The sequence below is a fragment of the Sinohyriopsis cumingii genome, chromosome 18, assembly GCF_028554795.1.
Source record: "Sinohyriopsis cumingii isolate HCF-2022 chromosome 18, ASM2855479v2, whole genome shotgun sequence".
Taxonomy (NCBI): Eukaryota; Metazoa; Mollusca; class Bivalvia; order Unionida; family Unionidae; genus Sinohyriopsis; species Sinohyriopsis cumingii.
In genome coordinates this window covers 42013234-42260153 of record NC_142978.1, presented here as the reverse complement: position 1 = coordinate 42260153, position 246920 = coordinate 42013234, and the positions used below count along the sequence as shown (strand labels likewise).

Sequence of the window (246920 nt, the reverse complement as noted above, 5' to 3'; positions counted from 1 at the left end):
AATTGTTATTTTAAGTTGGATCATACTTGTAGGTGTTAGGCTTAAAGCAATCACCGCTATTTTCCTTTCCTTCCGTAACTTTCATTGACATGTACTTCCTTCCGCCGATGTAGGATTTTGGCTGTTTCCACGTCATAGTCCCTAATTTTGTGATCTTGGCCAGAGATCCCTCTTCTCTCCTGTGTATGCTATGAGTGTGTTATAATGCTGGTGTGTTGCTCACCAGTGTTTATGTAATCCTGTCTTTGTTTAACCATATTCATCTGTGGTTGTTTGATGTTTATATATCCTAAAAAAGGAAGTTAAATATTAAAATTTGTTTCTGGATGTATCCCGGTCTCCTTCTCTGCGTATGAGGAGACCATAGTTGTGTTCTCGTGTAGTGCAAATGCCGTGTGCTTCATTTCTCCTGTATGCATTCATCCAGTCTTCCCCTTTCAAAATAATATGGTGGTTGGTTTAAGTTTCGTGTTGCTATTTTAAGTGTAAATAAATTTTAAATAGAGGTGCATCTGTGATGTTTTCCAAAAATAAAATACTAACTAGTAAAACAAATAGTAGTATCGTGTATTGTATGAATATAGTATCGTATTACATTACAGCATGGCAATCTTCGCCGAAAGCTTAAGCCGAAAAGAAGAAAAAAATATTTGTTGAGAGAGAGAGAGAGAGAGAGAGAGAGAGAGAGAGAGAATTTTGTTCCCCAAGAGTTTATGTGCTGTTTGTCCATGTTCCGTGCTTTTGGTTTTCATTGTCTCACCCTCAGGCCTGTCCATCTCGATTAAAGCCTCATAACGTAGCCCTGCCGGATCTATGTCTCATAATTTACAGAAAGACACGGATCCCTGACCCCATATTCTTACAGCTTCCATCTTCTTCCTAATATTTGTCCATTGAAACGAAGCAGACGGCAAGTTCTATTAGCGGCTGTACAAAGTGACTTCAAAGGGGACGTTAGGGCAGATGATTTCAATACCACTTGCGAACTGGACTATGAGTGGACAATGGTTCTTCTTTGATCTCTAGTTCACTTCAAAGATTAAACAATGGAGAGTTTGAGGTTGCATGAACCTTTCTTACTATAACTGCTGTTTGTGTTGTTGAATATTACATTACAAACAATTTGGTTTTATTTGTTTTGTTACCAATAACATATTTGAAATGAAAAGAGGAAACTGTATGTGAATTTGAAGAAGATAAAAACAAACAAAAACAAGTGGGTATTAAAGATATTTGGTCTAGGCTTGAAAGCATCCAAAATTTTATCACCGATCCCTAGTCCTCTTGAGTGTGTGTGTGTGTGATTTGGATTTTTAACGTAGCTTTAACAATTTTTCAGTCATATCGCTCCGATGTCTGCAATGTGGCAGGTTATAGTGACGTGTAGCACTGGGGCATCATGCCGCAGACATGTAGCATGATGTTCAACCCAGTCACATTATCCTGACACAAGGTCGACCAGTCCTAACACTAATCTCTTAATGCTGAGCGCCAAGCTAGGCAACTGTTAGTACCATTTTTGTTAGTCTTTGGTATGACTCGAAAGAACGATTATCCTTTAATTAAGGAAAGTGATATTCATAAACTGTACAAAAGTATCCCACATTTATATTCAAAAATGCATATGAAAACGTGATTTTTAAATGTCAACATGACGGCTCACTCCACGATCTTCTTGAACTGTAGTCCAGAAGGAGGAAAAAATTATTTAATTTTTCTCTTTTAGAATCGTACAAATAAATACATATTTTGAAAGATATAAATGTTTACCTTATAAGAGAATTTTGCAGCTTAATCCAAGTTTCTAATTTTGCAAGAAGTTGTCACACGCAGACTTTATCGCAGTGATTCTCAAACTGTGTGCCGCGGCACACTAGTGTGCCGCGAGAGATTTGCTAGTGTGCCGTGGGAGTTTTGAAAAATATTTAAAATTGCTAGCGTTTTGAAACCTTGAACATATCGAAAATTAAATTGTAAATCAATGTCGCAAAAGTTAAAAAAAGTAACATATATAAAAACGTAGTCTCTGTCATCTGTCATTCATGGCTCCTTTCGTAACGCGAGACTTGTGCGAGATCTCGGGAGAACTCGATCGCTCTAATTATGAAATGCGCGCTTGTTTGTCGACTTTGGAGCCTCGCTTCAATCTGATTTGCTCTCGAAAGCAGGCACATCCTTCACGGTAAATTTAAAATTAAATATTTATGTAAAAGTAAATAAGTTCTTCACCACAAATTTTTTAAAATTTTTTCAGGTGTGCCGTAATTTTTTTAGATGTTTTTGGTGAGCCGCAAGACAAAAAGTTTGAGAAACACTGCTTTATCGTCTGATATCCAACATGGCAACAGGCCGCTCGATCGGATTCTCAAGAAATTCACGGTTTTTAATCTGTTTCTAATTTCTTTATCATTTTTGTTTTACATAAACGAGATATTGTAAACACATTACATCATATTAATTGTCGTTTCTCTTCGACGTAAAAGCTTATTTTTATAAAATGTTGAACTTTTACTAAATTTATTTTACAATATCGGTTTAGTTTGCATAATATTTATTGCCATTTAGTGGCATTGTTACATTGAATTTTGTAAACCCAGCTATAAACCTGACCCAGTCCCTAGCTTGAAATGCTGACTAATGTGTTTTATTTCCATTGCCCAATATTTCCATAGCCCGGTGCATTAACATCACATTCTTCCAAGGTTATTTCTCCCCTAAAGGAAATGGCAGACTAGGTGATATTAAACTTACAACATTGACGACTACGAGTCATATCTCAGGAATATTGTTCCTGGGAGAAACAATACTCGAGGTTGTTTGAATTTTACTTCCAAGTCCCTGTCAGGATTCAAAGTCTTTGGACTTGTATCAGACAAAAGTGAAGACATTCCGTGTTATATATATTTTATTTATCTTATATTTGATTTAATTGAATTGTTTGTTTGTTTGTTAATTTTAATTGTTTTTATTCCATTACATGCTATTGTAATGTAAGTTTATTTACTGGATTTGACATTTCCCAGAAATTAGTTTGACTTAACTGTTTGGTTTTTTTTTGTGTGTAAACACTAATAATATAAACTTTGTATCTAATGTTGACCTTGATTCAGAAATCAGTGAGTTCAAGTAGAACTGTTTTATATTTTGTTTATTTCTTTCTGAGAGTAACATCATTGGTTTTAGTCGAGACCAAACGTGATGTTATGCACGTAAAAAGCTTCTATCTTGTTCTCGAAACATTGTCATTTTTGCGTCTTAAATTAGTGTATAACTCTTTTCTATAGCGAATTTAGTCACGTGGGCTGTATGTACACCATTGACACTTAAGTGTTTTTTTTTTTTTTTTGTGATCAGTTTGAGTTGAAATTCTAAGGTCTCCATCGGCGTGGATCTCTCGAAGTAACGCGAGAGTCTGATTGAAGGAGAATATGTCCAAAATGTGTGTTTGCATATACTGTTTTGGCAATAGCTTTTTTGTTATTTGTGAAGATTATCTTATAGAAAAGGGTCAGTGACAAAGTTAAGGACAGTTACAGACAGTTTCGTATCTTGTCTTTGGAGAGATTTAGCCGTCACTTCAAACAATCCACGACAGTAAAATGTAATGAAAAAAACTATATATAAAAAACAGAACACAGAAAGAAAGAAGGAATGAAAAATGGAAGAAAAAAGAAAGAAAGAAAGAAAGAAAGATAAAGAAAGACAGAAAGAAATAAGTAAATGAAAATGATGAGATGTTGTGTAAGTTTTCAATTTCTTTACTTATATTACACTTGCAAATTAAGTGTGAGTACTTTTGTGCTATTGAATGTATCTTTTAATTAATACTTGTTAAAGGTATTTTCCGTACTCGTTTTAGTCAATTTTATTCCTTTTCCCCCATAATTGTTCTCATTTTCGTTAATTTTTAATATGTATGCACAGCATCTGAGCTAATGTAGTTACCAGCTACGTTTATATAGTACAACTCACACGGGTCATGTAGGCACTGAACACGACTATTCCAGTAATTGGTGTTTTTTTTTTAGAATTTGATTCTATTTACCTTTAAATGGCATTTTTTCGCTTCGTTTGGTTTCGTACACATCAAGGGTGCACAACCCGTGGCCAGCGGGCCGAATCCAGTAAGCGATTTGTCTGGCCCTCAGAGCAAAGTAAAACAACACAGAAATCTGGCCCGTGAACAGTAATTATATTAAAGAAATTAGTGTTTGCGGTCCCCGAGTGGTCTTAGAAAATGCAATATGGCCCTTGGCCGAAAAAGATTATGCACCCCTGGTGTACATCCATATTCCTTTGGAAGGCCATTATTTAGATGCCTTGATACGGCAAAATTAATGTAAAAGTATGTATACAGTTTTGGACGAAATGAACCTAATTGTGTGATCCAGTACAATCCGGATTGAACGTCGCGTGCTATGATGTCACAATGAAAGCTATGCATATTGATATACAAATTCGTACTACCCTCGATTGTGACGATTGCACTCGACGCGCTCTTATTTTAACCCAAGTTTAGTACATGACCACCATTGTAAAAGTCCATAGCGATAGATAATCTTCGTCTGGAAGTTTCATGGTAACAGTTCAGGTGCAGAGCATTCAATAATCAGGATTTAATAGACTTTGATTAAATAAATTAGTGTTAAATTTTAAAAGAACAATTTATATTTAATTTTAAATGACCCATGTAACTTATACTATATAATATATATGCATTACTGATAATCATAAGTAATGCAAAGGAACTATGGGACTTTGCTATATACAAGAAATGATAATCATAACTAACGCAAAGGAACTATGGGACTTTCCTACATTATTGAAATGATAATCATAACTAACGCAAAGGAACTATGGAACTTTCCTACATTATTGAAATGATAATCATAACTAATGCAAAGGAACTATGGAATTTTCCTACATACAAGAAAATACGTACAATAACGTTTGCTGAAACAAAGAGGAAGAACTGATTAAAAGCTTAAACAAGATCACAAATTGCACGTTTGTTTTCTCCTTTTAACGTCCTGACTTTTGCAGCCAGCACTGAACACTTCAGTGATTTTTCAGATGTATTAATCACCCCCGCTCCCGTAATTAAGCTATTTAATTTGCCTATCTTTTTTTGTCAGCATCAAGTTTTCTTTCTGTTTTTTTTGTGTATTCTCTTTCTTCCTAAAGTAATAAATATGTAATCTTCCTCTGCCTCATTCCTGTCTTTAGACCTATTATACTAGTATGTCTCAGCCTTACTCGTCTATAAATTCATCGATATTACCATAATTATTATTATTATTATTATTATTATTATTATTATTATTATTATTAAAAGCCATGAACTTGGCCATTTATTAAGTTAGCCAGTATTGGTGCTGATCCATCAAGTGCAACGAGAATATATAATAAATGTCGGATACAGCCAGAAAAATGAGTATATGATAAATGTCAGAGACTGCGAAAATATCTAATAAATGTCAACAATAGCGAGAATCTGTAATACTTGTCGGAGACAGAGAGTGATTGTTTCAGATGTTTATGTTGCATTGTATCACAAGGTGCCAGTGATTTATTCAGATGTTTATGTTGCATTGTATCACAATGTGCCAGTGATTTATTCAGATGTTTATGTTGCATTGTATCACAATGTGCCAGTGATTTATTCAGATGTTTATGTTGCATTGTATCACAAGGTGCCAGTGATTTATCCAGATGTTTATTTTGCATTGTATCACAAGGTGCCAGTGATTTATTCAGATGTTTATATTATATTGATCAGATGATTTTGATAGAATCTTAAAGGATCAAACGATCATGGAGGGGTATTTATCAAAGTCAATGTTAACATAAAGTCCTTTTTACTTTGTATACTTTTACGAGTGATTAGGTAAAATTTACACTTCAACAAATATCCAGCCACGATCATTTAATCCTTATAATTCCCATTTTCTTCCAGCGGATTCCGTCAAAAAAACGTTTGATTTTATTGAGCACGTAGTTTTCTCGTTAGCCTCTTCACATGGCGCCAGAATACTTAGTCCCATTTTGGTTATCTAGGAGCCGTTGTTGATTCTTATATAGCATTATAGACACTGTGGAGTGTCAGATCGGGTCATAGCAGTGATCCGAGGAGGACTGTTTGTCATCCGAGGAGGACTGTTTGTCATCCGATGTAATTTGTTTTCTTTCTTCTCAGGCTATTGCTTCCACATTAAGCTTTCATCCAGTACATGTTGTTAGCATTCGTTATTCTGCTTTCTATACGCATTTCGATCTTTCCAAACCTAGCTCGTGTCCGTTCTTAGAGGGATCCCCTGCGCATGCATCGTGTGACCATGACGTTCAATAACAGCTGGTGAAAATTTGTCATATGCTGTATTTGGGGTTCAGGTGCAGTGATGATTGCTGGCATGCACGAAGGACAAAAATGTAATGTTTATAGTGAATGTTATGTTTATATTGAATCACAGTACTGATGTCGCTAGGTGGATGCGGGGTGTGCGCACCGCACCGGGTGACACCATCAGAGTGGGTGACACCAAAATGGCTGTTATCAAAAAAATTAATCTTTGTGCAGGTAGGAGGTCCATGGGGGTGACACCATGAGTTACCGCACTGAGTGACACCAACCCTAGTGACGTCACTGAATCACAGGTTTTCTGAAGAATATGGAGATTGTAGATAAAATATCCATTCTGCCTTGTTTATTTGCTCGTTAAATAATTAGTGGAACCCCACCCACCCACCTGTTATTTCCCACCAAAATGTGCAATCCCCTGATTAAAATCGCCCAATAGAAGTTAAAATAGCGTATTTGCAGTCATTCCTACATTCCAACACTCACTTCACGAACCAATCTTGAGAAATTGTTGCATTTTACTTCGATAATGTTTCACCGGCTCTTATTTAAGGTCAGAGTCATATGTCGAACAGAGAAACCTCACTAAAAATGGACACGATTTTTCTTTTGAACGATCGAAATGAGTAGAAAGCAACCACAAGTTATGCTATAACAACATGTGCCATACGCAAGTCAATTGTTAGAAGAAAAGAAAAAAGGAACAGCCTGGTTTTAACAACATCAACCAATTTTTACATATTAAAATAATGATCAATATAATATATCACTGATATGCCCCGGTCTGACACTCTACCGTATATAACTATAAAGAATTGAGGATTCTTCGCTAGCGAGGATTCGGCAATACACTCCGTCGCAGTTAAGAGGTTAATGAAAGAAAACTTCGATCTACCTAAAAGAGAATGTTTTGTTGATGAAATTCGTTGATCTGATGACAGAAAGGAAGTAAATTGGCATTATACGAATTAAATGATGATAGTTGGGTATTTATTGATGTGTAAATTTGCCCTAATTACTCACAACGTTAACATATTTAACTTTAGGAGTAATTCGGTAAAATGTACACATCGATAAATACCCAAACATAATCATTTAATCCACTAATATATAAAATAATTTTACATTTGTTGAAGATGTCAGTATGGCATGCACTACTGTAAGATATTTATGATTATTAAATATAAGTTAAAAATTACTCAGCTTGATGAAAGAAAACACAATGTATTTTCTAGCATTTGCGAAACAAAGGTCATGAAATAATTTTGTTCAAAACTGGAATGCTGAGTTGGCAAATTTTCTTAGTAAGATTTACTGTCATGCACATTTAGAAGATATTATAATCCAAATACATGTATATACAATTGCAAATTTAAAAGGAGCATTACACAGAGTGAAAAATTTAATCTGATAGATGGATTAGACCAAAGTAAGACTTCCAGAGAAACATTTACTAGAAGATTGATACAGTTTTTGTCTTTCAAGTCCATTGCATTTGGAACTGAATCAAAATCACATACCTATGTATTATTAAAGAAAACCTAACATGTACCACTTTAATATCAAGTCCTAATACATGCTTCTGAAAGAGTTAAGTATTTTTAAAAGTTTTTTAAGTGAGAAATAATGCGGTACTTCGGTTATCTGACTGATCTGGTACATTACATTAAGTAATAAATATACTAATTTGGCAAGTGTAATAATTTCAAGTAAAACTATCCAAATGAGATACAAAAATGGTATTGTAACGTCGCCCTCTTAGTAAGAGGGGAGGTTAATTGGATTTGGCTGGCGTTATCTAGGGGATGACCTCCCTCTATTTTATAGCCCGGTGGGAGACGGCAGATAGAATATCAACAGAGAACTGAGCAAGACTATTGGGAAGAAATAATGCAATACGAGCCCCCTTAGACAAGAAAATAACAAAATGTAATCAATAACAATTAATAGCGGCAACTCCAATTCAAACTAAGTTATGTCCACATAATTTAATAGCAGTATCTAATTTGGGTTTATATCATCATAATAACGAGTGGTGAAAAGAGCGCAATGTCTACGACTGATTGCATCAACTTCCCCTCGTGACCCATGTATCACGTGTTCATATTCTCTAGTCATCCTATTCTGAACGCTTCATCTGTTCCTCGACTTCTTAGTCTTTTATTCTGAACACGTCATCTATTTCCGGACTGTCTCTCCTTCCCAGAAAGCTGTTCCTCAATGCGGTTCTCTTTCAGAAATTGTGCATCCTAGTACTAAACCCTGTCTTTTCTTACAAGACAGCTACCTGGTCTCCTTTTCTTGTTTAACGAGGAAATCACTATTCTTTGTAGGCCTCCTCGGAGCAAACTTCCCCTCTCTCAGGATTTCGGACTTAAGAATTTCGACCAATGTTGTCACTTTAAATTCACTTTACTTCCAAAGTGTACGCCTTAATTTACTCTGAACAACTGTACGCAGCGGTTCCTAATTTTTCCCAAGATAACCATTTCTTCCGTCAGATTTTGGACAGCCTAGAATCTCTGAACTACGTTGCATACCAATTTTCCTTTGAAAATTATAATTTGGGATGGCTCCTATCAAACGGTTATGGTTGGTAGCTCAAATGTTTACTTTCTCAAGATGCCTTGCAATAAACTAATCAAATCTCAATGAGTCATGGATGTTAGCCTTTCAAGTTTTCTGGTTTAAATGTGTTTAATTTTTAATGTTCAATGCATTCAACTTAAAGGTTCAATACAATTCCAAATTCGACTTAATTTGAATAAAATAATCTGACAACTTTGTTTTCTAAATGCTATAAAAAAAACAAAACACCATTGTACCACCAACATGCAACTTCATTACAGCGTAAAATAGAAGCCGGATTACTGTAACGTGATTTTTCTTTGTACATGCTAGGAGAACAAACAACATTTATTACCAACACGTTAGAAAAGCAAAGCTCCATCAAAACATTAAAATAGAAATCGAATAACTGGAACCTGATTTTGCTTTGTAAATGCTAGAAGAAGAAGAAAAAAAACATCGTATTACCAACACGCTGGAATAGCAAAGCTTCATTACAACCTAATATAGAAGTCAAATCACTGTAACCTGATTTTGCTTTCCTTGTAAAGCAGTACATTAAGTGAACCTCATGTTGTACAATAAAATCTGATTAAAATCAGATCTCCAGTTTCCGACCTGACGATCTGAGAGCGACCGCTCAGGGGCCATGTTCTGGTGACCTATGATGTTACCATAATTGCTAATTTTATCAGTCGATCAGACGAATTCTTGGGAGACTGAATAGTATGGCTGTAGAGCATAAATGTGCCCCGAACGATTTGATTCATTTTCAAATTTACAAAAGCTGCATTTATAATGGCTAATTTAAAGGTAATCAGAACATATTCCCTAAGCGGTCGCTGTGAAGTCTTCATGTAGGACAGTAGGGATCTGATTTTTTAATCAGCTTGATTGTGCAAACACTTTGTATATTTTCTTTCATCTAGCTAAGTAATATTTTTAAACTAATATTTAATCATCATAAAATATACAGTAACGCATGACATTCTGTCAATTTCACCCTATGTAAAATTATTTTACGTACGCTGTCTTTCGCTAGATATTTTTTTAAAGAACTGTTTTACGCCAAGTAGTCTCTTAATGAACTGATTGTATCATTTCAAAAGTGTTAAGTTTTGCCACTCTGACTACTTCTGCTCTATAATTTAATATAGCAACTAAACGTTTTATATATCCAAACTTTTTTTTTAGCCCATGGAGAGATAAATTGCAATGTTTTTGAAATTTAAATCGACATTTAATGAGGACCGAACTATCATTGTAGATTTTAGAGGATAAAACCCTGTACAATTATTTCTCGGCAAAAAATATATAGAAAAATACGGACTTGCCCCCTATTTAATCAGCCACACATTTATGTAAAAAAAAATTAAAAAGCATTTTGTACTATTATGTATATATATATATATATATATATATATATATATATATATATATATATATATATATATATATATATATATATATATATATATATATATATATATATATATGATCAGCTACAGCTTAATTTACCGTTTATTTAGTATCAAATACTTTTGTACATTTATTGGGACTAGGCATTTTTTTTTTATATTTTCATGTCTAAAATACACTTACCAGAAGTACTTGAATCGAAAGCATCAATAAACAGCAACGAGAATTTCGCTGGTTGCATACATCTTGCACAGTATTCATTATCAATGAATATAGCATGTGCTTGTGAACAGAAGTAGGACAACCCGTAATTTTGTATTCATTGCATATTATCATTACATTAATTGAGAGCTTTCAAATTCACATATATGACCCTTGAAATTAACGCTGATCCATCTATCCTATGGTTAGTGATTATGCCGACGGATCACATAAACCCAGCGGACACTATTCCGTTGTTGCAGTGAAAATCACCGCCTGTCGCTAGCATGACAGTTCAAAAGTGGTCGAGAGTTGGTCTAACCCTTAATGGTCAATTGATCTGTTTATTGTGTTTATTGATTACCTGCCAACATCCTGTACGAGGTTCAATAAATGTTCGCGGCACAAATGGACAGGTGCAAAACCAATCATCCACTTATCAAATAAATGACTGTGATTATTGTGAAAACGGTCTTCACACACGCGGAACTAACTAGCCTGGTTTACTGCCCCAAGAACTGATTTTTAGTACAGATAATGACAAAAAGTACAGGGTATCAAACTAGTATTGATCAATCTCTAAATGTCTCCATCGCCAAATAATCCAGAATTATTCCTAAACAATGTCTTTAAATATTAATATCGTTGTTAATAATTATTTAATACACTATTGGGTGGCTATTGTGGGTGACTATTGTAAACGTATGGAAATATTTGCATGATGCGCAGCCGCCATCGAAACGACAGAAATTAGATGACTACAAGAGAGGTCGCGATCACAAATATACGCAAGAAAGTATCAGAAATGCTGGGAAAACAAACAAAAAATGACCCGGGAGATTTTGTGAGGTTGTACACTTTCTGTACTGCGTGTTCAGTGAAAATGAAAGTACGCGGGATACTTCATTCCTTGCTAATGTGTGTGAAATACAGTTTGTAATTGTTTTGAGCGCATGCAAATAACTAAATTATAAAGGTCGAATTAGAAAATGAACGCACTTAGGTTAAGTTAAATTTATACAGGATCAGTGCAAATTCAATACTGGTGATCCCATGGGTTAGTGAAAATGAACTCTTCTTTTAAGTCCTGTATATAAACAACGACCAATTAATACTTTACCAATGCATACACCTGGACAGGTGGGGTGGGGACGAATCCGCTATGAATATCAGTTTGGTTCATATTTTGCTGTGACTTTAAGTGGATTAGCTTGCCCATGCAAACCAGGAAAATTAGTTCCAGTCTAATTTAAAGTAATTCAGATTATACTGATCCACCAACACATATTCTGCCTGACCAGTATCTATTCTGAGTGACCATCACTTATTCTACCTGACCAATATCTATTCTGAGTGACTAATATCTATTCTGAGTGACCATCACTTGTTCTGCCTGACCAATATATATTCTACCTGATCAGTGGATACTGTGACGAATCAATAATTAGTTTAACTGACCAGCACCTGTTGTGATTAACCAAAACATATTTTGACTGACCTACATACATCGTTACGGACCCATCATAATGTGACCGATTAACACCTATTCGCTGGGACCAACATTTATTCCAAGTAACTGATCAACGCCTGTTCTGATTGATTAAGACCTATCTTGAATGACGAACACCAATTATGACTGACCAATATCTATTCTGAGTGACCATCACTATTCTGAGTGACCATCACCTATTCTGACTGACCAACACTTATTCCGACTGACCAGTCTATTTCGCCTGATCAACGCCTATATTTTCATATAAGCACGTATTCTGACCATGTCCAGACAAATAAGGATGTAATTTGCAAAAATGTCATTCTTTTGCATATAACATATATGGAATGATGTCCTTCTTTCCAGTTTGTTCTGAAATGATGAGTCTTTTTATGTTGTTGTTTTTTGTCGATTCTTCTCAATTCTGCTGATTCCGAACTGGATTTATTAGTTGTGTAAATCCCACATAAAATAAACATGTCTGTGATTTGAGCAGGGAGGGACCTCTCTAGGATCAGCAGCATGTGTGTTTCTGCTCTGTCATTGAATAATTGGAATCATAATGTGGGCCAATTGTAATTATCAGAAAGTCGCCATGGAATATCGTGTTCATTTTGAGTGTAGTAAGGAGACTGTTATTGCAGTTGGAAGTGTAGTCGAAATTACAGTAGGATTTAAAAATGTATAATCAAACTTTAGAACTCATGACATAGCTCATGTAATTCGGATTTGAAGAACTAAGAAGTATATTTTGAGGAAATTCAAAATGCAAAAATGTAAGTATATTTTTTGCCATTCTTTTTACCTGCTAAAGAAGACGTGCTTATGCCTGGTCACTTCTATGCTCTTTGTAGGGACCCCATCTTTGTTATGACCTGTGTGGCATCTATTGCTAGCCTAAATCCGAAACATTGTATCAACAAAGTTAATGCGGAAAATTGCAAAGCAGATATCAGTCCATTCAGCCAGGGAAATAAGAATTCTTCGTCGTCTTAGCTTATTGGCTCTGACGTCCTTACTTTTCTGCCCAAACGTTCAGTGGCATTTGTACAAACGAATTTGCTACTTTCATTTATAAAATGGTACGTTTCTGATAGAAGTGCGATAGCCATTACCCTCAGTATGCTTTTCAGTGCAGTTTTTTTTTTTTTTACAGAGAGCACAGGTCATAGTCTGAACCATTCCTTTAATGAAAAGTTATGAATATTTTTCCTAAATAACAGTTTAAATGATCAGAATGGTATTTTCAATACTGCGTCTCTCGCGTTTTTTAAAGTTTCATATGTGACTCAGTAAACTCGCACACATTGTTCCCATTAAAATCTCTGCCTTAAAATAGGCGAAACAGCTTCTTTGGCTCAACCACAAACAAATGTAATAAACTAAAATCTACATTGCCTACTACATGAGTGCAAATGGCTTGTTTACAAAGTAGTTTCTAATACAATATAATATTTTTAGGTGCATGTGTCGTGCAGGTGCGAGCAATATTAAGGTGTTCAGTTTTGTAAACTACTGCACGATTCTGACAATGTAAAGTTAACAGAGAAAAAAAAGCATATAATAAATACTGGAAATTTATGTTGACAAGACATCTTTAGGTTGAAAGACATGCAGATAAATTCAAGATGAAAAGAAAAATAGATGTACGGAACAACAGAAAAAGGCATAAATTTCAAACTTCATACTTTTTAAAAGTAATAATAGTTATTAATCAATATTCTCCCTATTCATTTTGCAACATTTTTCCCTCATAAATTTGATAATATACCATTCACATGGCCTCGCCAAATCAAATTCCACGTTTCCGAAATACGTTTTCCAAAACCTTCTGAATCTCTCTCTTGTCCACACTGTGCAATTCTGAATTGAATATGGACATGCTTCTCGCTGAAAAATAGAAGCCCTACTGACAGAACGTTTTTACAACGTTGCTGTAAAGTTGTTTTTTGGTTACGTGGGGATGTAAGGTTCCAGCAAAGTTGGTAAATCATTACACATGAACATAATTTTAATAATCCTCTGATTAAAAATATTGTACAAAACCTTACAAATGGCACACGCATGCGCATTGATCATAACATCATTTGCAACAAATAGTATCATTTTACAAAGAAAATGCACTTTAAAAAAGTAATTCAATTTTGATAACTACGGATTTGAATGAGCCATATAATTTTGATATTATTATTATTATTACTATTATTATTATTATTATTATTATTATTATTATTATTATTACTATTGTTATTATTATTATTTCCCAGGCCGAGTCATACCAAAGACTTTAAAAAATGGTACTAACAGCTGCCTCGCTTGGTGCTCAGCATTGAGAGGTTAGTGTTAGGACTGGTCGGCCTGGTGTCAGGATAATGTGACCGGGTGGGATATCATGCTACATGTCTGCGGCATTATGCCCCAGTGCTAGACATCACTATAAATTGTCACAATGCAGACATCGTAGCGATATGAATGAAAAATTGTTAAAGCTACGTTAAAAATCCAAACCACACACACACATTATTATTATTATTGCTATTATTATTATTATTATCATCATCATCATGTTGGTTGTAAATAATTTAACGTTGGCATTGTTTAAGTGATAATTATGTGCACGAGGTTTCTGCCAGTAATAAAAACAGCACGCATGAATAACATATGTTATCAACTATACAGTCTATTTGCTTAGTTAAATTATGAATAAGCTAGGCTGGAAGAATTTGGTAATTTGGGGGTGGAGTTGGGTGAGGGTCAAAATGTGTGATCAGAGGACACACACACACACACACACACACACACACACACACACACACACTTCTATATATGTATATGGAATATTCAACCAAATGCGCAAACACTTCTCTGTTATTTGTGCAAGACCAATCTGTATTTCTTTGTTCAATTGCTTATATACTGAGTATTGTGTGTATGGTTTTGTTCATGAAGAAACAAAATAAAAAAATTATTTAAAAAAACGCGTTGAAGTTGCAGAATTATAATAATGAAGAAAAATAAGTTTAAAGTAAAGATAGATTTTAAAGTAGAATTAAATGAACCTCATTCCAATTTTTTTAAAAACAATAATCTAAAGATTTTAAGGTAAAAACGAAAGAAAATACAAGAACGATATATTGGATTTTTCAGTGTATAAATTAGTTAATGTGCTACATAATTTGCAAATTATCAATTTTACTAAATATGCACAGACATATTTTCGGGAATTATGCCCTTATTTCATATGTATTGGATACTATTTTGCCTTTTTGAGTATTGCATTTGCAACAATTAATACATTTTTAACTTGCAAACAAAACTTATGCTTATCCTTGTGCCAGGGACTACCGAACTTTTAGTAAAGACATGTATAATTTTTCATCATTTTCTGCTTCTACTTGGAATTTTTACTTAAGTGAATTATTTGGACAAATATAATCTACCTTTATGCAAATTGATTTAACTATCCACATGTTTAAATTGACAGGTGTGTGAAAAACTTAACATGCATCCCCGCTTAATCATATTAAGGAAAACACTGCGAAGAAAGTTTCATTACACTAGTTAACTTGACTTCTACCTTTGCAAGCATCGCTGAGATTATATGACTTTGTTCAAGCATCCATTTTTGTCATTTTTCAGGGTCCTTAGCAGAACAAGACACAGCCCGACTTTGATGCGGACGATACCAATTCTAAGTTTTAGTCTTAAAACAAAATTCGGAAAATCAACATAAAAAATAAAGTGATGATAATACATTTTGAACTTTGATTTTTGTCATACCCACTTGTCTCTTTCTAATAAGTATCCTTACTATTTAATCTTTTCAGATTCTTATTCAGTTTATCTTAACAGTTAAATAAAAATTATTTACAGTGCAGAGTGCATTTTGATATAGGATTTTGATCTAATTTGCATGACTGTTCACGCATCACTGCCTTTCAAGTGTGCAGATTTGTACAGTGTCTGTGTGATTTGTAGTGTCTGCATGATTTGTACAGTGTCTGTGTGATTTGTAGTGTCTGCATGATTTGTACAGTGTCTGTGTGATTTGTAGCGTCTGCGTGATTTGTACAGTGTCTGCGTGATTTGTGCACTCGTATGTGACGTCATCTTAAATCTACTTATTTTATTATAGTCAAATTATTGGTGATGTTGAATTCGTCCCAAATGAAAATGGTGTAGACCTGACATCAAAATATGGTAACAATGGCAGCCTTTATTAAAGTCCTGCTATCTCGGCTACTTTTATCTGGATGGTAACGTAAACAATTTTGTAATGTTTAATACAAGTTTCTTGATAGCAGTACGCCCTATGGGTTTCAGAAACACTAGCAGCTTTCGATATTCACTTTTCAATATAGGTTTTGAAAGTTGTCAGAATGGTGTAGGAATGTTACTAGGTGAAGTTAAACAACAACGTTTTGTAGCAACATTACATCACGTTCACCAAATCCCGTTGCCACAACGTTATATGACAATGTTGTCACAACCTTAGTGCAACGTTGTTGCAAAGTTGAATTGATAGCTGGGCTGTAACCTTGGTTACTCGGAGTGTCATGCACGTGACGATCGAAAAACGAATACCTTTAATTTAAGTAGCAGGTCCCCACCCCCTTTCCGGAAATACGTACCTGTCAAGTTCACATTACACACTATCGCTGTTCATCACGGTGATACTACTGCGATGTTTCCTTTCCTCTCTGAAACTTTTCAAAGTTTCTTATTTCAAGCACGAGAAGAACATATTGAACTTGTACAAATAATTCCGTAGATGTTTCATAATGCTTGTGACATGTTCCTATTTTGTCTATTGTACATTAGCGAGGGACTGAGTTCTTCGCCATTTTCTGGCCATTTTCCCTTTTAACAGCTGCTTAACTCCATTGAAGTATATCCGAGGTGGATTTCGGCATACGCCTTCTACTCTTTTTAGAAAATATTGTTGCCGTTAGGTTCTGGTTATAGATTGAAATCCAATCAAAAACAAGGGACAAAGAACCAGCATTCGATTCACTGTGACGTCATCAGTATATTGTGGCATTTGCCGCATGATACTTTGTAACATCATACGCCGTGTGTTCCATCAATGCAACTAAAGAATTCATTACCTTTCATCTTACGTATTTCACAAAAAAAACTTCTCATTTTACACTAAAACAATGGTAGAGAAAAGACTGCACTAAATGCAATACAGAGGCGTAGCTATGATATTTTGCGCCCGGGGACGAACTATAAAATTGGCGCCCCAGCCCCCTCCCCGTTTAATCACATTTTTGAATATTACCCTTGTTTACTTATTATAATGTAACGTTGTAAGCCTCATTTTGGCGCCCCTGTACCTTTGCGCCCACGGGACATATGTACCCCCTGCCCCCCCCCCCCCGCTACGCTACAATTTCGTATTTTGCATAGAATTTTAAAGAAAAAGAATTTCCCCGGCTTTCCTCACTGGTTATACTGGTTCTTTAAAAAAGACCTTGTATATTAGGTATAATTCAAAGAACCGTTAATTCCCTTTATTTTGGTGTATGATTGATGGGTGTAATACGGGTTATAGAGTATACAGCTTGGCCTTACTCAAGATGTGCATCTTTCAAAAACGTGCTAGCTCTACTTGGTCATTTTCACTTCCTGAACTTCAGAGGTAAATTGTATTTAAGAAAACAGCCGATAACTTTTTTTACATTATATGTATTTGGTAATTTATTCATTGCACTTTCAGAAGCTGGTATTGTCTAGTGTGGCAAAATTCATTTTCCCTATTTTAATAGCTGCTCTGGATAGTGTACTTTAGACTAATTCAGGTTGATTTTTTAGCACAAGGGAGCAGTCATTTTAGTTAGCAGCGTGTTTAAATCATGTACAATTTCCAAAAGTACAATATCCAAATCAATATCATCTACATTACATTAATGTAGCATAGAGGTATGCCAACATTCTCTCTAGTGTGCATGTTTTAAATGCAAACAACTTCACCTTACATAGGTCACTCTCTCAAAAGTACATAATAACTGGTGAGCGCCCCCGATACAGTTATCAATGCGTACAGTTCTCTCCACCAGGCATTGACTAGTTTAATTCTCTTCAAGGGAGGTAACCTACAGTGAGAATTATAGGATTTTGACTGAAAAGCCACCGAGTGTATGGATTGACCGCATGCAAGACTAGCAGTCACGTGTGATCACTACCCAGCGTGTATACATATTGACAAATGTTTCCTGGCTAATTTTCCAAATTTTTTGAATAACAAATTATTTCACAATTTATGGACTAGATTACTGACGACATTAATCATGTGTTTTAAAGTTATTCGTTATGGATAAATTCGTGACAATCGCCTTTAATGGAGTAGAACTAATTCAATTTTGCTTCTTAAATAATTAGAAAAGGCTTCAAACGCTGGAAACTTACTTTGCTAATTTAGGACTAACTGATACGGGATCAGGATTTAACCTCTGCAGTAAACTCTAAGGTAGTTCATTTCGACACATCACATGTCGCACAGCTATTGTCAACGAATGTGAAAATAAATTGTATCAATACGTGAAGAATAAGTACTATTTCCTGTTAAAAGATATTGATTTGTGTGTTGTATTGTTGTTGTTCAAACCGCTGAGCTTGAGTTTGAGTTTGAGAGAGAGAGAGAGAGAGCGTCCTGATGTTCTTCACATTGTTGAGAAGGCCTGAGCGGAAAATGGAGAACTATTGCCTGCACTGGTCAACAGTGAAATCATTACTGACTTGAAAAGGCCCTAATCTGTAGTATTTTGGTGTGCCGAACACGAATATAACCGTGAAAAATTTGTATTGGCTCTCGTTTTGAAGATATTCATATACCTCATTTTCTATGTTTCACTGTGTAAATTTCTCCAGTAGGACTGCAGCAACATCCGGAATAATGATGTAACATTGCATAATACCATCATGCTCACATCATCCACAGTTGATTGCATCATTTTCTGATGCAATGCAATACTAATGCCATGCGGCTGCTGAAGTAAGTTGACGTCAGCAGTGTACTATACATGTGTAGGCCTATTATACTAATGCCAGGCGGCTGCTGAAGCTGACGTAAGCAGTGTACTATATAAAGCCCAATCAGATAGGTTCAGCATTTAAAATATTTTAGACGTTGTGCGAGACAGTTCAAGCTACTGTTACATAAAACTTATTATTTTATCCATTTACGTACAATAAAGAACAGTAATGCCTCGAAAGTGTGTTAATACCGCGGACAATTTTTGCTATATTTGTGGGGAAGTGACATTTGCCAACCAGAAGAAAAGTATCAATTCTCAAGTGAAGAAGGCATATCATCTTTACTTCGGATGCAAGGTTGGTGACCAAGACAAGCCTTGGGCTCCGCATATATGCTGTGCTACATGTACAACACAGCTTTCACAGTGGTTGAATTGCAAAAGGTCATCAATGCCGTTTGCAGTCCCAATGGTGTGGAGAGAGCCAAGCAACCACCTAAATGACTGTTACTTCTGCTTGGTTCCTCCTCTTTCCGGCGGAATAACGAAGCGAAAGAAGTCGAGAATAGTCTACCCAAACATTCCGTCTGCATTGAGACCAGTTCCACATGGTGAGGGACTTCCTATTCCAGAACCTCCAGCAGAATATTCTCTTGATTCATCTGACGAAGACAAAGGTGAGTCGACCTGTTCTTCTCCTGGTCCATCAGCATGCAGTGATCCAGATTTTCACTGTGGTGCATCATCAACCCCACACAGAATAACACAGGAAGAACTAAATGACCTGATTCGTGATTTGGACTTATCAAAGAACAAGGCAGAATTGCTAGGATCAAGACTCCAACAATGGAATCTTCTAGAAGAAGATGTCACAATTACTGCATATCGAAAGCGCCACCAGCAATTGGAGCCTTTCTTCAGAAAGGAAAGTAATCTGATATTCTGTTCCGATATTGAGGGCCTCATGAATGCTTTAAAAATCACTCATGACCCACAAGAATGGAGACTATTTGTGGACTCTTCGAAACTGAGTCTCAAGGCTGTGCTTTTGCACAATGGAAACATTCTTCCATCTATTCCAGTAGCGTATGCTGTCCACATGAAAGAGACATACGATAACTTAAGGCAGCTACTGAATTCCATTGAGTATAACAAGTACAGCTGGCACCTCTGTGGTGATTTGAAGGTAGTTGCCCTTTTAATAGGACTGCAGCAAGGATATACAAAATACATGTGTATCTTATGCGAGTGGGATAGCCGAGCAAGGGAAATGCACTACATGAGGAAGGAATGTACTCACAGGCAGAATGTAGCCATTGGAGAGAAGAATATCCAACACCCAGCTCTGGTTGAGGCTCAGAAAATCTTGCTACCACCCCTTCACATCAAACTAGGTTTGATGAAGAACTTCGTGAAAGCCATTGACCGGACTTTGCCAGCATTCCGATACCTGCATGAAAAATTCCCTCGACTCAGCGAAGCAAAGATTAAAGAGGGAGTTTTTGTGGGTCCTCAGATTCGAGAGCTTTTCAAAGATGACCGGTTCAACAACTTGCTGGAAGGTGACGCGAAACAAGCATGGAATGCTTTTCGCCTAGTTTCTACAAACTTCCTCGGAAATGTTAGGGCAGAAAACTATAAGGAACTAGTAGAAGACATGTTGATGAAGTATAAGAAACTTGGCTGCAATATGTCTCTAAAGATTCACTTCCTTCATTCCCATTTGGATTTCTTTCCTAGCAACTGTGGTATTGTTAGTGATGAACACGGCGAACGTTTTCATCAAGATATCGCAACAATGGAACAAAGATACCAGGGAAAATGGTCCACTACAATGCTGGCTGACTACTGCTGGACACTCCTCAGAGATGCTCCCGAACAGCTGTACAAGAGACAGGCGAAGAAATCTAAGATGTAGTCAATGACTTGATTTTTTATAGGTAGGCTATTACAGTTGACCTTTTACTATTGGAATGCATTTCGTTATGTAAACATTAATTTCTTGCAGATTACAAAAAAACTAGAGCCAATTTTGCAATTTGACTGTCATATTCGTGTTCAGCACATAAAAATTGATAAGAATTGACTAATTTTATTTCAGTAACATGACTTTTGTAAAAATTTGTTGTCCAGTGCTGTTTTCATCCTCTACACATGATTTTCTTCACGCAATTTAACGTGTGAACATAGCTGAGTTCCTATAATATAAATGTAGTTCTTTGAATGAAAATGTCTTACTGGGGACATATCTTTAAAAGCATCAGTTATTATTTGTACATAAACAAAAAAAAAAAATCTAACACTTTGAAATTTTGCCATTCCGTGGATAAAATATTTGTAAAAAAACTGGGCAGAATGAAATCTTTTTATACAACCATCGAAAAAGCACAGATAATATCTAAACTGGAGAGAAAAAAGGAGGGTAACGTTTTGTTTCATATCTCGCGGTCAGTGGGTCATTCACCCATTTCCTCCATGGCCATAGTGAAACTGTGCAAAACAAATGGCGTAAGGATTATTAAAGAAAAGCAAACAAAGTCGCTTCTGATCCACGTTTCAGTTCCAGTATTAAACGGAAGGGATATTTTGACAAGACTGAAATTTGGGTGATTTCGCTTTTATTCTGAATGAAGGTATTGAAGGTACTTTAGAATTTGATATCGACGTTCATAATTGTTTCAAAGGATATTTTGTGGGGACGGAGCATGCGCCAACACACATGGCTCATACCAATCCCTTATGCAGACTACGGTACTTTTATGATTTTTATGAATTCTCGAACTCAAGAATAGTCCTTTCACCTGATGGCCTACTGTCCCGTTCAGTTACACCAGTGAAAGTCATCCATAAGTTTAACATGCGACTGAAATCATTCAGTTGAGTCGCACCTTTTAACACGCACGTGTTAACATTTTTATGCCAGCAATTTTCTAGTTTATACGAAATAAAGTTAATACCAGGATTATTCAAGTAATAGCGTCCTTGTAAACATATTCGGATGCTATTTCTTGGGTGTATTTATTCCTAAAATAAACGGAACTGTATGAATATGGATAACTACAGCGTAAATCACTCTTTGAAATGAACCAATGTCAACGTCTGATTGGTTAACAGCTGCGATGACGTCGATTCTATGATTCTAGATGGGAGGTAGAAGTAAAAACAAATAACAAAGATCAACACATGTGACTTCGATTCAAAACGTTTACTTACAGCTGTAAAGAATAAAACCATTTAAGTTATTTCTGACTAAATGCATTATGTTAAAACACAAACGTTTACGACTAACAAGATCTTGGATCTTCAGCTAAATATATATTTTTAACGATAAATACGAATAAACTCTTTATTATATACATACAATTCTGCCGGGCAGATCAACAACAACATATGAAGAAGAAAAAAAATGCAGGTTTCGTAAATAATCAAGAAATACCCCTTCAATGGAATATACTTCTGCGATAATACCGTTCAAGCTGTGTTGATGATGTACAATTTCGTGACGTTTGCTTCAGTCTTTTATGGAAGTTTCACGTGTCCTTTGTGTACAAGTTCCTTGTTTTCATGAAAATGCTTTTGTAAGCAACTCGTAAGTAATCAGTTTACTTCGAGACTGATGACAGCCAATTAATACGATAAATGTAATACGTCTTATACCATTATATTCTGGTGCGATCAGACCGGTTTTAACTGGTTTTGATGAATGCATTTTGTGACGTCAGCCGCATTAAAACTTTGTAACCGCTCGTTCTATTTTCTAAGTAATTTCGCAGTGTTTCCTTGAAACATTACATTAGGCAGGGTGCAATTTCCCAGTTAGGGAAGCTTGATTAGGCCTGTTTGAAACGGCTTGGTGCGTGAGATTTTGTGGTGACAGCCGTACTCAAACACTGGAAATGCACGCTGCTAGCTCAGATTTTTGCTTTTTAAAATATTAGTTCATAAGCATCTGGTACTGTTAACCCATGAACATCAAATCAAGTAGGGTTCCGTTTTCCACTGAATGCAATTTAGAGCGGGATAAAATCACTTTCGAAGATGGGTATTAACTTAAACATACTGCGGTTGGTATTTCTTGCAACTTGTACTATAGAGCAATTATAACGGAATAAATTCCATGAGCTTTGTTCTAAAGTATGAATGCATACTATTGACAGAAAGCAACCGATGTCAACGAAAAGTATTTTTTTTTAAGAAATCAAACTGTACCAAGTTTACGGTTGAATTTTTCAAAGGGGCAATTTAATTACCAGGACCACAAACTGCAATGTCAAGGAAACTTGGTTACATTTTTTAAAAAAAGGGTCAACAGTAATTCTGCATATAATTTATGTACTTATTAACTGAACATATACGAATAACGCTCATACACAGGTTTGTCGGCACGGTCGCGAACGGTCTAGTAAAAGGTTGCACACAACGGTATATGACCTCTATATTACAATGGTTATCATATATCGACACTTTCGTTTCTTAACTTCATCACGCATCACATATCGTTGGTTCAATTTTAGAAAACAACAGGACACCTTTATTTTAAGATTATCATGTGAAGGAGAGGTAAACTTGTCTTGAAAAAGTACGATACAGATAAGTTCTCTAATACTGAACAGGTCTCAGAACCAAAACCATTCCTTTAAGCTTAGAACGTCTTTTCACTCCTTCTGATACAGTAGGTTCTCTTTTGCCGACTTTAGGAAATTAGTGTCAGCGTCATTCCTTCGAACTACTTCAAATGAATCTTTTGTTATCACCAACGAAGCCCAAAAAATTGACAACTCTTCATTTCCAGCAAATTGGTAACAATTGACTACAAGTAGAGTTTTGTTGCCAATATTATCCAGAGAACATTTTTTCGACTTATCCTTTGCTTCACAATCCTGTATCATACATTATTCATATATCTTGTTCTGTAAGAATGACTACACTTACATCTGTTCTGTTTTAGTGCTTCTTTGGTCTTTAAAGCCAGATTTTAGAAAGTGTTCCAGCTGAATTTATATTAATCCAAAGGACAATCGTGTGGGTGTCTGTGTGGGTGGAAGTTTCTAAACACCTTTCAATTAAAAACTTGTTTTCATTACAAAATACTATGACACCACTGTCCTATTTTATGCAAAATAGCTATACCCACGACCGTTTACTACTTGTCTCAAAATATGTTCATACCATCTCTAAAGTGTCTCAATGGAAATTGTTTACGTAGCATCAGGATTTCAGGTACGTGTAGTTAACAGAAGAACAAAACCGATTAATATACTCATTTTCCTCGATCTTTCTAGTGATTTGAGTCCTTTGAGACTTTGATAGGAGATTGGTGTTTTTGTTCTGTTGGGGTTACATGTCCATTATATAGGGATGTAACCTGCCGGCTATCACTGGTTTCTTTGTTGGATTTTCCTTGATCAGTTGAGGAGTCCAATTTATGTTTTTGTGGAGAAGAAGAGCCCATACCACTGTTAACCTTGCTACCATCTGATCCTGACACACTGTTTGTCTTCACTGGGGAGTTTCCGGTAATATGGTTACTTGATCTTTTATTGCTGCTGTAGTTTATTGGCTCTTCTGTGTAATCATAAACACTGAGTGATGCCGGATGATTCGGATTGGACTGGTTAGTTCTTTCCCCAGACTGTCCCATGCTGCCCTCAGGTATGGAATGTGAAGTTGAATGCCAGTCAGTTGACTGAATACTTTGCTGGTTCCGCTGGTTCGCATTAACGCTCTGGGAAATGCATCCACTTCCCGATGTACACTTGTCTATTGGTCTGGATACAGGTAAATTAGGAATTTTCTGCTTTGTTTTACAATCATAATGGTCTTCGTTCTTATCACACTTGGTACCGTTATCATTGTTAGATTTTGAACACAGATCTATGGCATGTTCAATCGTCTTTTTTATCTGGATCGAACCGTTACTGTCATCATCATTTTCGTTATATATGTCGTTGGACTCGGCCTTCCGTTTTAAACCCCTTCTTTCGTCTGTAAAACCTAAGTCATTAGCAGCAACCGTTGCTATCAATTCAAGGGGTGAAAGGTCGTGAGGTAAACTGGCATCACAACAGTTATTACTTGCAAACGTTAAATGAGGAATATAGCAGGAGGACCCCTCTGTTTTCTGATCTACCTGATTTTCCGACTTGCTACATAAACCTTCTGTAACAGTCACCTCCTTCTTCACTTCCGGTTTTTCATATATTGAGTAATACAATTTCATTACTCCTTTCTGTAAAGAAAAATTTATAAGATATGTAACACATTCAAAGAGTTACTGCAATATTTACTGAACACAAAACACGGCACCTAAGCATATTAAGAGATCGGGTCGAAATCCCAAAAATGTATTTATGACAGGGGTTTGCCATATTTAGATGACATTCTAAACTGACAGGGTTTTAATGTGCCCGGACTTGTATAACATGGTCTAAATATATAGATGCACTGAAATCATTTTGACAATTTGCATGAAGAAAGAAATATTCTTGTATACCAGGGATTTTGATTGCTCTGGAAAACAATATGCATTGTTGTAGATTTGATATGCTATGCGTTTTAGTGGCTTGATGACGATTTTCTGCCTATTTCAAGACTTTATGTATCGTGCCATTTCTTTAAATAACTTCAAATAACCTCCACCAAAATTATTAACAATTCTAATTGAAATTAAATGTCAAACAGCCCTGGAACACTACATCTCAAATTATTAAGAAATCTAATTGAAACTAAATGTCAAACAGCCCCGGAACACTCCATCTCAAATTATTAACAATTCTAATCAAAACTAAATGTCAAACAGCCCCGGAACACTACATATCTAATTATTAACAATTCTAATTGAAACTAAATGTCAAACAGTCCCGGAACAAACCATCTCAAATTATTAACAATTCTAATTAAAACTAAATGTCAAACAGCCCCGGAACACTACATCTCTAATTATTAACAATTCTAATTGAAACTAAATGTCAAACAGCCCCGGAACACTCCATCTCAAATTATTAACAATTCTAATTAAAACTAAATGTCAAACAGCCCCGGAACACCACATCTCTAATTATTAACAATTCTAATTGAAGCTAAATGTCAAACAGCCCCGGAACACTACATTTCTAATTAGTAACAATTCTAATTGAAACTAAATGTCAAACAGTCCCGGAACAAACCATCTCAAATTATTAACAATTCTAATTGAAACTAAATGTCAAACAGCCCCGGAACACTACATCTCAAATTATTAACAATTTAATTGAAACTAAATGTCAAATCAAACAGCCCCGGAACACTCGAATGTTTCGCATAACATTTCTAATTCTTAAGATGTATTAATTGTATACTAGTAACCAGTCGCATTCTTATGATGTTATACTTGATGTAACTATGCTTTGATTATTATACAAATATCATCTTATAAGGTATAGTACTTGGTATTATGCTACTGCTGTGGAAGCAACATTACTGCGCCGCCCAATGTAAGACAATATTATTATATAACAACTACCCAGTGTAAGACAACATTTAAATGCTAGTGTAAGACAACATTTCAATGCTACAGTGTAAGACAACATTTAAATGCTACAGTGTAAGATAACATTTCAATGCTACAGTGCACGACAACAATATAATGTTACAGTGTAAACCAACAATTCACAGCTACTGTGTAAGACAACATTTCAATGCTACAGTGTAGGACAACATTTAAATGCTAGTGTAAGACAACATTTCAATGCTACAGTGTAAGACAACATTTAAATGCTACAGTGTAAGATCACATTTCAATGCTACAGTGTACGACAACAATATAATGCTACAGTGTAAGATAACATTTCAATGCTACAGTGCACGACAACAATATAATGTTACAGTGTAAACCAACAATTCACAGCTACTGTGTAAGACAACATTTCAATGCTACAGTGTAGGACAACATTTAAATGCTAGTGTAAGACAACATTTCAATGCTACAGTGTAAGACAACATTTAAATGCTACAGTGTAAGACAACATTTAAATGCTAGTGTAAGACAACATTTCAATGCTACAGTGTAAGACAACATTTAAATGCTACAGTGTAAGATCACATTTCAATGCTACAGTGTACGACAACAATATAATGCTACAGTGTACACCAACAATTCACAGCTACTGTGTAAGACAACATTTAAATGCTAGTGTCAGACAACATTTCAATGCTAAAGTGTAAGACAACAATACAATGCTATGGTGTAAGACAACATTGCTATGTTCATACCTACCCAGTGTTATACAATAGTACAATGCTATTCAGTGTAATACAACATTACAATGCTACCCAGTGTAATACAATACTGCTATGCTATCCAGTGTAATACAATACTGCTATGCTACCCAGTGTAAGACAACATTACAATGCTTCCAAGTGTAATACAACAGTACTATGCTACCCAGTGTAAAACAACATTACACTGCTACCCAGTGTAATACAACATTACAATGCTACCCAGTGTAAAACAACATTACAATGCTACCCAGTGTAAAACAACATTACAATGCTACCCAGTGTAATACAACATTACAATGCTACCCAGTGTAAGACAACATTACAATGCTACCCAGTGTAATACAACATTACAATGCTACCCAGTGTAAAACAACATTACAATGCTACCCAGTATAATACAACATTACAATGCTACCCAGTGTAAGACAACATTACAATGCTACCTAGTGTAAGACAACATTACAATGCTACCCAGTGTAATACAACATTACACTGCTACCCAGTGTAAGAACATTACAATGCTACCCAGTGTAATACAACATTACAATGCTACCCAGTGTAAAACAACATTACAATGCTACCCAGTATAATACAACATTACAATGCTACCCAGTGTAAGACAACATTACAATGCTACCCAGTGTAATACAACATTACAATGCTACCTAGTGTAAGACAACATTACAATGCTACCTAGTGTAAGACAACATTACAATGCTACCCAGTGTAATACAACATTACAATGCTACCCAGTGTAAAACAACAGTAATATGCTACCTAGTGTCAGACAACATTACATTGCTTCCAAGTGTAAGACAACATTACAATGCTTCCAAGTGTAAGACAACATTACAATGCTTCCAAGTGTAATACAACAGTACTATGCCACCCAATGTAAGACATTACTAGGATACCTAGTGTAAGACAACATTACAATGCTACCCAGTGTAAAACAACAGTAATATGCTATACAGTGTCAGACAACATTACTTTAATACCCAACGTAAGGCAACCTTTCTGTAACACCAAATGTAAGAACAACAATGCAATGATATAACGTGCGATATAATGGTTCTGAAAATGTTACACAGCCAGGGACAAAAAGGTCTCCAAGGAAATATATCAAAGCAGGAGAAGGTCCTTACCCGTTTCCAGGAATATATGTAGGCAACGTCCATCAGTGAATAGATGTCTCTTAGGTTTCCTTGTGCATGGAAAAGGTCCACCTTGAATTAAAAAGAATACAGAAATTGCTTCATAAATACTTGAATTAAGTGTCACAGTTATCAATGGTTCTCTATTCGGATTGAACGTAGCAACGGATGCCTTGTAGAACATGTCAAATACTCCATGTTGACATCTATGGCACGCAAAGTTCTCGCAAATCAGGCAATATAGTTACCTAAGATAAACCTAGTATATCTGACAGGTATCAATACGGTAGCAAAAACCAATTAGGATCGTTTTCAGATAAATATATCTTGCCTGAAGTTTGCTAGATTAGTTTACTAACTTCAATATTCTGATAATCAATAGGGAAACACAAAAGGCTGATAAAGGACTGAAACTAGTTTCATTTGCGGAAATTATTTATTATCAAAATTTTGCTTGGAATAATAGCATTCCCGTTAGGGAATGTGATGTTACACGAAACGAAATACATTCATATTATTCGAAAATTTAATTTTCATCGAACTGATACTAGTTAGTTTCTAGCAGTATGTGCTTACCTTCCAGGTAAACTCGTTTGATCAAAGTAACAATATACCTGCTATTTTGTTAATTTCATTTGTTACGCACTTGATTAAAAAATTCGAGAATCTTTGTCATCTCCGACAGACCTTGTTGACCTGGAGAAGATAATGATACTAATAAAAGTTTTCCACATATAAAAAAAAATCACCCGAATTCTGTGCGAGGTAGTACTTACCTGAAGATAATGCAAATGAGTTTTTTGTATGTATGCATATCTTGCATATGAATTTATATTAACTAGGCTCGGGGGTGGGGTAATTATATATTACCTAGTTATTTGTGAAATTTGCATGTCATAATCGCATTATGAAATGAGAATTAATTTTTTCCTATGTTAGCTACGCATGTATGTTGTAGAGTTTTACGGCGTCTCCGCACAACAATCTCTATATAGCACCAACTAATGGTAAGGTTCGGAAAAATATATAAATGAATTGCACAAGAACGCAGGGAGGTAGCCCCTTTTTATGCATTTTAGGGAACTGAAATATCATTACGCTTGATTTTGTTGTATTTCATGTTTACATTTACACCTTTATTAATGCGTTTCATGTAGTGGTATGTCAATGTGCATCATTAGTAATCCCACTATTGTAATAGAAAGCACATGTTATATACTGCATTATTGAGAACATTACATTTAATTGTTTCAAATATGAAACATACATTAGTTGGAAACCACCCTGTCCGTTTTTGTTTTAAACTGAGCCGTACAGACTTTACTTAAAATTGCTTTTCTATCCCTCTGAAAGTTAAAGAATAAAAATAAAATTCCGCCAGCATGACGGTATCAATCGTCTTGTCTTCATGACAACGATCTTGTGTCCATACAAATCGTTTGTACCCTTAAACATCGGTCTAATCAAGGTGACAAAATCAATATAATGAGAACCGTTAAAGTGAGGAACCACACAATTTATTTAAGGATAAGAAGAAGCTGATCTTGGAAAATGTATCCTCAATGTTCAAAGTTTCCTTCAACATTTGTATATACATGTGCAACAGAACACCGTACCAATTCATGGCCTTCAAACGATATTCACCTACTTCGCGACAGAACGCATTCAGCATTAGAACGGAGTGGGAATGAAAGTCTCAAGCCTCTATGAATGAGCTAAGAATAACGCTACTGTGTTTGGGATTAAGGACGGTTAGCTGGTCGCTGGAGGCTGGTACTGGTATACAAAAAAAATATACAGCCTAATTCCAGTAATGGTGACCGATCCGGTGGCCTAGTGGTTAGAACGTCCGCCTCAGATGAGGGAGGTAGCGGGTTTGAACCCTAGTCGAGTCATATCAAAGATTTATAAAAATGGTACTAGCAGCTGCCTCACTTGGCGCTCTGCATTAAGAGGTCAATGTTAGGAATGGTCAGCCTGGTGTCAGGATAATGTGACTGGGTGGAACATCATGCTACATGTCTGTGGTATGATGTTTAAACTGCCACACTGCAGACATCGTAGTAATATGACTGAGAAATCACACACACACACACACACACACACACTCCACATTATTGGTGCATAAAACAAGGACAGCCCAACTCCAGTATTGGTATATGAAAAGCATAACTTAAATCCAGTACAAAGTACGGACAGCTAATTCCAAATACTGGTATATAAAACATAGGTTAATACCAGCACTGTATACAAAACACAGACAGCTTAATTCTGGTACTGTATACAAAACACGGACAGCTTAATTCTAGTACTGTATACAAAGCACGGACAGCTTAATTCCAGTACTGTATACAACGCACTAACAGCTTAATCCCAGCACTGGTAAACAAAGCAGGAACAGCTTAATTCCAGTAATGGTATACAAACCACGGATAGTTCAAATCCGGTACGGTTACAAACCACAGACAGCCTAATTCCAGTACTGGTATACCAGTGCTGTCCAACCTTTTTGACACCATGGGCCACTGAAAAATGTTTTTTCTTGAAGCCGAGGGCCGCAGCAGAAAACTGAAAAGCAACGACTCGAGCTCTGGTGGGCCATTGAAAACCAGCCCGCGGGCGGGCCGCGAGTTGGACAGCAGTGTGATATACAAACCACGGACAGCTTAATTACAGTACTGATAAATAAATCACGGACAGCTTAATTTCAGTACTGGTATACAAAACAAGGACAGCTTAATTACAGTACTGGTATACAAAACACGGACAGCTTAATTACAGTACTGGTATACAAATCACGGACAGCTTAATTACAGTACTGGTATACAAAACACGAATAGCTTAATTCCAGCTCTGGTATACAAAACACGGGTAACTTAATTCCAGTTTTGGTATACAAACCACGGACAGCTTAATTACAGTACTGGTATACAAACCACGGACAGCTTAATTACAGTACTGGTACACAAACCACGGACAGTTTAATTTTAGTACTGGTATACAAAACATGGACAGCGTAATTCCAGTACTAGTATACAAAACACGGACAGCGTCATTCCAGTACTAGTATACAAAACACGGACAGCGTCATTCCAGTACTGGTATACAAAACACGGACAGTGTCATTCTAGTACTGGTATACAAAACACGGACAGCGTCATTCCAGTACTGGTATACAAAACACGGACAGCGTCATTCCAGTACTGGTATACAAAACACGGACAGCGTCATTCCAGTACTGGTATACAAAACACGGACAGCGTCATTCCAGTACTAGTATACAAAACACGGACAGCGTCATTCCAGTACTGGTATACAAAACACGGACAGCGTCATTCCAGTACTGGTATACAAAACACGGACAGCGTCATTCCAGTACTATACAAAACACGGACAGCGTCATTCCAGTACTGGTATACAAAACACGGACAGCGTCATTCCAGTACTAGTATACAAAACACGGACAGCGTCATTCCAGTACTGGTATACAAAACACGGACAGCGTCACTCCAGTACTGGTATACAAAACACGGACAGCGTCATTCCAGTACTGGTATACAAAACACGGACAGCGTCATTCCAGTACTAGTATACGAATTTACATCTCTGGAGGGTCAAGACTATATAACGAATATGGAAGGAATGTATCGTGTAACGTATCCAATAAAATGCCATACAAAACAATTCTAGGGTCATACTGCACGGAGGGCAAATCGCATGTTTTTGGTATCAATTACGGTTAAGGATATATACATAATGTGAGTAGGGTAATCACGCTTTGGACACGTACATACCGCGAGTGGGACAAATCTTGTATTTTTTTAAATATCAGTTACGATTATGGTCATATACAAACTGTGAGTAGTGCAAAACACGTTTGTTGATATATACATACTGAAAGAAGGGCAAATCATGTTTTTGTACATGTACCTGTGAGTAGGGCAAATCACATTTCTTGGCATCAATTACAATTAAGATAATTAAAGCAATAAATATTCACGAATTATTTCGGGGGAAAAACTGATGCTCTAACTTTCAAATACTCGAATTTATAATTCAATAACTTTAATTTAGCTGTTGTTATGAGATTCGTACTGATTTTAGAAACCCTCTTTTCTCCAGATTTGACTAAACAGAATGTTTCTAATACTTATAAATGTATATTAACTGAGCCCATGACCTCACTTTCATACACATATAATGCGCACAATGACATGTCCAAAGGTTGGATGGAGCAAGAGATTTGAGTTTTGGTCATTTTTTCTACATAATTCTTATATATTCATGCAAAAACTTGATAACACTGTCAATTTGAGACTGCGTTTTCATTTTAAAGCAATAAAGTATGTCTTTTCGAAAGTGATTGTTACACACAATATCAAAAGATAAATGTCAGTTTTAGAAATTGTATGAATTTCAGGTCAGGCCGGTTTGTGATGGTTGAAACAGACCACTTTGTTACGCCAGGTGTCAGAAATACGAGAATTTGATTGACATGCAAGTTATATATAACTCTTTGATCATGTAGGAATAACTTTTATACATGGTTGGCTGTGTTCATGTGTGCAGATGCACTGGGGAAAGTGTGAATCATTGCAGATTTGTCCTCTTGTTACCGCTCTTTCCCTGGTGCTCCGTTTGCAAACATTCAACTGTGTTACCAACTACCTTAAAAACAAACGTTTTAAGACCTTGAAAACCTGTAATATAGCGTCATGTTCGATTCCGATGTTCGAATATAGCTTGCATCATAAAATCGCACACCTAAATAAAACAGAACCGGACAATCATGTGCGAATTTATGAAATTTTCCAGTAGCTACAAGTCAAAATTCTAATTTCAAAGATTTTTTAAAAAGTCTTGTTGAAAAGGTACAACTTTAGGAGGAGTGGTAACAAGAGTTTCAAGATGGCTGCTTTGGCGGCCATGCTGATGGTTAGATCAGCAGTATTTAAAATCCTGAAAACCTGCAGTTTCGCGTCCAATAAACTGTAAGTCTTAAGTGTAACTTCAAAGATTCTTGAAGTCCCGTGATAAGGGTTTCACCCACTAGGTGCTGTAGTGATAACAAGATTTTCAAGATGACTGCTTTGGCGACCATATAGAACGTCAGATCAGAAAGTTTCATTTAAAACCAACTGGACATCAGAAGACATCTTTTCGTAAAAACCCAAGCTACGTTGATCTATTAAGGATGAGAAGGGATAAAAAGATTTTCAAGATGGACGCAACCGTGGCGCCTATATTGGATTTTTCAGTGGCACCATTTTCATTTAGTACAAACAAGACCTTGGAATCAATGCGGATGGAAAGTTTAAGTAGTTTAGAGGAGTAGAGACAACAAGATTGTGCCAATGGATGGACGGACGCTAGACTGCAGGCCATCCCATACGTTCGTCTATTTTGTGGCCAAATGAGCTAAAACTTAAACAGAAATACGTATAAAAAAAAAAGAATGATATCATCGTGGGGGAGGGGATGTAATAACTTTCAATTTTAGACTAGCACAAAATACAGATCAGCCAATAAAGCATCTGTCATTCAGTTATACCACAAAGAAGAGATTCCAGTGGACCATTGACCAATTCGACTGAAAGCTGTATCTAAAGCATTGCATAGTGGTGGGGGCGACAAAATGACACAAGCTTGCTCAACTTGGTTGGGCAAAAAGAAATAATTTGCTGAATAAGGTACAAATATTTAACACTGTTCAATCAATTTCATGAAAATTTCAACCCACAAAGAAATAGATATGCATATAAGTAGGCGGAGATCTTTCTTTTTGTTTCCCAAAGCGATTTTTTTTATTAACAATCCAAACAAAGTTGAACATTAGGTCTTCAGTAGGAACACTAGGTTGCCAACCATCCGTCTAGTTGGAATGGTAGGCCTCGACTTGTAACACTAGGTCTTCAGTAGGAGCTGTCACTAGGTTGCCAACCAACCGTCCAGTTGGAATGGCAGGCCTCGACTTGTAACACTAGGTCTTCGGTTCAAACATGAACTATTGTCAGTTAAAACACTATGTCATGGTTTAAACTTTTGATTTAATTCCGTTCATTTCAGAACCTGAGTAAAAAAGGACCAATCAAGGGAACAAATAAAGGTCTTAACATGGCTGAACTATCAAGCAAACGCGTTTCTGTCAACATCCAAGATGAAAAGTACCATGTGTGGAGGGTTTTATGGAAAGCAGTCCATACTGGAGTTGAACTAGTACTATATAAAGATTTACCTGATAATTTTCCTGTAGAGAGAACTTCAAGCGAAGAAACTTCTTCAAATACCCCACAGTAATAGCTGCCTTGCACTGAATGTATCGGATATCCCTGGTCTGCAAATAAAAAAGGAAGAATCATTAAAATACTGTGTCCATAATTTTCTGTAAAACTGACGTAGGAATAAGAGCTAGAAACTCGGTTATTACGGTACCCATCTCCCGTTTGTCTCCTGTCTCTCACGTAACATACGTCACCTATTGTGCACTATTTTGGTGTTACGGCATAATTTTTGGCATCTCGTAACAATTAGTATAATATCTGGAGTTTAGTGTACTGCTATTGCTAAGTAAAATACTGATATTTACAGTCATACAGATATTGCAAGCCTTAATGACCTGGATTCAGATCTATCATAAAAATGGACGTAGGTGTTAGTCTATTTGAGCGCCCTTAAAGTAGATGTGCTACGCCATATTCGCCTGCTTAAATCTGCTATCAACATTTAAAGACAAGAAACCAACAGCTGAACGATGATACAAGCAAATTTTAAAACTTTCAGAAAATATTCACTGATGTCGGTGTCGTTAATTAAACAAATCGTTACTATTATAACAGGCTACAATGACCGTCTTCATGAAAAACGTCATTATTGCATATTACAAAGTACAACAGTCTTTCTGCAAAGACGTCATTATTGTAGATTACAAAGTACAACAGTTTTCACACAAAACGTCATTGTTGCAGATTACAAACTACAACAGTCTTCATGCAAAGATGTCATTATAGCATATTACAATCAAAGTACGACAGTCTTCATGATATATCATTATAGCAGATTACAAAGTACGACAGTCTTCATGATATGATATCATTATAGAAGATTACGATCAAAGTACGACAGTCTTCATGATATGATATCATTATAGCAGATTACGATCAAAGTACGACAGTCTTCATGATATGATATCATTATAGCAGATTACGATCAAAGTACGACAGTCTTCATGATATGATATCATTATAGAAGATTACGATCAAGGTACGACAGTCTTCATGATATAATATCATTATAGCAGATTACGATCAAAGTACGACAGTCTACATGATATGCTATCATTATAGCAGATTACAATCAAAGTACGACAGTCTTCACGATATGATATCATTATAGCAGATTACGATCAAAGTACGACAGTCTTCATGATATGATATCATTATAGAAGATTACGATCAAGGTACGACAGTCTTCATGATATGATATCATTATAGAAGATTACGATCAAGGTACGACAGTCTTCATGATATAATATCATTATAGCAGATTACGATCAAAGTACGACAGTCTTCATGATATGATATCATTATAGCAGATTACGATCAAAGTACGACAGTCTTCATGATATGATATCATTATAGCAGATTACAAAGTACGACAGTCTTCATGATATGATATCATTATAGAAGATTACGATCAAGGTACGACAGTCTTCATGATATAATATCATTATAGCAGATTACGATCAAAGTACGACAGTCTACATGATATGCTATCATTATAGCAGATTACAATCAAAGTACGACAGTCTTCACGATATGATATCATTATAGCAGATTACAAAGTACGACAGTCTTCATGATATGATATCATTATAGCAGATTACGATCAAAGTACGACAGTCTTCATGATATGATATCATTATAGCAGATTACAATCATGATATCATTATAGCAGATTACAATCAAAGTACGACAGTCGTCATGACAAGACGTCATTAAAGCAGATTACAAGTACGACAGTCTTCATGAGAAGACATCGTTATAGCAGATTACACTCAAAGCACAAGTCTTCATGAAACGACATCATCACAACAGATTACAAAGTACAAGCCTTCATGAGCATTTACCAAAAGCCACAGCATTTGTTCTGCTTTCGTCAGACTTATCACATTGGCATTTTAGACCCGCCAATACAAATTGCAGTCAATTACACTTTACAGTCGTCCGTCTAGGCAGACGAATGTTTTCTTTTCGGGATAATAATTCAAGTTCTGATGAACAGACTTCAATACAAAACAGTACATGTGTTTCCCTTGTCCAAGAAATAATTATATGGATTTAGAGGTCAGTAGCTCCAATGTCAAGGTCAAAGTCACTGTTGTTACAAATAGTTTTCGGAGCCCCGAGTGGCCGAGTGGTCTAAAGCACTTTCCGTTACGGATCACTGCCATGTCACCTCTGTCTGCACCAGTTCGAGTCTCAGATTCAGCCAATGTGGATATGTGAGAAAGCTTGGCAGTAGCTTCTCGTGGGTCGGTGGTTCTTTCCGGGGTTTTCCCGGGTTCTTCCTCTGCCATTAATACTGGCCGCCATGTATAGCCTATCCTGTGCTGAAACATGGCATTAAACCCAACAACAACAACAAACAGTTTTCGCCTAAATATTTTATTAGCGGATGACAAATTTACATTTTGGAAGAAAAAGAAAAATCAAAGGAAACGAGGCGTATTTCATTTACTCGATTCCAGTAAAAACACTAATGATTTTGGGGTCGGAAACCCCATGGTCAAAGTCACTGTTGCTAAAAAAATAGTTATTGTCTATGTATTTCACTTAAGGTGGATAACTTAAGTTCAACAGTACACTTCCGACCCTAGCACCTGGAAGAATCCTACTGATTTGGATTCAGAGGGTCCAGGGTCATGGATACTGTTTCTAAAAGAGATTTTGCCAATGCATTTACTTCACGGGTGATTACCTGCCAAAACCTTCAATGCACATTCTATTAAATCTATAAGTACTCTCAAGTGCATCTTTTTATCCTCTGGGCATATTTCAAATGGACTGACTTAGTATTACTACTGGAACCGTGTTTGCTTACATGTCACTGCACGAGTGATCAGACAAACGAAAATGCAAAAAAAAAAACAATATGTTGACGGGATATCATTAGCTGTTCGCGGTACCTCTAATGACGGTCTAATAAAGGACCAGTTTAACAAACGCAGGAAGGCAGATAATTAAACAAGATTCGCTCTAATAAAAGAATTTAAATGAACCATTTCTACTTTTTAACAGCGGAGTGTTGAAACCATCTTTGAAATTTCTGAGTGATAAGATTTTCAAATTTTCTGCTGTGGATGAAAGTGTAACATTTCATGGACAATCCTTCTAGTAGCTTAGGAGGAGTAGTGATAATAAAACTGAGGGACTGATGACCGACAATAGCCATCCCATACGTCCTTCGGGTCTACGAGAAGTTGAGCGAATGACTAAAACATTATGGCAAAATCTCTTTGAAATATAACTTCGTTCAGTGTACAGTTTCTAAACGACACCTAGATGTGCCCACTCTATAGTATCTGAAAAATAAACAAGATTTGTCTCTGCTCTATGAAAGAAAGCCTTATATACCAATAAAATCTCAAACTATCATGCATAAGAAGGTCGAAATAAGATGGAGTCCTTAGTCACAAACAGCGACTGGCAGCGGATATTTAATAGCATTAAACTCGGCGGTCGGGTTATTATTTTGTATTTCACTCAGAAACTAAGTTATTTTCTTACACTTCACTCAGAAACTAAGTTATTTTCTCACACTTTACTCACGGGCCAAGAGTTACAATACATCATGCTTCGATAACTCGTACACCAAACACTATATTGCTCCAATTAACTCGTCTGGCTTGGTCGGTCCTCCCATATAGTCCTCTCTGTTTCCAGCTTGAAATACACACAAGTGATGTGATGTGATGTGATTTTGATTTTTAACGTAGCTTTAACAATTTTTCAGTCATATCGCTACGATGTCTGCAATGTGGCAGTTTATAGTGATGTCTAGCACTGGGGCATCATGCCGCAGACATGTAGCATGATGTCCCACCCAGTCACATTATCCTGACACCAGGCCGACCAGTCCTAACACTAACCTCTTAATGCTGAACGCCAAGCGAGGCAGCTGTTAGTACCATTTTTTAAGTCTCTGGTATGACTCGGCCGGGTATCGAACCCACGACCTCCCGCATCCGAGGCGGACGCTCTAACCACTAGGCCACCGGAGCGGTCTGAAATACATACAAACTGACGAATCTCCAAAACTAAAGGCTGTCAATCAAAGCGTTGTTTTATTCTGCATTTTAATGGTTAACTGCCCACTCTCGACCGGGTTTATTTGATTTATAAGGTAATAACGTATAGCGTGCTAAGTTTAACGCAGGTGGTTAAAAGGTGGTCGTTATCTTTGTCAAATATTACGACAGAACATGTACATATTCAAACGTGTTGTATTTGTGTCGTTTTTTTTTTTTTTGGTGGTGGTGGTGGTGGTAGGGAGTAACGCCATTTTTCAGCGCATGATAGGCTATATATGGCGGCCAATATAACTGGTAAAGGAAGAACATGGGAAAACGTCTGTAAGAACCACCAACCCACGGGAATCTACTGGAAGGCTTTCTGACATGACCAAAACTGGCCGAGTCCGAGACTCGAACAAAAGCGGACCGATTTGAAATGACAGTGATATGTAAAGGAGATCGATCTGGACCATGCGGCAACCTGAGGCCCCATATTCAAATTGTGCTAACCTGACTATTTCATCCAATTCCTGAAAATATTCACTATGTACCCAAAATACTCTTTAGTGCTGTGGCTCACCTTAGAGAAGAAAATCCTTGATTTTATGGAGTTTATGCTGTCAAGAAACCGTGGTTATTTATGATTTACATTAGTCAATATTTGGCCCACACACAACTAAAAGCTCTGTTCTTTTGGATTTTATTAAACTTGCAAGGAAATACCTCTTTATTTAGTCCATCTTTTCTCTTTTTCCCATTCTTCTGCTTATTTATCGGTTGTATTCTTCCGCTGGAAAAAAAATTGGTAAATATCGTCAAGACGGCTACATTTTTAATACAACTGAGGTTATTACACTATCTGGAATAAAAAGTTTTTTTGCTCGTTGATCTGGATGCCTGACATCAAATATGACTGGCATGAAGAATTTGATGAACCTGTCTATATCAGTCCCTTATCTGAGATTGATGCGTGAGTCACCATTATTTTCTCACTGCAGTGTTACACATACCATAAATGGCTTCAGTTTTGTTTACATGTTATAAATAAAATAAAACCTTGACATTAGTTCTCTCATGTTACCAGGTAAATTCTTGCCTTCCTTAATTCACGCAAGTATACGAGTGATATCAAGCCATCACCGTATGGTATATATATATATATATATATATATATATATATATATATATATATATATATATATATATATATATATATATATATAATAGGATTAAATGATCATGGTTGGGTATTTATCGATGTGTATATTTTACCTAATCACTCACAAAGTAAATAAACATCATAGCACTATATTTATGACGGCACTTCTCTCTTTCTCTCTCTCTCTCTCTCAGACACACACACACACACACACACGCGCGCGCGCAAACATATATTCGCAAGGTTGCACATGCCAGCTTTTAACTTCCTGATTTTAAATATTGTCCCCATGTAAAATAGTGACTTGTTTCATCTTCGATGTTTGCTAATGAATATTCAAAGCCTTAGCCTGTCGTAAAGTGTTGAAGATAGTTTTCCACCAAAACTGAAATGGAAGTAATGTATATTCAACATCATTCACAGGGATGGGAGATTCGTTCGTACCAGCTTGACCCGACCTGACGATCCATTTGATTTACCATTTTATAGGAGCACTAATCAATCTTATGGAGAAAAAAAACATATTTATCTTTTTTGAAAATTGTCTTCAGTGTAAAAACACTACATTCTCATAATGTGCATGTAAAATATACGGGCTTACATAGATTATCGAAGTCAAAGTTTCAGATTTAAATCAATGCGACATAGTTTTGAGCTCTGAAAAACAACGCTCGGGGAATCTGTGTGCACACAAGAACAACTACAGTAATACACGCAGAGATTGCACAGGAGATGTGGTTGTTGTTGTGGTGGTGGTGGTGTTGACAGTGTGTGTGGGTGTGTGTGGGGGGCACATAGTCTAATCCCTCTCTTGCGGCCTTTGTGTGCATGACTGCATGATATTTATATAACCTGGATTTTTGTTTCTAATTTCATTAATATTGTATAATTCAGAATTCAAGCGAGTAGTCTCTCTTTCTCTTTTTCTCTCTCATAAAAAATCCCCCTCTCTCTCATCAAAAATACTTATTATCTGCATAATCCTTTTAACACACTAATAGCTTCGTACGTGTACGAGTGTTTAAACACGTGTATATGTATGTATGTATGTATGTATGTATGTATGTATTGGTGTTTGCGCGTTTTCGTGCGTGCGTGAGAGAGAGAGAGAGAGAGAGAGAGAGAGAGAGAGAGAGAGAGAGAGAGAGAAAGAGAGAGAGAGAGAGAGAGAGAGATCGGTGCCGTCATAAATATAGTACTATGATGTTTGTTTGATACTGAACAATTTAGAATGCCACAAATTTAAATCCAAAAATAGAAAACATTGGTAAAGAAATATAATTTCAAACGTTCAGGACATGTCATGCGTAAATATAATAATTTCTGTAAAAATAAATATCACTGTTAGAGGACAGCGGCAAAAGAAGGTGTAATAATAATAATAATAATAATAATACTATTATTATTATTATTATTATTGAAAAATTGTTACTGTTAAACCTCATAAATTCATTTTTCTTTTCCTTTCATTGACCTATCTGCATGTCCAGATCTCATGTCAATATCATTTGTTCTTTCCAAACTGTTACCCAGAATCGGTATAGTTGTTGTATATACATAAACGAAATATTGTACCCTGTAAAATCATAGCTTGAGGGCGTATCGCGCACCTGTCATGTGTACCATTAGCATGGTACTGTCGGTATGATCAAAGTCATATGCACAACTTACTCAGTAACTGTATTAGAAACCGTAAATCTAAAGCATCTTAAGTTAGTGTAATTCAACTGGTGTTTACATCGTAGAATTTATGGAATAAGTCATTAACTATATCACAGTATTTTCATAAATAGTGAGATCATAGATCAACGTAATTTTTTTGTCCGGGCTCTAGCTCATAAAATTAACAATGCTGAGATCACAGATCAACGTTATTTTTGTGTCATGTCTCAATCACATAAATTATCAAGTTAGAGATCATAGGTCAACATTATTTTTGTGTCCGGGCTCTAGCTCATAAATTAACAAGGCTGAGATTTGTGTCATGTCTCAAGTACATAAATTATCAAGTTTGAGATCATAGGTCAACATTATTTTTATGCCAGGGCTCTAACTCATAAATTCTCAAGGCTGAGATGACAGTTCAACATTATATTTGTGTCCGGGTTCTAGCTCATAAATTATCAAGGCTGAGATGACAGATCAATATTATATTTGTGTCCGGGTTCTAGCTCATAAATTATCAAGGCTGAGATGATAGATCAACATTATTTTTGTGTCCGGGATCTAGATCATAAATTATCAAGGCTGAGATGACAGATCAACATTATATTTGTGTCCGGGTTCAAGGTCATAAATTATCAAGGCTGAGATGACAGATCAACATTATATTTGTGTCCGGGTTCTAGGTCATAAATTATCAAGGCTGAGATGATAGATCAACATTATATTTGTGTCCAGGTTCTAGCTCATAAATTATCAAGGCTAAGATGATAGATCAACATTATATTTGTGTCCGGGTTCTAGGTCATAAATTATCAAGGCTGAGATGACAGATCAACATTATATTTGTGTCCGGGTTCTAGCTCATAAATTATCAAGGCTGAGATGACAGATCAACATTATTTTTGTATCCGGGCTCTATCTAGCTCATATATTAACAAGGCTGAGATCATAGATCAACGTTATTTTTGTGTCCGGGCTCTAAATCATAAATTATCAAGATTGACATCATAAGTCAGCATTATTTTTATGCCAGGGCTCAAGCTCTTAATTTATCGAGGTTCGTTACAATGAGATCAAAGTCCATGTATTCTTGCACGTGACCTGAGATCATGCCACATAATACACTTATTGATCCAATTTTTTAAGGCAAAGGTAATTTTTCAAGGCCATGTCAATGATGTAACTTGAAAGCCAGTAAAAATGAACAGCTTAAAGTTTTGTGACTTTCACAGTCTTAGTCTTAATATTATGGTCACATGCCAATATACATATTTTTCTTGCAAAGCCTTGAACTAAAGGGCCAAATTTAAAAGAACTAAACAGACCCATGTCCTTCATGGCCTGACATTGTTTCATAAACCACTTTCATGGTTCTATCTTGAAGGCTAAGGTACTAAATATTTGTATCCATCTGTAGTTTTGAAGCTGTTCAAGTTATTGTGAAGAATGTATGTATATTGATACGTATTAACTAGATACTCCAAGTGTGTCGTATTCAAAATCACTTCTCTTACTCAAAATCATTGTCAAGGCAACAACAAAATCTCCTAGTGACACGTAACTCCAGTGTCGTGGCAAAATTTTGATAGGTATCTTGACGCATCTGCATAGGTCTGTCTCACGTCTGACACATTATGTTAAGGTACTGTCTGTCTTAAGTCTGGGGTATTGTGTTAAGGCACTGTCTGTCTTAAGTCCGGGGCATTGTGTTAAGGCACTGTCTGTCTTAAGTCTGACACATTATGTTAAGGTACTGTCTGTCTTAAGTCTGGCACATTGTGTTAAGGCACTGTCTGTCTTAAGTATGAAACATTATGTTAAGGCACTGCCTGTCAATCTGTAAGGTCTGTCTCAAGTCTGGCACATTATGTTAAGGTACTGTCTGTCTTGAGTCTGGCACAGTATGTTAAGGCACTGCCTGTCAATTTGTAAGGTCTGTCTTAGGTCTGGCACATTGTGTTAAGGCACTGTCCGTCTTAAGTCTGGCACATTGCGTCAAGGCACTGTCTGTCAATCTGTAAATCGATCCTTGTGTTAAGATTGTCCAGCCCATAATTTTGTAATATTTGGAGCGATTTTAACTCTGCCCACGATACATCATGACTAGACGGTGTGTCACGTATTATAGCCAGCCCCTCCCCCCCACGGGGGTGGGGGCCATAAAGTTAAGTTCAGAGCAACGCATGGGACAATTTAATGTCCATCACTTAACCTGGAGTATAACTGTGTTGGTCTATTGATGACATTGCAATGAAATTCGTCTGTTACATACTATTGAGTGTGCCACATACCACAGGATTCGAAACTACCTTGGCTGTTTATAAGAAACAAAATTATGCGTCGGACATATGTCGGCGCAGTATTTTACAGAAAAATCATACTTTTTGTTTTCCAACAATTTCTCCACACTCATTCGAATCACCTCAGCTATTTCAATGACTATTTATTGTAGGATTAACCAATACGTTAAGAAAATAAAATAGTTCGATCATTTGTAACGTTTCGGTCAATCATTATTTTGTAAATAGCCGAGATAGTTCGAACGACAGCTATTGACATACATTCGTGGTATGATCAGTGTGGTTGACACTGAATATGCAAATGATGTCATTGGCATAGCCTCAGTCTGAAGGTTAATCTCACAGCATGGGAAAATATAAATCTGTAATCTCTCCATGTACAGGAGTGGTTTTCAACCCTGAGGTCGCGGCCCAAATCAGAGTCTCGAGGAAGTTCTGGAGGGTCACCAGGATTTTTTTGGAGTGTGGCAAATCTTATCAAAATGTGGTAATGGGGTCGTGAAGATCGGTAAAAAAAAAACAACATTTTTTAGGGTGGCAACCAAAACAGGTTGGAAACCAATGATGTACTCGTATAATATTTGAACCAGTGAAGACGTTTTAATGAAACTTTAGCCTATCATATATCTGGACTTGAAAGTGTCGTGTGAAACCAGTCATACTTCTTGTTCTCAAGGTCAAGGTACACATTTTTGTTAAAATGGTATCAGGAATTCTGGGGTCCTTTTCCATGCATAAGCTTTTCTTCCCCTTCAGACATTTTTATAAAATATTACCACGCTTCAGACTTTATGGTACGACAGGCGGGGTTTTGAGCTCAAAGGTCAATGCCATTGGTAGAGTAAAGGTCACGAGACAGGCATCTAATGTGGTGTGTTGTACTCGCATTCAAGAGCAGAGTTATTGACTCTGTGGAGGTATTCTACGGGCTGTTACTTACTGACACACATGGATAGGGGCTTCAGCCTACGTCATACTGATCTGAAATTGTTGACGTTGTAGTGTCTGTGCCTTGGCTGCCTTTGAGGGGTAATTTTCAACCATATTTGTGCACGAGCCTGTAGCGGTACGGGGTTAAGAATGCACGAAAGAGAATGTCACGATAACATGCTATCTTTCTGAAGATTTCTGTTATACAATAACTTTCCACAAGCTATATATGAAGCAGACTTTGGTACAGAATAACTCTTCACGTGAAAAGTGTGGAAAATAGGCACGAATATGAAAAGTGTTCAAACAGCTAGGAACGTCACAGAAACTGAAACTTCTCTAATATAATATCAGACATTATTCATTTTATATCAGCTCTGTATGAACGTATGGAGTGAGAGACTCTAATTATCTTAACAACCAGATCACAGACATATATACTGACATCTAAATACAAGCTGTTAAGTCAAACAATCCAGGAATATGTTTCGGCAAGTTTTGATTTTTATGGTTTCCATAGCAACCATTCTAACTTCATATCAATCAAGAATAAAATATATATTTCACATCTCTCACAAAGTTATACTCGCCACAATTTAGTCCAATAACTGGAGGAAATAATTTATCATAAGAAAATCAACAACATTTGTGGATTTCTAGGTCTTGATGCCAGCCCGGTGAGAAACATACTAAATATAAAACAATTTCATTTAATGTTATCAAACTTTCAAGAAATGTTTCATATGACATATTCTAGTCAATGATGTCGCTTACAAATCCATAGCAACCGCTTATTTTTTTTTAAATCAACCATATAGAAAATATATTTTGACAATTTTAAAACTACTGCGGCAATTTTAAAGCAAACTTTATAAATTAAAAACACAAAACATTTTTATATTTTGTTCAGCCTCTTCTCCAGGGTTTTGAAAATGATATACGAATGGTGTTATAAACATGGCGCGTGTCTGTGTTCAAATTTGAGCACTTTTGAACTTATTACCACCAAACATGCATATTGAATACATAAGGAAAATCAGTTATGTATGAAACCGAGTTGTTGTGGCCTATCGTCTTACTGAGCTGGCCAATATCACACACACCACTCTGGCTGGTGTCACTTAGGTTTTGCGATAAAGACATTAATATAGTCAGGGGAAGTGTAGCAGGTGCAATTGCACCGTTAAATATTCTTCAAATTTTAATTTTTAAAAGCTATATATAAAAGAGCCGAACAACACAACTAACTGGTTCAAGAAATGAATCTAAACTGTCATAGTTTCTTTTGCAGACACGATTCCCTTCAACCTTTATGCATTTAGTATTTGGCTTCTAGAGAAGACAAATTTATTAATGAATTAATTTTGTCAAAAATATACTAAAAAAATAAGAAACCTATATTTCACACCCAATCTAAATGGAACTTTATTTCATGGCCTTGTATTTCTTTTTGGTGCATATTGCGATGTAAGGTTCAATGTCTCTAACTTTTTGCCATGATTTATAATTTTCAATGAATGAAAAGTTGAATAACGTTCTATAACTTAATGGCTTTTTAAATTTCAATATGGAGTAGATTGGTTGTCCCCAGAAATTTAATTAAAATCAGCTGAGATGAAAAGGGCCAAATTTTGGATTTAAACAAACATGGTGTGTCCGTTCAATTCCAGTGGATATCATGCTATTTATTTTTACTTAAAGCAATCTCATACGCACATTTTTTTATACATCGAAGACAGAACTGTTTGGTATATTTTGACAACGATCATTTTTTCCAACTGCATACCTCCTTAATAATAATAATAATAATAATAATAATAATAATAATAATCACAATCATCACCATCATCACTTTAATCGATGTCAGACACATCGTTGTAAGACACTGGCGATAATCCACTTCGCAAATCGCAAACCGTTCCATAAAAATGTAAGCAAAATATTTTAAAATACTCTCCGAACACACACACACACACACACACACACATGTATATATATATATATATATATATATATATATATATATATATATATATATATATATATATATATATATATATATATATATATATATATATATATATATATATATATATATATATATATAATATTTAGTCTTGTTATATTGTTATAATGTTCCTTTCAAACTTGTAAGCATCAAGACTTTCAAGTGCTAAATTATTTAAGTCGTTGAAGGCGAGAACAGCTGTTCTAAAATCAAGAGACTTAAGTGAGTACACACCTGGCTGGCGCGCTACTGATATGTACCTCTTTGTTATAGAGTGACATGTGAAAGGTGAAATTGTTATCATTTGCAACATGCTCAATGTACTATGGCTGAAATTGTACATGATTAAAGCACACGGCTAACCAAAATGGTTGATCCCATGTGTTTTAAAATTGGCCTAAATTTGTCTAAAGTATACTACCTTTAGAAGTTATTAAAATAGGGAAAACGAATTTGGCTAGACTAGACAATACCCACTTCGGGAAATGCAAAGAATGAATGAAAATAAATATATATATATATATATATATATATATATATATATATATATATATATATATATATATATATATATATATATATATATATATATATATATATAAAGGCAAAACAACGTTATCGGCTGTTTTCTCAAATAACAAAAATTGACCTTTGAGTCCAGGAAGTGAAAATGGCCAAACTTTGGAGCTAGCAGTTTTTTGATGGGTGCGGATCTGAAGTAATGCCAGGATGTATATTCTAAAACCCAAATTACACCCATCACTCGCACACAAAAATAAAGGGAATCAAGAATTCTTCTAACGATATATAAGATATACGTGTTCTTTTGAAATAGCCAAGGTAGCCAGTATGAAATCCTGTGAAATTCTTTTTCTCTAAAAATCTAACCGTAATTAAAAATTAAACTGTAGAAAGCCACTATAGTCAAACATAAAGGTAGTTGGCCTAGAAATCTGCGTCATTACGATGATTTCTGTTGAAATTTCTTCGAATGCTGTCATTGTGACAAAAACAAATGTTTGATACTTTTCTCATTTTCTACTTTCATCCATTTTTGATAGCACATCATCATAATTTGTTTCATCCTGATAAGCCCCTATGCCAGAAACTTTACTGTCGAAATTTGTCGAAATCCGATTTGCAATATTTTGTAAAACCAATAAAGTTGTGCAAATGTTCTTCTACTTATAGAACCTGAGCTGAGCGGTTCTTGAAAAGAAGTCGCATAAATGTTTATCTATTTAATAACGTTAGCGATCTGACGCATCATCATTATTTGTATAACTTATAATGGCCTTCGAACCAGGATACTTTCCATCAAGACCGGTATAACTCTATGGAGCGGTTCTTGAAATTTTTTTTTAGTTTTACAGATTGTTCTGCTTTTAAATACAGCATCAAAATTTAATGTTGGATCATCAGCATTTGCAAAAAAAAAATTGAAAGGTCTTGTTGCCAGGATGCTTTCTGTCATCTTTGGTCAACGTCTATTCAACAGTTTTGGAGAAGAAGTCATTTAAAAGTTTTCTTTCCGTAGCAACGGTGGCCACGTTCGCCGGCTGATGGACAATTCTGCAGTTTTCATGCCAGAATGCAGTCATGCAAATAAATTCGAATTCTGGTTTTGGAGAAGCATGAATCCAACAGGTCTGCATATCACGATGCCTTCGTTGAAATATGATCAAAGTCTGTTTAAAGAAGTCGATTCAATCTTTTCTAATTTTATTATTATGTCCATATCTGATGGAACATCATCATCAATTACATAATCTTGAAAGCTCTCTATTCCAGAAAGCTTTCTGTCAAGTCTTATCATCTTAAGCGATTTCTGAGAAGTTTAAACGTTTTTCCATGTTTAGCAACGGTGGCCATGTCTGATGTCAAATCGATACCATTTTTTGTATACATTTTATAGGTCTTCATTCCACAGAGCTTTCTGTAACGTTTAGTTAATTTCTATTCAACAGTTCTGGTGGAGTCATTTGAACGTTTTTCTGTTTGTAGTAACGTCGGCAATATTTTATAGCCTATCCTTATATATTGTGCAAATCTGAAGGGTCTTTAAACCAGAAAGCTTTATGTCAATGGTCAACAAATTATATTCAATATTTATAGAGAAAAAGTAGTTTAAATGTTTTTCTATTTTTGGCAAGAGCGACCATAGTTGATCGTAGACTACGATCATTTGTGTACTTTTTAAAGGTTTTTATATCAGAATGTTTTATGATCAGCGTGATCAAATTTCATTCAACAGGGTAATTTTCTGGAGATAGGAGAGTTTACATGTTTTGTATGTTTGGTAACGGCGTCTAAATATGACTGTCGATCGATATCATTTGCAAAGGCTTAAGACATTTTATTTTATACTCCAGAATGCTTTCTGCTAAGTCAGGTATTTTATTCAACAGCTTTGAAGAAAATGTAGGTAAAAGGTTTTTTTCTAGTTTTGGTAAGGACGGACATACTTGACAGTAGATCTGTTTCAGTTGTATAAATCTGAAGGTTCTTTACATAAGAACGTTTTCTTATAAACACAGTCAAATTTTTTTTAAACTTCGAGAAAATGTAGTTTAAAGGTTCTATTTTTTTAACGGCGACTATATTTGATGGCATGTCCGCATAATCTTCACATACTTGAATGGTTGTTATACCAGAACGCTTTCTGGTAAGTTTGATCAAATTGTATTCGATAGTTTACGTTTGTTTTATTTAAGGGTTTTCTATTTTTGTAACGGTCGCCATAACGGTAAAATCTGTACAAATTTGAAAGGTCCATTTGCAAAGATGCACTCTGTCAAACATTATCAAATCCTTTCAGTGAGTTTGGAGAATAATGATTTTCTATGATTAGTAACTGTGGTAGGATCTGACGGCAGATCAGCATAATTTGTAAAATTGTGAAAGCATTCAATGCAAAGATTTTGTCTATAAAAGGTATGCAAATTATGTTGAGCGGTTTCGGACAAGTTGTATAAATATTTATCATTGTTTTTCTTATCGCTTGTATAAATTTTGAAGTTCTTCGTGTCAGAATTCTTTTCCTTTTAGTTAACGGTGACCAGATTTAATGGCAATTTGACACCATTTTGTATAAACTTGAGCAAAGGAATGTTTTAAGAGTTTTACTTTTAGTAACGACGGATATATCTGATTATGGATCAGCTCTAATTTGAAAGCCCTTCATGCCAAGCTGTTCTGAGCTGGCCACAATTTGAAAGCCCTTCATGCCAGGCTGTTCTGAGCTGGCCACAATTTGAAAGCCCTTCATGCCAGGCTGTTCTGAGCTGGCCACAATTTGAAAGCCCTTCACGCCAGGCTGTTCTGAGCTGGCCACAATTTGAAAGCCCTTCATGCCAGGCTGTTCTGAGCTGGCCACATTTTGAAAACCCTTCACGCCAGGCTGTTCTGAGCTGGCCACAATTTGAAAGCCCTTCATGCCAGGCTGTTCTGAGCTGGCCACAATTTAAAATCCCTTCATGCCAGGCTGTTCTGAGCTGGCCACAATTTGACCAATGTTTTTGAAAAGAAGTATAAATAAGAATTTGTAACGGACGCACTTCGCACGGACTTGCGGATCTCGCAGGGACATACCATCATCTCAGTTAGTTTTATAGGATGGTGAGTCAATAATAAAATCTCTAATTGGCATCAACCTAAAAGTGTTGAAAATATATTATTTAAATGCTGAAATATCTCTTACATTCAATATCAACCCTGGATGCTGTTTACTGTAAGTTGTATAGTCTGTATGTAAGACAAATTACGGAGCCTTAGGTAGAATAAGAAAAAGGGCATATAAGTAAAAGGTTACTGCATTTGTATGGGAAAATATGTGTGCCACAAATCGACTCTTATTATTTCACTGGATGATATTAATGTACAATTTACAGGTGTTCTTACACTGTTATATACGTAGTAAGAGCAGCAGGTAAATGGGTTTAATTCAACAGTGCTCTTGCACTCACATATCCATGGCCAGGACTGAGAGTGCTGTGTTTAGAATTTAACACGTTTTTTTTTAACTGTACTTGCGGAGGCAATAAATAGAGTGCTGTTTTCAAAATGTACAAGTGTTTGTGCACTCCCTTATAAACACTATCATGTTACAGATGATTCATATTTTACAAATTAAATGGGTTTTTTGAACAGCAGCATAAATGACAGTAAAAGATTTACAGGACTGAGCAAAAGCAAACTTGTTTGTCGAAAGCTCTCTCTACGCATTGCTTTATTGTGTGTTATCATTTTTTGATATATCACACGCGTAATACTTTCTGATATCAGTAAAACTTAAATATATTACACATAAAACAAGACTCTCTTAAAGGGACTGACGCTCATACTATCTTCTACATCAAATTGGCTTATGAAACAGCACAGTATATCAAAGACCAATCATCAAGCAAAATATAGCATCTGAAGCTCTCTCCTCATGCGATAGTGTTGTATGACTGTATTCCGTCATGTTAAACATGTATACCATCGTGCAGATCAAATGCAATCACGTGACAGCACAAACAAGTAATGTTACTGATTTCTGTAATTAATTGGAAAATCAGATATTTACTTACTTTGGGCAGAATTCGAGAGAAACACTAAACAGTTCATCAGGAGAATAGATTATTCTGCTCCGCTGATACGCCGTGTCGTCACCGTTTTGAGAGTAACTTCCTGAAACATCAGAACAAATCATACATTGTCAGATATAAAACAAGAGTCCTCCGAAGGGACTGATGTTCTACTGGCTTAAAAGAATTTCCAGAAATTCAAGGCAAGCACATTTCTTCCTTTTATCTGCCTTGCGTTGAAACCAACTTTGATTTTCTTCACGGACAACATCGGATAAACTGGAAGTCAACATGGCACCATTTTCATTTAGGATCGACAATGCATCATAAAGTCTTCCAGTGGAAACTGTTTTGGAAGAGTAACGATAACAATATTGACCGAATGGATGTTATGTTTTATAACAGATTTGTACCATATCTACTTAGTATCAAAAAAAAGGATATTGTTGGTGAAAGCACATTGTCGATATGACAAACCATCTAGAGCTGTGATAACAAGATGTTCAAGACGGCCATTGTGGTAGTCATATTAGAAGTCCGATCGGCAATATTTACTGTCGGCTAAATACGATAAGAACACTTGCAGTGACGCACCCATGAAAATATGACCATTCATCCAGGAGAAAGAGTGATACAATTTTAAAGATGACCACTGTGGAAGCCACACCTGAATGGTATGACCAGGACCAACCAGACACCATAAGAAGTTGTGAAGTAAAAACCACATGATGATACGATCATCCATTCAGGAGGATTAGTGATAACATGTTTTAAGATGGCCACCGTGGTGGCTATATTGGACATCAGATCAACACCATTTTCATTTTGGACCAACTATACATCATACATAATCTTCTGATGAGAACGCCATGACGCTATCACTTTTCGTTCTGGAGGATTAGCAACAACATGATTTTCAAGAGGCCACAGTAGCATCCATCTTGGACATTTAAATCGGTACCATTTTCATTTAGAACCAACTATGCATCCCATCTTCTGGTACAATCCTCGCAGCAATATTTAATTTCGTTCAAGAGGTGTAGCGAAGATGACTATAATGACGGCCATATTGGACATTATGTCAGCAGATTTTTATTTAGGAACAACTAGACATTATAAGAGGTCGTTCAGTGAAACCCCAAGTTGATCTGACCATACATTCAGGTGGAGGAGCGATAACAAGATTTTCATGGCGACCGTTCTGGATATCATATTGGTACTATTTTCTTTCAGAACCATGTAGACCATCAGATGAATGTGTACAGAGTTTCTTGACAATCGTCCATGTAATTTTGGAGGAGTAGCGATAACTGGTGCAAATGGGTGGACGGACTATGGACAACAGACGATCCCGTCAACTCTTCTGGTTTCTGACCATTAGAACTAAACTCGATGACAATTCAAAATTTAACTTATATATATATATATATATATATATATATATATATATATATATATATATATATATATATATATATATATATATATATATATATATATATATATATATATATATATATAAGATGGCATTAGAACAACAGAACGATATGAATTACTAAATAGCCTTAAGTCGACAAGATACCGCCACAATTTTAACATACGGGCAAGATCAATGTTTCCTTTAGGTGAAAACGTTTGGTTTACTTCGGTCTTTTACTGCATCTTGCCCTAAAATTCTCCAAATTGCATCAGCCTGGAATTTCTCAAATGGAGGAATTCCTCAGAATAAATGACAAATTGTTATTTGTAGCAAATGAAGCCCACTAGAAGGATTGTATTCATCCATCATAATTAATGGCCTTCAGTCGTAAAAACGGAGCCAATCACCTCTTCAGGTGAGACATAAATCAGTTTCTAATTCCTTCAACGCCAGCAATGACGTAACAGTAGACTTATTGATAAAGCTATGTACAAAATCAATACACCTGTCAATGTTTCAAGGGGCCCCGGATGGTAAGGTGGTGTGCGGCGATCGACTTTATACATTACTCACACTGCACTTCTTTCCGCGTGGGTTCGAATCTCGGTTCAGCCAATGCGTGTACATGAGAAAGCTTGCCAGTAGCTTCGAGTGCGTAAGTGGTTCTTCCTGGGTTCTTATTGCACCATATATACTAGCAACCACGTATCGCCTAACATGTGCTGAAAATGGCTTTGAACCCACACAAAAAACCACAAAATCAAAAAACACTGTTTCAAAGTTCTTCTTTAGCGTCCGCCTCGGATGCGGAAAGTCGCGGGTTCGAACCCTGGCCGAGTCATAACAAAGACTTATAAAAATGGTATGAGTAGCTGCCTATCTAGGCGCTCAGCATGAAGAAGTTAGTGTTAGGACTGGTCGGCCTGGTGTCAGGACAATGTGACTGGGTGGGACATCATGCTACAATTCTGCGGCATGACACCGCATTGCTAGACATCACTATAAACTGCCACACTGCAGACATGGTAGCGATATGACTGAAAAATCGTTAAAGCTACGTTTAAAATCAAAATCACACGCACACACACACGCACGCACACACTCCTTTGCTTTCGATCCGAATGGACGGTGGAAATATTGTTACATGCATTTTATGGACACCACAGCCTTTCAATAATTGATCGAGCAATTGCATTAAAAAAAACAATAGCAGTTAAAAACCCATTACCTCTCACCACTTTGTCGATAACTACAATGATCAAACCCGCTGCCATAGACAAAGTATTTATAATATCATAAATTTATTATCATGTTCTAGTAAAAGAAATACGTCAAAATAAATCACCATTCACTTGGATATTTTATACATACCCTGTGTCTCTACAGAGTCCTCAACTTGATAGTAATTTCTCCTCCTCTTCATTTCATCTGGAAAAAAAAAAACTTGAAAAGTCAAGACTGATTTCTATGAAAACTAACTTTCACCGTACTTTTTGTATAGACAAAACAAAACAAAATACAAGGGAATTTTCACTCAAAATAACACTTAAATAGTATTTGTTTCAAAATAATTTCAATATAGTTTCTTAATTTGAACTGTAGCCTTTCTTATTGTTGTTCTTCTTATCCTGTGCGGGGTTGGGAATGTAGAATAGGCCCGATACGTTCTGTTGTTAGATTCACTAATGGAGACAGAAGACTTGTTTTAGTGGTTATCGAGTTGAACTCACAACCGAAAGGATGCAGGTTTGAATGCGACCACTGAACCAGTCTGAGTCGCTATCATGTTCCTGGGCAAGGCACTTTGCTCCAAGAATCGATTCTAAATAATTTCCCTTTGTTTCTGTGCCATCAAATACCAAATGAAACCAAACCTTTTTCGACATTTAATTATTTTACTCATATAATTCATCATAAAATTTCAGTAAAAACAGGTCATTAAAACTGTTATGTGTTTACATTTTTAAGATTAAGGCACTCAGTAAAAAGGTGTTAATGTACGTGTTTAATTTTCAACCGGATTGAGAACATAAATATTAGCAAAAGTTAAGAGTGTTTATAATTCGCTTTTTACGGCGTTAAGACTGGTGTATTAAGGACATACATACTGATCTTGCAAGAGCAATTTCCGTTTTGTTTTTGACGGACAACTCATGAGAATTTTAATTAAACGGCTATGTTTGTATTCGCTTTTGCAATTTGCGGCGAACGTGTCTTGTCTACGTATGTTTGAAAGATTGACAACATAACCGAAATGTCTGTAACAATGCTGTTTCACTGTGGACAATAGTGTATTTCATAGTTATTCATTCTTTCTTGTATTTCATGAGCCAAAATATTTTATTTTGTATCCGAAATTTTAAAATCGACGTTAAACACACACACCATAGCTTATTTAAATCAAATTGTTTGTCCCATATGTAGGCATTATTTATAGTTTGGTTCTTTTAAACTCTAAGAAAAATACTGCTAAAGTTTCCAAAGAAGCTGAGATTTAATTTTGTAAACCTACCTCTGAAGAGATTTGGTACCAGCTTGTAGACAATGTCTTGCAGAGTGTGATCCAGTCTACAAAGTGAGAGATAAAGATTGCATTAACAGTCCGTAGCGTATGCATTATTTAAAATACAGCACTCCCTCATTATGATGTTGCACACAGGAGTCAAACAGTATACCGTCTTACAATGAAATGGGATTCATAACCATGGTCAAATTATAAATGGAACCGTCTTATAATGAAGGGCCGTATAACGGGAGAGCGCTGTAATGTTATCGTATTTATAACTAATTGTCTTCGTACAAGAACACAAGCTGCAATCACTGAAAAAGCTGACAACACATTTTAAACGAATTACATTAAATGTCGGAATAATATAAACAAATTATATTAATTAACCCACAGTATTATTTCATTAAAAAAAGACTGAACTTACCTCATTACATGTACGATTCTAATCAAAATCATAATTAATTAGGACTAGTCAATTTAAGTGATGTCTAATGTATGCAATTGACGTCATCAATTGACGTCACCAATTCTAATGCATTTTCTACAGGATCAAAATTCGAGTGGATTTATTCACCATGGTAACCATGAAGAATTTTAAGGAAATGTCACACGCAATGTCTCATTATCCAGAACTGAAAAGTATCTCAACTGTAAAAATATACCACAGATCCAATACTTCTATTGCTGTTTAATATTCGAATCTCTTAAACAAACATACATAACAAATCTGATACGGAAACTAAGCCTGGTGAATGACATAATATATATATATATATATATATATATATATATATATATATATATATATATATATATATATATATATATATATATATATATATATATATATATATATATATATATATGTGTGTGTGTGTGTGTGTGTGTGTGTGTGTGTGTGTTGTTGTTGTTGTATGGTTTAACGCCATTTTTCAGCACACGATAGGCTATACATGGCGGCCAGTATTAATGGTGAGGAAGAACCCGGGAAAACTCCGGAAAGAACCATCGACCCACGAGAAGCTACTGGCAAGCTTTCTCACATACCCACATTAGCCGACTCCGCGACTCGAACACACACAGACAGAGGTGAGATGGCAGTGATCGTAACGGAGAGCGCTTTAGAACACTCGGCCAATCGGGGCCCCCTTAACAGGTGATGGTTTTCAATTTCACGTCAAAATTTACTTCTAGAATGCAATGTAAGTTGTTATTGTTGTTTTGGATTCAACGTCATTTCTCAGAGCAAGATCACCTATATGTTGTGGCTAGTATAACGGGTGGAGGAAGAACCCGGGAAAGCCCCAGTAAGAACCACCGACCCACGGGAAGCTATTGGCAAGCTTTCTCACATTTCCACACTGGCCAAGCCCGAGATTGGATCCCACGCGGACAGGTGAGTGTGTGTGTGTGTGTGTGTGTGTGTGTGTGTGTGTGTGTGTGATTAGGATTTTTAACGTAGCTTTAAAAAAGTTCAGTCATATCGCCTCCATGTCTGCAGTGTTGCAGTTTATAGTAATGTTTAGCACTGGGGCATCATGCCGCAGACATGTAGAATGATGTCCCACCCAGTCACAATTATCCTGACACCAGGCCGACCAGTCCTAACACATACCTCTTAATGCTGAGCGCCAAGCGAGGCAGCTGTTAGTACCATTTTTGTAAGTCTTTGGTATGACTCGGCCGGGGATCGAACCCACGACCTCCCGCTTCCGAGGCGGACGTTCTAACCACTAGGCCAACGAAGCGGTCACGGACAGGTGAGATGGCAGTGATAAAGGCTCAACGAAAGTCAGAAGTATCTTTAGTAAGTCGACCAAGAGTGATAAATATCTAAAACAGTTAGTTACTTACTGCATGCGTATATTATAAAAATTATTTAGGTAAAATAATTACTGATTGAGATTAAAATTATTATCCATATATGCATTTTAAAACTTGACCTCTCTGAAATAGTACACATCGGTGTAAAAGAATAAACAACGCCGAAAATCAGAGAGAAAAAACTGTATACTGTTTAAAAAAATCACTTCCGGTCTCGTTGGTAAAATAACTTTGTGCAATATACTCGTTAGATATATGTATTTCCTGATGATTCAAACATAACAATGTTGGATGGCGGGAAAACTAACTTAATCTCGATCAGTCTTGAGGATTTTTGGCATATCTGTAGTGGACGCATTCTTACGCATGTATGCACGTATTTCTGATGGGGATTTCAAATGCATGCATGAATAGTGGCCAAAATATGGCAGTTATCTAAAAACAAATTGGGAAATGATTAATGGAATATTCAAATATCAAGTCAGAGAAGAAGTCTCAACGTGTGTAAAAAGTACATGACAACTCTAAATATTTGAAAGCTTATTTTGGGTTTAATTGTATTTATACATTTTAACTGTGTATTTTACAGTTTTTAAATTTGAAGTATAAAACAATTGTTCTTTCTTATCTTGATTTGTAGTTGCTTTCATATTCATACCGAAGGAACCGTCAATAACAGTCAATAACATGGATTTGTCAATCTAAATGAAGTAACATTGAGCGTTGTGTATGTGGACTGGTGCGATAGCGCTTTATAGCATTAAAATCGCATGCATATCTTGAAAGGCTGGTTAATCTTGGGTGGCAGCCAATCACGTCTTGCGCTGTTAAATCTACTGGGAAACACCTATAACAATTCCACCAAAGTACTTGTTTGTGGACTAAAGAAATAATAAGCAAAGCTTGTATCAACACCTTACTAATTATGAGGGGAAAAAATAAACACAAGTATCTACGGAATTACTTAGAAAATCACTACTGTTTGAAATTTAAATTTTTTAAAAAGAAAACAAAATTGAATTGTATGGCCAGTGAAGAGACCGCAAACGGATTATTGGTAATAATTGCAGAATCAGTACGCAGGATAAATTCGTACCTGATATTCTGAAGCGGTCGCGTCTTGTGTACGAGAACTTCGCATATGGGGCAATATTTGCTGGCTTCCAGATATCTTACAATACACGTCTTGCAAACTGTGAAGAAAAGAAATTGGCTTAAAATTAGATAGATATAGACAGAAAGACAGACACACAGATAGATAGATAGATAGATAGATAGATAGATAGATAGATAGATAGATAGATAGATAGATAGATAGATAGATAGATAGAATCAAACATTACATACATTAAAAGATATATAGCATTTCAAAAGGAAAATAAGAAACATGTACGCGAATAATTAAGTAAATAAGCAAGGGAGGGAGTGAGGGAGAGGGCGTAAAGAAATTGCACTACAATCCCTCTTGTACATTTCATTTATTTTGCTTAGTATATAGAATATAACTGTACGTATTAAAAAATATGTTGTTTAGTGGATATATTTCTAAACATCTGGGAATAGTGCAGAATTTATTTCTTTGCTTGGAGTATGTTGAAAGACACATCGAAAGAGTTGGGATCTTTGAGTAATATAAACAACGGCGTTCGGCATCTTCGTTATGATAACCGCATAAACACACGAGAAGGGTAGCTAAATTAAGTATGTACAGATCGGATTTGATTGGACGTCTTGCGTTTTTAGTATGTAGGATATTAAGGTCACATTTGCCTACAGCATGATACGCTGGTGATCGGTTAGTTGGAGTAGATACAAGTTTTTTCATATTACAAAAACAGAAAGATAAGGAGAATTTCAGATATCGTCAGGCGATAGTTTCAAAGACAAATCTTAAATGGGGTAAAAAGACGTTTATAAAATCTTAAGTCTGGTTGGGATTGGTGTTATGCTTTGAGATTTACGTGGACAGTAAGGCGATGCCTCGTATCATCTTTGTAGAAGAACATCACTTCTGTCAGATACCTGATTATTTCTATCAAATGCAATAGGCATAATCTCTTCTTCTTCCTTCCGTTTGCAAGAGTTTTCCGACCAGTTTCCACAAAACGAGACTAACGGTTTGGGCAGCTTTCATCGGAATGTTTCTACTCTGCTACTTAAAGTCTGGATTTTTTTCTACTCTTGAGAATCTTCAGTAGAGCAATAATCCTGACTTGAACTGGATCAATACTGTACACATATAGCAATTATCCCTGACTTTAAATGGATGAATACAGTACACAGATAGCAATTATCCCTGACTTTAACTGGATCAATACTGTACACATATCGCAATTATCCCTGACTTTAGCGGGCTCAATATTGTACACATATAGCAATTATCCTGACTTGAACTGGATTAATACTGTACACATGTAGCATATAGCAATAATCCTGACTTTTACTGGATCAATACTGTACACATATAGCAATAATCCTGACTTGAACAGGATCAATACTGCACACATATATCAATTATCCCCGACTTTAGCGGGCTAAATACTGTACACAGATAGCAATTATCTCTGACTTTAATTGGATCAGTACAGTATTCAGATGGCAATTATTCCTGACTTTAATTGGATCAACACTGTACACATATAGCAATTATCCCTGACTTTCACTGGATCAATACTGTACACAGATAGCAATTGTATCTGACTTTAACTGGATGAATACAGTACACAGATAGTAATCATCCCTGACTTTAAATGGATCAATATTGTACACAGATAGCAATTATCCCTGACTTGAACTGGATCAATATTGTACACATGTATCACTTATCGCTGACTTTAACTGGACCAATACAGTACACAGATAGCAATCATCCCTGACTTTAACTGGATCAATACTGTACACAGATAGCAATTATCTCTGACTTTAACTGGATCAATATTGTACACATTTAGCAATAATCCCTGCCTTTAACTGGATCAATACTGTACACATATAGCAATAATCCTGAATTTAACTGGATTAATACTGTACACATATATCAATTATTCCTGACTTTAACTGAATTAATACTGCACACAGATGGCAATAATCCTGACTTTAACTGGGTCAATACTGTACACAGATAGCAATTATCCCTGACTTTCACTGGAACAATACTGTACACAGATCGGCCAGAGTAACATATTTTAGTCACGTTCGACACAGAAACTTAGTTACATGTATTCTGAATAGACATACTAATATGGTCAGTCAATGTAGCATCAGAGGATAATGTTAGTCCAAAGTGTCCGTGATTTTTAACAAGAGGGGATTTCGTATTTAAAAAGGGAACTTTAGAAAAGAAAAGTCAGTCTGCCTGCTTGTAACTAATAAAATATCTGTTTTCTAATTATTAAAAGTAACAAGCAAGTCACTTCCCGGTGCATTATGGTTTCTAACATCAATGCTTATAATCCTTTGTACTTGTAAAGGCTCTGTCAAAACTTCAAGACAGGGGTCATCAGCATAAATATATAAATTTTCATACCGTAAATGCGAACCTATTTGCAAAGAACTATCGACGCTTGTGTATTTTTAAATATAAAAAAACAATTTCGAATTATATATATATATATATATATATATATATATATATATATATATATATATATATATATATATATATATATATATATATATATATATATATATATATATAAAGAAAGAGAGAGCTAATATTAATTCATGTAATTTTTCATCGTTCGATGCATATGGCGATACTTCAGTTTTCAAATACTTTCAACTCCTTTCAGTATAACATCCATATCATAATCGGTTACAACGCCGTCTACTTCATAAGCATATTAGATTTTCTTTCATAAGAGGGTTTTTTAATTCAAATTACAATATAATATTTAAGTGTAAATATGTTTGCGAATTTAAAAGCAATGTATTATTTTCTTTCCGTTTTTTTTTCTGTTTGTTGTTCAAACAATTTAATAATATTATACAATTTGTGACAGCAAGTAAATACACATTAGGAAACAAACTGGTATATCATTTACAAGGAATACACATTAAAAGGCATTTTTTTCTTCGTTACGTTAAACAGCTCGTAGATGTTAGTTATTCAATCGATAGTTATTTCCAACTTTGTAATACAAATACTAGGGGTGCATATCAATTAACATTTTCTGAACAAAACACACGTATACAAAAATCGATTAAAAACTAAACTGCGTCAACAGACCGACGCAATAACGTACGTTTACTTACATGAGTGAAGACATTCCACTATGGTTGTGGCGTCGATGAGATATCCCCCGCAAAGAGCACAAAGCAGGTGGGGATTTAGTTCTGTAATGCGCAGGCGCGCGGGTTGCATGGCGCCAATTACTGGAATTAGAAAAATAAAATGTTTGTGAAAGTACAAATAAAATAAATGGTCAGTTTTATATATGAAAATTATGTGGCTTTTACTCACACCCCACCCCACCCCCCAAAAATACAGACATCCTCTTCGAAAGACTCCAAGAACAGCTAGGCTTACGGATGTCTTAATAAAATATAGCTCGTTCTGATAGCCAACGGCACTCGTACCTTGTATAAGATACATGACCCTTTAGAAGGATATGGCAGACTGAAGAAGACATTTTTTGATGAAAATATGTGGTGTTGATAAAAAGGAAGGTTTTATTGTTTGTCACTGCAATTTATTCTGATTCATAATATGAACAAACTCGTATTTAATTATAACTGTAGGTTTTTAATTAGGTATCAATAAATATATGTACTTAAATATCGATGTAGGGTTAATTAGGTATCAATAAATATATGTATTTAAATATCGATGTAGGGTTAATTAGGTAGCAATAAATATATGTATTTAAATATCAATGTAGGGTTAATTAGGTATCAATAAATATATGTATTTAAATATCGATGCAGAGTTAATTAGGTATCAATAAATATATGTATTTAAATATCGATGTAGGGTTAATTAAGTATCAATAAATATATGTATTTAAATATCAATGTAGGGATAATTATGTAGCAATAAATATATGTATTTAAATATCGATGTAGGGTTAATTAAGTATCAATAAATATATGTATTTAAATATCAATGTAGGGTTCATTAGGTAGCAATAAATACATGTATTTAAATATCGGTGTAGAGTTCATTAGGTAGCAATAAATACATATATTTAAATATCGATGTAGAGTAATTAGGAAGCAATAAATACATGTACTTAAATATCGATGTAGGATTAATTAGGTAGCAATAAATACATGTACTTAAATATCGATGTAGGATTAATTAGGTAGCAATAAATACATGTATTTAAATATCGATGTATGGTTAATTAGGTAGCAATAAATAAATGTACTTAAAAATCGATGTAGGGTTAATTATGTAGCAATAAATACATGTATTTAAATATCCATGTAGAGTTAATTAGGTAGCAATAAATACATGTATTTAAATATCGATGTAGGGTTAATTATGTAGCAATAAATACATGTATTTAAATATCGATGTAGGATTAATTATGTAGCAATAAATACATGTATTTAAATATCGATGTATGGTTAATTAGGTAGCAATAAATACATGTACTTAAAAATCGATGTAGGGTTAATTATGTAGCAATAAATACATGTATTTAAATATCCATGTAGAGTTAATTAGGTAGCAATAAATACATGTATTTAAATATCGATGTAGGGTTAATTATGTAGCAATAAATACATGTATTTAAATATCGATGTAGGGTTAATTATGTAGCAATAAATACATGTATTTAAATATCGATGTATGGTTAATTAGGTAGCAATAAATACATGTACTTAAAAATCGATATAGGGTTAATTATGTAGCAATAAATACATGTATTTAAATATCCATGTAGAGTTAATTAGGTAGCAATAAATACATGTATTTAAATATCGATGTAGCGTTAATTAGGTAGCAAGAAATATATGTATTTAAATATCGATGTAGCGTTAATTAGGTAGCAATAAATATATGTATTTAAATATCGATGTAGGGTTAATTAGGTATCAATAAATATATGTATTTAAATATCGATGTAGGGTTAATTAAGTATCAATAAATATATGTATTTAAATATCGATGTAGCGTTAATTAGGTAGCAAGAAATATATGTATTTAAATATCGATGTAGGGTTAATTAAGTATCAATAAATATATGTATTTAAATATCGATGTAGCGTTAATTAGGTAGCAAGAAATATATGTATTTAAATATCGATGTAGCGTTAATTAGGTAACAAGAAATGTATGTATTTAAATATCGATGTAGCGTTAATTAGGTAGCAATAATTATATGTATTTAAATATCGATGTAGCGTTAATTAGGTAGCAAGAAATATATGTATTTAAATATCGATGTAGCGTTAATTAGGTAGCAAGAAATATATGTATTTAAATATCGATGTGGGGGTTTATTAGGTAGCAATACATAAATGTATTCAACGATGACCCTTTCGCTCTTATATGTGTATAACCATTTTAAATTTTCTTCTTGCAAAGAAAATACAGATTTGCATGAAATATATATTTGGACGAAAAACATGCAACATTTCCAGATTTTAATAATATTTGATTGTTATTATGTCGTAAACACCTTATTGTAGCAGGCACTAATATTTATATCATTGCTATTTTTATATCATAAACACTTCATTGTGTCATACACTATTATTTATATCATTGCTATTTTTTGTCATAAATAATTCATTGGGTCAAACTCCAATATTAATATCACTGTTTTGTCACAATAACTTTAGTGTATCATGCTCCCATATTTATATCGTTGCTATTTCGTCAGAAATACTTCAATGTGTGATGCCCAATATTTACATCATTGTTATTGTCAAACATACTTCATCTGCCATCTTCCAATATTTACATCATTGTTATTGTCAAACATACTTCATCTGCCATCTTCCAATATTTACATCATTGTTATTGTCAAACATACTTCATCTGCCATCTTCCAATATTTACATCATTGTTATTGTCAAACATACTTCATCTGCCATCTTCCAATATTTACACCATTGTTATTATGTCATAAATATTTTACTGTGTCATTCTCAAAAATTACATCATTGCTATTTCTTCATATATACTTTATTTGTCATGATTTAATATTTACATCATTGCTAAATGCATTGTGTTATGATAATGTTTTGTTAATTTTAATCGTGTTACAACAATGTTTTTACTGTATGGTGTATATTTATTTCGTTTTGCTGAGCGTTTTCACCAGAACAACCCCGCGAAAACCATGTACATTCAGTAAGTTACACACACACACACACACACGCGCGCGCGCGCACAGACACAGACAGACAGATATTGCAACATTCGGTACAAATAAAAGTAACAGTAAGGCCTGGGACGACCTTTAATTTTTCCATGATTAATAACTGTTACATTTTGGACTGTCCATGCGCAGTGAAAATATTCACCTATAACTTAAGTCCAGCCACAAAATGCACAGATCCAGATCTGCAGCTGTCAGTTCCAGGACTATGCAGTTTATCAGGAATAACCAGCCGAACAAACAACAATGACTCTGATCCACCAGCGTATTATGCGCCGGCCTATCAGGGTCTATATTGTTAGAAGTTTAACAGCTGAACTTGTCTTGTACGCGAGTATAGACGGTTTTTAAAAATGTCATACAAATTATGAAGTAATATTTTGCAGGACAGAGAGAGTTTTTAAAACAGGAAACCGCGTTGTAAACAGGAAACCGCGTTGTAAACAGGAAAAAGAATTTAGAGAAATTACATATAAATAATATGTCAGTACAGTTTACTTCCTATAATTATAAGAGAGATAAGAGCAGATGGCATTCATAGTTTGGGTATAAGAATCACTGTACCAAAAGGGACGAGTCAAATACATCATCTTTCTATCTATCGAATGGCACCAATATAACCAAACAGGTCAGAGACTTACGACTCGTTTCAAGGATGAATCAAACGCGTGCCGTGAGTAACGTTATATATGGTCTATCTCTACTGCACCTGCACATGAGACCATTCCCATAAAAAGTGACTGAACAAGATAAAAGAAAAGCACCCACTCGCTAGGTAGGCGGAATTTAGTAAAAGTGCAAGGTACACGTGAAAAAAAAAAAAAAATTAGAAATTGATAATATGTAAAAAAAGAGAGGATCAATTAATAAGAAACCAATGTCGTAATATTAGTTTATACATGCGGTTCCGTACGAGCAGGATGACGCACATGAATATTTGACCATTTATGAGATTTGTTGAGTTTCTTAACGATTCGATTTATTCGGTGATTTCACGCATTTAACTGAAGCACACATACATGGACATCACATATACTATGTAATGCATAATTTTGTACATTTTTACTTGAAAAGCTGTGAGGTCATTAGGCGTTGACAGCTGATGGAATACTGTGAAGAGTTTATTTAACCATTCGTGGTAATTTCATCACAGTAAGGTCAAAGCTCAGGGATGTATGCAATGTTATACAACATACGATATATCTGTTCAGATTCTGGAAAGAATCTCGACTAAATGCCGATGGAAAATATTTTTATTCAAGTCTATATTACTCAATATCTTTCAAAGAAAAATAGAAGGAAGGGGAAAACCCCCAAAGTATCAGATATGATGTAAATGTAACGGTAGCATCGGAGAAAACACAGCAATATTTGGTCCATGCGAAAAAGCTTCCGTCTTTCGAAGTCTACTGTAGTGTTTTCTTTGATTTGTGATTTTTAATGCCATTCATTTCCTGTCTTATTCACGTAGTCTGCTGTTATCATTATAAAATGTGTCGGTCCATTTTTTTACCATAATCAGCATACGATATATAATATGAAAACGAAACGTATCATATTAACCCCGTGAAATAATTCGTGACGACACCTTGTTTCCATTACCACAAATGATGTATTCAGTACCTACGAATAATAAATGAAACAGAAACTCAATAACTAATACAGGATTAAAATCTCCATGCTTTTGGACTGGTTATACTAATGAATGCAGTAGTGAATTTTTCTAACGTCTATTTCCCCCCTTTTTGAAGAATCAGTGTATCATTTTCTTTTTGTGTTATATATGCTCATAATAATACAGGTAGTACATTTTTGTGTGTGTGCGTGACATTTTTATCTGTATTCTTTTTACACCTACAATCTACTGCGTTAAACTTAAGTTCAGTCAGTATTATGAAAGCCCACCAAATATTTTTTTTGTATCTTTTCGGAAATCATTAAAAAGGAAAGATAAAATGAAATGCATTGCCAGACATAACCCTTATCCGTTGTACAGGTTAAGTTGTAATTCTCCTAATACAATCCTGTCTACATATTTTAGGATGATGGGAAAGGAAAACAGTGGTTGCTGATGCGGTTTTTGGAAAGAAACCTTCAAGATGAAAGAAGAAAAAAAACCACGAGATTTTTCCACTTTTAAATTAATAACTAAATACAAGGAGAGTTGTAATCCATTTTTTAAAATTCAGACACTACCTTTGAAACTAAAATGACCATACAAAATTTACATGCCTGCATCATCTTCATCCCTTTCCGCTGGTTAACGTTTTGGTGTGAAATACCATTAATACAATTAATTGCATAATTCAACAAAATGTATGATACAAAATTTTAAAAAGCTAACGAGATTAAATAAAATTAGGAAAATTGCAACCTGTAAAATTCTAAAATTCAGAAGATAGATGTTTGTTTAAATAACATTATATTTACAAGAAATTAAAAAGAATGAGATAAGCCCCATCCGACGGCGAAGAAAATCGAGAACGTATAAAATTCTAAAACACTGATAATGTCGATGTTTGTTTCGATACTATTAAACTGTAGGTATACTGCTTTATGAGATTATAGCGTTAAGCTCAGTGGAAGACGAAAATTGCCTCTCGTTTAATTCATCTAGGTAACAGTTTTAGAAGAATTCGTGTTGCTTTAATACCGAGAACTGTCTTGTGTTACTATTAAAAAGTTGTGTATGTACGTAAAGTAGCACTGGTAAAAACAGTATACAATTCCAAAACTGAAAATTCATTCACTGAGTTGGACACTGAATAAACATACATTAAGACATTAAGGAATACTCATTGAATGTCTTCAATGTATTTTCTTTTGCTGTTCATTTCCATTGTTTCAATTTTAAGTTGAAAGAACATTATGAAAATAACTTCATGGAATCAAATAACATGATCAGGGTTTACGAGCTTTATTTTTTCCCGCTTTTTGCCGAAAATACTAATTATTTTTCCGTATAGAGAAAACAAAGATTAAGTGGAATCTAAAAGCAAAAATATGTACTATCAATAATTTTTTTTAAAAAAAATGCAATAAGTACGAAAACTAAATTGATAAACCAATCGTTCGCACAGATACTTAAGTATTGAACAAATTTTGTAAAGTAAGCCGTAACTGAGAGGAAATGTTTCAGGACAACGTGGAACATGTGCGTACCAAATATGGGTTATTAAGGTGGTTCCTTGTCGATTAACACGACCAGGGTGGAGTAAGCACGTGTCAAAGGAATAAATCTGAAGAAAAGACATTTATAATAAAAAATAAATTATCACGGACAAAGATTTAAAACCAGTTAAAAAATTTGCTTTCCTATGATCCTGCGGGAAAACCACGCATACAAGTGGTGTAGTATGTCAAATTAAGACTCGGATTTGCAACTAATCATAACTAGTTTATTTTCTATATTAACGATTAGTAAAATATTAAATGTCAGTTTGAGTGTAGCACTTAATGATTCATATTTGTGTCCTGGTAAACATATAAAATTATACCCACATCACGCATCGTCTTTATTATTCAAATTCATACAATATACTCAGTGTTCCTGTTCTGTTAATCACATGCACGTGTGCAGCATATAACTGCAGGTGATTCATCGTACAGAGTTCTCAATTTTTCAACATGTACCAGATAACAAGGTTAAGAACTGGGCGATACCGCCTTTTCTTTGTAAAATACTCTTTTCTATGCTTAGATTTAGTGCAATTTAGGTGTAGTATTCTCCTTACAAGAACTGAAAGTGAACTGTACCATAAAGACATAAGTACAAAACATAACTTGTTCATTATATAATGGCAATGTCGTTACAGAATAGATACATATTTTGTAAACTGAAAGTGTTACTCAGTTTTGCATGGAGGGCCACTTATATTTAGATACAGTGATGCTCATTTTTACGTGGAACCCCCCCCCCCACAGAGCTTATTACAGTGTTACTCAGTTTTACGTGGAAAAGCACTTAGAGCTCGATACAGTTTTACAGTTGTAAACCATTCAAAGCTTGATACAGTTACTCAGTTTTGCGTGGAGAACCATTCAGAGCGTGATACAGTTACTCAGTTTTCATGTGGAAAATCACCTTAGAGCTCGAGACAGTGTTACAGTTTTCTGTGGAAAACCCACACAGAGCTTGATACAGTGTTACTCAGTTTTACTTGGAAAACCACACAGAGCTCAATAAAGTGTTATTCAGCTTTAAGTGGAAAACTACATACAGCTTGATACAGATTTATTCAATTTTACGTGGACAAACGCTTAGATACAACGTTATTCCGTTTTGTGTGGAAAACCAGATAGAGCTTGATACAGTGTTATTCAATTTTACGCCTAAAACCACGTACAGCTTTAGTCTCCAGCGTTAAAGTTACAACGATTAACACAAAATCCTCAAGACAGACAGCTGTCTTTACTGTCAATGCTTTCCTCAGAAGGAAAAATGTGACATTAAAGTATGTACGTATGTATGTATGTATGTATGTATGTATGTATGTATGTATGTATCTTAAGTTTTATTATGCATCAATCAAACTTTGCTTTGTTATACATTCAAAATGACTTACAGGTCCAATGGGCTGGATGCTTCTTACATGTTTTATGTTAGTGTATTAATGAGAAAGATTATCATATTTACTTCACTTTACATGTATTTGGAAGGCTTTATCTTCCTACATTTTGTGCAATTCAATTTTATAATTTTCGGTCTTAATGTTTGAAGGTACTATATAGACAGTTTTGTGCCGAGGTGCCGTCAAGCACTACTGCATGCACACACATCAATACTAACTTACTGATTTGCCGAAAACGTAATCACACCAGTAAATAATTAGAGGATAGTATCCAAAAAACAAAAATAAAAGGGAAAAGAACCACCAAACTATATACATTATGGTCTGAAAAAGTACGTATTATACCATTTGTTAATGTATTTCTGAATGAGACAAGTGTGTATTGTATTTGTTAGCAAATAAAATGGATGACTTGCAACATAATAGTTGTGGGCTCAAATGCTACCAACCACTTACAAGTCTGCTGGTTTGTCCCATTTTCCACCATTAGCCATGTGAAACCCTGATAATCAACCACGTGTCCAAAATTACTTGTAGTTCACTCTTACGAAATAAGCATCTTTGCAATAAGTCAAGAGTTTACATCTATAGTTGATTTCAAACCTCATCGCGAATGGAACCCGGCACTGTATCAAAAACGTATTAATATATATGGTTTTCCGTTGGCATGCACTTAAATGTTTCCATACCGTTCTTTCTACCGCTAACGCACACTTAAAAGATCAAGGCCCTTGTAATGTTAAAATTGTTGCCATGCTGTCAATTTGTTTTTTCCTTCTCTCAAAGCAGATTTCCGGTCAATAACTATTTCAGTCATTTCTCTTGAAATATTTGTTTAGTTTATTACAACAACAAAACAAAACAAAAAAAACAAAACAAAACAAACCGAACGATCTTGAGGCATAGTTAACCAACAAAGTTTCAATGCAAATTATGACATAGGCAACAGCAGCAAGTGATTATTCCAGGAAGATCACACCTGCATGGTTATATCATTCTCCTCTAGTGCTAAACATTAATACCACAAAGGGCTAATAGAATGCACAGTGCCCGCATTTACGGGGAAAAGTACAATATACAATTATTGAAGCCCGTGTAATAAGAGCTCTTATTTCTCAGAACGTTTGCAGAAATACATTTTTATAGATGCAGCACCCTTTACCATTAGCGATGCTACTTGAAAGCAATGCATAAAAAGTGGTGATACATGTAAATGTATCCAATGTAAGCGGAGTAAACACATTGGTCACAGTGGTTCATGCTACCTCGGTTTATGTTACCGAGTAATCACAGTACTGGCATAACTGCTGGATCAAACTTTCGGTCCTACGTATCTATAACATTAATACCCTCCAAGTTGATTAACTGGAAAAAATCTTGAAAAAATGTGTACACGGTTACTCAACCACTCATTCTAATCATCTGAGTTTAGGCCAAGTAAAACAAAGACAATCTGAACCGTGTGAGGTCTTATTACGCTTTGTTTTTTTACTCTTTCTTAACCTAAATTTCATCGCCATTCCCACCACATGCCAAGATATTTCTAAGGAGCTATATTTCAAAGCTGATATAACAGTGTATGATAGATAATACGAGGGCAATAATATTCCATGCTTAGAGCAGAAATATTTGCTTCACCTCATCCATTCACTCGTACATACCTACCTACCTATCTACCTACCTACCTACCTACGTACATACATAACTTTCTATTTTTGACTAGAACATAACTAATCAATTTAAATTACTGATAGAAAATCGACTGAAAACTTGGCATTATAAATGTTAAAATATGCATAGGCTTTGTTAATACAAGCATCAGGAAAAAGAATTTACGAAGCAAGATTATCAATAAAATACCTGTTAATCGCGTTGTGTCTGTCGATTTGTGCTGTGTAAATGCCCGGAAACATGTACATGAATGAGCTAAATAAATCACACCTTTGGAACGCGAGTAGTGGCACTGTGTATCAACGGTGGAATGCAAACTAGGATTATAAACCCATGTCCGCATGTTGTACTGTACAATAGGCTGATATTATCTTAATCGTGCATCCTGCTGTCGGCGGTCGACAACGTAATTTATCTTGTAACTTGTATTGATTTCTCCCATAAAATACTCGTAATGCACAAGAAACGATAGCTTTTGGAAAGTTGAATTGATATCGCATTCAAATGTTTCATAATCCACCATGTGCTTAGAATGACCATCTCTCTCCTCTCTCTCTCTCTCTCTCTCTCTCTCTCTCTCTCTCAAAACATTAAACTCAATACCTAAAACCATCCTATAAAATCAGACTGGTGAAACAGTGTAGCAACATTTTGTGCAAACAACTTCATAGTGGAAGCTTATGTATAATCACGGACGTATTCCGTTTAAGAAAATCAGTAACTTAAAGAGAAAGCTATGTACCCACCTCAGTTTGGTAATAACCATCGCCCCGAAAAAGATATGAAATGCGAATCATCACGTGTTACATATTTAATGAAGTTCCTAAATTAGCCTGATCATCAGTGCAGCACGTGAACTAAGAAGCACGTGGTTGTGTTCAGTCGACTTGCATTAAAGTATCCCAAGATAGTTTTGCACAATGGACCACAGTGATAAATCTCATCTAAGCTTTAGATATTATTTTGTGTACAATCGTATACAAGGATATTCCATAAAGGCACAGCAGCCACCCCCACAATACAGTATATTCCATAAAGGCACATACTCGTCCATCGTATGCAAGGATATGACGTAAAAGCATATACTCATCCATCGTATATACATCGATATTCCGTAAAGGCATATATAACATCGTATACATCGATATTCCGTAAAGGCATATGTAACATCGTATGCATCGATATTCCGTTAAGGCCTATACATCCTAAACATCGATATTCCGTAAAGGCATATGTAACATCCAATACATCGATATTCCGTAATACAACTTAATAGATTATACAGGAACACAAAGATATTCCGTAATGGCATATACAACTTAAAGGCGTATACAGGAACACAAAGATATTCCGTAATGGCATATACAACTTATAAGTGTATACAAGAACACAAAGATATTCCGTAATGGCATATACAACATAAAAGCGTATACAGGAACACAAAGATATTCCGAAATGGCATATACAACTTATAAGCGTATACAAGAACACAAAGATATTCCATAAAGGTACATACATCTATCTGTCTCTTCAGATCCTGTAGTTTATTTCTGAGTGTTAAAATTACTGGCAAACGTTTTGATTCTCCTTGTCTGCAGATATTGAGCATTTTCACGTGCCTCAAAAGACCGATTTAAATATATGTACAAAGCACACTGGAATGAACGGTATGATAAAACGAATCAGAATACATGCAACATGAAGTTTGACAAGGTTTAGTTATTATTTTGAAGTGACGAGGTTGCATTTTTGTTACTAATTTATAATTCAATAAAATATTTTCCATGCCTGACAGCACGCTATGCGCATTACAAACTTTTAGGTAAAGGGCGCGTAGCGCAGTCGGTACAAAGATTATTTTATGTATCCAGGGAATGCCGTTTATTTCAGTTGAAGTGGGTTGTTATCGTAATGTATTTTATAACATGTTGTTTGCGATGGTTTCTGCTTATTAGTTACGACAGGGAAGCGATATGACTTTGTTCATAAGACAGATATCATGTATGATTTCACGTCCAGATTTTTTTCAAAATATTCGTAAATACGGATCGCATATCTGACCAATCGGTTAATATTTTTCCAATGACCAATTTTGACTTCTGAAGTTACCGAATTCGTCTAACACATGAACGCTATCTTGATTTCTGTCATTATCTATACCTATTTTGCATCTACCGACGCACATGCCTATACTCAAAACACCCACCCACCCCCACACACATATCCATAGTCACGTCTCTCGTTCTCTTAGTGGATCTGTCTCTATCTGTACATGTTCGATAATGAACGTAGTGCAAAGGAGAAAACTAAAATGATTTGGTCAGTACCGTGGCGGTCTTTGGCTAGTGCCAGTGAGGACTTTGGCTAGTGCCAAGTAGTTCTTTACTCAACACGAAGGAAATCTATGGTCGGTACTCAATGAGGTCTACGGGTTTGTACTAAAGAGGTCTTTGGTCAGTATCAGTGAGGACTTTGGTAAGTAACAGTTAGGTCTTTGGCCAGTACCAATGAGGACTTTGGTCAGTGCCAAAGACATTTGGTCAAGTCGTATTAGTATCATATTCATCCAAGCAAATGTTTCATTTACAATCTTGTTCTGCTCTGCATTTCAGAACTATTGTGTAACGCATAACTTCGTGTCTGTTTTTATGTCATTAGTCATTTCCTTCTGAGTCAGAATACGACGCATTTAATGTTTCTAGTCAAGATTCATTTACATATTATCATGCGAATTTGTCATGAAAGTTAATGAGATATCCTAATAACTGAGGGCAAAATCAACGAAACATTAAAAGTAAAAATTTCTAGACCCGGAAAGACTATTCATAGTATGTATTCAACATTACTACATTCACGAGCTTTATGATAAGTGTCGTGCAAAAATCAGTGTGTCTTTGTCCAAGGTGCCCGTTTTCCTTTTAGGTGGCGCTCTACAGCTTCGAATACTGCAAAGGTTTAGATTTTTAAAGAAAAAGAATTTTCTAAGTTTTCCTCACTGGTTAAACTGACTATTTCGTAAAAGACTTTGCATGTCTTGGGTACTGTTAAAATAACTTTTATTTCCATTTATTTTTTGTAGGACTGATGGGTGTAATTTGGGCGATAGAATATACAGCTTGACCTTAATTTAAATAGGCATCTTTCAAAAAACATGCTAGCTCTGCTTGGTCATTTTGACTTCCTGGAATTTTGAGGTAAATTTTTAAAAAAAAGTGCCGATACCTTTTTGTTTTCGCGTTTCTATATATTTTGTAATTCATTCATTGCATTTTCAGCAGTTAGTATTGTCTAGTCTGGTAAAAATCGTTTCCTGATTTTAATGACTGCTAAATATAGTGTAATTTAGATTAATTCAGGCTGATTTTTTTAGCACATGGGAGCAGCCATTTTGGTCAGCTGTGTGATTAGATCATGTACAGTTTCCACACTTACAATATCCAAAGACATTTCAGCCACAATACTTGAAAGTAACATAGAAGTGTGCCAATATTCTCTTCACTGCGTGCGACGCAAAGGCAAACAACTTCACCTTACACACCTGTTACTCTCTCTGAAGTTCAGAATATCTGCAGAGCGCCACCTGTGTAATTATTTATGATATTCTACCCATACATGTCAATTGTCGTGTTCATAAAAACAAACACTGTTCAATCACGAATCATGAAAAGATCGTTAAATTAAAACAGTATGATATAAATCTAATCATTTTATGAAGACAACATGGGTCTACGGGATTCACAAGAAGCCAAACATCAATGCATCCCTCTGTCAAAACCAAAGAATATGTATATTTTAAAAAAAATATATTTATTATATTCTTTCAAGTTTATCAACTGCAAAAGGACATAAACCGCGAGCAAACTTGTAGGTGACTTATGAATCACTAAAGGATACAAAATCTACAACTGATCATTAATGTCTTCGAAACAACGAAATATAGTGATGTCCAGAGAAAAATACATACACAAAAATATGGTAATGATGGGAGAAAAACACTAAAGTATGGAGATGTTGAGAGAGAAAAAACAAACATGATATCAGGCACATCATTTTAGGAACCAAACTGATTGCGTCAACTTGGATAATATTGTGTAAATTCATGGTGAGATCCTTGGACATTATTATATGACTCCTCAGACATTATTGTATTCACCGCGAGAACCTTGTATGTAAATGTTTCATTCCACTGTGAGACATTATTGCATAACCATACGGTGAGATCCTTGGACATTGTTATGTAATGTCACGGCGTGATCCTTGAACACTGTTGTATAACTTCACGGTGCGATCCTTGGACATTATTGTACAACTTCAGGGCATGATCATTGGACATTGTTGTATAACTTCAGGGCGTGATCATTGAACACTGTTGTATAACTTCACGGTGCGATCCTTGGACATTATTGTACAACTTCAGGGCGTGATCATTGGACAATGTTGTCTAACTGTACGATGAGATCCTTGGACATTATTGTGTAACTTCACAGTGAAAACGTGTACATTGTTGTGTATCCTCACAGTGACATCCTTTAACATTACAGTGTAACTTCAGGTGAGATCCTTTCATTATCAACTGCAAAATGAATTATCTTGCCAATTCAGAACACAATGATATAGACACTCTATAATTTGTCTCGCATACTTACACCTGGCTTCAGACTTCAAAATTGATCAAAACCTATATGCATTTCTATTGCAATAATTGGTTTAAAAACCAACAAATTTTGTTTAATAGCCTTCGTGTTTCCTCTCCACACAATGCAAACACATGCAGAGTGCTTGTTTATTACATTATGATTTCAGTGACAGAAAGAGGAGAACAATCATATTAAAATCAGGTAAAAAACAACTTTACACCACCGCTAGAGTCTATTAAGATCAAATGAAAGATGTAATTTCCGCAACATGACTGTACATATTTCTTATCACGCAATACTCTATAAAACAAAATTCCCAAAAAGAAATATGTACGTCGTTCTTTCAGAAGTTTGTATTCTGAAATACAAGATAACAAATGCGACGTCGAACTGATGTTAATGAGGTGATTGGGCTGATGGATTTCTAAGATAAAATTCCTCTTTTCAAAATAATTTTGTGTTTACTCAGCATGATTCTCCTTCCTTCCAAACAAAATGTTAATTCAAAAAAAAACAAAGGTGGAATCGTTTGGTTTTGTGGGCTTTAACGCCATTTTTCAGCACATGATAGACTATAATCCACGCCAGGGTATCTCATACTGGTTTTGAGTGAGGGTTAAAATCAAGGAAAAATTTAAAGTAAGTGTTTGTAGCCTCCGAAAGACAATGTATTCAGCAAAACCACATTCAGAAACTTTGTAGTGCGGCGAGCATATTCGGCGGAGGAAGAACCCGGAAAGAACTACCGACCTACGGCAAGCTACTGGCAAGTTTTGACATAAACTCACGTTGGTCAAGCCGAGACTCAAACCCAATCAACACAAACTGGGATTAAACAGAATGAAATCAACACACTGGGATTGAACATAACGAAATAAACACATTGTGATTAAAATAAATGAAATCAACACATAATGGGATTAGACAGAATGAAATAAACACATTGGGATTAAACAATGAAATCAACGCACTGGAGTTAAACAGAACGAAATAAATACTTTGCGATTAAAATAAATAAAAAACATTATGTGATTAAACTAATGAAATCAACAGATTGGGGGTAAACAGAATGAAATAAAATCATTGGGATTAAACAGAGCGAAATACACATATTGGGATTAAACAGAATGAAATCAACACAGTGGGGTTAAACAATGAAATTAACACACTGGGATTAAACAGAATGAAATCAACACAATCGGATTAAACAGAATGAAATTAACAAATTCGGATTAAACGATGAAATCAACACATTCGGATTAAACGATGAAATCAACACATTCGGATTAAACGACGACATCAACACTTTCGGATTAAACGATGAAATCAACACATATCTAAATCAAATTAAAAGAAATCAAGACACACTGGGATTAAGCAAAATGAAATCGACACATACTGAGATTAAATAGAATAAAATCCACTTGCTTAGCATTAAAGCCAACATGGACAAGAAATTAATGAAGAAAGTCCACTTAAGTAGAAAAAATACTATAAAAGTAGTTACTCGAATATTGTCCAGCTGTTGTAGTGCCCTATACTGCGTTGTGAGTGTTGACTAATGTAAATTAAATGTAATGAAAACAAAACATTAAATTTCTCACCATCAAGGTCAACTAAAGTAAAATTTATATCAGTCATGAATCTTATGGTAAGATCGTGTTCTTTATAGTTTACCTTAGCGTCATTTTGACATGCACGATATGAATACAATTTAGTATTATTAACTGCCAGAATTACATCCGGATTAAAATATGCAATTTTGAGTGTTTGGAAATAAAGAAAACAAAAACACTGCAAATATCCAGAAAAAAAGGCAATGATATGAAAATATATGAATAAGAAAAGTACTTTAAGCTTGGTAGATATCTTAGAATACTTGCGGATGTTTGCAGTTGATGTTTACCGCGAAACTTGAGATGACCTAATCAATTAATTACTACTCAACTTTATGACGTCAGTCCTTTAAGTTTTGATGCGTAGTGCTAGTAACTATGGGGATAATTGCATCATCTTCATAAGAAAAAAATACGAGAACTAAAAGTTTACGAAACCGAAGAAAATAAAATAAACGTATGTCCCACTGTGAATCAGTCCAACTCTATTCCTCCTTCGCATTACAGTCACGATTTTAATTTGCAATATTAAAGCGGGAATGTTTACAACATCTGCTATACATTCCTTGGTACAAATCTGAGTATATATATATATATATATATATATATATATATATATATATATATATATATATATATATATATATATATATATATATATATATATATATATATATATATATATATATTGAAAACATTTGAGTATTTTAATCATCCAAGTGAAGTTATGTATGGATATATGGTAACAAGACGTTTCTTTTTGTCAGTTTCTATGTAAATATTCAAATCTTGTAATTTAGACAACCATAAAAATGCACGCTACCTGTGAAGTTGTTCTTCACTGTGCTGGTTTTGACAGTAAATAGTGAACAAATAACCCATATTTTGCTAAACAGTAAATATTCTGATATTTCATTAGCGACCTTCCTTAATTGCTATATGCAATCCAATCCGAAATAGATTCTTGACAATAAACTTTTCTGCTAGGCATGCTGTCATTACGGAACTGGCCTACAGTATCACCATTACAAGGCAGAAAATTTTGCAAAAAGACATTGCTTACAAAGTCTGAGTTTTCACATAGTGGCATGGGAAAATACTGGTTTATTTTCCCAGTTCTGCACATATGCAGATATATTCTGTCAGGTCAGATACCGTATATACTCGCCTAAAACTCAAGTTCAACTGCAAATTGCACCAACACAGATCTGCTGTAACATTATGCGATAACATATCTGGTTGTACGCTGCTTGCAGTTGGACTAGACTTGCAAGAGGTGTGTAAGCGGTAATCAAAGTGTACGTATTCCGATCACGTGTACACAATTGGCAAAAAACAAAAATCATTTCTATTTTCTCAATTTAATTAAAATGAAACTGGTCCATATAGTAGTTATTTTAAGTGCAAGCGCTAATTTTTGTCTTATCTCCTTAACGCTATCGATAAGAAAGCAGCTCGTGACAGATAGGCAAACTTTTGTGATGCTCTACATTTGGTCTGTCTGAATATTTTAACATGTTATGCCTAAATTCCGAGTAATCGACCATATAGTTCCGGGGATTTAAAATAATTATAAATAGTCATCAAGACATTAAATAATAAACCACGGCCAGGAGCGGATCCAAAACTATCGTTTAGCATCGTTTATGAGGATCGTAAACAAATAAACGAGGGGTCTGTGGAATGGAATCCAGTGTGTGTGGGTGGGTGGGTGGGGGCCTTAAGGCTACGCATTCTAAGCGCTTCCAATAAATACTTTTAATGATCTAACTGTAAAAATAAATTACTGTAGAAATGTTTTATTTCTTTCAAACTCATTTTTGGGTCGTTTAGGAAGTGGTAAATATGCGAAACTTTTGTATCTTTTTATTTCTTACATGCTCTCTCACTCTCTCTCTCTCTCTCTCGATTTTATTACTGGCTATCGCAATTTGTTTTTGAACAATACACAAAGTTTAGTACCATCTTATTAAAATTTTAAAATAAATAGTTTAAATAGTAGTGTAAATTTAAACAAGAAGTTTTTAAAACTAAATCCGTAAATTGACAAATTTCGGCTATACGTACAATATAAGAAAAGAAAACCACAATGAAAATGTTACCAAAACAAACCCTGGATGAAACTGAAGCAATAGGATGTTCTCTTTGCATCCTTGGGAAAGTCACGTTCCCCTTTTCTCAGCATAATATAGCCAATGACGGTTCCAGAGTGACGTTAAAACCAACGAACTAAAAAATAAAATTACACGAAAATGTTATATTTCTTTCAAATGAAAGAATATGTGGCTCTGCTGAACGACGAACGACAGACAATACACTCCAATACGCCACCACAGCTAAAACTCCATCTACACTGGAGCAATTCAGCCGCAAATACGCCATCATAGCTCAAACCTCATTTACACTGGAGGAATTCAGCCACTAAAACACCAACACAGCTCAAACTCCATCTACAATGGAGGAATTCAGCCGCTAATGCGCTATCACAGCTCAGACTCCATCTACACTGGACGAATTCAGCCGTAAATACGCCTTCATAGCTCAAACTCATTCTACACTGCAGGAATTCAGCCGTAAATACGCCTTCATAGCTCCAGCTCCATCTATACTGGAGGAATTAGCCGCTAATTTATTGACAAAAAAATAAACCAAAACAAGTGCATAGAGTATCGGAAGAGACAACGACACTTCTGTTATTAAAATATAAAGTGATACAAAAAATATTATTTCAAAACATTTTTACGCAACTACGATATCTCACTGGGCTTTTCACTTACATATCAACCAACGGTCCTCGGGTGGCCGAATGGTCTTTAGCACACGCCTTTATCGATTACTGCCATCTCACCTCTGTCTGATTGGGTTCGAGTCTCGGCCTCAGCCAATGTGTGTGTGTGTGTGTGTGTGTGTGTGTGTGTGTTTGTGTGTGACTTGGATTTTTAACGTAGCTTTAACAATGTTGCAGTCATATCGCAACGATGTCTGCAGTGTGGCAGTTTATAGTGATGTCAAGCACTGGGGCATCATGCCGCAGACATGTAGCACGATGTCCAACCCGTCACATTGTCCTGACACCAGGCCGACCAGTCCTAACACTAACCTCTTAATGCTGAGCGCCAAGCGAGGCAGCTGTTAGTATCATTTTTGTAAGTCTTTGGTATGATTCGGCCGGGGATTTAACCCACAACCTCCCTCATCCGAGGCGGACGCTCTAACCACTAGGCCACCGGAGCGGTTCCCAACGTGGGTATGTGAGGAAACTTGCCAGTAGCTTCCTGTGGGTCGGTGGTTCTTACCGGGGTTTTCCCGGGTTATTCCTCCACCAGTTATACTGGCTGCCATGTATAGCTTATCTTGCGCTGAAAAATGGTGTTAAACCCAAAGCAACAACAACAACATATCAACCCACGAGATAAATCAATTTCAAACTTCAACTCCCCACAACAATGGGAGATTTTAACATGTGAAATTTAATCATCTTCGTCTATACAGACTGCTGAACACATTGATGTCTGCGCTTAATTGGTTGTAAAGCGTACTTAAAACGGTTTCCATTGTGTCCAAGGAAATATTACTTGACACCAGAAAGGGTTAACCTAAAGGTGCACCAAATGTCATAGCAGGCAGAATCTCTATCACATTTTCCCATGGGAAAGGCTTAAACAACATATGGAAGTATATTGTTTTATTATTTACAAATATTCATTCTCATCTTTGATATAATAGTTGCTTCGTGTGAAATACAATGATAATCCTAATAATAATGAAAACATAAATACTTGCTGTTATGTTTATTGTTCACACTGATAATGTTGATGTCGTTGCTACTACTGCGTAACAATAATAATAATAATAATAAGAAGAAGAAGAAGAAGAAGAAGAATCGTCTTCGTCGTCATCATCATCATCATCATCATCATCGTTTAAATACAAGATCGCAATCACAAAATGAATTGCATTTACGAAAGCAACCATCTCTTATAAAAACACGTGGACTTGACATCAATAATACAGCCTGTCCAATCAGATTATTTCAGACTCGTGTTGTTATAGTTCTCGGCCCAGGAATACATGAAATAAACCGCAAGAGACGAAAAATTATGTGAAGTTTGAAAATATCCCGTCTTAAATTTAATTTTAATGCAATATGATATCTGATGCATACAAATACAATAATGAGATCAAACTCTTGCAACACTGCAGATTTTTTTTTTTTTAAGTGCGTCCTTCGCCAAAGTGAAACTTGATCTGCTTCTCCCACGCCGGCCCCCGAACGCTTTTACACTGTGTTACAGGATGTATATCGTACCATTCACCTTGGCTGTGCAAACGGGGAACACTTGTTGGAAATGAGGTTAATGCAAGCGGTATCTGATACGTCATAATTTGTGCCGTTTCTGCATGAATTCCTGAACTGAATAAACCTTAACACTTCTTTTTTTCTTCTTCAATAATCCAGACTGTTTGCATACCGTAAACTGGTCATCTATTAAGAGAATAACGAAAGAGGAGCGCTAAATTGTTTTTGTTCATAGCTAATAAGTGTATATTATTTTGAAATTTGATTTGGGAAGAATATTATGTACATCTACTATTCATTTGGGTTTATATACCATTCTTAACAATTTTCTTCATGTATAAATCTAACGTTCGGATGAACGCGTGTCTTTCATATGTAATTTATATGGGCTTATCTAACGACATGCTTATCTGTTTCGTATGTAAAGTTTTGTAAAATGAATAATCTGATTTGTCATGCCTGTATGCTCATCAGTCGAAAAGCATCGGCTGATTTTACATGCATGTATGCAATGCAAATCCCATAGGCGTTTAACTTTTTCTTGTGACTCACGCACTTGAATAATGAATTATAGCCCGTGTTTTTGTATTACAAACAAATGTTCTTACCATCTGTGGAGCTTCATTGACGGTATTGTCACAGAACAAGCTCTGATGTAAAATTTAAACTTAAAACATGCTTAATATAATCAAAAACTTTAAAGCAGACTTGAAACAAACTTATTTTATATTTAAAATAAACTTAAAATAGATTAGAAAAAAATAATGACTCATAATAAACTAAAATAAACTTAAATATACTAGAACAAAATTAATAGAAACTCAAAATAAATATAATAAACTTAAAATAAACTAGAACAAAATTAATAGAGACTCAAAATAAACTAAAATAAACTTAAAATAGACTAGAACAAAAATTAATAGACTCAAAATAAACTAAACTAAACTTAAAATAAACCTAAAAACTTCCAAAAATAGACTTAAAATAAACTAAAAAGACTTAACTCCCCACACCTAAAATTAAATTGATCTTCAAATAAAATTAACATTGGTCTGGCATGGTAGACATGGGGAATACGTTCTGCATATATAATTTCACTATTTTACATTGTTTTGCCTAAAATCACTTTTCCATAATCGCTGTGTGGGACTTTGTTGTAATCTTCGTTTTGAACGTAATATACTTTATCATCCTCCACATCACTATCATCCCCTTCTTCTTCTTCTTGTAATTAACAAATAATTGTAAAAGCTTTGAATAATACTTCAAATGCTATCATTACGTGAGGTTATTGCTGTTCAATGTGCTTAGAGACTGAAAAGCGAAAAAGTGCCATCGATCATGACATTTATTTTACTTACTGAATGTCACTTAAAACATACCAAGTTTCATTCGTATAACTGGCATTGTTCACTCATAGCAGTTTTATAAACATTATGATCCGAAGACTATTACTGATACTCGTGTTTTGCCTTGTCTTGCTGAAAGCTCCATTTAAAGAAGAAAAAAAAAAACAATTCGAAAACTAAACCGGATTACATTGATCATGGCACATAGGAAACCGATGTTTTTACAAAAGTACTTCATTTGTCGAAAATTATCTACGTACTGACATTGCAGCTAAATGTAGCGAAGAATGCGAAACGCAGCCATTTCGACACCATTTGTTACGCATTACAAAGAAAATGTGTAATTTCATGTATCATTTAAGATGAAACTTCGAACATGTTTGTGGAATTAGAAAGCATTTTAAATCCATTTATCATTATACAATTATGTACTCGGCTATGACGGAGAAAAGCATTTTCATTAATCACAATGATAGCCTACAAATGATTATGTGAAAACCCGTGTTCATATGGCCATCCATTCATGTGTAGCGATAATAAGATTTTCAACATGGCCGCCGTGGCGGTAATATTGGATGTCTGAACAGCACACATTTATTTAGGGACAACTAGACTACGGGATGAATGTGTGCATACAGATTGACGAGAATCCTTCAAGTAGTTTAGGAGGAGCAATGATAACAAAACTGTGCTAACTGATGAACGGACGATGGACAACAGTATATCCCATACGGTCTTCTAGTTTATGACCAAGAGCGGTAAAACTCAACAGTGCATTGTATGGGTGAACACATATAGTGAGAATTGAAAGGTGGCTAATACACGCTCAAAATGTCGCTTTCACGCGTATATCAACTAGTGCATCACTGCTCGGATACTTGCCACATATACTCGCATGAAAATCGAGTCCAACTACAAACTCGACATATGAAGATCTCCAATCATATAATGTGCACGCAGATCGGGCTCTATGCAGTTTGTTAGGAGTAATCACAAGAAGAAACAACATAGTATGCGACGGCAGATCAGAATCTGTGTTGTGTGCGGTTACAAGCGAATATACATGGTTCAACAGCTAATCGATACCATGACATTTCATGAAATATGATGTCCTATGGGAAATAGTTTACACTGTCATCCGCTATGTAGACCTTAAAATTATATCGATCATATTTTAGTCTGGGGTGTTACAACTGTCCTGAGATCCATCAATAATTACTAAAATTCGGATAGACAGCGATCATTCCACCACTGCATCACGTGTACCACGTGATTAAAATGACTCGTGTCTTCAGATGCTTAACCTTTCCTTGTGCCATTCTAGAGTTACTGAAAATACACAAGACATTATATACAACCTGCGTCGACTGTGTGCACAACGCAGCGCCACAATGACAGCATATACTTTGTGCTATATAACGTTGCAAGGATTGGGTTCAGTGGCTAGTCTGGAAGGATCACATCAGAATCTACTTGTATTGGAGTCGAACCCATACAGTGGTGAATTGACTTCTTCCCCCACATACACTGATGAAACACTGAGATCCTGATCCACGAAAAAAAGATGCAACCAAGAAGAAAGAGAAGTAGAAGAAGCAAAGGTTCTCATATTCCTTAATCCGGTACCACACTTGAATCAAGCAAGAAAAAACATGTTTGTGCAAAGGAGCAAGCTGTTCCAAGAGTACACACACACACACACACACACACACACACACACACACACACACACACACGGTTTCAATACATATTAACCATTCTAGACTCAAGTTGTTACCTTACATATCGAAACGAATACAACTATTTACAGAGTATCTATACACGCAGTGATTCACTAATGTAGCAATAATTTAAATGGCAAAACAAATGTGATACAAAAATTGCAAAACTACGAAATTTCTCTGGAAAAAATAGGAAAACGTAGCGCAGTTTCTTACAACTCTTCTACTTAAAACGCGTTTATAAAATTCTAACGTAATCTTGAGAGATCGTTTTTCGCAGATTCTAAAACATCCTTAAAAAAGTCCTGAAATCTGTTCTAAATCTCCACAAGATACTCCTCCACAATAACATTGCAAAAAACCAATATTCTTCTTTAAAGAGCTCTCGGACATGACCATTAACTACTGCGCACTGATTGAAAAAATTTGGACGATATTTCCATCGCACCTGTTGTCACCGCAGCTCAGAATGTCAGAAATATGTAATACTTTAAGGTATTAACTATTACTATATTTTCTCGATCAGAATTAATCTGTAAAGCTGTAGCAAAAAGCGAAGAAATGTTTCTGTTTCGGATGTCAAGCCGTTTTATTTTTTCCTCGATGATTCCCAAGTGAGTTATTGCTGAACCCATCTATTTTTAAAAGTTTAAAGTCTCTGAGGAAAAAATAATTTGATAGAGATTTACAAAGTAATTCTAACACGATATTTACTTCTTGTTTTACAGGATGTTTTCTAAGCTTAAGTTTTAGTTCCCCATAAACTGGACCTTTCGAAAGCAAAAGTCTCTAGACAAGACTGGCGCTCTACTGGTTGAAAGAATTCACACTTCCAGGAATTCAAGATAATACCATACATTTAACTGAGAACAACCTTTATATTATTCAGGGAAAGCAAAATTTTCAAATTAGTTGCCGTAGTGGACACTTTGCAACGTTTTTATATTTGACCGACACGGCACCATTAAAGTCTTCTGGTGCAAACCCCATCTTGAAATGACGATGATGACATTTTCTAGATGGTTGACATGCTGATTAACACTTTTTAGCACCATTTCTATTTATAACCAGTCTGACATCGTAAGAAATATTTTGGTGAAAGCACAATGTCGATATGACCAACCATCTAAGAGAGGTATTCATAACAAGATTTTCAATATGGCCATTGTGCCAGTAATATTAGAAGCCGGATCGTTAACAAATTTCAGCTATGACCAACTTGACAACATAAAATGTTGTTCAGTATAAACCCCATGTTGATACGATGATCCCTTTAGAAGGAGTAGTGATAACACTATTTTCAAAATGGCTGTTGTTGTGGCCATATTGGACATCAGATCGACTCTTTATTCTGGACCAAGCTATACATCACAAGAAGTCTTCTAGTGAAACCCACATGAAAATATTACTTTTCATTCAGGAGAAATAGCAACAACAAATAATAAAAAAATTCAAGATGGACGCTGTGAAGGTCATACTAAATACAGATCGGTACCATTTTCATTTTAGGACCAACACGATATCATTAGAAGTTCTTTATTTGTTGCGAAAATCCCAGATTGTTATGACCATATGTTCATCAGAGGTAATAATAAAAAGATTTTCAAGATGGCCACTGTGACGGCCGTACTGTATCCGCGAACGGCACCATTTTCATTTCGGACCAACTAGACCATGCGATGAATGTGCGTGTTTGTAAAATTTCTTGGCAATCCTCCAAGTAGCTATAAAATATAAACTTTTGCTAAGGGACTGATGGACGGGCTACGGACAACACACCATCCCATAAACTACCTTGTACATGACTAGCAGAGCTAAAACTGAATATTACATGCTTTTGCAGACTTACAAATTACTTTATTGGTAAGAAGTCAGGATACTATTAATTTTGCAGACTTAATAAATTACTTTATTCGTAAACGACACCATATTCAATATAGACCCCCAACACAGTATAAGTGATTTAATGAAAATGAATAAAATGTCAGACACTGTATACTTCTTTGAATTTAACAGTGTCTGTATTTTAGTAACACAAAACTGTATCGATGAACGCACTATATTATGAAATCGCTTTCTCATAGCTATACAATAATATATCAACTGTAATTACATGAAATGCGACATGTACTAAGTTTGTTATTGTGAACAAACACGCTGTGTGTATCAGCAAAACATAGTGAAAAATAGTAATGGTAGGTAAGCCATGCTGTTAAATATTATTGGGGAAAAAAAAGAAATTTTTGAAAAGTTAAATATATTACGGAATATTATCAACCGTTTCATTGCTCTGAGAACTGCTGCTTACGTCATTATCATCTTGGTATGCCTATCTGTTTATCTCGTTTATGTTTGTTTTTTTGTTGTTGTTCTTTTAAATTGAAAGTATTAATGTTTACGGTAAGTATGAAAATTCCTGATCCGTTTCTTCTCTAACGGTTACACTTTAAAACAAACAAACAAATCACATTAACTCAAAGATGGAAATATCTGGATATCATTTTTTAAAAAATAGTGCGGATTTTCAAGAATATTGTCCCTGGATATGCCTGACAGAACTACGGATTTTCAAGAATACTGCTGCTGGATCTCCCTGACAAAACTGCGAATTTTCAAGAACACGGTTTCTGGATCTCTCTAACAAAACAAAACCACGGATTTTCGAGAACACTGTTTCTGGCTCTCCCTGACAAAACTACAGTTTTTGGATCACCCTGACAAAACTACGGATTTTCAAGAATACTGTTTCTGGATCTCCCTGACAAAACTACGGATTTTCAAGAATACTGTTTCTGGATCTTCCTGACAAAACTACGGATTTTCAAGAATACTGTTTATGGATCTCCCTGACAAAACTACGGATTTTTAAGAATACTGTTTATGGCTCACCCTGACAAAACTATGGACTTTCAAGAATGCTGTTTCTGGATCTCCCTGGCAAAACTACGAATTTTTAAGATTACTGTTTATGGATCTCCCTGACAAAACTACGAACTTTCAAGAATGCTGTTTCTGGATTTCCCTGACAAAACCACGGACTTTCAAGAATGCTGTTTCTGGATCTCCTTGAGAAAACCGCGGATTTTCAAGATTTGGATATAATGATAAATTAAACAGAAACTGAGAATTTTCAAGATCAGAATATCTAGAAATATACCCGATACAAACCGCCTATTTTTATCACTAGGATATATGGATGTTTAAAAAAAGATGCAGAGCCTAAAGACAGTTGTTTTCAGTATAAAATGATGCATATGACAACACCAAAATATTTAAATATTTTGCACAATGAAAACCAACATGTTAAGTAACTAATTTAAAACGTAAAACATTTTAACAACATTTTGTGGTAAGCAAAGAAAGGATTTACTTTTATCATTACTTAGAACCCTTTTCATTATAATATGGATAAAACGTTACAAGCATCTCTTGTGCATTTTGAACTATTAAACAATTCAACCTGATTAAAATCAGATCTCCAATGTCTTACGTGAAGTTCTGACAGCGACCGCTTTGGTGTCAAGTTCAGGCACCTGTGAATTAGCCAATGAAAATGCTGCTTTCAAAAATCAAAGCGTTCGGAGCACACTAATGCTCTTAATCTATGTTGCTCTAACTCCCAAACGCGAAGATACAATATTTCATATGATTGGCTGATAAAATTGGCGATTATGGTAACAACATAGATCACCAGATCTTGACCCAAAAGCGGTCGCGTCAGATCTTCACGTAGGACATAACTGGAGATCTGATTTTAATCTGACTGTGTAAAAAAGCGAACGTCATAACTTACGTGGTTGTGTTCAAGTTTTTACTTTACGATTCTGAGAGGAAGGTTTCTGATGCTTAGCTTCTGAGACTGACTCCAAAGGAGCTGTATATAGCTGTCAGATACCAACAGTATAACAACTATAACAGAACATAACATGTAGGACTTCTGATTATACTCGAGCTACAATAGCTACAATTGGGATTCCGGAAATTCGATGAAAATACCACATTTAATCCTACTAAACGTTTTGAACTCAATCCAAATCCATGCACTGCAGTCAATATGCTTTGTGATTAGTTGCGTTTGTCTTCCCGGCAGAAGTGTGTGATAACACGTGACTTCAGTTCTTTGTAAATGTTATTTAAGGTTAACGTGACAACATCGCATCGGATAAATCTATTTCTGTATCAAAACCTTAGATCGTAAACTATTTTCAGCTTACCTTATTCACGGTGTATAAATACATTACATACGTCAATACCTTATTTTGATTGGCTTCACACAGGGGAGAGTCCCACTATGCCATCAAGAAATTATTTTGGATGGCTTTATTTTGCAAAGAGCCCAGTGCATCGGGTTCACCTACAGAACTAAAGTTACATACCCTGCTATTAATTTAGAACAGCCTTGCAGTCATGTAATAAGAGATATATCAGATTTGTATATACATGGTGGACAAAGGCCAAGTGCTTCAGTCACTCCAGTTTTAATCACACGGCATCATCTGTAGGAAGTGACTTACTGATAGCGGCCATTGAGGGCATATGCAGTACTTTATATTATGTATCACATGTCGGAAGACAGAAGCTTATTGGTTCCACGTGAAATGTTCATCACGTATCATTACATAATTCACATCTCCGAGATGGTTTTCCGATCTCGAATTTGTTTCTCTGCGTACAAGCTGTTCTTGTTTAATCCATTTAATAAAAGCTCACAGATAAGGATGTCCATGAACACTAAAAATTAGTTCCGTAAAGAGAAATATGAAGACGAAGTTTCAATTATCTTGGAAGATGAAGAGACGACGTTTCCGCATGGTTGTTTGCTTTATGTAAATTTTTAATATGCTCTTGTCTTACAGATCAGAAAAACGGATTTCAATCGTTATTTTACATAAACGATGTACATTTAATTATGTATTTGATATTTCCACTAATTTTTATAAAACCGTTGTAAGTTAAAAATGCCGCTACAGTCATAAATTGTTTTTGATAAATATAATACTGCATTGCAATATACCTCCTGTGGTACAGGTTAATTAATAGCACGTGCCTCAAAAAGCGATTAACCACATAAAACATCATTTAATACAGGTTACGTGAACAGTTGACACGTGTCATGAAAAATTGCGTAACTTCATAAAACATTCTGTAGTACAGGTTACGTGAACAGCCGACATGTATCATGAAAACATGCGTAACTACATAAAACATTCCTTAGTACAGGTTATTGAAAACAACTGCCATTAAAAATTACGTAACTTCATAAAGCATTCTTCAGTACAGATTACGTGAACAGTTGACATGTGTCATGAAAATTACGTAATTATTGAAAACATCTGCCATTAAAAATTACGTAACTACATAAAGCATTCTTTAGTACAGGTTACTTAATAACATCTGCCATGAAAATTACGTAACGACAAAAATCATGATTTACTACAGGTTACATGAACAGTTGGCATGTGCCATGAAAAATTACGTAATTACATAAAGTATTCCTTAGTACAAATTACTTTATACCACCTGCCATTAAAAAACTACGTAACGACATAAATCATCATTGAGTACAGGTTACGTGAACAGTTGGCATGTGCCATGAAAAATTACGTAACGACGTAAAGCGTCCTTTAGTGCAAGTTACATGAACAGTTGACATGTGCCATGAAATATTATGTAAAGCAACGAATATCTGAGTAATGCTGAGTACTGCTTTGTGAGATAATAATATGCTAACGTTTTATAAAATACTGTCGCATAATATTTTTTCTTTTGCGAAAGTTGCCCTTTTGTGTAATCAATATACGATATCCATCTAAAATGTGAAATGAGACCGGTGATGTGTATAAGCTGTAAGTATTTTTGGACAAATATATATATATTCATTTTAAATATATGAACATTAAATTCAATCAGGGCTATATGAGATAAAGGTTTAACTGCTTCAGTTCGATAATTATATCGATCGTATATTATTACTGTATGGCTTGTTTTGCGTAGGTTCATCCTAGTCGAGTTATAACTGAGTCATTTCAGAAATAATCATGAAACTAAGGATGGTCAAATATTATTAGCTTGGTACTATTGATTGCGACATGAAACCCGTAAGATTCCAAATAAAAATACAAATAACGCGGAGATCATGAAACCTTGGCAACTTCCCATTATGGTTTCATATATGTCATGGACTAAATTTAAGTCAAAGCTATGTTTTCAATTACTGCTAAACGGGGCTAATAACATTATCGACTGAATCTTAGTATGTATGTATGAATATGTATGTATGTATGTATATGTATGTATGTATCTATGTATGTATGTATATGTATGTATGTATCTATATATCTATGCATGTATGTATGTATGTCTATATGTATGTATGTATGTATGCATGTATGTATGTATGTATATATCTTTGTATGTATGCATGCATAGGTGGCGCTATACAGTTTCGCATTTTGCATAGGGTTAGGATTTTAAAGAAAAAGAATGTCCCCGGCTTTCCTCACTGGTTATACTGGCTATTTAAAAAAGACCTTGCATATCTTAGCTATAATGCAAAGAACCTTTAATTCCCTTTATTTTGGTGTATGATTGATGGGTGTACTATGGGTTATAGAGTATACAGCTTGGCCTTACTTCAAATGTGCACCTTTCAAAAAAGTGCTAGCTCTACTTGGTCATTTTCACTTCCTGAACTTCAGAGGTCAATTGTATAAAAAAGAGCCGATAACTTTTTTTACATTTTATATATTTGGTAATTCATTCATTGCACTTTCAGAAGCTGGTATTGTCTAGTCTGGCAAAATTCATTTTCCCTATTTTAATAGCTGCTATGTATAGTGCACTTTAGACTAATTCAGACTGATTTTTTAACACAAGGGAGCAGTCATTTTAGTTAGCAGTGTGCTTAAATCATGTAAAATTTCCAAAAGTACAATATCCAAAAGAAATATCATCCACATTACATTAATGTAGCATAGAGATATGCCAACATTCTCTCCACTGTGCATGTTTTAAATGCGAACTACTTCACCTTACATATGCCACTCTCTCAAAAGTACATATTATCTGGTGAGCGCCACCATACATGTATGCATGTATGTATGTATGTACGTATGTATATATCTATGCATGTATGGATGTATGTATGTCTATATATATGTATGTATGTATGTATGCCTGTATGTATGTATGTATGTATGTATGTATGTATGTATGTATATATCTATGTATGTATGCATGCATACATGTATGCATGTATGTAAGTATGTATGTATGTATGTATGTATGTATGGATGGATGGATGGATGGATGGATGGATGGATGCATGGGTGGATGGATAAGTGTGTGTGTATGTATGTATGTATGTAGACACACGGACATGTAAGCTACCAGAGTTAACTGTTCAATGGTGATTGTAATAACATTCATTACTGATTTCTATGACATAATAACAAAGTCTTGTAAAGGTCAGACAACTATATAACATCGACTGAGAAATTTCTTCCTGGGGCGAGCTGGGCTGTTCGTATTTGCAAGTAAAAAAATCAGAATGAACGCTTAAACATATTCTGAATAAATGGAAGAAAACTAATAGCAAATTGTTCTCACCTTTGGACATAAGAAATATATATATCCTGGGGACAAATAGGTACTTCAAATTTCCGATCATTATTGCCAGATTGTTCAGTACCTGAGTAGTTGTTATTCTAGATTTTGCTGCATGTGATCGGTCTGACCTAATTTCAAGCTACATTTGACTCAGCTACGATAAAGGAGTATTGACGTGCATCAAAAATATGAAGGTTGAGAAAAATACATGGTAGGTGTACTGGTGTTTGCGGTCATAATGTTTTCACGCTTTGAGTGCTAATCTTTTGTACGTGAATTGTGCCCAGCGAAACAAATTAACTTCATTACAGATGTCTACATGATAAACGTCGCTTAGCAACATTACAACTGAATGAAATAGTTTTTATTGCAAGGTTGCGCTAAAATAAAAACAAATATATGATTCTAATATGTATAATTGTGTATCCCTAATTATACGCAACATTATCAGAGTGAAGCAGCAATTGTCATCGATACGATATCGCGTATTCTTAGGTAAACGCTGCTCTTTTGGAATAAAGAAGCCATTGCCATCGATATCGCGTATCCCTAGGTATACGAAGCTCTAGCAGAGTTTAGAAGCAATTGCTATCCATATCGCATATTCTTAAGTATACCAAGCTCTGTTAAAGTGAAGAAGCTATAGCCATCGATATCGCGTATTAAGTATATATGTAGCTCAATCAGAATGAAAAAGAAACTACCATCGATGACGCATGTCCATAAGAAAAAGCAATTCCATCTTGTACAGTGCAAAGCAAAGCTAACAGTTACGAGTCAGCAGCTGAATTCACGTAGCGAACTTAGGCCACTTAGTCCAGCTTTGCAGCTACGCCAATGGATGTGCTCGTGAAATCTCAATTCATGAAGCTAGACTAATCATAAGTCTCGTTCAGATTTTAACCCCTTGATTTAGCCGGCTTAAGAGCCCAGTCACAGGGTGGAAAATAGCGGCTTCCATATTGATGCAACTGCATGAGATAAGATATATCAGGAGATACAGGATATTCCGAGACCGAACCCATCCACTCGATGATTTTAATGTCAGTTACATTATTAAGAAGTTATGATTTTCACACGATGCCATTCTCATAATTACCGATGAAATGAATATTGCTGTGGACGGCAAGGAAGGACGGGGCAATCATTCCTGAGTTGCAAATTTGTTTGACGTTTCGCTATTACGTGACTGGAACATCACAGGATGCTATATCTGGGTTTAACAAGCATATCACGACCAACAGCACACATAATTATTGCACGAGTCATTGATGCATTTATGCGTCACCTACCTCCTGCCAATTCAAGATGAAACTGACGTTGGGATGGAAAAAGTCTTCTCAACGAACCCTGGCTTTCCCAACACAATTGAGAGTGTAGATGGAGCACGCATTCCCATCCAAGCATACTATATGAGGACGAGCATGAACATGTGAACAGAAATTATTTCCATTCCATCTGTGCTCGTGCAATTTTCTGTTGTTTTTTATTTTTCTTCTTCACATTCTTATTTGTCAAAGCCACTCAGTCACTGAATGTGTGTAACGAAATCAACAAGCACTTGCATTCACCGCTACTGGTTGTCTCGATGTAAATTGAATATGTAAGTGTCAGCTTCATTGGAAAAGTGACTCTACTGAAAGCATTGCTTGAAATGAGTTTTTCATACTGATTTGATTAGTGAAAGAAGTTAAATGGATAGATTACTTAGTCTGGTCAAATTTTAATTACAATAATTAAAAACATGTTTCTGCTTGATTTTCATGATTACTGAAGAATATCCAGGAAAGTACTTTGTCCAGATTATCACACAATAAATAGTATCTGAACAGGATTAAAAAAAATTTCTGGCTTGATTGCATATGTATATGTTTTTGTAGACATGTTTTGGTCATATTTTGAATCATATTGATCTTTGGTAGTAAAATATATATGCGGCCAGTATGCATATGACACATTTCAATGCAGTCACATCAGTAAAGTAAAAGAAAGACAACTCTTAAGCAGGAAGACTACAAAAAAATCTCGTACATAACAAGACCATGCCGTACAGCTAGAATTATAACACATTACAAGACGATCCCGTACAGCTAGAAGTGCAACACATAACAAGATGATCACATACAGCTAGAATTATAACACATAAGATGATCCCGTACAGCTAGAATTTTAAGACATAAAAGATGATCCTGTACAGCTAGAATTATAACACATTACAAGACGATCCCGTACAGCTAGAATTATAACACATAACAAGACGATCCCGTACAGCTAGAATTATAACACATAACAAGACGATCCCGTACAGCTAGAATTATAACACATAACAAGACGATCCCGTACAGCTAGAATTATAACACATAAGATATCCCCCGTACTGCTAGAATTTTAAGACATAAAAGATGATCCCGTACAGTCCGAGTTATAACACATAATAAGATGATCTCGTACGGCCCGAGTTATAACACACAATAAGATGATCTCGTACGGCCCGAGTTATAACACATAATAAGATGATCTCGTAAAGCTTGAACTATAACACATAACAGCAGATGACCGCATACTAGTTTTTTTTTTTAAACTCTGATTCTGCAACAACTTCACAAACAACACAATCACCAACTTCTGATTTCAAATTCCTAACGTCTCTGTTCTATTTCTTATCCATCTTACACTGAAGTTATCTATCCATTAATGGATCACAATTATTTTCTGTTATAAAAGACACAACACCCTCAGTTTTCGTGTCCATTTTGGTTTCCCCTTGTTCTTTGTCATCAGTGTGGATGCAAAATCTGTCGCTTGAGAAGGATCAGAAAAGGAAATTACAGCGGCTTCAGTCACTGTAACTGATGTGCATCTTTGCATCTCTTGCCTGCCTAAAGACAACATAAGAAAAAGAAGTTAACTGTAATATCAATGCAGGTAAATACGAAATTTAATCTTGTATCACTTCTTGCATAACTGTATCCCCCCCACCCCGGAAAAAAAATTGAACATTGTGCAATAAGAATTGCAGATGTGTCCAACTTTAAAGCAGCATGTTTTCTGAACTGATAACATCTCATTTAAAATCATAAACATGTAGGTCTGAGTAATATTTCATTTTAACCTAACTACTGCTGCTACTACTACTACTACTACTACTAAGACGACGAATGACAACAGTAACGTTTGTAATGTCGTATTATTAATTTTAATCCAGACTAACTAACTAACTAACTAACTAACTAACTAATAATAATAATAATAATAATAATAACAACAGTGAAGGTCACAATTTCGTATTACTCGTTTTAACCCAAACTAGTGGTGACTACTACTACTACTAATAATAATAATAATGATAATAATAGTAAAGTTGCAATATTGTATCACTCATTAATCTAACCCAACCAGCTACAGTTACAACTACTACCAATAACAGTAACGGTGTAATGTCATTATTCATTTTAACCCAAACTAACTACGACTAATAAAAACAGTAAAGGTCGCAGTATTGTTTTACTCACTGTAACTAGTACTACCAGTAAAGGTTGTAATATCGTATTAATATAGCACTAAGTAATGCTGCTCAGTAGCAGCACTCAGTGAACTTTTATCTTCACAGTGTATATGCTATAAAAAAATCAAAATGTTAACAGCTAAATAAGCAATTAATTTGATGTATTTAATCGCAGCTGCTGGATTCATAGTACTGACTTACACAATTAGATAAACACACCAACTTTCTCTTTCAAATCCACTACCAGTTACAGCATCAACGGCTGCAGTAACAAATATGCCCGTACCTGCAACTGCAAAGAAACAAATAAATCGATATTAAATTGTTGAATCTTCTTGTAAAAATAATAAATGCACACAAATTATTTTGAGGTTGTTAAAACTTGTTTAAATAATGTCGATTAGTTATCATATCGCCTAAAAGTGATATATAGTAGACATGTATATCTCGGTGAGATCGTATTTATATTGCTTTGACCTTAAAACAACCACAAAAACAATCAAGCTATCTGTACTATTGTGGTTACAACACATCCAAATGCATCAAATGTGTGCAACTTAAAGGCACATTATAATAAAACGAGTTTGTTTAAAAACAAATCCTAAACATTATTACACTGAATTTCTGAGGAATCTGAGCAAAATTTTCATTCACTTTAAGATAATGAAAAACATACCTTCATTGCCGTTTCTCAAGACGTTTTTCCACCCGATCACGGACAAATTCAAGGGTCTGGAAGGGTAATGGTGGTGGCAGTGATCATCCTCCAATATTTCTCTGCTATTTCACATTATTTAGCGACGCTGCTTTCGTATCCTTCCATTTTTGTCAACACTCATTAGCGGAAAGTGGACCATATGGAATTCCACAGGCAGTCGATTTGGTTGAAATTTTTGATCAAATGGCATGTTTTGTTTTTTCAAGCGATAAACACTGCAAAACATTTAGTCACTATAAATTCACTTTCCAAATTGATATCTTCCAACGAAAGCGATATCTTGGTGTCAGAAACAAACAACTGTTTTTCTAACGTGTCTGATCAGTTGTTGCTCCATTGCTCGACTTCCTAAAACAAAGGATCATAAACCGGCAGTTTTCTGCGCATGCTTATTAGATGCAACTGTGCGGGAATTCCTCAATCTAAAAAAAAACTAGGGTGAGTACACTTGATTTGGCAAGTCTTGCATCACTGCCTACTTCGTCAATCGCAATCATGCAATACGCTTCAATTGGGATTCGCTATGCTCGTTTAAGACGATGGTCGGGAATAAGGTAGTCTCTTCTCCATGAACTGAACTGAATGTGTTATTATATGAGAAGAAAACCGGTCCAATCTGAGTTGTATTTAGATGAAAATCGTCATCAATTGCATCTCTGTCTCGAAATATACATCGCACTGACTCAACACTGGTGAAATGTGGAAATACACATTTAATAGACTGAACTCTCGTGAGGTGTGGAAATTAATATATTCAACTTCGGTGAGTGTGGAAATGTACAATGAATATATTGAACTTTGGTGAAGTGTGGAAATGTACAATGAATATATTCAACTTTGGTGAAGTGTGGAAATGTACAATGAATATATTCAACTTTGGTGAAGTGTGGAAATGTACAATGAATATATTCAACTTTGGTGAAGTGTGAAAATGTACAATGAATATATTCAACGTTGGTGAAGCAAGGAAATAAACGTTGGATAAATTCAGTTTTAGCGAAGTATGGAAATATACACTGAACAGATTCGCCTTTGGTGATGTATGGATATTTCCCCCAATCCGAATACCGTTTCATTCTTTTTTCTCTCTCGTTTTCGAGCAAAATGTCACAGATGTATTTCGATCAAATAAGGCAAGCAACTTATATATTTCCGAATATATTCTTTATGTAAACAAAGGTTGAATCATTCTTGGAAAATAACGTGTTACCAGCACAGTCATTAACATATAACAAGGACGTTCTTGTCTTCGTGCTATCTTAAAACTAGCCTGATAGAAGCAAACAGTTATTTCATGTTGATTGATGATAATAATTTAAATATGATTACATCATTTCTTTTTACGTCTCCGATAATGAAACAATTTGCGAGAATGAAACCTTACAAACTGAGAGACATTAAAAACGCAAAAAGTAATGGAAGATGACCTCATCCAATGAAACAAGCTTTTGAAAATAAAAGAAATCTCATTGTTAGCATCAACTGAGAATCCATTCATCTGTAGTCAGGCTAATATATATATATATATATATATATATATATATATATATATATATATATATATATATATATATATATATATATATATATATATATATATATATAATGTCTCTAAAATAAAAGTGTTGATGTTAGTGCTTCTGGTACCAGGATATTCCTAACAAATCTCCACAGCCAGCGTTGACGTTTTTTTTCCAACATTGCAGTTTCTTTTGGACCACTCCGATGGCCTAGTGGCTGGAGCTTCCGCCATGGATGTGGGAGGTCGCGGGTTCGAACCCCGGCCGAGTCATACCAAAGACGTTTAAAAATATTAAAAGCTGTCTCGCTAGTCACTCAGCATTAAAAGGTTAGTGTTAGGACTTGTCGGCCTGGCGTCAGGATAATGAGGCTGGGTGGGACATAATGCTACATGTCTGCGACACGATGCCCCAGACCTAGACAACACTATAAACTGTTACACTGCAGACATCGTAGAGATATGACTGAAAAATTGCTAAAGCTACGTTTAAAATCGGAATTAATCACACACACAGACACATACACACACATGCGCGTTTCTTGTACCTTTCAGTATGTTTAGGAATCTTAAATTAATAACTATGGTGTTAAGAAACCAACATGCAAATTAGCCACATTAATTGTTCCTATGATACAAGTATGTCATGCGGATACTGTGTGGGTGAATGAATATATATTATGTAAAGTGCATGTACTCAGTCTGAATAATAATGTAGATATATTGGACAACGATGCAAACGTTGCGTTTTGTTGACTTTTTAATTTAAAGTGCAAAAGTCATTTGGAATACGATAACTCCGTATCAAGCAATGCAACTTTTCATCCAATTGATTAGACTCGTCTACTAAAAATAAATGGAAAGGCATTTCAGAGGTCAGCAAACCACGAGCTTAAATCTACGCCTGTCAAATTTTGATCCCGGAGATCTGGATTTTAATCAGACCGATGCGCCTATCATCGTGCGCAAAAACTGTTCACAACTTGCTTTTTGCTGAATGCAACCATTATGTCTTTATATTGATTTGAAGGGAAAAAAACATTTCAAAGGTGTGCTTGATACGAGCTGTATAATGTTCACCACGACATGTGTCAGCAATTAATTTTTCTTTTTCAAATTTTCACAGATTTCAGATTTACAAGTTTTTGTTTTCATGGATAATCTGCAGCTGACAAAGACAATTTTAGTGACTTCAAACAACCTTAGTTTTAAGAAGAAGAAAAAACTCTCAGTCTCATGTGCCATGCGCGTTATCTAGAATGCAAATTATCCTATCCTACCAGGAAATACCAAACCTACACACAGTTGCCACGAAAATATAATGGTTAATGAGGTAAATCTTGCAAAAAGTACTAGAAACGAAGAGAACAAATATAAAAGACGTTTGGTGAATATTGCGGAATATATTTTTTTTAATAAATATTAATCCAGTAACGAGATCGAGTCAAAGGATGATAGACCTAGATCCGAATCGCATTAATACGCTGTTAAATCTGGGTCTATGAAGCTTGTGAAACCTAATCAGTTTATAAACATATACACTGATATGCTGGCAAAAAGCCCATAATGAAAAGACAGGTCGAAGTTTATGCTCTTTGCAGCTGAGCCTGACGTTTACGCAGTTATAAATGGTATATATACATTGGCATTTTTAAAACTGCTTTCTTTCATATAACCCTATGAGGTGATACTATTCTATGTTATTCCTATATATAATTGTTTGTTAGTTTTATTTTGTTTAAGTTTTTTTTAAAATTTCATTACATGTTATTGTAATTAACATTGTTTGCTGGACTTGACCGCGTCCAAAACTGAATTAATTTCTGCTTGACCTGATTGATCTTTTCAAACAAATTTATACTTCATCTATGTAAACAACTAAAAATAGCTTCATTATACTCTATGTGTATGAGCTTATTAACCAAATTATTATTCAGGTAAATAAGAAGTGGTAAATATGTTGATGAGAGTCTGGATTTAGGAGATTCCAAGGTGAATTTTATAGGTTTTTGTGTTGTAAGTAGACAATGCTCATTAGACCATTCTAGAAGGTTACTGTCCATTAGGTAATAATTGTTTTTAGAAAATGGTAATGTGACCTGAGGTCAAGCAGAGAACTATATTATCTTGCGACTGTGAAGATTTTACTAGTTGTGCTTTAAACTCTAGCACTTTAAGTTGTATTATGTTGTGTCCAGTTTGGGCTGAATTTTATTTTCTTCAAATTATTGAATTCAAGTGATTACTTCCTATGGAAATACAAAATGCTCTGATACAATTCTTGGATAAGACATTCATTTGAATTAATACTGAATTCAAACTTGGAATACTATTTTTGTGATATAACAGGAGACTGCGCACACATCAGTACTTCGCAGGCTATAACAGACACGTCATCGCCTTTAATTTTGGATCTCTTCGGGACTTGAACCGAGTTTTATTCAGGACTTTTTATTAGTAGGATTTGTGTCTTTAATTCTTGGATTATCTTTGGATTTGATTCGCAATACCGTAGGTTTTTTTTCTCCTCATTTTTCACACTGTAATCTAGGGAAATAAATTGTTTGTTAAATTTTAGAAAGCTTGTTGTCTTCGCTCTTTACTGTAATTATTTTAAGAGCATAGACACGTAACAGAAAATTGGGGGCTCATCCGGGATATGAATTTCCTTAAAATATTTCAGAAAACTTTCTTTTTGAAATTTAAATTCCCTTAGTTTACGAATTTTAAAATTCCAAGTATTATTACAAATTTAAGAAATATTCAGTGAAATCAGCAAGCTTTTTACAATATCATCAAAAGTGGAAATCTTTATTTCAACTCCTACCCAAGGGCAGTTAAACTTCTTGGGAAAAAAAGATGAATAGCTTCAACTTGCCAGAAAATATGGTCTTTCTGGGGCAAAAGCATCTTCAACGAAGCAAGAAATAAAAAATATTTTGGTCCGATATTTGGAGGAAAAGAATGTTTTGGTTAAAAGTGTTCTGGTTTTGATCGGTAAGTCTGTATCACATTCTAACATAAAACTAAAGGAATTAAAATTAAAATACAAGATGGAATTAGATTTAAGAAAGCTTGAACTTCAGAAATAGGAGAAGCAAATGCAATTAGATAAGGAGCAATGAGAGAGGAAAATCCTTGTGGAGAGAGAGAGAGAGAGAAATCCAAATGCAATTGGAGAAAGAGGAGAGAGAGAAACATGCAGTTACAGAAAGAAGAAAAACAAATGCTATTGGAGGAAGACGAGAGAAGAAAAGAAACAACAAATGCAATTACAGAAAGAAGAGAAACAAATGCAAAGGGAAAAGGAAAAAATGGATATCTAGATTAGATTAAAAGATTTAGAGCTGGTAAATGGAAAACACGCCCACACTTTTGATGTTTTAAGAAATATGAAGTTAGTACCCCTTTTTCTGGAAAAAGAAGTAGATCAATATTTTGTTAACTTTGAGAAAATTGCTGAAATTCTGAAGTGGCCAAGAGAGTACTGGACTCTGTTACTACAGTGTGTACTCGTGAGATTTACATTTTAATGTCAAAACAGCAGAGTGCTGATTATGATGTGGTTAAGGACTTTACCTTGAAGGCTCACGAGTTGGTACCCAAGGCTTATCGACAAGGTCTTAAGAATTCTAGAAAATCAACTGATCAGACCTATGGTGAATTTACGTGGGGACAAAGCACGACACTTTGATAGGTGGTGCTCCTCTAGAAAGGTTAATACAGATTATGAAAATCTAAGACAACTAGTATTACGTGAAGAGTTCAAGAACTGTGCCCATAATGACATTAAGACTTGTCTTTATGAGCATAAGGTCGAAATCCTGGAAAATGCTGATTGTACTGCTGACAAGTATTCCTTAGGTCATAAAGTATCTTTCGTAAATAAGCCTTCCACTCAGCAGTGTTATGGTAAAAAGGTATTTCAGACTAATACGAGCCTTTCCAAATTTCAATCTGGCATAACTTTTAAGAAATCAAATTTTTGATAAGATTGATCAGAAATCCTTATCTCTTCCTACGTGTACCTATAGCAAGAAGAAAGGACACGTTATTTTTTATTGTTACAAGTTGAAAAATAAGCATCAGATTCAAGACAAACCTATTCCAAATGCTCTTATTTCTAAGAGGTCATGGTCACGGTTATGTATAGAAAGCAACACATTTGATGGGTCTAATAAACCCCTGTCTGATTATATTTTTGGAGAATTATGAACCATTCATGTCGAAGGGTTCTATATCACTCATGGGTTATTCAGCAAATCCCATCCCTATTAAAACTGTTAGGGACACGGGAGCTTCTCGGTGTCTTTTATTTTAAGGTACTTTGACTTTTTCTGAGAAGTCTTCTGGCTCTCTTGTCCGTATCAAAAAATCCTCTTCAGGCCAAGTAATATGGTCCTTACACAGTTGAAAATAAAGTAAATGATTTAAATTATATTATAAATACTCCTAGGTGGCAAAACACAAAACCAACTTTGCCACATAAATATGATAAAGGAGTATATTGAGCGAGATAGGTTAATCATTCAATTAATTTAGTTGTACCTGTCCCATTTAGTGAATATTTACGCTAAGGAATGCACTCGGACTCCATTGATTTTGGAACAACAAATCTTCGGAATTCACGAATTATGAATAATCTGGAGCAGACACTTTCACATTTGCAACAACAAGAAAGGAATGAACTTAAACAATTATTACTTGAATATGAGCAATTATTTCCAGATGTTCCTACAAGAACAAACAAAATCTACCATGACGATGAAATTGTAAATTCAACACCCGTACAGACATGATGAACAATCTCAAACAGGAATGCTTGAAAAAAGAAATTCAGTATTTGCTGGAGAGTGATTTCATAGAACCAAGTAAAAGTGACTGGACTTCACCATATATACTTGTTCCGAAACCAGCCAATACTTGCCGCATGTGCACTGATTATAGAAAGATGAACGGTGTGACTAAAACAGATTCGTTTCATTAGCAAGAATCAATGACTGCATTGATAAAACCGGAAATACAAAGTATGTCACCAATTTTGACCTTCTAAAAGGATTTTGGCAAATTCTACTGACGGAAAGGGAAAAAGGAAATTTCGGCATTCGTTTCTCAGGATGGGCTTTATCAATATAAAGTGATGCCGTTTGGGATGAAGGGTTCGCCAAGTACTTTTCAGCGTTTAATGAACATGATTACATCTGGTCTTGATGATTGTGATGCATACATCAATGTCATCATCTACAACGAGACCTGGAAAGATCAGTTAGAAACAATTCGGAAATTCTTTAACAAACACTGATGCAAGTTTGACAATTTATATAAAAGTGAGCTTTGCTCCCAAGCATGAAATGCAACACATTATTGGACAGGTAATTTTAAAAAGACTGACAAGGTCACAAAAACATTAACTTTATTGATGTCCCTCAGATCTCCACGTAAGATTCTGTAGGTCTGATTCTGGTGATTTGTAACAAACAATGAATTCCTATAACAAGCTCTGCAATAAAAACTTCAAATATGAATGCCTATATTAAAACGCCATGCAATATCATTCCGCCTTGCAACATCATTCGGAACATAATGTAACAAACCATAACTATCTCTAACTAGCAGTGCAATATATACTACAAGGAAGCATGTTTATATTAGGGCTCTGCAACATCATTCAGAACGATATGCTTCAGGTAGCAGAGTGATCTGAGGTGCTCATCTTTCCAGGTCACTCACACATTTCACCTCTGTACCCATGAGTTCGAGTCTCGGCTCGACCAACGTGGATATGTGAGAAAGCTTACCAGAAGCTTCCTGCGAGTGTGTAGTTCTTCCCGGGACCTTCAATGGGTTTATTTCTCCACCAAAAGTACTGGCCTTCCAAGTAAAGCCTATCCCACAAAACAAAACCAATCTTGCAAACTCATGCAAAACATATCATAAGAAACAAAAACTCTCTCTAACCAGCAGTAACACAGAGACTTAAGGAAGCCTGCCCAGATAATAACGCATTGGAATCTAATAAACCAATCACATAACAATTTCTCAGTCAAAACCATGGAACATGTCTGTATAATATAAAAGTTTTGGCCTTTGAAAAAAAAAACGCCCTGGTATAAACCTATTGATGTAAACGGACTATCACCAAAACCAAGAAATCAGCCGTAATGTTATATATCTTTTTCACAAAGTGTAAGACAGTGCTACATGTGGGAACTGGATGTACAAAACAAGGATACGATGAAAGTACGCTCTCATGTATATTCAATTTGCATCGCTTATATAATAAAACAAAATAGTTTTGATTATATGCCATGGGTAATACAGAATTGTATCTAATAGCCGACCGTGTCCAAGATCAGTGGCAGTTTTGTCAACAATATTGGAATGCTAATAAGATGATTACCTTAAGACATTTTAATTTCTTCACATAGCTAGATATTGTGTACGGCTTGTTTGTCACCTGCTTTATTGTAACAGACCTTCTCACAGTTCTAGAACAATAATCTTTTGAACCTGGCTTGAGATAAGGTTGTGGCATAATACACGTGTAACAAACTGATAAGACGCATGTGTATCAGAAAGTCGCCCCTATTGAAAAAAAAAAACCCTGATGTATGTAGATGCAACCAGTTTGTACAGTTACTAGAGCTAAGGCGAAGAAAACTCTTGAGAATGATGTTGAATAGGAAAGTATTCCTTTAGTTGACACGTGTATTTGTCAGGCATTTGATGAGGTCACCTTTGCTCATTATACTGATCAATCACATGGTATTGAGAACAGTGATCCTCTTTTTGCTACTCATTTTCTTTATTCGAATCCGGTGACGAGTGGTCCGTGAGCTAAGAAATTGTTGTTCCTAAGTTGCGTAGACTTTTTTTTAAATGAAGATACAGATATTAATGTTCTCGAAATGTTTCTAAGTTTAAATAGAAGTTGTCAAAATCTTGCGAAATCGCAAGAACTAATCTGCACTCTACTCAGTCAAAGGCGAACATAAGGTATAAGTACATAAAAAAAAAACAAAGGAAATGAGTTTTTCGGCGTGCTGCTGGAGATCAGGCTCTCATAACCTTACCTCAAAATCCTATTAACTCTAGGTACTATGGTCTTTACACAGTTGAAAAGAAAGTAAGAGATTTAAATTATATCATTAATACTCCTGGGAGGCGAAAACAAAAACATGTTTGACATAAATATGTTAAAGGAGTATGTTGCTAGAGAGCAATGTTAATCGTGTAGTCAATTTGGTTGTACATGATCAACACAGTGAGAAAAATCGTGTAGTCAATTTGGTTGTACATCAACACAGTGAGAAAAATCGTGTAGTCAATTTGGTTGTACATCAACACAGTGAGAAAAATCATGTAGTCAATTTGGTTGTACATGATCTACACAGTGAGAAAAGTCATGTAGTCAATTTGGTTGTACATAATCAACACAGTGAGAAAAATCATGTAGTCAATTTGGTTGTACATGATCTACACAGTGAGAAAAATCATGTAGTCAGTTTGGTTGTACATGATCAACACAGTGAGAAAAATCATGCAGTCAATTTGGTTGTATATGACCTACACAGTAAGAAAAATCATGCAGTCAATTTGGTTGTACATGATCAACACAGTGAGAATTTAAGTGATGAATGCAATCGGACTGTAGTGACCTTGCTGTAACCAATTCTAGGAATTCAGACATTATGAATAGTCTGGACCAGAAGCAATCAGCAGCAAGAAAAGAATGAACACTTGTTTCCAAAGATTCCAACACAAATACTACCTACCATGACGCTAAAATTATTGATTTCATAACTGTGAAACAGTATCCGTACAGGATGAATTCCCTCAAACGGGAACGTCTGAAACAAACAAATTAAGTATTTGCTGATGAATGATTTCACTGAACCGAGTAAACGTGACTGGACTTCAGCGTTTATTCTTGAACTGAACCCAGATAATACTTTACCATTGTGCACTGACTATAGAAAAGTGAATAATGTAACCAACACTGATTTTCACTGCCAAAAATCGATGACTGCATTAATAAAACTGGAAATGCAAAATATGTCACCAAATTTGATCAAATGACGGAAAGAGCAAAGTAAATTTCGTCATTTGTAACTCCAGATGGACTTTATCAATATAAAGTCATGCCGTGGGATGAAATGTTTACCTTGCACTTTTCAACCTTTAATGAAAATAATTTCATCTGGTCTATATAATTGTGACGCTTACTTACATCAGTGGTGTCATCATCTACAACGACATCTGGAAGATCACTTGGAGTCGATTCGGAATTGTGATGCAGCTTTGACAAATAATTGATCCAAACGTGACTTTTGCCGTGCTTGTGCTACGTTTCTAGGACATATTGTCGGACACGGACAAGTCGTATTTACAGATGCTAATATCCAGGGTATTTCTGAATTATATGTGCCTATCAGCAAAAAGAAACTGATGCGATTTTTTTGATACGGCTGGGTATTAATTGAAAGTCTGCTCCAATTATTCCATAATTCATGAACCCATGAACAACTTGTTGAGTAAGAAACCAAATGGTATTGGTCTGAAAAACGTCAGGAGGCGTTTGATAAGTTAAAAGCCATACTTAAGAGTGAACCAGTTCTTTCAACTCCAAATTTCAGTCAATCAGTTAAAATGTATGTAGATGCAAGTGATGCTGGGGTTTGTGGAGTATTGACTGAAGAAGACATACATACAAACCAACACACACACACACACACACACACACGATTTCCTTTCTAATAAAGAAATAACACTGGTGCCATAAGAATCTCCTTAGCGTCCATAACGAATGTAAACAACATGGGATAACTATTAGGACAATTAACTTAAGCTGAGTCAAAGACATTTGAATTCTTCACATAGCTAGATCTCGTGTATATGTTTTATGTCACATGCTTTATGATAACAGATCTTCTAACTGTTCTTAAACCCTCTCCAGTTTGTTACGTCTTAGTTCATATATATATATATATATATATATATATATATATATATATATATTTATATAGCAACATATTATTACTATTTGGAATCTTAAATTAAGCCAGCACAAAAAAATCTGACAATGCATCTGTAGAACCATTTATCCGTCTCATTCCAATTAATCATCAGATCATAGTTTCAAGACAATTTTACTAAATTTTGGCTTCCCATTATCAACCAATCATGGCCTCCCAAACCCGTATATCCTTTAATGTATATTTACCGTTTCTAAACTGGTTCGAATATTTCAGTATAATTGGATCATTTGCCATAAAACATCATATTTATAAACAAAACAGGGATAGTCAATGGTATGAAAAGGCGAATGAATTGGTGAATATAATATCCTTCGGGTGAAAAATGGATTTATATATCATATGTGAATGCGTGTGGTAATTTAAATCTTCGCGTCTGACTAATGGTATTAATCGAGAATGTCCAAATGTAAGAATACGTGTTATAACGTATACAATTGTTCAAGGATCGCTGTTTTTTTTTAGGATAGCACGAATATACGCTTCAAATCTGCTTTTAAACTTGATTCCTCAATATCAATTAGACAATGGGCTTCTTCCCTGAGAGTATATATGAATGCGTAAATAAACCCACAAATAACAACGCATATATTGGGTATTTCTAGGCCGTGATAACCTCAAAACAAGCAATCGCACCATTTAGTCTCCGCAAGAAAAATTTATAGATTTAAAGAACAAAACTGATCTATGGAACAAGGGAATCCCAAGCATCAAAATTAAAACCTCTCAACCTGCCCACCAGTACAGACATCAATTGGATTCCTCACCCAAAACGAAACTAATATTAGTGCAACAAATTCAAATAGAAAAACTGCGGGTGCTAATTTGTACAGAAAATCAAAAGGACTGAATGTTATTTTTGACATTTTCTATGTTTGAAAATACAATAATTGAAAATAACGATAAGGTAATAACGAATTAATAAATGATGATCAAAGCAGATGGTTGCTAAAATACCAGAAAGAAAAAAAATCTTGGAGAAAGGAAGTTCACAGGAGATCATTCATGAAAGAAAAATATCATCACATGTTTAAGCACAAGGCATTCGTTTTTCATTAATAATTGAATAGTGAAAGGATTCTGTCTGGTAATTAATTAGATACAATTATCATCATTATATACACGTAGTCAAAGCCTCTCTAAGATCACAAAATTTCAGATGGATATATTTAATAAACAGTTATATAAAAAGGGTAATAGCATAGTCTTTAATAATACACCTGCAACTTCAAAGACATGTTTGACACCAAAATGTGTTTGAAGCTTGGAATCAAAGACGATTCTAGTTCCTGAATGAGCACTGAAAGGTTGACAATATCATTTAATCTCATTATTTTACTGTTTTACATAGTTAGCATTATAAAATCAAATAAAGTACGAAAGATAATGCAAATACTCGAAACAAATGCCTGTTTCCAATTCCAAGAGATGGACGTGGTTTGTAACAACTTTGGTTGACTCGTTCAAACCCAAATTCACGCAAGGTATGCGCTTGCTTATAACACGAATGCAACTGCAAGCTACACAGACCCACACCTGCCGCCGCATAACGCACCAGAAAATCCGGATCTGTGTAGTTTGTTTGGAGTAATCAGTAGAATAAACACTGATCTGCAGGAGCGTTATGCTACACATAAAGTCTATATTGTTTTTCAATCGACGCGAGTATAAAATGTACCCAAATCATAAATCAGGAAGATTTCGATTCCATGCCTTATCAGCCAGATGCTTAAGGAAAAATGTGAACTTCAGTGTCAAATTTTCTAGCTGATATTTCTGTACATGTTCAAGTGAAAATGTGTATGTCATCATTTTTAAACTAAGTTTTCAACTTTCTGCCTGACACTGAAATGTACCAGTTTCTTTTTCCACACTATCAACGAGAGAAGAAATACAGGTTAATTAATACGACAATTATTTAATTAGGGTACTATTTTGTGCCTCTTCACTATTTTGATGCTTCTTTGATCTTGAAGGCAAGACCTTTCCTTTCAGGGGGTTTTCTCCACGTCTTAATTGTATGTATTGCTTGTGTAATCATTACGCCGTAACTTGCGATACAGGTACACATGTATTCGTGCAGGAAACTGAAGCCTTACAGTCTTGGAATTTCAGCTTTATGCAACAAGGAAGAAACGACGATTTCCTAATTTTGTGGAAAATGTTCAAATTTCCTTTCAATCAATAAATTTTCGAAATTTCAAATGAATGCAAACGCTTTGCAATAGAAAATTTTCTTTGTATCGGAAACAGAAGCATAAGATTTAATTCTGCTACAAGATACGTTCTAAATAAAATTTGTCCCATTTTAATTTAAAATAAATCAGCTGTCCTTTTCCCTAAAAAGAGCGATATTTACACGTAATCTTACTTATCATATTTGTTAATAAAAGCAACAAAATGTGCTGATATAACTGTATTGTATAAAACTTAAAAGTACCTATAAACAACAATTTTACGGCTGATTTCTTATCATGTTATGGTCACGTTTTTTTTAAACAGGCCGAAGACATGCAGGTGAGGTAGAAATTCAGGTGGTATTTCGATCTTTATCAATGAAACACTGAATCATTAAAACTTCTTGAAGGTCTGTAATCTTGTTAAAGACATACAAATTTGGTATCATACCAAAAACTATCGTCACGTGCTTAGTGTAATTACATCTCCAGACGATTCCTCCATGCATATTGGTGAGAACAGTGATGGTATTTTAAGTTTTCTTTTGAAAGTAAGTTTGAAACTGTTATGTCGAACTATCCAGATTGTAATCACATTATTATAACAATGGATTTTAACGCTAGAATTAAAAATCATGTAGATTTATTTATCCGGTGACGAATTGGTTCGTATAATTGGAAGCGATACAAAGGTGAGTTTTAATACACCTAAAAAACTGTAGTAACGATACAAATCATACTAAGGTTCTTGATTCCATTGATTTAGATACTGACTTGTAAGATTTTTGATGTTCCGGTCATAATTTAAGGATATAATCTGGTCGACATCCTAGTTTGGATAAAGTCTGACAGAATTTCTGTCCACATTATGAAACTAATTCTAACTCAAAACTTCATGTCCGAAAACGACGGAGAAATAATCCATTTATAAGTGTTGATTACAAACTGAAATTAAATGATAATCGAAATTCGGTGGCATCGTCTGTTACCGAGTAACTGCAAGCTTGCCAAAGCAAAAAGAAATCACTTCTGAAAACAAAACTGAACAACAGATAGAACCAAAATCCATACAAAATAGCTCATAATCATTACAATGTGTTTTTTTAAATAAAGATATTACACTCTGAAATCTGCTGGATGTGTCCCCTTTGCGATTTTTCTACGGTGTTCCATCTTCGCTAGCCAAAGTTCCAATAACCATATCTACACCTTGACGGATCGAACAGCTATACCGGTGCTTTGTCCTAGCGACATCTATTGGATTTTATGTGTTAACTCCCTTAGTATGTAATGCCAACTAACCAATGGTGCATTGTACATCGGCCGAAAATGGTGGTGGAAATGACCTAAAAAGTATACTTTGTAAGTTTTAACATCGAAAGTATGACTGTGTACAAGAGGGAAGCCATTACAAGAGTATCCGAGTGAAAGATATTTGTGTAAACACGGACAGGCACTTAAAAATCGCTTATTTATCAGTCCATTCAAGTTGTGTGCTCTCTATGTCTCGATCGCGTAGGAACAATGTTCAAATTTGAACAACGTAATTTTGACTGGATGCGGTGGCTTGCCGCCGCATCCAATGAAATTCACAAACCCGAAGCACAGAAATATCTGCTCGATATACTAAGGTGTAGAGAGGGATATCGGAACCTTAGCTAGCGAAGACGAAAGTACACGCACCCCAACAATGTCGAATGAATCAATATGTGGTAACGAAAACAGAAATCTCTTTATTTTCGTTGAAAACAGTAATTATTATTATAAAATGGACAATGTGACGCATTATAAATAAACGCTACATTTGTGAAAAGGTCGTCTTGAAATTACTGTAATTGCATACATTAATCGCATTGGCACCGAATGGAGAAAGCAATCGTTTTGTGGGGGAAAAAATATGAATTGTCACGAGTGGCTTCACTCGTGAAATATTTCCTTATATCTACTCAAAATAGTAAACATCCTCTACACACTGGTGGTTGTTTGTGTGTGCTCTGTTTTGTATGTGTTATTCGCATGTGACTTGAAATACTAAATAAATGTGTTGTATTTTATTGCAATTAAACGTGGATTTCCTAATATTCGTTGAAATGATAAATCAAATTTTGACCAAGACTGTCTGAAACGTACACAATCAATGAGACTGGGTAAAAATACGTATTTTTACTGGTTTTGTTTGTATTTTCTTTAACGTTGATGGCCAGACGGTAAAGGAATAACAGTTGAAACTAGTGTACATTATATTGCTTAACGTTTTGCATATACGTGTCTCTAATTGAACTTGTACATATATATATATATATATATATATATATATATATATATATATATATATATATATATATATATATATATATATATATATAAAATTTACGACTAAAAAACATAGCCAAATAATTTCAGATGGGATTTTTCTCACCACAACAGACGACTAGTCCAAGTAATAACTTTGCCAAGTTAGATGAAAGCAAATAAATAAGTAAATACTTTTCTGTGGATTTGAAACAGTCACGATATTTATGAGGTTATTAATGCTGATATAGACAAAGCTTGTTTATTATTTAACGTATACACAAATACTTTGATAAAATGTCTCTCTGAAATAAGCATTCTCCACTGAGAGCTAATTATGGACACATTGTAGAAAAGAAGTATCCACGATTAATATATCTTGCACACTGGCTATGGACACATCATAAAAAACAAATCTAAAATTATACTATCTTTTGAACACTGGCTCTGGACACGTTGTAGAAAACATGTATACAACAATATTATCGTTGAACACTGCCTATGGACACGTTATAGAAAACATTTATACAATAACACTATCGTTGAACACTGGCTATGGACACGTTGTAGAAAACATGTACGCAAGAATCGTGTTTTTCTACTAATGAAAATACTTCATTCCAGAATTTTACAGGATTCGTGAAGTCGTCAAGATTAAACATTACAAACTGCGTGATCGACATAGCGAAGCGAAAGCCTTTGTGTGCAATCGATTTTCAAGTTCATTACTTCAAGAATAATGTACAATATGAATATCAATTCTAACTGTTAAAAAATAATAACGAATCTAAAGAAATGACAGAACAAAAGAACTATATTTAATCAGTTTACAAATAATATCAAAGAACACAAGAAGGGCGCATGAATACATACATAGTTCCTTATTCGTGTATTGTACTAATGAAACCTAGCTTTTTGCGTCACGTGATGCATTTGTAGCCAATCTAAATGCTTGTTACGTTTGCTTGGTAACAATTTGTAACTAAATATCAATATTCTATTAGTACGGGCTGCGAAATGTGCGGTCAAAACATGCTTGCAAATTACCTTAAAATCTTATAATTCTTCTCCTGTACTCTCCAATATCCAGTTGGTAATATCAAAGTAAACATCTTCGCTCAGTAATTAGACCTTTGTCTCACTCTAGGCGAATGATATTAATAAGACAAATTGTTTGCGCGTGCAGCGCCACTCATCGAGCGTCTTCTGAAACGGAGCAAATTAATCATGTTCCCTTTCCTTCCATTAAATGGCAGATTATAAAATGAGCTAAGAGGTCAATAATAGCCTCAATTCAAATGTAAATGGTCAGATTTCGAAATAATTATTTCAAATTATACAGACTCCATGTGCTTGACTGACAATCCCAACCGAGATTAATTTTCCAAACACTGTGGGTCCAAGCCTCCATATGCAATCGTTCCCGAAAAGTATATTAATTTATCATAAGTCATCATAGGTCACAATAGAGCTAAAATTCCAAATTTATAAAACTTAACTACTATAGTTAAACTTATAATCCTGTCCATCTATTAATGCCAGAATTTGCTCAAATGATTCTACGGGAAGTACTTACTTATTTAATTGTTTGCAGAGATCATAAAAAGGTGTGAAATAATTGATGTATGGTTAAAAGCAATTTATATTACGAGATATATAGCTTTGACTTTTTTGAAAATGTTCGGTCTATATATTTTATCACTGAAAATGTTACAAAAAATATCCAATAAAAACAATCAATTTGCTAGTATACCGTAATACTGACAAAAGTTAGTTTGCGACCGTGACTTAGTAAAAATCAAAACAAACTGATAGTCTTGATTTAATACTTGCAATTACGCTACTTACACATTTTAAAATAATCATATGCTGACAACGTTACGATCTTTTCTGAAAGAAAGTAAACTTGTCTGACAAGTTCCCAAGGGATAGTAGATCGAAAATACGTTGACGGTTTTGCACGATTGTCAATAATTTATTTTTATTCGGTTACCAAGACAAGTTATATTTATTCAGTTAGCAGGACAAGTTGGTTTTATTCGGTTACAATGACAAGTTTTTATTCGGTTACCATTACAAGTTGTTTACTCATGTTATGACACTATGTGCAATGTTTATAACAAACTGTGTCCACTGTTTAAAGATTTGACACACCATCACAATTTCAAATAAACATCAAGTCAAATTGAATATTTGCATTTCATATCCTCACAAGATATGATCGGACCATATATTTGCAACTGACATTTATAATTTCCAGTCAAATATGAAAACTAAAGGAAGTGCGCAGAACCAAAATCTTGTTCGAGTTTACACACACACACACACACACACACACGCCATGAAATGTATTATTGAGTATACAATATATAAAAGTGGCAATATCACAACTAGTACTACTTTCGATTTCTACCTCATACATAAAATCCGCTCTTGTATAAGATATTTAATCCATTTTCTTCTTTCCTCTCTCTCTCTCCCTTTTTATAAACTTAAGTAAAATGTGTCTAAAGGTGTTGTGTTGTGAAGTAATGATAGAATGGCCTAATACATTTCACTACTGGCTTATTATTATTGAAAATAAATTTACACATGAATCTTGGCAAAATTATCACAAACTGGACTTGTCACGACAACTCAGACTTGCCTTTTGTTATTCCTTCATTGACCCCCTACTTTCAAAATACGATACAAGTTTTCGGACAAATTTCGCCATTACGTGACATGCCAAAGCTGGGTTATTGATTAATTTTATCTTTTGATCACATTCGTGTATTTTGAAAACAATGTACAAACATGGCATGAATGGGAGTTACTGTAAATCAAAATTAAGTGATCGTCGAATTTTGGGCGACGCGGCTCATGCTGAACAAGACCGTCAGCTTGCCAATGGAACATAAACCATGTTTGAATACAGGATCAACAAAATAAATAAGCAAACCCCTAAATCATAATAATTGCACTTTTATATTCTGAAGGTGTTACGTACCGTCTGTTATCGAATGATATTCAAAACCCAACACCTTAAAAATGTTCACCATATCCACGCGCGCTAAAGCTGTACTGCCAAAAAAGCATTTACTTTTTATCAACCCCACCTCATCCCAGTAATTATTTGGACATAAGAGACTACTGGAATTATTAAATGCAAAAAGAGAAATTTGCAAAAACTTACTGTTCTTGCTTTTTCTATAAAGAAAGACACATTGGAACTACTTTATATTTACGTGGTAATACATATTACTTGCCTAACGTTAATCTCAGTAGGACAGACTGGGGAAAAAATTAATGACAACTCTTCTACCATCAGAATATAACAAAAATAAAATGTTTTCAAGAGATAGCAAAAAACAGTTCATAAGTGACAATGAAAAATTGTATTGTTACAAGTTCCTGTGACAATGCAATGTTTCCATTACACTCATGAAATATTTTTTAATATTCTCTCTCTATCTCTCTCTCTCTCTCTCTCTCTCTCTCTCTCTCTCTCTCGCTCGCTCGCTCGCATATATATACAACACACAAATTTCATCTTCAACGTTTTTCAATATTTATTTTTAGATATAGATACATGCTGATTTCGTGGCAATTTCGCATTGCGGACAAGAAATGTTACCCAAGTATTTCCGAAACTGTATTTTGTTTGAAGACACAGGCAATTTAATTCAACAACCACATTACAAGGTTGATTTTTCACAGGGAGAATCTCATGTATTATTTACTTCTAACTTTCTTATTCGTATAAAAAATTCACTTTGTGGCATGAATTAATATTTATTAAAAATAGCCGATATTCTGAAAAGGTGGAAATTCATGCACAGTCATGCGACACATTTTAATGGCATTTATTTTAATGCAGTTTCAAGTTACAAACTGCAGCCTCTAAAAAAAATATGGTTTCATACATATATTTAGTTTATAAATAGGTTACACATACAAATTTATTTGATTTTTACAGACATATTTTACACGTTCTCACTTAGACACAAAATAAAAGTGGCATGTTTAGCATCATTCAAAAATAAACAAACAAACATGCACACCTACGGTTTCAGCTCGATTGTACGCTCTTACAACACAAGGCGCAATGTCATTTAATAACACGCGGTAAAATCGATCAATTTATGTGCTAATACGATAGGAAAAGTATCCTTTTCTTTTACACCACTGTACAGAAATGACGGTAAATAAACTAACAATGTGGGGATTATACTTGCGTAGAGATGGTTAATGTTACAACAAAAGGTTCATGTTTTGGAGTATATTCTGAATTGTTAAATCGTAGAAAACTATGTATATGGGCTTTTTTAAAACTGCGATTCGATATCTGGACCTTTATGTACTGTTAGCAATATCCGGTACTAAATAGTTCCCACTTTAAAAAAAATCTATGGTTACTAATTTAAACGGCAATATAAATTTTATGAAGGATACTAAAATAGAAGAGAAATACATTCATGATACTGCCAAGGAAAATGAAATACATAGAAATAAAATAGTTAGGTTTTGTTTTCTGTTGCTTTCTTGTTGCTTAAGATGGGAACGGAATAGGCTATTCAAGGAACGCAATGCAAATGGCACACAAATGTCGAAACGGTCTAAACCAAAATCCTGACAGATGGTGCTACTATAACCCTCTGACACAGTAGTAACATGTAAGGTGCACAATCTATAATTACTTACGTGTCGACTCCAACTGCATACTGCACAGTCTCAGAGCTACTGTTGCATAATGCGCAGGCACATCAGGGTCTGTGCAGTTTGTTAAGAAAATCCGTAGAACAAACATAATAAATCATTATGTGACGCCAGATCAGATTCTGTTATCTGCAGTCAGACTAGGCTTATAACCGAGTATATACGGTATCTAGTATTGCTCTCCGATATACGGATATATCGATACAGCTATATCGATACCCATAAACTGTGAATATTTTGATATGCTATTCACTGAAATGCGTCATTTTTTTAAAAATAAAATTCTTTAACACTTTGCACAAAGTATTCATTTCTTTAGAAGTCAGTGGCAAAGCATAACTTTTGGACTAGTGCTGTCGAAAATATATCTAAGAGAAACTATCCGGATATTTATTCTTAACATGTTTGGAGCAAAAAAGAGCTATACTTTTCAATCATTCCTCAGAAACAATAAAAGTTGGGTTCCCATATCTTCCTGTGCATTACGCAACTAAATGAAGTTAATGGTTTTTTTTTTTAAATCTTAAACACGCATAAGCACGTGTACAGTATCTCGACATCTCCTCCACGGATGCTGTGCCAAAGAAATTCTGCAAGTAAATAAAACCATGTTGGTTCAGAAAATGCACAACGCGGTCTTGAACTAAAACAAACCAAACAGAAAAAAAAAACTCTACGTAGATTTTAATTAAAGAAATCCTCAACGAAAACTTTTATTTTAAAAAATCCTCTACATGGTCTCCAAGTACAAACATCCTTCACGTAGTCTTCATTTAAAAAAAAATCCTTCAGGTTGTCTTCATTTAAAAAAAAATCCTTCAGGTTGTCTTCATTTTAAAAAAAATCCTTCACGTTGTCTTCATTTAAAAAATCATCCACGTAGTCTTCAATTCTGATTTTATTTAGAGTAAAGGCTCCTAAGAATATCTGTATTTTCTGAATCTTTGGGTTCCGTGTCAATATTATTTTAATGGCATTTGTAACTCAGTTATCATTTCTAACATATGGGAGCTGAGTGCCGTTCGCATGAACACGCAGCGGCAGCTCACAGGGACTGACCTGGGCAGAAATCGAACCTGCTACCCTCGGACTAAGTCAGATTCTGTACCAAATGAGCAATCTCGACTCCTAGAATCAATTTAAACATATACTGTATTATTTTAAGACTGACAATAAGGTTTGCCCGTTATTGGCGGACTTCCCTTTACAGACTGGAGAAATATTATACAAGAGAGGGCGTGAAATTGAGAGAGAGAGACAGAGACAGAGAGAGAGAGCGAAAATGCAGAAAATTCTGCAACTAACTAATCTCATGTGACCGGAGGAGGGGGGGGGGGACAACAGATGGTATATATGAACTGTGTTATAAACGACGGAAAATAGTACACAAAACACTGCAACGTACGAATGTTTCAATATTTTACGTAATATTTGACGTTTCGTTACATTCGATTTTGATACGACTAGGAGTTGAATGTAAATATGCCACATAGCTAAAACATACTGGATGTTTCGAGGTGCTGTTACGTTATAAAATACTTATAGGTAGGCAAGTACTTCATTACACCTTGCTGTAAGCAGTTGCTGATGTTGTTTGCCTTATGGACAAATCAATACATGTGTTAATACCAGCACAAAAATGGACTACGTGATATACCGTGTATCTGAGAACAAACTATTATTAATCACTCAAAAACGTATTGTCCTGCAACAGAAAAATTAAGTCATGCATCTTAACACGGAAGCATTCTGAGTAATCTCCATGTAATTAAGATGTTTACTTTGCTTGTCGTACTCGTAACACGCTCCTCTGAAAAACGGCGCATGTTTACAAAAGTAGAGGTGGAAATATGGCAGGACAAGCGCCCAATCTGCGTCATACTTCCAGAAATCAATCCACTTTCATACGTAAGCAAGCCACTCGATGCCTTTATGCAAACATGCAATAAGAGTGGAAATCGGCACACAAACTAGCACATTATTAATTCTGCCAAAGCTTAAAAACGGAGTTAATTTGGTTTCCCAATCAAATAATTTTGTAGTTAAGAACAAATTTAATGACCGATTGCAACTATCGGCCATGATTTGAATCTTGTACATGTTTTGAATATTTAATTTATCCTATAGACGAGCATGAGAATTTGTCAAATAATACAAAAATAGCAAAGGGAACAAAATTATTCAAAACATTTCCTTTTTTATCACTGCAGACGGAATCATACTGTGAAAACAATGTCTAATTATACATTTTTTAAATACTAAATCAGTCAATACTTTCTATGAACATCCGTGTATTATAAAAGTAAAGCCAAACATTAAACACAATCTAGTTAACAATAATTTTTGTAAATGCGAAACTGACGACAATTAGGATTTGCAAAACAAAATATCTGCGGTGTGAAACAACTTATATCTGAAATGATGTAGAAAACGAAATATTTCACGTAACTTATAGATATTAAATAATACAGTGGTAATTAAAGTCTACACATTGCATAGGTAACCATAAAATCAATTCCCGTGGGAACTACGAAGAATCTGGAACATACATACACACATTCCATTTATCCCGTCAAAACAGTTCTTGACCTAATCTGACCTTATACTGACTCCAGTTTTAGGAACGCCATAATTCATCCGTGTCTTATCCCTGTATCAGTCGACCGCAGAGTAACCGCAACTGCGTAATAATAAAATCGTCTACTCCACCTCCCACTTAATTATTCGTTCAATCTACAGTGTAGATCTAAGTCCTCCGCAAGGCCGCACTGTAGCGCTACATTGTAACGAGGAAGACTATCTCCGCCATATTGTGTTTACCTCCTTTCCAACTGCAAACCAGCATCTTCGTAAAATCAGCCTTCAAAATTTGACTATTATATGCTCATTCGTGAGATTTATTAAGAAAATAGAAACTAAAATCAAAGCCTACCTTTTTACTGTATTCCCCGGTCTGTCTGTGGTTTACATAGTCCGTTACAGTCGAGCGAAAGAGAGTGTTATTTTAGTCCGTATTGACCCAGTCGATAACATACCGAGAAGTCACGTGACTGCTTAGCAATTTATGTCACGATTTGTATTCCATGCTGCGTTGTATGCCAGTTGAACTGCTATGGGCGTCAAGTGTTTTATGGGCGAGTTTTAATTGCGTCGAGGCTCCACAAGGAGCTTTAATATTACTGTAAAGACTCTAATATAAGGTAATCGCACCTGTAAATGTTCCACACGTTGCGAAATTTTCACAAAGCTTGTAGTTTTGCAGTAGAGTAACTATTTGCGGGTTATTGTTGTCAATCTGATCTTTTGGGAATTCATTTACACTTTACATAATATTCAACGTGTTTTCAGTCAATGCATGCAACAATATAAAGATGTTGACGTGTAGACAGTTATATGACTTGCTTGCTCATGAAGCAAAGTGTTTTGGAGATGAATTTCCTTTGCACTCCTGTTCTAAAAAAAAAACAGTCATTAATTTTCCGTTCAATTTAGGAAATTTTAGATTAAGATTTTCTGTTTTGAAGTGAACATTTCGTGGTTTCCTTACCTTTTTTTTTTGTGCTAACCCGGCAAATATTTGTTTGGCGAACATGTTGATGTAGCTTTTTACTGAAAGACCATTATTAGCAATGTGATCTACAGGTCGTTTGTAATCTTTTTTTTTATTTTAAGAACGGTCTATATACTTTTAATATACTATTTGAATATTTTAAGCACATTTTCCTTAGTATTTTATCGAAAGAATAGCTTTTGCCACATTTACGGATAATTTTATATCCGTAAGTCGTTTCAAATTGGTTGCTCAAAAGGATCCATTTCGAAGTGATCTTGAGTCGTTTCCAAAATCATACCTTGTCCCATTTTCAAAAAAAAATAAACCCGTTTCAAAATGTCTTCCCCAAATGAAGAATATCGTTCCTATTCCTTGATAGGAACAAATTGTTCAGTCTGAAACTAAATGTGCTTTTGCATTCATATTTTCCACTGTCTCTATATTTGATGAAAATGATTTATATTTTGTCTTAAATATCCCTAGCTTAATAAGATAAAATCTCAATCTGAGGACAAATTTTTAGAAACTGATTGAAACTGGGGTCTGGTCCTGTAAAGGTACTGCGCCGTTAGGTGACCTCTACCAGGTAATGAAATGTCTTAATAGCAGTCTGTGACATCGTCTTGTCCTGAAATGTTCCCGACCCGTTTCGTAACCGATGAGTTTTCGTCTTATTACATCAAGTCCTAAAACGACACCGTGTTGTTTTCGCGACTTTTATACTTTCCCCGAGAGGGAGCTGTCCGTTTCTTTATCTTTTTCTTCTTCTTCTTCTTCTTTTGTGTGGACAGAGCAATGTTACTTTACCATACCCGGTTCTGATGTAGAACGTTGTTTCGTAACACGCACCACATAGTAAAGTTAATTTAACAATAGTGCAAAACTTCCTTAAGCATTGTTATAAGAAAATAAATAAGTATATCATAGAAGGTAATATTATTTTGGTGGTTTCTGAATTACATAATAATCTTCAGCAAATATGTGATATTATATTTGGCTTGAAACATGTAAACGTCTTCAATACTTCTCCATCAGCTCTAACGTTTTACCTTGCATATTTACTGGGGGGGGGGGGAACAATTATTCGCAAATAGCAAATTTTGATACATCTTTGTGCAAATTCATATTCTAGAAATGGCTTCAGTTTTAAAAGTGTTAACAACAGCAAAGGGAATTTTGTTATGAAACTTCAATATTCCCCTTTTGGCATCGAATAAAGTAAGAAAATATAAGTGATCAGCGATGAATCGGCACCGTGCTGTTCAGAAACGGGTTTGGTCTCAAAACGGCACAGTTCCGTACAAGACTGAGGCAAACCGCTCGGTGACGAAACGACAAAGTTGCTATTTCAGAAGTCACGTGGAATCTCATAATAACCCGGTGTTGTTGCAGGAGCAGGTAAAGGTCGCGTCGCAAACCGGTCCAGTGTCGTTTCATGATCATTTATGGTTGTATAATAGCGCAAGCGTTTCGCAACCTTATATTTCCTGAAACGGCAACGGACCGTTTCGATTCGACGCTTTGTCGAAACTGAATGTAAGAATATAAACTTCCCTTTCCATGAATGAATATATTAAAAATGTAATTACTGTTAAATTCAAACGTTTTACTGATTAATAAATTGCACAAACAGTGCATCAGCGTTTAGCAAGAAAACTATATTAGTACAAACTACGTAAACAAAACATGGAAGAAATGCGTGAGTTACGATATTAAAAGGGAATTTAACATTATTTACATTATAGATATGTTAATGAAACTTTAAACTAACGTTCAAATACGAAAGTATAGATTCCAACCTTGTTCATTTCACCAGAACAGTATATAATATACCAATGATCTGTATGAACAATATTATTGATTTGCAATTCTCTTTTTCAAGAACCTGTTCATTTTGTTCGTTGTGTTTCTTTCCTTGTATTGTCTTTGATTTAATGGCATATATTGCGGAATGCCAAAATATAACCAGTGATGCACATGAGGTCGGAGTAGTCTTATTCTGAACAATAGAGTGCTGCATCTACGAAGGTTGACTTCTATATGGGGTCCATAATTGGAATAATAAATTAGTCCTAATAAACACGTCGGCAATATAACGATAACGTATGCATAACGTTAGCATACGGGTCACAATTTGTATTCTGTTTCCGTCAGGTGAAAATAATCGGTTTATTCAGATGTTATCCCCAGTCCACGTTCTGAACTCTTTTATACTTGTAATTTATGATTTGTTTCAAACACGGCTTAGAAAAATTGAGAAAATGTCGTTCTCATACTATGATGTGAAACATATCTCGATGAAGAAAAAACAAATGACTTTATACACTCAAAGTTAAAGGGGATACAAAAGCAAGTGACGCGATCACTTTATTTCTTGACTGAATAGCGACTTATGATAGATTAATACCTGAGATGAAGTCAATGATAACATTATTGATTTTAATATCAAACGATTATATTTGCTTCAGAATCAAACATGATGGTGTACAGCAATTTTTTTCACTGTATGACAAAACTTTACCATTAGTTTTGCAATGTACATCACATTTTTATTTAATGTTTTCTCTCCGATTCGTTTGTATATTCTTTTCTTGAAAACTCTGAATGTCAGGACCCCGTGTGTTGTCAAAGTGTGTGGTCAAAGGACCCCGTGTGTGGTCAAAGGACTCCGTGTGTGGTCAAAGTATGTGATCAGTCAAATAACCGTAAAGTTTCAGATTTTTTTAAAACGTTATCATCAACGATTTTTTTAAAAAGTATTTGCTTTTGGCGAATGTACGTAATTATTACCAACATAAACATTCGTTTTTTCCAAGTTTTTCTGTTTGACATGGGAACATTTGTCGTTTCCTTTTCGAAAATTTACAAGCGAGTAAACTACCTTCTGTGGAAGTGTGTGTGTAATTTGTATTTTTAATGTAGCTTTAACAATTGTTCAGTAATATCGCGACGATGTCTGCAGTGTGGCAGTTTATGATGATGTCTAGCACTTTGGCATCATTATCACATTATCCTGACACCAGGCCGACCGATCCTAACACTAACCTCTTAATGCTGATTGCCTAGCGAGGCAACTGTTAGTACCATTTTTGTACGTCTTTGGTATGACTCGGCTAGGGTTCGAACCCACAACCTCCCGCTTCCGAGGCGGACGCTCTAACCGCTAGGCCACCAGAGCGGTCTCTATGGAAGTGGGTGAAGGAGATCATTAATGTGTCCGCAATCATTTTATAATATGCGTTGGATATTCTAGTTGATACCAACCCCCCAATTACCTCATTCTTTTCCGTCGTCATTTATTAGGTCAGCATCAACAAGATAAGCAGAGCAGGAGAACAATACATTTTTTCTATATTTAGTTGCTTTCCACGTGATCTTTCATACGTATTCGGATAACAGTCCAATTTTTCATAAATTTAACGTTAGTTCTTTATCTTTGTTTTCTCCTTTTGCTTTAAATTATGGAAAATTTAATTTCATGAAAGTTCGCTCTCCGTTCATTCCAGTAGTTGTTTCACTTGTGACTCGAAATTTGTCATTATTCATTCCGCCCACATTGCATAGACAGCATGAACTAGATAAGCGCAGCAGGAAAACAATAAAATTCATTATGAAAGTGCTGATTTGTTTGGGTTTTTTTAAAAGACATAACTACCAATTTTTGGTATAGCAATATTCATTCTTCAAATTTTCTGTGCTTTATTTGAAACACAATGTGAAACACTAGGTTGTTTTGCATGGAATAAGATCCGAATGTTTTCACTTACAGAAACAAAATTCTGACCCTTATGGTAATGTTACGGATATATATATATGTGTGTGTGTGTGTGTGTGTGTGTGTGTGTGTGTATTGCCGTGGAAAATTGTCTGAGGCAAGGTTTCTTGTAACTGCTATAACTTATATTGCTAAAATTCTTGGACGAAATAGGGAATTGTGTTCAATACTTTAAAAAACATTTTTTCAAAAAATATGAATATGAATTTCACACGTACGGATATACACTTTACGTCGATAACTTTGCTGAGTGCCGAATTTTGAAAAGGTAATAAATGTAGCTAATTATTGATCATTTATAGTTCTTGTCTTTCATGGAGGCAGACAAATGGCAGAGATAATACGAGGCGGACAAATGGATGTAGATGCTAAAATATTTCTGGTGATATGCAGTTATTGGGTCGGCCTACTTTATTACCAAGTAATCAAGATTATTAACGTAAGCAGTCTGGGCTCATTTTATCGCATTTTCCTTACTGTACTGGAATGGTTTCGAATCCTTATCCGGTTCAAACATTTCAGATTCGACTTCTTAGCACTTCCATCTAAGTATATTATAAGTTTAAAGTCCTTGCTTTTACCTAGTTGATTACACGTTTAAAGTCCCTAATTTTACCTAGTTGATTACACGTTTAAAGTCTCTACTTTTACCTGGTTGATTACCCGTTTAGAGTCCTTTCTTTTAACTAGTATCAGCATTGCTGCATGTATTTTTACTACTTTTAACAAACAACTAAATATTTATTTAAGTGGTATACACATGATGTAATACGATGGAAGAGATCAACAGCTTCCTGATTCACTGGACTGGCAACAAATACATATTCAGTCCAACTGCAAACTGCAAAAAAAACAAACAAAAAAACAAAAAACAGATATGCCGTAGCATACTGCTCGGCAGATCGATCTGGGTCTGTGCTGCTTGTTAGGAATAATCGGAAGAACAAAGAACACATACCCTGATGTGCAGGCTGAGTATGCTATGTCCGATCGGGATCTTTATTGTTTGCAGTTTGATTCATCTTATAAGCTAGTATATACGGTATGTAATTTCGTCGTCACCAACTCGACAAAGCTAGATAGGTAATTAGTTTTGTATAAAGATTGTCGTATCCAATTTCAAATTGTATAGACCGAAATCTGCTGTTACGTAATGCATCGACATATATGGGTCTATGTAATTTTACTAGGACAAATCAATAAAATAAACAACATATACCCTAATTAGCCGTAGCATGATGCACTAGCAGATCTCATTGACTCACCTGTAACAAAATCATGATCATAAACTTAATTGCACACGACACTAGAAAATAGACAGTAAATGTAACGCTTTGAAAAGAAAAAGTCTTTTCTTACACTTTCAATTATACTTCCAGTCGCAGTGTTTAGCGAATATAAATTTAAATATAAAAAGTCACTCTTTTGGTTAAACATTAAAAAGGAAAATGTTTTCAGTGTCGACTTACACGGAAATCTGAATTTCGCGAAGAGCTAAATAACAATGGAAACCATCCAACTTGTATTTAAATAGAATATTATGGGCGAGACACATCTGACGGCAAATTTAAACAAATTTTCAACTGTCGTCCTTTTATTCGCCTGCATGTATTTACAAAAAGAAACAGGGAAAAGCACAACATAGGAAAAACACTATCAATGTCTTTTCTAATAATACTTAATATACACCTTTATGGGTCACGTCGGCAATGAGTTATCTTGCAGAAAATATAATGAGGAGGAATGTATCACTGTAAAATATTACCTCCTTAAGAGCGTTGTGTGTAACAGACAAAAGTCTAATGTTAATTGAATTGTTTTAAACAGTTTTTTTTTTTAACCCTTACCTCTTCTGAGTTTAAGGCTATTGTTAAAACGGTGCGTTCTAAATAATAATTAAAAAAAAATGTGACGCCATGTCGTTTATCGAATTGGAAAAAGACGTTACCATCCCAGAAGTAATTTATACTTGGAATATTTTAAAGGTGACGCTTATTTTGTGTAGATGGCACTATGCAAATGTTGCTCAACGTCCTATAGGTCACTATTCACGAGGCGCTGTACACCTTCTCAGCTACGACACAGAGTAAGCAACTTTTGCACACACACACACACACACACACACACACTCAAAAGCCAATATTAACTTTTTAAATTCTTATATATATATATATATATATATATATATATATATATATATATATATATATATATATATATATATATATATATATATATATATATATATATATATATATATATATATATATATATATATATATATATATATATATGTATGTATGTATGTGTGTGTGTGTGTGTGTGTGTGTGTGTGTGTGTTTAATTACACGTTGTTATATATCTCCGTCCATCGGAAGTCTTTGACCAAGACTCTGCGGTGAGAAGTGTTCAAGTAAATCCTTCAAGGGCTTAAATTCAAAAGAGTGTACATTTTTTACAATAAATCACATGGTAACATATTTATCACGATTTATAGATTTTGGGTTTGGGGTTAAAGGTCGAAATCCATGGGCTGGGTATGTATATTCAATGTCACACATGTAGTCGAATATTCCCATCATAAATAGAGCAATTAATGCACAACAAAGGCAAATCAAATACAACTAACTTAACAATTACGAACAAAATTTCTTAACTTTTAATATACTGAATTTATTTAATTTCGAAAGAGTGTTTTTTTTTAATTTATCCATCTATCTGTTTTTCTGTCCGTAGTTTCTTGATGATCATTTGTTTTCGTGCTTTAGGTTGATTATTAACCTGATTTAAATCAGAGGTCTCCACCGCTCTGCTTGGAGATATGACAGACACTGATAAAAGTCCAGGTCTTGGTGACCTTGCGACTTATTTTTAGTAGCCTATCAGATAAAGCGTTGCAGATTCGTGTTAGGGAGGGTTATCGTTAGTAAGATATGTTCCTAATGTTTGTATCATCAGATGATCCATATTAGTTGTGTCAAATGGTTTTCTATCACTCTTCTTATCGATATTGGACTGGTTTCAAGTCCGTGAGAACTTCCTTTTACATGGGTCCCAGCTTTTACCCTCCTTGGCTGTGTAAACGTTTACCTAGCTATGAAGTAGTTGAAGTGGCATAACAGAGGTAGAATACGATAGAAGTAGTTGAAGTGGCATAACGTAGGTAGAATACGATGGAAGATATCAAAGGTTTGTTGATTAGACGGATTGGCAACAAAGAATATTGTAGGTTATTTTGTCAATAACGGATTGGCAACAAAGAATGTTGTAGGTTATTTTGTCATTAACGGATTGGCAATAAAGAATATTGTACGTTATTTTGTCAATAACGGATTGGCAACAAAGAATATTGTTCCTTAGTTTGCCAATAACAGCCCGGCAAGTGCGAAGAGTAAAGAACTTGTACGGAAACTGTTCTGGAAAGGAGCAAAAGAGATAACAAATTGTATATTGACATAATAGGAGGAGAAACATAAAACGTTTCGTGTGAAAATCCTGCTATCATTATATATTAATTTCAATAGGGTTTCAATAGGGTTTCTAAAAAATCTTGAGCACAAACATATAATGGACTCGATATTAGAATAAAACACCCACACACACCCACCCACACACCCCCACAAAAAAAAAAAAAACATGAAAAGAGAAACTTTTCGCAAATGAATCCTTTTCGCAATTATTTTTATGACAATTTAAATTATATTTCTTGTTGCTGTGTTCAGGGAAGAGATGGCAGTAAATACAAATTTAATTATAAAATTCATTATTTTGGTTAAGCTTTGAGTTTCATTTCAACCTTGGGTTAAACGGTAATCTTTGAACTAAACAACAATGGAAGCCATTCAACCTTTCTTTCAACATTATTTTAAAGGTAAAAGTCGTCTGTCACAAATTTAACCACCTTACGTGTATTTAATCTTTTCTCTTATAAATGGCGCAGCTTTTCTTTCAAAGAAAACAAAATTAGTAAAAGAAATAAAGAAAACCGCAAGATATCCTCCCTAATTAAACAGAGTACCATTCTTTATGTCTACAATGATTTCTCTTGAAGTCAATAATATGATTATTAAGTATTTTTCTCTGTAAAATACACCCCTTCAATAACACTTTCAGTGAAAATCGCAATAGCAGTGTTAATTTAATTTCTCTTTGTACACCTGCCCCCAGACCTTGTTTGAATTTAAGGACATTACTGAAATGGTGCGTTTTCAATAATTGTTTTATTGTAGATGGCGCTTTTGAAATATAAATGTTGGTCAAAACTTCACAGTTCATACTTTATGTAGTATTATTGTATACCTTCCCAGTCCTGTATTATACTGATTAGTCCGTTCTTTTTGTTATAAATAAAGACGTAAGTGTAAATTTGTAGATATTGGAATATAATTTTATTTGGATTTAAGTCATAAATCTCTTTATGTAAATCTCCGTTTTGTCGAGAAAACTTTTCCAGCGATTCTTGATTAGAACTATAAGAGTCCAGAACGAATAGTTCTTACCTCGAATTATAATAGTAAGCCACCCGCTTTTTAAGCTTCGACATCACTTCTATATGTGTAATTTCAGGTGGAGTTGGTGTAGTGTGGAGTTGGTGTTGTGTAGTGGAACCAAAAAAAAATAGAGTTATCGCCTGTACGATACGCTAATAAATGTATTTCTTAATTCCTTTTCATTCTCTACAAGTATCTACATTATTTTTGTTTGATCCCTGTTATCAGATTAATTATACTATGCCTGTGAAAATATTTTATTTCCTTATATAAATTTGTTAAAGATTAGATTGGATTTGTATTTTGAGTGTATTAACTGAATATAACATATATATTAGAGTTGTGTGCTTGGATTATTAACAATAGCGTAAATTAAAATTGCGCGCATGTTAGCAAGGTATCATAAAATAATTTTTCTGATTTAATGCCTAATTTAATACAATCTCTTACACCCTAAACTGGTTATTTGACAACGATGTATGACAGTGGTTCCCAGAGTGGGCGGTTGGATTACGGAGGTGGCGCTAATGCTGAATAATGCTTCTTACAGGGGAATGCAAGGGGCACTGATGATAAATAACCAAGGGGGCGGAGGCCCGACAAAATCTGGGAACCACTGATGTAAGACATTCAGTTAAATATCCACTTTAAACAGAGTAAATAAAGTACAAGTCATAAATAATTCAAACATATACATAGCTAAATTTACAATACAGACCAAAAATTCTTAGTTTTTAGCAATGCTGAATTTACTTAATTTTTAAAAATATAGTTGTTGTTATTTGTCTTGATATTATTTTAAAGTATGTATGAACTCGTGTGTAAACAAACACTGATTGCTTTAAATTCTTTGTGTTTGCATAATTAGCATACTGAAACTGTATCAGACAGTTACTATCACAATTTTAATTAAAACCCATGTATCTTAGTGCATCACTAAACTATGATTAAATGTGTTTAATTAACAGAGGTACCACAAATTAATCACAATGTATCGGTAGTCTATGATTTTCCTGTTTCAAATTAACAACGGTTTATAAATTTACTTTAATGCATCGTTAGTCAATAATTTCCTGTTTGAAATTAACAGAAGTATCACAAATTTACCACACTGTATCGGCAGCGTAAGATTTCCACATTTTTTTTTTAACTGACAACGGTATTACAGAGTTATCACACTCAATCGATAGTCTAAGATTTCCTGGTTTTAATTAACAACGATATTATAACGTTACCACACTGTATCGGTAGCCTGATTTCCTGTTTTTAATTAATAACGATATTTTAACGTTACCACACTGTATCGGTAGTCTGATTTCCTGTTTTTAATTAACAACAATATTATAACGTTACCACACTGTATCGGTAGTCTGATATCCTGGTTTTAATTAATAACAATAACATGTTAATATAACGATACTATTATTGTAAATCTTCATATTTAAACTCAGATTTTAAAGGTCTACAGCTAACATATCTAGAACTGCTGAATATTAAGTCACGTAAATAATGTTTAAACTTCTCTTTGAGTCTAACTTTTTACAGATGGATTTTGATATTTTTAACTGTGAAAAGTTTGATATTCAAAATGTTGGACAGTTCACACTCATAGAAAAAATTATAACACTAAGTAATTATGAAGGCTGATAGTTGCCAGTAACACAATAGTTTATAATATATACTTGAAAGGACATCTTTTTTGTTGTTGTAATAATCCCCAGATTTCTGCTCAAAGTTACAATCCTTTGTTTTATAACAGTCAACATGGAAAGTCGTCCTAACTCTCCAAATATCATTTATGTTGGTGTGATATTGTTACGTTCGTAAACGCGGTGTGATAAAATACAGTTTGAAATACGTGTTCATGTGACATGAACTATTGTGAAATGTTCTTTAATTCTACATGCCATGAGCAGCTTTCACGTCCGGCTTATAGTATTATTCTACTCATTCATAAATTTAATATCAAATGGGCATTTTGTGTGATATTCTTCACTCATTAAATATTAATTCATTGGTGGGGAAAGTCGTCATATATATATACATATTGTGATAGGCTATGTCCGTCCGTCAGTGCGTGAGGGTGGGCGTCAAAAAGTCACATTTTTACTAGAAATATGGACCTCACATCGTATTCTAAACTGCATCTATATCGAGCGAGGGAGGGTCATCGTATTGGGTATGATGTTTTAAGAGACCGAGCAAACGACGATGAAGGTTTCGGAACACGAATGCAGGAAAGGCGTGAATCAAATGAAACATTTTTATAGGTAATATAAACTCTTCCTTGTAAACCTGTGTTCAATTTGCACCGATTGAAAGAGGGCGATCGTATTTAGGGTAGAGATAACAAAGGTTCCAATTCTTCATTCAGTTCTAGCGGTGGAATGGGATTGAATAGAAGGGGTGGGGCGGTGGGGAGGGAGGGGAAAAATTGTAGAAAGCTTTTTTTATTATTATATATTGTATATGTTACGACTTAGATTAACATTTCTTTGTTTCCTTTTGCTCTCTTTCCCAGATGCTTCTTTTTATATACTGTTTCAAAAAAAAACTCATTATATCCTTTTCAAAATTGTAAGCTATTGCGGGGATCTATTTGATATTTGTGTTTATCAATAAGAAAAACTAATAATATATTCTGGCGACCGTATAACAAAATTTCTCAACATTTCTTCTAAATTTGGGATTTTATCATGTTATTAATACTATTTGGAATTGTGTTAAAGGAAGAGAAGTAGAATTGTAATAATAATATGTAGTGTCAGCGGTAGACTAAGTAGAATTGATGATGATGATGATGATGATGATGATGATAATAATAATAATAATAATAATAATATATAGTGTCAGTTGGTAGAGAAAGTAGAAATATTAATTATAATATACAATATCAACGGTAGATAAAATAATAATAATAATAATAATAATAATGATCTTTAGTGTCAACGATAGAGAAAGTAAAATTATTATTAATAATTATAGTGTCAACAGTAGATAAAGAAGAATTGTTAATAATATTCTTTGGTGTCAACGGTAGAGAAAGTGTAATAATAATAATAATAATAATAATTTTTAGTGTCAACGGTAGAGAAAGTAAAATTGCTAAGCATAATGTATAGCGTCAACAGTAGAGAAAGAATAGTTGTTAATAATAATCTATAGTGTCAACGGTAGAAAAAGTAAAAGAAAACAGATCTGTTAATAATAATCTATAGTGTCAACGGTAGAAAAAGTAAAAGAAAACAGATTTGTTAATAATAATCTATAGTGTCAACGGTAGAAAAGGTAAAAGAAAACAGATCTGTTAATAATAATCTATAGTGTCAACGGTAGAAAAAGTAAAAGAAAACAGATTTGTTAATAATAATCTATAATGTCAACGGTAGAAAAAGTAAAAGAAAACAGATTTGTTAATAATAATCTATATTGTCAACGGTACAGAAATAGAATAGAAAATATAATTGTTGATAATAATATACGGCGTATACTTGAAAAAATAATCTATAGTGTCAATGGCTGAGAAAGTATAATTGGTCCTAACGATACATAGTGTCAAAGGTAGAGAAAGTATAATTGGTCCTAACGATACATAGTGTCAAAGGTAGAGAAAGTATAATTGGTACTAACGATACATAGTGTCAATGGCTGAGAAAGTATAATTGGTCCTAACGATACATAGTGTCAAAGGTAGAGAAAGTATAATTGGTCCTAACGATACATAGTGTCAAAGGTAGAGAAAGTATAATTGGTCCTAACGATACATAGTGTCAAAGGTAGAGAAAGTATAATTGGTCCTAACGATACATAGTGTCAAAGGTAGAGAAAGTATAATTGCTACTAACGATGCATAGTGTCAAAGGTAGAGAAAGTATAATTGCTACTAACGATACATAGTGTCAAAGGTAGAGAAAGTATAATTGGTCCTAACGATACATAGTGTCAAAGGTAGAGAAAGTATAATTGGTCCTAACGATACATAGTGTCAAAGGTAGAGAAAGAAGAATTGATAATAATGACACATAGTGCCAAAAGTAGAGAAAGTGGAATTGATAATAAAGATACAGTGTCAAAGGAAGAGAACGTTAATCTCGACCTATTACTATACTTTCGTGATAAGACTGGCAAATCACGATAATTTCCAATCAAGAGTCTTTGCAAAAGGAAACCATCAAAGCGATGAAAATAATATTTTGCAACTCATTTCTGAGAAAGTTTCTCTTGTAGAAGTTCTCTATAGAACTCCGGCCCGGTGAGATCTCCTCGTCAACATCCAGTAGTATTAATGCGATTAAAGCGATAAATAAAAGATGATTTTAGGTTCAAGCTTACTATTTGCTTACAATTTACCTACACTTAGACTTTTTCAAAACAATTACATTAATTTTTCCGTTAATTATTTTAAACTGATCAGCGACCTTCATTCCTTTAAATACTGAATTTAATATACCGCCAAACAGGACGGTTCCTTAGTTCATCAAACAATTGGTTGCCTGCGACCTTTAGCGATTATTGCAGACACTTTTCAGAAAATTTACCATAAAATGTATTTTAATCCGTGTTGTCTGCAAGGATATTGCAAACATAAAAAAGAAAATTATTTAAAGCCTCAAAATGTAAATTAAAACATTTAGTTATTACATATTTGCATGCTAATTTTGAAGAACAACAACCATTTTATTACTTTAAAAAATATTCCATTATATTTCTAATTATTTGTCACTTGTTCACTCGATGATAGCCGAAACGAAGAATATAAATAGTAAAATAATATTAGATGAAACTACTACCAACTATTACCAATGTCATCGCCATCATCGTCTAGGTCAAATCATGTTCCGATCTAATCCTCTTTCTTGATTACATACTGCAGTGATATGTATTCAGGAATTGGTAAGGAGGAATAACAGTGATCTTAATAGAAACCTCGTCAGATGCAGAACAATGGTTTGAATAAAATATATAATCATATTTATCAAGAATGCCTAAAAGAATTGAACTTTAATGACCGAGACACCCAAGGTGCCAGTGGCCCGAAAAAGTTTGGGAACCACTGGTCTGATGTATGACTTTCAAAATCTATGAGATATTACATCACAGCTAGTATGAACTAGCGTGAACTAAAAGACTTGAACTTTAATGACCGAGACATCAAATCAAACAAGTTTTTAAAATACATTTGTATCTTTTTTTCCCCTGAGTCAGTTTTTATAGAGTTTATCCATATAATGTAAAATGAAGGTATTATGAGATTTTACAAACAATTATTGTCTGAAGAACATAATCGTATTATGTGTTAACGACCTGATCTGAGTAAAGCCTGGCTGTGCTTGTGTAGTTTTATGTGTTAACGACCTGGTCTGAGTAAAGCCTAGCTGTGCTTGTGTAGTTTTATGTGTTAACGACCTGGTCTGAGTAAAGCCTATCTGTGCTTGTGTAGTTTTATGTGTTAACGACCTGGTCTGAGTGAAGCCTTGCTGTGCTTGTGTAGTTTTATGTGCTAACGACCTGGTCTGAGTAAAGCCTAGCTGTGCTTGTGAAGTTTTATGTGTTAACGACCTGGTCTGAGTAAAGCCTATCTGTGCTTGTGTAGTTTTATGTGTTAACGACCTGGTCTGAGTGAAGCCTTGCTGTGCTTGTGTAGTTTTATGTGCTAACGACCTGGTCTGAATAAAGCCTGGCTGTGCTTGTGTAGTTTTATGCATCAAAATGACAGATTGACCTATATGAAAATAATTTAACAAAAGAAATTCTTGGCATAGTAAAACTTGAATAAAAATGTGAAAACTTCCGCCACTGGATATGTCTCTTAATGTTATCAAATATTGGAAATTAGAAGAAGAAAAAAACAAATGTCAAGAACTTTTTGAGAGAGAGAGAGAGAGAATATAATTGCTGTAATTAATTCTAACGCGGTTTAATGTTGAATACGATGGTGCTCGTTATACCGGACATTCTATCAGCATAAGCGAGGATTAGATTTCTCCTGTTGTGCCCCCCCCCCCCAATTTTTTTAAATAAAGAAAATATATGTCGTCCTTTTCAACATGCAGAGCATACAAATATGAATCATTTTTATATTTAAGTTATATCCGGGATGTAATCGACAAAGTAGCTTGTGTGTGCTCTTTGAGAAGATACTGCTTATAGTACTTTGAACTAAATTTACATATAAAATGTAGTGCGGACCTAATTTGGTCTGGACAATTCGTTCGGTACGCTCAGTTTGGTCACATACGGATCACATGCACTGTTTACTAAAAATAGAAGACACGTATTTTATTAGAAAACGCCGTCTAAAAACAGAATCTGGTCAAGACCAGATTTCTGGTACAAGACCATGAACAGATTCCATAATACATGTAGTCCGAACCGAATGTACTGGTCCAGACCAAAGTATTGACCCAAATTTGACCCACACTTTATCGAATGTGTACGGATATATAAATGGGGCCGATATGCAGTGGTTTAAATTCTTCAAATAACATCTCAGAAGTGAAAACCATGTCTGACGAACATGTGTTCCTAATCATACTAGCTGTGATGTAATATCTCATAGATTCGAAAGTCATACATTAGACCAGTGGTTCCCAAACATTTTCGGGCCTCTGGCACCTTGGGTGTCCCCAGCGCCCCCTACCTTACCCTGTAAAAAGCATTATTCAGCTTTAGCACCCCTTTGGTAATCCTACCGCCCCAAAGGGTGTGGTAGCGCCCACTTTGAGAACCACTGTATTAGACCAACAAGTTGTTCTCAGTATAATTTTTAATCGTCACGACTAGTGGGGGAGCTATGCACGTGAGCAGTTTCCTTTAGCTTACTTCGTGTATGTTTAAACATAAGAGCTGTTATAGTTTATAACCTCAGTCAGCTGTGCGTTCAACAGATGAAATGTTAAAGTCTATAATATCAGTTAATTGTGCACACTTAAACAGATGAGATGTTGTACTTTATAACATCTATTAACTGTGTATAATTAAATGAGACGTTACAGTTGATGACGTAAATTAACTGTGCCTGATTAAACAGATGAGACGTTATAGTTTGCAACATCTATTAACTGTGTATAATTAAATGAGACGTTATAGTTGATGACGTAAATTAACTGTGCCTGATTAAACAGATGAGACGTTATAGTTTGTAACAGCCATTATATATATATATATATATATATATATATATATATATATATATATATATATATATATATATATATATATATATATATAGTGGTCTCAGGGAAGAAAAGTATAATATACTGACTTACCCTCAGCAAATACACTGTTATTATTATTATTATTATTATTACTGAGGACATTTTTTGGTATATTCATAAATCAACACAACCACAGTGGGGAAAATTTTAATATTTACTGCTTTGGATCTATTGTAGTAATTCTATGTCATCCGGGGCAACCTCTTTAATAACAATCGGTCTTTCCGCGGTGCCGGATTAAAGGTGCAGGAAAAAACTTATATAATCAAGGTGTTTGTCGTCGTTACACAGTTGATCAAGGGACAGTAATATGTTGTTTGTTAAATACCATGTGTAAAAGTTGCGTCCCCTGAACTCTTTCGATCACTATCCAAGCGATAGATCCATATATAGCTTAGTAAATAAACTGGATTATATAGGTGTTTTTATACAATCTAGGTTAGTGCTGGCGTAGTTAAGTGGTTACTTCGCATGATATGGTATCAATTTCGCCTTAACGAAACCGTTGTGGGTTCGAATCCCACAATAACCACTGACGCTGTCCATGCACTTTTTCCTTGTTTTATGAACGTGAATGACAGCAAGCTACTAATGTTTACATTGTACAGCCTTTTAAACCATCTTGGTAATCCATTTGACAAAAATACAAACAAGCAAATTCACGTTCCTTAAAAAAAATATCATTCAGACAAATACGATCGTTACATGGTTTTATATTTGACCGCAACCGCATTCAGTGTTTTTACTCGAGTTAGTACCAATACTATACAATACTGTTATTAAGTTAAGTTATATTGATTTGCGATATATTTCAGTTTTATTGTTGTGAGAAGTTGTTCCCACTGTGCTACACGGTCTTATTGTTGTGAGAAGCTGTTCCCAGTGTGTTACATTGTCTTATTGGTATGAGCTGTTCCCAGTGTGTTATAGTGTTTTATTGTTGTGAGATGTTCCCAGTGTGTTACATTGTCTTATTGTTGGGAGATGTTCCAAGTGTGTTATAATGTCTTATTGTTGTGAGATGTTCCTAGTGTGTTAAAATGTCTTATTGTTGTGAGATGTTCCCAGTGTGTTATATTGTCTTATTGTTGTGAGATGTTCATAGTCTCTTACATTGTCTTATTGTTGTGAGATGTTCCAGCGTGTTATACTGTCTTTGAGATGTTCCCAGTGTGTTATAATGTCTTATTGTTGTGAGATGTTCCCAGTGTGTTACATTGTCTTATTGTTGTGAGATGTATCCAGTGTGTCATAGTGTCTTATTGTTGTGAGATGTTCCTAGTGTATTATAATGTCGTATTGTTCTGAGATGTTCCCCATGTGTCTTATTGTTGTGAGATGTTCCCAATGTGTTAAAGTGTGTTATTGTTGTGAGATGTTTCTAGTGTGTTATATTGTCTTATTGTTGTGCGCTGTTCCCAGTGTGTTATAATGTCTTATTGTTGTGAGGTGTTCCCAGTGTCATACATTGTCTTATTGTTGTGATATGTTCCCAATGTGTTATATTGTCTTATTGTGTGAGATGTTCCCAGTGTGTTATATTGTTTTATTGTTGAGAGATGTTCCAGTGTTATATTGTTTTATTGCTGTGAGATGTTCCTATTGTGTTATGTTGTCTTATTGTTGTGAGATGTTCCCAGTGTGTTATAATATATTATTGTTGTGAGATGTTCCCAGTGTGTTATAATGTCTTAATGCTGTGAGGTGTTCCCAGTGTCATCCTTTGTTTTATTGTTGTAAGATTTTCCCAGTGTGTTATAATGTATTATTGTTGTGAGATGTTTCCAGTGTGTTACGTTGTCTTATTGTTGTGAGGTGTTCCCAGTGTCATACATTGTCTTATTGTTGTGATATGTTCCAAGTGTGTTATATTGTCTTATTGCTGTGAGATGTTCCCATGGTGTTACATTGTGTTATTGTTGTGAGGTGTTCCCAGTGTCATCCATTGTTATATTGTTGTGACATGTTCCCAGTGTGTTATATTGTCTTATTTTGTGAGATGTTCCCAGTGTGTTATATTGTTTTATTGTTGAGAGATGTTCCCAGTGTTATATTGTCTTATTGTTGTGAGATGTTCCCAGTGTGGTATATTGTCTTATTGTCGTGAGATGTTCCCAGTGTGTTATATTGTCTTATTGTTGTGAGATGTTCCCATTGTGTTATATTGTTTTATTGTTGTGAGATGTTCACAGTGTGTTACATTGTCTTATTGTTGTGAGATGTTCCCATTGTGTTATATTGTCTCCATTGTGTTATATTGTCTTATTGTTGTGAGATGTTCACAGTGTGTTACATTCTCTTGTTGTTGTTATATGTTCCCAGTGTATTACATTGTCTTATTGTTGTGAGAAGCTGTTCCCAGTATTAATGCTACGCCTGTTTACAAATCTGGCGAGCATCTGAAGTCTTACTCTGCAGGAGAGTGTTGGGGATGTGTGTGTGTGTGTGTGTGTGTGTGTGTGTGTGTGTGTGTGGTTGCTATTTAACGTAGCTTTAACAATTTTTCAGTTATATCGCTGCGATGTCTGCAGTGTGGCAGTGTATAGTTATGTCTAGCACTGGGGCATCATTCCGCAGACATGTAGCATGATGTCCCACCCAGTCACATTATCCTGACAAAAGGTCGACCAGATCTAACACCAACCTCTTAATACGAGGCAGCTGTGAGTACCATTCTTATATGTCTTTGGTATGACTCGGCCGGGGTTCGAACCCGCGACATCTCGCATCCTAGGCGGACGCTTTAACCACCAGGCTACCGGAGCGGCCGGATGGAGATGGGGGTGGTGGTAACATTTGCAAATCTTATTGAATATGTATTCCATCACTTGTCCGATTTTTAGTGATCTAACACTTATTGCAATTGCTCACATCCCCAACTAGAGTTCCGAAACCAGGAAAGAAAAGGAGTCTTTCTGGATACGCCTCCTCCAAGCGGTTTAAACCAAGAAGACTAGAAAATGACAGCCATTTTCAAATAAAATTATCTTTTTTGCAGCCGACACATTTTCTTTGAAATAATTCTCTACATTTGTTTATTAGTCACCCAATAACATATAATGGCTACTAAAACAATGCAATATCCGGGATATAATTAGCGCGTACATAAATTTACATAAAATAACAGATGTCGCTATGGCTCATCGATTTCCAGATCAATATAAAATATCTTCCAGCATCTGCAGCAAGTCATAGCTGTGTCAAGTTTTGCAAACACAACGGTTTTTCTGTTGTATTTGTTTGTCTTGTCTATGTTTTGTATTTGCCTTTGAAAAAGACTCGTTAGGAATCGAAAGCGCTTATGCTAGTTAGATACTAGTTTCACACTGTTCGTAGTATATTGCATATATATATATATATATATATATATATACATATATATATATATATATATATATATATATATATATATATATATATATGTGTGTGTGTGTGTGTGTGTGTGTGTGTGTGTGTGTGTGTGTGTGAGTACTTCTTGAGAGCTCAGTGTTTAAACAATTATTTGAAAAGTCTAATGCTAACGCTAGAACAGTATGCAAGGTCGGTTTAAGGAAGGGGCCATGGCTGGCACGTACCCAGTGATCCCTACATTCATGGGAGGGGGATCCTTTTGTTGCCGTGGATCAAATCATAGAAGTCTCTAAATAAAACATATATCGGTCAGAGACGTCAAAATACAGTACTTAATATAGTTATAATAATTATACACACATACAGGAAAGTTTTAGGACTGCTTACAGGTCAGTCTGATTAATAATATACCTCCACTGTCTTCAAGTAGGTCTGTGGAGATGTAAATTTTATTTGACTGTCTTTTATACCAGTTCTCCAGACGCTTATCTTAAGTGCTCTGGTCCGTTCAAAGCCGTAATCCGGCCGTGATGCAACGGAGACTTTGGTTAACATAAACATTGATACATCGGTAATGTTTGCTTTTGGTCTGAGCCGTGATGTTTCACCTGCATTGTAGCATAGTGTCGGCTTTATTTTTAGACAAAAATTAGAATTCCGCATACCCTTTAAGTGTGATGCTCTTCGTTTGTCTGTCTTTTTGTTATCGATGCCATCTCCTCCTAACCAACTGTGTTAAAAATCACATTGTACTTTATGAAGCATGGTACAAAAGATGTAATTAAATTAGCTCCTCCTCCCACGGAACTAGAAAGAGGGGTCAAAACGTCAAATGAATTAAAAGAAAAATATTACATTAACTTGCAGTCATTTTTTTTCTTTGCTCACTAAAGTGAAAAAAGCAGTAATATACGTAAGAAAACATACACATGTAGCGTTTTTCGAGTTTCAATATTACCAACACTTTAAAAGTATGGGATTTGAGAAGAGGGCCAGGTAGGTTATTCGAGTTTGTTTTTCATTTGTAAAATAGCATCAATTGTTTAAACAAATAAAAATATCAGTATACATCAAAAATGGAATCCTACAGCTCACATCTCTAACAGTGAAATCCTACAGCTCATATCTCGAATAAAAGAATAATACAGCTCATATCTAAAATCGTTGGAATCCTACAGCTCATAATTCTGGAGTACAGAAAAAGGAATTAGTATTTTGTGTTAAATCTTCAAAGATGCGAGAGACTATTTTAAAGAGTCTAATTATAGGACTCACGGTACTAATGGTATGGAAAAATGGAAACCAGTTTAGAAATGGGTGTATTGGAATACAAAAATGGGAACCAGTCTAGAAATGGGTGAAATGGTATGGAAAAATTGGAACCAGTCGAGAAATTGGCGTGATTTCATGGAAAAATGGGAACCATCCTAAAACTTGGCGTAATGGAATCGGGTCACAATTAGTACTTCCAGTTCAGTACCCGTAGTTCTAGTCTATTTTTAGAACATTTTTTCCTCTCTCATTTTGGTGGTGATAGAAGAGTTATATTTATGCATGTTTTGTAGGGATATAAAGGTAATTGTTTATTCTTTAGAATATGAGCTCAGGGTGTGGTGTTCCATGTGTATTTCGGCGACAGTGCACAGTGAGTAATAAGGCCTTGGTGATGATCCGGAAGTGAAATATGTGTTATGTTTACATGCTGCTCTGTTGACAGTCCAGCCTCTCAAAAAAATGCAGGTCAACCTTTGACAAGAATTTCACCGTGAAGTCATCTTTGAAGGTATTTTAAATTAAAACATGATTTGTATTGATTGTCACACAGTGGAAAGGTCAGTATTGAGAAAGAAATGTTGAAAACATATAGTAAAATTAATTGTGTTCTGTGTTCTAATGGTATGGACAAATGGGAACCAGACTAGAAATGTTTGAAATGGTATGAAAAAATTGGAACCAGTCTAGAAATTAGCGTAATGGTTTGGAAAAATGGGAACCAGCCTAGAAATTGGCGTAATGGTATGGACAAATGGGTGAACATATATGGGTTTGGCTCGCCAGTATTGTTTGATAATGAATGTTACATTTTAGTAAAAACAATCTTTAGAAAGCTTATCCTAGTTATAACTGAAAAAATACATTGTCTTATTGATGAAATTTCTGTTCTTTAACATCCTTGAGTTGGGACTACTCGTTACTCAAATTAGCACATGACTCTTTGATGCGGAACTGAAAGCACGTGGTTCAAACACATGTAGGTCCAGAAAATGCCGCAAGTCATATGGTTTTCCCTGCAAATAAGCTGTCATCAAGGATGTATCCATACTGATAAATATAAGTTTGATAACGAGGCCACAGACATTTAAAGTTAATGCATTTTTAATATCATGGTGTTTGCATAGGTTTACTGAGGGAACTGAATTAGTGCCGTGAGTCATTTAAATCCAACTTGAAATCTGAAAATGTAGTATCTTAGGAATTTATTTTGCAACTAATAAGAAAGTAAGAAGCTCCTATAATGTTATATAATGTTTCCCGCTAAGTTTGTTTGGCTTCAATAGCCTTCTTTTTTGTTAAATATTGTTTTAATTGAGGATTGGGCAAAAGATACGTGACAAAAACAAAATCAAATCTCATGATCTCAACTTTTCATTGCAGCAAATCATCCTTTTATATGTATGTATGTATGTATGTATGTATGTATGTATGTATGTAGGTATGTATGTATGTATGTATGTAGGTATGTATGTATGTATGTATGTATGTAGGTATGTATGTATGTATGTATGTAGGTATGTATGTATCTGTGTATGTATGTGGATAAGTTCACGTGTCGAGCCATAAATACACACATTCGCATCATCTTTACCATCCTGAAGTACACTCGTGACGTTAATGCGAAAGAGCTAGAAGGAATAAATGAGGAAATAATCAACTTCTGAGTATATACAAGACAGAAATTCACGCTTGAAACGGAAACATTGTATTGTCATGAATGGCGAAGCCACGAGTCACGAGTAACAATACAAAATGATTCTACTGCAATAGTAAAATATTGTTTTGCATCTGCTAACAAAAAGTATGTATGTATGTATGTATGTATGTATGTCAATAAATGGTAACGGGCCGTTTCGCAACCCCATGCTGGTCAAGAAATGGTCAAGTACCATATCTGAGACCGTACATTGTTGCCAAAAGGCTAAACACCATTCTGAACTGCGCAATTTTAACGCTTGTTTACCCGGACCTTAAACGGCATCTGGTCGTTAGGTAACTAATCAATTCAACACTTAACTTTATCTGTTTCTGACGACGCGGTGGCATCGCAACTCGCACTGTTGATTATTGTCAGAAGAACTAATAGATAAATAGAACCAAGGAATAACGTTGTGTTAGCTCCTATAGCAGTAGTTCATCATGTTTTTAAAATTGTATAAGATGTTTTAAGAAGGCTGGACATTAGATAGTCGATAATATCAGATAAAATTAAAACTTGGCTTGCAAACATTATTTAAATAATCAAGTCATTGATGTTGCCGACGTCACCCATCACCATATAAGCAGTAATAAAAGGCCGGTTTGAGACAAACATACATCGCATTTCGCTACGTCAAGGTACATCAACATTTTACAATACCCTGTTAGCCTCAAAAGGGTTGGTGAAGGTGGGTGGTCATGTTAACATAGCATCAGGTACGGGGTTTGAGACCACAATACATCACCAAGCAGCAACGTTTTTACTAGACCCCGTGCGTCACTGGGGGCGGTGGGTGTATATGGATTTAGACAGATCTTTGCGATTATAACAGGGTGGGTGCCTATCACCAACACACCAATTAGAGACGCGAGGGGTTTATGGAATGACGTCATTAACTATGGACCGCAAAGGAAGTTATGCGTCTGGTTTCCCCTTGGCAGCCCAGCCTCCTGTATGAAGTGCTTTAACACTTACTGTGCTGTTCATACTCAGATATGGCACTCACACAGAGATACCGAGACGAGACCCGACTCCTGACCTGTTGGAAGTTTGGAGCATGTACTCTCACCGTTAATAGCATATGCAACAAATGCTCAGAGGCACCATAGCGGACAAAAGCTGGTCCAGTGAGAAAGTTGCAGTTGAAATTTCGATGTCGTGTGTCGAGAAATCCAATATCACGTGTTGGATCAAATTGCATGTCCTTAAAGTTTCATTTTCTTGATCGAGATTGTAGATTTTATGTGTTGAATTATACAGTGGTGGTTTAAAGTTCTATTTCCTATATCAACGTTTTACAGTGTATATTTTGAATTAAACAACGGTGGTTGAAATTTCACTATCATGTCAAGAATCCCTAATTCACACGTTGTATGCAACTGTTTCGACGAAAGTTCCATTTCATACGGCGAGTATTTAGATTTCATCCATTGAATTTCACAGCAACGAGAAGCAGCCTCTTTGTTTAGAAATAATGCGGTCCGTTCACGAGAGCGACATCTAGCGAAGAAATATATAGTAATTCTCGACCCGTGAATGGTAACTTTAAACTGTAAATGCATAAAATGTAATGGCGCCTCATAATTGAATACACGAATTATATCTCTTAATACTCGATATTATTTTGAATTGTTAAAGTGGACATTGTATAATGATAAAAAAAGACAATTCTGACAAGGACAACACAAATGTCCAATCACCGCTGTGTAATTCAACAGATACAATCTAAAAACTCAACAGACGAAATTGAATGTTCAGCACAATCAATGTGATTCAACATGTTAAATTGAAACTCCGACATATGACGTTAAAATTTCAACAACCACCGTGTAATTTAGAAAGATACAATCTCAAAACTAGACATTGGGCATTGAATTTTCAACCGGCGCTGTGCAATTCAACAGATGCAATCTAAATACTCAACATATGAAATAGAACTTTCAACATAAACTCATTTAACCAATATGTAAGTTAGGAATTCTCGACGTATGACATTGAAATGTCAACCACCGCCGTGTAATTCAAACGACACAATCTAAAACCGTGACATAAAAAATATAACTTTCAACCACACTGTCTAATTCAAAATAAAATCTAAAATCTCGATCTAGAGAATGGAACTTTAAGGACAAGCAATTTTGATACAACACGTGAAATTGGAATTCTGGACATATTACATTTAAATTTCAACGGCAAGTTATGATTGGACCAGCTTTTGTCCGCTACGGCGCCACATATATACCATAGTCCACTACATCATGCAAAGCATGAAGGGAATGAACGCACTACTCCGGGAGGGTCAGATCGAAGAGAGCAAATACGATGATATTGTTACGAGTCGATGCTCTTAAAATAACTATCAGAAAAGAGCGAAGACAACAAGCTTTATAAAATGTAATCAATAATTTGTTTCCCTATAATACAAAGTGAACAGTGAGATAAAAGAACTTACGGTATTGCGAATCGAATCCAAAAATAATCCAAGAATTAAAGACACAATCATAGTAATAAAAAGTCGGGAATGAAACTCAGTTCAAGTCCCGAAGAGATCCAAAATTGAAGGCGATGACGTGTCTGATATAGCCTACGAAAGACTTCTGTGTCAACAGTCTCTTGTTGAATCACAGAAATATTATTCCAGGTTTGAATTCAGTATATATTTCAATGAATGTCTTTATCCAAGAATTTTGTCACAGCACTTTTGTATTTCCAGATATAATAAGTAATTAAATTCAAAAATCTGAAGAAACTGAAATTCAGCCCAAACTGGTCACAACATAATCCAACTTAAGTGCTAGATGTTAAAGCACGACTGGTAAAATCCTCACAGTCACAATATAATATAGTTCTCTGCTTGACCACAGGTCACAAGTTAGCACTTTCTAAAAACAACCTTTCCCTAATGGAAAATAACATTCGAGAATGATCTAATGAGCATTATTTGCTTACAAAACATGACCTAAAACTCTGACACAAATCAACATGTTTACCTGAATAATTATTCGGTTAACAAGCTCATACAATAATGAAGCTATTATTAGTTGTTTACATAAACGAAATTTAAAAAAAAAAGTAAATCAGGTCAAACAGAAATGCGCTCAGTTCTGGACAAGGTGAAGTCCAGCAAACAATGTTACATTATATAACATGTAATGAAATATATTTATATATATATAAAAAAATAAAACTAACAGACAAATAATTAAACTGAATATACATAATAATATGCTGGAATCAATAGTGGCTACCCAGGCACGGCAGCTATCCCCAGCCATTGGGCGATCCACGCCAGCCTCTAAGCGGCAAAAGCACACGCTGGCTCAAAGGCAGACACCCATGCTGTCAGCGTTGTGGAGGGCCTCAGAGGCAGACATCAGTACCATACTCACTAATATGGGGAATATATGACCTTTGCCCTGGTCCAGCTCCAGTTTTCAGATATATACCAGTTATTGTCTGCAGTCTATACACGATATCCTCCCCTTCTGACCTTCAAGAGTATATATCCGTACTAGTATATCGATGGGTTGGATATCTTTAATGAGACGCAGCTAATACCCGTCGAGACCCGCTACAGCATTAGGGCACGAGCTATATACATCGAGAACCTCAGGCAAGGGATTTTCGCAAGTACGACGCAAAAACAACATATAACGACATATAACTTGACAAAGACTGGTCTCTTCATGCTGTACATGGAAACATTGATCGGGCCTGATGTGATCAAGAACCAAGCCTATGGTCACGTCCAAACACATGTCAACATAAACTTATGAACTCCCTATCCGAGACATAGGCAGTTGAGGACGAGGTATCAGAACAACTAGGGATGACGTGGGCAGCTCAATGCCGAGATTGAGCGCCCCCCGCCCCCCCCCCCAACACTGTTAAAAGCAATAATAATGATGACGGTAAGGCGGTGTCTATTACTGTAACCATATGCGTCGGGTACGTGGGTGTATGAGTTGCTCGCTATACCGCTGGAAGGCGTATCACTCGTGTACATAGTCATCTCCCTAGCTTTGCAATTCACCGTCTGCGGCCTTCGTCTAAAAGGTCAAAGGCACAATCAAATGAGAGTCCACCAATATCGCCCTCCTCTAACCTCCCATCATGGATCATGGGGTCTTGTTAAAGAGTTGCTGTTCCTTGAATAAGTAAATTGTGATGGATAATGCTCTCAAAACGGCCTATTACTACTACTACTAATACTACTGTAATTTACTTCATAAACTTTTTTCGCAATTGAATGTTAATTTTTAAAATTTTAAATCGCCTTACAAATGTATCATATATGTGGTGCATTCCAAACTGTTGCATTTTTCATATATTGCAAAGGTCCCATCAAAGAACAAAAATAAATGGGTTCATGTTTTGAAAGAAAATCCCATTAATGTCATTATTAAAGCACAAATTACGTTCAATATTTGAACATAATATCCGAAACTTTAAACCTGGCTTTTAACCTAGAATGAGTTGTCACCTCAGAAAAAAGTCCTATACAGTCCCATAAAGTCACCGTGGCATTATGTTCCCCAAACGATGAAGTCAAAGTACTTTGTAAACGTTTCCTAGCTATGTATTTGCTAAAAATAGAAACAACCGTGAATTCAACATTGAGTTCTCCTAAGGTATCGTGTGTATCATAGGAAAGAAGTGTGTGTGTGTGTGTGTGTGAATTGGATTTTTAACGTAGCTTTAACAATTTTGCAGTCATATCTCTACGATGTCTACAGTGTGGCAGTTAATAGCGATGTTTAGGACTGGGACATCAAGCCGCAGACATGTGGCATCATGTACCACCCAGTCACATTTTCCTGACACAAGGCCGACCAGTCCTAACACTAACCTCTTAATGCTGAGCTCCTTGCGAGGCAGCTGTTAGTGCCATTTTTATTAAGTCTTTGGTATGACTCGGTCGAGGTTCGAACCCATTACCTGTCTCATCCGAGGCAGACGCTCTAACCACTAGGCCACTGAAGCGGTCAGCGTACATTTTAGAGAGTTTTCCCAGCTTGCACTTAACAAACATTTGATTTGTTATCTATTGTTATCACTAATGTTCCCTTATCACTGATACCCAGAAAGGGATGGGGACTTCTACGGTATATATATACTGATCAGCAGGTAAAGGAGAATATTGTCGTGGCAGCAAGTAATGAGGGTGGGGTGGAGGTGGAACACGTCCTTTAATAATAATAATTAATAATAACAATGTGGGTTCCAATCAAACAGCTATGAAACAAGACACATACATAAGTGCTGTAGCAGATTTTAGGATAGTCCGGCCTGAATTAACTGGTCCGGGCCAAGCATGTTATCCCATATCCAATTCTGTAAACCCGGACTATCTGCAATGCTTACAATTCTTCATAGGATGAAAAAATACACTTCAAAAGCAAAATCCACATATCTGACTAACCTGTGTGTCTATTCAGGTTATTAGTTTCAGACGATTAGCTCTTTTGTCATTTTTGGAAAGACAAGCAAACCATGCATGTACGATATTACAAACATGCTTCCCTATTTTGTGAATAATAGTTACTTATTTTGCTAAGATTAAACATAATTTTGCATAGATGATGAACCTTGACGAGATTATTGTGCATATCCACGAATCTACATAACCACTTGAAGACAGGTAACATTAATTGATCGTTGTATTTTATCTATTTGGGTAAATTCTATAGACTGGCTGCCAAGACCTCCGGCCTTTTATCTTTCTGTTACAAGTTTAGGTAGGGCAGAGAATTAGGGTAAATGGGTATATCTGAAAGTTAACCAGGCAGAAATAATTGTATTGATAATTGCATTGTCGTGAGGACGACAACATGTTTAGTAATTATGTAACATTCGAGAAGGCCATTTAGGAAATTACTTTACAAAAGTCTCTCTCTCTCTCTCTCTCTCTCTCTCTCTCTCTCTTCGGGACACGCGCGAATACGTATCGGCAAAATATTAACTGTCAATACGTACTTAGATTCATTGTCTGATATTAAGTTTATCAATACTCTTCTGGGAATGATCTCTCGAGACTTACTACTTCTTTTTAGCCATGATCAGATTATGAACTTTCATCTTTTATGTATCACAACTATTGCTTCCCTGTGGAAAAGTACACATGAATTGTTAGGCGTGGTACCGTCATGGTATCCAATGTGTTCTATTTCCCTATTAATCGTATAATATGTATGCATAATGATATGATGTAAGCTTTCTTATATACATCGTCATGGCGTAGAATATGGAATCGTCCATTTATATTTGTCTAAACGACAGAAATGTTCTCGCTTATGTCGGTGCTGAATGTGCAACACTCACATACTCTTTTTTATATTTTTCCACAATATTGTAATCTGTGTTCTATACTTTATAATTTTGTTTATCAAGTAGCTTTTAGGATTTCCTTTGTTTATCCTTGATGTATCTGGATGAGTAACTGTATTCTTCACAATGCGGAAGAACTCAATCAATCAAATAATTAAGTAATCTCTCTCTCTCTCTTTTCGGGACACACATGAAAACGAATCAGTAAAATAGTATCTGTCAAATAACATGAGCAAATCTAGCTTACCTTCTTGCTTTGTACGATCGATCACTATCCAGTTTGATTAAAAGCAAGATCTACTTTTCAGTCTGTAGATATGACACGAACTGATACGAAGTCATGTTCTTTTGACCTTTTGATTCACCCATCACGTTTAAACGATTATACTGCTGCTAGTGAAAAACATCGTTTGTTTACGAGAACTCCTCCGAATAGGAAATGCAACGAGTTAACTGAGAGGCTACAGGAAGTTAGAGCAGAGGAATTCCGAAGATCACCAGAGCATGAACTTTTATCGATGCCTGTCATGGGCACAGATTGATAAGCAGATGTTTATTTACTTAGAGCGAATCTTTATCTACGTCGAATGATATAGGTATTTGTAACCTTGCATGTACTCATGCTGGATTTTATATGAAGGCTTTGTACTGTGTCATTTAGTATTGGAAGAGTTATGCAAATGGTCACATGACTCTTACGTGTAACTATCACAAAACAACACTATCTGGGTTAGAACCCAACAACAACACTGTTTGTGCACTTTCACTTATGTCCAGCTAACCGCAGTTTGTACACATTGGGTAAATACATGCTTTTCAATACGGCGTTGTATATAAACATATCAGCATTAACAGGTAATATACACCTGAACTTTTTAGTGCAGGGGTAGTCAAGTGGTTACTTCGCTTGGAGTCCCAGCTTCAGACTGTCATATGAATTTTCGTCGTTTCATGACCGAAAAGGACCATTGACACCGTCCATGCACAGTGTTTGTTCCCTTAGCATGTGCGTGCAAGATAGTTTACTAAATTACTCGTGCCACAAAAGTCAAAAGTTGTATATGGTTGTGGGTTACTACAAAAATCGTGCCATGAAAGTCCAATGTTTTATGTCGTTGTAGGTTACTACGCGACTCGTGCCATAAAAGTGGAAAGTTCTATCTCGTTGTGGGTTACTTCACGACTCGTGTCACGAATGTCCAACGATTTATCTCGCTGTAGGTTACTACATGACTCGTGCCATGAAAGTGCAAAGTTTTATCTCGTTGTGGGTTGCTACACGACTCGTGCAACGAAAGTCCTAATTTTATCTCGTTGTGTGCGAGTTGGGATAAATCCCTGCGTCATCCTGAAACAAAGTCAAGCGATTTTGAATAAATATATTACCAATTAAAAATAAATAAATAAATAAATAAATAAATAAATGATTAAATAAACTTACTTATCACAGATGGATTACAACCAGGATGTTAAAATGATTTACCTTTGTTATACTGGGGTAAAGAGCATGGTTTGTTTTAAAGGTATATGAACGTATTGTATTGCACTATATGTACATGTAAGGTCTAGTGGTGATGCACAATTCAGTATAGGTGGGTGGGGATGGTCCTTTGATTATGAAGAAATGGCTAATAATTATGGTAATAGCGATATCCCATTTATTTCATTCAAGTATCCTGCAATATTTCGTCGCAACGAGTGTATGAAACAATAACTTATAATTAAAAAAAATCATTGTATTTTAGTCCACATACACTGGAGACAGTGTACATAAATATGGAATTTTGTATTCAGTGAAAATGATATGCCATTGACACTTAAGAATAACCCATTTAGTGTCAAGGAGAATTGGATTTATTTAATAAAACATGGAGAAATTTAACAGTAACTGTTGTACTGTTTGCTAATAAAATGTATTCTATTCAGTTCTGACCACACTTGACAGCAGTTATTAAAAATGGTACGAAGGCCTGTATTGGTCATAAGCAGAATTTTATGATGAAGACAATAACACAATTATCCACGTATATAGATAACAATAATAATAATAATAATAATAACACAATTGTAGTCTCATACAATGTATTGATCTAGAACATATACAGTCTTTCATGTATTCCTATTCTCTGCTCATGTGTCTTTCTGTACATATATATGTGTGCTCATGTGTCTTTCTGTACATGCTGTACATATATATGTACGCTTATATGTCTTTCTATACATGCTGTACACATTTCTGTGTGCTCATGTGTCTTTCTGTACATGCTGTACACATATGTGTGATCATGTGTCTTTCTGTACATGCTGTAAATGTATCTGTGTGCTCATGTGTCTTTCTGTACATGCTGTACATATATATGTGTGCTCATGTGTCTTTCTGTACATGCTGTACGTATATCTGTGTATCAGTTCTACAACAATTGATAATTCAGTTTTCTAGACATTATTAATTCATGAATCTTGAGTTTAAATCTCTAACCCCTTTATTGATAGCCAGGTAACGGGATCAAGGCAAACTGTACAAAATGTAAGACTTTGGTCTTGTATTTATAGACCACGAACCACGTTTATATATCTCCTTGTGTCCTGCTTTCTAAAGCACACAACGTCGATGAAAATGACTACTTTGTACAACAATAAAAAATAATTTACCATGTGTTGAAATGTCATACACAGAACAACATAAATAACTCTTTCTCAAAAATACAGAAAATTTTCACTATATCACTATTATTATGTATATAACTAATTTTACAAATAAGTATCACCTCTTTTCCTATATTTGTCCAATTCGAAAGACAGTAGAATATATCCTATATACATGCTCTTTTCCTATATTTGTCCAATTCGAAACACAGTAGAATATATCCTATATACATGTAATATTCACCGTCACAAACCATGGTGCGCTATACATAGTTACACATTTACGATTAGTGGCAATCATAACATCCAACAGAACTGAACGAATTAACTTCTTGTGTAACATGTATCTTACCAGATCAGTTTGTAACTTTGTTCAAATTTGTCATTTTCTGAATTTTAAGTGCTTTCTCACTCTACCGATTCCTTTTTCAAAGGCACAAAGCCGCAAAAAGAACAATTACACAAACGAAAACATAACAAAACATCCCCACCCACCCCAACAAAGAAAAAATACAGTACTATACAAATTCCACATTATGTTAGCTGTAAATGGTTTAATTAATTACAAAATAAAAGTTGAACAATCTTGAGTGTTGTTACGTTTTAGTGCTAGCAAGGCAAGAGAGGCTAGAACAACTAATCCCAATCGAAAGCGTAAATAGGTCAGCAATTATATGTTTGCGCCATCTACAAAATTTTACATAGTGGATGTTATGTTTCATCGCAGAGCTGGCTATATGTTACAAATTGCACCTTTTTATGTTCTAGAGGAAAAGTTCATAATAGTTTTGTCACAGTGAATAGCATAAACGCTTTCAATACCTATATAATTGAGTGTTTCTTTTTTTAAATATACATTTTTGCATAAAAATGATAGGTGAGACCATGTGTTCAGAAAGCGAATAAATAGCAGGAAAATATGATTTTGGCAATCTATAAGTTCTGTGTTACCTATGCATTGATAAATGGCCGTTTGAATTATTCCTGATTTAAGCTGCTGGGTTTGAATGTACGCAGCCTGTGAAACCAATATGCTTCTTTGTATTTCCTAATTTCTGTGTTCCTTCTTTAGTTATGTGCGATCCCAGTCAGTATTACATCATTGAAAGTATGGCCTGGAGAAGAGGACTGTTCCACCACTAGGCAGCTTTCCACTTTATTTGTTTAATAGTCTGATTTGTGGAGATTCATCCTAATATTTAATTTCTGCGTTTCTCCAACATATTAGGAAGTGCATACCTTGCATGTAATGTCGAGAGGTTGGCTTTTTAGTCGGCCCATAAAGATATTTGCAAATGAGGGTCCATCTTAGTCCCCATGGCCGTTCCTTTAATCTGGATGTAATCCTTCCCATTAAACTCAGTTGCTGAGTGTAAGAACTAGCGCCAGGAATTTGACGAGGAATTCCGTGGGTGGTGTAGAGAACGAAGAGAGGAAAAATAAGCAAAATGTAACCAAGCATAAAGTCATTTTAAAGTATTATTTTAGCTGTTTCGGAATTCTCCTTGTTCAGTACCTTCCGTAGCCGTACTTTCAATATGGAAAGTTTGATAGCAATCTGGTTACAGGTATGCATGTAAAATCACTGTCAGTCAAGTGACCGGTTTTAATGGAAGAAGATCCATATGGCAGCTGTATTATGTGGCACTGTGATGTTTGTCACATGCTTTGTTTGCAAGGCCCAGTGCATATGAAAAATGTAACGCTCGTTGCATCATGCTTTGTCTTCGTGCAAGAAGATAATGACAGTGCAATAGCGCAATACTATCTCGGTGCCGTTATCTATTACGCGTAAAATATAATATCAAATTGCCTATTTTAACTCATATAGATAGATATTACGCAAAATAGATTGTCCCTGAACATTTAAATGACATATAATTTTAACATACTAATTTATAACTTTTCACTTATTGCGTACTATAGGTGATATTTGCATATACCACAACCACCCACCCCGTTAAAGACTTTTCGTAGTACCTAAGGCCGTAACGAGTCTTTTCCTAGTGTCACTATTACTGTCTTGTAATAGAGTTCTTCCGATAAAAGAAGGTGTTAATTAGACAGGTAACGTTGTTTTGTTTAAGTCGTTCCTCACATGGACAAGGTTTACAGCAAGTTTCAGAGTTGGGAAGTAGTCATTATTCACCAGGGATTTTGATGTAAATCATACTGCATCAGACTTAGAGCTCTTTCAGTTTTCGTCAAATGCGAACCATATTCCAACCAATCATATCCACACCATGTCCTGTAATGTACAGCTTTCTTCTAATGCCAGTCATATTCATACCATGTCCTGTAATGTACAGCTTTATTTTAATGCCAGTCATATTCATACCATGTCATGTAATGTACAGCTTTATTCTAATGCCAGTCATATTTATACCACGTCATGTAATGTACAGCTTTATTCTAAAGCCAGTCATATTCATACCATGTCATGTAATGTACAGCTTTATTCTAATGCCAGTCATATTCATACCATGTCATGTAATGTACATTAGTCTTCTAATGCCAGTCATATTCATACCATGTCCTGTAATGTACAGCTTTATTTTAATGCCAATCATATTCATACCATGTCCTGTAATGTACAGCTTTATTCTAATGCCAGTCATATTCATTCCATGTCATGTAATGTACAGCTTTATTCTAATGCCAGTCATATTTATACCACGTCATGTAATGTACAGCTTTATTCTAAAGCCAGTCATATTCATACCATGTCATGTAATGTACAGCTTTATTCTAATGCCAGTCATATTCATACCATGTCATGTAATGTACATTAGTCTTCTAATGCCAGTCATATTCATACAATGTCCTGTAATGTACAGCTTTATTTTAATGCCAATCATATTCATACCATGTCCTGTAATGTACAGCTTTATTCTAATGCCAGTCATATTCATTCCATGTCATGTAATGTACATTAGTCTTCTAATGCCAGTCATATTCATACCATGTCCTGTAATGTACATTATTCTTCTAATGCCAGTCATATTCATACGATGTCCTGTAATGTACAGCTTTCTTCTAATGCCAGTCATATTCATACCATGACATGTAATGTACAGCTTTATTCTAATGCCAGTCATATTCATTCCATGTCATGTAATGTACATTATTCTTCTAATGCCAGTCATATTCATACGATGTCCTGTAATGTACAGCTTTCTTCTAATGCCAGTCATATTCATACCATGACATGTAATGTACAGCTTTATTCTAATGCCAGTCATATTCATTCCATGTCATGTAATGTACATTAGTCTTCTAATGCCAGTCATATTCATACCATGTCCTGTAATGTACATTATTCTTCTAATGCCAGTCATATTCATACCATGTCCTGTAATGTACAGCTTTATTTAATGCCAGTCATATTCATACCATGTCCTGTAATGTACAGCTGAACAAATTTTTAAAGAATAAATATTTTAGAGTGAGGTGAAATACTTCTCGTTTCCCTACTACTAGTGACAGTTAATCTTTTTTTTTTGGAGGGGGATATTTTGATTTTTTGACTGATAAGAAAGAATATCTTAGTTTTTCATAACTGGTCCCCGATTAGTTAAGCAGGTGCCACTCTCTTGATTGTATGACATTGTCTTCTGCACAAAGAAACGAAATACTGACGAACTCCAAAATATTCACCAAAACTGACTAAAAGCCTCCGCATCATTGCTTCTTTTCAATCATGATTCAAGTAAATAATATTTATCGAAGAATATTTTTGGGTAATTTATGCCTAATAAAAATATAGATTGGAACCCCTCTAGCAAATTATAGCCATTGAGAAGGTATATGAGGAGCAGGGATATGAATTTTAGCCAATAAATTAAGATTTTAAATTTCAACTGTGTTCCTTTCTGAATCTTTCATTTCTGCAACGAGACAATAAGCTAACATATTTGTAAGTTTATTCTTAAAGACGTTTCGCATGGATGGATATTCGTCACACATATTTCTAAATGCTAGGTCGCTACATCGCTTCATCCTTACTTTCCCTCATGCTGAGTTTCGAGGAACGCAAGGTTTAAAATACTTTCACGTAGTTCACCAATTGATGTTTTACTTTTTGGGGGATTAGTATTTATTTGAAAATATGTATTATAAAAATCGTTCTGCTTCAAATGTACTGAACGTAAATAGCTCGACTAAGTTCTAGTTTTTAATGTCAAAAATGTATGCAAAGATTCAATTATCGTGTGTTAATTCCTCTTGAAACTTGCTAAGTGACTAATTGTCAGGACACAGTGCATGTATGTACACTGCTTTCAATGTATTGGTTACCAAATACATTGAGAACATTAGGCATACAACTATCTTGTCCCCCAGAGATAGGCTTCTTTTTGGGTATTTGGGTTTATGTGAAAAACTAAAATAGACCAGATTTAATATGAAGGCTGACTTAGCAAACATTTTACAGTGGGTGAAAGAAGTTATTTGCATCTTTATCCGTTGGTTTAATGACCAAAATGTTTTCAGCATGCAAATGAGTTTTGGATAAATACAATGTTCACATTTCAGAAAACATGGTGCGAACGTTTTCTCAAAGAATGTTTCAGCTGATAATGGCCCCATTAGTCTGGAGCACTCGTTTGCATAAGAAATTATTTCCTTATTTCATAAAGAAAATATTTGCATATATAGTTTATTAAGTTATATTCAAAACCAGAGTTTACCTGCTGTAACACTTCGAGTTATCAAAAGTCGAAGTTACCTTATATTAACTGTTCAGCATAGTTTGGGTGATCCTCGTCAGCTATCAAATCTTTTCGACTTTTCGTTGTCTCGTCTTCACTTTGCAAGGTGCTCATAATGCGATATTACCACTGCTGCCGATATTTAAGTACAGAAAATTACTTTGCTGTCTAGAATATTAACACACAAATACACATCTCTAGATATTCACTCGAGTGTTCGTCGTTTAACAGATTAAACATTTCCTCGTCACTCCCATGTCTTTTTCATAGATGTTTAAAGACCTTTTGACTGCTTAGAATGGAACAAATGTATATCGTTCATATCTTGCATGGGCGCATAGACAATGCATGCACACCATTGCACAGGACTGTGTCTTGATAACCATGTCAGTGAAAAGTGAAATTGAATATTTGTATTCCTTGAGCTGTAGAGGTATCTAGAGATCTGGTGGCGCATACAAGTCCAGCAGGAAATGTGAATATTTATTCAATAAAGTATAGACTGACTCTGAAATACACTGTGTGTGAGATGGAGACTTGAGCGAGACTGTTCTTGACACGCGAACACTGTTTTCTTCTTTCTTTTTTGTGTGATTCTTTGCACCCAGGAGGGGAAGAATTTTATTCGCAAACATCGTCTTCGAGGTGAGAACTTCTACCACGTCTGAACTTGAAGTGTAAAGAGAACAAAGATGGCTGAACAAGCAGAATGTGAATCGTCCTTTTCGCTGCTCTAAGTTCTCACTGGTTAATTTCATATATTGAGCCGTCCATAATTGATAAAATTGAACCTAATAAGCATATGTTTATATATTCACACAAAAGCTAGTTATGTACTTTGCTTTACGTTTGCTTTGAGTAAGGCATTAATATGGATTGGCTTGTTTTGGTGTCTGCTACTGAGACTTGGGTAACTTGGGCTTCAAATGAACGACCAGGTAGAATTTCGAGTTTATACCAGTCGGCTACATCGATAAACATCTTAAAATTTTACGTGATGGTGGTGGTGGTGGAGGGAGGTGATGATAAGCAAACCAATGCGATCATATTAAACTTGAATCATGCATACGACCAATCTTGCTTGTTTTGGCCACTTTATAACATGACAATATTCAAATAGCCCTTCCCTGTCAGAAATGAACCTTAAAAAGGACGGGTTGGCGCAGGTCTATTCAGTATAAAAAAATATCAGTTGCACTTGATACTTGGATTTAACTCAGACACTTATAAGCATGCTTTCAGAAAAGAAAATCGTTGGTTGGTAATAATTGATCATTTGTTCTTGCCATTTTCAATGCAGATATTATATTTCTGCAATCTGTTATTCGTGCGATGAAATTCACAAAAACACTGAGCAGGTAAGGCAATTTCGAACAAGGACATCCAAAAACATCGGAGAACCTTTGCATGGTGTTTCAGAGAAAATCTAAACCTGTCACTTTTTCTGTGCAATTGAGCAAATTATGTTCAACTTAACTTTTACATGTTCAAAATAACTTTCTCTGCTAATAAATTTCGTTTATTATCAGATGCTTAAGAACAGATTTTTAAAAATATTCATTGCGTTTCTCATCTTATTGTTTACAATACAACCGTCCTTTACAAAGTTCCACTTGAGATATCTTACCTGATGTGAAGTTACTAGCCTTGAACTTTGTACGATTTTAAGATGCAGCCAGACAATCTAAGCAAGTTCAGAGTACATAATTAGCTAAATTTTCTGCAATCTGCCTCAGTGCGATGAAAATTCACACCCGAAGCGCGCCCCATGAGACCATAAGTGGTCTTGTCAACTCAGTCACTCTGTCATAAATAATTTCCTAGTTACTTGCGTGTTTTGAATCAGTGTACATATTTCCTCTTCATTTTGTACTAATAACTAAAACAAAGGGAGCTAACTCGAGACTATGAGAGTTAGGGTTTGTCACATCTTACGTAATAGTAAACAAAAATAACTTTTCATTTTCATGCAAAGCAGTTTAATTTTACTTGGCTTTTCAGTTTTTCAATATTCACAACAAAAACAAAATTATCATTTGCGTATTTTCATAATTAATGATAATTATTTCAATTTTATTCATTTACATTATTCAGAGGTTTCAATACTGAAATGTATTTGTATTCCCGTTGACAGCAAATTAAGTTTCGATGGCCGACCTGTACGAGTCCAATAATATCCACTGACGAATTCCATGCACTTCTTCCACTTATTTTGACGTTTTATTGACATTTGATGTTGTAAGTGTTATTCAGCTGTTGAGGACCTTTGGTCCCCACTTGTTTTTTATTTGTTCACACTTGTTTTTTATTTGTACACACCCCACCATTTGTGGTGAACATGTCCCTGCCCCCCCCCCGCCGCATAAAAGTACATGATCCAGTCATATTTTATTGTTTCAAATCTGAATTTCTGCAGCTTCCCAGTTCCATAGTAGAATAATACTTTTTTATAATACAAAAAATGGTCATAATGAATATGTTGGTGTTGGAACAGAGCTTTATTTTACTTTCTTTATGCCCCAATACAACATGATGTAAATCTCCGTCTTGTGGAATTTTGAAAAAAAAATAAAAGATCGTCATCAGAGGTAAAATAATACAAACGAGTTCAGAATTTATGTAATATCCTTGTCAGTTTAAAGTTTTCAACAGATTATATTTGTAAAGAAAATTGAGTTCAATTAATTTTTTTATATATATAAAAAAAAACAACAACACCAGTTTGATTATTAATCATTTCCGCGACAAGTTATAATTCGTTATCACTGCCGGATTTCCGCAAGTGATCATTCTTATCACTGCCGGATTTCCACAAGTTATCATTGTTATCACTGCCGGATTTCCTCAAGTTATCATTTCATGATGAAAACGTATCAACATGTGTTTCGAAACTTAAAACATCAACATGTAAATATGAATGTGTGTTTTAAGAACAAAATCGGCAACAGCACTTTTAAAATATATTTTCTGAAGATTCAACTGCCGTGCTTTCGTTATTTTATTCATAAAATCAATATTTAAACCGCAAGTTAACCCACCTAAGGGTAATAAGACCTATATCGTGGATTCACGGATGAACTTCTTCACTAAACTTTCTATTTCCGTAATTCAATTGGCGCGTACATTTAAGGAAAATATACAATAATGTGATAAAAGATTTAGATATAAAAAAATATTATGTAGGGCAGAAACGTATGGGACAATGCTTTTTTTTTTTTAGAATTCGAGAAACGCTGTAAGGTCAATTTTGTTTTCTTACATAGTTTTTGCGAAGATACGATGAAAAGCAGTGAAGCAGATAATATCGTACCACTACAAACTCTATTACGAAATTTACGAGAAGGTACAGTTTGCAATCCTATTCATGGACTGTATGAAGGAGCTGCATACAGTGTAAGTGGTTACATTAAGAAAATCTCTGTTTCTGAAAAAAAAAAACGCGACATACACAGCGTCATCAGCTGCCATTGCAGTGGACATCTGGCAGTTTATTGAACCAGATGGACCAACCCTTCTGCTAGAATATGCAACACCACTGTATTAATATTATTATTATTATTATTATTATTATTATTATTATTATTATTATTATTTTCTTGTTATTATTATTATTATTGTTGTTGTTGTTATTATTATTATTATTATTATTATTATTATTATTATTATTATCTTTTACGAGTTAAATATACTCTACTCAAGAAATAGATTTTAGATAAGGCAAAACGTGTTTCCTGGCAGGGGTGGGGGAGGTGGTAAATACTGCTATAATCAGTTCATATATGAAATTACGGCAAGTGGAAATATAAGCAAATACTTTTTCTGAAGCCTCAAATATTTATTTACATGTCTCATTTTATGTCCCTCAGCATAGAGAGGAGAGAGCCTTAATTTTAGATAAATGGATAGATTATGTGCCAACCCCTAGACAGGTATGAGCATAATCCAAGTGACAAAAAAGCGTAATCTGACACGAAACTGTAATCTATATTACATGTCACAGTTACAATAAACTGTGACAAAGTAAAGGTTGCTACAAATCTGGATCTGTAGCTGGTTAAACTTCTTGTTACAAATGGGCCAGATAGACTGGTCCGCGACCTATATAAATGATCAAAATTTAATCGGCGAGACAGAAGAAACCGATCAATTTTCTTGGCAATGTGGCACACACAACTGTTGTGAGGTCTCTTTGGACAGTTTATCTGGTGAATTTTCATCCGACAATGACCTATTGCAGAAAAATGAGAATAATTTTACACTGAAGATACAAATAAAAACAAACTAATGATTTTTGTAGAAAGCATGCATCTGAGATTTTGACTGCTGCGATCAGGCTAATTCCTGATACAACTGGTGGCTTTTATACTGAACCAACACTGCCACCAAGCCCTCTTTGTTACATTCATTTTTGACAGGAAAGAGCTATTCTGAATGTTTTCCTGTGACAAGGCAGCTAAAAGAATCAGTATGTGCCTTATGCATGAATCAAGTTCACTAGTACTATAACAAATTAGCATACTTTTCATCACCCCTCAACCATCTAGATTTTTAGATATTTACCTCTGTAGCAGACACATGTAAATACGTTAGCCAAGTCGGCTGCTCATTTGCAGCCAAAGTTACACATTTGATCTACAATGATCGTTTAAATGTGACAACCCATCTCCAAGCCTAGCTCAAAGTAAATCTCAACCACATTACAGATTTAGCTTCTGTGTGAAATTAGACCTGTGATAATTAGGCTCATGCCTTCTACCTTAAAAATTAGGGTGTCAAAATACGAAACTATCCAGTGAGACCTAAGGTGGCACGATACAGTTTCGCATTTTGCATCGAGTTACAGTTCTGAAAAAAAAGAATTCCCCCCGTTTTCCTCACTGCCTTTACTAGCTATTTAAAAAGACCTTGTACATCTTAGGTATTGTTAAAAGAACTTAATTCATTTTATTTGGGTGTATGATTGATTGGTGTAGCATGGACTATATAATCCATAACATGGCCTTACTTCTTTCAAAACTTCTGCTCTGTTTGGTCATTTTCAATTCCTGACTTCGGAGGGAAATTGTAAGAATAAGCGGAAAAATCGTTATATTTTATAGATTTGACAATTCATCCATTGCATTTTCAGAAGCTAGTATTGTCTGGACTGAAAAATTAATTTGTTCCCCGTTTTAATGGCTGTTAAAAATATTTTAGACCAAGGGTGGGCAAACTACGGCCCGTGGGCCGCATGCGGCCCACCAAGGGCTTTCATGCGGCCCGCCAAGGGATTTCATGCGGCATAGGAACAAGTCATCAATCTCACTGACTCTGTTTATGTTACTCTGTTTATCAAATAAATGTGCTTTTTTTTGAAGTTTAAGTTTAAGTTTTCAAATATTAACAACATATTAAGAACTGAAAATTAATTAGATGTTATTTAGAAAAACCTTTTGTTTTTGCTATTTCAAATATTAATTCTTTTACTTAATGAACTATGCGGCCCGCGACAAGGTGTAAATTTGTGTATGCGGCACTTGCACTGGAAAGTTTGCCCACCTCTGCTTTAGACTAATTCAGGATGATTTTTTTAGCACAGAGAACAGACATTTTGATTAGCTGTTTGGTTAGATCAAGTACATTTTCAAGACGTAACATATAGAAATAAGTTTCAGCCACAGTACATGAAAGTAACATAGACGTATGCCAAAATTATCTCCACAGTGCATGTTAAATATGCAAACAACTTCACATTGCACATGTCAATCTCTCAGAAGTTCATACTATTTTGTAGAGCGCACCCCCACCCCAGTCCATAAAGACCACATTACTATTATTATTATTGAATGATCTCATTTTGGTGGTATAGTTGAAACATTAAGTCGCAAGAATCAGAACAGTCCTTTTGAATAACTCTTATGTTTTTAGCCACAGAACAGTCAGCATTCATTAGTAGCAAAGTCCTACACAAGCCCAGCACAAAGTCCTACACAAGCCCAGCACAAAGTCCTACACAACCCCAGCCTCTCACCGTTTAGAAAAATGAACTATTTTACAAATGCACATTGCATTTTCTCAACCAAGCTACCAGTGTTATGCTGAAAGACAGGAACACGAAACATGCCACAATTATTCCTGATATGACACTAATAAATGTTACAACATGAAAAGGGACTGAACAGATAAGGTTCATGAAAGTCAAAGGTAAAAGTTTTAATGTTTATTTATTCTTCTAACACTAGAATACGGAAGAAAGCGAATTTGCTTTGTCATAATTTATTGTATAATTTCAAATAAATATTTTCACCATATATTTCTTTCACTTAAGGCAACAGTTTTAAATGCAACAGTTTAAAATTTGAGTTGACTTCTGTGATATATGACTTCTAATTTCCCCGTAATTAAGGTTACTGCACACACAGTGTGGCCACAAGGCATATTATGTAAGCAAGAGCCAAATAACCACAATTAGTTTATTTGTATGCATAATATAAACGTTAATGCTACGTTTTATTCAGAACATCGTGCACAAATAAGAAAGTAATAGCATACATTTTCATATTTGTTTCAAGATGTCGCAATACAATTTCGTATTTTGCATAGGGTTAGATCTTTAGAGATAAAGAATTTCTCCCCGTTTTCCTAACTGCTTATACTGGCTATTTAAAAAAGATCTTGCATATCTTATGTGTTATTAAAATAACTTTTAATTCCATTTTTGTTGGTGTATGATTGATGGGGGCAATATGGGTTATAGAGTAATGAGCCTAGCCTTAATTCAGGTTATGCACCTATCCAAAAACTGATTGCTCCTCATGGTCATTTTCATTTCCTGGATTTCAGAGGTAATTTGTATTTTTAAAATAAGAGCCAATAAATTCTGTGCATTTTGTGTATTTGGTAATACACCCATGGAACATTCATAAGCAGATATTGTCTAGACTGGAAAATGTATTTTCTGTATTTTTATAATTGCTAAGCATAGCGTACTTTATACAAATTCGGACTGATTTGTCGAGCACATGGGAACAGTCATTTCGGTTATTGTCACTCTCTCACAAGTTCACAATATCTATAGCTGGGCCCCCAGATAGAACATATCAAACGTATGTGTAATTTTACTTTGTCGCTCTCTATTATTACGATATTATTCCGTGTTTTAAGAATACTTTAAATATGGTATGGTGCGTGTGATTATATGGATGATAATACAAGTGACAAACAAATTTTGATTGCATTATTTTAATTTATATTTTGATGTACCGAGAAAGTGTAGTCCAGATATAAATTAGCGTAAGACGTAATTAGGTAAAAACAAATTGCAAAGACCTCGACAAAAGCGTAATTGTTGGCTCCCATGGTGATAGAGGCTCGCGAATTCTCAAGCATCAGTAGTCCACAACTGTCAGATGTATATGGATGGGGTTGACTGTAGCTCATGTCTGGTTGTAAGGACCACTTTATTTAATTATATCGCGTGTATGTTATACTAATCTGTCTGTCTCTCTGTTTCTCTCATTTCCTTTCGTGCATTAGTTTGCTTATTATACTATTAATACTATTTGGATTTTTGTCCAAAATAGATATGGTACTATTGATATAAGGACTGTACGGTTTGTCGACTTAGAACTATTCTAATTCTGTAAAACAAAATACTCCAATATTCATACGAAATTATACAAGACACTTCGCAGGAGAATTTAGAATATAATGTATGTATTTTCATCCTTGATGTATGTTGACTGTTGAGGAATAAAAAATATTCCCAACCAAGAAACAAGCAATATATTTAATGATCACAGTTTGATAGAATAAAAGAAGTTTGGTGACAATTAGCCACATATATAAATATTTATCTTGTCAGAACCTAAATAAAACAGATTTTCAAACCCTCGGGAGTCCCGGAAAAAGTATGATAGAGCGTCGGAATAGCAAATCAAGGGTATCTGGTTTGTTACCCGCCATTGCCAGCCCGGGTCAGATGAAGCAATGTACCTTTGGGAAATGTAATTAGCTCCCATATCATCGCCAGGATGGCGATATTTCAAAGTTCTCATAGATATATCTAGATGAAAAATAATATCCAGGTTGCAAATTCAATCCATTGCATTTCTTTTGCTTCTTGTTGTTTGTTGTTTCCTTGGTGAAGGGGGTATTTCGACAATGAAAGCTGTATTTGTAAAGATTGGGTTCTTTATATTTTATGTACTGAAAATTGTACATACAATGATTGGACTTTTCGAAAAATAGTGAAAAATATATTCTAAAGGCCAAACTATCGCAATGGATCTCTAACTACAGAAAATAAATTATTATGAATGTAGCCTAGCCCTGTTTTTTTCTTAATTTCTCAAAGCTGTAACCTCAAAAGATACTTCACATTGAATGTATCTTTCTTGTTGTAATTCTGTCAATATTGATTATGTCTAACTAGGAGATCATAAAAAATGAATGAAAAAAGTTTGTAAATTTAAGCGTGCGCACAAGTAAATATTTACGTATTTTTAATTATAGAAAATGAAGATGAATTTGTTAAATTTTACTCTTAGTAGGATAATCAAAGATTTGTTGGTTAGTCTGACATATATTCACAAAATTTTAATTCTTTTTGACTGCTGAATTTTCAAATTACAACCACATTGTTGCCGATCAAACAATAAGAAATAGATTTCGTGAAATTGGGTTCTGGTCCTATCATAGTACTCACTTTGTGGGCAATGCGGTACCTCTACAGGTGGCAGGGTCCAGTTTCGTAAATTGGCCCCTGGCAAATTTCTTAATTTAAGGCTATGGTGTGACTTTTTCAGCTATTATTGTTTAGTATTTATAGATATGGATATATTTGTGAACTAGGTGTTTTGGGCTTGTATTGTTCTTGAAATTGATGTCAGGCATGTACACCTTCCATAGTTGCTCTGCAGTATGTTGATAGTGAAATACCAATAATTGGCTAGGAAGAAGAGCTAGCCTCCCATAGCAGTAGACACGTGGGTTCAAGGCAACTAGAGTATCTAAAAAACGGCTTGGATGACAACTATTCTGAATTGCATCAAACTATTTAGTAGACAATGTTTTTCAAAATTTTCATCCAGGGAAAGGGCTTGCGTTTGCACTGTGAGCACCACATGCTGTCAAAAATGGCATTTGGATGTGAAAAATGCAGGTATAAAATAGGGGTTGGGGTGCATAAACCTCTTCTGCTGTGAACTGCCATTGACTTCTCTGGTCAAGTGAATACTATTCTTATGCTTTGTTTTCATATAGGTAGGTCGCTGATTGCGGCATTAAATTTGTACATAAAAACTGGACCCTGCCCCCACACCACTTTAGGACTATTTTCTCTCTATTTCGGAGACACCATTAGCAAGGGAGAATATTATGTTCTTTTTACTATCATGAGCAAGAGTTAGGTCCCTTGCAACTGTCATGTGGCTCTTTTCACTCATATAGCACATATAACGTATTTATAGCTTTGTATATAATGATATCAGCTTTAACAGGTAACATTCAGACAGGTTACTAGTGCTGGCGTAGTCTAGTGGTTACTTCGCTTTCCCAGCTTTCGACTGTCACTTGAATTCTGTGGGTTCAAACCCCACAAGAACCACTGACGCTGTCCATGCACTATTTTGCCTCGTTTGATGCTTGTTCAGAATAGCTTACTACACAACTCGTTCGAACGCCAGTTTCATTTCGCTGTGTGCTAATTTTTATTTGAAGATAAAACAAAGACTAATGTGTATATAACTCGAAAATTAAGAAAGAAATTAAAAACAAATATTTTACCTCGATAGACTACAACTAGCCTTACGAAAATTAAATAATTTTGTTATCTTCTGGAAAGATCTTGGTTTGTATGAAAGCTTATGGATGTATTATATTTCTAGACATAATACGGGCTCTTTCCTGTTAAATCAAGTTGGAAGCAGATACTTAGGGACGTTGTTTTAAATCGTATTACATTAAACTGAAACCTTTCAACGAAAAGTCAAGCACATACCATATACTTAACAGTACAGGTCTAAATTTTGATATAAAATATTGTACCACAAATTTTTAAAGTGCTGGAAAATAAATATTGACCTCTACCCTACTGCTAGTGACAGTTAATGAAAGGTGATTTTGTGGTGGATTTTTAGTTTTCATAATTGGTGCCTACTTAGTCACGTTCCTCTCTCTCTCTCTCTCTCTATCTATCTATCTATCTATCTATCTATCTATCTATCTATCTATCTATATATATATATATATATATATATATATATATATATATATATATATATATATATATATATATATATATATATATATATATATGCTTCTTTTTGCTATGATTTTATGTTATGTATGTCAATATTATGTGACAGATCTTGGTCAGTAATTGAGTTTAGAGCCCACGTGACTAATCAAATATTTTGATTTTGTTTTGTAAACAACATATTACATAAGAAATATTTCTCTGTGACTTTAGATTGTATATTAAGATCATTATTAATTGAAGGTAAACATATGTACTGATGTTGAAATTTTATTTTCTGTATTTTTAAAACTGCTAAAGATAGCATACTTTTATATAAATTCGGGTTGATTTGCCGAGCACATGGGATCAGTCATTTCGGTTATTGTCACTCTCTCACAGTTTCATAATATCTATAGCTGGCCCCCCAAATAGAACATAAGGAACGAATATGTAATTTTACTTTGTCACTCTCTACTCTTACGCTATTCGTCTGTGTTTAAGAATACTTTCAAGATGGTATGGTGTGTGTGATTAAAGGGATGGTAATACAAGTGACAAACAACGTTTTATTGCTTTATTTTAATTTATATGTAATTTTACTTTGTCACTCTCTACTCTTACGCTATTCGTCTGTGTTTAAGAATACTTTCAAGATGGTATGGTGTGTGTGATTAAAAGGATGGTAATACAAGTGACAAACAACGTTTTATTGCTTTATTTTAATTTATATTTTGATGTACCGAGAAAATGTAGTCCATATATAGATTAGCGTAAAACGTAATTAGGTAAAAACCAAATTTAACAGACCACGACAAGAGCGTAATTGTTGGCTCCCATGGTGATAGAGGCTCGAGAATTCTCAAGCATCAGTAGTCTGGTTAGAAGGACCAGGTAGAACTGGTGGAAATATTTTTCCATTTCCTTATCAGTGCCTTTATAAAAGTGTATGAGACAGGCACTTTGAAAAAGACTAAGAAGAACACACTTTGGAAAATCAACGCAAATGTTGTCATAATACTGACTGTTGACATCAAATTAATGGCGTCAGAATACTGACTGGGTACTTTCAAGTTAATTATGTCAAAATGCTGACCTTTGACATCCAAATTAATGTTGTCAGAATACTGAATGGGGACTTCCATGTTAATGATGTCAGAATACTAACTGGGGACTTCCAAGTTAATGCTGTCAGTGTACTGACAGGACTTTCCTATGCGCAAACTAAAATGTTGTTTCCGCTGCACATGCTACACATCACTGACGTTCTGGCCAGAATGGAGAAGAAGTGGAGCTTACACAAACAGTGCTCCAAAAATTATAACCAAAGCTGACAGTGTATGAATGTATCAATTTTGTGATGTACACATTGCCCTTGCGTGTATTCAGGCCAATCACCAGTAGATAGGTGTACAGGACGACTAATGTTAATGGCAATTGGTGACAATTGTTTTATTTATTTGCCTTGACATTCTTTGTGTTAAATTATTATCCGTGAATTTTTACATTTGTATACTTATTTTCGCGACTGGTTTACTACATTTTCAAATTTAAAGTTGTATTGTTTTCCTTCATTACCTGTATGCTTCGAGGAATATCGTAGATACCTCACTGCAGTAAAGAAAATAATGTCATTTTAAGTTAATTATTTACAACAATAATATTATTCTTACAATCTATAAAATCAGTTATCAAGTGTATTCAAACGAATGAACATACAATCATTAAGTTATACTTCTACCACAGCCTTTGGAATTTGACATTTGACCCATAATTTATTTGTACAAATTTGAATAGGAACAGACTTTATATACAGTTTGTGCAGTTTCAATGTGTGAATGAATGCTGGCACGATAAAATAATTATATTTGCAATTGACACATTGAAATAAATCAATGCTTTTAATTGAAGAAAACAGTTGTCTCTTTTTGTCATTGCAAGTATTTTGGAAATAATTGCCGTTTACATCAAAATCAGCATTCTAACACTTTGTCTTTATGATATGTTATTTCAACGTATTTGCATATTTAAACGACAATATGATATATTTAATAATTACTGTTTGAATCACTACTTATGGTCAGAAAATCAACCCATAGAGTCGGATGCGTAATATGTAGTATGTAATACATCTGAAATATTTTATTCCATATTTGTTGCTATGGCAACGGAGAAGTAAAAATTGTTGCACCCCATTGTTGCCAAGAATATAAAGTTTGTTGATTCATAAATCTAATATCATTTTTATCAAGTTTAGTGCAACAACAAAACTATGCGAAATATAATTTCCTGAATACAGCATAGTATTTAGATTGTCGAATTTAGTGCCTACGCCAAAGATCCGGAGGAAATCAAGCATGAAATGAATGGAACGACTGAAGCGGAAATAGTTAATACTTTTCCTCTGTTTACAATAATATGCCATGCAATATGTTTAAAGTCTCGCATTTCTTCTGTTGGTCTCAAGTTACTTTTAATTTCAGGAAGTGAGGGTGGTTGGTTGTGTGGAATCGCAGAATCCACAGAAAAGGGACCATTGCTGTTATAAATTACATAAATCAAACGTTAGCAAGGACACAACTGACACTGTTTATCATTACCATCAATACCACACAATACCACACACTCTGTTGTTACTCTGATATTTCCTGTTTTTAATGAACCACGGCAAAGCCTAGACTTAAAAGGAAATATAGTCAATATGTCCTGCAACTTAAATACAGAGTAAAATAATAATGTAACTATATTCGGAACTGTTGTACATGTATACAAGCACTAGCATACCACTCAAAGTTGTAATCGTCCTAACTCTCCCTATATCAAACGTTCTAGATGGGATGAAACGGTTACCAAGTCACTTAACCAGTTATCTGTAATATAGTAACCAAACCGCAACTGATTAAGGTGGCAGGGTCCAGTTTCGTATATTGGCCCCTGGCAAATTCTTAACTTAAGGCTATGGTGTGACTTTTTCAGCTATTATTGTTTAGTATTTATAGATATGGATATATTTGTGAACTAGGTGTTTTGGGCTTGTATTGTTCTTGAAATTGATGTCAGGCATGTACACCTTCCATAGTTGCTCTGCAGTATGTTGATAGTGAAATACCAATAGTTGGCTAGGAAGAAGAGCTAGCCTCCCATAGCAGTAAACACGTGGGTTCAAGGCAACTAAGTATCTAAAAAACGGCTTGGATGACAACTATTCTGAATTGCATCAAACTATTTAGTAGACAATGTTTTTCAAAATTTTCATCCAGGGAAAGGGCTTGCGTTTGCACTGTGAGCACCACATGCTGTCAAAAATGGCATTTGGATGTGAAAAATGCAGGTATAAAATAGGGGTTGGGGTGCATAAACCTCTTCTGCTGTGAACTGCCATTGACTTCTCTGGTCAAGTGAATACTATTCTTATGCTTTGTTTTCATATAGGTAGGTCGCTGATTGCGGCATTAAATTTGTACATAAAAACTGGACCCTGCCCCCACACCACTTTAGGACTATTTTCTCTCTATTTCGGAGACACCATTAGCAAGGGAGAATATTATGTTCTTTTTACTATCATGAGCAAGAGTTAGATCCCTTGCAACTGTCATGTGGCTCTTTTCACGCATATAGCACATATAGCGTATTTATAGCTTTGTATATAATGATATCAGCTTTAACAGGTAACATTCAAACAGGTTACTAGTGCTGGCGTAGTTTAGTGGTTACTTCGCTTTCCCAGCTTTCGACTGTCACTTGAATTCTGTGGGTTCAAACCCCACAAGAACCACTGACGCTGTCCATGCACTATTTTGCCTCGTTTGATGCTTGTTCAGAATAGCTTACTACACAACTCGTTCGAACGCCAGTTTCATTTCGCTGTGTGCTAATTTTTATTTGAAGATAAAACAAAGACTAATGTGTATATAACTCGAAAATTAAGAAAGAAATTAAAAACAAATATTTTACCTCGATAGACTACAACTAGCCTTACGAAAATTAAATAATTTTGTTATCTTCTGGAAAGATCTTGGTTTGTTTGAAAGCTTATGGATGTATTATATTTCTAGACATAATACGGGTTCTTTCCTGTTAAATCAAGTTGGAAGCAGATACTTAGGGACGTTGTTTTAAATCGTATTACATTAAACTGAAACCTTTCAACGAAAAGTCAAGCACATACCATATACTTAACAGTACAGGTCTAAATTTTGATATAAAATATTGTACCACAAATTTTTAAAGTGCTGGAAAATAAATATTGACCTCTACCCTACTGCTAGTGACAGTTAATGAAAGGTGATTTTGTGGTGGATTTTTAGTTTTCATAATTGGTGCCTACTTAGTCACGTTCCTCTCTCTCTCTCTCTCTCTTTATATATATATATATATATATATATATATATATATATATATATATATATATATATATATATGCTTCTTTCTGCTATGATTGCATGTTATGTATGTCAATATTATGTGACAGAGCTTGGGCAGTAATTGAGTTTAGAGCCCACGTGACTAATCAAATATTTTGATTTTGTTTTGTAAACAACATATTACATAAGAAATATTTCTCTGTGACTTTAGATTGTATATTAAGGTCATTATTAATTGAAGGTAAACATATTTACTGATGTTGAAAATTTATTTTCTGTATTTTTAAAACTGCTAAAGATAGCATACTTTTATATAAATTCGAGTTGATTTGCCGAGCACATGGGATCAGTCATTTCGGTTATTGTCACTCTCTCACAATTTCATAATATCTATAGCTGGGCCCCCAAATAGAACATAAGGAACGAATATGTAATTTTACTTTGTCACTCTCTACTCTTACGCTATTCGTCTGTGTTTAAGAATACTTTCAAGATGGTATGGTGTGTGTGATTAAAGGGATGGTAATACAAGTGACAAACAACGTTTTATTGCTTATTTTAATTTATATTGTGATTTACCGAGAAAATGTAGTCCATATATAGATTAGCGTAAAACGTAATAAGGTAAAAACCAAATTGAACAGACCACGACAAGAGCGTAATTGTTGGCTCGCATGGTGATAGAGGCTCTAGAATTCTCAAGCATCAGTAGTCTGGTTAGAAGGACTAGCTAGAACTGGTGGAAATATTTTTCCATTTCCTCATCAGTGCCTTTATAAAAGTGTATGAGACAGGCACTTTGAAAAAGACTAAGAAGAACACACTTTGGAAAATCAACGTAAATGTTGTCATAATACTGACTGTTGACATCAAATTAATGGTGTCAGAATACTGACTGGGTACTTTCAAGTTAATTATGTCAAAATGCTGACTTTTGACATCCAAATTAATGTTGTCAGAATACTGAATGGGGACTTCCATGTTAATGATGTCAGAATACTAACTGGGGACTTCCAAGTTAATGCTGTCAGTGTACTGACTGGGGACTTTCCTATGCGCAAACTAAAAAGTTGTTTCCGCTGCACATGCTACATATCATTGACGTTCTGGCCAGAATGGAGAAGAAGTGGAGCTTACACAAACAGTGCTCCAAAAATTATAACCAAAGCTGACAGTGTATGAATGTGTCAATTTTGTGATGTACACATTGCCCTTGCGTGTATTCAGGCCAATCACCAGTAGATACGTGTACAGGACGACTAATGTTAATGGCAATTGGTGACAGTTGTTTTATTTATTTGCCTTGACATTCTTTGTGTTAAATTATTATCCGTGAATTTTTATATTTGTATACTTATTTTCGCGACTGGTTTACTAAATTTTCAAATTTAAAGTTGTATTGTTTTCCTTCATTACCTGTATGCTTCGAGGAATATCGTAGATACCTCATTACAGTAAAGAAAATAATGTCATTTTAAGTTAATTATTTACAACGATAATATTATTCTTACAATCTATAAAATCAGTTATCAAGTGTATTCAAACGAATGAACATACAATCATTAAGTTATACTTCTACCACAGCCTTTGGAATTTGACATTTGACCCATAATTTATTTGTACAAATTTGAATAGGGACAAACTTTATATACAGTTTGTGCAGTTTCAGTGTGTGAGTGAATGTTGGCACGATAAAATAATCATATTTGTAATTGACACATTGAAATAAATTAATACTTTTAATTGAAGAAAACAGTTGTCTCTTTTTGTCATTGCAAGTATTTTGGAAATAATTGCCGTTTACATCAAAATCAGCATTCTAACACTTTGTCTTTATGATATGTTATGTCAACGTATTTGCATATTTAAACGACAATATGGTATATTTAATAATTACTGTTTGAATCACTACTTATGGTCAGAAAATCAACCCATAGAGTCGGATGCGTAATATGTAGTATGTAATACATCTGAAATATTTTATTCCATATTTGTTGCTATGGCAACGGAGAAGTAAAAATTGTTGCACCCCATTGTTGCCAAGAATATAAAGTTTGTTGATACACAAATCTAATATCATTTTTATCAAGTTTAGTGCAACAACAAAACTATGCGAAATATAATTTCCTGAATACAGCATAGTATTTAGATTGTCGAATTTAGTGCCTACGCCAAAGATCCGGAGGAAATCAAGCATGAAATGAATGGAATGACTGAAGCGGAAATAGTTAATACTTTTCCTATGTTTACAATAATATGCCATGCAATATGTTTAAAGTCTCGCATTTCTTCTGTTGGTCTCAAGCTACTTTTAATTTCAGGAAGTGAGTGTGGTTGGTTGTGTGGAATCGCAGAATCCACAGAAAAGGGACCATTGCTGTTATAAATTACATAATTCAAACGTTAGCAAGGGCACAACTGACACAGTTTATCATTACCATCAATACCACACAATACCACACACTCTGTTGTTACTCTGATATTTCCTGTTTTTAATGAACCACGGCAAAGCCTAGACTTAAAAGGAAATATAGTCAATATGTCCTGCGACTTAAATACAGAGTAAAATAATAATGTAACTATATTCGGAACTGTTGTACATGTATACAAGCACTAGCATACCACTCAAAGTTGTAATCGTCCTAACTCTCCCTATATTAAACGTTCTAGATGGGATGAAACGGTTACCAAGTCACTTAACCAGTTATCTGTAATACAGTAACCAAACCGCAACTGATCAATCGCAGTATAAAACGCCTATTGCATAGTGTGAAATGGCAACAATTACAGTGTTAGCGTCCAGTTTCTAAATTGCTGACATGAAGATGTTTCGCTACTGCTTTTGGGTGACATTTTATTTTTAATTCATTGTAATATTCTCTGCTATTTCATACATTAATCGGTGCCAAATCAGGCCGATTTTCTGGACCGTTGAAAAGCAAAGCGTAAAGCTTGTGCATCGAGAGCGATAATAATGACTTACAGCCAAAACCGTAAGGCGCCTGAATTGACGACGTTGTTGTTGTTGTTGTTGTGGGGTTTAACGCCATTTCTCAGCACACGATAGGCTATGCATGGCGGCCAGTATTAATGATGGAGGAAGAACCCGGGAAAACCCCGGAAAGAACCACCGACCACGAGAAGCTACTGGCAAGCTTTCTCACGTACCCACATTGGCCGAATCCTAGACTCGAACCCACGCAGACAGAGGTGAGATGGCAGTGATCCGTAACGGAGAGCCTATAGACCACTCGGGGGGCCCCACCTGAATTGTCAAAGGAATAAAACATTGTAGTTTACTCTTCAATATTTAAATTTTTTTATACAAAATTCCATGTAAAAATCTTAAATAAATGTAAACTATTTAAAAACCCATCATTTTACTTTTATTAGCATCATAACATCATATAAAAATCGTTCCTCACACTGCAACTTAGCAATGTCACGTGACATTATAGTTGACTAGTGCAATCGTAAACGTGATGTAATTAAAAAAATCTTAAAATTGTTCATTGATTCAACATGCAACGAGTTATTCATGGCATATACTATTATTCTACTTGTTTCATAAAATTTAAATCAAACGATCATTTGTGTAAGATCATGGATTTATTAAATCTCGAATCATTCGTCAGTTGTGTCATCACTGAGCCAGACACATTATCAAAATTCAAGGGAATGTTATGAAAGGAACTAAACAGTTCTCTTACTGCATACATAATCAATGATGTATAGTTTATTTATATCCGTCATTTCGATGATATATAGTGATTGGCCATGCCCATATGTCTTCCTGTCGCACTGTTAGTTTGTCATGTGTCCATCCGTCCGTCCGTCACTTTGTTATTTTTGCAATTTGAACTCCATCTACATTGATTGAGGGAGGATAATCAGAATAGTACGACGGTTATCTTAGGACGAGTAATGACAATAAAGGTTTCGGATCCTGGACTGAGCCCTAAAGGGAGGAAAGGTTGGGATCAAAGGTCACATTTTTAATAGCTAATTGGACTCAGATTCGCCACTTAAATGCATTTGCACCGATTGATGGAGTGTGACCATATTGAACAGGATGAGTAAATGACAAGTAATATTTCGGATCCTGGAGGGTAGGGGTCAAAAGCTTCTTTTGGTAGATTATATATTCTCTGCCTGTGTACGCAAAAGAGCTTTAGAAGAAAGCCTTGATGATAACGCAGGTTTCGGACCCCGGACGAGGCTCGCAGTGGAGCAGAAAGGATCAAGGGTCGCTTTCAACTGTACTATAAAGTATCGATATAACAATCAAAGGAGGGGAATCGTATTTGGTCTGATTACCAAAGAAGATGAATAAATAGTAACTAGATGTTTCAAACCCTGCATTGGGCCCTTGGGGTAAGAGTAAATTGGATGATGGGGGGAGAGGTTGAATTTATTTGTAAAAGCGCGGGTGTTTGTAACGGCTTCTGTTTCAGCTTTATTTAATTATCTTGCGTGTATGTTATACTACTCTTTCTCCCTGTCTGTCTCTTATTTCCACTTCTGCATTATCTTGCTTAAGATTCTATTAATAATATTTGGATTTTTGTCAAAAGTAGCAATGGTAGTATTGGTACAAGGAATGTACGGTGTGTCGACTTAGAAATATTCTTGTTCTTTAAAACTAAATTCTCCAGTATTCATAAGAGGTCATACAAGACACTTCGAAGGAAAATTTAGAATATAATGTATGTATTTTCATCCTTGATATATGATGGGTGTTGAGGAACAAAACATATTGCCAACCAAGAAACACGCAATATATTTAATGATCTCAGTTTGATAGAATGAAAGAAGTTTGGCGAAAATGAAAAATGCATATAAATATTTTTCTTGGCAAAGCGAGCGTAAATAAAACAGATTTTCAAACCCTCGGGACCCGCGAAAACATTCTGGTAGAGCGTCGGAATAGTAAAACAAGGGTATATGGTTTGTTACCCGCCATTTTAACCTCAAGTGATAATTTAAATGTATATTTCTTGTTATATTTTGGCAATGTTGATTTTGTCTAACGTAGAGATCATCAAAATTGAATATAAAAAAGTTGCTAAATTTAAAACCTTGCACATGTAAATATTTACATTTGTTTTTTTTCTTTCTTTATTATAGAAAATAAAGAGGACTTCATTAAATTTGACTCTTAGGAAGATGATCTGACTCTTAGCAGGATAATCTGAGATTAGCAGGATAATCTGAGATATATTCGCTGCATTTTAATACTTTTTTGCCAACTGAATTTTGAAATCACAACCTCATTCTTGGCATCCGTCCGTCTACGGGAGACGATGGCGTAGCTCCAAAGTAAGCTTTTGTTTATCCTTCTTTCTAGCTCTCTTTTCAGCTTGTTTTCAGAAGTAACCCCTGGCGCCAAGCTCTACGCCAATCGAGCTTTGACTTAGAACCGGTAAACTGCTACTTCTCGTGTTGTGCCGACGCCGTACGACGATGCTGGAGTGTCTTCTCCATTGGAGCTATGAAGCCTGGGCAGGGTGGTATGGAGAATCAGCTTTTGTCCATGCAGCAGATTCCCCCCTCTCCACGCAGCTGGTGGGCCCAAGGGAACGACAAATGCCAATACAGCTTGGCACCAACGGCGTCGCAGGAGTTGCCGGAATGACGTTGAAGTCAATGTCAGACCGCCTTAGGGACTCCGTCTCCGGATTTTCTGTCGGGGTTTACTCCCTTAGCCTTTCCGATGAGTGGGTATAGCCACAAGGCAGCAGAGGTTTGGAATCGGAGTTTTGCTTCTCCTAGATGAGCTACCATCCAAGGTTTACGAGTCCCATCTACCCAAAGCAACTGGTTTTAAGGCGCCAGTGGCCCACCTTCACCCCTTCTCCTGTTAGTGGAAAACGTGGTCTGCCGGACTTCAACTCTAACCCACTCGCGAAGGCCAGGAGCTGGATTTTAGTTGACAGAGGCAAGCAGAGACGCAAGCCGTATGGGACATTTTTGGAGGATTGGGGCGCTTGTCTCCCACTCCCATCCCGGCAATGTCAACCTTAGAGAACACAACCTCATTGTTCTCGATCAATCAAGAAGAAATATATTTTTTTTCTCAAGCTCAGAAAGAAAATTTGAGATGTTTTCGTGAAATTGTGACAGGTCATGTACTACTCGATAGGTGTATTGTAGGTCTATTTTCTGTCTCTCTTTCATCGACACCCATGAGCAAGGGAGAGTAGTATGTTATTTTTGCTATCACGAGCAAGAATTAGATCCCTTGCAACTTTCACGTCGATTTTTTTTCCCACGCATATATATCGTTTTTATAGTTTTGTATATAAAAATATCAGCTTTAACAGGTAAAATTCAGATCAATTCATTAGTGCTGGCGTAGTCTATTGGTTACTTCGCTTACCCAGCTTTCAACTGTCACATGAATTATTTGGGTTCAAACCCCACAAGAACCAATGACGCAGTCCATGCACTATTTTGCATCGCAGAATAGCACTGAACAAATTTCATCTTACTCCGTGCTATCTTTTCTATGTAAAAAAAAAAAGAAAAAATATTTTACAATATTTTTTTTAAAAAAGCAGAAACAAAACAACAGCAAAGCACGTAATGAATATGTAGCTCGAATATGAAGAAAGAAATTAATACTAAAAATTTCCACCTGATCGACTACAAACAGCCTGACGAAAAATGATTACTTTTCTGGAAAGATCTTGGTTTGTACGGATGATATATATATATATATTATATTTCTAGACATTATACGGGTCCATTCCTGTTATCATTATTACTCTCTCATAATAGAGTTATTTTGATGAAATAAAACCTTACCAAGACATATGAGAAGAAGCAACTTATTTTTAAATTTCTCACATATACATACATACACGCACGCACACATATCAGTAGAGAAACCAGATGCATTGTACAAGTTAATAGAGAAACCTGATACGTTGTATAGGTTACCGTCGAGAAGTTGTTGTTTTAGGGTTTAACGCCATTTTTCAGCACAAGATGGCCGCCAGTATAAATGTTGGAGGAAGGACCAAGGAAAACCCTGAAAGAACCACCGACCCACGAGAAGCTACTGACAAGCTTTCTCACATACCCACATTAGCCGAATCCGAGACTCAAACCCACGCAGACAGAGGTGAGATTGCAGTGGTCCGTAACAGTGAGCGCTTTAGACCACTCGGCCACTCGGGACCCACCGCCACCCCGTCGAGAAGTAGAACTGCCTATAGCACAGCAAAGCCGGTTATTGAGAATGTATGGATAATAGCAACGTAAGGGACCAAGTACAATACGTTTATCGACGAAGTTTATATTAAATCTTAGAAATGAAGTCTATTGTCCAGACTGTGGATGCAATACATATTTCTTTAAAAAAAACTTTCCGTTTCCGAATTCAGTAATTGTTCTAAATGAAAAACGGTGTACATTATGGAAGCTGTCATCGAAGAGATGGTTCAGTACAGTTATTTATGTCAAATCTATGTTTGTTTATGCATTTGGTACTTATCGACGTATTTGTCCAACATATTACTTTTTGCAAATTATCAAATAAATAGTAGATGTTGTAAAAATTTTCTACTATCACTTTATATGTAAAATAATGTGTTCCAAAAGAATGTTAGCCGACCTGTTAACGGATATATTGTATTTAATACACTTACGCATAACACATTACTAAGGGGGAACACATTATTTTATAACCATCGGGGATCAGTTATTTATCAAATTTTGCATAAGAGATAATACTTGAGTGACATGTAATTTTTCGGATACGGGATGATAAGGATCAAAGGTCGCATTTCCATAGGTACTATATTCTCTACCTGTCTTTGTTTTTACATTTTAAGAGAAAAAGTTGATGAAAACGCGGATGTCGGAGCCCGGATGCAGTACACAGCGGAGCAGGAAGGATCAAGGGTCGTTTTATAGGCAATATAACCAAAACTCCATTGAAACAGTTAAATGAGTTAGATCATATCTAGTATGATTACCGAGGAGGATGAGAAAATGATAACAAATGTTTCAAATCCTGCATTCAGCCCTGGGGGTGAGAGGGGATGTTATGCAAAAATTGGCTGACATGAGTGAGGATGGTTGAATTTTTTTAAAGTTGGATATTTGTAACGGCTCTCTCTTAATAATTTATAATTTAATCCTTGATGTAAGTTGGATGTTGAGGAAAAGATATTGCCAACCAAGAAATAAGCAACATATTTAATGATCTCAGTTTTAAAAAATTAAAAAGGTTTCGTGAAAATGAGCCACAGATACTAAATATTTATCTTGATCTTACGTACATAAAACTTTTGAAACCATCGGGACCCGTAGAAACTCATTTGGAGGAGCGGCGTTAATTCAAGGGTACTTAGCTCCCATATCTCGGGGAGATGAAGGAAATCGATATTTCAAAAGGCTCAAAGTTATCCACAGATGACAAATAATATCCGGGTGGTTAATTTCGAACCATGTAATGTGAGATGAGAGGGATAAGGAAAATATTGTACCGTCCTTGTGTTTTCACATGAAGCATTTTGGGGGACAGAACTTCCGGTTCAGTTGAGTCCCAAGTATCTAAGAGGGGAGACGGAGGTGCGACTAGCAGAGCAGTCGGAGTTGACAATTCTAGTCGGCGGAGAGAGACGAGGGGGAAGAAAAGGAGCAAAGGAGGAGAAAGTGGAGAAGGAGGAGGAGTATAGAGAAGTCAAGGAGGAGATGGAATTTGGAGAAAATCGGGAGGAAGAGGAGAAGGAATTGGAGGAATATGAGATACGAATGCACAGATGAATAGAATACAGGGACAGGTGAAAAGCTATCTCACACTACTAATCAAATGATGCAATAGGGTCGAGCGGAAGGAGAGTACTTAGGAAATTTGAAGCACCTGAATATTGAATTATTATTAAATTGTTTTTCGTTGAATTTTACTTTTTGTACATTCAATCGTTTAATCGTCGGCATTGCTGACTGGGGGCCTGGAGCTTTACATCTATCTTTCACTAACTTAACTTCCAACCCAAATCGAACCTGGGTGGGACTTCTATAATAATTTATATAGAACATTGAGAGCACCCCTCCCCAACCATACGCATCTAACACAGTGACGGCATAACAACCCGTCACGTCACATAAAATCTAAAATCATTAAAGTATTTATTTAATCGATTAATTGATTAATTAAGGAATAAAATACTTCTCTTACATTTTTATTTTGCTATGGGTAAAGAGAAACATTAGTACAATCGTTTAATTCATGGCTGAATTTATTATAATAAATAGTAAGTTTTTGTGCAGAAATATATCATTGATTTTGTTGAATTAAATTTCACTGAATCGTTTCGATTCTGTAGGATTAAACTTTATTGACTATCACCGACAAACATCTGCATGTCCGTAATGAAACCTATGTTGTGGCTTTGTGAGCAACAGAACAATCCAAAAGAAGTAACAAGAAACATAAATCTGAAATTATTAATATCAATGTTTATCATTTTGATTTCTGTGAAATTTATAAATATACTGTAATGAAATTTTCACGGTAATGGTTGGTGTTAACGATGTTTTCTCTCAGGAACATGTAATGATGGGCTTCCCGTGATAACTCATTCGAACAAATAAAGCTATACGATTTTTATGTGATACTTAACTCATCAATATTAAGTTGTTCAGCTTCATGAATTTCCTCGTTGGCCGATAGATTTGAGCAAGAAAGATTTGGAATTTCTACCGCTAGCTTTGTCCCTAAGTGCATACAATTGGGAAGGAATTGCAGAGGCTATCATGGATAGAGCTTGAGTAAACGCGTCACCCATCCCCCTTTTCTGAGAGAGAGAGTGATGTGATGTGATGTGATTTTGATTTTTAACGTAGCTTTAACAATTTTTCAGTCATATCGCTACGATGTCTGCAATGTGGCAGTTTATAGTGATGTCTAGCACTGGGGCATCATGCCGCAGACATGTAGCATGATGTCCCACCCAGTCACATTATCCTGACACCAGGCCGACCAGTCCTAACACTAACCTCTTAATGCTGAACGCCAAGCGAGGCAGCTGTTAGTACCATTTTTTAAGTCTCTGGTATGACTCGGCCGGGGATCGAACCCACGACCTCCCGCATCCGAGGCGGATGCTCTAACCACTAGGCCACCGGAGCGGTCTGAGAGAGAGAGAGAGAGAGAGAGAGAGAGAGAGAGAGAGAGAGATTTTCCGATTATTCTGACTATTACGTCAGGAATATTGTTACTTTTACAGAGATATGCCCCGGTTAAAAATAATTTCCTGGTGGCGGTTTCAAACCACCGACATTTCTTTATTCACGCTGCTTCTTTAAGCTTTTAAAATGTTTCATTCAGTTATGTCCTTCAATTGATATTTGTTTCATTTTATTAGGACCGCTGCGTTGGCTTAGTGGCTAGAGCGTTCGCTTCGGATGTGGGAGGTCGCGGGTTTGAACCCCAGCCAAGTCATACTAAAGACTTAAAACATGGTACTACCAGCTGCTTCGCTAGGCGCCCATGATTAAGAGGTTAGTGTTAGGACTGTTCGGCCCAGTGTCAAGATAATGTGACTGGATGCTTCATGCCTAAACAACACTATAAAATGTCACACCACAGATATCGTAGCAATATAAATGGACTGCGTTAAAAATCTAAATCACACACACACACACACACACACACACACACACACACACACACACACACACACTTTATTATGATTCCCCTGATAATACTTGCTTTGTTACAATGTAACAAACAAGTTCAGATAGAAAATCAGAGATGATTTCTTTAAAGCCGGGCTTGGTTTTCTAAGGTCTGCGTTTCGTCTTATGTCTTGCCTCCACACGGACAAGGGAGAGTAGTATACTGTGGATATTATAAAGAGAGTTACTTCACTTGCAGTTGTAGAGCCATGTCCTTGTCATGTGATATAATTTATTTGTTTATTTATAGCTTTGCAGGTAGATATATCAGCTTTAAGAGGAAACATTTAAGCGGTTAGGTCAGTGCTGGCGTAGTCAAGTGGTTACTTCGTTTGAGAAAACTTTCAACTTACACTTGGATCACGTGGGTTCGATCCCCACAAGAACCGCTGACGCAGTCCATGCACTATTTTGCTTTGTTTAAGAGACGTCATGGAACATGCAACATTGCATAAAATTCAACAGTTTTCTCTGCATCTACTCGAATTTGGATATATAAACTCCCTCACTCTAAAAGAAATTTCACCCACATAAGAAATCAATAAATTTTGCAATTAACACACACACACACACACACACACACACACACAAACACACACTTCGTCTGGAATTATAAGAAGACTTTAACCTATTTAATGGTAAGTTTAATAGCTTTAATTTTGATCAACCATTTCCTCCCTGCTATGGTGTTTAATGATGGTGTTAATGGTTCCAACATATATATGTGTTTAGGGATTTATTGAATGCAGAGTTTATTCTATTTAATAATAATATACCATACAATATTGATATACTTGCTGCGATTATATGAGTCGAGTGTGTGTGTGTGTGTGTGTGATTAGGATTGTTAACGTAGCTTTAACAATTTTTCAGTCATTTCGCTGTGTCAGTTTATAATGATGTCTAGCATCATGCCACAGACATGTAGTATGATGTCCCACCCAGTCATTATCCTGACACCAGGACGACCAGACCTAACACTAACTTCTTAATGCTGAGCGCCTAGCGAGGGAGCTGTTAGTACCATTTTTGTAAGTCTTTGGTATGACTCGGCCGGGGTTCGAACCCACGACCTCCCGCTTCCTAGGCGGACGCTCTAACCATTAGGCCACATATTAGAAGTAAAATCTATATTAAATTATGTTATGTTAAGCTAAAAATGTATGTATGTATGTATGTATGTATGTATGTATGTATGTATGTATGTATGTATGTATGTATGTATGTTAGCTACGATGTCGTAGCCTCAACTTGATTTGTTGTGGTTGAGGCTACGAACTGATCCCATATCATGTAATGGAGCAAAAAAAAATCATCACTAAAGTCAGAAAAACAAACAGTGTAGAAATCAACTACATAAGTATAATCATGTTGTGAAAGAAGTTTGGCTTATTTTGAATTTATTAAGCCCTTACACGATAAAATAAACTGGCATGGTTACTCTAACCGTATCCTGTCCACCATGACAGATAACGCGAGACTCTCGCCGTGACCCCATTTCTAAGTAAGGCTTGCCAGACCATATTTTGGATATTCTACCCTATATTATTATCAATTAAGTGCGAATAATCGCTTCTTGGTGGAATTTCAAAGTTGCCGATAAACCGTATTTACTTTTAATGCGCAGAATTTCTGACCCAAACTGCACCAAATTTTTACTACGATTTGTCTACATTTCCAAATATGGCGTCAATGTTCTTATATGGCACACAAACAAACGAGGCTGAGAACGGAAGTAATCATTATTTGAAATAATATGGCGGACGATCTAAACGAAAATATCGACTAAAAAAGGTAAACGAGATTTTACAACTATTTCTACAATGATTTTCGATACTTCCGGTATTAAATAAGAGGACTACTCAATTTATTGGATTGTATGCAAGGAATGTGTTTAAAATGTTATTATTAGGCTAAAAGAGTGCCGGGTGTGAATCACACCCGGCTTGTTCCATTAACATGTATATGCTCATGTTAGTACCCTGTCCACGAGGTACGAGTAAGGGTACTAATATTAGTACTAGTATGTATGTATGTATGTATGTATGTATGTATGTATGTATGTATGTATGTATAATTTGTTTCTTTCTTTGAACAATAATCATGAATTTCAGAAGATGTCAGACGATAGACTAGTCGCTGGTGCAGATCTAACCTAACCTTGATTTCAATTAATTTGTCAAACGTCTTCCTTCAATTGATATTTTACATTCAGTTTATCTTTATCAGCATTCTTCTGACAATGTTGATTTTGTCAGAAGTAGAGATAATAAAATTAATTAAAAAAACATCCTTGTAATTTCGAATGCCTGCACATGGAGATCATTACCTTTTTGCATCAAGTTGAGAAACTATTGAATCATAGTAGTCCATTTTGAAAAAAAAAATTGTCTGCATTCTAATACCTGATGCCTGCTTAATTTTTATGGTGACAAATTCATTGCTGCTAATTAAGGAAAGAAGTTAAACTCTCAAGCTCAGGAAGAAAATTTAAGATTTTTTATTAAAGTCGGGCTTGGTCCTTTAGTGTCTACTAGTTGGACAATTCAGTAAGGGTAGGTCTAATTTCTGATACACACGTACAAGGGAGAGTAGCATGTTTTTATATTAATAGAAAGAACTACGTCCCTTTCATAGCTCTGCGTTTGTCATGTGATAGAGCTTATTTATAGCTAATATTCAGGTGGATATGTCAGTGCTGGCGTAGTCGCGTGGTTACTTCGTTCTACAAAACATTCAAACCGAAATTGAATTTATGTGGGTTCGATCCCCACAAGAACCACTGACGCAGTCCATGCACTATTTTGCTTTGTTGGATAGATTTCCATAGTACTTTATAACATGGCACGGTGCATAAAAGTCAACAAGTTCTCGAAATTGGATATGAAAACTCCCTCATCGTGAAACAAATTTAAAGCACAGGCATAAATTATACATTGAAGGTATGTAAATAAACGTAATCCCTATTTACTACAATGATCACACCCTTGGTTATGCTGTGGAAATGTTTGCGTTCAAGAGAACTGAGTGTGTGTGATTTGGATTTTTAACGTAGCTTTAACAATTTTTCAGTCATATCGCTATGATGTCTGCATTGTGGCAGTTTATAGTGATGTCTAGCACTGGGGCATCATGCTGCAGACATGTAGCATGATGTCCTACCCAGTCCCATTATCCTGACACCAGGCCGACCACTCCTAACCTCTTAATGCTGAGCGCGAAGCGAGGCAGCTGTTAGTACCATTTTTTGCAAGTCTTTGGTATGACTCAGCCGTGGATCGAACCCACGACGCTCTAATCACTAGGCCACCGGAGCGGTCCAAGAGAATTGATGTGGGTTTTTTGTGTGCACTGTTTGTACGTTTTATGAGTTTTTTTCCTGTTATCATATTATCCTAATAAGCTTATTTCTATAAATTAGTGTTTCTTAGAAAGACAACCGACTTTGTTGTAGAACTGTGTCATCACAAAGATTATGTTACACCAATTTTTAAAGTTCTACAACAGTCCTTATTCATTAGGGATGTTGTTGCAGATCATCTTTCATCGAATTTAGACCTCTCTTCCAACCTTTATCACCATACTCGTATCATGTCATGCACAGCTGAACAAACGTTTTTAAAAAAAGCTGTACTACCCCTTTTTGAGTGCCAACAAATAATGACTGTCATCCTATTGCTAGCGACAGTTTATCCAAGACAGTTTTCTTGACAGTTTTTTTTATTGAAAAAGTATTTCTCAGTTTTTCTTACTTAGGCAATTATCTCTCTCCCTCTCTCTCTCTCTTTCTCTCGTTTGTATCTCGTTGTTTTCCGCAAATAAAAATTAAATGTTGTCGAACCCCATAATATTCACCAAAGCTGACGACGGACTTTTGCATCACTGCCTCATTTAAAAAATTTCGAATAGTTTATATTCATCAAAGAATATTTTATTGACGTTAATCCATATTACAATATTGAATGGATTACAATCCCCTATAGCAAATGATTATCCTAAAGAAAGTTTAAGAAGAACATGTTGGAAATTGTTGGATGAAATTTCAAGAAAGTAATCTTGTGCATACTTTATTTCAACATTTCCAAAGATTATTCATCAGCAAGCTGCTTGGTGCCAAAGTATTTTAAAGGAATGATTTAATTGCCTGTACTCGCTTTCATTGTGAGTCCCACCAACACTCACTAGCATAAGACATTCCTTCCTTTGCTTTCTTGAAAAGAAAAATTAAATTTGGCCACAAAGGTCTTTATTAAGACATTGAGTTCACTCCATAAACCGAAAACTACTGGTTGTTCAGCATTAGGCAGTTTTACACAAGTTTCTTAGTAATACGTTATCTCATTTGTGTTGGATATGCGTTATTGGGATCAAAATGCAGTAACTCCGCGGGGTTTTAAAGGGGTCTTTCTACGGATGTTTCATATTCTTTTTCCATTCGAAATGTTTCTGTCTGTGCGCGAAGGACAGATTACAAGAGTATTCGAGCCCAGCTATATAACTCACCAATATCACGGTTCGCACCTCCGCGACTAATCGCCATATATTAAAGCTGGAAACTTTTAGAGGTTTTAAACTTTTGTACCTTCATCCAAAAAAAAAAATATGTAAGATAAAGTGAAACCAATAATTTAAGTAAAATCAACAAAAACTTTAAATCCCTACAACACAAAGTGTAAATCCAAGAGTTACTTACAGTTTTGTGAATTAAAATCGAAATAATTCTAAAAGTCCAATCACAATACCAAAAATATAGAATGTTCCGGGTGAATTTCAATAGCCTTGAAAGTCATGATGTACCATAATGATGCAATCCAGAATGTGTTCGAATGAGTTCACGATAATTCAATAATAATGTATAAGGTACCAATTAAAAGCCAATGAGGACTTTAGAAATTCGAATGAATGTTTAAATAAATAATTCCTCTAAAATTATAAAACAACTGTAAATTCTGATAAATGGAATCCCATTGACATATATAACACGAATGTATTATTTGTTTACCAGATCGCCATTTATAAACATTTCACTTGCCCAAAAATTGCAATGGAATGACAATATTTGGAAAAGGAAAATCTAGTTTCATTGTAAACAAGACTAATCTTGAACTCACCTGTTTGTAAACACGTTCTTTGCAATGTACAATCATGGACAAAAGTTAGGTATGTAAAAATGTTGTTTACATTATCTATAACTTGCAATTATGGACAAATGTTAAGCAAACAATTAAAACTATATATATATATATATATATATATATATATATATATATATATATATATATATATATATATATATATATATATATATATATATATATATATATATATATATATATATATAATAATAATAATGGTAAAACATTTAAAACACGGAATTTACGTAAACAATTGACCGATAAAAGACAGTTATAGATTACTGAAAGTTTGCTTTGTGGAGAAAGAAAGCCATTTAAAACAAACTGTTCTAGCTGCGTAAGAAAAATAAAACCTTAATTTTCTTCTGTCACTCCGGTGTGACAATGATTGTTAAAGCTCGACAGTGATGCACATTAAACACTATGCTGGTTACTGAGTTCCTGTTATACTTCAAATAAAATGCCAAAATACTTAAACGAAACTGCAGTCTTAAAGCAATACAATACATATGTTTAAGTTGTCATTAGGACGACTGATATTGTACGTGTACAAATGAATATAATCTGATAAAGACCTCAATTCTATTTCTCAGAGCAAAACAACCAAGAGCATAAACCATACCTGAAATCCTTTAGAAACATTATAGTCTACTCCATTATTATCTGTTACGGTAATTCATTAACGGCAAGTATATGGCCTAATATCTTTTTTCCTCACAGCGGAACTTTGATGAACTATGTGGTTGGGGTGAGGTACTCCCAGTATTTTATTTAAACTATTATAGAAGTCCCACCCAGGTTCTATTTTGTTGGAAGTTAAATTTATTGAAAGATAGATGTAAAGCTCGGAACCCCCAGTCAGCAATGCCGACGGTTAGATGGTTAAATATGCAAAACAATGGTTGAAATTCAATGAATAACAATATAATAACAATTCAATAATGAAATGACTCAAATTTCAAATTACACTCCTTCCGATCGGCCCTTAAATAAGCCTATTGCATCACTTAATTAGCAGTGTGAGATTGATTTCCACCTGTCCTTGTATTGATACTAATCTGTTGTATCCTTTCTCTCTCTTCTTTCTCCCAATTCCTTCTCCTCTTCCTCCCCGACCGTTCTTCAAATTTCTTGTCCCCCTCCTCCTCGACTTTCTCTAGACTCCTTCTCCTCCTCTTCCACTTTCTTCCCCACGACTACATTCCTGTCGACATCGACTATATCGGCTACAGTCTCAATTCCGTCTCCACTCTTGAAGGCTTGGGACCCAATGGAACCAGAAGTTCTCTGTCCCCTAAAAAGCTCCGTTTTCGAAGCTTTGTCTTTCCTTAGAATCTACTTCTAAGTTCCAGATTGCGAGTGGCTTCTTTCTCGGAGTAAACCCTCTTGATCTGCAGTCCTTCCAAGCGAATACTAAATTACGATTTCGGAATGTATCATTTGGGTCTGAATTGTAATCACGTCCTCTATCTCAATTTTGATTGGATATCGCTGTGGACCGAGCCTATAAAACTTTGCCGACAATATCCCTCTCGCTGTCTGTCATCGTGGGGACGGATAAGAACTCGCCCCGTCGACCCCGTGGACCTTCCTTTGATCCTTTAACTAACTTTTATTAAGTGACGCGACCGGTCGCTTTTGCCGACTCAAGTTTCCGGCCTCTGGCTGGTCATGGTAACCATGCTTAAGAGTTCAACACTAAAACCACGGCAATCTTTAGAGACCAAACAAAAGGCCGCGGTAATATTCCCAAGACAGGTAGATTATAGCTTATGCATGACTTTATAGATAGCTGGGTGCTTTGCAAACGTGAAAGACGCACACTGACAAGGAAGAGTTGTATGATTTTATGAGAAAGAGTTTTTTTCAGAACTATCTTTGTTCATGTGATATAGTTTATTTTTAGCGTTGCATATACAGATATCATCTTTAAAAGAAAACATTCACTTGAGTTTATTAGTCCAGGCGTAGTTAATTGGTTACTTCGTTTAAACAAATATTGAGTAAACCTCTCAAATATGTGGGTTCAAACTCCACAACAACTACTGATGCAATCCATGCACTCTTTAGCCTCGTTTGGTGTTTTGCTTGTGACTTTACACCATATTTACCATCATGCCAACACTTTAAGGCGTTTCACCTTCTCAATTATTATTTTTTATAACCTATTAGTCCCATCACAAATAATTCACATGCAGATACACAACAAATCAAACACCTTTAGATTTAATTAGGAACTACATGGCTCAAAGCCCACTTATCCGGCTCTGGCCTGAACTCAACTACGAAACTAAACCATGCCATCATGAAGCCTCATCAATACTGCACTCTGCGACGCTTTCCTCTTGAAATTGGCTAATTGGCTGAGAAATATTTCCCCAACACCGTCTCCTTTTAATCAAACAACTAATCACTAAAATATAATAAATTTATAAAATGGAGGAGGAAATACAAATGGCGCGTACCCTAGATTTATTACAGTATCTAGTCAAGATCCAGACTTGGAGCATGGATACTAATTGCACACAGTTGAACACTTTTTCTTTCCTGTGTGGACTGAGCCTTAAGAACTGTTCCCGCTGACCATAATGACAAGTCAATGTTATCGGTCAGTAATGAGTACATTCTATGTCTCCCGATTAGCTAGAAGCTCGTGTAAAAAAAAAAATGTATATAGTAAAATAGCACACAGAACAAGAAAATAAAAACAAACCAAGAATATCATATTTTTCTTTCTTTCTTGTTCTTACTATTTATGGTAGGTCGTGATTGTTGTTCTTTTCCGTCATGATGGACTCACGAAAACGTGTAACAGATCACGGCCATTAAGAAATGTATTCTGGTTTTTCTATATGACATTCTTGATGTGACCAGGCGCCAACACAGAAATTAGCGGATGACAGGCTGCATGGTACGGAAATGTACGGAGTGAGACGAATATGATTCATTGTTTTATTGGGGGGGGGGGGGGATATTAAAAAAATACATCATTTTCACTCATCATTTGGCTCATTCAACTTCAATATATAGATATATTCGAAAACAAAACTTGTATCTTTATTTTTTCGGCGATGACGTAGTTGTGACATAAAATTTGAAGCATGCTCTTTTAGTATATTGTAAAATAGCGGCTCAATTATGTGCCGTAAAGGAGTTATTCATGACGGTGTGGTGTTCTACGTAATCAACATCTTCCCTTCATAATTAATGAGGTTGTGAATTTTTATTTTGTATTTATATTTAATAGATGTGTGACATTTTCTAAAAAAATTTTTGGATGGTATAGCTCTATGATACTCTATCAATTTGTATTAATAATTATTTATTCATTTGTTATTTAATTTACCTAACACTCTTTACGGAAATGTAGATTTGTTTCTTTCCAACTATTTGTCTTTTTGGCTCATGTTTTGTGTCGTTATCTTTTTTAGTTCTTCAGTTTTTCTATATTATCAACGTGTCTGTTAGTAAATCAATGACATGAATATTTATTTCGTTTATTTGTCATAATGGTGTGCTACCTGTCTATTCGCCTGTCAGCATTGTGATCTATTTTCTATCAGTCATATACACTGTTACTATTAATACCTCTGCGCGGTTTAATAGGTAAGTTGACTTATTTATTCTCGTTGTAGGCGTAGTCAAGTGGATACTTCGTTCTTGGCTTGGTTTCAAATTTTGTTTTGAAAACAAAACAATGTGATTTCGATTTTGACGATGTCCGTACACCTTCTTTTACTTTCATAGTATGCTTTGTTTACCGCACAAATATTACTTTTTGTTTCAACTATTACAGGTGATACAGTTTATTTATTAATGAGAGCACGAATATATTTTCGAGCTATGTTGGGGCCGGATTTTGTTCACCAACAAATCCAAGGCCACCACGCATACTCCCCATACCCCATAAAATTAAATAGCCCCTTATTTACAACACTGAACAGGTAATATACCTTTCGCAAATGCCTATTAATTTTGAGGGATGCTAGAGCCAAGGTCACTGTAACTTGAACTATGATCAGCCCAGTTTCCTTGGCCTAATTTTCATCAAACTTCATAGGTAGACAACACTAGAGAACAGGGGCAGTTCCCTTTTCTTTCTGGGGTCGACCGATTAAAATTCATCGTCACTGGGGATGACATTGTAGTTTTTGTTGGTTTTCCTTCGACGATGTAAATTTCACGTACCCGTTTTTCATCAGGCTTTATAGGTTGTATATAAATAGCTTTAATTTTAACTTTAATGACAATTTAAACTACAGATCAGTCTGATTAAAATCGGATCTCCACTGCCCTACTTGATTCAAATAGGACGGTGGAGGTCTGATTTTAATCAAATTGATGTTTGACTATTGAATTTTACTGATTTTGTCTCATTTTAGCTGCATATTTGACTGTAAGAGTTTACTGTTTTGTCTCTTATTACCTCTGTCTGTTAGACTATAATAATTGATTATTATTTTCTCATTTTTAATCCACGATGTTATGCATGGTTGTTATGTTTATTTTTTTTCATATACTATACGCTAAGAAGCCGAGCGATGAAGTTTATTGACTGCTTGGTCAAACTTGTTACTTGAAAAGAAAAAAACTCACCTAAATTGTTAGAAGCGTTTTTAAGTTAGATTATATGAAATCTAAACTGTAGGTGATAAATGTTAGAAATTGTCCTGTTAGAAACAGGAATCCTGGTAATTATAGTTTAACCGTCAATGTAACTGTTATTGCACTATATCTACGTAAAGCATTGCGCTAGCTCAGTCATATGACACATTTACACAGTAAAAATAACTTTATGCTCATATGGGAAGATCTGACATAACATTATTGTGCTGGCGTAGTCAAGTGGATACTTCGTTGACAGTTTGGTTCTGTTTCTCGTAATGAGTCGAGAGTTAGTGGGTTCGAATCCCACAAGATTCACTGACGCTATCCTAGCACATTTTGTAATTTATATTTAAAATGTTGTCTCCTTGCTCATATAAAATATATGCTAATACTGCTCTGTTACTCGTTTTCAACTCGTACTTCCCTTTAAAAGGGCTCTTTTTATAAAAGATTTCCATTATTCTGTTTTTCTTCTTTTCTATACGTTTTAGTTAAACTCCAGTATTTTTTTAATTTTTTTTTGCTTATGTATTCACCTGAATGTTGTCTTTCCTTATCGAACATATTATATAAGCAAAACAACGTGTAGATAGATAGATAGATAGATATATAGATAGATAGATAGATAGATAGATAAATAGATAGATAGATAGATAGATATTGCATGATAAACTGGATATCGCTTCAGTCGACATTTGTCTGCAAGAAGACTATACTGCCAAGTCTAAACATGTTTTCGTTTTCATTTTCTGCTTTGTTCATCATGCTCCATTTATTTACAAGGAATTGTAAATCAACAGGATCTCAATAAGTTGAAATGTTTTTTTTTTGCAATAGGACAAAATATCGTTAAGTATGATAATTAATTTGAAATTATAAAACAAATGGTGGATTTCAGAAATCGGCCTATGTTTGGAGAAGCTAAAAACAAATTAAATGAGTTTTTTCAAAACTGGTGCGTAGTGTAAATTTGTTCAACAGGCACAAACAAAGATAAAGAAGAAGATATAGTATAACCAAACCAGAGAGCATATAATGAATAAAAGAGACAAATATATCATAATAATTAAAAATTTAGAACAATTCCGATAATAAAAGTTTGTTTCCAACCACTAAAACAAAACATTATATGAAAATGTTAGGTATTCCATCTATTGGCATCAATGAAGATGGCGAAACGTGTCATTGAAGTTGACCTTTATAGTGATCACTTTTATTGATCACTTTTATTGATCACTTTCATTAAATGTTTGTGATTTGATTTATTACTCCTACTACAAGCGAATCATTTTTGGCAAAATTTTTTTTTTTTTCTTCTTTTCAATCACTTGAAAATGTAGCCAATTACTTCTTTGGGTTAACAAAACGTAGTTGTAGCAATATCTGGTGTTATTAGTTGTCTGATAAGCTGACTATGTATGAGCACTGGCAAGATTGTTGTTTTTTGTTGTTGTTGTTGTTGTTGTTTTCTGATCACGTTATTTTACCTGTTTTCACATTTTTGGAATTATTTGCTTCAGTGATTGTAGGCGAAAACATACCATCTAGCTGAAGTCAAGGTTCATAAACTATTTCAAGAAGTACACCACAGCAGCTCCGTCCACAATTAGAATTCATATAAATAGTTGTTAAGTAAACTACAGCAGTTCCGTCCACAATTAGAATCCATATAAAATTAGAACCCATATAAATAGTTGTTTGCTTTTAGACGAGGAGTATTCTGAACGTTTCTTATTCTCCATTTGTCATCGTGCCAGAAGCGCGAATCAATGACGGCGGTGCCTTAGTGCCTTACTGAAGGTGGACACAATAAGATGCAACTTGTACTGTTCGTGCTAAAGTTATCATCCTTTTTTCTCTACATAATATTTAACCCCTTAGTTTTCCTTTAAGTTTTCTTCATTTTCTTGTGGTGGTGTTAAAGTTTGTTTATTGCCCTTCAGAATAGACACCGTTGTCGATATTTAACCACAGTTTCACGAGCACAGCCATCAACTAATTACGTTATGCATAGGCCATGACGGTCGTGAAATGAACATTAGATATTGCACGAGCTGCAATCAAAACATGATCTATCCTTTGTTAACATTTTATTTTTGCTCGTATTCTCTTAAAAGCTGACATGGATAGCGATGAAAAATATAACATGGGTGAAGGCAGTTCATATTCCGAAAATGGATGTTAAAATAAGCGTCTTACAGTGAATTTATGGAACAAATCAATTTGTGAAATACACGGATATATGCGCGAAGATTCCGTTTGAATTTCATTCTGTGCCGAGAGATGGACCAACGAAGCCATAAATAGTAAAACGTTGCCGTAAAAGGTTGTTGTTTATTCTGAACACTGTTTAAATGGAATGCTGACAGAGAGAAACTATTGCCAGATCATGTTGGGACATGAAAGCAAACAAACACCGAATGGGCGCAAACTCCCGAGACATGGATGGGCTACTAAAAAAGTAAATTGGTAGGCACCAGTAATGATCAGTATGATGATAATCACGGTGTTTTGGAAAGTGAATTAAACATTTTGATAGGCGATGAGACTCTATGGAGTTTAATTATTTGCTAACGATTTTTTAAACTTGACTAAAGATGGAACTTGAAATGACACAAAAGTGAAAAAAACTATTTTCCAAATCTGTAACTTAAATAAATAACACATTCATTAAAATAATAGCACGCTGGAAAAAATCACAGCCTACATAAAATATAATCATAAATTTATGGTCACGGACGCATAAATGGTTTCAAATGTTTACCGACACTAAGTGGTTTTGGTCAATTTCATCACCTATGCGTGACATTAACTTCTCTACATATAATATATGTAATCTTGTAACATGGCCATTTAGGTACTTTTCATGACATTTTACATTCACAGATTATGGTCATCTGCAATAAGTAATAAGAGATTACATTTCCTCATATCAATGCAAAACATTGTCATCTATGTTTGCATATAGAACCCTCTATTCCCTTTGTTCATAAAAATCAGACTGTCATCTCTGTTTGCATATAGAACCCTCTGTTCCCTTTGTTCATAAAAATCAGACTGCCATCTCTGTTTGCATATAGAACCCTCTGTTCCCTTTGTTCATAAAAATCAGACTGCCATCTCTGTTTGCATATAGAACCCTCTGTTCCCTTTGTTCATAAAAATCAGACTGTCATCTATGTTTGCATACAGAACCCTCTTATTCTCTTTGTTCATAAAAATCAGACTGTCGTTGCCACTCTTTAGGACATCGTATTTCTTGTTCGAAAAAATTCATCCAATGTAGGTCACTTGGTAGGCACTGGACTTTTAATTTCAAGTCTTTATTTAAAATTCTATCCAGGCTCGATTACAACCAGTTTTCCTGCACAGAAACACGCGTTCTTTTTATAATAATAGAGAAAAAAAATCTATTGGAATTTAAATATTTTTTTGGCTTCCACTTTTCACTTTAAAGTCCATGCTTTGTAAATTTATTTCCTAAAAATTTGCAATGCAAATATTCTCTTACAAAATATGTTTAATCAGTGGAATCCATTATGGGAAGTTTGTGCGTACTGTTTGCACTAATCATGAGTTTCCTTGCATCTTTTAATACGGTACGTTTTCTTTGCGTCATTGTATTGGTACGACTCATTGTGTTAAAAACTAAGTAAGAGAAAATAGTGAAAACCAACAAGTTTAGTAAAATTCAACAAATAATTTATTTCCCAAGAATACAACGTAAAAATAAAAAAGAACTTACGTTATTGTGAATTAAATCCCAAATAGTCCTACAATTTCTAAAAAAAACCCCAAAAACTAAAGAGCATTCCAAATGAATTCCAGTTGTGTTCCGAATTAATCCCATGTTTAATTTTTTGATGTTTCAATAGCCTGGAATGTGAAGATGAACTAGTAGCCTTGATGTATCACAATGATATAATCACAATATAGCATCATTTTGCAACTTTTCAATCTGAGTATTGTCCAGAGTCACATATTTCCTTGATTAGAGTCTTGAAAGAATGTACATCTGCTTTCGGATTACGCTGCGTAAAATTCTATCAATATTTCCATTTTGAAAGTAATTATAGCTTGATAACATCTGTAGTTTTTTTTCCGTCTCCATCGACAGCTCTTAACGAAACCAAATAATTGTCACCATACATCACATTTGACCGATATGTCATGTCTATAGATTTTGTAACTTTACAAATCCGAAGGCATTAAACTTTATTACTTCTGCATTCATTGTATGTAATTCCATCAATTAATTTGACGCGCTGATTTGCTTTGGTTACAATCTATTTCATTTGTGATATGACGTCACAGCTGTTGCGCATCGATATTAGTACAATGGACGATAATTAAAAACAATATGTACAGAAACAGAAAGAGAGGAGAGACTGACAGGAGTAATTTCATTATTGCAACTGTCGGTTCTACAAAGTTAGATTGACCTTGAAAGAGTTAAAAGGGAGAATATTACAATTAGGCTAGTACAGGGGTGGGTAAACTACGGCTCGCGGGCCGCATGCGGCCCGCCAAGGGCTTTCATGCGGCCCGCCAAGAGTTTTCATGCGGCCTAGGAACAAGCATCATTCGCACTGACTCTGTTTATGTTAACTCTGTTTATCAAATAAATGTGCTTCTTTTTTAAGTTTAAGTTTTCAAATATTAACAACATATTAACAACTGAAAATTAATTATGATGTTATTTAGAAAAACCTTTTGTTTTTGCTATTTAAATATTAATTATTTTACTTAATGAACTATGCGGCCCTCGACAAGGTGTAAATTTGTGTATGCGGCACTTGCACTGGAAAGTTTGCCCACCTCTGGGCTAGTATAAGCATTTTCAGCGCTCTCACCACATGCACACAGCGGATTATCTCTGAAATGGGTCGTGTATAAGGCATAATGTATCATTGCATTTAGTCAAAACCCTGTATGTACGCTATTAAAATTTCAGTTGGCATCTTCCTAATAGAACAGAACTTAATGCTGTTTTTCCCCAATTTTGCTTTCACATACTGATTTCTTTGCCTCTTCGTTTATTGTGATCAGCGAGATAGATTATTACAGCTTTGAACATTATACTTTTAGAATAAACTCGTACTTATTCGTGGACAAGGGTTCATTCGTATATAGTTATTACTATTGATAAGATTATATTTTTTTCATTCACCATTCAATGGCGGCGATAGCTCAGAAAGATACGAGGGAGATGTACCATATACAATTTATAAAAGTTGCAAAGCTTGTGAAATCTATGACAGTTCTGCTAATGTCGACACTCGTTTTTCCTCATATAAACTTTAAGCCGACACATTTCATTCACAGTTTCCCTTTCTTCGAGTTTCTCAAGTTTCAAATTTTCTAATTTGAGAACCTTTTCATCCGTACAGCCTATCATATAAGACGATGTTTGTATTATATTCATGTAACGGTCGAATGCCATTCAAATATATCCTTTGTAGAGTTTTTTTCAGTGAATTGGTATTTATGCTTTTCTAGTGAATTTGTATTTAAGTGTTTTTAGTCATAATCGGACAAGTTATCGATATTTTGTACCCAGTTCTCCAAGGTGAGGTGAAGTAACTCCAAGGTGTTTATGATTGCCATCGAAAGGTAAGATATCCTTTTTAAAGGTTAGTTTAGGAAAGTCGGGCTCGAATTGACGTGAAACTAACAGTACTTCCGTCTTGGTAGTATTGACGTCTACTAGTCTGTTTTGACCAGATGTCGTTGATATGTAAATCTGTATTCAGTAGTAATAATTTAAATACCAACGATATCTGGTCAAAACAGTGACTAGTAGACGTCAGTACTACTAAGAAGAAAGTTCTGGCACCGAAACTGATTAGTCTATTGTTCTCCGCCATGCTGACTAATGCTTTCAGAGACGGAGATGTTGGAGTAGGCATCAGGTACCGTACAGATGGAAAACTGTTCAACCCCAGGAGGTTTTAAGCGAAAACCAAGGTTATGACAGACACCATCAGGGAATTCTTATTTGCTGATGACATCACCCTCAACACTGGCTCAGAAGCTGACCTGAAGCGCAGCGTCGACAAGTTCTCCAGCTCCTGCACAAGCCTCGGTCTCACCTTCTGTACCAAGAAGACTGAAGTCCTGCATCATCCGGCCCCTGGAAAGCTTGTTGTTAAGCCCAATATCATCGTCGACGGCCAAAAACTCAACGCAGTGAACTGCTTCACTTACCTTGGCAGCACACTGTCACAGAGCATCACTACTGACGTCAAGGTGAACCTCCGCATTGCCAGAGCCAGCGTAACTTTCGGTAGACTGCAAGCCAACGTTTTGAATAGAAGAGGCATCATCATCCAGACCAAACTAAAGGTCTACAAGGCAGTTGTGCTTCCCACACTACTTTATGCTGCATGCGAAACATGGACGGTGTACCATCGCCATGCCAGGAAGCTGAACCACTTTCACACCACAAGTCTCAGGAAAATCCTCAACATCAAGTGGCAGGACAAGATTCCAGACACTGAGGTACACGCCCAAGCAGGTCTCCCCAGCATCCACACCATCCTGATGCAGTCCCAGCTACAATGGGCAGGACATGATGTACGCATGTCAGACCACCGGCTGCATAAGAGTCTCTTCCATGGCGAGCTACAACAAGGACAGCGATCTCACGAAAGTCAGAAAAAAATGCTTCAGAGACGGGTAAAATATACGAACAGCTCCATAACTTAGATGGTACTTGGTTCAGTTCTGTTGTATGTTACTATTGTCACTAATGGAGAATGTTAAACTAAATATAACCCAACATACTTAATGACGGTGAACACGACATGTGTACATTCAGACCCAATTGGGGGGGGGGGGAGGGGGAAGGCATACAGCTGAAGACTCCTTGTTATTTTTTTAAAAATTATTTTTAAAACTGTTAAATAATCTCTTTGTGTACATATTTGCTTGTTTTAGCATTCGATTTATTTCCAAATTTTAATAGAACCAGGGACTAGGGACCTCAAACTCTCGAAGTGACCAGGACCTCTCTCAGCCCCTGAAGGTGCCTGTATAAAGATATTATCCATGTACTTCGTCACAGCGTATTCTACTGTGTGTCAAACAGGCCACATATAGGGAAAGAGTTGACCCTTATGTGTTGAATTAGTTATATAGGCAGAATTAATTACATACATATTAGTGCTGGTTTAGTGACATTTTTCTCTATTTGTGATAAATAATTATTTATGTTGTTTTTTGTATGACATTTGAGCACAGGTAAATTACTTTTTATTGTTCTACAGTGTAGTCATTTGCAAAGACATCGGGTGCATTGGAAATCATGATATAAGGCTACAGCTGAATATGGCTGGTGGTCTATGCAAAGAGTACATATTAAACCAAAGTCTAACATTCTTTACATTTATCCTTAAACCCATTAATAGGATACCAAGAAAGTTGTTAGAGATTTAAACTCAAGATTCATTAATAAATAAATATAGAAAAATAAATTACCAATAATGGTAGAATAGATAGATGTACAGCATGTACAAAAATATATATGAGCAGAGAAAATGAAACTATTCCAGACTGTACATTTTGTGGATCATCATAATGTTCGGCACTAACAATTGTGTTATTATTATTATTATTATTATTACCAAAATACATGAAGAATTGTGTTATTGTCTTTATCATAAAATGTTGCTTATGGCCAATTCCGACCTACCTATCCTTTTTAAGAAGTATTGACAACGTAATCTGGACTGACTAGAATCCATTTTATTTGCAAATAATATGTGCCTAAAACAGCTCGTGCTCAGTTTTTCAAAGTTTTATACCAAACCCACTTCTCCTTGCCACAAAATTGATAATTCATAAGTGTCATGGCATTTCTGTGTCAGTACATACATATTCCATATCGCGGTACACCGAATCAAAGTCTGTGGACATGAAAGGTAAGGAATTTTGTTAATTCTAAGTTATTCTTTCACACGCTCACCGGCGAATATTGCAGATACGTATCTAATAAATGGGACTTCACAACTCCCATAATGTTGAGCCATTTCTTAACATTTAAAATACCATCTCCCACCCACCTGTACTGAATTGTGCAATATCAATTGTCCTTCCTTAAATTCTATTTGGATCCCTGGTTTAATTTTTGTCCTATCATTACTTCATATTGTTCATTACGTCATATTGTTTTGCTTCGCTGTAGCAACTGGAAACGATTCGCTCTATTATGGAAAGCTTAATCATTTTTGCTTTTGGTTTTTATCTTTTTAACAAAAAGTTCATAATTATATTTTCATTATATAAATAACTGCTACCATGGGGATTTATCTGGTGTTGCGCTTGACACGTCAAAAAATAATATAATCATTTTGAAAGATCATTTTATAGATGTAAATAAAAGTACATGGATTGCGTCAGTGGATCTTATGGGGTTTGAACCCATGAAGTTACTAGTTCAGTTAAAAATCTGAGTGTATGCACGAAGTATCCACTTAACTAAGCCAGTACCGACAGAAAATGTAGAATGTTTTCCGTTATGTTCTTACCCCTTTGTGATATTTATAGACAAGCCATTGTACGTTCACGGTGTCAATGCAAAGGCGGGAAATGTAAACAACCGACTAACAGTAATCGTAGGGATATTGCCGACTGAAGTCATGCATGCTGTAAACTTTGACCGTGACCTTTAGTTTCTTGTTGATGGTATAGCGGTACCAATTGAACAACCCGGGTGGGGGTGGGGGGGAGGAGCTTGCTGTGTAGGAACATTATTTTCAGACATAAACAACAAAGATAACTGTGATTGATGCATTATCTAAGAGGGTTTTTCTGTCAGCCTTAAAAAGTTTAGTCTGTTGGCAACATGTGAAATGATGTTAATTTATATTTAGATCATAGTTTGTATTCTGTATTTCTTTTCTAAACGACAATCTATTTGCTGTGACCAGATAATTGTTACCCCTGTTTAGTTCCAGCAGAGTTGTCTCTCTTAAATACACTGTTAGACCTGGTTCTGTCCTTGCCAGATTTTACAGTCTATAACATTGCGCTCTCTCTCTCTCTCTCTCTCTCTCTCTGACAGTGCATGCTGGGATAGGAAATAAAGTATATTTATTTCACCAAATGTTAGCGGTGAGCTCTTTGATAAAGCATTTGTGACCGTGATCGTAGTACTTTAATGTAAGACGTCTACCCTGATATTTATGTTGCCCGGGTCGACATCTTATTTCAAAATGAACGACGTTGTGTAGCGTGTTCCACGGTCGACTGACAGGAGAACTATAGGCCAAACTTTCAGGAACATCTCACATACGTGGCAGTCCATATTAACATTTTTCCACAAATTAAAATCTAATCTCTTTAGTCGGACTATTTTTACTCGTATGTCTTTTTCCTGATGGAATCGAATACTTACACAAGCAAGTTGGCGCCTTCAGGGTGACATAAATTTAAGAAAATGATACGTAATAATAATAATAATAATAATAATAATAACAACAACATCAAAAAAAAATATATTAGTTGTAGTTAATTGATTATAAGTTTAAATTTAATAAGAATATTTATTATTATTATTATTATTATTATAAATTTGGAGTATGTGCATTTGGTTATACTCTCCATTTTAAGGATTTCTTAGATTTTTATAATTATTTGTTCGATTATGAGAAGATGGTCCTGTGAGAAATCTTTCTCAGACTGAAATAAGTAGTCATTTAATAGGAGCGAACCACACGAGGTGAAGTGTTGGTGAGTTTCCATGGTGCCATGGTTTACTTTTGGTAATTTAGGTCAGAGCTGCATGAGTGTCCCTGTCATTTCATAGTCCCTATTAAAATCTAGTTGTGTACATTGATTGTGTGACTCCAGGTGCCGTATTTATGATTGGAGACTGGTAAACTATGCCATGGAATAAACGAGAAAGGACTGTTCCATCGTCGGCAGTTGCCGTTTTTTGTTGCCATGGTGGTAAATGTGATGCAAAGCTAGAGGCAAAATGTGGCAAAAAAAAAAAACCAAAAACAAAAAAAAAAAAAACAATGATTTGACTGGCCGAAGGTTGCGTAGTAAAAATAGTTCCATGTTTTAGTGGCTGAGTTGTATAGTTTATACGGTGTGAAATGCTGATGGTGCGTTACTGGAGTTAATGAAGAAAAACCATGCAGTTGTGCGGTCGAAAGACAATTGGAAGGTTGAGAGATCTGTGATCTTGTATTAATTAGAGTAAAATTATTTATAAAATGGACACCTTGGACTTTCCGGTTTATAACAGTAGTTGTGTAGAGGTCTTTGGAATTAGGGGAATCTTATGACTTCAAGTGGAACAGAGGCGTAGCTGGGGGGGGGGTAGGGGGGTATATATGTCTCCGGGCGCCAAGGTACAGGAGCGCCCAAATGAGGCTTACAACGTTACATTATAATAAGTAAACAAGGGTAATATTCAAAAATGTGATTAAACGGGGAGGGGGCTGGGGCGCCAATTTTATAGTTCGTCCCCGGGCGCAAAATATCACAGCTACGCCTCTGAAGTGGAATCGCGCCAGGGTTTGACATCGCTCGGTGAAGTAACCCATTTGATTGTTACATTATTATTATTATTATTATTATTATTTTACAAAACATGTTTATATCTAATTAATGGTATGTATAGTTTATTTTAATGATTTCCAGTACTAAATTGTTTCATTAAATATTGATTAATAAATAATAATAATTGTTATATAGTCTTCAGCCTATATACATTTTTCACCTCACAGGGCTTTTAGAATACTGTTTCATTCTTTATAGAAGTGTACCCCAAAGAGTCGATGAGATACCACAGACGACTTGAGGCACACTACTTATTACTATCAGGATTGGTGCAAACAATATTGCGTATACAGCCAGACAGCAGCACCAACTTCGCAACGAAGGTCGATATCAAGGCATCATGGAGGGTGAATAATGAACCTCAGCGCCCCTGGGTAGCTATTAACAATGAAGCTATGGTCATTACAGCACACTGCCACTGCATGTCAAGATATGCAGTTTTCTTTCATTTTTAAATTTAGAAGCCTGGTAAAAGGTGTAATGTTTGACAAATATTTACATTGCAATTTTTATTTTCATTAAACATAAATCCCAGAAAGACAAGGTCTTATGCCTTGCTTTTTTCTTGAATCATGGTATGATAAAACCGGGACGTATTTGTTACATATTTCAAGCTAGGAGCGTCATGTTTTCATATTTGTGTCCTTCTTTTCACAATAGAAGCCGCATAAACATCTCATCACTTCGCAACTAAATACACAAATATTGTTTGAAGAGAAGAAATAATGGAAAAGTGTGAACCAATACTCCGAACTGTTAATGTCAGCGTCAACAAATACTCCCAACTGTTAATGTCAGCGTCAACTATTACTCCCAGCTGTTAATGTCAGTGTCAACAAATACTCTCAGCTGTTAATGTCAGTGGCAGTAAAATGGAGAACCTATCAGAGCTTACCAAAACTCAGAATAATTCTTTTGAAAGGCACACGCAAAGAACGTGCCGAATAACAGCATCTCTGACATGAAGTGTGAGGGGACCCGAGTGGCCGAGTTGTCTAAAGTGCTCAACGTTACGGATCATTTCCATCTCACCTCTGTCTGCGTGGGTTCGAGTCTCGGGTTCGGCCAATGTGGTATGTGAGAAAGCATGCCAGTAGCTTATCGTGGGTCGGTGGTTCTTTTCGGGTTTTTCCCAGTTTCTTCCTCTGACATGTATAGCATATCTTGTGCTAAAAAATGGTGTAAAACACAAATTTTGACTGTCACATCCCTTCATTAATTAAACAAATTTGCAGCCCTATTAACCAATGAATGAAAACTAAGTCATTGCAATGGAGACGTTTGCTCGGAGCTTCTTTACTTCATCACAATATAGTTGCTATATCTACACAGATTCGCTATGTGAAAATTGCCAGGCAGGATTCTGTGTGTGCGTGATAAAGCGTCTATTGGTGCTTTCCAGATGCTCCTTATCCATGTTTGTGCTGTGGCAATGCTGCTGTAGAGATAAAATACCCACATGTATTAAAGAATGGCACAGTAGACGAGATCTCAAGTGCTTACACCAAACTATGATTTAAAATAGGACCATCCTGACTTTGCACAAGTCCAGTTTCAAATATATGTGTTCGAGAACTTATTTTTCCACTTTGTACTGTGGACAAATTAAGCGTATCAGTATGATCAATCAAGACCATTGATAAGATAGCGAACAACAGTGGACACTACGTGCCCGCTTTAATGACACGAAGGGAGGATAGAAACCATGTCACGGGAGCGCGTGAAAGAATCATTTACGACGCGATGAAATTTGAACTAAAGAGTGCGTTATACTGAACACTAAAATCTTATAATGACACTGTTCGAGATGTCTCATTATCGTTTTACAAAGATTTTTTACGTTTTACCTTTCACATTTCTTCTGAAAATGTATCCAAGAGCTTCTCATTAGATAGAGTGTAGTCTGGTTCCCTGCTCGATATGCTTCCAGCATTGCTTACCGCTAAAAGAAATCAGGCGAACACCGATGCCATAATGCCATGTGATAAAAAAATGACCGCATATTGCACTGTTCTCGTTCATTCTCAACTATAAACTAGCACTGAAAACTGACGCCAGCCCATACATTTGAAAATGCTTATTATAAAATAATGTACAGGTAGCTGCACGAGACTCTATCGGATCATACGGGAATTAACATTACGCCACAGGTTATCATGCATGAGGCACTTGGGTGACCAGCGGAATAGTGTACGTTAAGTGATCAAAAGTGTGTAAGGGGTCAAACATGCATGATAATGTTAAATTTGTATCTACAATCCAATATGCACCCTTACTATCCAACACACCACATATACTATCCAGCAGACACTTTTCGATTACTATACAGCACACACTGTACTATCCAGCAACCACTTTTTCAAAACAATCCAACACACATATCTACAATCCAAACAGACATTCCTACTATCCAAGGAAAAGAGTAGGAGTATTTACACACACACGATATACTTAGATATAAACATGCTATCACAAAAGAGGAGGGTAGGGTGTAAAAGAAGGGGGCTGAAACACACACAAACACCCACCCACATTCACACAAGCATACAAACATTCTATCTCACGCAAAGGTAGGAAGTGTTTATAGACGCTCTTCTCTACCATCTCTCACATACAGACTCAAGAGAAAGGGTTTTATGTTTTAGTTTTTTTGTGGGGAAGACAAAAACACACCAAACATAAAACAATCATTTTAGCAATTGATTAGCGTCTCTCTTTTCTAGACATCCGGGTGGCTCTGAAAAGGGCTATTGGGTTTACGCTAACACTCCATCTCCTGTGATCGCACCCCACCCCCGGGTCGGGCACACATTTTTGTTCCCAGTTCTTTTAATTTGTTTTCCAAAATGTCTTGGTGGACACCAATAGTCTCAATCTAGGTTCGTTGACGTCCTTCCCTTTGTCTTCCACATCCTTCTCTGGCATTCAATCTGGATGTCCCAATCTTCTGAAATGTTTCTGGATTTTCATTAAGTTCGCATTTAACCTGTACAATTCTCATTCTCTTCTCTTTCGCTCCTTTTCCATCTCCTTCACTAGTATTTCCTTTTGTTTTTCTTCTCCTCCTCCCACGTTGTTTTGATATTGTGATTTCCTCAGCCACCAGATCTTTCACAATCTGCTTGTTTTTAGGTCGGTCGACTCCCTTCAGAAGTTTGTTGGGAAAGCAGTTCATCTCCTCAACCCGACCCAGGCGGTGCTCCACTCTCTCCAAACAACTTATGGCTTCCTGAAACTTTCCAACTTAAGTCGTCTGCCATTTTTCTTGTACACACGAGTCGATAATGATAGGTCTTTCTGTCCGTGCTTTTGGCGGTTGGTTTAGTTTAAACAGGAAAGGTAACATTGAATATCAGGTCATGCCCAGGATTAAATGATATCTTTAAGTTTTTTGTAAACACCTACACCTTGTGTTGAGTTTTAGTGTAGACTTTAGATTAGTTCAGTAGTCTTACTTTTGTATTGTTATACATGAAACAATCTTTGCCACGTTGTTTAGCGGGGCCTGATGACCTGGGTTTAGGATCACCTTATAAGGCATAAGTGATGGCTATGTGTAGATTTGAATTGTTTTCCCGACAGTTTTCCAATACCAATATCCTGCTAAGGATGAGAGAATAATTTTTTTTTTTTACGGAGTTAGTATAGCTTCGTTTGGTAAGTGGGAGGATAATGCTCAAGTTGTAGGGGGTGTTACGCGGAGTTGGCATGTGCGACTAGCTCACTCACCAATCGGTGATTTATTTAACTCAGGGGTGTCCAAACTTTTTTCAAAGAGAGCCAGATTTGATAAAGTGAAGATGCCCGGGGGCCAATAGTTCCTTCTGATGTTTTTGCTTAACCACAAAAGTTACATGCAAATATATACTGTTATAGAACAATAAATAAATAAAAAACAAATAAACAATAAATAAATAAAACAAATTTCATTGTCACAATTATCTTTATTTTTCAAATGGCGATGTAAGTAAATATAAGTCACTCAGGCAGACATGAACAACTCTAAAAACACAATTCTGCCTTTCATTCTTATCTGGAGAGTCAGATAACATTGAACTGTATGTAATACCTTAAATTTCCATGAGTTAGATAAATATCTTTGCCTCATGGTCATTTTAAACAGGAGTTATAACTAATGCAAAGTTTTCTGTTATCATTAAAGTTTAAAACAAGTGAATTTTGTTTTTGTTTTTTAAACTATCTTTCAGAAAATAATAATTTGTGCCACATATACAGGTACATAACATCAACAGTTATAACCAAATCTTATTCAAGAGTTTAATAAAATAAGTGCCATAAGTCCAAGTGCATAAGTGTGCTTTTGGTTTTTCACTGTTAATAGTGACATATGTTACCGTTCAAAACACTCAATTTCAGATTGATCAAGAAACCGATAACTTGCTGACACTAATGAGAAGGGTGATACTGAGATCTGGATTTCACTAAAGAGGCCAGGTCTGGTTTGAGGGCAGTGGTTGAGATGAGTAAAATGTCACGTAAGTGGGAGTCACTTAGTCTTGACCTCAATTAGTTCTTGTTTAAGTTCATGACAGAGAATGTCTGCTCACACAAATATGTGGAGCCGAATAAGCTCAGCATTTTCTTAGCAAATGTTCGCATTTCTGGAAATCTGCCTTTATCCAGCTGCCCGTAAAAGTCAACAAGAGAAAGCTGCTTGTGTTTGGCGCGCCACTCATTGTCACACTGCAGCTCAATGAGCTTCAGCTGGATCTGTGGAGGAGCATCATCAGGGTCCACGGAGAAGGGAGAAGAGAAAAGCAACATGTCCTTTTCAATAACTGCAAAATCCTGAAAGCGTTTGTTGAATTCCACAGAACGATATGCGATAGCGGTTGCATAACTCTTCATTTGCACACTGATGTTGTCCTGTGGGAAACTTTGAATTACTTCTTTCAAAGCTGGGAAGTGCGCGGTGCAGGGCTCTGTTTGGGACAAATGTCTTTGGAAAAGTTGCAGCTTCGTTCCAAAGTCCTTGACGTAAGAGTATAGCTGGCTCACCACTGCATCTCGTCCTTGAAGATTAACATTCGGCCCATTCAGATTCTTCGTTATGTCAACCGAAACATACACATCTGCCAGTCATACAGGATCGGACAATTCTTCCATCGGTTGCCTCTTTTCACACAAAAAATGTCTTATTTCTTCTCTGAGAAAGAAAAATCGCAGCATTGCGGACCCCCAACTTAGCCACCTCACATCGTTGTGATATATTACGTCTCCGTATTCAGCTTGGATGTCAAGCAAGAACTGATGAAACTGTCGGTGGTGTAGAGCTTTAGAGCGAATATAATTGATTGCCTTTACCACTGGTTTCATAACATGATCAGATTTGATATGTTTGGCGCAGAGAGCCTGCTGATGAATTATACAGTGTAGTTTAATAGCGTTACCTCCTTCTTCGCCGACTTTATTGCAGATCAGTGTGGACAATCCACTTCGCTCACCAGCCATGGCAGGCGCACCACTGGTAATGATCCCAGAAACTTTACTCCACGGTAGTTTCATATCATCAACAGCATCACAAACAGAAACGAATAAATTCGTTCCTCTGGTTTGGTCTTTAAGGCTTTGGAGGTCAAGCAGCTCCTCTACTGCGTTCATGTTGTCGCCAACTCCTCTTAAAAAAATCAAGAGCTGTGCAGTGTCAGAAGCATCGGTGCTTTTATCGCAGGCTGATGAGAAATAATCAAAAGTCACTCCCCTGTCCCTGAGTTGTCTCTGAATATCTGACGATATACCCTCAACTCTCCGTGTCACAGTGTTACGTGCCAGGCAAACATTCATAAATTCTTGCTTCTTCTCGGGGCAAATGTTCTCCACCATTTTCATGACACAGCCTTTGATAAATGTACCTTCAGTAAAAGATTTGCCATGTTTAACTAATAACATGGCCACTTCGAAGCTTGCTTTGATGATATTTTCCTTTGACTCACAGAGCAGCTTGGAATTGCTTCACTTTTCACTCCCTGTTAGCTTGTCGTATGTGTTAGCATGTTTAGTCTGGTAGTGTCTCTTTAAATTGAAATCCTTAAACAAGGCAACCGTCTCGTTACAAATGAGACAAACACAACTGCCTCGATTTTCAGTGAAAAAGTACTGTAATTTCCATCTTTTCTGAAAGCGGCGGCCCTCACTTTCAACTTTCCTCTTTTTCTTTTCAGTCGCCATGGCAGAAATGAGCGGAGAAAGGTTCGCGTGCTAGCGGGCCATAAATAATACATTATATGACCGAAGCTGCGGGCCGTATGAAATCTTACCGCCGGCCGTGATTGGCTCGCGGGCCGGACTTTGGACACCCCTGATTTAACTGATCGTGAGGGAAAGAAAGTGAGCCTCACCCGACACGCCTGCTTCTTAATTATGTTCGACTTTCGGGCAATGAAACCAAGGCGACAACATGGTTTTAAAATGAGTGGGAATCGAACCATACACGCATCATATATTACAGATTCTATCGCAATATGTCGCTTAGAGGGATTAACACCGCCCTTGAGACGTGCCCCCTCCTCCCCCCTCCTCAAGGTTCCGTGTATAAACGTTTATCGGCGCACCTAATTACTTGTCGAGTAGGAATCGGCCCACACACTCGTCTTTGATGTTCGAGCTGGGAAGGGAGGAAAAGACTCAAAGTTGTGACACAGTTGTCGGCCGGTACGTTGCCTGACGCGCCTTGGTAGTACTGAAATCAAGTTCTGCCCAGGTTTCATATATGGACTATTCCCTACTGCCGATTCTTGTAAGTTAGCCACCATAGTAATTAGAGTCGCATATATTGGTAAAATTTTCCTTTCGATATAATTTATTTTTGGTGCACAAAGTGTGTTCATAAATATTCCAAATTATAAATAAAGCCTGTGCGACTAGTTGAATTTGTAAGCCTAGTTGGACAGTAGAGTAAGTTTTCAATTTAGAAAGGTGAATCAAAGTATCATGGTTCTTGAGAAAGATATTATTGGGTCGGGGTTTCAAGCCAAAATGAAATCACTTGATAAGAGGCAATTGGTTATCGGGTGAGGTTACACCTCAGGTAGCAGGGACAGGAACTGTTGGAAGTTTTCTGGAACGATGAAACTTTCCCTTTTCTAATGGTGCAACAGTAGTGAATGGGGCCACCCTAGGGACAATGGGAATTAGCATTACAGACCCCCCCGGGCCACTCTAGGGACAATGGAAATTTAACATGGGGAAAATTGCTGGGCCACTCTAGGGACAAGGAGAATTAACACGGGGAATAGAGTTTGGGCTTGTCTAGGGACAAGGGGAATTGAACATGGGGAATAGAGTTTGGGCTTGTTTAGGGACAAGGGGAATTGAACATGGGAGAAAAAAAACTACTACTTTAGGGACAAGGGGAATTTAACATGGGATTTTTTTAAACAAAAATTAAAAAAAGGGGTAGGCAATCGAAAGTCATTCTCTTTTCGAGACCTATGAGTGGCCTTGAAAAGGGCCTTTGGGTTTATGTTAATGTATCCATTAACATAAAGGACACCGCATTGGTCTTCTTCTTGTCCTTAGGCTGCGCCTCACTGTAGGACCGTAAATCAGCACTCTTTTGAGGCATCCTTGTCTTTCTACGTAGATCCTACGTATCCACAGACTGGTGTCTGTCCTGTGGACAACGGTCCACTTGGATCGGACATACATTAGCATGTCCGTCCTAAACATCATTGAAGACACAAGGGTGGATAATTCAACTGTGGTCCACATCTTGAGGCGACGAGAACAGGTGAATCAATGCAGTGAACTGCGCTTATTTATAGGTAGAGGAAGGATTGAAACGGATTGAGTTCATTCACCAATCCAAACACGCGTTACAAAATTCAGTCAGCCCGCATCCAATCCGAAGAGAACAGTCTGTGACGTCACGTGGTCTATATAGAGTCGCTAGCGCCTGTGTGTAGTCACTCCATGCGACAGTGATTCAACATGACGGAAACTCAGAAAACGATCCATTGGGGTGCACCAGCAGTGGAGACCGCCCAAGGGAACCCGGACTTACTTTCAGAAAAGGTAAACTGGGATTTTGTGGATTCTCTTACCTCGCAAGAATTTGTTCCGGAACCTTCGTTACCTTCTTCATTACCGCAAGTGGAGAATTTTAGACAGAGACAGAAAGAAGAATTGGAGAAATTTATACAACGACAAAAGGAAGCGGAACAAGCTTTTCTCCTACAGCAACAGCAGCAAGAAGAAGAGGTAAGAAAAAAACAACAGCAACAACAGCAAGAAGAAGTAGCAGCAAAGAAACAAGAGGGTGAAAATCAAACGGTCACGGTACTGTTGGACATTTTAGCGGAGTTAAGAAGTCTGAAACAAATGTATCAGACTTCTTTATTACGACCAAAGAGATTACGACCTTCCCGAGCTAAACACGTTAACCCTGTGACTAAGCCTACCGTACCACCCTTAGTGATTTCAACCAAATCATCATCATCATCAACAGTACGCAGTCCAGAAGTAGGCCTCGGCCGTGGCAAAGGCTTAAGACAGTTAAAGTTGATTGCTTAAACTCACCCCTACACCAAAAAAACCAAAGGCCCTTTTCAGGGCCACCCACGTCTCTCGAAAAGAAATACAATTTCAATTGCCAATAACTCAAAAAAAACAAAACACCATTTTACCCCTATAGTACGTGTATATGAGTGCGTGAGTGTACGTTCTTATTTTAAAATCAAAACTCAAAGACACTTACCTTATATAATTAATGTATTCTTTTATCAATAGTTACAATCCAATTCACAATTCACAACAGAGCACATTAAAAAGTTCTTACACTCCTTCTGTCTCATTGTTTAGTCTCTCTTTAGTCACAGTTTTTTCCTCCTCTTCCTCCTCACTTTCTTTCCTTCTTCTTTTCTTCTCCTCTTTCTTTTTCTTTCCCTGGCTGCTTTCTTCCTCTGAAGAATCCCTCTCTTCCTCTGAAGAATCCCTCTTTTCTTCTGACTCCTTTTGTTTCTTTTTTGGGCAATCTGGAGACCAATGTCCTTTTTCTTGACAATAATAACAGGTATCTTGACTTTTGTCTTTTCTAGCCCCTTTTATCTTTTTTGATGGTCTGGACACTCTGAAGACCAATGCCCTTTCTTCTGACAGATATAACAAGTGTCTTGACTTTTATCTCGAAAGGAAGGAGAATAGTCTGTCGGCTGGTCTGAAGAGAATTTTCTAATGACCCCTCGCAAAGCTCTGATGAAACGTTCCATCTGGGTAGTCTCTTCCATCGTTGTGCTCGGTTTGAGAGTGAAATGAATAGTGAAAGGACAAGACACACACCCTTTTATATACGCTGGTCTGCCATGACTATAAATTAGGCTATGGTGTTTAAACTCGAGTCATTTAACTTTTTGCACTCAAGATGAAACGATCCAATTCATTTGAGAAGAAAGAAGAAAGTAAGAGGCAGAAACGTGATCTATCGCCTCGTACCAGAGTTGAAGTCTTGGCACAAATTCATGCCAGTGATTTTGAAGAGGACATGAGTGAACCAGAATCCAAACCCTCTAAACAAAGTTCGCCACCCTTAGTCAACCCTGAAAAATACTATTCCATTCGAGAGACGGAAAAGCGCTCTAGAAAATTTAGAACCACGGCTTACAAATACACGGTGAAGTTTAAAGATTTCAAGGCTGAAGTACCGTTAGAGAAAGCAGAAGGGTTCATCACCGGAGTGTGGGATTCTTTGCTCACCACACTCAAGCGACAATGTCAACCCAAAGAAGATGATCGCTTGAGACTTTCCATACAACACGACGGTTTGAAATCCCCTGTTTGGATCGAGTTTAGCACCCCAGCAGAATTGACCACTTCCAAAGTCATGGAAAAAATTCAACACGTGCAACGATCTAATGACCAGTTTGACATCACCGATGGAAAAGCCACACTGGACATGACCTACGTCTCTCCTCCTCAAGGGACTGGACACAAAAAGATGTTATTGGTGAACGAGCTTCGCAACACCAAAACAAGTCTCGTCCGAATTAACAACCCTCAAGACCAGATGTATTTAGCCAGGGCTATCGTGGTGGGACGAACCTATGCCAACAAGAACGACACGGTAGAATGGAAAAGAGCCTGGGAGAATATTCGAAAATCGGACCGAGCCAAACAACGAAGTGAAGCAGAACTCCTGTTGCAACAAGCCGGACTGTCCAAAGACACACCCTGTGGCATTCCTGAGATGCAAAAATTGCAAGATGTCTAGCTCCACGCTACACCTTGAAAGTGTACCCTCAAGAAATGCGCGGGCCTCTGTTGTTTCGAGGGAAAGACTTTAAGGATGGAAAATACATTCATGTCTATTATCACGATGACCATTTCGATACCATTACCAGTATCACCGGATTCCTAGGATACAGATATTACTGTGAGAAATGTGACCATGGTTAAAATAATCGGGAGCAACACAAGCATTTGTGGATTGAAATGCTCAGGATGTTTGGCCTCTCAACCCTGTCTGAGCGAAGGACCAGTGCCTTGTTCAACTTGTTTGCGCACGTTTGTCAGCCCTACCTGTTACCAACAACATTTGAAGACGCAAGGTTCACAGCAGAAATGTGCTTGTCAACTCCTGAGATTGTGCCCTACGTGTGGACAAGGCATACGTACCAATAGTGCCAAGGCACACGTATGTTCAGGAAAGAAAAAATGTCACATTTGTCACCACATCGTGGACTTGGAACACCAATGCTACGTGCAAAAATACCAACCCCAACCAGAGAAAGAGGACGGTCACAAGAAGAAAGGCAATTTCATCTTTTTCGATTTCGAATGCATGCAAGAGACCGGCATTCACATTCCTAATTTCTGCGTGGCTCATCGAGCGTGCGAAAAGTGCATTCAGGAACCTATCTTCAGTCATTGCCCTCAGTGTAGTAAGATTCCCGGAGGGCGTGAAAAAATCTTTCGAGGACCGAACACGTTAGCCGATTTTGCCCAATGGGTCTTAGACCCCATCGACAAGACGTGGAGCCAAGAGGACATCGAACGTTACGGAGATTGTCATCGTCATGCCACGGTGATGGCTCACAATTTCTCCGGATACGATGGACAGTTTCTTTTGAGATACTATACGGAACAAGGCACCGAGCGTCCTAAAGTGACTTTGAACGGAGCCAAAATCATTTTCATGCAAGTGGGACAAGTACAGTTTAAAGATTCGATGAGCTATTTGGCCATGCCTTTGAGTCGAATGCCTAAAACGTTTGGAATGACAGAAATGGCTAAAGGGTACTTTCCACACTTTTTCAATACGGAAGCCAATCAACACGCCGTTCTACCCCATTTACCTGAGGCTCACTATTACGACCCCGACAACATGCGTACCGAACAACGAGAAGCTTTCTACGCTTGGTACCAGGCTCACGCCTCGGACCCCTTCGACTTTCAGGAAGAAATGTTAAAGTATTGTCGTTCCGGCGTGGACATTTTACGACGTTGCTGTGGAAAATTTCGAGAACTGTTCATGGAACACGGAGGGGTCGATCCTTTGAAAGAAGCTTGCACCATTGCCAAAGCGTGTTCCTTAGTGTACCGCCAATGATTCATGCCTGAAAACACCGAGGCTGTCATCAGCCCTCAATCGACCCACTATGTCAAACGTCAATACTCTGTCAAAGCCCTCCGCTGGTTACATTACTTGTGCGACAAGGAAGACAAATGGATTCAGCATGCCCGCAACGGAGGAGGCGAAAAGACCATCGGAACGTATTCGGTCGATGGTTGGGACTTAGAAAACCCCAAGATCGTGTACGAGTTTAACGGTTGCTTATTTCACGGATGTCCCGTCTGTTACCCTGATCGTAGCACTAAAAATCAGTTTTTACAACGGACCATGGAAGACCTGTAGCAGGACACATGTCAGCGACGCTTGAAGTTAGAACAGCAAGGATACCAAGTGGTGGAAATGTGGGAACACGAGTACGATCACCGTTTGAAAACCGATCCTGAGTTTAAACGCCTCATGGAAAGTTACAAGCTAATGGACCCCCTGAACCCGAGGGATAGTTTGTACGGAGGAAGGACCAATGGCACCTGTTTGCTGTACCAAGCCGACGAAGAGAAAGGAGAAGAAATCAAATACTTGGACGTGTGTTCGCTGTATCCCTACGTGTGCAAATATTGTCACTTTCCTACAGGGCAGCCAGAATTGTTCACGGAACACATCGACCTGAAAAACATTCGACAATACGAAGGCTTGATCAAGTGTAAAGTTTTGCCTCCCACGGACTTGTACCATCCCGTCTTACCTCACCATTGTCAAGGCAAACTGATGTTTCCTTTGTGCCGTACTTGTGCCGAAACGTGCAACCAAGATCAGCCTTGTCAGCACACCCAGGAAGAACGGGCTTTGACGGGGACGTGGGTTAGCGTGGAATTGTTCAAAGCTCTGGACATGGGATACCAACTGTTAGAAGTGTACGAAATTTTCCACTTTCCCAAGACACAACAATACCACAAGGGTGACCCCAGTCAGAAAGGCATTTTCGCCGACTACGTGGATGCCTTTTTGAAACTGAAGCAAGAAGCCAGTGGCTATCCTTCCTGGTGTCACACTCCCGAAGACCAAATAAAATTCAAAGAGAAATACTATGAACAAGAAGGCATCACTTTAGATCACATCGAGAAAAACGAAGGCAGGCGATCGTTTCCCAAAGTGATGTTAAATTGCTTGTGGGGTAAAATGGCACAACGACCGTGTTTACCCAAAACGGAATATTTGACAGAACCTTCCCGCTGCTTCCAGATGATTCACGACAAAACCAAATACATGAAACACGTGGACGTCGTTCGCGAGAATTTGATCTTGGTCAATTACGAAGAAGATCTGGACTTTGTACAAGACGACCCTTTTGGAAATGTCATCATTGCGGCTTACGTGACAGCCCATGCTCGCTTAAAATTGTACGAAGCTTTAGAACTGTTAGGGGAACGCGTCCTGTACTTTGACACGGACAGTTGCATCTACATCGATCACCTGAGTCAACAGCACCCTAACATCGAAGGAGACCGTTTAGGAGCCTGGACAGACGAGCATCCTGACGACAAGATTTTAAGTTTCGTCAGTGGTGGTCCAAAAAATTACGGCTACGAATACAGGGACCCACAAGGAGAAGTGCACACGAAGTGTAAAGTGAAAGGATTGACTCTGAATTATCGTACCAGTCGAGTGGTCAACTTTGGGGTACTGAAAGAAGCCTTGCAGTCTGGAAAAGATCAACACTTTAAACTGACCACCTATCAACCGAACACGATTGTACGTTTACCCACTCACCACATCGTCAGTCGACCCTTGGAAAAAGTCTATCAAATCGTGTACCAGAAGCGAGTGCGACTACCCAACCACTTTACTTTGCCATATGGACACGTTGGTATAAAACATTGGTTGTAAGAGGATAGTCACCCACTAGAAGGATGACTTCGCCACAGCAAGAATCGAGTGAGAAACCCGATGAGAACTCCAAGTTCAAACCCTACCCTTTTCCAGTCTTCTTACCTGATTATTGTGAATGTGCCCGTCGATTGGACACGTTTGAGAAATGTCCTACGGATAGGGAAGGATTACCATCTTCGCATGTTTTTAGCTAGAACAGGATTTGTCTACTTGGGACCTGAGTCAGGATTGGGATACGACGTACAGTGTTTCGCTTGTGGCCTGAAGTTACGAATGGATCTATGTATCTATAAAGATTCAGCTATTCTGGAACATACTCGATGGTCTCCGCACTGCCCTTACCTTTCTATGGTATTTCCACCCATGACATTACTGTACAATGATGACGGTACCTTAGAGACGGTACCTTCCAAAACAAGACATAAAAAAACATAAAAAAGGAAAGATGTACAAGCTGGAGACTGCATTGCGACTAGTATAAAAAGGGGCTATGGTCAAGATCGATAGTTCATTGGGACTACCAAGACCGAGCGAACAAGATGAATACTTTCAGAGAAACACAAAACAAGTTTAGAAAGGCACAATTCAAGTATGGGGCTTCTGAAGTGGAATGCGATTGTGAGCCTTGCGATGGGTACGATGCTGTACGTTGTGACCTTAGCGATGCCGTAAAGCATCATGGGAACTTTAGTGTCACTACCCTTATCATGGAAAGTGATGCTGTGCGTGTCAAACCTGAGGGATGCGAAAGCGATGCCGCTCGTCCTCTTGGACATTTTACTGGGTTTCGTTTTAAAGGGGGATGTTCACCTTCACGTTTACCCCCCTACGGATGTCATCCAGCTCTGAGCAAACTCCTGCCCATGTCACCCAACCCTCATCGAAACGAACCTGTGAAAGACGAATATTCGTTTCCTGTGCGTTTGTCGGAATACTGCGACTTTGAAAATCGTCTTCAATCGTTCAAAGGAAAATGGCCTAAGTATCGGGGAGGACCGACCCCCGAAGAATTAGCCAGAGCCGGATTTTTCTACTTGGGCGAAGGAGATAAAGTCAAGAGCTTCAGTTGCGGTGTGACACTTCACCACTGGGAACCGCAAGATTCGGCCTACGTAGAACATGCTCGATGGTCACCGAATTGTCATTACTTACCTTTAGTGGGACCGAGACATTAAAGTAACTTACCATGTCGTTGACGAAGAAGAAACCAGTTTGGCTAGGAGTCAAATGTTGGACATCACCGAGACCAGTAATTAAACTTCATTTCAAAAACGATATTGAATCATTACCTAAAGAACTGCAAGAGAAGATTTACAAGGAAGTTTGGCAGGGGTTTGCCAGAGTGAAATCTCAAAGGGTCACTGTAGAACTTTTGTGCCGAGAAATTCACAAGAGGAAAGTGAAAAAAGTCAACCACTGTGTTAGATTTCTCTGGGTCAAGTGTGCATTCGTCCTATTATATCACTCTAGACCGTTTACATCAAAAGAGTTCAGTGAGATTCTTGACGTTACCCTGAATGGCTGTGGTCAGAAATTACTTACTATGTGGATTACTTTTGCTCTAGAAGAAGATTGTGAATTGTACGCACTGACCTATTCATGGATACTTTGCTAGAGAACATTCGTGCTTTGCCTGTGGAGTTGAGAGAACGCATTTACCAAGAACTGATCAAAATACAAGTGAAACGCAAACGCAAAGTTATTCATCCGTTTTTAAATTATGCTCTGTTCCAAAGTATAAGAAGACTGATTATGAGTGGATATTACATCAGCCACAAAGGTAAACTAGGCTATTGGCCACCACCCAAGGATTCCAAAAACAGTGTATATACTTATGGATACTTTACAAGAGAACATTTTGGGCTTGCCTGTGGAGTTGAGAGAACGCATTTACCGAGAGCTGGTCAAAATACAAGTCAAACGTAAAAACAGTTGCATCCGTTACGTCACCAGATCTTTAACCACTGGTACCTGAATGGTATAAGAGGACTAATTCGTCAGAAATTGTTTCAGTGGTCAGACCTTGTTGAACACTTTCAGTTAGTGAATGAACTAAATGTTCGTAATTTTGGTTACTTCGAGATTCACCTACTGCAACGTATTTAGGAAGACGAGTTAAAGGATTACCAACATATTTTACGTGGAATCTGCTTAGCGGAAGACGAAACATCTAGACAAACTCTGACGTTTCGGTTACAGTATGCAAGATTTAGATTCCCTACTGGAGAACGAAGATGTCTAGTTAGAAATTACCTTTATTGCTTCCGAAACAAAGAGACTATAAAATCAGGCTGCCATGCCACGGATTATGTCACATGTTATTGAACAGATTCCGTGGAAGGAACACAATGACCATATTCAAACCGTGGATCATTACCATCGATTATTACAAGAACTGTATCCATTCAATTTGGGTCGACAAGTGGTGTGTGTCGTAGTGACTTGTTTTCTGGGATTTCGTTTACCAGCCGATTCTTTGTGGACTCTTTACGATCAGTACTTACCATACCCTCCATGGCCTTAAATGGTCACGAAAAACTCCTTTTGCTCAAAGCCTTGCGTTTTCATCTGGATACTTCTCGACCTCTACGGGAAAAAAAGATTCGTCAACTTTTAGCTACCCAAGACGTGTATGACGATGTGTGTGTAGCTTGTGACTTACACCCCCACTGGACAGATGTCCGTGCCTGGAAAGAATGGGATTTTGAGGCTTGGACCCAAGAAGTGGCCCAGTATGCACGAGAGTTGTTCAAGGAAAAAAGTTACTTTTCAACCTGTGTTAGTGACGGTGCCAGAAGAACCCGTCACCCAGGACAGGACTGTCGTGGACAGGCCTGAAAGGCCCTTTCGGGAGGACACTTGTGTGACCTTACCCCCTATATAACTGGTCAGAACTTTACCCAAAACATGTTGTACAGACACTTGTTTTTATTCCACGTTAATGGTTATCATGTGCCTTTTATCCTTGTACTTAAGCCTTTGGCTTTTATGTATTTTTGTCTTTCGTATTCATGTTTAAAACAGTCAATAAACGTGTTCTGAAAAAAAGTATATAAACTCTTGTCTTGTTTGTTTTCGTGTCACAAGTGACATTTCTCACACTATGGCTACCTCTGCTGTCTCTGCTCCCTCTTCCTCCACTGTCAAAGTCATCGACGAACACTTAGATCGTGCCAGTTGGGAGGCTTTGTATCTTCGCCATCCCTTTAACATGCTCATTGCTGGACCTAGCGGTTCAGGCAAAACTGAATTCGTCAAACGTTTGATCGACCATAAACATCATTTGATCGATCGACCACCTCAGTGGATCATGTGGTATTACAAAGAGTGGCAATCGGCGTACAGCCTCTTGCGAGAAAGTCAAGGCGATTCCATCGTGTTTGTGGAAGGCATTCCTAAAGAAGACGACGGCATCGTCTCTGACTCCCGTCAAACCCATTTGGTCATTTTTGACGACATGTTAGGAGAAGACGAAGAAAAAATTAAACTGTGGTTCACGCGCAAAGGGCATCACCGTAATGCCAGTGTCGTTTACATCACCCAAAATTTGTTTCAACAAAGTAAAGCCCATCGCACCATCAGTCTCAATGCGCATTACGTGGTCTTGTTTGAAAGCCCTCGAGATAAATCGCAAGTGCAAGTCTTAGCCAAACAGTTAGGAACGCCTTGGCTGACTCAGGCGTACGACGATGCCACTCAAACTCCACACGCGTATTTACTCGTCGATTTGAAACCTACGACCCCCGATGATTTGCGATTTCGTACCCACTTGTTTCACCACTGGTGCCAAGACGGAGGGCCTGTCCTGTACACGTCTCCGTCCTCGACTTCATTTCACTCCACAAAAAAATCTATTAAAACCTCAGACCCTTTTCGTCTGTCTCACACACATTTTGAACATGACGTCCCTTCAGTCGCATCTTCCCGTCAAATTGATTCGTGCCTTGTATGGCATCAGTCGAGAAAAAAATCCATAAATACGAGCTCGTGTCTTAGAAGCTAGTCTCAGAGAAGTCTTACGATGGTTCACGGTGACGGCACGTCATTTACTCCAAGGGATCATTCAGATTCCTCATCAAACCAAACGCTTTTTTGATCGAAACAAAGTCGCTTTGACCCAACTGGCCGATCCCCGCATCGACACTCAAACCAAAAAACAAATCATTTTGAAACCTGGAGAGAGCGGTACTCTAGGAGGGGTCATCATTCGCTCTCTCTTAAGATGGGATCCTAATGCCCCAAAACTTCTCCCCAAGAAAAAAGTCAAACGAAGCTCCAAGAAGAATAAAAAGACTAGGTCCCCAAGGAGAACTTCTCCAGTGGCGGGACCCTCCTCTTACCAGACACCACCCCAGAAAAAGAAAAGAAGCCCCAAGAAAAAGAAACAGAGAAAAAGTCCCCAGAAAAAGAAAAGCCCACAGAAGAAAACTACTTGCAAGAGAGGCACTTCGGCCAGGACGCAACCTTACACTCGCAAACCACGACCTGCCACGGCGGTGACCGCGTCTCCGGCAGCCTCACGTTCATCCACTTCTCCGTTGATGACACCAAGAACTGAAGAGTACTTGGAGACGTTGATCACACCAAGAACTTCTCCGTTGATGACCCCAAGAAGATCTTCCCCAGTGGCAGGACCCTCCAATTTAGCGGCAGTGGCTGCTACTCACAAAGTACCTTCTCCCAAAATCAAAGTCCAAGAAAGATCGGGCATGTTACAAAGTTTACTGGATTTGTCCAAGCAAGAACTGGCTCGATTTAGTCCGTTGCGTACCCCTCCACGACGTGTCATGCCTGTCCTCAAATTGATACGACGTAAAGACAATCAGTGGCGACGCGTTCCAGTATAAAAAAGGTGTGTGACCAAGTCTGGGTATCAGTGTTTTTGGTGCTCCTGAAGATGTCACCCTCCAGAAAACATCCCTCTTCTAAACAACCCCAAGGAAAGAAAAGAAAAGGACTGCCTCCTCGTTTAGTCAAACATGGGGACATGTTATCTGTCCTGTTCAAAGCTTCTCCACCTCTACGAAAAAAACTCATTCAATCAGCCTCCAAAGAGGTCATCGATACCGTGTGCGAATGTTGTTTGAACGTCTTGAAAGGTACGATCCCTTTGTCCAAACACCAGAAACAATGCTTAGGCAAACATCGTCACGTTCTTCGCCAAACGGTTCAAAAGAAAATTCCCATTCGTCAAAAGAAGAAGATGTTGGTCCAACGTGGAGGCATTTTACCCCTCCTGTTAGGTCCCTTGCTGAAAGGAGTCTTGGGAACCATGTTGGGAGGACTGGTGGGAGCAAGATAAAAAGGCCCTCGGAAGTCCCAAGATCTCAGAATCAACCCCTGACAATCCCATGGAAGGACGAAAACTAGCTTTAGTGCCTTACAAACGATGGATGGAATACCATCGTTGGTAAGAACAACGCACCCCGCATTTACCTCCCAATCCCAATTTGAGCGAGATGTCCCAGTTACAACACGAATTGCAGTCCTTGATGGATCGCCAAGATTTGTCCGAAACAGAAAAATCGCAAAAGTACGGTCAACTCTTGCAACGACTGCAACTCTTTCACCAGAAAGCTTTAGACGAAACAGCTCTACCCACTCTGAAAGATTTTAAGACCTTGATGAAAAGTGCAGCACCATCACCAGTACCAGTACCACCACTGCCAGTGACCAAGACAGAAAAAGGTGAAGAAGAAGAAGGGTTTCAAACTCCACCAGAAAAAGTACGCAAGTTAACAACACCACTTACCTCCAGAATTGGATGGATTAAAAAGATGATGGCCACCCCTTCTTCATCACAAGAGAAAAAGAAAGTGAAGACAGAAGTGAAGACAGAAGTGAAACAAGAACCGATATCCCCCGCTCAGACATCCTCCTCTTCAACACCTATTGCCGGTCGCACACGCAAAGCATTGCAATCCAAGAAAATACCCCAAGAGAAAAAGAGTAGCATCCTCCAAGAGTGGGTGTCTTATTAACATACGAACACAAAAAAATGGAAAAAGTCTTAGCCAGCATTTACTACGATCCCTCTCATCCTGCAGGTTACGCAGGAGTTCAAAAATTGTATCGTGCTGCCAAAATGCGACTGAAAAGTCTCCGTTTACCTCAAGTGCAACGATGGTTACAAGAACAAGCTACCTACACTTTACACAAACCCATTCGACGCAAGTTTGCCAGAAGTCGCACCCGAGTGGAAGGCATCGATCATCAATGGCAAGCCGATTTAGCCGATGTCTCTCATTTGGCCAGCTACAATCGTGGCTACAAATATTTGTTTTGTGTCATCGACGTCTTTTCCAAATTTGCCTGGGTCGTGCCCTTGACTTCCAAATCGAGCAGCGAGTTAGTGCGAACCCTGCAACGGGTGTTGAAACAAAGTGGTCGTCACCCTCTTCGATGGCAAACGGACAAAGGCACCGAATTTCTGAACCAAGCTTTCCAAAAAGAATTAAAGAAACGTGACATTCATTTTTTTACCACCGAGAATCCCGAAACCAAAGGCAGCATCGTGGAACGTTTTCAACGCACTTTGAAAGAACGCATGTGGAAATATTTTACGCATCACCACACTCTGAAGTACATCGACATCTTACCCACCTGGTGCAAGCGTACAACCAATCTTACCATCGAAGCATCGGACGTGCCGGGCAAGAAGTGACTCCCGACAACGAAGTGCTGGTGTTTGAGCGTCTGTTTGGTACGTCCCCGACGAGGGCTGTCCCCAAGAAAAGTGGATAGTTGGCCGTAGGAGATTGGGTGCGCATTGGCAAAACCAAACGCACTTTCGACAAAGGTTACTTACCTAACTGGACGATCGAATTGTTTCGTGTCACTTGACGAGTGCATGGCCGTCATCCTACCGTCTATAAATTGGAAGACATGAACGGAGAAGTGCTCAAAGGAACGTTTTATTTGCCCGAGTTACAACGTGTCACCAAAAAAGAAGACGACGTGTACGACATCGAAAGCATTCTCGAACGCGGAACCCGTAAAGTGGGCAAACGACGTGTCAAAGAAGTCAAAGTACGTTGGAAAGGATATCCACCCAGTTTTGATTCTTGGATCGCAAGTCATCGACTATAAAAAGAAGTGACCATCATGCCCTTTCACACAGACGCAGCTACTACGGCTACCACTCCTTCACCCAGTTCTTCTGTGCAAGATTTACAAAAACAACCCTTGTGGGTGTGGTGCGGAGAACGTGTGCCTAAAACGCAAATCGTCTTTTTCTGCCAAATCTTCGTGGTGTATTGTGTCATCGGGGCAGCCATTGCCAATTTGAGTTTGCAACAAGGTGACAAACAATTGTGGACCATTTTATTGAGCAGTTGTATCGGTTACCTGCTTCCCAATCCCTCCCTGAAATTCTCTTCGAGCGGGAACCACGGGAACCTTGTGTCCAGTGCCAGTGCCAGTCACCACTCCAATAACAACAACAACGACCCCATTTTAGGCGGAGACACGCCTCTGACGTCCAGTAACCCCTCGGACAGCCACAGAACTCTGGAATTATGAGTCACCAAAACCAGTTTTACTTAACCTTACCCAGTGACAGTTCCATGGAGGTGTTTCCCAACAACACGTTGTGCTGTTACACGGCCAAATTACCTCAGGCCATCCCATTATATGACGAAGCCCATTGGGAAGTGGCTTTAGTGGAAATCATTCACCCGACCCAAGTCCTCAATGTCCTTCCCAATCAAAATAAATTTGATGTGGAAGTTCATGACGAGCGAGTGCAACACTACTTGGATACCAATGTCAAATATGACAAGAAATCCCGTTTACAAAATCAAAAGTACACCACCTATCACTTGTTCATTCCCCCAGGCTATTATTTTAGTGGTCAACATTTGGTCAGCACCATAGCCTCCAGGTTTAATGTCGTGTTTCTGAAAGCTTTGGAAAGTGTCAAAAAAAGTGTCACCATGGAATACCACAAAGCAGCTCGTCGCTTCTCGATGAAATTTGACGGGAGTAAAATCCTGTCCATTTTATTTTGTCCTGAATTGTTTGACATGTTGGGCGGAGGCATGGACCTGAGAAAGGCCATGCTGAAGAAAAAGGAATTACCAATCATTTACGACAACGAGTCTTTTAGCAAGTTATTTCGTGCCCCGGTAGAACTGAACCAAGGACTGAATTTGATGTTCTTGTATTCCGATGTGGTTGAGTACAACGTGGTGGGACACACCTCCGTACCGTTACTGCGTGTCATTCCTTTCAAAGTGGATTCTGCCACGAACGCTGACGAGGAAGATGGAAACACTTATCACGTCCACCGCGAATTTGTACATCCTCACTATTTGCCTGTCAGCAAGTCGTATTTGGACACGGTCAACATTGCTATGAAAGGAGATCTGGGACAAAATATTCCATTCACCAAAGGAAAAGTCACGGTGAAACTCCATTTTCGAAAACGGTTCTCTCACGACTCGTAAGTCATGTATCCAGTGTACCGAGGGGTTGCTCGACAGCGAGGACACGGTTTAGGAGATATGTTAAAATCAGCCTTTCGTTCGGTGGCCCCGGTGTTGAAACCGATGGTGACACGCGGATTGCACGACTTGAAAGATGCGGCACTGACGCAAGGCAAAGAATTTCTCCAAAATGTCATCATCGACAAACAAAACCCTAAAGAAGCCTTCATGAGGGCAGGCAAAAATGTCTTGCTGCAAACGGGAAAAGAGCTTTTGGGCCGCCGAGAAACACCTATAAATGCCCTGCACGCTACCGAGTCAGGCATTCAGCAAGGACAAGGCAGAAAGAGACGACGAAGAAAACACCCTTTCACCAGACTTCACACTTCTAGAAAGGCAAAGAAAAGAAGAACCGTTCAAGACTTAGACATTTTCGATTATTGAGACACAAAACAAAATGATGCACCGAGAATCTTGCGCTTGTTCCAAGTCGGAACTGGATCTGTTTGCCATGCCCCCCCCACCATGATGACGATGCAAGAATCCCAGTGGGTGGAATTTCATCCCGTCTCCTCATTGACCGTTTCCGCTCCCATCGAGTTTGAAATCAAAGGACAGCCCGAAGATTACATCGATCTGAATAGCAGTTACCTGTACTTGAAAGTGAAAGTGATCGAACCACCCAACGCTAACCTAGACAATGATGATGCAGTAGCTCCCGTCAACAATTTCATGCATTCCTTGTTTAGCGAAGTGGACTTGTACTTGAATAACAAACTGGTCAGCAGCAGCATGGATACTTACCCTTATCGAGCGTACCTGGAAAACCTCTTGACGTACGGAAAAGAAGCCAAGAATACTCATCTGGATGCTTGCGTGGTATGGAAACCTGACAAAGCGACTAAGCTCAACAGCCTTACACTTGCTGGGGATGCTCAAAATACAACGGGATTTGTAGAACGGCGAACGAAAATTCATCTAAGTCGTAGTTTAGAACTGATGGATCGCTTGCATCTAGACATGTGGTTACAAGAAAAGTATTTGCTCAACGGGGTGGATGTCCGCTTGAGACTGAATCGCAGCAGTGCCGCTTTCCATTTGATGGCTGCTGATGGTTCCACTTACAAAACCATCATCGAAGAAGCCAGACTCTACGTGCGTCGTGTGGAAGTGTTACCTAAAGTGGGAAACGACGTCAGTCAGACGTTGAGCAGAACGACTGCCAAGTATCCGATACGAAGAGTGGAAGTGAAAACCTTCACCATTCCTGCTGGACAGCGATCCATGATCGAAGATCATCTTTTCCAAGGACATTTACCCAAGCGTTTGATTGTTGGTATCGTCAAGAATTCAGCCTTCAACGGAGCCTACCATGAAAATCCTTTCAACTTTCATCATTACAATGTGTCCAAGATTGAAGTCAGTCGCGATGGAAAGACCTTGTGTACCCGACCCTTTGAGCCTAACTTTGGTGACAGGAATTATTTGAGATCGTACTTGTCGCTGTACGAAGCCACCGGACAGTTAGGAACCAACACCAGTCACGGCATTACGTACGAGGATTATGCAGGAGGCTATGCTTTGTGGGCTTTCGATTTCACTCCAGACCAAGGCAGCAACGAGGGACATTTCCACCCTATAAAATCCGGCCAAATTCGTGTGGAAATTCAGTTTGCGAGTCCACTGGATGCAGTGAACACAGTGAACGTCATCCTGTATGCAGAATTTGACAATACCATAGAAATCAACAGTTTGAGAGAAGTCATTCTAGACTATTAGAAACCATGGAAGACTGTTATCCCTCTTTACCTAGTGGAGAAACTTTGGACATGGAATTTGAGGAGACCGTGGAAGAAGAAGTGATCATGATGAAGTCAAGATGGCCAGAACAAGAAGCCCATTTAGTCTCCTGTTTTGCCAAACACTTGGTCGAAAAAATGACGGAATTGATCAAGAAAAATTGCTATGGATGTCAAAACGATCATCCCAGTCAAATTCAACACGATAAATGCCTGATGCTGAATCAAGAAGAAAAATTGGACGAGTATGTGGACGAAGCTTGGAGTCTCATCTCGGACGAAGTCGTGTTACACCAGTGGTATAAAGACTTGCGTGAACATTCTTGTCCACCATTAACCACTCAAGAGATCCATCGTATCGAAGGTCTCCTGAATCAGAGTGAGGAGACGAAACGAAGAAACGGTTACTTGTCAGACATTTTCAAGCAAAAAGTCAGGATCGAATTGATGACTTATCATTACCTGTGAAGAAAAAAAGGACACACAAAACATGGATACCTGGGAACTTTATTACCTTTTGAACCACAGTTCGTATACAGTTTCTTGGAATCCTGTCGTCTGTGCTAAAGATGAACTCCCTCATCGCAAACCTCAAGACCATCAAGCTTATGTGATCAACACGGACGACAGTCATCTCCCAGGAACCCACTGGGTAGCCGTCTACTTTCCTCAAGAAGGATGTGTGGAATATTTCGATTCGTACGGATTGCCCCCTTTGGAAGACGATATCATTGACTTTATGAGAAGAAATGCTCAGACCACCCGATTCAATAATGTGAAATTACAAGGCACAGATTCCTTGGTGTGTGGACAGTACTGTGTGTATTTTCTGCATCATCGCAGCCTGGGCTATTCCTTAGAACATTTAGTGACTTCATTTTGATCCTCGTTCTTCTTCAAGAAACGATGTGAAAGTAGATCGATGGTTTTGTGACCATTATGCTTATCTTTTGTCTCAAGCTAGAAAACGTAGTGTCCATCAATGGCCTAATGACTTCCAACAGTGGAAATCACAATTTCATTCACAACGTTGTCAACCCTGTTTAAAGTAGAGTGTGAATTGAAAAAAAAATGTTTGTCATTTGAAAAAAATGTTTGATGTTATATTGTTGGATTATTGTTAAAAATGTTAGAGTTGCTGGTTAGTGTTAAGTGATTTTGAATAAAAAATGTTGTGTTTTGAAAAAAAAATGCCTTTGTCTTTTGTTTGGCTATAAGAATATTGATTCATGCTCTTTGACCTCTTACTATCCCTCTCATGACACTCAATGAACGTTCCGGCTCGAGAACCGTATAGGGATGTTTTCCTTCACGTCCGCGCTTTGACTTTGAGAACCGGGGCAGTTTCCAGTCTAACCATCCATTGTCGACTCATCCTCCTACGAAGATGTGCTCCAAACTAGCTAAGCTAAACGAAGCCTACGTAAATTTGCATAGGGTCAGACACAGTCTGATACCGAAGCCAGAAGAGATAGAGAATGTGAGAATGTTAAAAGTCACTGAAGACCTGATAGAAGAGCTCTTCAGAGAAGAAGTGAACAGGGAGAAAGAAGAATGGACAGAGAAGTACAGACTTCAGAGACAGCAGCAACAACAGCAGCAGCAGCAGCAGCAGCAGGAACCTGAACCTGACAGGCTTTGTCGATTGTCGTATCGACACCAAAGAGTTCTTCTTCTCTTTCCGAAGAAGCAGACCTATCGTCAGAAAGTCTATCCTCAGAGGACGTCGCATTCTTAGAAACTAAAAGATTGCCATAGCAAACAAAAAAAACCAGCCCTTTTCAGGGATATCCCAATACTCTAGAAAAGAAATAACAATCGATTTGCCAATGTGTGTAGGTAGAGTAGTGTGGATATAAACACTAACTCTTTTTTATAGTGAGAGGGTATGTGTTTGTGTATAGGATTGTGTGTTTGCAAGTGCTCACGTACGTTGGTGTGGATAGTAGATTAAGATCATGTCTTTTTGCTGTTAGAGGTGTGGGGAGAGTAGATTTGGGGGTTTGATTGGATTGCTTTGCGGATGTGGATAGTATATTGAAGTGATTAATGAAAATTTTTTAGAATAGTGATGGGTAGTATAAAAAAGTGAGTGAGTGTTTCTTTTAGGTCCGCGCGTTTGTTAGGCCATGATCTAGGTAAGATCAATTTTATGTTTCTAGGGGGATGTTTTCCTTCACCACCGAGCTTTCACTATAAATTGAAAATCACTCGGCAGTCTAGCTACCCTTGTTGATTGATCAACACCAGAATGAACACCAGAATTGTGAAACTGCTAGAACTCCAGATGCACCTGGTATATGCCAGGCGCATAGTAAATGAACTGGCCGCGGAGGCCATAGTAGAAGAGGCAAAGATAAAGAAAGAAGAGGAGGAGAGAAGACAAAAGGAAGAGGAGGAAAAGAAAATAGGAGAGAGGATGGCTTACAAGATACCAGAGACAGAGGATTGGGGTGATGAAGCTAATCATCCTCCCTAGCGCTCCCAGTCAAACGAGTCAACTGGAAAGATTGGAGTAGAAGATGTGTGTGTGGTGACAGGCCAGGAAGGTGCCAGAATTAGATAGGTGCATCTGGAGTTCAAAAACAAACAAACCTTTTCAGGGCTACCCAAACCTTCAGGGATATCCCAATACTCTAGAAAAGAAATAACAATCGATTTGCCAATGTGTGTATGTAGAGTAGTGTGAATATAAACACTGACTCTTTTTTATAGTGTGAGGGTATGTGTTTGTGTTTGTGTGTTTGTGTTTGTAAGCGCTCACGCACGTTTGTGTGAGTAGTAGATTATGGGTTTGTTTATTGTTTCTTAGCGTATGTGGAGAGTATAGTTTGGGTTTTGTAACCGCTCACGTACGATTGTGTGGATAGTAAATTATCGATTTTGTTTTAATGATTTGAGTGTGTAAATAGTAGATTTGGGGTTTGTTAAATGTTGCTTCACTTATGTGGATAGTAGATTATATGAAATGAGAAAGTAGGGGGATGTTTTCCTTCAAGTCCGAGCGTTGTTTGGTTATGATTTAGGTAATATCAATTTTATGTTTTAGGGGCATGTTTTCCATCACGAGTAGTAAAGTGGGGCACTAGAGCGACAATGGGAATTAGCATTATAGACCCCCCTGGGCAAATATAGCGACAATGGAAATTTAACATGGAGAAAAATCGTGGGCAAATATAGCGACAAGGGAAATTTAACATGGAGAAAAAAATCGTGGGCAAATATAGCGACAAGGGGAATTGAACATGGGGGGAATAAAGTGTAGGTCTATCTAGGGACAAGGGGGAATTGGACATGGGTTTTTTTTGTTTTAAAATTTTTTTTTTTTAAAAAAAGGGGTAGGCAATGGAAAGTCACTCTCTTTTCGAGAAATATGGGTGGCCCTGAAAAGGGCCTTTGGTTTTTCTTCTTCTGCTTCTAATTTCTTCTTTTTCTCCACCAACTTCTTATTTTCTCTCCTACACTCTTTGTCTTCTTTTTTTTTCTCCTCCTCTTCTTTCTTCTCCTCCTCTTCTTTCTTCCTCTTCTCATTTTCTTCTTCTTTTTCAATTTTTTCGTTCCATGCTCTTATCCTTATCCTTTCCTCTTCATCCTCCTTCTCCTCCTTTATTTCTTTCATCACACCACTTATCATGTCCTTTACTTTTCTTAAGTTGTTAATCTCCATCTTTACTCTATGCGGACTATAAGAATAGTGGTCTTCATTTAGTCTCACTAGCATTTGTTCCATCATGCCCAAATTGTCAAGGACGTCTTGCAATGTTTGCAATTTATCGAGGTGGTTTGAAGCCATCTTCTCTATAGAATGGTTTGAACGACGAATACTGTGGGTGCTTATACGAAAAGCGCGGACGTGATGGAAAACATCCCCCCTAAGACATAAAAATTGATCTTACCTAGATCATGACCAAACAACGCGCGGACGTGAAGGAAAACATCCCCCTACTTTTTCATTTCATATAATAAAACCCAAACTATACTTTCTTATTTCATATAATAAAACCCAAACTATACTCTCCACATACGCTAAGAAACCCATAATCTACTATTCACACAAACATACCTGAGCTCTTACAAACACTAACACACAAACACATACCCTCACACTATGAAAAGAAGAGCCAGTGTTTATATTCACACTACTCTACCTACACACATTGGCAAATTGATGGTTATTTCTTTTCTAGAGTATTGGGTAGCCCTGAAAAGGGCTGTTTTTTTGGGTTTTTTTGTTTGCTATGGCAATCTTTTTTAGTTTCTAAGAATGCGATGTCCTCTCAGGATAGACTTTCTGGCGATAGGTCTGCTTCTTCGGAAAGAGAAGAAGAACTCTTTGGTGTCGATACGACAATCGACAAAGCCTCTGTCAGCTTCAGGTTGCTGTTGTTGTTGTTGTTTTTGTTGTTGTTGTTGTTGTTGTTGCTGCTGTTGCTGCTGCTGTCTTTGAAGTCTGTACTTCTCTGTCCATTCTTCTTTCTCCCTGTTCACTTCTTCTCTGAAGAGCTCTTCTATCAGGTCTTCAGTGACTTTTAACATTCTCACATTCTCTATTTCTTCTGGCTTCGGTATCAGACTGTGTCTGACCCTATGCAAATTCACGTAGGTTTCGTTTAGCTTAGCTAGTTTGGAGCACATCTTCGTAGGAGGATGAGTCGACAATGGATGGTTAGACTGGAAACAACCCCGGTTCTTAAAGTCAAAGCGCGGACGTGAAGGAAAACATCCCCCACACGGATTTCGAGTCGCAACGTTCAATGAGTGTCATGAGAGGGATAGTAAGAAGTCAAAGAGCATCAATCAAACATTCTTATAGCTAAACAAAAGACAAAGGCATTTTTTTCAAAGCACAACATTTTTTATTCAAAAATCACTTAACACTAACCAACAACTTTAACATATTTTAAACAATAATCCAACATTATAACATCAAACATTTTTTTCTTCAAAAAAATGACAAACATTTTTTTCTCAATTCACACTCTACTTTAAACAGGGCTGACAACGTTTTGAATGAAATTGTGATTTCCACTGTTGGAAATCATTAGGCCATCGATGGACACTACGTTTCCTAGCTTGAGACAAAAGATAAGCATAATGGTCACAAAACCATCGATCTACTTTCACATCGTTTCTTGAAGAAGAACGAGGATCAAAATGAAGTCACTAAATGTTCTAAGGAATAGCCCAGGCTGCGATGATGCAGAAAATACACACAGTACTGTCCACACACCAAGGAATCTGTGCCTTGTAATTTCACATTATTGAATCGGCTGGTTTGAGCATTTCTTCTCATAAAGTCGATGATATCGTCTTCCAAAGGGGGCAATCCGTACGAATCGAAATATTCCACACATCCTTCTTGAGGAAAGTAGACGGCTACCCAGTGGGTTCCTGGGAGATGACTGTCGTCCGTGTTGATCACGTAAGCTAAATGGTCTTTAGGTTTGCGATGAGGGAGTTCATCTTTAGCACAGACGACAGGATTCCAAGAAACCGTATACGAACTGTGGTTCAAAAGGTAATAAAGTTCCCAGGTATCCATTTGTGTGTTGTTTTTTTTTTCTTCTTCACAGGTAATAATACGATGTCAATTCGATCCTGACTTTTTGCTTGAAAATGTCTGACGAATAACCGTTTCTTCGTTTCGTCTCCTCACTCTGATTCAGGAGAGCTTCGATACGATGGATCTCTTGAGTGGTTAATGGTGGACAAGAATGTTCACGCAAGTCTTTATACCACTGGTGCCACACGTTTTCGTTAGAGATGAGACTCCAAGCTTCGTCCAGATATTCGTCCAATTTTTCTTCTTGACTTAACATCAGGCATTTATCGTGTTGAATTTGACTGGGATGATCGTTTTGACATCCATAGCAATTTTTCTTGATCAATTCCGTCATTTTTTCGGCCAAGTGTTTGGCAAAACAGGAGACTAAATGGGCTTCTTGTTCTGGCCATCTCGACTTCATCATGATCACTTCTTCTTCTTCTTCTTCCACAGTCTCCTCTCTTTTCATGTCCAAAGTTTCTCCACTAGGTAAAGAGGGATAACATTCTTCCATGACTTCTAGTAATCTAGAATGACTTCTCTCAAACTGTTGATTTCTATGGTATTATCGAATTCTGCATACAGGAGGACGTTCACCGTCTCTGGTAGAACATTAGTAAATTGAAGTTCCACACGAATCTGGCCGGATTTTATAGGGTGGAAATGTCCCTCGTCGCTGCCTTGGTCTGGAGTGAAATCGAAAGCTCACAAAGCATAGCCTCCTTCGTAATGTTCGTACGTAATGCCGTGACTGGTGTTGGTTCCTAACTGTCCAGTGGCTTCGTACAGGGACAAGTACGACCTCAAGTAATTCTTCTTGGTAAAGTCAGGTTCGAAAGGTCGGGTACACAAGGTCTTGCCATCGCGACTGACTTCGATCTTGGACACGTCAAAGTGTCTAAAGTGGAAAGGATTTTTTTCGAAGTGTCCGTTGAAGGCATCATTCTCGACGATACCAAGGATCAAACGTTTGGGTAACTGTCCTTGAAACAGATGACCCTTGTGAATGGTGAAGGTTTTCACTTCCACGCGACGTATGGGATACTTGGCGGTCGTTCTGCTCAACGTCTGACTGATGTCGTTTCCCACTTTGGGTAACACTTCCACGCGTCGTACGTAGAGTTTGGCCTCCTCGATTTTGCTTTTAGGATTGCCAGTCTTAGTAGCATCAGCATCAGCCAACAAATGGAAAGCGGCACTGCTGCGATTCAGTCTCAAGCGGATATATCCCCCGTTCAGCAAATATTTCTCTTGCAACCACATGTCCAAATGCAAACGATCCCTCAGTTCTAAACTCTGTCCCGCTGTGATTTTCTTTCGTCTTTCCTCAAAGCCGTCATTGTTAGTTGTGTCAAACTTGCCCGCTTCGTCAGGTTCCCATAGCACACAAGCATTGAGATGAGTATTCTTGGAATCTATTCCGTACGTCAAGAGATTTTCCAGGTAGGCACGGTAAGGGTAAGTATCCATGCTGCTGCTGACCAGTTTGTTATTCAAGTACAAGTCCACTGAGCTGAACAAGGAATGCATGAAATTATTGACGGGAGCTATATTCTCGCTGTCTCCTACCTCACCATTATCCTTATCTAAAACTTTGACTTTCAAGTACGAGTAACTGCTATTCAGATCGATGTAATCTTCGGGCTGTCCCTTGATTTCAAACTCGATGGGAGCGGAATCGGTCAATGAGGAGACGGGGTGAAATTCCACCCATTGGGATTCTTGCATCGTCATCATCGTGGGGGGGGGGCATGGCAAACAGGTCCAGTTCCGACTTGGAACAAGCGCAAGATTCTCGGTGCATCATTTTTTCTCTGTGTCTCAATAATCGAAAACGTCTAAGTCTCGAACGGTTCTTCTTTTCTTTGTCTTTCTCGCTTTAGACGTGTGAAGTCTGGTGAAAGGGTGTTTTCTTCGTCGTCTCTTTCTGCCTTGTCCTTGCTGAATGCCTGACTCGGTAGCGTGCAAAGCATTTATAGGTCTTTCTCGGCGACCCAAAATGTCTTTGCCCGTTTGTAGCAAGACATTTTTGCCTGCCCTCATGAAGGCTTATTTAGGGTTTTGTTTGTCGATGATGACATTTTGGAGAAATTCTTTGCCTTGCGTCAGTGCCGCATCTTTCAAGTCGTGCAATCCGCGTGTCACCATCGGTTTCAACACCGGGGCCACCGAACGAAAGGCTGATTTTAACATATCTCCTAAACCGTGTCCTCGCTGTCGAGCAACCCCTCGGTACACTGGATACATGACTTACGAGTCGTGAGAGAAACGTTTTCGAAAATGAAGTTTCACCGTGACTTTTCCTTTGGTGAATGGAATATTTTGTCCCAAATCTCCTTTTATAGTAATGTTGACCGTGTCCAAATACGACTTGCTGACAGGCAAATAGTGAGGATGTACAAATTCGCGGTGGACGTGGTAAGTGTTTCCACCTTCCTCGTCGGCGTTCGTGGCAGAATCCACTTTGAAAGGAATGACACGCAGTAACGGTACGGAGGTGTGTCCCACCACGTTGTACTCAACCACATCGGAATACACGAACATCAAATTCAGTCCTTGGTTCAGTTCTACCGGGGCACGAAATAACTTGCTAAAAGAATCGTTGTCGTAAACGATGGGTAATTCGTTTTTCTTCATCATGGTCATTCTCATGTTCATGTCTCCGCCCAACATGTCAAACAATTCAGGACAAAATAAGAAAGACATGATTTTACTCCCCTCAGGAAAAAATTTCATCAGGAAGCGACGAGCTGTTTTGTGGTATTCCAGGGTGACACTTTTTTGGGCACTTTCCAAAGCTCTCAGAAACACGCCATTAAACCTGGAGGCTATGGTGCTGACCAAATGTTGACCACTAAAATAATAGCCTGGGGGAATGAACAAGTGATAGGTGGTGTACTTTTGATTTTGTAAACGGGATTTCTTGTCATATTTGACATTGGTATCCAAGTAGTGTTGCACTCGCTCGTCATGAACTTCCACATCAAATTTATTTTGATTGGGAAGGACATTGAGGACTTGGGTCGGGTGAATGATTTCCACTAAAGCCACTTCCCAATGGGCTTCGTCATATAATGGGATGGCCTGAGGTAATTTGGCCGTGTAACAGCACAACGTGTTGTTGGGAAACACCTCCATGGAACTGTCACTGGGTAAGGTTAAGTAAAATTGGTTTTGGTGACTCATAATTCCAGAGTTCTGTGGCTGTCCGAGGGGTTACTGGACGTCAGAGGCGTGTCTCTGCCCAAAATGGGGTTCTGGTTGTGATTGTGGTTGGAGTGGTGACTGGCACTGGCACTGGACACAAGGTTCCCGTGGTTCCCGTTCGAGGTGAATTTCAGGGAGGGATTGGGAAGCAGGTAACCGATGCAACTGCTCAATAAAATGGTCCACAATTGTTTGTCTCCTTGTTGCAAACTCAAATTGGCAATGGCTGCCCCGATGACACAATACACCACGAAGATTTGGCAGAAAAAGACGATTTGCGTTTTAGGCACACGTTCTCCACACCACACCCACAAGGGTTGTTTATGTAAATCTTGCACAGAAGAACTAGGTGAAGGAGTGGTCGACGTAGCTGCGTCTGTGTGAAAGGGCATGATGGTCACTTCTTTTTATAGTCGATGACTTGCGAAGCGTCCATCCAAGAATCAAAACTGGGTGGATATCCTTTCCAACGTACTTTGACTTCTTTGACACGTCGTTTGCCCACTTTACGGGTTCTGCGTTCGAGAATGCTTTCGATGTCGTACACGTCGTCTTCTTTTTTGGTGACACGTTGTAACTCGGGCAAATAAAACGTTCCTTTGAGCACTTCTCCGTTCATGTCTTCCAATTTATAGACGGTAGGATGACGGCCATGCACTCGTCAAGTGACGCGAAACAATTCGGTCGTCCAGTTAGGTAAGTAACCTTTGTCGAGAGTGCGCTTGGTTTTGCCAATGCGCACCCAATCTCCTACGGCCAATGATCCACTTTTCTTGGGGACAGCCCTCGTCGGGGACGTACCAAACAGGCGCTCAAACACCAACACTTCGTTGTCGGGAGTCACTTCTTGCGGGGCACGTCCGATGCTTCGATGGTAAGATTGGTTGTACGCTTGCACCAGGTGCGGTAAGATGTCGATGTACTTCAGAGTGTGGTGATGCGTAAAATATTTCCACATGCGTTCTTTCAAAGTACGTTGAAGACGTTCCACGATGCTGCCTTTGGTTTCGGGATTCTCGGTGGTAAAAAAATGAATGTCACGTTTCTTTAATTCTTTTTGGAAAGCTTGGTTCAGAAATTCGGTGCCTTTGTCCGTTTGCCATCGAAGAGGGTGACGACCGCTTTGTTTCAACACCCGTTGCAGGGCTCGCACTAACTCGCTGCTCGATTTGGAAGTCAAGGGCACGACCCAGGCAAATTTGGAAAAGACGTCGATGACACAAAACAAATATTTGTAGCCACGATTGTAGCTGGCCAAATGAGAGACATCGGCTAAATCGGCTTGCCATTGATGATCGATGCCTTCCACTCGGGTGCGACTTCTGGCAAACTTGCGTCGAATGGGTTTGTGTAAAGTGTAGGTAGCTTGTTCTTGTAACCATCGTTACACTTGAGGTAAACGGAGACTTTTCAGTCGCATTTTGGCAGCACGATACAATTTTTGAACTCCTGCGTAACCTGCAGGATGAGAGGGATCGTAGTAAATGCTGGCTAAGACTTTTTCCATTTTTTTGTGTTCGTATGTTAATAAGACACCCACTCTTGGAGGATGCTACTCTTTTTCTCTTGGGGTATTTTCTTGGATTGCAATGCTTTGCGTGTGCGACCGGCAATAGGTGTTGAAGAGGAGGATGTCTGAGCGGGGGATATCGGTTCTTGTTTCACTTCTGTCTTCACTTCTGTCTTCACTTTCTTTTCCTCTTGTGATGAAGAAGGGGTGGCCATCATCTTTTTAATCCATCCAATTCTGGAGGTAAGTGGTGTTGTTAACTTGCGTACTTTTTCTGGTGGAGTTTGAAACCCTTCTTCTTCTTCACCTTTTTCTGTCTTGGTCACTGGCAGTGGTGGTACTGGTACTGGTGATGGTGCTGCACTTTTCATCAAGGTCTTAAAATCTTTCAGAGTGGGTAGAGCTGTTTCGTCTAAAGCTTTCTGGTGAAAGAGTTGCAGTCGTTGCAAGAGTTGACCGTACTTTTGCGATTTTTCTGTTTCGGACAAATCTTGGCGATCCATCAAGGACTGCAATTCGTGTTGTAACTGGGACATCTCGCTCAAATGGGGATTGTGAGGTAAATGCGGGGTGCGTTGTTCTTGCCACCGATGGTATTCCATCCATCGTTTGTAAGGCACTAAGGCTAGTTTTCGTCCTTCCATGGGGTTGTCAGGGGTCGATTCTGAGATCTTGGGACTTCCGAGGGCCTTTTTATCTTGCTCCCACCAGTCCTCCCAACATGGTTCCCAAGACTCCTTTCAGTAAGGGGCCTAACAAGAGGGGTAAAATGCCTCCACGTTGAACCAACATCTTCTTTTTTTGACGAATGGGAATTTTCTTTTGAACCATTTTGCGAAGAACGTGACGATGTTTGCCTAAGCATTGTTTCTGGTGTTTGGACAAAAGGATCGTGCCTTTCAAGACGTTCAAACAACATTCGCACACGGTATCGATGACCTCTTTGGAGGCCGATTGAATGAGTTTTTTTCGTAGAGGGGGAGAAACTTTGGACAGGACAGATAACATGTCCCCATGTTTGACTAAACGTGGTGGTAGTCCTTTCCTTTTCTTTCCTTGGGGTTTTCTGGAGGGTGACATCTTTGAGTCTTCAGGAGCACCAAAAAAACACTGATACCCCGACTTGGTCACAGGCCTTTTTTATACTGGAACGCGTCGCCACTGATTGTCTTTACGTCGTATTAGTTTGAGGACAGGCATGACACGTCGTGGAGGGGTACGCAACGGACTAAATCGAGCCAGTTCTTGCTTGGACAAATCCAGTAAACTTTGTAACATGCCCGATCTTTCTTGGACTTTGATTTTGGGAGAAGGTACTTTGTGAGCAGCAGCCACTGCCGCTAAATTGGAGGGTCCTGCCACTGGGGAAGTTCTTTTTGGGGTCAATAACGGAGAAGTTCTTGGTGTGATCAACGTCTCCAAGTACTCTTCAGTTCTTGGTGTCATCAACGGAGAAGTGGATGAACGTGAGGCTGCCGGAGACACGGTCACCGCCGTGGCAGGTCGTGGTTTGCGAGTGTAAGGTTGCGTCCTGGCCGAAGTGCCTCTCTTGCGACTAGTTTTCTTCTGTGGGCTTTTCTTTTTCTGGGGACTTTTTCTCTGTTTCTTTTTCTTGGGGCTTCTTTTCTTTTTCCGGGGTGGTGTCTGGTAAGAGGAGGGTCCCGCCACTGGAGAAGTTCTCCTTGGGGACCTGGTCTTTTTCTTTTTCTTCTTGGGGCTTCGTTGGACTTTTTTCTTGGGTATAACTTTGGGGGCATTAGGGTCCCATCTTAAGAGAGAGCGAATGATGACCCCTCCTACAGTACCGCTCCCTCCAGGTTTCAAAATGATTTCACCGTGAACCATCGTAAGACTTCTTTGAGACTAGCTTCTAAGACACGAGCTCGTATTTGTGGATTTTTTTCTCGACTGATGCCATACAAGGCACGAATCAATTTGACGGGAAGATGCGACTGAAGGGACGTCATGTTGACGTTGTGTGAGACAGACGAAAAAGGGTCTGAGGTTTTTATAGATTTTTTATGTGGAGTGAAATTAAGTCGAGGACGGAGACGTGTACAGGACAGGCCCTCCGTCTTGGCACCAGTGGTGAAACAAGTGGGTACGAAATCGCAAATCCTCGGGGGTCGTAGGTTTCAAATCGACGAGTAAATAGGCGTGTGGAGTTTGAGTGGCATCTTCGTACGCCTGAGTTAGCCAAGGCGTTCCTAACTGTTTGGCTAAGACTTGCACTTGCGATTTATCTCGAGGGCTTTTAAACAAGACCACGTAATGCGCATTGAGACTGATGGTGCGATGGGCTTTACTTTGTTGAAACAAATTTTGGTTGATGTAAACGACACTGGCATTACGGTGATGCTCTTTGCGCGTGAACCACAGTTTAATTTCTTCTTCGTCTTCTCCTAACATGTCGTCGAAAATAACGAAATGGGTTTGACGGGAGTCAGAGACGATGCCGTCGTCTTCTTTAGGAATGCCTTCCACAAACACGATGGAATCGCCTTGACTTTCTCGCAAGAGGCTGTACGCCGATTGCCACTCTTTGTAACACCACACGATCCGTTGAGGTGGCCGATCGATCAAATGATGTTTATGTTCGATCAAACGTTTGACGAATTCGGTTTTGCCTGAACCGCCAGGTCCAGCAATGAGCATGTTAAAGGGATGGCGAAGATACAAAGCCTCCCAACTGGCACAATCTAAGTGTTCGTCGATAACTTTGACAGTAAAGGAATTGGGAGCAGAGACAGCAGAGGTAGCCATAGTGTGAGAAATGTCACTTGTGACACGAAAACAAACAAGACAAGAGTTTATATACTTTTTTCAGAACACGTTTATTGAATGTTTCAAACATGAATACGAAAGACAAAAATACATAAAAGCCAAAGGCTTAAGTACAAGGATAAAAGGCACATGATAACCATTAACGTGAAATAAACACAAGTGTCTGTACAACATGTTTTGGGTAATGTTCTAACTAGTTCTATAGTAGGGGGTAAGGTCACACAAGTGTCCTCCCGAAAGGGCCTTTCAGGCCTGTCCACGACAGTCCCGTCCTGGGTGACGGGTTCTTCTGGCACCGTCACTAACACGGGTTGAAAAGTAACTTTTTTCCTTGAACAACTCTCGTGCATACTGGGCCACTTCTTGGGTCCAAGCCTCAAAATCCCATTCTTTCCAGGCACGGACATCTGTCCAATGGGGATGTAAGTCACAAGCTACACACACATCGTCATACACGTCTTGGGTAGCTAAAAGATGACGAATCTTTTTTTTCCTGTTGAGGTCGGGAAGTATCCAGATGAAAACGCAAGGCTTTGAGCAAAAGGAGTTTTTCGTGACCATTTAAGGCCATTGAGGTGGTAAGTACTGATCGTAAAGAGTCCACAAAGAATCGGCTGGTAAACGAAATCCCAGAAAACAAGTCACTAAGACACACACCACTTGTCGACCCAAATTGAATGGATACAGTTCTTGTAATAATCGATGGTAATGATCCACGGTTTGAATATGGTCATTGAGTTCCTTCCACGGAATCTGTTCAATAATATGTGACATAATCCGTGGCATGGCAACTTGATTTTATAGTATCTTTGTTTCGGAAGCAATAAAGGTAATTTCTAACTAAACATGTTCGTTCTCCAGTAGGGAATTTAAATGTTACATACTGTAACTGAAACGTCAGAGTTTGTCTAGATGTTTCGTCTTTTTCTAAGCAGATTCCATGTAACAAATGTTGGTAATCCTTTAACTCGTCTTCCTCAATACGTTGCAGTAAGTGAATCTCGAAGTAACCAAAATTACGAACGTCTAGTTCATCATCATTCACAAACTGAAAGTGTTCAACAAGGTCGGACCACTGAAAAAATTTCTGACGAATCAGTCCTCTTATACCATTCAGGTACCAGTGGTTAAAGATCTGGTGACGTAACGGATGCAATTGTTCTTTACTTTTCACTTGTATTTTGACCAGTTCTCGGTAAATCCTTTCTCTCAACTCCTCAGGCAAGCCCAAAATGTTCTCTTGTAAAGTATCCATAAGTATATACACTGTTTTTGGAATCCTTGGGTGGTGACCAATAGCCTCGTTTACCTTTGTGCCTGATGTAATATCCACTCATAATCAGTCTTCTTATACTTTGGAACAGAGCATAATTTAAAAACGGTTGAATAACTTTGCGTTTGCGTTTCACTTGTATTTTGATCAGTTCTCGGTAAATGCGTTCTCTCAACTCCACAGGCAAAGCACGAATGTTCTCTAGCAAAGTATCCATGAATAGGTCATACTAAATCCTCTTTGGTCTGACACAAGAAATGTACTCTTTGCACAAACATGGTTTTACTTCAGTCTCGAATTTAAATCGTTTCGTCACTAATCTACACATTACAATTCGTTCAGAAGTTTCCTCTTTCACTACGTTGACATTTTGTTCAAGATGTTGGTAATTCGTTAACTCTTCCTCTGGAATTCGATGCAGTATGTTTACAATGATGTAGTAGATAGAATCGTCCATAACAAACCAATCCTTTTTAAAACTAGGGGATCGTTGATCAATGTCTGTCCAATGGAACACTTTCAATTGAATCAATCCTTGTATAGCCTTCAGGTACCAGTGGTTCAAATACCGGTGACGTAACGGATGCAATTGTTCTTTACGTTTCACTTGTATTTTAACCAGCTCTCGGTAAATGCGTTCTCTCAACTCCACAGGCAAAGCACGAATGTTCTCTTGTAAAGTATCCATGAACAGATTATGGTAAGTTACTTCAATGTCTTGGTCCCACTAAGGGTAAGTAATGACAATTCGGTGACCATCGAGCATGTTCTACGTAGGCCGAATCTTGCGGTTCCCAGTAATGAAGTGACACACCGCAACTGAAGCACTTGACTTTATCTCCTTCGCCCAAGTAGAAAAATCCGGCTCTGGCTATATCTTCGGGGGTCGGTCCTCCCAGATACTTAGGCCATTTTCCTTTGAACGATTGAAGACGATTTTCAAAGTCGCAGTATTCCGACAAACGCACAGGAAACGAATATTCGTCTTTCACAGGTTCGTTTCGATGAGGGTTGAGTGACATGGGCAGGAGTTTGCTCAGGGCTGGATGACATCCGTAGGGGTGTAGACGTGAAGGTGAACATCCCCCTTTAAAACGAAACCCAGTAAAATGTCCAAGAGGACGAGCGGCATCACTTTCGCATTCCTCAGGTTTGACACGCACAGCATCACTTTCCATGATAGGGGTAGTGAGAACAAAGTTCCCATGATGCTTTACGGCATCGCTAAGGTCACAACGTACAGCATCGTACCCATCGCAAGGCTCACAATCGCATTCCACTTCCGAAGCCTCACACTTGAATTGTGCCTTTCTAAACAACTTGTTCTGTGTTTCTCTGAAAGTATTCATCTTGTTCGCTCGGTCTTGGTAGTCCCAATGAACTATCGATCTTGACCATAGCCCCTTTTTATACTAGTCGCAATGCAGTCTCAAGCTTGTACATCTTTCCTTTTTTATGTTTTTTATGTCTTGTTCTGGAAGGTACCGTCTCTAAGGTACCGTCAACATTGTGCCAAAGTGTGATGGGTGGAAAGGCCATAGAAAGGTAAGGGCAGTGCGGAGACCATCGAGTATGTTCCAGAATAGCTGAATCTTTATAGATACATAGATCCATTCGTAACTTCAGTCCGCAAGCGAAACACTGTACCTCGTATACCAATCCTGACTCAGGTCCCAAGTAGACAAATCCTGTTCTAGCTAAAACATGCGAAGAAGGTAATCCTTCCCTATCCGTAGGCCATTTCTGAAACGTGTCCAATCGACGGGCACAATCACAATAGTCAGGTAAGAAGACTGGAAAAGGGTAGGGTTTGAACTTGGAGTTTTCATCGGGTTTCTCACTCGATTCTTGCTGTGGCGAAGTCATCCTTCTAGCGGGTGACTATCCTCTTACAACCAATGTTTTATACCAACGTGTCCATACGGTAAGGTGAAATGATTGGGAAGTCGCACTCGCTTCTGGTACACGATTTGATAGACTTTTTCCAAGGGCCGACTGACGATGTGATGAGTGGGTAAACGTACAATCTTGTTCGGTTGATAGGTGGTCAGTTTAAAGTTTGCATCCTCTCCCGATTGCAAGGCTTCTTTCAATACCCCAAAGTTCACCACACGACTGGTACGATAATTCAGAGTCAGTCCTTTCACTTTGCACGTCGTGTGCACTTCTCCTTGTTTGTCGCTGTATTCGTAGCCGTAATGTTTGGGACCGCCACTGACGAAACTTAGAATCTTGTCGTCGGGGTGTTCGTCTGTCCAGGCTCCTAAACGGTCTCCTTCGATGTTAGGGTGCTGTTGACTCGGGTGATGGATGTAAATGCAACTGTCCGTGTCAAAGTACAGGACGCGTTCCCCTAACAGTTCTAAAGCTTCGTACAATTTTAAGCGAGCATGGGCTGTCACGTAAGCCGCAATGATGACATTTCCAAAAGGGTCGTCTTGTACAAAGTCCAGATCTTCTTCGTAATTGACCAAGATCAAATCCTCTCGAACGACGTCCACGTGTTTCATGTATTTGGTTTTGTCGTGAATCATCTGGAAGTAGTGGGAAGGTTCTGTCAAATATTCCGTCTTGGGTAAACACGGTCGTTGCGCCATTTTACCCCACAAGCAATTTAACATCACTTTGGCAAACGACCGCCTGCCTTCGTTTTTCTCGATGTGGTCTAAAGTGATGCCTTCTTGTTCATAGTATTTCTCTTTGAATTGTATTTGGTCTTCGAGAGTGTGACACCAGGAAGGATAGCCGCTGACTTCTTGTTTCAGTTTCAAAAAGGCATCCACGTAGTCGGCGAAAATGCCTTTCTGACTGGGATCACCCTTGTGGTATTGTTGTGTCTTGGGAAAGTGGTAAATTTCGTACACTTCTAACAGTTGGTATCCCATGTCCAGAGCTTTCAACAATTCTACACTGACCCAGGTTCCCGTCAAGGCACGTTCTTCCTGGGTGTGCTGACAAGGTTGGTCTTGGTTGCACCTTTCGGCACAAGTACGGCACAATGGAAACATCAGTTTGCCTTGACAATGGTGAGGTAAGACGGGATGGTATAGGTTCGTGGGAGGCAAAACTTTACACTTGATCAAGCCTTCGTATTGTCGAATGTTGTTCAGGTCGATGTGTTCCGTGAACAATTGCGGGTGCCCTACAGGAAAGCGACAATATTTGCACACGTAGGGATACAGCGAACACACGTCCAAGTATTTGATTTCTTCTCCTTTCTCTTCGTCGGCTTGGTACAGCAAACAGGTGCCATTGGTCCTTCCTCCGTACAAACTATCCCTCGGGTTCAGTGGGTCCATGAACTGGTAACTTTCCACGAGGCGTTTAAACTCGGGATCGGTTTTCAAACGGTGATCGTACTCGTGTTCCCACATTTCCACCACTTGGTATCCTTGCTGTTCTAACTTCAAGCGTCGCTGACAAGTGTCCTGGTACAAGTCTTCCATGGTTCGTTGCAAAAACTGATTTTTAGTGCTACGATCAGGGTAACAGACGGGACATCCGTGAAATAAGCAACCGTTAAACTCGTACACGATCTTTGGGTTTTCTAAGTCCCAACCATCGACCGAATACGTTCCGATGGTCTTTTCACCCCCTCCGTTGCGGGCATGCTGAATCCACTTGTCTTCCTTGTCGCACAAGTAATGTAACCAACGTAGGCTTTGACCGAGTATTGACGTTTGACAAAGTTGGTCGTTTGAGGGCTGATGACAGCTACGGTGTTTTCAGTTATGAATCGTTGCCGGTACACTAAGGAACACGCTTTGGCAATGGTGCAAGCTTCTTTCAAAGGATCGACCCCTCCGTGTTCCATGAACAGTTCTCGAAATTTTCCACAGCATCGCCGTAAAATGTCCACGTGGGTACGACAATACTTTAGCATTTCTTCCTGAAAGTCGAAAGGGTCCGAGGCGTGAGCCTGGTACCAAGCGTAGAAAGCTTCTCGTTGTTCGGTACGCATGTTGTCGGGGTCGTAATAGTGAGCCTCAGGTAAATGGGGTAGAACGGCGTGTTGATTGGCTTCCGTATTGAAAAAGTGTGGAAAGTACCCTTTAGCCATTTCTGTCATTCCAAACGTTTTAGGCATTCGACTCAAAGGCATGGCCAAATAGCTCATCGAATCTTTAAACTGTACTTGTCCCACTTGCATGAAAATGATTTTGGCTCCGTTCAAAGTCACTTTAGGACGCTCGGTGCCTTGTTCCGTATAGTATCTCAAAAGAAACTGTCCATCGTATCCGGAGAAATTGTGAGCCATCACCGTGGCATGACGATGACAATCTCCGTAACGTTCGATGTCCTCTTGGCTCCACGTCTTGTCGATGGGGTCTAAGACCCATTGGGCAAAATCGGCTAACGTGTTCGGTCCCCGAAAGATTTTTTTACGCTCTCCGGGAATCTTGCTGCAGTGAGGGCAATGACTGAAAATAGGTTCTTGAATGCACTTTTCGCACGCTCGATGAGCCACGCAGAAATTAGGAATGTGAATGCCAGTCTCTTGCATGCATTCGAAATCGAAAAAGATGAAATTGCCTTTCTTCTTGTGACCATCCTCTTTCTCTGGTTGGGGTTGGTATTTTTGCACGTAGCATTGGTGTTCCAAGTCCACGATGTGGTGACAAATGTGACATTTTTTCTTTCCTCGACATACGTGTGCCTTGACATTATTGTTAAGTTTGCCTTGTCCACACGTAGGGCACAATCTCAGGAGTTGACAAGCACATTTCTGCTGTGAACCTTGCGTCTTCAGATGTTGTTGGTAACAGGTAGGGCTGACAAACGTGCGCAGACAAGTTGAACAAGGCACTGGTCCTTCGCTCACACAGGGTGGAGAGGCCAAATATCCTGAGCATTTCCATCCACAATGCTTGTGTTGCTCTCGATTATTATGGCCATAGTCACATTTCTCACAATAATAACTGTATCCCAGGAATCCAGTGATACTCGTAATGGTATCGAAATGGTCATCGTGATAATAGACATGAATGTATTTTCCGTCCTTAAAGTCTTGGCCTCGAAACAACAGAGGTCCGCGCACTTCTTGAGGGTGCACTTTCAAGGTGTATTGTGGAGCTAGGGCATCTTGCAATTTTTGCATCTCAGGAATGCCACAGGGTGTGTCTTTGGACAGTCCGGCTTGTTGTAACAGGAGTTCTGCTTCGTTTCGCTGTTTGGCTCGATCGGTTCGTTGAATAGTTTTCCAGGCTCTTTTCCATTCTGCCGTGTCGTTCTTGTTGGCATAGGTTCGTCCCACCACGATGGCTCGAGCTAAACACATCTGGTCTTGAGGATTGTGAATTTGGACAAGGCTACGCTTAATGCTGCGAAGCTCGTTCACCAATAACATCTTTTTGCGTCCGGTCCCTTGAGGAGGAGAGACGTGGGTCATGTCCAATGTGGCTTTTCCATCGGTGATGTCAAACTGGTCATTAGATTGTTGCACGTGTTGAATCTTGTCCATGACTTTGGAAGCGGTCAATTCTGCAGGGGTGCTAAACTCGATCCAAACAGGGGATTTCAAACCGTCATGTTGTATGGAAAGTCTCAAGCGATCGTCTTCTTTGGGTTGACATTGTCGCTTGAGTGCGGTGAGCAAAGAATCCCACACCCCAGTGATGAACACTTCTGCTTTCTCTAACGGTACTTCAGCCTTGAAATCTTTAAACTTCACTGTGTATTTGTAAGCCGTGGTTCTAAATTTTCTAGAGGAGCGCTTTTCCGTCTCTCGAATGGAATAGTATTTTTCAGGGTTGACTAAGGGTGGTGAACTTGGTTTAGAGGGTTCGGATTCTGGTTCACTCATGTCCTCTTCAAAATCACTGGCATGAATTTGTGCCAAGATTTCAGCCCTGGTACGAGGCGATAGATCACGTTTCTGCCTCTTACTTTCTTCTTCTTCATCTTTCTTCTCGAATGAGTAGGATCGTTTCATCTTGAGTAAAAAAACGTCAAATGACTCAAGTTTAAACACCATAGACTAATTTATAGTCATGGGAGACCAGCGTATATAAAGGTGTGTGTGTCTTGTCCTTTCAGTATTCATTTCACTCTCAAGCCGAGCACAACGATGGAAGAGACTAGCCAAATCGAACGTTTCGTCAGAGCTTTGCGAGGGGTCATTAGAAAATTCTCTTCAGACCAGCCCACGGACTACTCTCCTTCCTTTCGAGATAAAAGTCAAGATACTTGCTATATCTGTCAGAAGAAAGGGCATTGGTCTTCAGAGTGTCCAGACCGTCGAAAAAGAAAAAAAAAACAGGGGCTAAAAAGCACAAAAGTCAAGATACCTGTTATTATTGTCAAGAAAAAGGACATTGGTCTCCAGATTGCCCAAAAAAGAAACAAAAGGAGTCAGAAGAAAAGAGGAATTCTTCAGAAGAAGAGAGGGATTCTTCAGAGGAAGAGAGGGATTCTTCAGAGGAAGAAGAGGAAGAAAGAAGACAATTCTATTTACAAGAGGCAAAGAAACAGGAGAAGAAAAGAAGAAGGGAAGAAAATGAGGAGAAAGAAGAGGAAAAGACGGTGAAGAAATTCAAAAAACAGAGAGACTAAACAAGAAGAAAGAAGAAGTCAATGAACTTTTAATTAAAGTGTTCTGTTGTGAATTGTGAATTGGATTGTAACAATGGATAAAAGAATAAATTAATGATATAAGGTAAGTGTCTTTGAGTTATGATTTTAAAATAAGAATGTACACTCACGCACTCATACACAGACACGTACTATAGGGGGTAAAATGTTTTTTTTTTTTTTTTTTTTTTTTTTTTTTTTTTTTTTTTTTTTTGAGTTATTGGCAATTGAAATTGTATTTCTTTTCGAGAAATGTGGGTGGCCCTGAAAAGGGCCTTTTTGGTGTAGGGGTGAGTTTATGCAATCAACTTTAACTGCCTTAAGCCTTTGCCACGGCCAAGGCCTAGTTCTGGACTGCGTAATGTTGATGATGATTGGGTTGAAATCACTAAGGGTGGTACGGTAGGCTTAGTCACAGGGTTAACGTGTTTAGCTCGGGAAGGTCGTATTCTCTTCGGTCGTAATAAAGAAGTCTGATACATTTGTTTCAGACTTCTTAACTCCGCTAAAATGTCCAACAGTACCGTGACCGTTTGATTTTCACCCTCTTGTTTCTTTGCTGCTACTTCTTCTTGCTGTTGTTGCTGTTGTTTTTTTCTTACCTCTTCTTCTTGCTGCTGCTGTAGGAGAAAAGCTTGTTCCGCTTCCTTTTGTCGTTGTATAAATTTCTCCAATTCTTCTTTCTGTCTCTGTCTAAAATTCTCCACTTGCGATAATGAAGAAGGTAACGAAGGTTCCGGAACAAATTCTTGCGAGGTAAGAAAATCCACAAAATCCCAATTCACCTCTTCTGAAAGTAAATCCGGGTTCCCTTGGGCGGTCTCCCCTGCTGGTGCACCCCAATGGATCGTTTTCTGAGTTTCCGTCATGTTGAATCACTGTCGCATAGATTTACTGTACACAAGCGCTAGCTAATCTATATAGGCCACGTGACGTCACAGACTGCTCTCTTCAGATTGGATGCGGGCTGACTGAATTTTGTAACGCGTGTTCGGATTGGTGAATGAACTCAATCCGTTTCAATCCTTCCTCTACCTATAAATAAGCGCAGTTCACTGCATTGATTCACCTGTTCTCGTCGCTTCAAGATGTGGACCACAGTCGAATCATCGACCCTTGTGTCTTCCATGATGTTTAGGACGGACATGCTCGTGTATGTCCGATCCAAGTGGACCGTTGTCGACAAGTCAGACACCAGTCTGTGGATACGAAGAGTGTATGTAGAAAGACAAGGTTGCCTCAAGAGGACACTGATTTATGGCCCTCGAATAAGACGCAGCTTGAGGACAAGAAGATGCCGCAGATGCCCTTTATGTTAATGGATACATTAACATAAAACCAAAGGCCCTTTTCAGGGCCACCCATATTTCTCGAAAAGAGAATGACTTTCCATTGCCTACCCCCTTTTTTTTAAAAAAACATTTTATAAAAAAAAAAAAAACCCATGTTCAATTCCCCCTTGTCCCTAGATAGACCCACACTTTATTCCCCCCATGTTCAATTCCCCTTGTCGCTATATTTGCCCACGATTTTTGTCTCCATGTTAAATTTCCCATGTCGCTATATTTGCCCACGATTTTTCTCCATGTTAAATTTCCATTGTCGCTATATTTGCCCAGGGGGTCTGTAATGCTAATTCCCATTGTCGCTCTAGTGCCCCACTTTACTACTATCACGTCCGCGCTTTCACTATAAGAACCCACAGTATTCGTCGTTCAAACCATTCTACAGAGAAGATGGCTTCAAACCACCTCGATAAAATGCAAACATTGCAAGACGTCCTGGCCAATTTGGGCATGATGGAACAAATGCTAGTGAAGCTAAATGAAGATCACTATTCTTATAGCCCCCATCGAGTGAAGATGGAGATTAACAACTTAAGAAAAGTAAAGGAAATGATAAGTGCTGTG

At 36.7% G+C, this 246920-nt stretch overlaps 3 protein-coding genes and 1 long non-coding RNA gene across 9 annotated transcripts; 1 reads left to right on the top strand and 3 right to left on the bottom strand.

The window, feature by feature from the left end:
* Positions 1 to 22205: 22205 nt before the first annotated feature.
* Positions 22206 to 147994, bottom strand: LOC149776492 (polycomb complex protein BMI-1-A-like). Of its 6 annotated transcripts, none has more exons than XM_089940926.1 (10): positions 147788 to 147994; positions 61357 to 61476; positions 58199 to 58295; positions 55282 to 55337; positions 54141 to 54197; positions 51353 to 51452; positions 39443 to 39509; positions 34664 to 34762; positions 28420 to 28500; positions 22206 to 25244 (listed from the first exon to the last, which is right to left on the bottom strand). In XM_089940926.1, exons 2-10 carry the CDS (start codon positions 61463 to 61465, stop codon positions 24294 to 24296), a joined length of 1617 nt encoding a protein of 538 aa, XP_089797052.1. In that variant the 5' UTR covers positions 61466 to 61476; positions 147788 to 147994; the 3' UTR covers positions 22206 to 24293. The 6 variants fall into 6 exon arrangements, with proteins under 6 accessions (XP_089797052.1, XP_089797050.1, XP_089797051.1 ...); XM_089940924.1 differs by lacking the exon at positions 147788 to 147994 and adding an exon at positions 118786 to 118967; XM_089940925.1 differs by lacking the exon at positions 147788 to 147994 and adding an exon at positions 118453 to 118667.
* On the bottom strand, positions 93617 to 97548 carry LOC149776493 (uncharacterized). Its single transcript, XR_016416049.1, has 3 exons — positions 96091 to 97548; positions 95616 to 95706; positions 93617 to 94788 (listed from the first exon to the last, which is right to left on the bottom strand). It is a non-coding gene; the product is annotated as an uncharacterized LOC149776493 (long non-coding RNA).
* Positions 147995 to 195880: 47886 nt separating the features above from the next.
* LOC149776491 (uncharacterized) lies at positions 195881 to 196618 on the top strand. Its single transcript, XM_089941313.1, has one exon. The coding sequence runs from the start codon at positions 195881 to 195883 to the stop codon at positions 196616 to 196618; it is 738 nt and encodes a 245-aa protein (XP_089797439.1).
* An 8391-nt stretch (positions 196619 to 205009) lies between these two features.
* LOC149776490 (general transcription factor II-I repeat domain-containing protein 2-like) lies at positions 205010 to 206326 on the bottom strand. The gene is made up of 2 exons (XM_089941312.1): positions 205894 to 206326; positions 205010 to 205425 (listed from the first exon to the last, which is right to left on the bottom strand). The coding sequence occupies exons 1-2, from the start codon at positions 206324 to 206326 to the stop codon at positions 205010 to 205012; spliced, it is 849 nt and encodes a 282-aa protein (XP_089797438.1).
* Positions 206327 to 246920: the final 40594 nt, after the last annotated feature.

Bases quoted from the DNA above. Each gene is read 5' to 3' on its own strand.
- LOC149776491 (XM_089941313.1), top strand. From the start codon at position 195,881: ATGACAGACACCATCAGGGAATTCTTATTTGCTGATGACATCACCCTC.
- LOC149776490 (XM_089941312.1), bottom strand. From the start codon at position 206,326: ATGGTGGAGAACATTTGCCCCGAGAAGAAGCAAGAATTTATGAATGTT. The intron at 205,426-205,893 runs GTAACGCTATTA...TGTCCCAAACAG, and splicing joins TAAAGTCGGCGAAGAAGGAG to AGCCCTGCACCGCGCACTTC.
- LOC149776492 (XM_089940923.1), bottom strand. From the start codon at position 115,944: ATGTTTGTTCTACGGATTTTCTTAACAAACTGCACAGACCCTGATGTG. The intron at 61,477-115,838 runs GTAAGTAATTAT...TTCTAATTCCAG, and splicing joins TATGCAGTTGGAGTCGACAC to TAATTGGCGCCATGCAACCC. The intron at 34,763-39,442 runs GTATTTCCTTGC...TTTTATTTGCAG, and splicing joins AAGATGGACTAAATAAAGAG to ACCAGGGATATCCGATACAT.